Source organism: Phocoena phocoena, chromosome 1, assembly GCF_963924675.1.
Source record: "Phocoena phocoena chromosome 1, mPhoPho1.1, whole genome shotgun sequence".
NCBI classification, from domain to species: domain Eukaryota; kingdom Metazoa; phylum Chordata; class Mammalia; order Artiodactyla; family Phocoenidae; genus Phocoena; species Phocoena phocoena.
The window spans coordinates 55,377,340-55,621,132 of NC_089219.1; the positions used below are offsets into that span (position 1 = coordinate 55,377,340).

At 41.2% G+C, this 243,793-nt stretch overlaps 1 protein-coding gene across 1 annotated transcript; it reads left to right on the forward strand.

Annotated features, from left to right (window-relative positions):
* The first annotated feature begins 30,584 nt into the window (after positions 1-30,584).
* CACHD1 (cache domain containing 1) lies at positions 30,585-243,488 on the forward strand. The gene is made up of 27 exons (XM_065882458.1): positions 30,585-30,824; positions 114,231-114,293; positions 142,482-142,630; positions 166,205-166,311; positions 182,468-182,594; positions 185,387-185,531; positions 186,396-186,612; positions 193,234-193,383; positions 198,234-198,467; positions 203,243-203,392; positions 204,030-204,153; positions 204,950-205,067; positions 208,796-208,964; positions 213,096-213,238; positions 213,915-214,096; positions 214,998-215,108; positions 220,103-220,225; positions 221,377-221,476; positions 221,569-221,685; positions 223,565-223,725; positions 224,050-224,136; positions 225,016-225,132; positions 226,274-226,425; positions 227,725-227,886; positions 229,148-229,225; positions 229,858-229,959; positions 243,250-243,488. Exons 1-27 carry the CDS (start codon positions 30,585-30,587, stop codon positions 243,486-243,488), a joined length of 3,867 nt encoding a protein of 1,288 aa, XP_065738530.1.
* The last annotated feature ends 305 nt before the right edge of the window (positions 243,489-243,793 follow it).

Genomic DNA, 243,793 nt, shown 5'->3' on the forward strand with positions numbered 1-243,793 from the left:
GGCTGGCCCCTGGACTGGCTATGGGACCTGGACACAGCTGCCGTGGTGCGATGGTGGGTGGGGCCATTTCCTAAATCAACTGCAGGTCCTGGCTATGGCTGCTGTGTGGCATTGGTGGATGGGGCTGGCTCCCAGCTAAGCTTCGAGACCTGCCTGTGACTACTGTAGTGTACTTGTGGCTGGCCTATTGCTCCAGGCTGTGATACTTGGTCAAGGATTAGGAGTGGGTGGGGCTCTCAGTAGGGGCCCTCTAATAGGTTAGAGGGAGAATTCCAAAATGACACCCGCCAGCACCAGTATTATGGTAGCCTGAGATCTCAAAAATGTCTTCTGCCAGTGTATCAGTTCCTGGGGAGCATCCCACTTGGTTTCTGCCTCTCTGCCAGATGCTTCAAGATTAATAAATGGGTCCCCTTCACCCATGGTCCATGCACTTTTCAATCTGGTGTTTTTGCACTGGCTTTCAGGTCAAGTGAATCTGCATGAGCCCTTTAGGAAGGAGTTTTTCATTTCCTGCAGTTCTATAGCTTTACTGGATGTATTCCTCATTGGTTTTCAAAGCCAAGTGTTTTGGGGGCTCATCTTTCCTGTGCAGGATCGAGGAGTTGAGATGCCTGATGTGGAGCTCAAATTCGTCACTCATTAGGGAAAAGATCCCTACCTTTTGTGATCCTTCCTGTTTGTGGATTGCTATGGCTGGAGTGTGGTTTCTCCCTTGCTGAGACTGTCTCTGCCTCTTCTACCTGTCTGGATGTTGTCCTTTTACCCTTTGCTGTGGAGGCTCTGTTCCTCCAGCTTTCAGGACACTTTCTGAGGGAATTATTCCATATGTAGCTGTAGACTTATTGTGTCTGTGGGAGGAGGGAAGATGGAACTTCCTACACCACCATCTTGAACTCTCTCTGTCTCTATCATTTTTAAAACTATTAAACTTAATTTGTTTAATTTATTTTAATAAATAGCATGTGGTAAGAATGTTAATTAGTTTTTTCAGAGTATTCAATTTCTATAATACATTTGTTTCCTTACTCTTTATGTATTACGTTTTTATATACACCTGTGTCAGCTTCTGGGCTTTAAAGCTATTTAACTGATTTTCTATCTATTTTGAATCAGTACTACTTATTTCACTTTAATTGTTAGTGAACAATTTTCCACCAATAGTGATCTTTCTCAGTAACTGCTTAGTTATTCTTGTCTCTTCCTTTTCCCAGACATTTTCTAGAATTATTTGGATAAGTTCTTAAGAAGTACAATTTTGGTTAAAATTTTATAAAATCCACAAGATCATTTGGAAAAAAAAGTGACATCTCTGAAATGCTTAGTTTATCTGTCAAGGAGAGAAATCTAAGTAAATGAGTAAGATTTTCCAAAACCTGAAACCTTTGACACAATGTTTCCTCCTTCTTCAAATTCCCTATTAAGCACTTATTTCTAAACTTCATTTATAAACAGTCCTCAAAATGGAAATGATTAGCCGGCAGAGTTCACTAGTATACAATTGAGGAAATGAGAAATCTGTGCTGCTTCAGTCCCATGAGCCAGTTCTCATTATCTCTATAGACTTGTGTTAGTAAACATTTACCAAAATCATTTTTCCTTAGTCAGAGATGGTAACATTTTCTCTTTAGCCAGCTTCTCTTTATATGCTGGAGTAAGAAGATTTCATCTTGGATGTTTAGTCTTTTATATATAGTTTAAAAGAGGATTAAATCTTAAAACCTTAACTCATAAACAAATATCAGACATAAGTTACACACTAAAACAACATAAAATACAAGTGAAGAGAAATTAGTGTGGTTTCAAAACCCAGGATCTAAGTAAGAAAATGAGTGAATGACTGTAGAGAAACTAAAACATGTAATCAACTTTCAGCCCAGCGACAAAGGGCGAACTTTTTCTTTTAATATGTCTCTATTCTTTGCAACTCCCCAGGGGAAGCACACTGCTTTGATTAACTACTTTGATAAAGAGGAGGACCTCCAATATCTTCCACTTGGCTCTTCCTCCTGTGATTGCGGTCATTTCATGGGACAGGGATCCAGTGTGGTGGGGAATTGCCAGAGATATTCATGTGAGATCAGAGACTAAGGAAATAACCATAGAAATGGATTTAGATTCCACTGAACCTTCTATGATGTGAATTCAGATTGGAACTCAGCTTCAGACCATCTGTTCCCATAACACCCACAGTGGTATTTGTAGGTAGCCACGAATAAGTGTGGGTTTGAAGCCCAGATCCGATAGTACTCCTTCCCACTCCTCAATTTGGATATATCCTTCCTGAGTGAATAGTCACATAGACTGTAAGTTGCTTTGGGGAAAGGAGATGCATAGTAGACACATGGTGCGTTATAATAGGATCCTTACCTGTTTCCTCTTACTTGACCTTATTCTGTCTTCTCTTCATTCAAGGGTTCTAGGTCTTGAAGATTACTCAGGTCTGCAAATGGATGAGAGGATGTGACCCTATAGCACAATGGCTCATGTTAAGTCTCTGTTTACCAAACCTGATATGTTTGGGGTTATACAAATCAAGACTTTGGTGGATCACTTGTTTAAATTATTTCTGGGAACCTATGATTAATTAAGCTTATCTGAGATATTCCTTTAGCAGTTTCTCTAACAGGGACTACTGAGCCCACATTATTCCCTATTTTAATGACCATGCTTACTTTGCCATATGAGCTTAGCCAATCTGGGCGCCAACTTCTCTCATAGTCAGCACTCTTTTGGTTTCAACGGACAGAAACACAGTTTGAAAAAACACAAGCAAAAAAGTGAATTGTTGTACTTCATGTACTAATGAAACTGAGAAAGGCTGAAGGCAATTGCAGCTGTGTCTTGATGTTTCTAGGAACCAGTCAAGCAATTCTGATTGTCTCCAACTGTCAAATTCATTCTCCCCTATGGCAGATACATGGTGAGGAATGCGGTCGCTGATGCCCTTAGATTCACATCTTAACATCTTGGGGATGTGACAGTATTACCTGCCTCATCACAACTTGGAAAAATCCTAGGAAAGGACTCTGAATTGTCCAGCTTGAAACATTGAGGCCAGGAGGAGTTGAGAACCAAGCTGCCTGGGTTTGAACCCTAAAACATTTATTCACTTACTAGTTGTATCACATGGGGGAAATACTTAATCTCTGTATATCAAAGTACACTTATCTTTAGAGGAGTAGTTATCTCATAGAGTTATTTTGAAGATTGAATGAGTTGATTTGTGTAAAGCACCTAGAGCAGTGCCCAGTGCACATAATTGTTCAAGCATGAGTTGCGTGCCCACCCATTGGCTAGGGAGAAGGTCTGTTGCCAGAGTACCTGTGTAGAACAGATGAGGCTGCTGAGGCAGTCTCTGCAGGGAGAACCTGTCTTCCTACGTCGATTTGTGAAGAAGTGTCTGCACAACTGCATAACAATCAGAACCGAGCCTTAGCTTCAACCTGGGCGAAGAGAAGGCAGAAGAGATGTAGCCACAGCTCTTCAACAAAAGGAAAAAGAGTCCATGAACCTTATACAGTCTTAAAAGCAGGAAGTGACAGAAGGAAATGGCTAGTCCTGTCACTGAGGACCAGGCTCTGCCACAGTGTGTTTCAAACAAGGGAACAGTATGAGAGTGAAAGCTCAGCATATAGATACAGCAAGCTGGAGGAGAAGTTCCTGGTGTGTCCAGCAAAGATAGGCCCTCCTATAACATAAAAAATATAACAAAGAAAATGAGGAAAAGAGGGTTGGAAGCAAGGGCTGGAGGTATGACTGCAGGTGTACACAGTAACCTCCTGTAATGGTAAACATGACCAGTGCCTGTCCAGGAGTCTAACCAATCAGAGTAGCAACTCTTCCACCATTGGAGAGGATGTAGTAAGGGGCGGAGATGGTGGTGGTGGTAAAGTCTGAGGACTTTTTGTTGCGCAAATATTTAAGATGCACGTATGTTCAATCCATCTTGTCTCTGATAGCATCCATGAATCTCTCTTCAACATTTGGAATTTATGTATAGCAGCAGTCCCCAACCTTTTTGGTGCCAGGAACTAATTCCGTGGAAGACGATTTTTCCAACGATGTGTGTGGGAGGATGGTTTTGGGATGATTCAAGCACATTACATTTATTGTGTACTTTATTTCTATTATTATTACATTGTAATATATAATGAAATAATTATACAACTCACCATAATGCAGAATCAGTGGGAGCCCTGAGCTTGTTTTCACTTGCCGCTCACTGATGGGGTTTTGATATGAGTCTGCAAGCAATTGGTTTATTATGGTCTCTGTGCAGTCAAACCTCTCTGCTAATGGTAATCTGTATTTGCAGCTGTTCCCCAGCCCTAGCATCACAGCCTCAGCTCCACCTCAGATCATCAGGCATTAGATTCTCACAAGGAGTGCGCAACCTGGATCCCTCGCATGCACAGTTCACAGTAGGGTTCGTGCTCCTATGAGAATCTAATGCTTCCACTGATCTGACAGGAGGCGGAGCTCAGGCAGATATAAATATAAAGTTTTAAATATATATATCATGTATCTTATTAAATATAATAAGAAACTCAATGGCACAGACGTTCTAAATCAGTTTCCTTTTTCTTGGTGCATGACTAAACTACATTTCCCAGCACCTTCTTGGTGGGTGGACCCATGTGACTCACTCCAGCCAATGGGATGTGGACAGGTCTAGTGTGATCCTCCATGTTCTCTCCCTCGGCTTGGTAGCTGGCTGAATACAAAAGATCCAGCAGAGGAATCTGAGGCCCTAAGGAAAGTGTACCACTGGATAGAATTTTCCCCCCTCCCCCCAGTGCCTAAGTGGAACAGAGCCCTGCCCACTCCCCTTCCCACCACACCACACGCATACTATGCCATGTGTGATGTGAATGAGCAGTAAAGCTGTGTTAAGCCCCTGCATTTGGGAGTTGTTCGTCATAGTGATTGCATAACCTCTGTAATTAACTTTCCAAACCAACTTTTTAAAAGTTTTCATCGAGAATAAAGAGTAAAGTTTACTGGATGACTTTTCAGCTACATTGAAGTTCTTATTTGATTCTTGTGGTATTTTCAGTTAACATTGTATTGGCTAGTGTTTTCCTTTGGTATTTTAACCTTGCTTCCACCATGTGGTTGTATTAGATAATGCCTAAAATAAGTTATTTTCTGTTGCTAACATTTTAGCTGGGAGTATTTGTTATTTGTTTGTTTGTAATTCCTGTCCCTGAGAAGTAGTATGGCATATTAGGAAATGCATGGGTTTGGAGCCAGAAAGATCTCACACTGAATCCTATTTCAGCCAGTGACCCCATTGAGTTTGCCATTTAGCTGATCTAAATCTCAATTTTTTCATCTGGATAATAATGCCCGCCTTAGAAGATTTTTGTAAGTTTTAAACAAAACATTGTATATAAAATACCTGATATATAGAGCATTAATAAGTTGGAGTTATTATTCTTAATTTGACTATGATTAATCCTCTTCCTCCCTCCTTCTCTTTCTCTGTCTCTCCGTCTCTCCTCACTTACGCCCTTTTTAAACTTGGAAATGTGTGTGTATAGAGAAGATAGGCACTATATTTATCTCTAGTATTTCCTCACATCAACCAATTAGTGTTCTACTCCCTCTGATGAGTAGCACTGTTTACCCTTAGAACAGGCGTTGAAAATCTGAAATCCATTTCTTGCTCATTGTAGCCCATTGACTTTATAAACTGCCTGAAATTGTGTGTGAATTTATAAACCTCCTGAAGTTGAATGTGCAGTATTTTCTGGAAATATATTTCCTTGGGAGAAGGATACATAGCTTCAATCAGATTCTCAAAGGTATCTCCAAGCCAAAAATATTAAAAATTTCTACCCTAGATTCAACAACCCATCACTTCTCTAACCCACCATTCCTTCAGCTCTGATCTTCATAATACAGGTTCTTTGCCACAGAAACATAATCAATCAGAGTTTTTGGTAGCATCTGTATGTCAATCACCTGTTCCATTTGACGTTCTGTCTTTCCTTGATGTCTTGAAACTCTCTTTTTCCTTTACTTTCATCCTCCATCTACTTCTTTGACCGTTCTTCTATCTCTATATCTGGTCTTGTTTTCTCTGGATAGCCTCTGAAAGCAGCTAACGTTAAAATCTTTTTACTCCAACTATCTTTTCCCTTGACCATCTCTCTCTATGGCAAATTCATCTACTTTTACAGCTCCTAATCTCACCTCTTTGAAGATGACTTCTAAACTTGCCCTGCAGAAATAGTCTCTCTTCCCAGCTCTTATCCCCCCTACCAGTTTCCTGTTAAGCACTTTCATGTGGCTTTTCTGTTGATACTTTACCTGAACAAGTCCCAGACCAGACTCTTCAATAATCCCCAACCCCATTCTTTCTTCCGACTTCCTTGACTCTATTAACAGCATCACTTTCCCCCCTGACATTTATCTTCTTCCTCCATTATGTCAGTCAATTGCCAATTCAGTAAATTCGAACTCCACAGTGTCTCTTGAATTCATTCCCTCTTTACCAGGAGGAGACACATTTCTTCTCATCTTTTCCATTCGAGTAGCAGCCACTCTATTTCTGACACGCATTTTTGTCTCACTTGGACCATTATATGAGTTCCTGTGCTGGCATCACCCCCACCTAGACTTTCCTTCATCAATCTATCCCTTGCCAAAGAAACTCTCCTAAAGCATAACTATTTTTTTCATTTTCCTGCTCAAAACCTATCAATGGCAGTTTATTACCTTTTTAAATTACATGAAAACTCATCACCTTGTCAGTCACATTAGACTGTGTTATATAGCTACTACATACCTTTTCAGCTTAGGCTCTACACTGAGGCAGGCTTGGGTTCAAATTCTGGCATTGACATTCCCTAAATAAATATGTGGAAGAGACCTTGTGCTATATTTATGAGCTTTAGCCTCAAGATGCCTTAAGGACTCCACTCTTTGTGCTTGAAAACCAAAGACTCTCTGGAGAAGGAACTCAACGTAGCCTTCTGCAGCAGGCATGTGGAGGAGAACCACAGCTCCGCAGCTTGCCCGCCAACTGATTGCCAACCACTAGACATGCAATTGAGGCCATCTTGGACCATCAAGCTCCAGCTCATCCACCAGCTGACTATAAGCTGCAGGAGTGAGTCCAGGCGAGACTAGCCAAAGAACCCCGCCCCCCCTCCACCCAGTTGAGCCCAGTCCAAAATGCCAACCCACAGAATTGTGAGCTAATTGAAACCACTGTGTTTTGGGGTGGTGTGTTAAGCAGAAAAGTTAACTGATATCTCGTAGGGTTGCTAGGAGAGTTGAATGAGACTCTACACATGAAATGGTGTCTCACAATGAAAGACAGTTATTGCTCTATTATTGGCCCATTCCACATAGTCTATGGGCCAGTTTAACTTGACTATCCACTGTTACCTAAACTCACCCTATTTCTTATCTCTGTACTTTACTTATGAATTTTAAGCACTGGGCACCGTACAGGCATACTTCACAGATATTGTGGATTTGGTTCTAGACCACTGCGATAAAGCGAATATCACAATAAAGTGAGTCACATGAATTTTTTGGTTTCCCAGTGCATGTGATAGTTATGTTTTCACTATACTGTAGTCTATTAGTTGTGCGATATCATTACGTCTAAAAAAACAATGTACATACCTAAATTTTAAAATACTTTGCTGCTAAAATTTAAAAAAAGGGACTTCCCTGGTGGTCCAGGAGTTAAGACTCCACACTCCCAATGCAGGGGGCCGGGTTCCATCCCTGGTAGGGAACTAGATCCCATATGCGGCAGCTAAAGATCTCGCATGCCGCAACTAAAAAAAAAAAAGACCCTGCACGTGGCAACGAAGAGCTCATGTGCCACAAATAAGACCTGTTGCAGTCAAATCAATCTTTTAACAAATAATAAAACAAAAAAGAAGCAGACTCACAGATATACAGAACAAACTAGTTGTTGCCAGTGAGGTTAGGGAAGGGGGAGGGCCAATATAGGGATGGGGGAAAAAGGGTCATTATGGGATTATGTGAAATCATGGGTGTGAAACTTTTGAAAATTGCAAAGCACTATAGAATTTAAAGAATCTTTTATTCAATAAAAATATCAATTAAAAATAATAAAAATACCTTATTGCTAAAAATGCTAAACATCATTCGAGCCTTCAGCAAGTCATAGTATTAACATCAAAGATCACTAATCACAGATCACCATAACAAAGATAATAATAATGAATAAGTTTAAAATATTGCAAGAATTACCAAAACGTGACACAGAAACATGAAGTGAGCAAATGCTGTTGGAAAAAAATGGTGCCAAGAGACTTGTTTGACTCAGGGTTGCCACAAATCTTCAGCTTGTAAAGAACACAATTATCTGCGAAGCGCAATAGAGACATGGCTGTATTCTCTCTCTCTAATGTATTTCATCCTACTCATGATTCAAGCCTCATCTCAAATGCCTCCTTCTTCATGAAAACTTTTTGAAATTTATAACTAGATAAGAGAAGCAGAAAGAATGGGACTTTGAAGCCAAACACAGCTAGATTTAAATTCTATGCTACCACTTAATCAGGTATGCAATCTTGGTTCCTTTTTTTCTAAACATTTTTTTTTTACCCTAACTTCCAACCTTATAAAATAAGTTTTTGTGGGGCTTCCCTGGTGGTGCAGTGGTTGAGAGTCTGCCTGCCAATGCAGGGGACACGGGTTCAAGCCGTGGTCTGGGAGGATCCCACATGCCGCAGAGCGACTGGGCCCATGAGCCACAACTACTGAGCCTGCGCGTCTGGAGCATGTGCTCCGCAACAAGAGAGGCTGCGACGGTGAGAGGCCCGCGCACCGCGATGAAGAGTGGCCCCCGCTCGCCACAACTAGAGAAAGCCCACGCACAGAAACGAAGACCCAACACAGCCATAAATAAATAAATAAATAAATAATAATTTAAAAAAAAAAAAGTTGTTGTGAGGGTTAAATGACAATATAAAGCATCCAGCATTTTCAGTCTAACCTGTAATACCCATTCCATAAATGTTAGCTCCTTTCTCCCCTTCCTTCTCCAAACCCCTACAGCTCTGTCTGACATGCCTCCTAGTACATAGCATGTTTTGCTTTTGGTTATAATTATGAGTACTTATTTTATACTCTACTTAGGTTAAAAGTGTTTTATTTATCTTGGAGTATCTTAGATGGTAATTTGCACGTGGTAAACAATAAATATTTATTGCACTGAAAATTTTTAATTGCCGAATTACACCAGCAGTATGAGTGGAGGAAGAGCTCATTTTCACTGGGTGGTGAGGGTTGAATTTGTAGAGGACTTGGATTCAAACAAGTTTTTTAAAACGGAAAGGATTTAGAGAGATGGAGAAGCGGGAAAGGGAATTCCAGGAAGCCGTGAGTAAAAACACAGAGTTGGAACATGCATGACTATTCAGGAGACAGTGGCTGTAGCAGAAGACTGATGGCAAGATAGAAATATTTTTCGTTCCATTATAAAAAGTGAGGTAGAGGGCTTGAGAGTCTGCCCTGTGATATTGACCCTAGGATGGCTGTGTAGTTGGGATGGGGTGACCTAAAGACAGTGGATTGCTGACAATTCAACTAGGGCTATAATATCCAAAGATGAATACCATCTACATGCTCTAGCTGTTCTTTAAGATTTATCTTCTTCCTAATTATTTTTCTTTTAACTTTCTCAAACTGATAGTACAACTGATGGAAATGGGTCTTTAAGTCAGTCTGCCTGTCTACATTTCAAGAGGAAAAGTAAACTCCCCCTTCAAGTTAAACTCTTACCCTACCCAGATAAGTCCTGGCCTGAAGCAAGAACAGGTAATGCACACTGAAGCTAACAGATATGTAAATTCCTTCTAGGAGCCTGGTTTAGGTTAAATGAAGCCAGGAGGGAAGCAGGGAAGGAAGGAGGGATTAGTGAACACAGCTTGCATGAGGCAGGTTGTAGGAGGAGGGATTTAAGAACCAAGGACAGACTGTCAGGGCTAGAGGAGCTACCCCTGAAGGGAGTGGTGTAGGCAGGAGAACAGGAAGGAGCCACAGCCTGGAGAGGCCTAAATGTGAACCACTTGCTAGCACATGAGGGCAGGTACATGTACACATGTAAGGCAGCAGATATCTACAATGCACGGAAAGGTCAGGGCACAGACCATGTACAAAAATGCTGAGAACGGGGTCTGATACATCATATTTGGGCCAGAAAAGTTAGTTTTAGCCCCTTCTGACTTAGTTGCTATTTTTTCTAAAATTTTCTTTCCCCCAAAAGTTAGAATTTGCCACCTCAATCCAGTTCTCCATTTGACCTGATTTGAGCATTCTGATAACCCCAGGGCTAGGATAAATCAGAAGATAGTTGGCTAAACTGTTGGTGAATGCAAGACTACTACTCAGAGCATTTTATATTATTTCTGTTATTATAAGTCAGTTTTGCCATTGGAAACAATTTTTTTTTCAGATTTCTGAAAAGCTTGGTGTGCATAATAGTTCTCTCAGTAGCAGACTGTGTAGAAAACACTCGTTTGATGCTGCCTCTCTAGTCCCAAGGCACTCCTAGGAAATACAGAAATCTATTTTTAATACAACATTTGTTGACAACTGTGCGTATCCATCAGAAATAAATGAATTCAGGAAGAAACTTGTGAAGGCAGGAGGCTGAGAGTACAGGGAAACAACACAGGCAGACATCATGCTTATGAGAACATTTGCTTCCTCCTTGGCTGGATGTGACTGGAATACTTCTTTAGTGGATACTAGAATAATGACAGTTTCTAAGAAAACATTGTGTTCTGGAGTATAAGGACAGGGAGAAAATAAATGCAATTAAGACATTCACCAAAATCACCCTAAAAATCTCGCAAATAAAAATTAATGATAAAAAACAAAGGCTGGGTTCTGAAAACCAGACACTGGAATCACTGAAGTAGCTGGAGGAGAAGAGGCTCTTTATGGAATACTAAGTAGTCCTGCTTCCTATAGTATATCATTAGCCACATCTCTAGGGCTGAGGGAATGCATCTCCAGATTTGTCTGCTGCTTTCTGCACCTCAGCCAGAACTGTGGCTGTTTAGTGGCTTGGTCAGCTGGCCTGCCCTGCCCAAAGCAGTTGTCCTGCTCTGATCTGCACCTCCAAACCTTGCTTGGTATTCAAGACTGAACTTCAGTGTCACTTCTCTGACGGTGTCAGCTGGAGTGATCTCTGCCATTTGGTAATCCCTTTGGCACAGGATGTAGGTCGGAATTACTGGGAGTCACCTTAGGAGCTGTGCACCACAGGTGACGCTCACAAGCATAATGATTAGGAAGTGAAAACAGCCACAGAGACCATAGACAGTGTGATTCCCTTTATGTGAAATTCAAAGGCAGGCAAAACTAAGTTATGTGATAGAAGTCAGAATTTCTACTAATAGGGAGGAGTAGAAACTGGGAAAGAACATGAGGGAGTCTTCTGGGGTGTTGGGAATGTTTTAGATCTTGACTTGAATGGTGGGTGCATGAGTGTTAGTGTTTGTAAAAATTCATTGAGTTGTACACTTAAGATTTGGGTACTTTGTATGGATGTTCCTCAAAAAATTAAAGATAGAACTACCATATCCAGCAATTTCACTTCTGGGAATATATCCAAAGGAAACAAAAAGATTATGTCAAAGAGGTATCTCACCCCCATGTTCATAACAACATTATTTACAATAGCTAAGACATGGAAACAACCTAAGCATCCATCGACAGATGAATAAAGAAGTTGTGGTATGTGTACACAGTGGAATATTATTCAGCCATGATAAAGGAGGAAACCTGCCACTTGTGACAACATGGTAGACCTTGAGGGCCTTATGCTAAGTGAAAAAAATCAGACAGAGAAAGACAAATACAGCATGATCTCACTTATATGTGGAAACCAAAACCAAACCAAACCAAACTGCATAGAAAAAGAGATCAAATTTACAGTTGCCAGAGGCAAATTGGATGAAGGTGGTCAAAAGGTACAAACTTCCAGTTATAAGATAAATAAGTACTAGGGATGTAATGTACAACATGAAGATTATAGTTAGCACTGCTGTATGACTTATATGAAAGTTACTTGGAGAGTAAATCCTAAGGGCTCTTATCACAAGGAAAAAAAATATTTTTTCTCTTTTTTCTTTTTGTGTCCAAATGAAATGATGGAGATGATGGATGATAGATGTTAAATAAACTGATTGGGGTAATCATTTCACAGTATATGTAAGTCAAATCAGTATGCTGTATACCTTAAACCTATACAGTGATGTATGTCAATTATATCTCAATAAAACAGGGGAAAAAAGATTTGGGCACTTCATGTATACTACTCAACAAATTCTTAAAATTTTTTAAGCAAACTTCTTATTGACAGACTAACAAAGTCTTTAGGAGCATGACTTTGAAGCCAGACAAATTTAGGTTTGAATAATTCTACCACTTACCAGTGAACAGAACTTGTAGCCATTACTTTATATCTCTAAGTCTTGGTTTCCTTATGTGTGACAAGAGATAACAGTAATGTTCACACAGGGTAACCGTAAGGATTAAATGAGTCAGTTGAGCAAAATTCTTGGTATATTGTTGGGCAAAGGGTGAAGTATACTAGAAATGGTATCTAGTATTAGCAGTGCTATTGCTACTACTAAATAATAGTATTTGTTTTATTTATAATTATTAATGAAGAATTAATTATGTTAGTGAACTTTTCTGTTGTATACGACAGAAGAAGAATTTGAGAAAGAATATCTTAGATTATATATGGATGGCAAATGCATAGAATAAGTTTCCCTTGTGCAGTGTAGATGGTAAGCACTACCGTTTGATCATAACATTCTTTTCTGCTGAGTTGACTGACTTCAAATCCTTCCCAAATGCACTCCAGGCAGCTGATACCGATCAACTGGAAGTGGTAATGGAGATGAACCTCTCAGCCAATGCTGACGATAATCACCTAAAAGGCAAGAACAAGGCAATATGCAATTGAATGCTTGATAAATCTTGTCTGATGATGTGTACTCCATACAGTCCTTGTTAAAGAAGAAAGTATCAAGGAACCAGGATTTACTGGTTATTAAAAGGCACTAGGTTTTCGTTAAAAGTAAGCTGTTAGGTAGATATTAACACCAGAGTCACAGGCAACCAGAGTCTGCGATATAGGACAAAGAGCTGCTGTTGTTGAGGAAAGCTAGAGCTACTTACCATGAAAAAGGAGCAAATAGGGGCAGAACCTGGAAGCCAATGGGGAAAACAGAACTACAGGTCTAGAGCAGGTTGAAGTGAAGACAAGACCCTATGTGGAGGTCAATTTAAGGTTAGAGTCAAACATGTGGTTAAGCCACAATGAGGGCATATAAAAGAAGTAGAGTCAAGGTAGTTATTAGAACAAAAACTAGAAAGATAGGTGGGGACCAGAAAAACATGCATTTGGGAAGTCTGGCTGAGGTGGACATATTAGGTTTGCGATGCCTCTTGAACACACAAGCAGAAAAGCCAGGTGGACTTGAATATTCAAGACTAAAGAGGCTGGAACTGGAGAAATGAATTTAGGACTTAGCAAAGTACCAGAAGGTGTAACGCTGACTAAGATCCCCTAGAACGTGAATATAGAGAAGCCAGGGACTGAAACGTGGGTCCCTTCAGCATTTCTTTTCAGAGAAAAAAGGATAGGAGAAGACCCTAAATTTAAAAAATATAAGTAATAAATGACCGAAAACAAAGTGAAGAAAGTGAAGAAAATGTTTTCAGAAAGTGTTTTTAGTGGTGTTGAGAGGTCAGTAAGATAATGACTCAATGTTCACCCCTGGATTTTGCAAGATGGAGGTCACTGACGACCTTGACAAGAGCCAATATCAATGGAGTAGTAGCTACAAAGGCTTGATTAGAATGGGTTATAGAGAGATCTGGGGTCGTTAAGAGATGAAATGTTAGAAAAATTCTGTGAACTGTAAAGTGGCATACATATGAGAATTTTGTTACAACTTATCATTGTGGTAAAAAGTACTTAACCTTAATTCTTAAGACTTGTTGGTATAGATAAGTGAATGGGTGGTAAACAAAGATAATCAGGTGATGACAGGCAGACAGTGACAGAGGCAAATCTTAAGAACACACTAAGGCAGCAAAGACAATTTGTTTTTCCCCCTCTGGTCCAAGTCTCTGTGCCTTATTAGGAAGTAGCTAAGAGTGGTTGACAAGTGCAGTAAACACAAGTAAGGCAGATCTTTGAAATGGAACTGACGCATCAGTAAATGCAGAATTTGTACATATGTAGGTTCAAGTATAAACTTAATCAATAATCACTATCTTCAGACATTAAATTTTGGTTAATTATAAAGCCATGGAAACTTCCATTAGCTGTGGATAGGGAATTTGATAATCCATGTAGCAATTAAGTGGGCAAAGGGAATTATGGATTCCTATTTCCCAAAATATTATTTCATGCCTACTACACGTAAGGTTCTCTGAGCCAATCCCTACTAGTAAATATAGACCAGTCAAATATTTCATAGCATAAAATTCAGAATATGGGAGAAACTTGTAACTTTAAAAAATTTTTTCTGATGAATTTAAAGTTCCTCGATAGGCTCCATCCCATTGGTAAAAGGAAAAATATACTTAAATGCATTCAGCAACAATATCTCTTTCAGTTCAATTTGTCTATTTAGTTTAAACTTGCTCTCTTTAGGGTAACAACTCCCCTTTCAGGGGGCCTTCCTTTCCCTCTTCTCCCGAGGTTAGTCTTATTGGAGGATAACTTTCCTATTCTCCTAGCGATAGAAGGGCGCCTGCCCCCCATCCTGTCTTCTGGGTCCGGTCAGCCTCTGATGCAGTGTGGCTGCACTGCTCTCATCCCTAGCTGGCACCCACTGCTATAGTTTTTAGCCAAAGAAACATCTGGTCTATTCAGTGATGGCTCCAGCTGCTGATAGCCTCATATGTTCATGTCTCCAGTCCTGATGGCATCTTGCTGCCAACTCTATCAGGTGGCCCATTTTCTAGTGCCCTTTGGGGACTTTCTTCCCCAACTTGTGGGTTTTAGGAATTCTACAGAGGCAGAAACTTGAGCCCTCTGATTCCTAGTGGCAGGTCCCTACCACAACCTCTTGGGGAACTGATGGACATGGCTCATGCCCCTGTGTCCTCCACAGCCTTCTCTAGGGAGACAGCAAACCTAGGAATCCTCTCCTTGCCAACCTGGGCTCCTTGAGAAAGCAGGGGAGATCTGTCTTCTACATTGCTATGCCTCTCTGCCATCTCTGAGTCACAGCGTGGTGACACTGTGATCACTGCAGGGCCACCTGTATCAAACATATCTGCTTGTTTCCAAGTTTCTCCTTCCCCCTCACCCACAGGGGTTTCAGGCCAGAGAAGACAGCCTGGTATACATCTTCCCTCCCTGCCTTAGCCTTCTCTCCTTTCCTCTGAGACCCTACTTCTTGGTGTCAAAAGGACTATCTTTTCTTTTTCTTCCTCTACATCATTTTCTCTTCCTCCCCAAGGCAACTTATATGTTCCCTTTTCTGAGGGCAGAATGGCAAAAGAAAACTGGAAAACCAAGAAGGGAAACCCATTGGGAGATGTTTTTTTAGAAAACAGTGTAATTGTTCCAAAGAACCGAGCATATGAGAGGTTGCTTGTCCTCAGGCACTCTATACCCTAATTGGAGAGGTAAGACAATACGTAAAACGTGAAGCAATGCAAAAGCTACCCCGGTGTTGCAGATGTTATAATCCATCCAGAGGTGGGTTCAGCTGGTAGAGCTGAGGTGGAGGGCAACCTAGGAAGCCCCTCCCTCCCTAAATACTGACGTAATAGATGACACAGAGAACATTGGGTGGGGATTCAGTAGGTTAGCAAAAGGCCTTTAGAGAACTCTGGGCAGCAACTTTTAATTCCTTTTTTCTCCCAGAGTCATACTGCCCTGAGCAAAAGGAATTTTGGACAGACTATCATTTTGCAAACTGATAAATGTGAACTAATTCCAGCCTAGTGGAAAATATCCTTTGTTATTCACATTTTACTTTCAGCTGAAACATAACAAGGACGGGGCACATTCTTTAATAGTTTTCCAGAAAGGAACTTGAGCCTGCAAGAAGCATTTAGTCTTTCCCCTATGAAGGAATGTCCTTGTACAAAGCTATGTGTCTATGGCTTATGTTTCAATAATTTTCCCCTGGGTATTTGTTACTGTGGTGAATATAGTCACAGATCCCAGCATTTAGATTTTCTTACTTTAATAATGCATTAATTCTTCTGTTCATCTTTATTCTTTTATTCAGTAAGTTAGATCAATATAATGTCAAAAAGGAAAATAGAGAACCAAAGCAGATATGTATGTCTGTATTTATATATATAATATAAATATAATTTTGTATGTATACATATCTGTGTTTATTTATATGCAAATGCATAGTATATGTAATGTCTATATAAAATATAGGTATGTAGTTAGAAGTGTGTATGTATATATGTATGAAGTGCATGTAAAAATAAATATATATACATAAACATTATGTATACATACGTATAAATACACAGATACATATACATACATACAGATATACATACTGTTGGGTAAATATAAAAGTACTGAGGCTTGTATTGGTGTGTGAGCTACGTACCCACATTTGATGCAAATGAAATGGTTTATGCCTTTGAACCTTTGCATATCTTGGTTCCTTCAGTTTGAAATGTTCCTCCAATCCCCTTTGCCTCCCAACTCCTACTTATTCTTCAAGAACCAGCTCAAGATCCACACTTTCACTATGCTGTTATTGTACTGGATTTCACCAAAGAATGCCTTCTCTGTGTGCTTTCATTATTTTATATACCAATCTCTCCTCCCAGACAATGAGCTCTTTAAGTGCAGGAGCTGAGTCATGTTCATGTTTGCTCAGCGCCAGACCCTAGCCCTTGGGCACATACTAAGCACTCAGTAAACATTTTATGAATGAGTAAATGCAGCTCTGGAAGAATAATTAAGACTTTGATGTAAAGGGACAGAAAGCACCCTCCTCACCCAGGGTGGGAAGGGACTGGAAACTTTTTGTAAGGCAGAGGTTAAAGGACATTGGCTGCTTTGGGGATGTACTTAGAGGATGGAGACCACCTACTTGGGTTACATGAAATGATGTCATACCAACAGTTTTTGTGTCTAGACCTTTGCAAAATAACAATAAATGATTGTTATTTACTGTTAATGATAAAAATGTTAATGATAAAAAATGATTACTTTTTGAAAGTCAGAAAAATCCAAAAGGAGGTCAAGCTCTCTGAAAGTTAGGCTGTTGTTAGTAGCTTTGGAGTTGGACACCCCTACACTTACCACGTGACCAGGGCTGGTCATGTAATGTTTCTGGGCCTCAGTTTCATCATTTGTAAGGGGAGGGGGACAGCAAAGAATAGTGCCTATCTTATAGGATGAGGAGGAAACGAGAAATTTTACCTGAAGTGTTTTCTATGATATTTTAGTGTGAGTCAGGGGCTGGTCAGGAAAACTGCAACTACTTTAAGTATTTAGAACAGAGGAAATGTAATATGGGGACTTGGTTAAATGGGGGATCAAAGAACTCAAAGCCAGAGAGGGAAGGTGAGGAGATCCAGAGATCAGCCGTAGCAGGAAGCTGTGACCATTCCTGTGCTAAAGAGATCAAGGGAGAGGCTAGTGTTACCAGATAGCAAGAGCTGAGGTCACCCAACAGAAGATGAAACCATGTCCAGCGGGGATTGGAGCCATGGAGGAGACACAGCTGCTGTTGGTGAAGCCACCGTCCAAGGCAGAAAGCCGAGCAGAAATACCTTGGCTTCCTTTTTCTCTGCCTTCCTGTCTCCTACGACTACCCCCCACTGTCAGAACACAGGGCTCAGCCCCTTTGTAATATAGGGTTGGCCAAAAAGGTGGTTCAGGTTTTCCATAAGCTGTTACGGAAAAACCCAAACGAAATTTTTGGCCAGCCCAATAAAAAGCAAAGCAGGAAAATAGAAATGGATCTGAAAGGAAACACACAATTCATTAGCACAATTAGTTAGTATTCGTTTGGTCCATGAGGGACAGAAAATTCAATATAACAGCAGCTTAAATTAGATAGAAACTTGTATCTCTCTCATGTAAAAGCCCAGGTAGGTAATTTACAGTTATTATGATGTATTATATTATCAGAGACCCAGGTAGCTTCCATCTTGATACTTCTTTGTGTGTGGCCTTGATCTCATGGTCCAAAGTGAAGGTATTTGTTTCAGGCATCGAGACGGTAGCGTGGACAAAGGAAAGAAGATTACATATGATGTTTCTGGTAGAACAATACTTTTTGAATTGTGGGTCATGACTCGCTAGTGGGTCCTAAAATCAATATAATGGATAACTTTTAAAAATGAAATAGAATAGAATAGACAATATCAGAGTGTTTACCACACAGTAAAGGTAAATATTTCTACTTAAAGCTTTTGTTTCAGAAATATATATGGGCCTATAATATATGCAACATAATATAAAATGCATTTTGTATATAGGATGCTATCAAAAGAGTTCAAAGCAATTGTTATAAAGTCCCTGGAAATGCTCCACTTCTGTGTCATCCCACTGGCCTGACCTTAGTCACATGGCTACAGAGAATTTCAAGAAGGGCTGGGGAATGTATTATTTTTATAGGCAGCCATTTGCCTGGCTAAACTAAGGATTTTACTACTATAAAACAAAGAATAGTCAAGGGCAACTAGGAGTCCCTACCCCATACAGAATCATCGTTATTATTTTTTACGGTTGAATGTTATTATTGACTGAAAGAGCTGTCTCACTCCGAGGGTGATTCTTGGTAGTTTAACAGTGATGACCAATTTGGTGACAGAACCCACACAGTCTGGCAGTCTTGATGTCTCTCTCATCAAGTTTTTGGAAGGATTGAATAAGGATGAAAGTCAATTGTTTAGTAGAGCACACGGTGCCTACAAAGAGCACAGGGATGTTGGGTGTAGACATCAGCATTGGAGCCCAGAGGCAGAGTATGTGGGAAGGCACCAGTGTGGTGGGACACTGTTTCCAGCCAACGTTGATTCTGAAGCAGTTGCTAAATTCATGGTAAATAACCTTTGGTTCATAGCAGCAGATGAGCTGGGGCCAGGAATGGGATATCAGTCAGCAAGGAGGAACAGTAGAGAACATCAGAACTATCTGGAACGATCTTGGAACTTGACCTTGGGCTAGTCACTGACCAGCAGCGGATTGTTACCTACGAAAAGGGGCTCCAATTTTTGTACTTGGAATCCTCTACAAAGGGCTTCAAGACCTGCTTAGGGAAGCCCTTCATCCAGATCTTGTATTTCTGCAACTGTCCAAGTTTGTCCTCCTTACTCAGAGCCGCTTTCTGGCAGACAGCTATCATTCGTTCGTGTCAGAAGAAAAATGAGGGGTGAACCAAAAGCAACTCCCAGGGTTCAAGTAGAATCTGAGTGATAACCACAGTGCCTGGCACATAGTAGGCCTAGATTATTTGTTGGATGACTGAATGAGTGAATGACCAAAATAGAGAAGATGTGAGCTAATTAGCTTGTTGACTATGATATCAACCTAATTTTTTCTCCTGTTGCTGATGTAGCATGGAAAAAGACAAGGTCATATAAACGAGAAATCATGTTTAGGTTGAATACATTTTCAAAAGGAAAATACAATTGTCACACTCTTTCATTAAAAATACCTAACTTTTTCTTTCACCTTCTGCATATTATGGTTACTCTTTTAACACGAATTAAACACCCACCATGTGCTAAGTGGTAAACGGAACATGTGAGCAATCGTGTTTCTGCTCTCATGGTGACGGGCAGAGAAACTTGGCAGAAAACTCAGTGAGAGGATGAAAGGGAATTTGATGTTATAACATTAATCTTCTTGGCATAGTACTTTCAGGGAAAGTTGGAAACCTCTTTATGTATGGGGAAAAAAAGATAAGTCTTCATCTACTGGCAGAAGGACAAAGTAAATGATTTTCCCATGTTCCTTCTTCATCTCCAAAGAATATCATGTGCTCAAAGCAGAGGCCACTCTAGACAGGCCTAGTGTCCCACATGGCCAGTTTAATGCCTTTGCATTACTGCCTGGTCCTGGTAAGCATTTGAATGTGATATTTCTACAAATACCAAATAGTCTCCAGATCAGTAAGAAGGCTAAGTTGGAAGTAATAGATTCAAGGGTTCATTAATTGAATGAATGTTTATTAAGTCTCCACTATGTGTCATTTGCTGCTGAGAAGTAAGATATTTACAGGCCAAAAACAAGTTGCTTTTCTCCTAAAGGAAGTGACTGCCCTCTGAGTAAAACAGTCAAGAGGTAACGGTTGCTATGCAGAGCGATAAAGGTGATGCCTGGAACAGGTGAGAGAACATGGAGAAGAGACTTCTACTTCTACGTGGGGGAGAGGGCAGAGTGGTCAGGAAAGGTTTCCTAGAGGGAAGTGATTCTACCTGGATCTCCAAAAATAAGAATGCCTTAGCCAGGTGGAAAGGTGAGGGAAGACACTCCAAGCAGATGAAATCCAAAGAGCAAAGACAGGGAAGGAACGAGGTAGAGCAATGAAGGATCGTAGTCAGAGATTCAGGGGACTGATTTTGGCTGGTGATGTAGGCGTGTGCTGGGGGGGAGGGGAGTGGGGGGAATGGAGAGATGTGTTTGGGTCCAGATTATGCCAGTCCTTGTGTGCTAAGAATTTCCATTTCATCCTGAGGCTTATGTGGATCCTTGATAAATAAATGTTGGGGAAATGAAATTATTTAACCAGATTTTTAAAAAATGGGACTTCAAGGATGACTCTCTAATTTCAATCTTGACGCCCTCAGGTTGTACTTGTGTGATGCCCTCCCCTGAGGTCAGGCAGGAAGCAAGTCTGCCCAGTCTGTGCTGTGAGTTCAGGGCAAGGACACCCAACATTAAGATGCCTAGTGCCAGAGAGTGAATAATCCAAGTGTGTCCGAGGTGACATACTGAAGTAGTGGGTCCAATGGGGCTCATCAAAGCCAGGGACGCTGGAGGTGAAAATCTGGGTTTACGTGTGAACTTAATGGGCCAGGGAAATCTGGAGTGATGAATGGCAGGTGAAATAAGAGGTCTTCTAATTTGTTTTAGAGGCTTTGTTGCAGGTTTTTAGTATAACACTAGAAAGTTTTGCTTGGGCGTTTAACAGTTGGTGGGGGTAGGAGGTACAAATAGGAAATACAAATAAGCATGTTCCTTTCCTTTTCCTTTTCTTGACCCCTGGAGCTGTAGGGTGAGATCACAATGCTCAGCACACATATCCACTGCAGTAGGAATTCTAGAATTCTCTAACATCATGGAGTCATCAGAACAAAAAGAGCACTGATCTGAAAGTGTCTGCCTTTTGTAAAATTCCTCACTTCCAATTACGTGTGTTTGCAGTTACTAGGTCAGTATCTGTCCTTGTCTAAGCCTATGCAGTATGCCTGCACAGCAGTGCTCCCTAGCATATGGCAAAGTCCCTGGTGTAAGTAAGCGACGAAGGTTTTAAAATCCGAATCCTGTTTGCCCCACTAAGTTCCTCATGTTCAACTTGAACTCAGTTTAAGTCAGCTGGATGACACTGATAAAATATAAACTCTATGCCATTTATGTTTCTGATGCATCAAGATGTTTTGTGGTTAGGTTCCTATGTTTTGGCTTTCATTCAGACATGTGTTCATGACCCCACTTTTCTGAGCGTTACTTTTCTCCATTGGAAAATAGACTTGACAATAATACCTGCTTGTTATTATAAAGCAGGCGAGCACTGTAATTAAGAGTGGATTTAAATAATGACACCATCACATGTTACTTGTGAAAACTTGGGCAAAGAACTCAATCCTACTAAGCCTCAGTTTCCTGATCTGTAAATGGAGATGACTATACCTACTAAATAGGGTCTTTGCAAGGATAAAATAAAATAATCCATTTAAAACACTTAGCATACTGTCTGGAACCTAGTGAGAGCTAAATAAATGTTAGCTATTATTATGATTGTGACTCATAGAATTCTAGGGATTAAAGGAGATAATTCGATATAAAACCCATAGCATCATGCCTAGAACCTAGTAAGCACTCAGAAAGTGTTGGCTATCAATATTTTTTCCATATATAGTCATCTTTTCACTGTGCAAACCACTGTTTGTGTACTTCATTTGCTTTGTCCATCTCTCCTCTTGCAGCCTTGATCTGTGGTTTAAATCTCTCATTGCTATTTCACTTTGTATATTTCTAGTCTTGCCTCCCTAGCCAAAGTATAAACTCAAAGCAAGCAGCACAGTTTCCTGCACATAGCAAATGCTCACCCTATAGTTGGTTTGATTTGGTTTATTGATAATTCTAGAACTCTTAAATAGTTTTTAGAAAAATTTTAAACCTTTGGTAAGATGGAAAGAACTATACTGCTTATTATGTCCAATCAAGCCCATGGAAAGAAAGTGTCATCTGATTTCAGTACAACTAGCTGAAAGTTAATTCTAACTCTTTGCTTTCTAAGACTCCATAAGTTATGTTTGCTTTCTAAGACTCCCTAGCTATGTTTAAGTTATTACTATTATGTTTATTAAAAGTCATGAGGAATCTTGCTAAAGCTCTGAGTATTTTCAATTTTTGTCTTGTTTTGGGGTTTTTTTTCTTTTTGCGGTACACGGGCCTCTCACTGTTGTGGCCTCTCCCATTGCAGAGAACAGGCTTCGGACGCGCAGGCTCAGTGGCCATGGCTCACGGGCCCAGCCGCTCTGCGGCATGTGGGATCTTCCCGGACCGGGGCACGAACCTGTGTCCCCTGCATCGGCAGGCGGACTTTCAACCACTGCGCCACCAGGGAAGACCCTTGTTTTGGTTTTTTAAACTGAAATCCTATGTCCTACTTTTTCCTTAGAAATTTCAACATCCTAATTGGAAATATTTAGATATTTTGGGTTGCTATTTAGTTCAGTCAACCGGTCTGAGTCAAGAGCCCCTCTCTTAAATCCATACCCCAAAGAACTATATATAGTGTGATCTTTCTAAAATATCACTCTCCTGCTTAAAACCCTCTGTGACTCCCCATCTATCATGGAAGAAACTCCAAGTCCCTTTGCTAAGGACCAAGGCCTCTGTTTTCACCAACAGCCTCATCCACTGCCCCTTCCCACTTAATGCTGTGGAAACCCCAAACTTACAGCTCCTTTCTTCACATTGTTTTGTTTTGGTCTTTGCACATTTTAATGCTTTTCACTACCAGGGCTGTTTTTTTTATGCCTGAGTGACACCTGCCTGTCCTTGGTGACCCTCCTCAGGTGACATCTTCTCTAGGGAACTTTCTCTGACCTAGCTTAGATTAACTTTTCCTCCCATTGTACATTCTCTAGAGCATTCCATATTATATCCATTCATTCAACAACTATTTCTCGAATACTTACTATGTGCCAGGTACTATTTCAGACACTGAGGATATGTTGACAAAACATATCAAAATCATCGCCTCCATCGAATTTACAATAAACAAAATAAGTAAGTAAATATATATGTTGCTAGATGGTATAAGTCAACAGAGAGAGAAGATATAGGGAATTTCCAGAGAGGGGGTTATAGGGGTTACAGTCTTAAATGGAATGGTGAGGGAAGGCCTCCCCTCATATTTGAGTCCAGACTAGAGAAAGGCAATGTGGGGAGATAATTCTCCATGGGTTTCTTGCACTTTTACCTGTCTCGTGAGCAAGGTATTGTCTGCCCTATTGTTCTACACTATATTTTCAAGGATGTTTGTTTAGTGAACAACCTTGACAGGTAGAGACAGTGTCTTTCTTCAGAGCCTAGGGAAAACTTGCTTTCTGCCCAGTATATTAAAGATATCTCTCTCTGGAGCAAAGGGCAGTTTTTTTTTGCATTTTATTATAAATAAGATTTGGGTTATCTAAGCTTGGCGTTCCTCTTCTTCCATGGTACTTGATGTGTGCAGGTGTTAATGACTCTCTTCATGTTGCCAGTGAGAATTAGGGCTTGGAGAACTGGCACAAATGCTGACACTCAGGCTACTACTATTGATGTGAGTAATGGAGGCATAAAGTCCTTTGTCTCTAACAAAGGAGACAGAGGCTCGAGTCTTCTGCCATCAGCCGTGAGGCTGTGGTAGGCTGACTTGTTGGTTTGCAAGTAGGGTAAAGACTCAGACTTCACAGTTCTTGGCAGTGAAATGCAGATATCTGGAAGAAGAGCATTCAAGACACAGGGAATGGCGAGTGCAAAGGCCCTGAGGCATTTGTTGTGTGTGTTATTACCTGTCTTAAAATTCTCTGACTTTCCCAGTAACAGGAAAGTTCTTAAGGACAACCAATCTTATTCATCTGCGTATCCCTAGGACCCAGTAAAATTATTGGTTCATGGCAAATGCTCAATAGATGTTTGTTGAAATTAACAGGAAAAAAAATTGTTGCCTTAGAAATAAGGATGTTTCTCAGGCAGAGATCTATGGGTGTCAATAATTATTATTTCCTTTCTTTTTCCTTTCTTTTTGCATTCAGACAGGCACACAATAGAGCAGCAAAAGAAATGAGTTTGGAGTCATACAAACCTGGATTTCCAGCCCAGGTTTGCTGCTTACTAGCCTATAACTTTGGGCAAGTTGTTTAACTTTTCCAAGCCTCAGTTTCCCTGTGTATGAAATCATAATAATAATCTTGTCTTCTCTGCTTTGATGCTTAAATGATAGAACATAGGAAAACACACTGAGTTCAAGAAATGATAAGTTGTGTGCCATAGATGTTATCCTACCCTTGGTAGGGTCTCGGTTACTTATATCAGTTACTGTTATTCTATCATTGCTAGCTCCCAATCTGAAGGGGAGTGGGAAACATGATGATTTTTAAAATCAGCAGGAGGAATATGGAAACCAGGGAGACTCTATGTTCTAGATGCTCTAGACAGGTAGCTCTTTCCATCTATTTAACAAGAAGCACACTTGCTGAGATCTGAAGTCTTGTAGAAGTTAATGAGCAAATGCTAATTTCTGCCCTTGAAGTTACTGATTCTATTCTCCCGAGCTCCCTGAGTTCACAGATTCAATATAGTTTGCAGCCAGTTATTGTTTTGAACGGGAAGCCTGCCAGCAGCATTAGGCTGAGGATTTGTTGTTAACTTGGCCCTGTTTCCACCTCAGAGCATGCAAAGGGGAATCGTGGTGGCTTGGAAACTCCACACCGCATTTTTGGAAATCTGACCAAGAATTCCTCAAAACTGTTTGACCTACAGGTTTTCTGTGGTGAGAAGCTTGGCCAGTGAGTGCCATGAAGTGGTCTCTCACTGAAGGGCTTTGCATCTTCCAAAGTAGGGAAGAGCAGCCAGTTTGATGAGGAATCTCGGTCCGTTCTTCTTTCGCAGTCAAGGAACAGTATCGTTAATGCTACTCTTTGCACAGAGTTAATGACTCATGGATTTTCTTAATTTTTTTCCCAGTTCTTTAGTCCAACATTTATTGGGTTTCTACTCTGGATCTAGAGTTGTGCTTGACAATGTGGCAAATGAATAAGACAGTTACAGTTCCTGATGGGTGATTCTCCCGTAGAAGCCTGTGGGCCACAGATTGAGAAACATTACGATGGAGAAAACAGACTTATAAATGGACATTTACAAGGCTGCATGTTAAGTGCTAGAGCTTATGAAGAGGAAACATAATGAACAGGTGTCCAACTCGGTCACAAGCAAGGAGTACCGGGCACTCTAGGGAGAAGCTTAATCTATCAGACAGCTTTCATGGTGGTCTCTAGTCTTCTGGACAATTGTGGCCCACTTACCAGTCTTTTCCTCATTTTGTATTCAAATAGTTACATAGTCAATACTGTCCTCTCTGCAAGAATGGATGATTGAACTTGTTCCTTGGAATTACATCAAGACAGAGGGGAGAAAAGAAGAGTCTGTTATTAATAGAACATGTAGACTTGGACTGTAACTGGAAAGTTCTGAAATCAAGTTAGTTCTGAGTCTGGGGGATGGCCTCTCTCAGGCCACATGTTCTGTGTACTCTACTCTCTCTTCTCTCTGCTTGGCTTTCTTAGCTCCTTTGTAATGTTTGCTCCCTCATAACTTCAGCTTGCAGACATCCCCACTATTTATTGGGTGCTTCTACGTACCAGGTGTTATGTGAAGTGTTTTATGTGCCTTTTCTCAAAAACTTCGGGTGTTAGTGTTTATAAAGTACAGATGACGAAACTGAAGCTAAGAGAAGTTAAGGTTTACAGAGATGACACAGCTAATAAGTACTGACCTTGGGATCTGAGCCCAGGTTTTCTAATTCTAAAAACCCTGCTCTTAGCTACCATGCTATATGGCTGTATATGCACACATGCACACATACACATATATGGTTATATATACATCTTGGAATGTATGTGTAAAAATATTTATATATAAATATATATATATGTATATGTATTTATAGCTATACATTTCCTGTAGTATGTCTTATGGGACTCATGTCCCCTCTGACTTCTAATCATGTTTTTTTGTTTCAACTGCCACTTCTAATTGCTTTTTCCTCTTATTTCCCTAAACTTTTTGAGAATGAAAAGTTGCTTGACCCAGCTAATTTTTTGCCATGACTTGGGTGTGATAGATTGGCTACCTGATGTTATAAGCCTACCCAGGTCTAATCAGCTGCCCCTCAGAGAACAATCCGCTCTTGCTGAGAGGGGCTGATGGTAGGGCAATTTAATTAAATGCACTGGAGACATTAAGGATTACTAGTTTATCGGGCAACAAGCTTTTATTGGTCTGTCATGTGCTAGCACATATGTGTGTAAACCTTTTCTCTAACCCCAGACTAGTAGCTCAGAGCTTGCCATTTGAAGACCTGGGTTTGCACGCCGCCACCACCGTTTAAAAGTTGTTAGGCAACTGACTATTTCTGAGACTTTTACTTGTTAGTGGCCCTTTCTCAGTATTGAGACTCTGTAGAGTGTAGGCACTGGACGAAGCGCCAGAGCTCCCGGATGAGTGAGTTTCCATCCCGGGGAGCTTGTTTGAAGTCTCTCAGCAGTTCATAAGACTCATGGTGGGCGGGGGGGAAGGCGGGGTCTGTAAAATGCATATTCCAGGACCTAGCCCACCTCCAGAGATTCTGCTTCAGTGGACCCGAGATGGACCACAGGATTTGCAGTTTATTGAGTCTCCTAAAGCTGCAGGGGGTTGGTGGACCTAATGAGAAGCATCAGGGTGGAGAAAACATGGCTGTCCAATGGATAATCAGTGCTAAGAGAAGAAACAAGACTTAGAGGGACCCAAAGGAGGAGCAATCAGTTCTGTGGGGTTTGGTGTCAGAGAAGACTTCACAGAGGTGACATCTCAGCTCAGTAGGGGCTTGTCAGGTGGGGAAAAGGGTAGGGCTTTCAACACCACCAGCAAACGTGTTTTCTGCGGTTTGTGAGGATTTGAGAGGCAGAGTGGCTTATGGAAGGCCAGAAAGGCAGATAAGCCAGAGCCCAGAAAGTCTTGTTTGTTGTGTTAAGTTTATTTCTCTGTGATGGGGCACCAGAAATGATTAGGTTAGTGAGAGACAAGTCCGGATTTGACTTTTAGAAAGGTGATTTTGGTTTTACCATGGAGAATAGAAGGATGGAGGTGAGGTGGACTCCATGGAGTCCTGAGAGGAGACCGTGGTCGTGATCACAGGTGAGCTGTGATGAGAAGGCAGCCAGTGGGGTACAGATGGACAGCAGGGGACGGATGTGGCGAGTGAGGTACCTGGTTTGGAGCATGCGTGACATCCACCCACATTCGCAGTAGGGTATAGATTTAAGTGGAGAGTGGGAGAAAGCAGGAATGAGTTTTAGTTCAAGTGTATCTAGTAGAGACGCCAGTGAACAGTTGGAATTTTGGAAATCCCACTAAAAAGGGAGATTGAGCTTTGTTTAGAAATTTGCAAAACTCTGCTGTCTTGGTGGTAATTGAAGGTGTGGGTGTAACCTGAGAGTTCTCAAAAAAAAAAAAAACAACGTAAAAAAAAGGGGACATAGGATTATAACCTCAAGAAATAGGACCCCAAGAAACAGCAAGATACAAAGGCTGGGCAAAGATGGAGAAGCCATCTGAGAGAGTTTCAGAAGGGTAGTTTAGAGATCTGTGACAATTTTGATGACAGTAACCTTGAAGAATCTAAGGCAAAAAAATTAATGCTAGCTGCCCTTTATCATTTTTTTTTCCTCTTCCACTTACCACAGGGGCTGACATCAGTTTTGTATCACTGATTAACAATCATATGCAATGGTATAACAATGAAAAACAGAAGTTATAGGAGCATCTCACTACCAAATGTCAAGTCAACTCTGGGGATAAAAGACAACAGATTTTTTTTTTTAATCTCATCATTAATTCAAGAATCGTTTTTACAGTATCTACTTTGTGCTTGGTACTGAGCTAAGTGTGGATGACGGAGAGGTGGATAGGTCCCTGCCTTCAATGAGGTTACCGTGGTTCCAGGACGTGTTATGCAAAAGGAGCATCGCACATAATAAATGATGGTGTTCCAAGAGTCCCATGTGCCTCTCTCAAGGGGGCACAGAATGGGGAGTGTCACAAAATGAAAACATAGAGTATAGCAGAGATAACACTGATTGGGGAATTCAGAACTGAGAAACAACTGCGAGGCAAAATGGGTTTTATTTATTTAATTTTTGGCTGCGTTGGGTATTCGTTGCTGTGCGTGGGCTTTTCTTTAGATGCCGTTCGCGGGGGCTACTCTTTGTTGCGGTGCGCGGGCTTCTCATGTTGCGGAGCACGGCCTCCAGGTGCGCGGGTTTCAGTAGTTGTGGCACATGGGCTCAGTAGTTGTGGCGCACGGGCTTAGTTGCTCCGCGGTACGTGGGATCTACCCGAACCAGGGCTCGAACCCATGTCCGCTGCACTGGCAGGCGGATCCTTAACCACTGCGTCACCAGGGAAGCCCAAAAATGGGGTTTTAAAACAATATAGTCAAGGAAGTAAAACATAAGGTTTTGCTGTAAAGTGAAGAGAACACCAAAGCCGAGTTCTAGTCCTGCTACCGCCTCTGCTAGGCAGCCTTCATCTTTCCTGGGCACAGCTCTGTCCTCTAGGAACCTACAAGCAGGAACCTTAAGAGGCTTCTAAGAACGGCCCCCACCACAACCTTCATCCATTTGTTCCAGGTGCTTCCAATAGGTCATCTCTCAGAGGGCCAGAGGAGTCAGCAGCAGGAAGGAAGGAAGGAAGCACACTGCCTCCCCAGGTTTCAGAGAAATTAGTTGTTGTGGGGCGAATTCCCGCTCAGTAGTGTTGTGGGTTTTGTTTTGTTTTGTTTATTGCTTTTGACGGGATCAGATGGTTCATTTCCAAAGAGAGGCAGAAAGAATTATGTCCTATTTAAGAGCAAGGGTCTCGGATCTGCTTAAATTCTGGATTTGCCTCTTATCCCCTGGGTGACCTTCGGCAATTCATTCCACCTCTCTAAGCCTCGGTCTTTGTTACCTAAAATTTTGGGATAAAGATAGTACCTCACAGGGATGTGGTGGGGATTAAAGGATAATGTATACAAACCCCAGAGCACTGGGCCGGGCACACAGTCGTTGGTCAAAAAAAAGGAATCCGTTGATCCAACGAATGCTAGCTATTGTTATTAATAACATCGATGAAGAGCAGTGGACGCACAAACAGCAGTCCCCTCCCTCCCGAATCTCCGCCAGGCAGAAAGCCAGCGTCCTAGAACTTAAAGGGACTTTCGATGGGTGGGACCCCGGAGTCCCTGGCGAGGGCGGAGGCGGTGAGATCTGGGGTGGGCAGCTGTCCCCGGCAACCAGAAGGTCCCAGGGACCCCACCCCCGGCAGGGCTGGTAGCCGAGCCGAGAGCCTGCTCTCCGGCCCGTGGCGTCTCGAGGGGCCGGTTCTGAGGCGGTAGCGGGAGAGAGAGGGGAGGGGCGACCGGGGGAATGTCCCCGCCTCTCTCCCCGCTTCCATAAATCACCGCAGCCGCAGCGGCCGCCGGGCCGGGAAGTGCACGGAGTCGGAGCGCAGCGTGGTGGCACCAGACACCTCCCTTTCCCCCGTCGCTGGCTTTCTTTCTTTCAGTGTGCTTTTTTTTGTTTATTTGTTTTTGTTTTTTTAAACCTCCCCCTCTCCCGCCTCGCTCGGGTGGCTGCCCCAGCATAGCAGCCTGATCGCCGCTCCTCCTCCGCGGGTGCAGCCGCCCGCCCTCGCCGCCGCCGCCGCCTCGCTCGGCGGGGACCCGCGGGAAGCGAAAGCTCGGCGGCTCCGCCTGTCAGCCCCGCGGCCACAGACCCGGTGCGGACGCCGCAGCTCTTCCAGCCGTCCGCCGCACCGCGGGGGCCGCGCCGGCGCCGGGGTCCTGCGGACGGCTGGGGCGGCCGCTTCCTCTCCCGCCGCGGCCACCGGGGCCCGGAGATGGTGGCCGCCCGCGCTCCCGCGCCGTAGCTGGGCGCCCCCTAAGTTCGGGAGCCGCGGCGGCGCTGAGAGGCGGCTGCAGAAGGGCGAGAAAGTTTTGCCGGGTGCGCGGAGCGGGCCCTGGGCGCACCTCCCGGAGCTCCCTCCCCGCTTCCCGGCGCCTGGAGCCCGTCGGCGGGGAGTGGGGGTAGGCGGCATGGCCCGCGAGCCGGAGGAAGAGGAGGCGGCGGAGGCGGCCGCCCTGGCCCGCGGGGGTCGGGGCTCGCTCGGCCGGGCTGGGGCGCGGAGACCGCCCCTCTGGCTGCTCTGCCTGGCCGCGGGCTGGCTGCTGGGCGCCGGGGCCGACGCCGACTTCTCCATCCTGGACGAGGCGCAAGTGCTGGCGAGCCAGATGCGGAGGCTGGCGGCCGAGGAGCTGGGGGTCGTCACCATGCAGGTAAGGGCCCCCCCCCCCGTCGCGCCCGCGAACTTGCCAGGCATCCCGCCTATCTTCTCCGCGCAGAGCCGGTCCCATCCCCAGTACAGGTCCCCTTAAACGAGCACCGACCTCGCTGGCATGCACAGAGACCCCTTTGCCCCGGACACCTCCGCCCTCCCCATGGACCCCCTGACTACACACCAACTCCTCTTCCAAGCACTCGGGTCCCCTTCCCTTTCTCCTCTGCAGAAGCCCCTGCCCTTTGCACAGACCCATTTTCCTCGCCCCCCGGCACAGTTCCATTATCTCGGCAAGGATTCTCAGGTTCCCTCGCACCTCCTTTCCTAATTTGCACGCATTTCCCCGCAGTCTTTTTTACCCCTCCACCCCTGCAAACTCCCCTTCCGACTTTGTGTACCCATCCCAGGACAGTCGGTCCCGCCTGGCCCGGATGATTTTCCGAGACCCCCAGTGTACCCCCTTGATCACCTCTTCGGATCCCCCAGACCTAGGCGCTGCAGTGGGCGCCGGGAGGGGAGGCATCGCTGCGTGCGCAGCAGCTCCGGGGCCACCTGGGGTCCCGGCTGAGAGCGGCCGGGAGAGTGAACTCCGCGCTCCCTTTCCCCGCCCGGGTGTATTGGGGGAGGGGCTGGCCTGGTAGACTCCGGGTAGATTCCCGACTCGTCCTGTGTGGTGGACTTTTTTTGTTGTTGCTTTCCGCTGTCGCTGTTGTCGGTTGCGCGCTGTCGGCTGTTTTTGTTTTGTGTATGCCTTTTGGGGAGGAAAAAGGGAGCACAGTGCATAAGGTTCCCATTTCTCTAAATTGTTTACCAGGTCTGTCCTCCCCAGGAGAGGAAGGGGGCTAAAGAAAGATTGCCCGAGGCTAGTAAGGAATCCTGAAGATGTTACTAATAACCAATAGTAGTAAAAAATTGCTAAACAGAAAAACACCTGGAGATTCTATCGCACCGTTATTTTAACCTCCTTGGCCCACTAGTTTAGGAGGAGAGGTTGAGATGACATTCCGAGTCTGAAACCTTTGCTATAACATTCTTCCGTAAAATAACCTCATCCTCTTCTTATGTCTTCTAAAAATAATAACGGTGATGAATGTGGTCTTCGAAAGAGCGAAGTTTCCAGGAATGTGTTCTTGGAATAGGTTTCTGATTTCGATTCTGCTGTGACAACCCTTCTACCTCCCACCGGGAGAGGTGTTTTAAAGTCACTTGGGACTCAGGTTTCTGATGTCCTTTTTTTTTTTTTTTTTTTAAACCTCTCTCCCTAACCCTACGCCCCCTCCCCCCACGCCCCAGTCTCCTTCCAGGATGATACAGTTTTCCTAAAGCTAGTTCCACAGACCTTTACCGCTGTAGTGAAAGACTGTAGGGTTTTTTGTTTTGTTTTAGGAGTGAGGTGAGGCTGAGGAGTGGATGGTTTGCTTGAATGGCAGTGCTGCGTTTATTTGCAGGCACCGGCCCTGAAGTACAATAGAGTCCGATTTTTCTTCATGTGCATAATAGTAGACAGGCTTTTAAGATACGTCGTTTAACTTTTCTATGCAGATCTTTTAGGCTCAGATTAAGTTATAATTTTTTCCATATGCGTTTTCTGATTTCTGAGGATTGCTGACAGAGATCTTAGGAGTGAAGTGACCTTTAGAGGAAATGAACTAAAATGTTAGGGATAAACGAGGATTTCTTTTTCCACTGATGAATGTTTCAATTCAGAGGACAAATAATTGTCTTTTTGCACAGAGACCCTCTTTTAATAAAGGAAATTTAATACGTTGCAGTTTTGGACTGTGTTTGTAAGATTAGCAGGCATTTATCACCTTCATCCCATCACTAGGGCTGGATAAGGAACCTCAGGGGTTTTTTCCCCCTTTACCATATAAGCTAAGGACTAGCTTTTTCTAAGATGCTGACAGCAGTTTTACTGTTTCTCACCCGATCCTTGACAAAAGGTGAAATCGGATCCCAACACATTGTCATTCAGGTAGGGATCCAAAGCAAATGTAGTTTTAAAAGGCTTCCCTGTTGAAAAGGACACACTTTAGAAAAAAAGCTCTGATCAGTGGGGGGTTTGTGCCCAAATGGCCCTTTATCTCCTCCCAACTGGCCTCTTTCTAACACCTTTGCAACCTCATTGTGGAAACTGGCCTCCTGGGGACAGGGTTTTGTCTGGCAAAATGTGAAGTGGCTTCTCTCCTTTTTTGAAAGGAGCAGCACATACTGTATTTAAATTCTTCTTCTTGAGCTGTACATTGATCTGCCACTTGCCTCCTTCTGGGAAAATTGGGGAAAGGGTCTCTTCAATTTTGTTAGACTGTCAGCTTTTGGGGGGAGGGAACACTTGTAAAAATCTAAGGCAGGTTAGATTTTTTGCCCTTAGAACAAAGGCTTCGAGCCTCACATTTTCCTCCGTAAACCTCTGGGATTTTTTCAATGTGTCTGAAATTATATGGGTCTAGCTGCCTAAAGTGCAGATAATATAGTCCTCCCTTGTGACATGTTGGATTTTATAGCTGTGGAGCTAATCTGTTGCTCAGAGGCAGGTAGCCTCATTTGGGCATTAAGGTGAACAGGGTCAAACTTCCATCTGTAGGTATGAGGGGGTTGGGGAGAGATGATGTCTCTTTGCAGAAAAAGAATGTCCTCTCTTGATTACGGGATTGACTCTTCACTTGACCTTGGCATTTCCAGTACAGTGCAGACCTTTCAGGACAGCATCTTCTTTGACAAGAAACTCTCTGTAGGTCAGTTTATACGTGAAAAGCCTATTTCCAGACTTCAGTTGCTGCTGCTGAAATTCTCCAAGGACCGTTTTTAATTTTGAGAAATTGCAAAGTAGCCTTCCAAGGAGGCCTGTTGCTGCCTCTGTCACAGGACAGGCACAAGGAGTAATTTTACAAAAACAAAACCCAGGCCTTCTTTCAGCACTGTTGTTTCCCATGGCATAGTTTTTGTGCTTGCTGATAGAGAAGACAGTTTGAAAAGCTATCTATCTTAAAGATTTTCTTGGAAAGGTTTTCTCATGGAGGCTGCCTGCTCATTTTTTTTTGTTGTTGTTGTGGTGGTGGTTCCTTTTCAGTAGTGGACAAAATTAAAACAAGACAAAACAAAACAAAACAAAAACTCTAAATGATCTGCACCAGCTAATTTTGCCAGTGCCCTGGGAAAGCTGCCACTGAATACAGCCCCCCTGGCAGCAGACCCCATACATCATGGGTAAAAGTCAAAAACCTAATCATCATCTCCTCAGGGGTCTCGTGGAGTGAAGCCATCAACGTTGAGATCTAGGGAGCAGAGAGTGGTGTCCAGGGAGGCTTGCCTCTGCTTTTTCATTCATGCAACAAGTTTTAATCGAAGAGCATCGTAGAGTGGAAAGAACTCCACATTGGATATTTGGAAACCTGGGTTCCAGGTCTGCCACTTGAGAAGTTGGGTGATCTTTATCTGCAAACCTGGAAATGATGATTCTTCCTAGAGATCTGCTCTGTGGACCTAATGGCAGTAGTGTGTGTGAAGGCACCTGCTGATGTGAAGTTGGGGCTGGGAACTGTTGATGGACGTGGTTGTTCTTAAATGGAGAAATATTCCTTGGAAGCTGGCTGAGCACAGAGCATTATGCTAGCTGGGTGTCTGGGGGATTTACAGGGAGGTATCGCAGCACAGCCCCTTAAGGAGTTTGCAACGTGCAGGCGGAGGTAAGGTTGCGCAGGTAAAACAGTTAAGCAACAATGCCTGCTTGTTAGAAGGCATATCGGGCTCTGGGAGCCATTTCACCAGGCACTTATAAGGCCCATTTAACATTATATGACAATACAGGCTTCCTAACAGCAAGGGCCTGGCACACGTCCAGGGTGCCCGCCTTGATGTTAGCTCTAACTCAGCTCTGCTGGGCTGGGCATAGTCACTGTGAACTTGGCAGACACACTAGCAGGTTGGTCGGACAGCTGCTGTATGGGGCTTGGAAGAGGGGTGGGTGAGGAGGGTCCTTCCAGCAGGGACAGAAGAAATACCAGAAGCGCAAACTTGAGCTTGAACTCAAACTGAAGAAAGAGAAGCAGCCAGGACAGTCATGACTTCAGAAACTGAAGGGCGCTGTAGGGGTGAGGTGTTGACTGAAAATATAGAGCAGTGTTGTAAATAGTGGCTACAGCTGAAAGTGAAAAGGGAGGCCTTCTATGTATGCCCTAGGACAGCATTACGTAAGTTCATTTTTCATATTGGCATACATTCAACAAACTTGGGGGAGGCTTCTATTCTATGAGGGGCCTTGGGTTAGGCTAAGCTGGGGATACAAGGTAAATAAGGTCTGGTCCAGGCCCTGAAGTTCTCAACGGATGAGGCAGACAGATACAAAAGGAGGTGGTATGATATGGGGTTAGGGAGAGGCAGAGAGGTGTTAGAAAGCAGTGGGCTAGTGCCATGGTAGAGAGAGGAACAGGGCATTATGGGAGTACAGAGGAGGGCTGCCGAAGCCCATCTGGTGAGGTAACGGAAGTTGGTTACTCCTCCCTTGGCCTTTTAAATGAACTGTCCACGCACAGAGGCCAGTCCTGCAAGCAGAAACAGCCTCAGACATTAAGGATAACCAAATCAGCAGTTCACCAGACATTTCTAATGCCCTTTGGTCGTACTGGACAAGGTAGCTGTTATATCTTAAGCACCTGAAAAGGGGGGTGGCTGTGACTCTTGTACCTCTGCATATGGCCACACGTCTTATTTCTTTGGCCATCGTGCCCAGAGTTTCTGTGGTTATTGGACATAAGCATCTTTGTGGCTCTACTATAACTGCGTGCTGATTTGCAGTTATGTTTAGGCAAGGTTGGCATTTGCCCCTTAATCATGTCCGTCATACCAGGAATGGCATGTTTTAGGATGATTTGAATGTGTACTTAGGCAATCGAGAATGTTTTAGGGATGAAATAATCACCCGTATTTGCAAATAACGTTGTTTGATTCTATGCCCCGTGCGCAGTATAACCCCTAGTGGGAAAACTGCGGCCTTGTTTTCTTCTGAGATTGAATGTTTGGAGTAGAGGAAAATTGACCATTGGTGGATGACTTTGAGGTGAACTTGGTAAGAATGAGCGCAAGGAAAAGCATGTTGAATCACTTCTGAGGGACTCTCCCTGGTGTGCTTAGAACTTCCTCCCCTTCCTCTCCACTGATACCTGTCTTAGCTGGCATCGTCGCCTGTGCTTATGCTTTTCCTACCAGTCGTGCTTGAGCCTGGTGGGGTGTGGGGGAGGGGAAGGAGATGGTTTTACACTTTCTAACTTGGTGCTATTTCTGGTTGCTGCTTGAAGAGAGTTCCTTCCTTGAGCTTAAGTGGATGAACAGACAGGAAACTTGCAGAACTCTGGAAGTTAGGTATTAAGTGCAGTGGGATTTGTTTTGAATCTGCTTGAACCTGGTGGAAGAGTGTATATTGGAAGTCAAAAACATATAAAGGGCGACAGTTTTGACTCAGCTAGTTATTAACTATGTCACTTCCAGCATGTTATTAAATCACCCTGAACTTGAGTGTCTTCGCGCTTCATTTGGTTAATGGAGGGAAGTATCTTTGAGCACAAGGTCTAACATGGGAACAGTCAGTAAACAGAAATAAATATGGGACAATCTATTTAGTGCCAGGGCACAGAACCTGGAAGCCACAAACATGCAACTCCAGAGCCTTAATGAAACCGAAATCTAAGCTCCATGTGGTCAGTCCTCTGGCCCAGGGGTTACCAAAGTGTGGTGCACGGACCTCAGGGATGTGATGCAAAACCATCCTTTGGGGCTTGTGAGGAAAGTGTTAGACCTGCTATTTATAGTTAGTTATTTACTTTTAAGCTTTCTAAACGCAGAGACTTGGAAGAAATATACAGAAGGAAAGAGAATAGCATAAGAATGTTCCTGTACCTCTCACCCAGCTTAAATAGCTATCAACTTGCGGTCACGCTAGTTTCATATCTGCCTCTGCCTCCGCATGCTCTTCACCTCCCCCGCAGATTATTCTGAAGCAAGTTCCAGGTATCACAGAATTTCATCCATAACTTTTTAATTGCATCCTTATTTCATTTCTATATTCATGTTTTATAATATGCATAATGTATTGCTGCACTAGTGTATAGAATTTGCAATCCATAAATACAAATATTTTGGAGGATATATACTTATAATTTTTTTTATAATGATGTGCCTGAGGAAAATGATCCCTGTGTCCCCTAGCCCTTTACAAAGAGCTAGTACCTTTGCCCAGCAGCCTCCTTTGCCTTCCGTCTGTAACGCCTAAGATTCTTTTGCATCTGACCCTCATTTTCATGCCTGGCTTTCCCCACGAGGCTGTGAGCTTCCATGTTTTCTCAGTGGCCAGCTTGTAGTCTGAGCACATGTATTTGACTGATGCGCCACAGGCCCCGTCTTCTTACTCCTGCTTTGTCCCTCTTGCAGAGAAGGAAGGCAGGAGTGAGAAAGGAACAAGGCAAAATAAGCTGTGAGGGAGGAGGGGAGGTTGAAGAGGAAAAGCTGATTATATATGTAATTATCTTCTGATGAGTCTGTCAGCAGATATTCCCTGGGTGCCTCGTTGCAGAATCAGAGGCTGGGAGAGTGCAGGGAAAGTATAGGATACCCAGTGCTTTCCCTCCAAGAGCTGTGTCTTACCAGAGAGGCTAAACCAACTTGAATAGGTCAAGGCAGTATAGAAAGAAATGCTAAAATATGGGATCAAGGTTACACCAGGGGGTTGCTAGCTCTGACGTTGCCAGGGGTCGGTCAGACAGAATGAGTGAGGCGGACCAGGTGTAGGTCAGTAGGGAACGGTGTTGGCTGTTGTAAACAGGAGGTCACTGATCGGGGCTGAAAGGAGGCAGCTGCTACTCAGCTTCTCTGATTGCTGCCCGGTGGCAATGAGGGTCCCGTGTTGCCTCGTGACTCACTTTTCAGGAGAAGCTGGGTATCTTGTTTTTAGATGAAATCTCTTGATTCTTAAAATGTTGGCAAACAATCCATATTTAAAAAACAAAACAAACAAACAAACAAAACATTGTGTGGGCCAAAGCAAACATGCCTGTAGGCTGGATCGGGCCAGAGGCCACCAATTTGCGGTGTCTGGATTAGAATTATTCAGTGAGCTCCAGGAGACAAAATCAGTGCTTGTGTGTAAAGGTTATGGGGAAGCAAGTTTCTGTATGATAGGAAGGACAACTTTCTGATAGAAGAGTTCTAAATTGGATTGCTTTAGGAGATGAGCTCCCTGTCATCCTAATTACTTAAGCAAATGGTCATCGAATGTTTATTTGGTGCCAGGCACTATGTTCGTTCTGAGGCAGCCATCGGTTAATTTCCAAGGCAGTGAATGGTATGAGAAAGGAGGTTCCGGATGCTTGGAGAAAGTATGTCAGAGATGTTAACCCATTTGGGGGGTGCAGTGGGATTCAGAGAGTGCCGTTCCCAGAAGTCTCCTTTGTGATGACGCCTTCAAGGAGTGGAAAAACGGCCTTAAGATTTGGAGTTTAGAGAGCTGGAGGGAAGGAAGGGTGCAGGAAGAGGTCAGAGAAGTAGACAGAAGTCAGGTAGTGGGTCCTTGGATCCTTCACGTCCGTCAAGACACATGGCAGGTAACAGAGCACCCAGTTTATACCAGCTTAAACAAGGAAGTAAGTACTGCCTCATGCAATTGGACAGTCTAGGGGAGATCTTTGGGCAGGGCTAGATGAGGGCTCAGTGTGGCCGTACCCTCCTTCCCTCCATTCTCATAGGTTCTCCCCTTTGTTTCAACATGGCTGGCAGTAGCTTCTTAGTGTTTGAGTTGAGAACTAGCTGCTGCTTGTGCCCGAGTCTCTTGTTTTTGGAGGAGATGTGCTCTGGGCAGGGGTGGCAGGGCGTGGGGCGGGGGGGGGGGGGGAATAGGAACCTGGAGAAATGAGGAACTTGGTGCCTAGAAAGCTCAGCTGAAGTGATTTAGGATTCAGGCACCATTAGCAGCCACCACATCCCATGGCCTGCTCCGTACTAGGTTCTGTCTCCCCCAGTACAGTTCCGGGAGGGCCTGCTTTGCGGTCTCCTTGCTTCTGGCCTGCACACGGGCTGGCTGGCCTCTCACTGTGGTCCTGTGGCCTGCCCTGAGGGGCTGTACAAACTCAGCCTCAGCAGGCCTGCCCTGGGCATGCCTTTTCTCCCTGACCTGTCAGATCCATGGATCACCGGGTGCCATGAGAACTGGGAAGAACCAGAGAGAAAGTCAGATGGACCTCTCGCATTTTACACATGAGAAATGGAGGCCCACTGGAGAGTGGCTCTCTGGAGCTTACACCAGTAGTATGTGTGGTAGACTTGGAACTCAGGTCTTCGTTTTAGGGTTCTTGCTTTTTGACCTTTTTCAGAGTTCTACCCCATGGCAGCTCCATTTTCCTACAGAAGATTGCCTTAAAATGGAAAGGAAACTTGACTTAAGAACCTTTCCATTCCTCTTTTGAAAAAAACTGGCTTATTTCTTTTATGGTTGAGAACTTAAAGCTGATAGTCTAATTTGACAGCTAACTGGGTTTTGTTTTGTCTGTTTGTTTGTTTTAAAGCTACTTAAATACCTAGAAGTCAGTGAGCCACTGAAGAAATATAAAAATTCTGAGACTTACCACAATGTTAGATATTTTTAGATATTTTTTAAAAGAACAAATTTAAGTGGTCAATAGCTATTTATAATTGTGAACCTGTACCACCAAAGTAATTTTTAATTAAAAAGATAAAGCAGAAAAAGAAAACAGAACTTTAAGGGAGGAACAACTTTGGTTTTTTGGTATTTATATAAAAGCTACAGAAGGAAATTACACCTGTAATTTTCAGGCAGAGTGCTATTTTAGAATTGAATTTTGGGACTGCATATCTCTCCCCGGTTATTCGAAGTATGAAGTTCTTTCTTTTTGTGAAAATTGTAATAGTATCATTACTTTGGAGGGGTTGTTTGTTTGATTTGATAATGAAACAAAATGTCATTTGAATGGCTCTTTACCTTGCCCACTTTGTTCTGAATTCAAAAGAAGTTTTCCCTTACTTCAGATTTACATAGTCACATGATTTCTCAGTTAATTACAGTTAGAAAAGTTCCAACACCCAAATACCAGCCTGGGTCCACTGAAAAGTAGCTTCTGGTCCATATATCCCTGGAAATAGTGTCCTTTATTGTCATTGTAGTAGAGAAGCCAGTGGAGGAAATTCTTATCCATTGTACATGATAACTTCCTGGTTCTGTTCCAACCATAACAGTTATTTTAAAGGCTCGGTCAAAGCCCAAGACTCCAGCACTTTTTTTTTTTTTTTTTCTGGATTCCCCTTGGATATATTTTTTTAATTTTATTTTTTGCATCGAGTATTTGAAAAGATACTTCGAGGCCCTGGTAGAGGGGCAGTGAAAATCGGCAAGCCAGTGAGAATGAACCTGAATTTTTAATTAGGCTTTGAGTTGTTTCTGCAAAGTGTGGAGACATCATTAGTGATGTAAGTCTTGTTGCATTAGCAGAGACTGACATTTCACTTCAAACGGGGAGAGTGCAGCTGTCCTGTGCAGATAAAAGTTGCCAAGTGCAGAATAGCAAGGTGGATTGGTAGATAATTAGCTGTCCCACATTACTGCAGTGTGGAAGAAGCCCGCCAGTCATGGACAGGAAGGAGGAATTATTAGCGGGAGAAAATCCAAGTGTGTCATAAAGCACTTTGGAATCACTTCAGCTGTGGCAGAGCTGATAAGGAGTATGTTAAGGAAACAAGACAAACTGAGTCTAGTATATGATGGCCAGCTTTCTCTCTCTCTTTTTTTTTTAAACAAATCTTAATTCAAAAGAGGAATAGCCAGAAATTAATGATCCATAAATACTCTGAAGTACAGATTCATCAATCTGCCCTGACTCTGCATATAAAATAATTAACCAGCTTAAAATAGTCTTCATAGTTCCATGTCACTTGAAAATAAAGTAAGGATTCTAAATAGGAAAAAAAAAAAATCACAGGGAGACCATAAAGCCTTAACAATTACAGTTCTGTGCATAACCATGAAAAGATATTTGAAGAAGAAATTTTGAAGTCTGTCACCTCCCTGATATGTGTTACAGTATTTATAAGTGGTTTGAGGATATTTTTATGTCCTTATGGGTGGTGCACGTTTTAAAAGTTTTGCTGTTATCTTCGCATTCATCTCTGGGAATGAGCAGTGTAGAAAGACCTGTTGGGTTTCTTATCAGACATTTGCTAATTCACATGAAACTTCATGGGATTTTTTTCTGTCCACTGGATTGCACCCTGGGCCCCTATCAGGATCCTGGATGCCGTGTCCTAATTCCACCCATGTTTCTTGATGGGCTTTCTCCAAAGCCTGTGCTTCTCCTGGCAGCCCAGGGACAGGAGGTGCTAAAGTACTCAAGGTGCTGCGTTCTGCTTGGATGATGGTGTCCTCTCTGAATGAGGGCTACGCTTGGCTGCTGTAGGAGAGCCAGATTTCTGCTTTTTGCTGCTTGTCTGCTCCCTCGCTTGGTTGTTCCTGCCCTGAGCAGTTTTGGAGAAAGCCTGGAGAACTGAGGTTTTTGGCAATCTTGGCTATTGGATCCAGAGCAGGTTTCACTGACCCTATGTGAACTGGGGATATTTGCCCCTTTTGTAGTCCTTGGGGGGGGACTAGACTGTGTGCTGACTTGTGAACCTTTTCATTTGTTATGGGTTGATATCCCAGAGTTGGTGTAAATTCAGATGACCAAGGAGGCCTGGAAATTTTTATTTGCATCCATGTGTAATCAGTTAACAAATGCGGGCAAGAGTTGCAAACAGTAAAGCTTTGTACAGATGAGGACTATTAGAGTGTAAGCTCTCACAAGAAAGAGCCCAGATTTATTCATCTGTATAGTCCTGGTCTGTTAATACAGTCTCTGGCACATGGCGAGGACTCAAAAAAGGTCTGAACTACTGAAATTGTGTGGTCATCTTTAAACAGTAGATTTTGTAACTTTCTAATACTATTCTGAATTTAGCTTTTGCTACTGTTTGTTTCATTACCTGGTCTAGACTTAAGTGAAATGTCTTGAGCCTACACTTGCTACTAAAGATTTAACATGTTTCGGATGAGTGACAGTGTCTAGCAGAGTAAGCACATCAAGACTCTTAAGTATTAGTTGGTTCTGATGTCTAATTTCTTCATGTTAGAGAAAGCTTAGGTATGTATATCGGGGCCACTTAGGAATATAAAAAATACAAAAATGTGTGTGTACTTGCAAATTATGTACTTAGAGCTACTTAATCCTAGAGGTTAAATTCATCAGTTAGTTCATTTAACGAATATGTATTGAGCACATACTATATGCCAGGTACTGTGCTTGGATTTGAGTTCGTGGTTAACACAAGAGAGACAGGATCTCTACTCTTACAGAGTGTACCGCCTACTAGGGGAAATAGACATTAAAGAAGTAATCATATAAATAAACATAAGTGATACACTTTTTGAGTAATGTTATGAAGGAAACAAGGATTATTAGAAAGACACCAGGGAGATCTTTTAAAAATACGTCAGATATGTTGCTTCTCTGCTTAAATCTCTCTAAAGGCTCCCATCTGACTCAGAGTAAAATCGAAAATTACAGTGGTCTTCACAGCCAGTGTGATCTGGCGCCTTATATCTTTGTGGCCTTATTTTTTATCTCCCCTTCACCCACCCAGTTCCCAACCCCCCACCCCTGCCCCAGTTCCCGACACACAATGTTCCTCTAATGCTCCAAGCACACACTTGCCCCAGAGCCTTTGTACTTGCTCTTCCTTTTGTCTGGGAAGAGCAAAAAAACTTTTCCTGCCCATCTTCTTTAAAACAGTATCCTCCCTTGCTTCTCCTTACTCTGCCACCTTACCCCATTCATTCTGTTTGTCATGCCCCTTAAGTTCCCACAGGTAAGCTTTGTATTATTCACTTGTTTTCTTATGGAATGCTGCTTGGCATTTAGAATTACTCAACAAATACTTAACTGGATAAGGTGAGCGGGAGTGACAACTCTGGACTGGATGGCATGGGAAGGAATCAGAGGAGGTGATTCAAAGGAGGAGCCAGTCAGAGGAGAGGTGGGAGTGGGGCTAGCAAAAGAAGGGGGAGCCAGTCAGGGAGGGCAAGGGCTAGCATTGGAACAGAGGCAAGAGCCTGTGTAGAGGTCTTGAGGCCAAATTTTGGCATACTTAAAGAACTGAAAGATAGCCAGGTGGCTGACTTATTAGCCTGCCAGCAGAAAGATGATGCAAATGAGGAATTTGAACCTTATTTCTAATCAATGCAAGTGTAATTGTTTCCCTATAACTCTTCTGATCATGCCTTTACTGATAAGGACCCATTCGAAAGGTGAAGATGCACGATGAAAGACCCTGGATGTGTAGAGGTCTGGAGGTTGGAAAATCTGTGGCAGGTCATTTGTTCCTCTCTTGCAGTAGAGGGAAGGAGAGAGGGAGGGGGAGAGGGGGTGGGAGATTACCGCTTCATGGAAAATTTAAATGTGGCTTCATTCTTCTACACCTGTAAATTTAAAAAAATACTCATACTTCCCATGTTATTCTTTTTCTTGGAAGGGGGGGAAAACAGCTAGAGCAAACTCTGAATACAGCAATGAAGTCCTGCAGTAATGACTTAGATGTACTTTCCCCCCATTGTACTGCATTCATTCAGATAGATAGATAGATAGATTTACACACAGTAAAATGGACTGTTTTTTCTCCCCGCAGATAACAATGATCACTTTTTAATGGGGCCTTTAAATTTTAGAACGAAATCCTTGTGAAGTGGGTCGAACATTTTTTTTCATTTTAATTTAAAAGTTGTAAAATGTACATAACATAAAATTTTTTATCTTCATCATTTTTAAGGGTGCAGCTGTGGCATTAAGTACATTCACATTGTGGTGCAGCCATTACCACCATCTACGTCCAGAACTTTTTTGTCTTCCCCAACTGAAACTCTGTAGCCATTAAACAATAACTCCTCATTTCCCCCTCCCCCCAACCCCTGGCAACCACTATTTACTTTCTACCTCTATGAATTTGACGACTTTAGGTACCTTGTATATGTGGAATCATACAGTATTTGTCCTCTTGTGGCTTATTTCACTTACCATGTCTTCGGGGTTCATCCACGTTATGGCATGAATCAGAAGTTCCTTCCTTTTTACAAAACCGTAATTTAAAAAGACACACGCACCCCTAGGTTCATAGCAGCACTACTCACGATAGCCAAGAAATGGAAACAACCTCGATGTCCATCAACAGATGAATGGATAAAGAAGATGTGATACACATATACAATGGAATACTGTTTAGCCATAAAAGAGAACGAAATTATGCCATTTGCAGCAACATGGAGGGATCTAGAGATTATCATACCAAATGAAGTAAGTCAGAGAAAGACAAATATCATATGATATCGCTTATGTGTGGAATCTAAAATAGGACACAAATGAATTTATATACAAACAGACTCACAGACATAGAGAACAGACTTGTGGTTGCTAAAAGGGGCAGGTGTAAGGGAGGAACGGATTGGGAATTTGGGGTTAGCAGATGTAAACTATTATATATAGAATGCGTAAACAACAAGGTCCTACTGTATAGCACAGGAAACTATTCAATATATTGTGATATACATATACATATATATTCATATATACACATATAACTGAATCACTTTGTACAGGAGAAATTGTAAATCAACTATACTTCAATAAAATAAAAATAAATTCCTTTTTTAAGGCTGAATAATATTCTATTGTAAATATATATCATTGTTTTGTTTGTCCATTTATCCATAGATGATCCTTTGGGTTGCTTCCACCTTTTGGCTACTGTAAATAATGCTACTATGAACATGAGTGTATAGATACTTGTTTGAGTCACTGCTTTCAGTTCTTTTGGGTATATACCCAGAAGTGGAATTGCTATATCCTATGATAATTCTATGTTTAATTTTTGACAGAGAGTCATACTGTTTTCCATAGTGGCTGCACCATTTTACATACTTACCAGCAATTCACAAGAATTCTCATTTCTTCCCATTCTTGCCAACATTTTTATTTGTTTACAGTAGCCACTCTAATGGGTGTGAAAATGTACTCTTTTTGGTGTAGAGTTCCATGAAATTTGGTAAATGCACATCATGGAACTCTCACCACAATCCAAATACAGAAGTTTCATCACGCTTCAAAATTCTCTGTTGCTCGTTTTAGTCATTCCTTCCCCTCCCCCACTCCCCAACTTGCTTCGCCTGAAAACCATCTCCATCTCTAATTTGCTTTTTCCAGAGTGTCATATAAATGGAGGCATTACAGTATGCATTTTGAGTCTGGCTTTTTAAATTTAGTATAATGCATTTGAAATTCGTCCGTGTTATGTATATGAGTAGCTTATTCCTTTTTATTGCTGAGTAGAATTCCACTGTGTGGATGTACCACAGTTTGTCTATCCATTAACCAATTGAAAAACATTTGGAGTTTTTGAGGCCATATTCTTACTGTAAACATTCCCATACAAGTTTTTGTTTGAACATAATTTTTCATGTTTCTAGGGGTGGGATTACCATGTTAAGTGTATGTTAAACTTTGTTAGAAACTGCTAGTCTGTTTTCCAAAGGAGCTATCTCATGATGTATTCCCACTAGCAATGGATAAAAGTCCTGGTAGCTCCACAGCCTCACCAGAACTTGATGGGGTCAGTCATGTTAATGTTAGCCATGGTAAAATGTGTGAAGTGGTATCTCATTGTGGTCTTAAAGAACATTTCCCTAATGAGTAATGGTGCTGAGCAGTTTTTCATGTGCCTATTTGCTATTAGTATATCTTTTTTGGTGCAATATCAAAACCTTTGCCCACTTTTAAATTGAGTTGTTTCCTTTTTCTTCGTTTTTTTTTTAAAAAAATGATTTACTGAGTTTTAAATTAAATTTGTAGATTTGTACAATGATTATTACCATCTAGTTTTATAACATTTTCATTACTCCTGAAAGTTCCTATGTGCCTGTTGTTGAGTTTTGAGAGGTACTTAGAAAAAATATTCAGATGTACTTTTAATTTCCTTATGAGTGCCAAATTCTACTACAAGTTGTTTTTTTTTAATTTTTATGCAGCAGGTTCTTATTTAAATTATCTATATTATACATATTAGTGTATGCATGTCAATCCCAATCTCCCAATTCATCACACCACCTCCACCACCCCCCGCCACTTTCCCCCCTTGGTGTCCATACGTTTGTTCTCTACATCTGTGTCTCTATTTCTGCCCTGCAAACTGGTTCATCTGTACCATTTTTCTAGGTTCCACATATATGCATTAATATACGATATTTGTTTTTCTCTTTCTGACTTCACTCTGTATGACAGTCTCTAAATCCATCCATGTCTCTACAAATGACCCAATTTCGTTCCTTTTTATGGCTGAGTAATATTCCATTGTATATATGTACCACATCTTCTTTATCCATTCATCTGTCCACGGACACTTAGTGTTGGAAGATTTTTAATCACAGTTTCAATTTCATTACTTGTGATTGGTCTGTTCATATTTTCTATTTCTTCCTGGTTTAGTCTTGGAAGGTTATACCTTTCTAAGAATATGTCCATTTCTTTCAGGCTGTCCATTTTATTGGCATAGAGTTGCTTTTAGTAGTCTCTTATGATTCTTTGTATTTCTGTGATGGCCATTGTAATTTCTTCTTTTTCATTTCTAATTTTATTGATTTGAGTCCTCTCCCTCTTTTTCTTGATGAGTCTGGCTAAAGGTTTATCAATTTTGTTTATCTTCTCAAAGAACCAGCTTTTAGTTTTATTGATCTTTGCTATTGTTTTCTTTGTTTCTATTTCATTTATTTCTGCTCTGATCTTTATGATTTCTTTCCTTCTGCTAACTTTTGGTTTTGTTCTTCTTCTCTAGTTCCTTTAGGTATAAGGTTAGATTGTTTATTTGAGATTTTTCTTGCTTCTTGAGGTAGGCTTGTATAGCTATAAACTTCCCTCTTAGAACTGCTTTTGCTGCATCCCATAGGTTTTGGATCATCGTGTTTTTGTTGTCATTTGTCTCTAGGTATTTTTTGATTTCCTCTTTGATTTTTTCAGTGATCTCTTAGTTATTTAGTAACATACTGTTTAGCCTCCATTTGTTTGTGTTTTTTACATTTTTTTCCCCCTGTAATTGGTTTCTAATCTCATAGCGTTGTGGTTGGAAAGATGCTTGATATGATTTCAGTTTTCTTAAATTTACTGAGGCTTGATTTGTGACCCAAGATGTGATCAATCCTGGAGAATGTTCTGTGTGCACTTGAGAAGCAAGTGTAACCTGTTGTTTTTGGATGGAATGTCCTATAAATATCAATGAAATCTATCTGATCTATTGTGTCATTCAAAGCTCGTGTTTCCTTATTAATTTTCTGTCTGGACGATCTGTCCGTTGGTATAAGTGAGGTGTTAAAGTCCCCCACTATTATTGTGTTACTGTCGATCTCTTTTATAGCTGTTAGCAGTTGCCTTATGTATTGATATAAGTTGCTTTTTTAAGTGACATTGTTTTCACAAGAAATTTGCTTTCACAGCTTAAAGAATAATGGTGCCCAGGATGAGAAAGAATCAAGTATAATCTAGGATAGATAAAAATCTTTAAAAGAGAATTCAGGAATTTTCAGTTCTTGTTTTCAGCAAGAAATAAAGCATTATATAAGAGCTTTGGTTAATGTGTCCTGAGTAGAGTTGTAGATTTAATCAGTCAATCTTAGTAACTATTGACTGACCTCCTGTACACCTCAGCACTGTTCTAGGTGTGGGGTACAGTGATAACCAGAACTCAGTCCCTGCCTTTGGGAGGCTTGCCTTCTGGGAGAGTGAGATAAATATTCAAGCATGCAAAAATTAAATCAAAATGACACTAGACCCTGATCAGTTCTGTGAAGAGTTAAATTAGGCTGCTGTGCCATTTAGAGGAAGCCTCCTGGGGGAGCTGAGACTGAAATGGGCTTGGGGAGGTGGACCTGGGAGGAGCTGGGAGAAGGAGTAGGAAGCATAGGACCTGAGAGTAGAATGGGTTGGTGTGTTTGAGAGGCTGAAAGGAGGCACTGAAGGAGGGTGGGAGTGGAGGAGGAGGAGAGAGGATAGTTACAGTGGGAACCAAAGAGTTTGGATTTTATTCTGGCTGAAATGGGAAGCCATTGGAGGATTTTAGGCAGAGAGTGACGTGGTCGTGATTGAATTTTGCTTTAGAAATATCCCTCTGGCTATTGGGTGCCTTGGTTGTATGTGGTGGGGATGGGGAAAGGAAGCAACGGAGGCAGGGAGACCATTAGAGTAATGAAGGTATGTGTTCTTCATGGACAGGTAGGTATTGCCACATTTACCTTTGTGATTTCATTTAAATATGATGAAACTGTGTTATTTAATGCTTTACATCAACAAAGTCCCACTGGACCAAGGCTGTGATTTGAAAGAAAGTAGGACAGCTGCCATAGAAGATGAATTCAAGAAAATAAGACTTTTCAATGTAGAATATATGAGACAGTGGTAATCTCTTTCCTATGTACAGATACTCTACCAAGTGATTGATCATCAAAGGCAGTTGAGATCTTAGCTTACCAGCTATGTAACTTTTGATAAGTCCTTTTTTCCTCTTCAGAGCCTCAGTTTTCTCACTTTATATATAGAAAAATAATACCTGCCTCAACCCTGGGCTGTTGTAAGGGTGGCCATGTGTGTATGTCATAGACCCCTCATTATCATCGTCTGTGGTTCTGTTCGGATATTTTGAACTGCAAGTAACAACCCATCCCAGCAGCCCATGAAACTGCCTTAAAGGATAAAGAGTTTGTTGGCTTAAGTAACTGAAAGATTTATATATAATGTGAACTTTCAGGCACTGTTTGATTAGAGGCAGGCTCCATTTGTCCACCCCCACCCCAATATCCCCCTGGCTCTATCACCCTCTAGGAGTTAGCTAACCTTCAGGCTGGCTTTGCCTGTAGTAAAATAAGGTCAGTGATCCCAGGTCTCTCTGGGGACATCAGACTCTTCAGAAGAGGACAACACCTCCCCTCTCTCGTAGGAAGCCTTGGCTTCATTCTGATTGGACCTTACTGTGGTTAGTGGAATGCAAGAGGATGGGATGACATTCCTTTGTGCCAGTTAGTTCCTGTTCCTAGAGCTGGGCATGGGATTGATTCCACCCACATCTCATGACAACTACATAATTGAGTGATTTGGACAAGAAGAAGATAACACAAATGTTCACTACAGTTGTCTCTGTTATCGTTCCAGTGACAGTAGAATATGAGAATGATTTTCTTTATTTTGGCTGGTGTCTTATTTATGCTGGACTCCATCCTCCGCCCCCCCCCCTTAAAAATTATTTACTGATCACTTACATGAAAAATAGGTATGGTATCATGTCAGTATGATGATCTGGGACTGCTTAATCTATTTGGTTAATAGAAGAATCCAAATCAATTCGTTTAGAAAGCAATTCTAATAATTTCTATATTAGAGTATCATTTTAGCTTTATGTGAGGTGATTATGGTTTGGAATTACCCATGCTGGTGGGAGTTTACATTTTATGAAGACTACCAATATATCTTAATATTTATAGACAGAATCGTGTTTCTAAGCACCCGGTGGCAGATACTTTATAATTTGTGTTTTGCAAATTTTGGTTTTTTGACCAATCTCCATGTGCTCTTCCCTAATTTTTCTTGTTTGGCTGTGTCTGTTCCACAATGATGTTTAGAAAAGTCATGAAGAGAATTGCTACTTTAGGGTGTGGTAATTAAACAGCCTGCATTTAGTTCATTTAGTTATTGAAATGAAATAATAGTCAATATATTTTCAAGTGAATATAAATACAAAGTTTATTGAATTTTAATAAATTTTTGAGAGATTTATAGTTTGAACATAAATACAAAGTATTGGATTTTTAATAAATGATTTTTGAGAGATTTATAGTTATGAGAATAATTACCATCTATTTTGGACAAAGTTATCGAGAATCCGTTGTTCACGGAATCTCATTTTGACATGGTAAAATATTATCAAGGAGGTAAAGTATGAAAAGTATCTTTTTTTAGTTTACCCTCCAAAAATCTGTCTTCTGTTTGAGTTGATTCAAGAGTTATAGGACTTGAATGTAACACAGTGAACTTCTTGTTGAATTTTCATTTAGCATGTTCATATATTATTGAAGTAAAGATTTGTGGTGCCAGTCCCAAAATATCTGACGTTGAATCAAGAGATGGAAAGCCTGCTAACATAACCGCCATTGTTCCTCCATCCATTCTTTTAATCCACTTAAAATGTGCATACAATCTATCAAGCAGTATGGCTTATTCAGTAATTTTAGGTACCTTCTTCCATTTCATTAGAATTTCATTTTTATACATTGGTTCTCTTGGTTATGAGACTAAGATCAAAACTGTATAGACATTGGACTGTTTCTTTTTTTTATAATGGATAGAGTCTTTTTTTTTTTAATTGTATTTATTTTTTGGCTGCGTTGGGTCTTTGTTGCTGTGTGGTCTTTCTCTAGTAGTGGCGAGCGGGGGCTACTCTTCGTTGTGATGTGCGGGCTTCTCATTGCAGTGGCCTCTCTTGTTGTGGAGCACGGGCTCTAGGCGCATGGGCTTCAGTAGTTGCAGCACATGGGCTCAGTAGTTGTGGCATGCGGGCCCTAGAGCACGCAGGCTTCAGTAGTTGTGGTACGTGGGCTCAGTAGCTGTGGAGCACGGGCCTAGTTGCTCCGTAGCATGTGGGATCTTCCCGGACCAGTGATCAAACCCTTGTCCCCTGCATTGGCCACAGGGAAGTCCCGGGACTGTTTCTTCTTAGTTTTCTCATCAGATTAGGATTCTATAGATGCTTTTTTCCCTCAAAACATTCATATCACTACATAACACCTTTTCAATTTAAGAAATGATTCTTGTAGCTAAACAGTTTAACCAGGAAAATTGAGTAAACGATGAAATAAGTAATCCTTCATTTCACTATATTTAATGTCTACTACTAGTTAGGCGTTCTTGTAGATGTTGAAGACAGGAGTCAACAAAATACAACCCTGCTTGCCTAGAGCAGACATTCTACTGGGGTGATTAGTAAGCAGTCTGGGAACAGCAGGGAGACAAGGGTCAGTTCAGGGAAACTATGTGAATGCAATGGTCAAGGCTTCTGCCTGGTGGATGGGGATGGGTCACGTGGCCAAGAGGAATTGTCTGAGGGATTAAGTCTTTTCAGGCTAGTCTCTCCCAGGCCGCATTTCTTATTTATGGCATTTTTAGAAGACTCACAAGTGGCCTGTAAACAATTACTATGCTTTTACTCTTCCTCTGTGTGTTTCCTATAAACCCTTCCCTTGGATTTTTCTTTTTTACAGCTCAGCTGCCTGGGATTTACCTCATTCTCCAACCTCCTAGCACTGTCTTGACAGGAAAGGGAATGCTTACCTTCCAGTAGGCTTTGTGGATGTGCTTCAAACTAAAAGTGATTTTTAAGTAGCAGAGGTGCTCCCAAAGGTGGCAAGAGATGTGAATAGTTCCAGCGATCCTCAGTTTACAAACAGTCTGGCTTCCAAAGCTCATTTTGAAGCCTGTTGTTTAGAACAACATTCACCCAGAGGGATTATATAAAAGCAGACCTAGTTCCCAGGCCAACTCACAAAAGCCTGTTTGGAGAAACTGGGATTTTAATCCAAGCTTTCTCACTGCCCTTCTGAGCCTCAAGTTCCTCACTGTAAAAATTGGGGGTACATTCATAACTGTTGTAGGATTATAAGAGAATATCTGGCACAATGCCTGATGCCAGAGGTCTCACAAAGTCTTAGCTTTTCTTTAGGAAGGAAGATGTTGCTGTGTCTTCAGAATTTCATGTTCCACCCCTCACTTCTAGATTTTTTGAGCAGCAGTGAGGGTCGTGGGTGTGTGTGGAGATGAGAAATGAGTAGGCTAAATCGTCTGCGTTAGTAAGGGCAGGGAAGAGGAACGTGTTAGAATATAATTAGCTACTATTTATTGAACGTTTACTGTGCACTATGTACTGTGCCATGCACAGGTTAAGTTTTGGCTGTTTTTATTTAACTCAGACATAGGCCAATGGATCAAGGTTTGTTGCCAAAATGTCTGTTCTTAATAGCTTTAGCCGAGGTGAGTGGTTCTTCAGGTACAAATGGCTCTACTCAGCCTCTGCCCGCTTCTATATATATTTTTTCCATTTAGCCCCTATCTGTAGATCAAGAATAACTATCTGGGGACATTTTTGTCTGTCACCAAGCTGTTTCAGCAAAAAAAGAAGATGCTTTTCAAATTCCCAAAGGGCAGAACAGCCTTCTCTCTGGTACCGCAGGCCTGACTGGGCCTGGTTTCCTCTTGAAATGTCTCCCTGTGATGTTGTAACTTAAAAGATGGAGAACCGTTTGATCCAAGCCCAGGATTTGTTGGCTACAGGGTTTTTGTTAATAGAAAACACTCACACACCTCTAGGGGGAGAAATTAAAGCACATACTTCTTCCTCTTTGACCTTCGAACCCTTGCCATTTACATCAAACACTTGCAAAGAGGGAAGGCTAAATTAATAATCTGTGATAGCTCCCTCTCTAACAAGGCTCACTTTAAACTTGGCATTTTCTCCTCAAACTGATGAGTTTCCATCTTCTCAGAAGATGTATGTGCCCTTCAGACATCTGAGGGGCGGCAGTGCACTTTGTGGGAAGTACAGCGCTTTGCTAACACCGTGTTCTCCATTCGGCGAGTTTCAAAATTACTCTGTCTTTCAAGAACAATTACAAAGTGGTTGCACAAAGACTGAGTGACTTGGCTTCTGAGCCTCAATTTCTTTGTCTGTAAAATGGGGAGTACTAGCTACCTCAAAGGACTGTGGTGAACATCAAATAAAAGCATGTACCTCGGAGTGTTTTGTATTGTGCTTTTCAGATTTAATCTCTTATACTCGGGGTGTCCGCAAATGGTAATATAGGTGCAGAGTAATATTTTCTCTTTTATTTATTTAAAAAACTTTTAAAAAATGAAGTATAATTGATTTACAGTGTTTTAGGTGTATAGCAAAGTGATTCAGTTATACACACACACACACACACACACATATTCTTTTTCAGATTCTTTTCCATTATAGGTTATTACGAGATATTGAATATATTTCCCTGCACTATACAGTAGGTCCTTGTTTATTTTATATATAGTAGTGTGTATCTGTTGATCCCATATTCCCAATTTATCCCTCCCCCCAATATTTTTTCTTTTAAAATGTAGGATCCAAAGCTCCTGTCCATTAATTTTCAGTAAACCTTCAACACTTTGAGGTCCTTATGTAACAGTAAAAGATGAAATCTAGAAAACTTTGCTTAGAAATCTTTAAAACAGTAAATAATCAAACTTACAGTCCATAGAGGCCAGTGTGATATGACTATAATGTTAATAATGCCTTAAATTTATTACCCTGCTTCAGGGCTTCGGCAGGGGTTGCTTTCAAATGGTCCAAACTATAAACGTGCAGTCCATGAATGTCAAAGCCCTCTATACAGAACCCAAAGCAATGGGAAATGAGGTTCCTTTCTTCAAAGACTGCCCCGTCTTTTAAAAGAAATTATTAATAAAAATGAACGGTGAGATACTAGCTTTGTTGTATTGACATCATATACTCTCTTTGACTTCCTTAAGAGATGTTTCCTTAGTTTTCTTGCTTGACTAAAAGTGGTTTGAAACTCCAGAACTCTCATATTTCTCCATGAGTTTAAAAAGAGTGGGACAGTTTTTTTAGAAGTTCAGGATAAAAAATGAAAATTTTTTTCATCTGGGTAGGATTTTTCACTTGGGAGAGAGAGGAGGGTTGAAGAAGATATTCTATAGCTGCTGTATAAACACCCTGTATTGGGGGGATTTTTTTTTTTTTTTTTTTCCTTTTGGGCCGCGCTCTGTGGCCTACGGGATCTCAGTTCCCCGACCAGGGATCGAACCCGCGTCCCGTTAATTGGAAGCGTGGTGTCTTAACCACTGGATCACCAGGGAAGTCCCTGAGGGGATGTTTTATCTTTAGTGAAAGCCACTGGAAATCTTTGTTGCTTGAGGAGTAAGGGCATTTTTATAACTTGAGAAACATGTAGGGAAGGATAACCATTATTCTGATACCATGGAGTTGGGCTCTCCCATTATTTTCTTAGAACAGGCTTTAGACAAGCGACTCTGGCCTCCATGTCTCCTTTCCCAGCCTTTATCCATGGGTTCATACGAGGCCTCTGGACAACACCAAGTGGACCCTGGCTGCAGGTCCCTCCAGGCCCATCTCACAGGAAGGAGTTTTCCTGCTCATCGCAGGAGGTAACTTTCCCCTGTCTGAAATCCTTCTCACACAGGAATAGTAGGCTTCCTTTTGTGGAGTACTCACTGTTTCTTTAGCGTTAACAGGAGTGTAGAAGACAGCACTCTGCTGGGACTTCCAGGGTGTGCTGTGCAGTTGTTTGCTGGAACGAATACCAACCTCAGTGCATGTTTTGTTAGCCATGTGCAAGCCTGATGAGTCATGGAAGGCATGGGGTGAAGAGAACACTGGGCTTGTCCTTGGGGACTCAGCTCTGGCACTGCCTTCTCTAGAAAGTGGTCTGTTTTCTTACAATTATATTTGGGTTGAGTACTGCCCCGATGTGACCCCTTCAAACTCTGTACTTGCCCTTGGGTGCTGCATATGTGTAGGAACTAAGTCTGTTCTCTCTGAATCCTCAATACCTTGCAGAGTGCCCAGAATGAGAGTAGGCCTTCAGTAAAAGCTGAATGAATGAATTTGGAAGTAAAGACCCAGGACTCCACCTTATTAACCTCTCTGGGTCTGTTTCTTTATCTATAACATGGGAGCAGATAATACTTCACAGAGCTGTTAGATCAAATGAGCTGTCGCTAAAATCCCTTTGTGAATTATTAAAAAATTAACATATTATAGAAGTTCTTTCTGGTGGGAAAGATTTGTTTTATCTTTTTATATATCTCGATAAATAAAAGGACATTCCACTTATTACTATGGGTGGACTTGTTCTTTGTGTAACAATTTCATTCTCCTCCAAGAAGAAGTAATTATGAAGAAATAATGAGGTGAAAAACTTACAATCATTCATTAAGCCAGTGATGGCCCATGAGTGGTTTAATAACTTAAATATGTAGCTGGACACCTCACTTATAATGTTATATATTCTGTGAAAATGTATCATAAGTTTTATAGGAACATTACTTATTACATTTATACTTGCTACTTCCAAAGATTTGAGGAGCATTTTGAAGAGTACAGATTGCTGGAATTGTCATACCTGTCTCATGACGTATATACATAGGGAGGAATACTTTGAACGTGTTACGGCCCACAGCTGGAAAATATGAGAACGCAGCCATAAGAAAGGTGTTGTGTGGATGCCAACCAGCTCAACCCTGGAGCTGCAGCAGCCTTGTTGGGTGCTTTTGTCTATACCTTCTTTTCCCCTGGGAATTACCAAGGAGGGGGAGGCCCCCTGCCACTAATTTTAAGTATTCCCTTTCCTCTGACACACACACCTTTTCTCCTCCCTGCAGTGGGTTTAAACACATTTAGTGGGTGCTAATGGCGTGAGCTTGTGGTCCTCATAATCTCCTTACAGAAGCGTATGCATGGTAAGAGGCCGTATTTAATAGACTCGGCTGCTTCTGTGAAAGAATGCTTTGTGGAAGAGAGCCTTTGTGTATTTCTCCATCTCTCTGGTTCCTGGGGCACTTCCCAAGTCTCTCTGACTCCCAGGGGTGGGGCTGGAAAGGACCTACTCCAGAATAATGGGAGAGAGGGTTGGAGTGGGGGAGGGAGGAGGCGGAGTGATGGAATGCAGAGACCATTGGTCTTGGCACTCCAGAGCTGAGCATCTTAACATTTTCTCTTCTTCTTACCCCCAGCTGGGGATTTTGCATTTTCAATGAGGGCCCCAGTATCCTGAGCTCTAGTGAAAGTGGATCACTTTAAGCCTGCTACAATGGTAGCTTCTTATCCTCTTAGTTAATGCTTTAGATAACTTTTCTTTTAGACCAGGTAGGGGTTTGTGAAGTGGTGCTGTAGTTTTGACTTTGCCTGGGAAGACACATGAAATTTTCTCAACTTTTCCAACTATCTTTCTTTCCCTGCTTTCTCTTCATTGAAGGGCATTTTTACATTCATATTTGTGGACAAGTCAAGCTATATTAGTGACATATCATGAGCAGTTGTCACAGAGACGATTTACGTATAAAGGATAGCAGCTTCGAGTTCCCAAACAACAACATGCCAAAGCTTTTTTAGACAAAGGATTTACACTTTCTTTGTTCTTTCAATTTATTTTGTAAGCTCAACTCTAGAATTCAACCAAGTGGAAGCTGCTTTTATTCACTCCTTGTTACCTACCAGTAAAGCCACAGGGATTGTGCCTGGTATTTTTTTCCTTTCCTAGCAACTTAAGGAACTATATCGCCTAAGGATGACATTTTATTGGTAAGTATGACTTACAGTAGTGCACGTTTTAAGGGCACCTTTTATATGCCAGATATTATACTAAGAGTTCTATTATAGAACTCTATTATAATTCTATTAAAGGATAGAGTTCTATTTCGAATGCAGACAGTTACTTCAGAAAGAGTAAACTGACTTGTCCAAGTTTTGAAAGTCACAGAGTGGAAGAGGTTAGATTCAAAACCGTCTCAGCTTCTGCCTGAGACTTAAGTTAATCGCAATTAATTGATCCAGCATTTAATGAATGCATTAATATTTGCTGTCTGCATAAATCTTGTTTCTAGAGAATATGGGAGTGGGTTACTGGAGAAATTGGCATTACTGTAGCTCAGTCAACAGGAAATGTTGAACAGATCCAGTGGTTGAAGACATATTTGTTTAGTTCATTCCTCTGTCTCAAGTAGGCATGTGTGGGAACCCCCCTGCTGCCCCCCATTGCTGGAGAGAATAGAATGTATATAGAAATAATTTGAAAACTGGAAATGGATGCAAATGTAAAGTGTTATTGTCATCATCATTAGGAAAAAGAGAAAAGGAAAGGGAACTTGAGGACACAATGCCAAATTCTAGTCTCAGACATCGTATACAGTGTCTATCCTGTATTCTGGAATTCCTTCCTAATGTGTTAAGAAAAGTTCTCTTGTGTAATCTTAAATTTATTTCTTCTTGGCCTTCTCTGTTGTCATTATACATAATCTCTTCATATATTTGAAAGACTGTTAAGTTCTCTATTATCTTCCAAGTGATTACCCGTACAAAAGGGTGTGTCCTTGATCTCTAGGACCTGGACTGAGGTTGGTAGAAGGATTTTGTCCCTCAGTTGTTGACTGGGAGAGAGATGGAAAGAGACACTTGGACAGAAAGAGGCAATAGTTTCCATTTTATTTGACTGAGACGTAAGACAATTAGCTTTTTTTTTTTTTTTTTGGACCCATTTTGAACCTAAGTTGCTATAAGTTTCCAAAGCACCCCTAACACCGATGTCCCCAGATTTCTTCATCTCAGCTTAGTTTTCTTTCCCTTCTTTTTCCATAAGCTTATTGCTGGGTCTCCATCATCTCCATTTCTTCCTAGGTTTTTCTTTCATGAGGAAATACAACAAAAGTTGGAATACCTAAACAAATTAAAAAAGAAAAAAAACATGCATAGACTTCTCTCCCTCTTTGTTGGCTGAGACCTTGGTAGCTGTATTTTAGTTTTACTGTAATGTATTTGAATAGCTTTGAGTGTACTGCCAAAGGCAAGAGGGCACTTAATACCTTTGCATTTTATAATGGCTTGTTTGCCAACCTGGCTGATGTCCCAGACAGTACATCCTAAAACTTGGGTGGTTGTGAAAGTGACTTAGTGTTTGGTACTTGTTTGAACTACTTTAGACCTATCCTTTGAAACAAGTGGGCTATTTCACTCCTGCTAATAGGCTCAAGATTCTATAAATGATGTCAAGATTTTGCAAAATCGCCTCACGTTATACTTATTGAAAATGTTTTGGCTGATATTTTTAGCTTGTATTATTATCGTCATCATTATTACCGTTAGCCAGCCTAGAATCGCTAAGAGGTGGTGTGCAAGGGAAATCTAGCGATCTTTGCAGTAGGAGACCATATTCTACATCTGGTGGGACCTTGAGCTAATTGCTTAACCTCTCTGTGCTATAGTTGCCTCCTGTAATCTACTAGATACTTTCCCAGGTCTACTTTTCTAGGATTACGTGCTAACTCAAAATTTCCCAACCTTTTGTAGCCAAAAGCATCACGTTTAGGTGCTTGTCATACTTGAAAATTACAGCTTGCAAAATCCCCTGACTTTGGGTGAAAATGGAGTGGACCATAGTATAAATCCTTGTTCCTACCTTAACAAGGATCTTAATCGTGGAGGCGGTGTAGTGGGAATTGAGAATGAGTCTGTTAGAGGGATGAAGTGAGTCAGTCTCTTCCAGCTGAGCCAAACTGGGAAAGCTTTATTTATGGGTCAGTTTTCGGGTCAAAGAAATCATATGACATGGACTACCTTCCTATGGGATGGCTGTGCGTGGAAGCCCAATTTCCTCAAAACCTAGATTTTCCTTAGAAGTTGCCTCCAAAGGGGAAAAAAAAAAAAGCTTTGCCTAAGTGGTTTCCTGTCCTTAAGGTTTCCATGGAGAGAGCATTTTCAAGATTAAAGGACTCTAGCTGTCATTTTTAACCTGAGGGGTCTTAAGATTTATGTTTCAAAGCAGGGTGGAAATTTACTTTTAGTTGTGTTCCCTGCCCCCCCAAATCATGTGTGTGTTTAGGCAAACTTACTTTTTCTTCCAAAATGCTGAGTGTAGGAGTAATCAGCCCGTGGCTACTGATTAGTTATTAGCTTTGCAGTAAAGAGAGAAAGAAAGCATCTGATTTACAGTGCCTCTATCCTCACAAAGGTGGCTGAGCTTTTTTCTTTCTGTTGGCTATAATGCTGCAGGGCTTTGGCCAGCAGCAGTCCTTTGATAGTCCCTTCAGGTGGCCAACATTTTCTTAGCCCCTACTATGTGCTCCATAGTGCCTTGGGAGGCCCTGGGGTAGACATAGAAAAGGACACAGGCCCTGCATCTGCTTACTGTGCTAGTGGGCTGGGCAAAATCTAAAGAGTTCTTCCTAGTTGTGAATTTTTCACTTCCATAATTCTAGCCAGCAGTGGTTGGCAAGGACAATAGGGAAGGGCAGGGAAGGAAACCTTTAGCCAGGAAAAACAGGGAGGCTTCAGAATCTGGTGAAATTAATGTGACGGTTATGAGAACTGAGGCTATTTGGAATCATATAGTTTGGGGAAAAAAATACCTGGAAAAGAACCTGGAGTCAGCAGACATTAAACCCTGACTTATTCTCCTGATTATCTGAATAGCATTCTAGTAAATGGGTCAGCCCTTGGGGAGAAAATAATCAAAATAACAATAGGATGAACAGGGACAGCAAAATGGGGTAGGAGGAATTTCCGGGGCCCAAGGGTGAGCATAGACTAGATTTCAAACCCTTTGACAGACCTTCAGGCATTCTAATTTTCTGTAGAAAACCTTCCTCGATTCTTCTAACCCTGGGGAAATATACCTCTAAACAAGACATGCTCAAAGAGCTACCTAATAGACAGTTAGACCAGCGGTTAGGTATAGTATGGAGAGGGCTACCAGAGAAAGCAGAAGGGTCTCCCAATAGCATCTAGACATTGACTAGCGCAAGCTTTCAACTGACGTAAGTACGGGACCACATACAGTGCCTGGCAAAACACTGTGGTTCATACATGGGAGCTATTCATTTCTCCTCTTTATTTTCTCACCCTTTGAAATGGGAACACTTTGTTTCATAAGACATTCAGTTTAAATATGTATTTGATTATATTATATTACAGTAATACTCTATATGTCTTTTCATTGTCTTCCTGAGATTTCAAAAGTTACCAAATCTTTATTTTTGTGTGGGAAGGTGCCTTCAAAGTTAATTTCCTCCTTTTAAAGAAGGGGAATCTGAAGCTTGGAGAAATGTGGCTTCTTGCCCACATTTGCTCAGATCACGGGGTCTAGATTAAAAGCCCTTTTTCCTGAGTTTTGATCCAGTGGCACTTTAACCACAGTATACCACTTCTTAGTATGTGAAATGTGAAACAAGATGGATTTCCAGGCCTCGCCCTCTTTGTTCTCTAGTTTTGCCTGCAGAGTTAATTACTTGATTTCAAATATTTTCTTGACCCTTTGATCCCTTATCAACTGTGAGGACTGGGAGCTACAGCTCAATTGCCTACCGTGTCATATATTCTTTTTCTTTTTCTTTTTTTTTGTGGTACGCGGGCCTCTCACTGTTGTGGCCTCTCCCGTTGCAGAGCACAGGCTCCAGACGCGCAGGCTCAGTGGCCATGGCTCACGGGCCCAGCCGCTCGGCGGCATGTGGGATCTTCCCGGACCGGGGCACGAACCCGTGTCCCCTGCATCGGCAGGCAGACTCTCAACCACTGCGCCACCAGGGAAGCCCCCATATATTCTTGAATAAGGTGTCGACTACCGTGCTAGGCTGACTTCAGAAAGAACAATAATGGTTTATGTGAATGTACATTGAATATTCCATTCTCTTTGCAATTTATAGAATGGAGGAGTATCTTAAAAAGCATGAGTTATTTCAATCTCATTTTACCCAGCCTTCATAGGCTTATTAAATAGGACTCACTCCCCAATCCCTTTGAGGTACACATTCCTGGAAGTAGTACTGACCATCTCAGGACTGGAGGGCATCCTAATCCACTGACCCCAGCATCCTGTATTGGCCATCTCCAGGTGTCTTAATGTCTCTTGAAGTCATTACAAGCCTCCATACAGGGGTTTTACCAGCTGCCTTTTGTACAACTGCTGGTCACTTTTCCCAAACTGGGTGATGTTGATGATGTCAAAAGACTTAACCAGTCCTTTGTTTTGGGCTGATTCTGATCCATTTTCTTGACCATTGCCTTAAAGGCATCTAAGCCTCCATAAAATTGCATTTTAACAACCTGAATGACACTCTTCCTTAGTCAGTTGTCATCTTGTGAAAACAGTTGGTGTGAACACAATATAAATGACAGGAGCTCAATGGTGGAAGAGAAGCCACAGAGCAATATGCCTTGCACGGTGCGTCACAAGCAAGCAACTCTAGAGAGCCCAGTAGCGCTCCACCTGAGAGCTTAGAGTGAGGCTCTTGGGCCGGAGAGGGTAACGCTTGGAGGTTTTATTCTGGGCTCCACAGAGTTTCGGGAGCCCATGAATTTGATGAGAAAAAAATTATCACGTAAATCTCTAATGGAAATTTATCATTTCATTGCGATGTAAACAAGTCTTAATAGTATTAGCAGTACCTGGGGCTTTGTCATGAAAACAAAGATATTCCGTAACTACTTGTAAATATCACAGATAACTTGAAATAACATGATCTTCACTACTTTGAAATTACAGTAGTTGCTAGATTAAAGCTGCTAGATCTTGTTGATGAATGTGTTACTTATAGATGCATACGTTGCTGTATCATCAGTTAAAAACCATTTTAGAGTTGGTGTTCTTGACAATCTTGTGGTTTTATTTTATGCATTTAAACACATGATTCTGAGAAGAGGTTCACAGTTCACTGCACTGTCCCAGGGCTCTGTGACACATAAAAAAGCTAAGAATCCCTGACCTAGAATAGGCTTAGGTAATGAAGAAATCCCTTCATCTCAGTGATACGTATTTCTTGTTTAGTTAATGTCTTCTGGGGGTTGATGTGGCTTTCCTCTATCTTGAGACCTTAGCGTCTCAAACTTGTGACTTCCAGGCTTTTGTTGGGTGATGGCACAGGTCACTTTTAAAAATACATACCAGTCATATTTTGGGGGGCATTAATTCTCAGTGAGGATATGAAAGAATCCAGTAATGATCATGTTCCTCAAGGAGGGGTGCCAGTGCAGTGAAGGTCATGGTCAGGAATCCAGAGACGTTCTCTCCACTCCTTTTCTCTTTGGTGGCAGTTGCATAACCGTTCACATTTGAGTTCCTTGTAAGAAAGGCAGCTGTCAAAACGTGTAAGCTTCCAGCACCTTAGAACCACCCCCCACAAGATACTCCCTTTCTTCATATTGACATACTTGTAATACTGGTAGTAACAGTTTTGAAATGCTCCAACAATGCCTTTAAGGGGTGGAATCCCACATCAGTATCTAGCCTGGCAGCTCCCCTGTTTTGACTTGAGTTTCAAAATCCATTGAGTTTCTTCTCTTTCACTAGTATGAATGATGCCATCTTGAAATCCAGGTGTACACCTGCTCTCATAAGTCACTTCTGGTCAAAGCCCATCAGCCACAGTTGGTCACATGACCCCACCTAACTGCAAAGGTACTGTGTATGTGGGAGAGCACTTGGGCTGTCCAGTAAGCAGCATACATCTGTTTCTCAGTGGTACGCTTTTCATTGGCCAAAAGGGTTCAACCTTGTCTCTTCAACATTGAAGGTACCTAATAAACATCTACATTCTAAATGGTATCCTTGACTGGACATGTGAACAAACTAAACAAAACCCAGAATTGAAATTTCATAAATCCTAATATAGAAGGTCATATACTAATTACAAAGAATTAACCTATTCCTATGTAAATAGTGAGAGTTAGACTTTTATAATTGAGCTACTGCTTACAAATTAAGATGATCTCTTTCCTCCCCCTCCATTATGATAAATACTGTAGAAAGTGCAGTGAGCCCACTACCATTGCATTTTCTAGGGGAAAGAAATTAAAAGTAAAATAGTAAGTTAAGACCAGAATATAAAAATGGTCTGTCTTGATACACTGACTGTATTTCTTGCATTTCTTAGAAGAAGAGGTTGTAACCTCTTCTACCAGCTCCATCTTTATTTTATGTACTGTTTCTCTTGGGATAAAACCAACTTCACTCATCATGACCAGAGGCCTTTAAGTCTGGTTGGTAGCTGTATTCTTGGATTTATTTTAGTCTAGGCTCACTACCTCTTTGAACCGATTTGCTGGTACTGATTAAATAAACTCAGTGACTTAATGACAAAGCAAAGGTCTAGAACTCAGGTGTCATTGCTGAAAGATGTCCTTTTTTCTTCTCCATAGAAATTGTCCAAATAGCAAGCTGGATGTAAGTAACATAAGGCTTAACTTACTTTAATAATATTTAAAGTTAGTTTGTTCTTGGATGTTTCCCCAGTTGTTTTCCTTTTTTCAATCTAAGAAAAAGCAGCAGCACAAATACTACTTCCTCATTTGGAATAGAGACGATGTATAACAACCTAAACAGGACAGAGAGTATTGCAAGTGGGCTCCTTTCCCACAGTGGAGCTGTGAACTTATCCTGTAATGTACACTTCATAGCTGTCTTACTTGAGCAAATCCTCCTGAGTCCTAAAATTGATTTGTTGTATTGCTTCCACGTTTTTTGCCAACAGTTATTTAGACAAAGCTGAAACACATTAAACACCGGTTGAGTTCCCCATTGTCCTGTCTGGCACTCTGTTTCCATCCACAGTGTTCACTGGTGTACATTAGATCACTAAGGGGCTCATTATTACTGAATTCCAGCCAGGACTTCATTTCCTAAACACATGTGCTTGCCTGGTATTGCTTGTAGGCCTTAAGCTCTACTTTTCCCTCGTGTGTGTGAGCACACGCACATGTTTTTTGCAGAGAATAGATAAAGCAAGAAATCTTTTTAGATTATATTACACTTTTTGTTTCTGTTACACATTCCCTTATGTTGAGGGGATTTTAGGCTGAAGAGGAGAATGCCAGCTCTTCTCTAGCGAATGTCAAAATTGGGGGAAAGCAGAGTAAGTGAGGAGCGGTGAAGATTTGTTGGAAGTGGAAGAGAATGAACAAGGTTCACTATAGTTAAAACCACTTAACCTATAGTTACTTTTCCCAGACCCAAGTGAGAGCCTTAAAACTGGCCACCGAATTATGGAAACTGAACTGAAAAAGGCTTTGGTTCATTGCATTCTGTCAAAGTACTTTTCCTTTCCCATTTTGGGTGCACTGATCTCCCCATATTTCTTGGTGTTGGTGGGAAGACTTGGTCAAAAATGGTAATTACTTTTTTATTTAGTTGCATGCTCTTCAAAAGGCAACAGCAAGTATTCATTAATTTCCATCTGATAGAGCTGAACTTTTTTTGTGGCTAAACAATTGAAACAGGAAATGACCCGAGATACAGTTTCCATGACACCCTGTCACTTGGATCCAGTTTTCCAGAAGATGAAAGACCAAAGCCGGCTTTTGATAGTGAGTAACTAATTGGACTGGCTGATAGTGGGAGTTTTTTAATGTGAAAAATAAAGGAGAAAAAACTGGAACAGCTGTGTTTTGGTACAGTTGTCTAATCCCCAGATAAAACACTCCAAGGACATTGAAATTGAATAGTGCCTTTAGTTAAGGGGAAAAATCTAAAATCTGTCAAAGCACTGGTTTACTTTAGAGGAAATACAGAATATATTTGTGTGGAAAAGCATAAAATAACAACAAAAAAAGAAATTTTACAGAGCCAAGATATTCAGTGGTGCCTTTTAGAAATCATCTTTGTTGATGCAGAGCATGATTTCATATTTTTAAGATGTCTTCATGTACTCTTGCAGGTGAAAAAAGAGGTTATCTGCTGGATTACTTTTTCAGTTCACATTTTTAAACATACTCTCAAGTAGAGTAGTAGTTAGGGCTGGTTGGGAGGACCCAAAATATCTGTAACTTATGTTAAACAAACTGAGATATTGAGTTAGAAATGTTTTTATTGGCCAGTCCCCCCTATACACATAAAATTAGGTTTCAATGGTATTTTGCAGCTGAAGAGCTTCTCTGGAGAATCAAATGTGAATAATCCAGGGGTTTGTTGGACTGATAGGTAAAATTTCCTGTATACTATTGGGAAGATCATTGGTTGGGAGATTTAGGTACTAACTTCTGGCCTTGCCAGCCATCCCCCCAAGTGACCTGAACCTCTCTTGGACTCTTTCCCTTTCTCCTGTAAATGAAGAGTTTGGAGGTAGTCCTTATAGCTCTGTCATTCTGTGTAGGCCAAGCTTAGACTACTCCCCAAATAGAGGTAACAGTGATGAGCATAACAGGAAATGCATATGAAAGGTTAAAATGAAAAGATGGAGAACTGTTTTACTTAAGTGGCTCTGCATCTTATCACAGGAAACATGGTATACATGAGAACTGCTTTCTTATATTTGAATCTTGAGGAATGTGGTCTTTGAGTTAATGAAGTTTCTGGTGATCCTACCTCTGTCAGTTTTTTACAGCCTTTGGATTTACTTGTTGGGCTTAATTCTTTCATTTTGTGTATAGGTGCCTCTCGTTGGTTTCATTTTTCTTTCCCTAAGCAGAAGGGTAAAAACAGATGTTAACACTGAAACACTATTATATTTAAGGAGGCAGGGTGTGGTAGTAGGAACCTCCACCCACTACCACCCACCACCACCCCTCATTTATAATCCCTAGCCCAGTGCCTGTCCCACAGAAGACACCCATTAGACGTTTGGATGGATTGTGAAGACACAGTGAGATGAGGTGCACCAGGAGCACACAGTAGCTGTTTATTTAGTAAATGGAAGTAGCTCTTATTTATGGTTTCATTTCCATGACTTGATATTGAGGCCGTTGGTCCCAGAAAGCAACTTTTTTTTTTTCTTTGCGGTACGCGGGCCTCTCACTGCTGTGGCCTCTCCCGTTGCGGAGCGCAGGCTCAGTGGCCACGGCCCACGGGCCCAGCCGCTCCGCGGCATGTGGGATCTTCCCGGACCAGGGCACGAACCCGTGTCCCCTGCATCGGCAGGCGGACTCTCAACCACTGCGCCACCAGGGAAGCCCCTGGAAAGCAACTCTTGACACCAAGACTGCTAACTTTTTTTCTAAAAGAAATGTTCTTGTTCATCCAGAAGAGCGTTTCTATTCTGATTGTAGGTCAGATTTGTTCTAGACCTGCATCTTAACTTGTGAACCCAGAGCTCACTTTTTATGACACCACTCAATTTTATGACACCACTCTGGGTGTCCATGCGAGAATAGCCCTTTGTCTTCTCCGGGTCATCTTCCCTAGAGCAGGGGGAAGGGACAAATTACTGGACAGTCAAAAGCCACTGGTGAGCCCGAGGGCAGGTACTTGAGGGGGGGTGGGTACTGCCACCAGCAGTACAGCCAGGACGGCGGCACCAGCCTGACACCCTTTCCCAGACCGCACAGAAAACGTCTCCTGTCCTCTCTTCACGAAAGCAGGAGGCTGCCTCCTTTTCTCGTGGGCTGCTGGTAAAATCCAACTCGAGAAATAAAAGCTGCCCGTACTGTTGCTCTTCTCGCAACCGTGACGTCGGCGGGGCCTGGAGGGCAGGGTACGGGAGAGTGCTCCTTCAGCTACCTTGGTGGCTGCACCAGAAACGCGGCTGTCCTGGGCCGCTGTGAGCCAGGCAAGGCTCTCAGTTGGCTTGGAAGCCTTACCTGGTGCAGAAAATCGCTGCCTGCGAGACCAACCGCCCCCTTCTCCTCTTCCTCCTCCCCTTCCCCCGCCGCCCCGTGGCTCTTGCCTTGTCCCGGCTGCCCATCCCCCAGGCCACGCCCCCCAGACCGCACCCCGCCCCCGTTGCTCGCCACCCTGGCCTCGCCCACCCCCTGTCCCCCTTTTACCTCGGCCCCGCCTCTCCCCCGGCCGCGCTCGCAGGTCTCGGTCGCCCCAGTACCCCGGCTTTCCGCCTCCTCCTCTCCCTCCCCCTGCCGCGGCTCCCCGGTGGGCCGCCCAGGATCCCAGTACAATGTTCCAGCTCTTTGTTTCCCTCCCTTAGGCATTGTGTAGCAGCTCCACTCGGCCCTCCGGCTCCTTTCTCCCCTCCAACGCTCTGCCCTTTGTGGTCCACGGGGAACCCTCGCTGACCCTCCCCTGCACCTGGGGATTCAGGAACCGTGCCCAGCCCGTCCCGGGGCTGCTCCTCAGGGTGGCGGTGACCTGGGCCGTCACCTCCTCTTCTGCCGCCAACAATCTCTGCCACTCCTATCCGCTTTGGGCTGCGTTTTATTAATTTTATTTTTATTTTTTTGCGGTACGCGGACCTCTCACTGTTGTGGCCTCTCCCGTTGGCGGAGCACAGGCTCCGGACGCGCAGGCTCAGCAGCCATGGCTCACAGGCCTAGCCGCTCGGCGGCATGTGGGAGCTTCCCGGACCGGGGCACGAACCCGTGTCCCCTGCATCGGCAGACGGACACTCAGCCACTGCGCCACCAGGGTAGCCCTGCGTTTTATTTGTTTAAACCAAAGTTACTGAGGGAGTACTGGAGAAAACAGGCGCTTTTTTAAGTGGGAGAGGATTTTCCACGCAAAACATGACAGTGAATTGCACTGCTGGATAATTGCGGCCCTTCACTGGGGTGCCATTATTTTATTCACGCCTATTTAAGTGCCAGGTGGCAGTGATTCTCTGGCTGAGAAACAGGCCAAGATTAGGAACCAACGATCTGCTTCATCTATCTGAGCTAAACTGCCACCCTACACTCATTCATTTAGCATTTAATGAGTACTTAACGCTGTGCTTGGTGCTGTGCTGGGCTCTAAGAATAAAATTTAAAAAAAGAAAAAAATTACAGAGGCCAAAGTTTCTCATGGATGCAGACGGGTAATTAAATTACATGTCATTTATTGAGCACTTACCAAATACTCTCACCAGCATATCTTATGGAATCCTCACCTCGGTTGCTACTCGGTAGCTATTACAATGGACCTTCTAATGACAGTTAATGAGTGGAAGAGCCAGCTGAAACCCTGGTACTCTTAACCACTACACCAAACAAGACTAATACACTGGGGCAGTGTACTGAGTGCTTCTGATGTATCAGGCAGCGTTCTAAACAGTTTATATTAATTTGTGTAGTCTTCCCAACCATCAATGAGGTGTAAGTGCTGTTATTATTTTAATACAGAAAAGGACATGGTGGGGCAAAGATGAAATAACTTTACTCGGGGCCACTTGCTAATGACAGCAGAGCTAGAAGTCAAAGCCAGGCAGGGTGTAAATGGGTATAGTGGGAGGAAGTGGTTTTTTTCTGCTGGGAGGAGGGTGATGTGTCAAGAGAGATTCAGAAGGAGGGTGACCCTTATGCTGTGAGAGTCTGGTGTATCTTGTGTATCATGGTTGTGTTCCTGCCAGTATACACTGCACCTGTTTATAGAAGCTCAGCAGGCACCCAGAAGATGTTTTAAAAGTGGAGATAGAGCTTCAGTTTACCTGATTAAATACTTCAGATTGCCCGTTCTTTGTGGGAGTAGCTTCCTTTATTAGAACATGTATTTTTTTGTTGCTGTTTTTTGCCTCTCTGTGTGGCTTGGAGATCTTAGTCCTGGACCAGGGATGAAAGCCGGGAATCCTAACCACTGGACCGCCAGGGAATTCCCTAGAGCACGTTTTTTGTTGGAGCGATTAGGAAAGTTACAGTTCTAAAGTGGTTGAAAACCATTGATAGGAGCTAAATTTGCTTTTCAGTTCTTTTAGGACCATTTGTTAGGCACGGATTTCAGCTTATTCATCTATAAAATGGGATTAATAATAACTACCATCTCGTCTTGTGAGCTCTCGGTGAGTATTACTTTAAGATCCTAGACAGAGGGCTTCCCTGGTGCTGCAGTGGTTGAGAGTCCGCCTGCCGATGCAGGGGACACGGGTTCGTGTCCCGGTCCGGGAAGATCTCACATGCCGTGGAGCGGCTAGGCCCATGAGCCAAGACCGCTGAGCCTGTGCGTCCGGAGCCTGTGCTCCGCAGTGGGAGAGGCCACAACAATGAGAGGCCCGCGTACCGCAAAAAAAAAAAAAAAAAAAAAAGATCCTAGGCAGAAAGGTATTGGAAGCTCATTACTTGTAAATTAGTATATATTTCATGCATCCTGCTTTGTAGGTTGCTCCTGATCTACTAGGAGCAAATAGGAACAGACTTTGGGGGTCAAACCTTCTCTAAATTTCTCCAGCCAGAAACAGTTACTTTCACTCTACTCTTTGTGCCTCTATTATACCACTTACCGTGCACTTCTGGCCACCCCACTAGACTAGGTGCTCCTTGAGCCAGGCACTACCCTGCTCGTCTTTGCTTCTGAGTTTGAAACTACATGCAACACAGGCTGATTGCGTCGAACTAATGGGCTGCCTGGTTAATAATGTTTAGATGAAAAGTGATGGTTTTAGGTTTTTTGCTATTCCTTTACTCTGTGGGGTAGAAAAGAGGCATCTTGCATAGACATGGGGAGAGCATTGGCTCAAAGGCCTCTGGGGAAGAGGTGGGGCAAGAGAATGGGGGAACTGGAGTAGGGACCTGCTGACAGCCCAGGAGATAAAGAATGTGGAAACTCAGGTTGAATTAGGAAGATGAGCCAGAAATAGACAAGAATGGGCTTTCAGGGAGCTGGGAGTGAGAATGGAACTCGAGCTCCATTAGGAAATAGCAGAGAGAAAAATTACTTCTTTTTGATATGTCGAAAATGTGAAATTAAAAGGAAAGAGCATATCTTTAAAAGTCAGAAAACTTGAGTTCGTACCCTAGTATATGCCTGGACGAGTCATTTAAAGTTGGGGCCTCCATTTCTTTACAGTGGAAAAAAATCTTCTTTCCAACACATTTTTGTAGGAATTATATAAGAATGCACATAGAAGCATTCTTGCAGTAAGTGTAAAGCACAACACACTGGTGTGGAGGTGGGTGAGAGAGCTTCCTGCAGAAGAAAGAGAGCAGCATTTAGACTCAGAGGACTTGAGAGCACATGGTCTTTTTTGTGACCTCAGGTTAGCAAGTTAGTCTGTCTAAGCCTCCGTTTCCTCATGTGTAAAATGAGGATAATGCCGACCTGACAGGCAAAGAACATACTCGTGCTGGGACTTTTCTAGAGGACGTGTTTCCGGGATTGGCATTAAATGTTTGCTACTCTCTCACTTAGCTATGTTCCTACCAACTTCACCATTGTTGCTTCTCTCACTGATCAAATAGTGGGCTAGGTAAGACAGAGGTGTGACTCACAGGGAGAATCATACTCAGTGTCTGACCTGACACTCCCAGGTCTAACACTGATTTACCTCCACCAGACTTAAAAACAAACAAAAACCTCTGAAGCCCAAGACAAACTTCTCCAACCTGGATTAGTTGCCTCTGTGGTTCTTCTTTTTATCCTCGAAAAAGGCACTAAGCTCCCAGCCTTCCCTTTGGTGTCTCCCGCCATCTCCTCTCTTAAGGTTCTTCTCCCTCCATGATTGGCTGCTGTGTCTCCCATCTTTGCTGCCCAGAAGACAAGAACAAAGGGAAAAGATCTTTTCTTTTTCTTTTTCCTTTTAAGGCTTTTATTGCTAATTATAAGAGAGAAAGCAATAGAGCATCACAGAAAGACTACCCTGAGACTTTTACAGGACTCAAAATTTAATGAAGTTCATGCTCTCTTTCTCTGTTACCTCATTCCTAACTTATGTGTGTGGATGGAAAATGCTTTCTGCTTTTATTCCTGAGGGCTGGGGCTCATCACCTCTTTGAACTGTCATTAGCAAAGGCCTTATACCTTCCTCCATTGTGGGGCCTTTCATGCTTGTGGTACCCGCCCCTTGTTGCAAGTGTGGAGTTTTCATTTTTTAGAGCTCTTCAGACTGGGTAATAACAAGTTCACGAGGCCTCAGCTCTGTCCAGGAGAGACTAATTGCAAAGCAAATCCCAGGCTGTAATAAGGAATTGTTGAAAGAATACCCTTTTTAATCCTTTCTTTGGCATCAGCCACTTACTATTAAAAAGGTAGGTTTGAATCAACTTAAGACGAATAGCTTTAGTTCATTTATCTTTCTTGGCTTAAAAAAATGGGTAGGAAGGAAAAGGGTCTTAGGGTAAAACACTGAAGTTATTCAATTATTTTATAAGGCTTTATTTTTCTTTGACCATGAAATTAGCCATAGGGTGCTTTTTAAAGTAGTGAAGTTTTGTTAAACCTCCGAGGATAGAAGAAAAACAATACAATATTATATGTAAATGTGAAGATAAATCTATCAGGTAGATTTTGTGAAAACATCTTTTTTGAAAAATCTAATATATAAATCCATTTTAATATTAGTGACATTTGCATCCTTTCTCAGTTTAATTAGTACTAGGAAAGATACAGACATAGTAGAGACAAGGATTCTCAAACAAAGACTCTTGGATGTATTTTGTATTGCACAACTACTGTCAAGATGTTTGACTTGAGGATTACGAAGGGATGATAGGCTTCAGAAAAATACAATTTTTTAAAAAGGTTGCTGAAAAACTGACAGTCTGGATCATACATGCTCTACATACACATACAAAGTCACGTTTATGACAGAATAGTGAAGAGGGATTAGAACATTCATTTTAAAAAAACCCCTATATTTAGGACAAGTTAGGGTGCTTGTTAAAGGTGTTTTTTAAACAAATTTTTACTGGGAGTCAAGAACCAGGAGCCTTGGATGGATTCTCATGCTGGCACTTGACCAGCTGCTTGAACTTGAGCAGGTCAATACCTTCTCTTATCTAAAAAGGAATGGGGAGGTATAGTAGAATCTCTCCCATGGGGTTGTGATGAAGATTCAGTGAATCTTTGAACATTTGTTGCTGTTTTGGCTACCCTGCATCTTAGACACCGTTTTTGAGGATGGACAGATGCTCCTTCTTTCTTCCTGCTCCATAAACGGCTAGGGTGATCAGACAGTTAATGGTTTAAGATGATGGAGAAGAGATTCCAGGGACAGGACAGCCAGGTGTTCATGGTGGCCTTCTAGGGAAGGTGTTTTAGTGATTTGATCTCCTTGGGGATGTTCTCAACTATCTAACCGTGCTGAGTTCCTGCCTCTTGTTGTGTTTCTAATGTCTTTCTGACATATTGTTTTTCCCCAGTTAAGGTAATTTCTGTCTTGATTTTTTTTTTCTCCTGGTGGTGGTCATCATCCAGCATTGTACAGTTTTCAAACTATAAAAACCAGAAATTGGCAGAGAGGTTGGCCCACTGGGTTTAAGATTCAGATAAATTCAGATAATGTCAAGCGCCCTTGTAAGTCTCTTTGCAAGACTGTTGTATCATTTAAATGAGATATTGCATATTGGAGTGCTGTGGGACCCTGGAAGTTCGCATTTGTAACTTGTTATTCCTGGAGGTTCTGATGAGGGGGAAATCTGTGGGATGAATATGGCTGTGGGTATTATTTGGGATTTAGAATGTCAAAGAACGGATACAGGATTTGGAAGTGGTTCTGGTCCTTGCATTGGGAGTCCATGTTGAGCCAGAGAATGCAGGACATTTTGCTTCTGCTTATAACTATGTGGTAGGTGAAATGCACAAATATTTTGTGACTGTTCTTATTTTTAGTGTACCTGAGATCTCTACAGGCACTCCAGGACCCTAGAGCAGATAGTGACAGTGTGATACTGCGGTAGGGAGAGTTGAGAGAACATTGCAAATGAAGAAGATTAATGTTTACTGAGCTCCTATAGATCAGGCACTATATGTTAATCTTTTTTTTTTTTTTCTCATTTGATGTTACTTTATTTTATAGATGAGGAAATCCTCACTGAGAGAAAGTCTTAGTAACTTGCCCAGTATCAGCGATTTGGGGGGAGATTGAGCATTTTTCAGGGCTTTTATATTTCAGAGTCCTGGCTTTTTCCATGCCCTTCAGGCTAGGATAAATGGAAAATTAAAGAAGGAAGTGGAATAAAGAAAGACTTGAGAAGAGAATAGAGGTTACCTAGGAAAATAAACAACCATTAGGTTCCAGACATAGATTATTGAGAAATAAAAAGGGATAAGGGAATTATAAAATTGTGAGAATGGAATGGCCTCTTTATGTAAAGGAATAAAGCTCATCGCCCTCTCTAGCTGATAACTCCTGCATTGAAGTGGTCACCCAGCCCCTTCCTGTGATAGTGGTGGGGAACATCTTACTGAATCCCAGGACTTCTTTTGGCTCCAAGTTTACCTGTCTACCAGTAACCTCTTAGCAATTTCAAACAGTAATAAGCACTTTGAATTGGTAAAGCTATGCAGCAATGTGGTTATGAACCAGATGTCTAGAATTAAATTGCTTTGGTTTGAATCCCAGCTCCTCTGCTTACTAACTGAGGCCCTGGAAAAGTCACATACTCTCTCTAAGCCCTCATCCATACATGGGGGCCACCTCATCCTGTTGTGAGGATCAAATGAGATGAAGCATCTGGCACATAGTGAGGCTTTTTGTAAGGGTTTATAAGGTACTGATTGTTATTACTTTCCATAACCCTCTGAGGTAGAAATTATTATTCCCATTTCTCAGATCTCGGAAACTGATGGAACTTCCTGAGAGTCACAGGGAAAGCAAGTGGAAAAGCAAGTGCCCTGAGGTTCAAGGGCAAATGATTCAACTTTTGCTCTTTTCTTCTTAACACTTCCTACCACTCCCCGACTCTGAACAGAGAGAGGGAACCACAGGCCAACTGGAATAACAGGAAAAAGAAAAAAAAATACACCAAGCAGATGTGACAGTCTTGGGCTAAATTCAACACTTCCACACCTCAAATTGCTACACCTTCCTCTTTTTTTCTCCTAAAGAGGAATTTTCTTTTGAAACAGTTATTTCAGTCGTTTGCATTCTCTATTCATCAGCACATGTATTAAGTGTCACTTCATATATTTGTTTTGAATAGCTAATGATAGTCTCTTTGCGGGCGTAGAACTTTGTTTTTCAGTATATGTATGTGGTGAACTTGACATGAGATACAGTTGAGTTTTATTTTCTACCAAGTATCTCCCAGACTCTATCATAATCAGACCACACTATATATTTTACAAAAGATCAGATACACGTTGTTAGCTAAATGTTAATCTCTGGCCTGTGAATGTTCTTACACAAGTTCATGCCAAAGAGGCACAAATTTCCATCCTTACTCTGTTCTGTTTTTCTATTATCAGTTGCTGTTACCAGATTCTGAGAGCCCGTCTCCAGAGTTCAAACCTTGATTCTACTGCAAGCTGGTTTACTTTGAGTAAGCCACTTGAGACTATGTCTGCAAATTTGTAATAGGCCGTACCAGGGTTCTTCTAAGGCAGGTTTTCTCAACCTTGACGCTAATGACATTACGTGTAGTGGTGGAAAAGGCTGCTCTGTGCATTTTAAGATATTTAACATCTCTGGCCTCTACCCACTAGATGTCAGCAGCTCCCCCTCTCCTCCACCCCCCATCCCATTTTGATAACCAAAAATGTCAAATGTACCCTGGGAGGGGGCAAAATTGACCCCTAGTTAAGAAACACTGTTCTAAGGTAGAATGCTATATGTAAAAGCCTGTTGCAAGCTGAAGAGCTGTGAGATAACTACTAGACATTTTGTTAAATATCTACTCAAGGTAAAGAACTGTGCTAAGTGCTATGGAGAAAAGGGACTTACAATAACCATGTGTAAGTTACTGTCCCTGCTTCTGAGCCATTGTATAGAAGGTGATGATACAAGGTAGAATTTGATAAATCTGCAAGGCTCAGTTAATATATCAAAAGCAAGGCAGGGCTTCCCTGGTGGCGCAGTGGTTGAGAGTCCCCCTGCCGATGCGGGGGACACGGGATCGTGCCCCGGTCCGGGAAGATCGCACACGCCGTGGAGCGGCGGGGCCCGTGAGCCGTGGCCGCTGAGCCTGCGCGTCTGGAGCCTGTGCTCCGCAGCGGGAGAGGCCGCAACAGTGAGGCACGCGTACCGCAAAAAAAAAAAAAAAAAAGCAAGGCAGCATTTGGCATTTGAGTTATACCTTAAGGGTAGAGATGTAAAGGACTCCAAGAAGAAACCAGTGCTTCGTTTCTAGTCTTTCAATAGGTTGCCAGTCAGAAAATGGACATGAGTGAAGTAGGCCTTAAATGTATGCGTCAAACCAAAGACTGTATGACCCATCTAAAGGAGGCAGTTTCTTGTCAATGAAAGCCAATTGTTGGTAGCAGGAATGTTAGTCTGGTATTGCCAGATCTTCCAGGGTTTCAAAACATGTTGAAAATCCAGATTTTTGTTAAATGTAAGATCTCCTGGGCTTCCCTGGTGGCGCAGTGGTTGAGAGTCTGCCTGCCGATGCAGGGGACGTGGGTTTGTGCCCCGGTCCGGGAGGATCCCACATGCCGCGGAGCAGCTGGGCCCGTGACCCATGGCCGCTGGGCCTGTGCATCCGGAGCCTGTGCTCCGCAACAGGAGAGGCCGCAACAGTGAGAGGCCCGCGTACCACAAAAAAAAAAAAAAAAAAAAAAAAAAAAAAAAAAAGTAAGATTGGCTCAAATTAAAACACCCATAACATTGTGCTGGTCAAACAAAAGACTGATGCACGTCAAGTTAGCTTGCCAGTTTGCGGCCTCTGGTCCAGGTAATCTTTTCAGGGGGGCCCTTTTCCCATCCTTTCTCTTAAAAAAAACTACTGTTGGAGGAAAGGTTAAACTGGTAAGTTCCTTCTTACTGTATCCTATTCATTTCCACCTGTGTTTTACTTTCTCCATTTGAAACTTAGCTATGCGGATAAAGTTTAGATCTAAAGTTTTGACCTAGCTTCAGTAGAATAACAGTTTTGGAAAATGTGAGCATCCTTCACTTAAGAATTCTCCAGGGTCTGCAGCTAAAAGTGAAACCTGGAACAGTTGCCAGTAAATTCCTTTTGTAGCCTTGGAAATTCAAAGTGATTTATCACTTGGTGGTAATAACTGGAGACCTCTATATACTAGAAAGAAGTTAAGGGTAAAAAGGCCAAAAATAACAAGTATAACCATATGGCTTTTTTCAAGAGGTGTCCATATGGCTATCTAGCTGGAAAGGACTCTTGCCAACTTGACTGTGGGTTTTCTTTTCCTTCCCTTTCTTCCTTTCTTTCTCTCTTGCTTTTTCTTTCTTTCGTTTTCTTTCTTTCTTTCTTTTTTCTTTCTTTTCTTTCTTTTCTTTTCTTTCATAGCTTTACATAAAAGTGTTTTAACTTTAACATTGAAAGGAAGGAATTTCTTCTTTTACTCTACATTTTGAAAAACTGAACTATGGCTGGGGAAGGAATGTTTTTGTAGGCAACAGAGCTAGATTCATAGTTGACCATAGGATTATTGATATTTACCTCTGCAGCAAAGCTATGTGATCACCCCTATTTATATTCTTTTAAGTATCCAGAGATGGCTTAGTTTTATGATGGTGTCCGAGTTCCATGTCTGACAGCCTAGCTCAGTGTGTCACCTTGATCTCAAGGACAAAGTGTGAAATACTTCATCAAATGTCTCGAAAAAAATCAAGGTATATATTAGTTCATACAATTTCTACTTGTAAAGTAAATGGCATAATTTGGCCTGATTTGTTCTTAGAGTCCTTATTTGTCCTTTGTAATTAGAATTAAATAATCTATTTTATATTTATGCTGAGAAAGAGCATGAAGTTGACTAGTTCAAGGGCTGTTGAGCTCTTATGTTCTTCCTTGGTCATAATGGAGATATTTTCCCCATGTTCAAGTTTTCCAGGTCTCTTTGTTGGCATGTTGGTATCCATGTGATTTTTGTCACGTTACAGGTGGATTTGGGAGGAACACGCACACACACAACACAGAAGGGTAAAAATTAGGGCTGTACATTAATCTGAATAGTAGGAATTCTTAGACTTTTTTTCTTGTTCTCATAATGAATCCTGAAGTCTCATTAACACAAACTGTTTACAATTTAACAATGTCTACTCACCTTAACTGAACAGCATACCTCTAAAAAATAATTTCCTTGGGGTATACTGTGGAAAACAGAACCAGGGAGCTGTGGAAGTTTCACTTTCAGGTTATAATGAAAACAGAGAGTAAAAAATACAGACCCTACCACTTGGTATGAGAGACTGAATTCAAATTACCCTGAGAGGTCTCCTCAAACCAGATGCATTTCCAGTCTGATTGGTTTGACATTTGTCTAGGACCTTTGGAATATAAGCTTAGGCAATTAAAAACGAAAATGAGTTTCTGTCTTTGCAAGTTCACAATATCTCAAAGCATTTTTTCCCCTTCTTAAATCATTTTGACTGTTAGTATTTGTGGTGGTGTGGCTTCCTCAAATGAAGAGTGCTATTATGCAACAGCTGTAGTTGTGTTGCCTGAACGCATGCCAGCTCTGTTCAGATTGAGCCGCAGGGACTGCTTGTTAATTCCCCGGCTGCCTGGGTGAGAGGGTAATGTAAAATTAATGTATGAAGAAAGGCCTGTTATCTGACACTGTTGGGGGATGCAGGTGGTCTGGAGTGGTGTACAGAAATTAAACTAACATGCTGATCTGTCTGTATTTTTGGAAAAGTGGCTGGGATTCATGGTCCCAACTCTGGGATTCACTGATTTTAATTTAAAAATTAGGAGGACATTGAAATGTCATCCCTTCCCTTGCCTACTTCTACTTCCTAAATTAAAAGCATGTATAAACCCTGAGATTTTGAGATCCTTAAGTCTTTGGAATTTGGAGTATGCTTCATAGACGACATGGTATAAGAGTTTGTTAATAGGATTCTCACATACAGACTACAGATATCTGAGAAAATTCTTATTTAAGTAGTCATTTTCTTGATAAGTAGCATGTAAATTAGACTGATACTGAACACTTGCAGATTAATTCTAAGCTAAGGATAATGTAACATGGGTCCTTTGTTCTGCAGTGCAGTCCCAATTCTTGATTTACCTGTCCTTTTCATATTCTTTGTTTTTCTGGTGATTTGGCAATCAATTATCAGTTCTCTCTCCATTCTCATTTTAGCCAAAGCAGTTCATTTTGTCATTAAGTGTCCTGTGATGTCCACATATCTCTGTGGCATCATTTCTCATGTGGTTCTAGAATAGCTGGGAGCTCTAGACTGGGAGCCTGACTACATAACAGTCCATCTTATTGCATTTGTAATCACAACATCCAGCATGGTGCTTGGCACACACGGGGTACTTGATAAATGTTTGTTAATTCACGAACAAACTAAAGGTTCTGTAATTGAGGTGGTCAACACTGGAAAGAAGAAAGGACCAAATAATGAGCCAGATTTCTTTTTTTTTGCACTTTCATGAACAGTTCTCATTTAATCCTTAAACCAACCTTGCATGATAGGCATCATTATCCCTGTTTCATCGGTTATTAACCCTGATTGATCTCAGAGCTGGTTGGGAGAATGTCTGGATTTGAACCCAGGTTTTCATCTTCTTGATTGTTATCTTTTTAATTTATTTTATTGAAGTAGAGCTGATTTACAATGTTGTGTTAATTTCTGTTGCACAGCACGGTGATTCAGTTACACATGTATATATACATTCTTTTTCATATTCTTTTCCATTATGGTTTATCAAAGGTTACCGAATATAGTTCCCTGTACTATACAGTAGGACCTTGTTGCTTATCCATTCTGTATGTAATGGTTTGCCTCTGCTAACCCCAAACTCCCAATCCTTCCCTCTCCCTCCACCTTGGCAACCACAAGCCTGTTCTCTACGTCTGTGAGTCTGTTTCTGCTTCATAGATAAGTTCATTTGTGTCGTATCACTTAAACGACACATCCGCTTGATGATTGTTCTTACCGCTATATGACAGGAGGATATCCTCTGATATAGAAATGTTTCTAGGGAAACTTTTTCGTAGAGAATTTTCTCTTGGAATTTACTAGAGCATTTTTTTGGTATTCCAGACCCTTCCCCTAATAAACGCTTGGTGGAGTTCCACCAAAAACAAAACCATAGACACTTATCTAGCAGAGCTGGAATGGAAAATAGAGCATTGGAGTTAACTGGAGTCGGAAAGACCTGGGTTTTCATTCTGGCTTCTCTACTTACTAGCAATGTGACCTTGGGCAAGTCATTCATGGCTCAGTTTTGTCATATGTAAATTGGGGATACTATTAGTACCTGTCTCATAGGTTTGTGGGGATCACAGGAGATAATGCAGGTAAAACTCTTGCTATATGTCTGAGATATTTCTCAGCAAATGCTACCTGCTGTTGTTTATTAGCACATAGGTACATTTTATGCATTCATTCAGCAAATATTTGAGTGCATACTGTGTACTGGGCACTTTTTTTTTTTTTTTTGCGGTACGCGGGCCTCTCACTGTTGTGGCCTCTCCCGTTGTGGAGCACAGGCTCCGGACGCGCAGGCTCAGCGGCCATGGCTTACGGGCCCAGCTGCTCCGCGGCATGTGGGATCTTCCCGGACCGGGGCACGAACCTGTGTCCCCTGCATCGGCAGGCGGACTCTCAACCACTGCACCACCAGGGAAGCCCCTGGGCACTCTTTTGTCCTACCAGTTCATCAGTTACCAAAACAAAAGTCCCTTCTGGCATGGAATTTCCATTCCAATTGTCTAGCAGGGGAGAGCTAGACAATAGACATAATGAATGTTGGGAAGTAAATTATATATCGTGTTGGAGAGTGTCTAATGCTATTAAATAAAAAAGTAAAGAGGGGTAAGGAGGATTAAGAGAGTTTGTAGGGGCCTCGGGTGGCCTTTAATGTTGCCATGAAATAGTGTATTCACCACGGGCCTGATTGAGAAAGTGACACTTGAGCATATGACTTGAAGGATGTGAGGGAGTTTGCCATGTGGATCTCTGGGAAGAACCTGGCAGAGGGCTTAAGGTGAGGGCGAACAGCAAGGAGGCCATGGTGGCAAGAGGAGAGGAAGAGGGATCACTAGGGCTTTATAGGCCACTGTGAGTAATGGGGAGCCATTGCGGGGGGTCTTTTTATTTAAATTTACTTTGGCTGCGTCAGGTTGTAGTTGCGGCACGTGGGATCTTCGTTTAGGCACGTGGGATCTTTTGTTGTGGCATGGGCTCTTCTTTGTGTCGTGCTTGGTCTTCTCTCTAGTGGTGGTGTGCAGGTTTTCTCTCTCTAGTTGTGGCGGGCGCAGGCTCCAGGGCGTGTGGGCTCAGTAGTTGTGGCTCACAGGCTTAGCTGCTGCGGGGCATGTGGGATCTTAGTTCCCCGACCAGGGATCGAACCCGCGTCCCCTGCATTGGAAGGCGGATTCTTTACCACTGGACTGCCAGGGAAGTCCCCATTGAGGGGTCTTGAGCAAAGAAATGACATGCTCGATCATCATCGCCGAGCTGCTTCTCATCAGGAGGAGAGACCTGGGCCGTGTAGCTCCTTGCTCCTCTTTCTCCTATTAGCTTAACCTTTTACACTTTAAATATGTGGGAAACAGTGTATTCCACTACCCCAGGGTAGCTGCCCTGCCTACTCTATGTCATTGATTGAACTTGGCAGCCCTGTGGCTGTAATGGTTGTATTCCTTGGGAAACAAAGGAAATGATTAGATCTTAAGAGGGAAGGAAAGTAGAATCCTGTGGTAGCACAGCTTGTGATCCTCTTTGAACAGACTTGATGTCTTCCAGGCTCCCTGTACTGAACCAGGAAACCTTTGTAGAGGATCCTGGGAGGTGTTGGTTGGTTTAGTGTTTTTTAAATATTTGTATCTCCTTACAGTGAAGAGGATCCATTATGGGATAGGGGGAAGAGCTTAAGTAGTAATTTGTCAGCTCATGACCTATGCTTAACTTCTTTCGTCTGAGATAACAGCAGCAGGCATACTTTCAACACACACAGGGATTGAAAACGTTTCTGTGCTATGTCTCCAATGAGAATCAATGACTCTTAAACCTGGCTTTCAACATTCAAGATCATCTTCCACTGTTTGATTTGTGTCCTCTTTTGCTCAACCAAGTTCATATGTAATCTGTTTTTAATGCCTGCACGGGAATATGGTGGTATTAGGGAATGGTAGATGGGATGGAAGGGGGCTATGATGCAAAATTTAACACAAGACCTCATGGGATTGGAGTCAGAAGAGCTAGGTTCCATGCCTGGCCCTGTCAAAGCAGCTAAGTAACCGTGACATTTATGAGTCTGAAGTTCCTCATCTCCGAAATGCATTGAGTTACATGTGCCTTTTCTACCTCATGGAATAGGAACAAAATGAGGTATACAGATGTCACCAAGTTACTAGAATTTTGACTACAAATGTTGGGAACCACTTTTCTGGTGAAGTCATTGTTTGGGGACAGAGAGGGTGGGACGATTATTGTTTCACCTTTTGTAGAGAGTAGCATGTCAAGCGTGGGCGTTTCTCCACTGCCTCACTGAAGTTGAAGTTTGGGGCTTTCTTTCAGGTTATTTACAACCTATTGCACTCCAGAACACTAGAGATAAGGGCCTTGACTAGACCATCAGCCTGTACCTTCCAACACACACCCTAACAAGATGGTCCTCTGTCTAGTGGGCCTACTAATATTTACCTCCTCACAATACCCCATCTTTCATCCATTATGGTAATTATTTGGGGTAATTTTGGAGATAGGCATCACTTAATTGAGTTAAAGCTTTACAATTGAGGGGTGACTCATTAGCAGGAACGTGTAAAAATCTTATTAACCCTTTGTTACCCATGCAATGGTGGACTTATGGAAGAATTTGCTCAAAAGTCTCAGAGACTCAAGTAGCTTCTTGGCCTGATTGATAAACTTTTTGCCTTCAGCAATGGAAATGTGGGAAAATTCCAGCTGCTAAATAATCTGGGGCCAAGAGGTTGAGGCAATGGAACCTTTTGTTTGAGGCACAGCCAGAAATTGCTAGGAGCCTCACATCAGGTACCCTAAGGAGGTCTGATTTCAGAAATGGAAACGTGTGCAACAATTTAGCAAAATTATTCATCTGCTCCAGACCTCAGTTTCCTTATCTCTAAAATGAAAGCATTGACTAACCTGGTATTAGAGAACTGACTCATTATTATTTCTAATACTTTTAAAACACCAACCAAACTGTTTAAGTCTGAATTGACTTGTTTTTCCTTCCAGCAAAAAGTTATCAGTGACTGGGATGAATTGGGAGATTGGGATTGACATATATACACTAATATGTATAAAATAGTTAACTAATAAGAACCTGCTGTATTAAAAAAAATAATCAAATAAAATTCAAAAAAAAAGTTATCAGTGACTGCCCGTTAACCATCAATCAGATCCTTTGAACAGCTGGAGTTAACCAGAGTTAGTAGAGTACTAAGTTGATACAATTCCAGGGCAAACCAAAAAACTCGATGTTTTAGCTCATCTTACGACCGGCAGATTTTGACTTTTTATTTTTTTCCAAATGGCTCTCGATCATTGCCACCTGTTGTAAACTGACCTAAGCCAATTTGGTTATGCACAACTCCTAGCGTTTTGCGGGGGTTGATTTTGATAGCAGCCAGATTCCTTGAGGTGAGCGAGGTTTAGCTACTATCCCACAACTTTGCCACCTGGTTGTAACTAGAGCAAGTCTGAGACGTGATTCTGCCATGCGTCCGGACGTTGATTCACAGCCAGACATCAGCCAGCAGGCACAAAATAGTTCCTGCAAAATCACTCTGTAAGCTTGATAAAGTCCCAGCTGTCTTCCTTTAGTTGCTCTGATCTCCACCTTGCATGAAAACTGCACTCTTAGACCTGACAGCATTCCAGAAGAGCATTGTCTTTTCCATAATAATCAGCACCAAGCAACTGGCAGTCTTCCAACTGTAGCTGGACGTGAGGCCATTTAGGGAACAAGCCTATCAAGGCTGCATTCTTGGTCATGTAAGGGTAGGGGTTGCTCTAAAATATTTGGGCCAATCCTTGTAACTTGAATATATCCTTCATTTCACCAGTGAGGGCCCATTTCGGACATTTACAGTGTCTGTTCATAAGCCACTCATTTCACCCCTCCCAGCGCAGTCCACCCCTGACATTCACTTTGCTAATTGCCAAAGGGTCTGGTGCTGATTAATATGGATAACAGAAGCATTTGCGGTGCCTTGTATAGGCTTCATGATTAGAACACGAGTTGCCTACCCCTGGAGAGGGCCTTCCTGAATATAATGCCAAATGCATTTGAGTTGTAGTTGAACCTGATTAACTCACAGGTGATGTCACATTACCTGTACTGAATTATCGCTAAGTGGGCATCTTAACACTGTCTTTAGAACCCCATGGTGGAAACCACTGTTGTTAATGGCACTTTATAGTAGTTAGACTCTGAAACGATTTGTCAGGATTCCTTTGTTCAAAAAGCCTTGCTTAACTTCCACATACTCAGAACCATCTCCTGTCAGTGAGTGGAAAATCATATTAGTTACCATATACTGAGCACTTAATATGTGTCAAGTACTTTACATACATTGTCTCTACTTATCTTCTCATCTGCTCTGTGAAGTAGAGACTCAGCTCCATTTCACAGACAGAAAACTGAGGCTAAGAAAGAGATGCAGTGGAACCCTTATCTAAACCTAGGTCTGTCTCTGTAGGTTGGGCTGTCCTATAATCCCTACATTAGTTTCTTATTGCTACGTAACAATTACCCCAAACTTGATAGCTTGAGAACACCAGTTTATTATATTGCAGTTTCTTTAGGGCAGAATTCAAGGCATGGTATGGCTGGATTCTCTGCTTAGGCTCTCACTAGACTGAAATCAAGGTGTCAGCTGGGGGGGTAATTATCATGTGGCTTTGAGGGTCATCTTCCAAGCTCACTCATTTCTTTGTGGTTGCAGGACCAGGGTCCTGATTTTCCTTCCGGCTGTTGGCCAGGGACCACGCTCAATTCTTACAGGCAGCTCACTACCTTGCCAGGTGGCTTCCATACGCAGTTTGCACTATGGGTGTTGTTTCCTTCTAGGCCAGCTGGAGCATGCCTCTCTGATTCCCCTTCTGGCACTAGCCAGAGAAGAACTCTGGGCTTTTAAAGGGTTCATATGATTAGGTTAGGCCCACTGGCTTATCGCCCTTTTTGAAAGTCAGCTGTACCATATAACCTAACCTAATGACAGAGTAAAATGTCAATCCCAGAGATTATGCAGGGCATGTACAAACAGGGGCCAGAAATCTTGGGGCCATCTTAAAATTCTGCCTACCAAACCCTACTCAGAAACTTTGATCTAGAAGGAAGAGAGAGGGAAAGAAAAAGAGGAGCTGGAGCTCTACCCAGGGTGAGTGCCACAGTGGGAGCTCCTAATCACGAGGGATGGTAGGGAGCTACCCGAGGTTGCAGGTGCCTAAATATGGAGACCCAAGGTAATAAATTCCTTGTGCTTCACCGTGACCCCCAACGCCATCATACAGTAACAGACCTTGGAATATGGTCTAGGCAAGATCCAAATGAGCCTTAGATGGGGAAGAGGGCTTGATTTCATAGTTCTATCAGATGGGTTTTGTTTTGTTTCACAGAGGAGTACTTGGTGAACAGGGCACCATCTTAGATATGATTGCAGCTTTAAGAATGGTAGCTTTGGGCTTCCCTGGTGGCGCAGTGGTTGAGAGTCCGCCTGCCGATGCAGGGGACACGGGTTCGTGCCCCGGTCCGGGAAGGTCCCACATGCTGCAGAGCAGCTGAGCCCGTGAGCCATGGCCGCTGAGCCTGCGCGTCCGGAGCCTGTGCTCCGCAACGGGGGAGGCCACAACAGTGAGAGGCCTGCGTACCGCACAAAAAAAAAAAAAAAAAAAATGGGAGCTTTGTATCTCTAGTGGTCACACAGTGCCTGTAACACAGCCTTTGCATAGTAAACATCATTGAATTGAGGACTGTTGGAGAATGTATGACTACTACTTCCTCATTCAGTGCGTTCTACCTGAGAAACCTACTACCTTAAAAGAAACAAAAAAAAATCTCTTAAAACGGTAATGTCTTTCAGTTACATAGCACCTGACAATATACAGTGTGCTTTCATAGAAACCATTTTGTCTGATTTTATTTTTAATTGAGATACAAGATACAGTCAAGTGCATAAATCTTAAATGTACGGCTTGATGAAAATTTACATATGTATATCCTTGTGTAACCCCACCACCAAGGTCAAAATTGTGGACAAGACATTTCCAAAACCCCGGGGAGCTCTCTTGTGCCCCTTCCTAATTAATTCCTCTTCCCAAAGGTACCACTATTCACAGAAAGAGAAAAAGGAGACAGAGAGGAAGGAGATCTTGTGACTGTGCAGCCAGGAGAACCCAGATTTCTAATTCCTACTTGTCTCCTCTTTCTTCCAGAAGATACTGTACCCTTGGACCAGAGACCTTCCTAGTAGACCATTTTTTAAAGGCAGCACTACGTTCAGGAATGCCTTCTTGTACAAGATTCTGAAGCACCCACTGGTGCTTTTATATCCCAAATTAGTCAAATCAAACACATTGAGTATTTACTGAATACCATGATATACATCTCTCTTCACAGAGATTTTGATGCAAGTGGGGAAAGCCTTGTCGCTTCCCCCCTGCAGAGCAAACATTTTCCTTATATCTGGTGGTATAGGATATAAAGAATAAAGTGTTTTATGCTCCAGACACTTCTTTCTCTAAGAGGTAGTAAATGAAAAGTTTTGATGTTGCCCTTTGGCTGTCTCCTTAGAACTCATAAAAAGCATTCATATCTCCAAGAGCCATCTGCACTTTCCTTGTCCTTCTTCTGTAGGGAAGTGGTGTGTGCTTGACCATGGCCAGGAAAAGCTAGTTAGAAGAGCAGAATTAAGGACTGAAAGCCAGTAGTGCAGGGTCTTTTTCTTTTTTAAAATATATCTATGCATTTTATTTATTTTTTAAACAGCTTTATCGAGATATAATTCACATACCATATAATTCACCCATTTAAAGTATACAACTCAATTGTTTTTAGTATATTCACAAATGTTGGCAACTCTCATCATAATTTTAGAATTTTCCATCACCACGAAAAGAAACTGTGTACTATTTAACTGTCACCATCCTATCCTCCTGTCCCTCTCTTCAAGCCCTAAGCAACCAGTGATCTACTTTGTTTCTATAGATTTCCCAATTTTGAACATTTCATATGAAATAGAATTATATGTGATCTTTGTAACTAGCTTCTTTCACTTTGCCTAATATTTTCAAGATCTATCCGTGTCGTAGCATGTGTCAGTGCTTGATTCCTCTTTATGACTGAATAATATGCCATTGTAGAGATATACCACATTTTGTTTATCCATTCTTCAGTTGATGGGCATTTGGGTTGTTTCCACTTTTATGGCTACGATGAATAACACTGCTGTAAGGATTTGTGTACAAATTTTTCTGTGGATATGGGTTTCATTTCCCTTTTTTATCAATTTTTTATTAAAGTATGGTCAATTTATATGTTAATTTCTGCTATACAGGAAAGTGATTCAGTTATATATATATGTATATATATATATATACATTCTTTTTTTGTATTCTTTTCTATCATGGTTTATCATAGGATATTGAATATAGTTCTCTGTGCTATACGGTAGGACCTTGTTGTTTATCCATTCTATACATAAAAGTTTACATCTGTTAACCCAAACCTCCCACTCCATGCATCCCCCAACCCGCTTCCCCTTGGCAACCACCAGTCTGTTCTCTATGTCCATGATTCTGTTTCTGTTTCATAGATAGGTTCATCTGTGTCATATTTTAGATTCTACAATACATATAAGTGATATCATATCATGTTTGTCTTTCTGACTTACTTCACTTAGTATGATAATCTCTGGTTGCATCCATGTTGCTGCAAATGGCATTATTTCATTCATTTTTATGGCTGAATAATATTCCATTGTATATATGTATCACATATGCTTATCCATTCATCTGTTGATGGACATTTAGGTTGTTTCTGTGTCTTGCCTATTGTGAATAGTTCTGCTATGTTTCATTTCTCTTGAGTATTTATTTATGAGTGGAATTGCTAGGTCATTGGGTAATTCTGTTTAATCATTTTGAGGAATTACCAGACTCTTCCATAGTGGCTGCACCATTTTACATTCTGGCCAGTAGTGTATAAAGGTTCTGATTTCTCCACATCCTAATCAACACTTTCTGTTAAGACTTTTTGTTTAGCCATCCTAGTAGATGTGAAGTGGTATCTCATTGTGATTTTGTTTTGCATTTCCCTGATGACTAATGATGTTGAATATCTTTTCATGTGCCTATGAATTATTTGTATGTCTTCCTCGGAGAAACGTCTATTCAGATCCTTTACCTATTTTATAATTATTTTTCTTACTGAGTTGTAAGAATCCTTTACATATTCTAGATATAAGTCCATTATCACCTACATGATTTGTAAATATTTTCTCCCATTCTGTGGGCTGTCTTTTCACTTACTTGATGGTGTCCTTTGATTAATTTTGATGAAGTCCAGTATATCTATCTTTTTCTTTTGTTTCTTCATGTTTTTAGTGTCATATCTAAGAATTTTTTGCTAAATCCAAGGTCATGAAGATTTGCCTCTGTGTTTTCTTCTAGAACTTTTATAGTTTTGGCTCTTACATTTAGGTTTTTGATTCATTTTTGAGGTTAATTTTTGCAAAGGGTATGAGATAAGCGTTCAACTTCATTCATTTACATGTGACTATCCAGTTGTCCCAGCACCATTTCTTGAAAAGACCCTTCTTTTGCCATTGAATGGTCTTGGCACCCTTTTCTAAAATCAGTTGGTCATAGGTGTATGGATTGGTGCAGGTTCTTAAAAACTCTTATGTTAGATGTTATTGTTGTGGGAAGGTGGGTGAACCGTACATGGGAAACATACTATATTTGTAACTTGTAAGTCTGAAATTTTTTCAAAAGAAATCTTATTTTTAATTGAAGTATAGTTGGCATACAATACTATATTAGTTTCAGATGTGCAACAAAAGAAAACACTTTTAAAAATGTTCTTGCAACATAGGCAACATTCAGGAGATTTGGGCTCATTTAGTAGTTTCCTCCTAATTATGAAAATACCAGTGAGGAAAATGGCTTCCTGTATTTTATTCTGGCATGGCCTCTTTTCCAAGTGAAAGAGCATTGCATCTGGGCTGCAAGAGAAAGAGAGGACCCTTAGTAGAGTTTGGAATGATCTGAGTCCAAGGAATTAGACCATGCTCTGCCCTAAACGCTGGCACAGTTTTAAGCAAAAGCATAAGTTGCAACGTTGACCTGCTCCTCGTTACTGCTCCCATTCTTCCCAGTAGAGCTTCCCAGTCTGTAAAGTTTAGCAGTTCAATTTGAACCTGACTGAGTATTTGATGGTAGTCAAGAATTATCATTAGTGTAATAATAGTATTGTGGGTTTTTTTTTTTTTACAATAATAGTCTTTATCTTTTAGAATTTTATGCAGACTATTTGTGGATCACATTACTGGGTGTCTTTGCTTCAGAAATAAGTTAGGTTGGGGAAGTGGGTTTATGGGTGAATGAGACTGTGCCTTGGTTGAAGCTAGGTAATGGGTATGTGGAGGTTTGTTATACTATTTTCTCTTCTTTTATAGGTTTTCCATAATAGAAAAATAGTTTGGGGTGGGTTTGTGGTTTTTTTTTTTTTCCGTGGTACGTGGGCCTCTCACTGTTGTGGCCTCTCCCGTTGCGGAGCACAGGCTCCGGACGCGCAGGCTCAGCGGCCATGGCTCACGGATGTGGGACCTTCCCGGACCGGGGCATGAACCCGTGTCCCCTGCATCGGCAGGCGGACTCTCAACCACTGCGCCACCAGGGAAGCCCTTGTTCATTTTTAATACAGCAGTGGAAATGTTTGAGAGGCATGACCATTTGGAGTTGCATTTGCTTTACGTAGAAGTGGGTCTTCTGAGTCTGCATGCCCTCGCCTACACTGGTATGGAGGAGCACTTAAAAGCAATTACTGGAATGCACACTTCTCAGAGGCACTGTAGAGGCTTTCTGGATCCGTCTGAGGTCTGTTAGAGCCCTAATAGAATTCATCTGTTGCTTACCGTGCCCTTTTTGCTCTGTATGCTATAGATGCTAATCTAGATTGCTCTTTGTTTCATAGTTCTGTAAGTTTATTTTTTAAAGCTTTTTAAACCCGTGATTCTGTAAATCTTTACACTTTTTAAAATGGAAGTTTATATATAAAACGTACATTTATATGTGTATATATAGATTTGATAGTTTAAAAAGTCAGAAATAGTCTACAGAGAATTTGGGCATATGGGGGGGTTGAACTATATTCTTTTGCAATCCTTGATTTTGCTCTTTGTAGAAGAGACTCACCACATGCTTTATTCTTTCTTGCTCTCTTTCTAATAACTAGAAAACTCAGTAAATGCAGTATATGAGTCTTTATTCAAGAACGAGATTCTTGCGTAGAATGCTTGCAGCTCTGTGTTCAGATGACTAAAGCTTTCAGAACAATGTTGAATTGAAAATCTGTACAAAAAAGGACACCATCTGGAAATTATTCCATGCTTTATTCTTGGTTTTGCTAGTGTAATGAAACACAAGCATTCCAGCTTCTCATAATTGTTGAACTTTGTGAGGTAAATGGTGCCGGGGTCTGAAAAGGCTTGTAAAGGTTTTGCTGACTTTTTTGTTTTGTTTTTACATATTTTCAATGAAACTATCTGTGCTTTTGTAGCTGAAAGGAGGAGCAGCTTTGAACAGCTCTAGATTATTTTACCATTTGAGTAACGATAAGTAAGAATAACAGATATTGACCTGTGTGAATAATTTATGTGTAGGAAGATCTTCACCTTTCTCCAGAAGCGAGCTCACTGTAGTGTTTTGTCATATTTGGCTCTAAGTTCAAGATCATATAGCACCGTACATTGGGTTTCTAACCTTTGACTGCATGACACTGTTCATATCATTGGCATTTCCTAGTTCATGGGACAGGCATAGGAATAATATACTGTTTAGCAACTGACTATGTAAAAAGTACTTTTAAATACACTATGTTTGCCTACCTACCTCACTGAACTTATGAGAGAAATGACAGCTCATAGTTCATTACCAAAATCCAAAGAGGTTCCCGAAAAGTTCTAGAGATGACTTTCTATATTGTAAGAATAACTGAAAAGCAGAATTAGGGGAGAAATAATCCTTGAAATATTTTTAATCATGTATTTAAATTACAAAAATAACATATGTTCAATGCAGGAAAAACTCTGGAACCAGAGACACTGATGGTGGTAGAGGTGGTGGTGGTCATTATAGCTGTATTTATTATGCTTATTATATTCCTATCTACTTATTGCTTTCCATGTATTGGTTTCTGTTGTCGTTGTTTTTATAATACAGCAATCCCATGGATGAGAGACTTATTATTCCTACTTTGCAAATGAGGACATTGAGTAAGAATGGCCAAGTAACTAACCCAAGGTTGCCTTACTAGTGAGGGGAGAGGCAGGATTTGAACTTTGTACCAAAGAAGAGCTTGCTTCGCTGTCTGCTGTGTATCTGGTGCATCCGTAACACCACCACCAGTGCACTGTCTCAGCGAACGTCTGCCTCCTGACTCACTTCTCTTTGTGGATAACAAATATTATCATATAAAATTGTAATATTCTTTTGTATTCTCCTTCATAATTCTTATAAAATTCCTGTAAATCTCGGCAAAAAAAAGTTTGGTATATTAGGTCTCCTGTCAAGAACGGCATTGAGAAATTAGTATTCCCCATCAGAGACAGAGGGAGTAAAAATAGCCTCCAAGGGTTTAAAATGTCAGAGATAGTGAAAAATCTCTCAATGATTAATACAGTCAAAGAATGTCAACTAGATACTTACCCCGAATTGGAAAACTAATAACTTATCTGGACACTCTTTTCCTCCCCTTTATGATAAGTGCATCAGATTAGAAGCTCTGAAGAGTCTTGTCCAGTTTTGACATGCCGGTTCTCAGTACAGCTCACTTACCTCCCTCTCCTGGCTTCTTTTCTATCACACTGTATTACTGATTACCAAATACAGTAGCCTGAAGTGCTTAAATCTTTAGAATTATTGCCGTTCTTGAGTTTCAGATATAGGTCAGACATTAAGGGGGCTGGCTGGCATTTCAGTATTCTCCTAAATATAAAGGTCGTCTCCACCTAATTGATCCCACATGTGCAGTGCACTTTAACTGATTCGATCTCTCTGGACACTCTGGGTTTTCTTTAGGTAATGGCAACACTGCATTCTTCAGCCTGCCTGTGAGATTACACGGAAGGACCTGTATGCAGAAGGGAAGAGGAGGGGGGAGAGCCCTTTTAAGTAGACAGACCACTGACCACTACTAATTTTATTATCATTTAGTGATACTTTAAAAAATTTTTATTTCATCCTCATTTCATTCTGTACTGTTTCACTTTGTGTTTCTGAATTTCATTATGACTGTATTTGAGTGGGGGAGCACATGGCTTGTGGGATCTTAGTTCCTCAACAAGGGACTGAGCCTGATCCCTAACCATTGGACCGCCAGGGAATTCCCCACTTAATGATACTTTTAAAATAATTTTAAAATTTCATTTTATAGCAACTCAATTTTCACGTAGTTATAAGAATCTTGGAAATGTAAGCAACAATGTTTTTGTTCTTGTTCTGGGTGTGTGCTTTTTAAAATTGTTACTGCTTTTTTTTTTTTTTTAAAGAATCATCTTTTTTTAAAATTTATTTATTTTTGGCTGCGTTGGGTCTTTGATGCTGCACGCGGACTTTCTCTAGTTGCGGGGAGTGGGGGCTACTCTTCATTGCGGTGCGCGGGCTTCTCATTTGTGGTGGCTTCTCTCGTGCAGCACGGGATCTAGGCGCGCGGGCTTCAGTAGTTGTGGCACACGGGCTCAGTAGTTGTGGCTTGCGGGCTCTAGAGCACAGGCTCAGTAGTTGTGGCGCATGGGCTTAGTTGCTCCGCGGCATGTGGGATCCTCCCAGACCAGGGCTCGAACCCGTGTCCCCCACATTGGCAGGCGGATTCTTAACCACTGCGCCACCAGGGAAGCCCCTGTTACTGCTTTTGAATGAAGAGATGATCTAAGAACTAGAAAGAATGGCATCTACATTGGTGCTACTAATAGGACCAAATAAAAACCTGCCTTAGCGTTGCTTTATTTGATGTACAGACTGTGAAGCTTCCTGGGATTTAGGGTCAGAAGGTGGGAGTTTGTGTTTGACCTCAACTCAGTTAGGCAAGCCCCTCAGAACCCACACATCTGGGCATGTATACCCATAAGGTGGGCATAACTGCAATGGTGGCCACCTCTCATAGAAATGGTGTAAACTGTTGCATCTTTTTATTTTTAAGACAACATGGTAGGGGTTCCTGAGCCATACTTACGGAGCATGTGGGATTCCAAGTTATGGGTGGTTTCTCCTCTCAGCGGCCCCTTTCTTCTTCATTCATCTTTCAGTGGTGAAAAATGGTAAGAAGTGATTCATGTCTACCCATGTCTGTGGGGACCATGAGGACCTCATGACTTTTTTAAAAAGTGGTTTGAGAAAGAGACAAACAAAAGTAGTTAATAACAATGTTATTTCTGGAAGAAAAAGTTCTGGCCTGCTCTGACTTGTTTTGGAATTTGCAAAGTCCTGAGAGGGCTGACAGTTCTGTAACAGGGTTTCTTTTAGACTCTAAAGTTTAGAGAGACTTGGGGTGGGAGGAGGGCACTAGGGAAAGGAGCAATTAAGTTCAAGTTTCAAAATTGATGAAGTGAAGCAATTTCCCATTCCTGCGAATGCAAAAGCTCTCCAGGTTTATTTTTTTCCCATGTAAGTCAGAAACCTGTTCTTTTCCTTCTGGGTGTCTGGAGCCCAGTTATTTGAGAGCCCCAGCTCCTGTGGAGACCATTTCTTTATGCCTTCTTCTTTCCCTGACAACCTCTGGTTTGGGTTTATATCACTGGGTGGTAGAATACAGGCCTCAATTTGTTACCACTATACTTTCACAAAACTTTCAGGGAAAGGACGACCACACGCATCATTTAGCCAGAGAATCATGAGTGGATTAATTAGTGGAACTTTTCTAGACATTTGTTAAACCTTTGGTGTGGAGATCCTTCCTGATTGTTCTTGTTGGGTAGAAGGAAAGAACAGCATAGGCAGTTAGAGATGGCTTTGTTTTTTAAGGACACCTTTGGCAAAATTGGTCAAAAAAATAACTTGATTCTTCTTAAATGGCATAAAATGGGTGAGCAGAGAACAGCAGAGCAGGGTTTGGACAGATGCAGATCTCCTTGCGTTCAAGGAATGGGATGCTGTTTCCCTGTCTACCTTCTCATCTCTACAGATCAAAGATGCCCCGAAGTTGGAATCCTTGAGTGCAGCCCATGTGACATCTGGACAGCACTTCTTGCTGACATTTCTTTATTTCTTTGCTGGCAAGAGACCCCCCCCCCAAACCTTTAATAAGTTCTTATTGAAAGGATACATTGGGTGGAGGTCCAGGGAAACTGAAAAGATTGGTAAGTTAACATGAAATCAGTACAACTTCTCACTTTTCTAATTCTAATGCAAAACATAAATAAACCATGTTCATCAGCATGGTAGTAACTCTTGCTGGCATGTCTGAATTGTGCTATTTACCTTTTATTACCCAAACTTTGTGAAACCAGTAGATTCCCCTTGATTGGAGCCATCACAGCAAATCTGCCGTGCCCCTTCCTGCCTTTCCTGGGGAAGCCTCGTGATCATGTGTTTGGTGTGGTAACAGCGTGAACACATTTTCACACAGTGCTGTTGTGAAATCATTTTGTGCTGTGGCACTTGTCAAGTTTTTAAGATCTGGAGGAACTGAATTTTGACCTGATGCTGTCCAGTTTAATAGATTCTCTGAGTCTTCGAGATTTTCTCTTCTTCCTTTTTTTTTCCCCTTTATACCTTTTCATCATCATTTAAAACCGATTTCCTTTCTGTTTAAAAGTAAAGCGGATTTTACTGTCCCTTATAATGTTAGGATGAGTATACAAACGTATAAAAAGACTGTTTGATTTCTTGTAGTGGGGGTCGGCAAACGCTGACTGCCCCATGCTCTGTGACCTTATAATTACTAACTCCTTACAGAAATCACAATGGTTTGCTAAGACCCCTTCTTAATGAGGGTCCGACGGTGAGCCCTGTTTCTCAGTTGTCATCTTGTATCGCTAATTGGCCCAGTACTGTTGGAGCCTCAGTGTCTCTGCTACTGCTAACTTTTCACATCTGTTCTGTATGTTAATGTATGTTGCATGATGCAGAATGAATTCTGGAAAGGAGAGGGGGGTGAGTTTCTGAAAGATTATCTCCATTTATAATGTGAGCTGCACTACTTCAGAATTCTACCTTGCTTAATAAGCCAGGTATTTAAAATCCAATCTCTTACATGGTCTAATTATGTAGATAGGTATTATTATCTCAATGTCCTAATACGAGTTAAGTTTTGAAGACCGTTGTTTGTTTGTTTTTCCTGTTTCTGAAGAGAGGTCCAGCTAATTTATTGCAAATGAAATAAGAAGTAGTTTGGAGGAATAGGATGACATTTAGCATTCTGGTTTGAAATCCCTCTGACTGTTAAATATTTAATGTGCTGCAAAGCATCCTTAAAAATTAAATATGAATGAGTTTTAGAAAACCTTGCAGTGGCATAAAAAATTGAGATTCCCCCCCCCCCATTTCAAGTGTGAGTGTCTGCCTAGGGAATCTTAATTATTTTTAATGAAGATGACATTATATATTTGATCAGCATGGGGATGCCTAAATCATGAAGTTAATATAAATAGAATACTTCTGAATAATACCACAGCAGAGATTTACTTTGAAATAAATTATTAGTTTTGTCTCTGGAGGTTAATCACTCTACCCCTTTTTTATTTTTTGTTTAAAGTTAATAAAGTCAAATGACCAGAGGAGAATTCCTTTTGTTGGAAAAAAAGTTTTTTTCCCTAGGTTTATTGCTTTGTTAAAACGAGTGCCTTACTTTTGTGGACTCAACGAGATTTAGTGTATGTACTATAAACATTTTTGTGGAATCTCTGACAAGAAGCATGATTATTACCACTATTATTAGTATTCAAGAATAACTTTCTTGACATTGATATTTGTAATCACATATAATTTTTTTTCCTTTTAAAAATATTCTAATAATTGATGGTATTCGCCTAATTTAATGGCAAGGGAATTAAATAGGAGACTCTTGGATTTATTTTACAATGCTGACATCTGACATTAAAAAAAAATCAGACCTATATTTTCTCACCATGCCTTCCTGCCTTTCATTGGGCAATATTGTATTCTAGTTGCATGCTGTGCTAAGTATCAGTTATGCATGGGGAAAGAGGGATCTGAATTCATGAGTCTATAGTCTTAGTGCTTACTTATGTAAAAGAGTATGTTACATGTGCTTCCAAAAAATGTTTTTAATTAAATTCCATGAATTTTTCTTGAGAAACGCCTTTTCTAAAAGAAATTGCCTAATGTTTGTACCCTGTTTGAAAAGGATGGGATAACTTTCAGGGACTATGCTTTTAATTTTTTCTGCCTTTGCAGTGATTGCAGAGAATATTGCTTCTCTCTCTTTTTTTTTTTCATTTTGTCTAGGTAAAATTAACACTAAAAATGAAACCTATCATTGCTGGTGCTGTAATTACCCAGTTTTCAAATTTCTTTGGCATTTAAAAAAATATTTAGTTACTTATTTGGCTGTGCCAGGTCTTACTTGTGGCACACGGGATCTTCGTTGCCACGTGCGGGAACTTTTTTTTTTTTTTTTTTTTTTTGCGGTACACGGGCCTCTCACTGTTGTGGCCTCTCCCGTTGCGGAGCACAGGCTCCGGACGTGCAGGCTCAGCGGCCATGGCTCACGGGCCCAGCCGCTCCGCGGCATGTGGGATCTTCCCGGACCGGGGCACGAGCCTGTGTCCCCTGCATCGGCAGGCGGACTCTCAACCACTGCGCCACCAGGGAAGCCCGACGTGCGGGATCTTTATTTGCGGCACGGGAGATCTAGTTCCCTGATCAGGGATCAAACCCGGGTGCCTGCATTGGGAGCGCAGAGTCTTAATCACTGGACCATCAGGGAAGTCCCTTTTTTGGCATTTTTAATGTATCTCTCAATACTCCATAGCCAAGCAGCAACTGAGAGCTCAAAAATGCCCCTTGTATCCGTTTTCTTTCTTTCAGTTCTAGAACCATCTTACTCTAGCCCTCCATCTCTCTCTCTCTCCTTCCCTGCCCCCTTTTTGGTGTATTACATTAGCAACAACAAAAGTTATCATTTATTGACCACTTACTATGTGCTGGCTATTGTGTTAGGGAGGTAAATGAATTATCTTATGAATACATACTAATACAATTAATAAAATCTAATTAATAACAATAGTCCTATGAAGTAGGAAATCAGGGGGCAGAGGGGAGACTTAGGGGTTAGGTAATGTGCCCTGGGCTACTCTGCTAGTAATTGGCAGAGATGGGATTTGAATCCACAACAGCTTTTGACCCTAGTGTGCATGTTCGACACAATATTATGATCTAATTTGCTAATAATGGGCTATACTCTTATTGCCAAATTATTCTACTTCAGGCCCAGATCTGATCAATTCATTCCCCTGCCCTATAACATTACTTTAAAGGTTCCTTATTACTTCCAAGGCTTCACAGCCTTGCTTTTAGGTTCTCCATGATTTTGCCCAAACCTGCTTCCTCATCCTTGTCATTATTACGATCGATAAGGATTGATTGGCTAGAATAAAAACAAAAGGGAAAAAAGATGCCTTTCAGAATACCATTGATATGATTCTGTAATTAGGACCGTTTGTTGTCTCCTGAAGTGGCACAGTGCCTGGCAGTAAAAGAGTCAGGTGTCCTTTGTGGTCAGGATCTAATAGCACAGAACTCTTCCTTGCAAACTTAAAACTGTGTTCAGCATTTTGCCCTGTCGTTTAATTGGAAGAACACTGGGTGCTTCGGTGCTGATTTCTGGCGCCGAGCGATTTAGCATTCCCCAGGGCCACTTGACTTTTCCCAATCTCACCTGCACAGTGAATCTCAACATTCCTTCCTAGAGGTTTAAGACAAGCAACTTTTAAATGATAGGTGAAAACTTAGCTTTAAGAAATGACTTTTGAGGGCTTCCCTGGTGGTGCAGTGGTTGAGAGTCCGCCTGCCGATGCAGGGGACACGGGTTCGTGCCCCAGTCCGGGAAGATGCCACATGCCGCGGAGCGGCTGGGCCCGTGAGCCATGGCCGCTGAGCCTGCGTGTACAGAGCCTGTGCTCCGCAACGGGAGAGGCCACAACAGTGAGAGGCCTGCCTACAGCAAAAAAAAAAAAAAAAAAAAAAAGAAATGACTTTTGAGATGAAAATCGAAGTCATTGACAAGATCTTTGAAATCCCTATGTATACATCTGGGGGGGAAAGTTAATTTGAGAAAGACCAAGTTTAAAAATAGTGAAGATATAAAGTAAGACAGGCCTTTAGCCTTTTTTACCTAGTGAAGGTAAAGAGGAATACAGATTTTTTTTCCCACCATTATTAATGGGTCAACTCTTTTCTTGAACAGTTCATTGGAGTGAATAAGCTCACCCCATCTTTTTTTTTTAGGAAAGAAGAATTCAGTAAAACAAATACTTCTTCCCTTTTTCTCATTCTTAAAATAATTTTAGGAAACCTTACTGGCAACTAATCGTGTATCACATTCAGCTAGTTTTATAATGCAAAGCAAGTCTGGTCATTGCATGGAATGTTTCTCCACTGGCTTCATTCCTTAAACTTGAAATTAATGCCTTGTAGACAAAATGGAAAGCACCCTATTTGATGCCTGCCCCAGACCCCTTTGAGAGGAAACAGCAGAGATTTGAATATCAGACAGCTACGGGGAATCCAGTGCACTGCATTCTAATGCAGTTCTTCTGCCATAAGTGAAATGTTCACCTGCCCACATTTTGTGTATGGATCCTTCTGACTATTTATTAGGGTTAGAGATTGAGAAGGGAGGAAACCAGGCAAACATCTAATTTGTCAGGAGCTAAATCCTAGTCAGTGCCTCAATGCCTAGCAAATACCTCTGCCTTCTGCTGCCCCTTTGCTTTTCATTAGTGACTTGGGGTGGAGGAGAATGTACATACCGGCTGTAAAAATGCAAATTGGCGTGAGAGAGAGTCAGGAAGAGAGAGAACTGGAACAATTACAAAGGAGCCCGCCTTGAAGGAACAGTTACAAAGGAGACCGCCTTGAAGAACTTATTTTGGAGAGGTAAACAAGGTCAACAAGAACATGAGCTCCGGCAGAACTCCTATCTGTAGAGATGCATTCAGAATGATTCTCAGCTTGTTAATTTGCTTATTACCCCCGATGTCTCTTTGCTGTTCAAACATAGTAAAGTGTTTGCTACACTAGTGCAGGCTGAGTATGCTTATATACTGATGAGCTTCGTTGGTGATAACTGCTCTCTGTGACTGGAGAATCTTCCCTGTTATGATTTTCCTTAATGCCAGACTCACAGTGCTGCCTAAATACTGACAGTTTCTCTGGGGCGTATTAGAAGGTAGCATTATACCATGCAGTCAACAACATGCCTACTATGTGCTGGGAATTCAAAGATGAATGAGAATCCGTCCTTGTTTTCTAGAAACTCACAAGATACCAGGGGCGGGGAGGAGCTATGTAAACAAATAATTGCAGTGCGTTTTGTAATTGTCAGAATAGTGGGATATCCCCACTGCATAGAGAGCAGGGAAGACTTTCCATGGAGGTGAAAAATTAAGGGGAGCCTTAGTGAGGAATTTACTGAGAAAATTAGTGGTAAAGTGCATTCTAGGTGGGGGAAGCCACCCCTTTGAATGATTCCCTGTGTTATGAATTCCCAGTGGGGTATGTTTCTCTCATGGTGTGTGTACAACTTATGCCCCTCTCATAAATTCATTAACTGAGTGGTTCTAGGTACTGGGACAGTGGGGAAAAAACAAAAGTCCCTGTGCTCATGTAACATGCATACCAACAGGGAAAGACAGACAGCAAAGAGTAAAACATAGGACATGTGAGATGTGACAAGAGTTACTGGGGTCGCTATTTTGTGTAAAATAGTATTTGAGCAGAACTCCAGAGGCAGGAGGGAGCAAGTACATCCAAAGGCAATGTTTTTCAAAAAGGGGGGAGCAGGGAGTGCAAAGGCCCTGTGGCTGGAAATTGCTCAACAGATCTAAGTAGCAACCTGGAGGCCAGTGTGTCTGGAGCAGACTGAGACTGGGGAGAGGGCAGGAGAGAAGTCAAAGGGTGAACAGGCTGTAGGTAGGGGCTTTGGAACCAGGAAAAGGACTTGAGCTTTTACTCTGAAATGATTGGGAAGCTATTAGAGAGTTTGGGCCTGGAAGTGCCAAGAGCCTTGGTCCTAGGGTCAGACACATCTGAGTTCAAATCTCGCTCTGCTACTTTTACTAGCGCTGTCTGATTCCTCATCTAAAAAAATGAGGCTTATTATTCTTACCCTGAAATGTTGCAATGAGGAAGAGGAGGAGAAAAGTGGCGGTGGTGGTGCTAATAGTAGAAGAGGTAGATAACAGTAAGAGAATTTGTGTCTGTTTATCAGTGTGTTAAGAGGCAGGGTGTGAATGAGAGATGAATGTGGCAGGGTGAGGGCAGTTATATGAGTATGAGAGGTGGCATTCTGAACAGAGCTCCAAAATCAGGCCTTGCAGACACTGGGCTGTTGCTATAGGTGAGGAATAATGCAAATACCCAGATAGCGTTGGATCAGCTATGTGTATTAACAGCAGCTGGGCCTTCCAGAGCCTGAGAGCTGTCCAACTCAACTCCAGTTTTGAAGCAGTGTATTAATAAATGAAGAAATGCCAAACAGTTACCAATGCTGTTATATTTTAAATATATCTGTTTAACAAATTAACTCTTATGCAGCATCATTGTGCCATTTCTGAGCTAATTTCCATTACTTATTTTTAAAGCATGAATTTAGAGAATATTGTGCATGCGTGATGTGTTCTGTTAATGGGATACAAGTTCAAAGTTGTATGATCAATACCTTTTTCTTTTCATTTTGTCACTTTCTCTGTGTGACTGTGTATAAAGTCTCATTAGGAGAAGATCAAACATACAGGTTTGGGGCTTTTGATGAATATGAACCCCAGGCCAAAAAACGAACCAGCCAACCTTCCCACTGTCTCCCCTGCTCTGCACATTAGGCCTTAATATTCCCTGCTGAGTGCTGAGAACAAGGGTCCAGGTAACTTTGTATTGTGTTTGGTTCAGGTGTGCCTTCCTCACGCTGGCTACTAGCTACAGCTTCTGCACACCTGCTCACACCTCCCTGTTCTCCTTTGCACTGTCAGCTCTTGAAGGATGGGGCTGTCTTAGCATCACTTCGTCCAGAGCCAGTCCATAGTCTGTGCTCAGTGACAGAAAACTGAGCCGGGCTACGTTGGGAAGGTGAGCCCTTCCAGAACATTCAGCCGGAAAAGGTTGGACAAAGGAAGCTCACCAGCAGTTGTAGCAGTTTGAGGAACCAAGAAATCTTGATCCCAGATTTGAGCCATGGCCTCCAGGGGAGCCTAGAGTTGTGGGAAAGTAACCCCACCCTGTGTGGATTGGTTGTGTGGCTCTGAAGGAAGCTGCCTTTTCATTCATTAGTTAGTTTCTTGTTTGGTAAAACAGGGATTCTAACAACGCACACCTCCCAGGGTGGTGGTAAGGCAGAGACATTGCAAATCCAAGTGCTCCTTCCTTCTTTCCTTCCTCCTGTCTTCCCAGGAAGCCCCACCCAAAGATTAGTTCATCTCTAATTCTGAATTCGGTGGCTGCAAGTGGAGAGCAGCTGTCAGTGACTGAAGATTTGGAATATGCCCCTTTTTTTCCCCTCTAAGTGGTCAGCGGGAGTGAATATTTCTCTTTCCTTCTCCCTCCTTCTTTTTCCTTTTTTTTCTTTTCTTTTTTTTTTAAGGTATTTCTTTTAACCAGACCATACTTTATGGAAATGTGGATTTATACAGAAATTCAACATAGGGAGACTATTACTGATATTTCAAGGAGATTCACAGAAGTGTTTTGATTTGAAAGGTGCATTAGTGTAGGGCTTTTCAAACAGTGATTAATGGGCCACCTCCATCACAACTACCTTGATGATTCTCGCACATATTGGCCTCCCCCGGGCTTGGGGACCCATTATCTATTGGAGGCGGGGGCCAAGGAATCTGCATTTCATTACAAGCAAACAGGATTTGTTTTGTACCTCTATAAAGTCTAATAACCGCTATCTTAGTGATGGAAATCCAATTTGTATAACTGTTATTGAGCACCTAGTATGTGTTCTTCGTCATATTCATCACATAGATAGTAACTTAAGTCCTCACAGCTATGACCATAGGAAGGTATAGTTTACATAAAGTCACCCATTGAAAGGGCATAAGTCAGTGGCTTTTAGTATAGTTCCAGAGTTGTGCAATCATCACCATAATCTTAAAACATTTTCATCATCCCCCAAAGAAACCTTATTCCCATTAGCAGTCATTGCCCACGGGTGGATATTATTACACCCATTTTTAGAGGCGGGAACATGGAGGCTTTGGACATTTAAGAAACATGCCTCCAACCCCGACGGTAAGTAGTGGAGCTGAGGACCATGGTCTGACTTCCTTGCTTCTAGAACCCTCGCCCTTTCGACTATACCATGCCCCTTTCCAGGAACTCAAGACATATGTTCGCTTGGTGGGGAGAATAATTTGAGGTTCTGGCTTTTTCCTTGTTCAGTAGTTTTAGATAATATATTTTCCCTTCCCATTCTGGCTTTGTAGGGTAAATAAATAGGTTTTAGGGATAAACAACAAGGTCCTCCTGTATAGCACAGGGCACTATACTCAATATCCTGTGATAAAGCATAATGGAAAAGAATATGAAAAAGAATGTATATATACGTATAACTGAATCACTTCGCTATACAGCAGAAATTAACACAACACTGTAAATCAATTATGTATACATTGTAAATCAATAAAATAAATTAAAAAAATAGGTTTTAGTTTTTAGTTCATTATGCAGTGCAGTTACATAAGAAATCAGCGTGACTGAAAGCCAGGAGAAACCAGCATTTGGTCCTGTCCCTGATTGCGACCTATCATATATGGTGTTTGAGGCTTACTTTCCTCTTCTGTCAAATGAGGAAGTAATACCAAATCTTTGATTGATTCATTAAGCAGTTATTGGACGTTTAATGGTGATTACACTGGATGCTGGATATTCAGAGAAAATGTTGACAATTTTAATACCAGCTACGCTTAACTGGGCAAAAACTATATGTCAGTCACTGTCCTAGCTTGTCATTCCATTTAGTTCTAACTGCAAGCCTAGTAGGTAGTGACGATCACCCTGTTCTGTCTCTACGGCGTTGGAGGTATGTTGCTTAAATGAGGAAACTTAGGCTCAGAAGATTTAAATAATTTTTACTGGTCACACAGCTGAGATGACTGAGGTCTGGATGATTCCAAAGCCTGGACCTCAGTCCTCACACTCCTCTCCAGGTGAGCAGGAGTTGTTATTGCCTTCTGTGAGGTCACTGCTCATGTTTCTAAACAAATACTTGCAACACAATGTGGAAGTAAATAATTCAGTGAAGGCGCTAAAGGAGGTTTAATCTTCTGGCCTCTTTTTGAGTAGGTTTGGGGAGGTGTCTAGATGAGCCTCTGGGTTCTGTTAGAGGCATAGCTAATTATTGCATTTCTCCCTCTCCTGTAGTCCCTATTTGCTTAATACCAGCAGGTTGGATTTTAGGACTACTTTCGTCCCCTGGTACCTGCAGGAACCCTGTTTGTTGAGCAGTACTAGGCCGGGAGGGACCAGCATCTCTGTGATGTATTTCCCAACTTGAATTTACGCCTCTGGCCTCCTTGGCAAATGTTTACAAAGCCGCAGACTCTAGTAAACTAGAGATTTGGCCTGTGCTCAGACAGGTGTTCCCTACCAAGTATCATCAGTAATCAAAGGGAAAGTCACTTTCTCAAGGACCCAGCTTGCATGTGGGTTTCTAAAGAAACTTGAAGAAGGCAGTTTGTTGAGCCTGGGAGCCAAGCTTGTCAAGGCACTGGGAGCTAATGTGAAAGCCATTTCCTGAAAATAGAGTTTTTAATAAGTCTTGTCACTATGGAAGGCTTCGGAAGTGCTGATTTGGAAGAGCTCCTGACATTGGGATGAGGACACAGGAAATCTCAAATGACTTTTTATTCCTGGGAATAGTTGTTCATTTTGAAGGATTTTTGAAAGTTACTATTTACTGAGCTCTTACTGTATGTAAGGAATAAGTGCTATACAAGCACTGAACCTCACAAAAAACCTATAAGCTCGCTATTATTGTCGCCTCTTATTTTACAAATTAGGAACTGCTGCACATCTAACCTCTCCACAGCCACTCAGCTGGTAATAGAGGATTTGTTTTGTTTTGTTTTTTTTAAACTCCCTTTCACGTTCCTATTTTTTTAGCCCTAAAAACTTGCAGAAATAATTTTAACCAGCATTTATTCATTAAAATTATATTGTGAATCTGAGCCCAGAGAGCCATTCATTGTTCATTGAAATGTGAGTTAATGATTATTGCTGAGAATCATGGCATGTCGTGCTGGAGCCATTACAGCAGGGTTGTTACCATGGTATTCGATATGCATGACAGGCACCCTGGCTGTGAAAGCCTGAAAGACGATACAGTGAGGAGGACCTGGGAGACATTTGTGTAATCATATTAGCATCACATTTATTCCAGAAAGGCTAACTGCTCGGTTTCACATCTTAATGTCCACGTTTAAGCTCACCACTCTCAAGATTGGTTTTCTCTATTTAAATTGTCATCTTAAACTATTCATCCCTTCAATACTTGGCCTCTCCTCCTGCAACAAGTTTTAGAGATATGTTTATAACATTTTTCTTAACAATTTAAGTCAGATTTCATCAGCAAATATAATTTTCTTGAAGCATCCATTTCATATGGCAGAAAGAACTAGCATTAGTAGCTTCTCAAAAGTCTAGCAATCCATACTTCAGTAGGATTCTAGCACAGTAATAGAGTGGAAATTTTAGGATCACCAAGGTTTATATAATCTAACCCAATTTTCCACTTTATAGGTAAGGGAAACTAGACCTAGGGAGGCTTAATGCCTTCATCAGGCATATAGCTGATTCATACAGAGCTAGTTTATCCAGAGTTGCAATTTGACATTATTAGCTTTTGTGATAAATTTTGATTTATAGTTTCTGCACTTAATGAAGCATCACTTTAAATAATAGAATAAACCAGAATTGAACTTATAAAAATTCTCTCTATTTGGATATGGCATAAATGAACATTTCATTTGAAAACCATCCAAAACAGAGTCCCAGTAGCATATTTTGAAATGTCAAGAACCGGTCTTCGGGACTTCCCTGGTCGTCTGGTGGTTAAGACTCCGTGCTCCCAGTGCAGGGGGCCCGGGTTCCATCCCTGGTCAGGGAACTAGAGCACACATGCCTCAACAAAGATCCCACGTACCACCACTAAGATCCGGCGCAGCCAAATGGATAAAATAAATATTAAAAAAAATAGAAAACTGGTCTTCAACTCAGAATGCAACATTGCAAGTGTGCTTTAAACCTGAACAGTTGTTTTTCATTAAGCTATTTTTATATAAATTATTTTTTTGAACAAGTACATCTCATTCCATAATATCGCTCTGTGCAAGTGCTATAGAGGTCGTAAAATTGAATAAAACAGCCCCTCAGAGGATTTTAAAATTTTACAAAGGAGATATGACAAACGGGAAACTTTCATTTAAGGTCAAGTGTCATTTGAAGGATCAAAGATGATCCAATTCATTTGGCTCCTAAAGTTGTCACAGATCCTTGGGACAGTTACTGGCTTCTAAATGGACTAGGTTTTTTTCTTTGTGAGAAGGCTTAGGAACAGTTGAGGGAAGTGGGTGCACGGCTCTGAGCATGTGGAATATAAACATTCTTAAAGCACCTATTTCATCACGTCACTCCCCAGCTAAAAATCCTCCTAACAGCTCTTTATTTCTTGGCAAATACACATTTATTCATTTACTCATTCAAAAAACTGTTTACTCAGTGCCTACCATATGTGTAAAATCCAACTCCTCTTCCTGGCTTGAAAAACCTCCACACTGAGTTCTATTCCATTGAGTTCAGTTTCATTTCCAAAACCTTCCCTTAGGCAACTGACTTTGTATCATGATTACTGACTCTGGAGTCTGTCTCTAGATTGTGAGCTTTGCTACAAAAGAAGCAATCTCCTTATCTTTGAACACCCCATTTCCAAGTATACAGGCCAGTGCTTAGTAAGTCCTTTTTAAGGGTTTTCTCGAGGCCAAAGGATCTAGAATGTAGGGCCACGTGGGCAGGGATTTTGTTACGCTCTTTTTTGTATCTTTAGTGTCTAGAACGGTGCCTGGCCCCAAGTATTGAATACTTATTACTTTGTGTTTAGTCCTACGTGACAAACCCTCTCTGTGAATGCTCTGAAATGCTCTCACTTAAGCTCTTTTTCTTTGTTTTTCCTATTTAAATCTGACCTCAAATTCAAGCCCAAGCCCATCTCTTCAGAGTCCTGCTCCCCAGCCCCCCACGAACTCTGGCAGCACACTGGGTCTGTGCCAAACATCCTGAGTTCATCCGGAGCCTGCATTGCACTGTTCACTGTTCATCCTTACTTCTTAATCTTTCATTTCTTCTCCCAACTAGAGAATGATCTCCTTAAGAATATGGAGCCATATTTTACATGGTTTCTGACTCTATCAGAAAGGACGTGATTAACTTGAGTTATTAATTAAACATTGTCATTTAGGTCTGAAAGGTTAAGCACTTCAGGGTTTCCAGTTCCCTTTGTCCTTAATGGATGGATTCCCGAGGACCTGAGCATTTGTGTGGATTTGCGCACACAGAGCACTGAATATTGAAGGCTTATATACTTGAAGTGCCTTCCTCCAAGAATAAATGCATGGCCATTTAACTACCCCGCCTTTTTTTTTTTTTTTTTTTTTTTTCCCTTCAAGGTGAAATTTAAAAAGCCTTAATGGAGATCTGGGGTATAGGGAGTGAGGAAATTAAGAGTTAGGAGAGTGGAAGTCGGGGAGTGGAAATCTGGCCCCATCTGCAAAGCGTTTGGGCAAGTCAGCTTCAAGTCAGCTTTCCATTTCTGAGAGGTTTCCATGTGCATTGTCATGAATATTATAGTCAAGTTACATTGGCTAAAAGGCTGAGCCTTTCCAACATGTGGAACTGATTTACTTGCCTTTTCCCCCTCTTACCTCCTTTGAAAGCCCAAACACAACAACAACAGCAAAAATTCAGTAACCCTTCAGAAGCTTTATTGCATTTAGGGAAGTGTTTCCATCTTTCCATGCCTGTCTTTGTTCTCTCCGTTCCTATTTGCTCCCTGGCTCTCCTGGTTTAAATGCTACAACAGGAAATCAAGTGATCAAGACTAGAAACTTTGCTTGCTGAGATTATTGCTTTAGATTTTCCCTGCTAAATCAGACTGCAGGCTGTTCCTTTTTCCCTGTAATTTCTTTTGAGGGATAGAGAGGGCCAAAACTGGCAACCCTTTGTAAAGGTGACCCTTGTCGCCGATTTGTGACTCTCCCACGAGCTTTCTTGCTTGCTATTCAGAGCTCATGTTGGTTTGAAGGGTAAGTTAAATACCATCAGACTAAGGAATTCCTAATTTGAGTTCTTTTGCAAACTCGAAGTATCCGAGGGGCTGTGTGTGTATATACTTAGAGCCTGAAGAGGACAGGGAAGGAAAAACAGAGGTGAGGGGGGAAGACTCTATTAATAGATTGTTGAGAAAAGGGGAATTTTTTTTATCTTAAAGAGAAAGGATACTTTGTTCCCTTTCTTGCTAGCTGGTTGAGTAATCAACCAAACTGACCGTCTGTATAACTTAATGCCTACATTAATGGATGCACACACGCTTATTTATGCTTACTATGTACCATGCAATGTGCTGAGGAATCATGGCATGGACCAGTTGTCAAAGAATTTACAACAAAGTTAGAACCTAGAAATCTAGAAGAGTGGAAGGAAATAAAGTAAACTGTAAACTGGTTTTTACTGAGCGGTCAGACAGTAGATTTTTTTCCCCTCTTCTTCCTTTACATATTTTCAAATTTTCTACAGTGAACATATTATTTTAACTGTAGCATAGACTGTCTTTGCTGCAGAAGTTCAGAGAAGGGAAAGATAACCTTTGGGAGGTTGTTAGGGATGAGGTAGGACTTGAGTTGGTAAATATTTATACAGGTATTTTTGGCCCCCCGTACCTCCAACTATCATAGCATAGCTATCATTAAGAGGATATTGTTAAGAGATGAACAATAATGGAATAGAATAATAATAGAATGACCATCAAGACTGTTCGAATAACTATCATAATGGTATGTGAAATACATTCATAATGTTTTTAGTGCAGTCTACGTAAATTTATCTTCACATTTGTGAGGTTAAGATATGTGAAGTACCTGGTGCTAGACAGATAGTAAGCACTACACAAGCAATAGTTATATCATTTGTTATATATAGAAACCGTAAAACAAAATAAGGAAGTCTGTTGGGGCAGGACATGTGTGCCCAGGGTACCATTTGCACAAGGTCATCTATTGTGTACTGATTCGTTTTGTTTTAAATTCCCAATCTAGGCCTCTTCCTCTACCATGATTTTCAGTACCTAAGCATTTCCCTTTGTCATGAAACTGGAATAGCCCTGTTTCTTGCAAGTCACTGTGGTATTCAAGATCAAATATTTATAGTGAGGATCAAGCATGAGCCCCTACATTTACTTTTTCCTCTGTAAGCTCCCAAGGTGGTGATCTAGTACAAATGGTTCTCTGTAGAGTTTATTGTAACTGAACGTATGTCTTTTTTTTCCCTAGTGTGTCAACTCTTTGGAAAATGTCATTACCCATCATAAAGGAAATTCATGCTCCATTTTGAGATCGGGGGGTGGGGAGGAAAGAATATATGTTCTGGGTTCATTATTCATAGGCAAGCCCTGTTACTATTTTGGTCACTTTCTAGATTTTACCTAAGTTTTCTCTATTAAGATGATGATTACATAGAGGATGATACATAAACTTTGGAGTAAGGCAAACTTTGCACCCAGACTTGGTCACTTAATTACAGTGTTCTACATTTGGGCAAACCAAACTTCTAAGACCTCAGTTTTCTCACCTGTAAAATGATGACATAGTAGCTAACTACTATGAAGGGTTGCTATGAGTATTAAGTGAGGTCATGTGTTGCAAAGCACCCAAATCCATTCTGTGCCCTTGTTAATATACACGGTAACACTGTTATGCATAACGTACCCCCTTTATACACATATAATTAGAACAATATTTGTGTATTAAAATGCTCATTTTAAAATATGAACAATAACAAAAATCATTGTAAACACTTTTATTAGCTGTACAGTATATTATTGATTGGATGGAGTGTAATTAATCGGTCCCCTATTGGACAGTTAGGTTATTATTATTTTTTTTAGTGGTAACCTTTTCAATACTCTTGGTAAACCGTTTTCTTGAACTACCTGTATCCAGATGAACAAATTTAGAGATTTTTTTTTTTAAATGATGGAGATTTATGGCACCAGGTTTGTGATCTCAGAATGCAGACGATGAAGCCTCCTTAGAGGATGTCATTTTTCTGGATCTTCCATATGTTCAACAGTGTGAGGTTAAATAGTCTGGTAAAAATCGGACAATGTCTACTCTGGGCAGAGTGATCCCTTATAACCTAGTAAAAGCTTATTCATGGGATATGCTTAGGGGAGAATAGAGTTATGCATATGTTTTCTTCTGAAACACTTAAATTAAGCTGCCATTAATTCCCTGTCCAGTGATTGTTGGAGTTTGTTTTAATGACAGCGTGGTTAATGTTGGTCAACATCTTGAGATAACAGTGGTAATCTATATTTTCCTTCCCTTTGGCCATAATTCCTAGAACAGTAGGAAGAGATCCAGAGAGGAATGAAGCTGTTAGTGAACTGTCAGCCAAATTGGCTTGTGACAGAGACCTGTAAACGTCAGGAGAATAAGCTTTTGAATAAAAATTCAGTCCTGCATTTTCTTAGCAAAGATCGGGGAGGGAGTCCAACAGAACCTTATTAGGCTTGTCAGAGGTATTTATTTCTCCTCTGTGGTTTTGTGCTATACCGTTCATTTAAACATCTAGTTAAAATTTGGCAGAGCTGTTGGAGTGAAGGTGGAGCCAACTGTCAGGATTGACCATCTTATTAAACACTCATGTAATTGTTCCTGTTCCAGTTAAGTGGAATTCTCTTGCCATCTGTTAAGCAGGCTCAATTAATAGATTTGGGAGGGAAAGATGGTGGGTAGGGAGGGTGGGTCAATGGAGTGAGGACTTGGGGACAGGGAAGGACTAAGTTGCAGCCCTTAAGAGGTGAGGGAAAGTAGCTCCCCCTCCACCTACACACACACACACACACACACACACACACACACACACACACACACACAGAGAGAGAGCAGGATGTCTTTTTTTCTTTTCATGCGGGAGAGGTAGGGGAACCGTATTCAAGTGTAATGTGGCTCTTTAATTTCCTCTTTGGGGGAGGAGGGGGAAGGCAGCGCTTAGGGAATAAAAGAACAGCATATTGCCAATAGGAGATTTGATTAAATTGTGTTATATAAGTTTAGAGCGTCCAGGTTGGATGAGACTCAGATAAAGACAACTTTTTTCTTGCTGGAAATTCAGGTTAGTACAGTACCACTGATGGGAAGCTGAAGAACTAAGTCATGGTATATACTTAGAGTTTGAGGGAGTAATTGATACGTAGCCTCAGGGAAGGCTCAGGAGACCTTATCTGTAAATTGCTAGGTGACTCTCCAGTATTGGTACAGTCTAATTTCATCTGGTTGCAGATTGGGGTGTAGATTTTTTTTTTTAAGTATTTATAATAGCCCAGTTAATAGATTATTGTCCTTTTTAAAACTGCATAAACGATTTTTAAAATATACAAAAACATTTGTCATGGGTATATTTTAAAGAGACTGCCAAGAATGTGTGTTTAAAGTAGATTTATTGGGCTTCCCTGGTGGCGCAGTGGTTGAGTGGCCGATGCAGGGGACACGGGTTCGTGCCCCGGTCCAGGAAGATCCCACATGCCGCAAAATAAATAAATAAATAAAATAAAGTAGATTTACTGAAGTATAGCATACATACAGCACAGTGCACACTCATAAATGTACAGCTGGATGAGTTCTCACAAAAGTGAACACATCCCTGTAACCAGCACCTAGATCAAGAGACAGAACATTTCAGCATCCCGAAAGTAGGCTTCATGCCCTATTCGGTTGACTGTCCCACAAAATGTAACCACTATCTTGGCTTCTAATAGGCTAGGTTAGTTTTGCCTGTTTTTGAACTTGATATAAATGGAATTAACATTCTTTGTGCCCTGGTGTCTGGCTTCTTTCACTCAGTAATATGTTTATAAGAGTCATCACGTTGATGCATGTTGCAATTGTGTGTTCATTTTCATCTCGCCCAGATATTCGACTGTGTGAATTCACAGTTTGTCTATTCTGTTGCTGATAGGCATTTGGATAATTTCCAGGTTGGGGCTATTATGAGTAGTGCTGCTATGAACATTCTTAAGATTTCTTTTGATAAACACGAACACATTTCTGCTAGGTATATACCAGGATGAGAACTGCTGGGTCATAGGATATGCATATAATTAACTTCAGAAGATACCGCCAGTTTTCCAAGGTATGTGTTTTAATGAGGGAAAGGTCAGTTTTGTCTTTAGATCTTAGTTGCCTTGAGCTTAAGAATAAGGCATGTTGTTGTTCTTGTATTCTTTTGATTATGGAAATTAATATGACTGACAAAGAGGAGTCAGTGAACTATTTCTCCTTAAAATAACTTGTAAAGACCCCTCACCTATTTTAATGATGTTTTCACTATACAACAAAGTGTATTTTTACTTCTAGTATTTGACAAGAATGAGAAGAGTAATGGGCAAGAACAAGCAATATGTTTGCCTTTACTTCCAGGGATTTGTACACCGAGGAGATTGACTTCAAGCTCCCTCCAGATTGTGCTCAAATTAAGAGTTCAAATGTCTGGAATTCCTTTGGTCCTCGAGGGAATTTGACGTAAGGGAAAGTGACAACTTGGAAATAGAATGTGGCATGCCCACCCTACCCACCTACATCCTAACCCTGTTACTGTGAGTGAAGCATCAGAGAAGACGAACAATCTGACCTTTTGGGATTGCTCTTCGTGTCATGTTTTAAGAAAACGTTTTTCCATTTCCACTTTTCAAGTCCTCTGACAACCAAGAAACTCTTGCAGTCACGAAAATGTCAGCTAGGTGTATCATTTGGAATTCCTGGCTCTCAAATTAAAAATAAAATGCCCAGAAAACTCTGTATTCTATTCCTTTCACAGTTTTACATAGCAATAGAAAGTAATAAAAGATAAAATCTTTGTCTGGGACTCTTATTAGTTATGCCTGACATTGGTCATATGTATATAAAGTTATACCAGCACATTGTATCTTGCTTAAAATAAAATTGATAGAAAAAGACCCCAATCTTCACTCTTTTTCTGCATGCTGATAATAGGATTTCTAGATTATCCTGAACGCAAAGGTGATGTGAATAAATTTAATAGTTTTGCTAGAAGCAATGCCTGTTTTTAACTCACGACCTAGATTTAGACCTCAACACTTGAATATTTTACCTGTGATGCGTTTTCTAACTTCTGAGCTGTAGTTTTTAATCTGTAAAATAGGTTTCAGATTGCTGTCTCCCACATCGGGTTGTTGCAGGGATCAAATGAGATCATCTATGTGAAACTGTAAACTATGAAAGTACTAAGCCTAATAAGCCTTTGAGAACTGGGCTTAGCAGGCCCTGCAATTTAAGAAAGATTATTACTGGCCATTAATCTAGAGCATAATGGAATATCACTCTATACCTTGAGATCTTGGGCACACAGCTAAGCCTGAACTTTTAACCTTGCACCAGACGTGGCTGGCTGACCTGTTTAGTTGTGAGTTACTTGTCTAGGTTCTGCTGGCCTTTCACTAACACCCTTCCCCGCTGTGGGGAGAGGGGCAAAAAGTTGTTTGCTTGGTGATAGCTCCAAACTATTATTCTAGCAGGCCACCTTTCATTTCTGGGGTGGTAAGAGGGTTGTATAAAATATATAAGTAGTCTGTAAGATCACTACTGCTTACATCTATAACTTCTTTCTTGCAACATTTTCTATTACCCACCTAATTTTTATTAGGTGTTGAGAATATAGAAACACTTATAAGCCATAAAAGGCTCTAATAAAAGTGTTGGCCATCATGATTGATAGTAATTGTTAAGAAAATGAATGAGTAAAACAGGGGCTGGACACGGCCTGGCAAACACTTCCTGGCTTATATTCCTTATTACTACTGAGGAATTCACCTTTCTTTTAACAACAAAGAAGAGGGAAGGATCTGAGGTTCCTCATTAGGTGTGGCCCTTGGTAGTAGTTTTGAGCAAAGTGGATCTGCTTTGCTTCCCAGAACATGGGTTACTCCATCAGTCACCTCTTGGGGGAACACCTCCCAGGATAGGACAGATAATGTATCAACTGAAATATCGCTGCCAGAAGTGAAATAAGAAATTGACCACACTCATCAAGATATGGAGACACTTCATGAATTATGTTAGTTTTTAATAAACGTGCACTCTTGGTACTGAGCAGGTTGTGAAAATCAAATTATATAGAAATAGAGAATATGGTCTGGGAGTGTAGGTGGCAGTGACATTGACACAGCCTCTAAAAGCATTGTTGTCTAGTGAACTAAGGTGTTCACCAGAAAACTGGGGCTGGAGGTCTGCAGATTTATAATTCCTTCTCCAAAATGATGTCTGTTTTAGGATTCAGAATCCTGTTGCACCTTGATGATGAAACACCTCCAGTGAAATCTAAAGCAGAACCCTGTAATCAGATGCATTAGTACATCTGCATCAAAAAGAATAAATACTCACTAAGTGGTTTAATAAAGACTATAAATACACATCAGTTCAAGTTAGGATTTACTACCAATAAGTTCATGTCGTGTCATATTTTGCTAGCAAATGTGTTATGCAAAACTTATGATTTTCAGAGCCTTTTGAATTTTAGAATTACACATAAAGGGATTGTTGATCTGCATTACGTTTGGGTGTTAGCTCCTAACAGGAGTGTTTTTCATATGTGTCAAGCTACCAGGTAGCAAATGCTCATGAGACAGTAGGGTTAGTAGCACCATAACCGGAGTCGCACTGCCTGGGTTCAAATTCCAGCCCTGCCAAGTGACTTTGGGTAAATTACCTAATTTCCCAGCGTCTTTGTTTTTCATCTTTGGAGCTGCAGGAATTTTGTTATTACGTAAGATATGCATATGAGGTACAATGTGAATTGCATTAGGCACTCAATAAAATATGCTTCTGTTTCCTCATATATACTCATATAATGGGGATGATAATAGTGCTTGTCACAAAGGTGTTTTATGAGACTGAAATAGCTATATAGGTGTAACATGCCTAAGAATAGTGTCTGCCCCGCAGTAAACATTTAATAACTAGTCGCCAGTATCATTATCACCATTACTAAAAATCTGTACCTTTCCTATCAGCAAGTCATTTTCAGGAAAGAAAACGACAGTAAGCATCTGTTGACTGTCATTTGCACAGCACTTGAGGAACTTGGCACTTGTCTTCCTCATCACCACCATGCAGGTGTGTTAGGCTGTCTGGGAAGCTGTCCCAGATGACGACAAACCCTTGTCAGTAGGATACAAAGGAACACGGGAAATTTTGGCTGACATCTCCAGGTCTGACTCCTTACTCAACTGGAGAGTTCCAGAGGTATCTTGAAAGTTTTAGGATAAATGACGAGGCTGCTGTTCCTTTTTTTTCCCCCCAGTCCCTAACAGATCCATTTCTTGGCTTCTCTTTTTTTTTTTTTTCTGGTTTGTTACAGGTTAATCTCTTGTGATTGGTCAGTAATGGTGGGGTTTGGTAAAGTCATAAGTCTGCAAGGTGTTGTCCATGCAGGCAATGTCTGCAGGACTGGGTACCAGCGAGGCAGAGACCAGCGGGAAGAATGTGTGTGCTTGTGTGCCGCAGTTTGGACTGATGTCTTGGCACGGCCGTCTTGTTTCCTGGCATGTAAGGACTGGATTCTCTCTTAAGGCCACACATGTTTGGCAAACCATATTATTTTACTCTTTCGAGGGGCTGCTTGGGTAATGAAGGTGATAGACAATATTGGGTAGGTACTGGTTGGACAGGGACATGAGGGAATATGGAAAGAATCTTTTTTAAAGAGCTTGATTACATTAGACTGTAGTGTCTGTAAACAATTACAGCATTCAGGGAGTGCAGGATTTAAATGAGAAACACAACTTTGTCAGATTATACCAGTCGGATAAAATGGCATGGGCTCCGGAAATCTATAATTAAATGTATTTCTGAAAATGAAAAATATAGCATAACATCTGGTTTATTTCACTACAGAAGTGGATGGGTATTGCTTACATAAGTGTGATTGACTAGCTGATATTTGGATTTCTCTGTGTAAAATAACTGTTTTAATTAAATTTTTCTGCTTGATTCTATCTGTGCTGTAAACAGCTTATTCACATACACATTCATATAGAAGAAAATGGCTGTCTTGTTTAGAAAATCTGATGTTTGTTCATTTTCTTTTCCTTGCAGCGGATATTCAACTCCTTTGTTTACACTGAGAAAATCTCAAATGGAGAAAGTGAAGTACAGCAGGTAAGACGTGATTTAGCACTTGACCTTCTCTGTCTTTGTCTTGCTTTTGGGTGTGACTTCATTACACTTTCCAATCTCCACGTGAGGCTGTCTGTTGTTTTCTGTGTATGATTTCATATACATCTTAAGCAAAATGGCGACAACCTCCCACTTCATGTTCTTATAAGCAGTTGAAATAATGGCTATATAGATGGCTTTCTGCTGTTCATGTTATACTTTGAAAATATTATTTAGTGCCTTGTTATTGTTTTGGAAATTCCTAAACTACTCAAATTTTAAAATATTAGAAATTATTTCATCTGCTATAGGAAAAAGTGCCCAGGCTTTGGAATCAGACAAACCCCAGGTCAAATTCTGGTTTTCCTACTTACTTCATGACTCCCAGGAAGCAATTTAGCCTTTTGAGCTACAGTTTCTCACTCTTAAATCAGAGGGACATAATATCTGCATGATGGGGTTGTGAGAATTAAATGAAGTAATGTCAAATTAACTGAGAATAAGTGAAATGCTTTAGGTGGAAGCCCTGACACAGAAGCAGCTCAGCGGATGTTGGCTTCTTTTGTTCTTTTATTTTTCTTTCCTCTTCTTGTATTCTTCCATTGCTGCTTTTCTCCCATCTTCTCAATGCACTGTGAGGTCAAAAAGTTCTGAGGCCAGATTCTATTTACTTTATTTATAGCTGGCTTCTAATGGACTGCTTCCTAAATTAAAACATAGTGTTGGTGAACTTGGTCATAAATAATTGATCTGTGCTTGAAAAGAAGGGTGGTAAAGAGGATTCTGGGTTTTAATTTCAGTTAATCCACCAACTTCATTACACCATGTGACCACCAACTAGTAATTTGAAGCTAGGTTGGAGACTTAAGTAAAAAGCAGGACCAAACTAAAAACCAGAGTGTAGCAGAGTGCTTCCACAGAATAAAGAGATAACTATCGGAAGATACATAATAATTTAAACTCTCTGGGGCCTTTATCTTATTCATGGAAAACAGCTTGACTTGATCTGAACTACAGAAGTGCTATGCAAGAGGACAAAGTTTTGCAAGTATCATTAAAGTGAAGTTATTTATAGGATATTTATTTATAATAAATTACTGTAATTTGATCTTGAAGTTCAGTGTCTCTTATTTATAGACATTAAAGATCTTTATTGGTTTCTGCAGGTTAAATTTAGAGGACATAAGCCATTAAGCACGTACCCTTTTTCTTAGCTTTAGATATTTTTAAAAACTAATGACCTGAGTTGTAGTGAATGTGGTTTGCTATATCAGATCTTACCTTCATAATTCCTGTCTTATTTTTATTCCAGCACACTGGAAAGTGCTTTAGGGTCATGAAATTTAAAAGGGTTTTTATAGGGGAAGGTTTCTACACACAGCATGTTCAAGGAAACTTTTTGGGAGACCAAAGGCCATTCGATAACATTTTAAAGAAACTGATCCAGGGATATCAGTTTTACTGCTTTTCTTGAGTAACAGATACAAGTTCTTCCTTCGCTGGTTTTTAAACATGAAAGTTGTTTTGTTTTCTTGGAGTGATGTTCTTGCTTTTTTCTTTTTATCTAGCTGTGAACAAATTGGGAAGCCTTCTATAATAATTTTAAAAAATTATTAGCAGCTGATTTAGCACACATAGAACACTGGTGATTTCAGTATATTATCACATTGATTTTTTCCATATAACGCTGAAGGAAAGATACTATCCTTATTACAGATGAGGTAGGTGAAACTCCAAAAGATAGAATAAGTTAGCTATCGTCTCATGACTAATACATAAAAGAGCTAGTTTTCAGAGTAAGTTTACACTAAGTTATATTATCTGTATTTTTATTTTAACAGTTTATTTTTAAAATCTATATTTTCATACAAAACAGTAGTCTCTGCTAAACTGTCTTTGGCTGAATAAGTCAGATGAAGGAGAGTCACCACATCGTCAGTTCTGCCTTCTCTCTTTGATTGTCAAAAAGTTCTCTTTTATATTGACTAGGAATGTACTTTTTAACTTTTCTCTAATTTCTCCAGTCTCTTTAGAAGAACCCTGGACAAAATAGATCTTATGCCTCTTTTGCATCCAGTATTTGGAGATAATTATCATACCATTATCATTTAGCCTAAAATTTAAAATACCCAGATCGTGGATAATTTCTTCTTCTATGACAAGATTTCCAGGCCCTTTCAGTCCTCTGGTCACTCTAACAGCAACAATAATAATAAAAGCTTATATTTACGTTATTTACCGAGTATCTGCTCTCCCTTCAATATTGTGATACGCTTGTGGCTTGAATTGGACTAGAGTTATTCCCATTCTAAAGTGACAAAACAGAGAGCTCCTCACATCTTCTTGACTTGATTAATAGCTACCCAGGAACTCTGGGCCCTGTGATCCTGGACAGTACCCAGGATGAAATCTTTAGGGAAATGCTTACCTCTTAGGTTTCTGGTTCTATCCCCCATCACAGTCATTCACACTTTCATATATATTATCTCCTTGAAACTTCAGAATAACTCCATAAGGTAGGCGGAGTTACTATTACTAACCAAGTTCAGAAAGGTCAAGGATCCTAGATAATTAGTAGTTGAGCTGACTTTTTAAAAATTGTGAAATATATCAAACATGTAAAGAGTATATAAAACATATATGAGTAGAATAAAGGAATACTATATTAAAATGAACATCTCAACCTACTACCCATATAAAGAAATAAAGCATTACCGGTGCTTCAGAAAGCCCCCATGTGACCTTCCCAGGTGGTACCTCCCTTCCTCTCCCAGAGATAAGTCTATCCTGATTTTTTTGTTAGCCATTCCTTTGCTTGTGTGTGTCTGTGTGTTTGAGATATATATATATCTCCGCAAATTCATTATTCGACTGTTTTTGTTCTTTATATACATCTTAAGTGTATTATTCATGTATCTTGCTATTTTACTGAGCATTATATTCCTTAAAATCACCTATGTTGATGTCTGTAACTAAGGTGCCTTTATTTCCAATTCTGTGGTATTCCATTAAATGCAGTTTATGTATCCATTTTTCTGTTGGTGATGTTTGGGTTGTTTCTAGTGTCGTAATTTTTGTTGCTGTTGTTCACGTCTCCTGGTGCAGAGTTCAGGTGGAATGATTCTTTGAATTGCAGAAACATTATTATCCCTCACCTCTGCCAATTAAATGCTAGTGTGTGTGTATCTATACATGTTCCAAGTGCCCTAGGTGAGGAGACGGACTGTTTAGCTCAGGTGGAGAATCCCTTCTCTAGAGTAGAATTGCTGGGTACCAGAGTGTTCAATGTGTCTGGATAATGCAAAACTGCTTCCACAGTTGTTGCCATGGGTTACCTTCCTACAGACGGAGTACTGGAAATGTGCTGCTCTGTACAGTCTTCAATACTTGGTGCTACCGAGTTTTAATCTTTTCCCAGTTTGGGGTGTCTGAAATTATATCTAATGGGTTTAATTTGTTTTACTCTGATTACTAATGAGGTTGAAATGACTTTTTACATGTTTATGGTTCATTTTTGTATGTTTGTTGTGTCAAATCTCTGCTAATGTCTTTTGTCCATTTTTAAAATTGGGTTGTCTCTTTATTTTAGAAGTTTAAATATTCCACACATGTTCTGTATCAGCTCTGTCCAAAAGAGACTTCTGTGATGACGGAGATGTTTCATATTGGTGCTAATCAAGCAGCCGCTAGCCACATGTGGCTGCTGAGCGCTTGAAATGTAGCTAGAGCTACTGAGTAATTAAATTTTAAATTTCATTTAATTTAATTTTAATAAAGTAGCCCCATATGGCCAATGGTTACCATATTAGATTCCCTTACAGGTTTATGTTTCATAAATATAAATGTTCTCCCAATGTGTGGCTTTTCTTTTCACTTTCTTTATGATATCTTTTAAAGAATTGAAGTTTCAATTTTAATAGTCAGGTTTTTTAAACCAGTCTTTTCCCTTAAAAGTAGTCATCTCGGACCTCCCTGCTGATCCAGTGGTTAAGACTTCGCCTTCCAACGCAGGGGGTGCGGGTTCAATCCCTGGTCAGGGAGCTAAGATCTCCACATGCCTCACGGCCAAAAAACCAAAACATGAAACAGAAGCAATATTGTGACAAATTCAATAAAGTCTTTAAAAATGGCCCACATCAAAAAAAAAAAATCTTTAAAAAAAAATAAAAATAGTCATCTCTATGGGACAGGTTTCATAAAGCAAAGAGATTTACTGATGATATTGAAAGATCTTAATGTTTGTTTTAACTGAATTAAACTTTTGCTTTCTTATCTCAAGCTAAATATTTTATAGTATTTTACTAATAAGTTAAACAAAAAAAAACTTTTCCTTTTTGGTCTCTGATTATTGTGTGTTGTTAAATTCTGCCCCAAAGACGTAAAAATTTTCTCCTTTATTGTCTTCTAAAACTTTTGCCTTTCTCATTTAAGACTTTTATCCACCTGGAATTGATTTTAGTGTTGGATGTGAAGTAGGTATTCAATTTCTTTTTCCTCTGCCCCATATGTATTTCTAAGTGTTCTTATACTATCTGTTGAACAATTTGTCTTTTTTTTTTTAATCTGTTTTCAGTCATTAGTCAAGTTTCCACGTATGTGTGAGTTTGATTTGGTTCCGTTGGTGTATTTATCTCTCACTGTGCCAGTACCACGTATTCAGAAGGGTAACACTGTCCCCTTCATTTCTTTTTCTTTTTTTTCCTTTTAAAATCAGTGGACTTTATTTTTAGAGCAGTTTTAGGTTTACAGAAAAATTGACCAGAAACTACACAGAGTTCCCATATACCTCCTCTGCTTCCTCACAGTTTCCCCTATTGGGAAAAAAATTGCGTTAGTGTGGTACATTTGTTATACTTAATGAACCAATATTTATACATTATTATTAAAACTAAAGTTAATAGCTTACATTAGAGTACACTCCTTGTTCTGTAACAGTTCTATGGATTTTGACAAGTGTATAATGTCATGTATCCACTATCATGTTATCAAACAGAACAGTTTCACCTCCTTAAAACCTCCTGTGCTTCATTTGTTTAGTCTTCCTTCCCCTCCTCTCTTTGAGCCCCTGGCAACCACTGATCTTTTTACTGTTTCCATAGTTTTGCCATTTACAGAATTGCATTTAAGTTTTTAATTTCATAAAAACTTTTCATATGCTAAAAATTATAGTTTTGAAGCACAAAATGTAGCCCATTTCTTCCCTGGGATAATATAGTACATAGCATTTTCAGGTTGACTTATTTCCCTTTGCAATATGCATTTACAGTCCTTCCATGTCTTTTCAAGGCTCGCTACCTTATTGCTTTTAATGGCTGAATAATATTCCATTGTATGTATGTAGGTCAGCTTGTTTATTCATTTGTACATTAAGGGACATCTTGGTTGCTTCCGGATTTTAGCAATTAGGAATAATGCTGCTATAAGTTTGTGTGCAGATTTTTGTGCGGACATAAGTTTTCAATCCACTTGAGCAAATACCAAGGAGTGCAATTGCCGGATATTATGGTGAAGTATCAACATAGTGCAAGGAACTGCCAAACTGTCTTAAAAAGTGGCTGTACCATTTTGCGTTTCTACCAGCAGTGAATGAGAGTTACTGTTACTCCACATCCTCTTCAGTGTTTGATGTTGTCAATGTTCTGGATTTTAGCCATTCTAATAGGTGTGTTGTAGTATCTTATTTTTGTTTTAACTTGCAATTCCTTTCTTTTTTTTTTTTTTTAACATCTTTCTTGGAGTATAATTGCTTTACAATGGTGTGTTAGTTTCTGCTGTATAACAAAGTGAATCATCTATACGTATACATATATTCCTATATCCCCTCCCTCTAGCATCTCCCTCCCACCCTCCCTATCCCACCCCTCTAGGTGGTCACAAAGCACCGAGCTGATCTCCCTGTGCTGTGTGGCTGCTTCCCACTAGCTATCTATTTTACGTTTGGTAGTGTATATATGTCCATGCCACTCTCTCTCATTTATTTTTCTTGAGAGCGTCTGTGGCTCTTTGCTATTATATAAGAATTTTTTTTAAGAAACTGGTATTTTTCTGTTACTATTGAGTCCTATGTATTTATTTTATATCTAATTATCTTCTTAAGCGATTATATTAGTCCTAATAATTTACCTATAGATTCCTTTGGGTTTTCTATGTAAATAATCATATATGCAAATAAGATAGATTTGATTCTTTCTTTCTAAATCTTATATTTTTTATTTCTTTTCTGTGTCCTGCTACACTGGCCTCCAGAAAAGTATTGTATATGTATGGTAATAGTGGCCACCTATGATATGTATTACTTTTATTGTTTAATTTCAGGTGTATTTTATCATTTCTTCTTTGATCTATTATTTAAAACTATGTTCTAAAATTTCCAGATATCTGTAGAGTCTTTCTAATTTTCTAGCCGTCCCTTCTGTTTTCCTCATTGTATTGAGAGCATAGCTCTTTGGGTTATAGTTTTATGTAGTACCTCCCATCAGATTTCCCACCTTGGCCAAGTCCTGAGGTTTCTGTCTTATCCATGTTGTGCTGTGCTATCATCAAAGTGGAAACTCAAGGTCTCCAGATTATGCCCAATTCTCAGGGTAGAAAGAAGGGTCTGGCACTGGCTTATTTCCCACATTTCTGGCTCTCACCTTGTTTGGGGACTTAAGTGCCCCTAAAGGTGGTTTCCACTTTCATCCAGGGCACTAACCTCTTAACAATTATAAGGACAATTACAACTGCTTCTAAAGATTCGTTTGATAAGCCAAAAACAGATTAGTTATTCAAAGTAGATTATTGACCTATGTCCTCTTAATTATAGCTCACGATCTTTAGCTGGAAAGGAACCACTTCTTTATGCTTGTTTTTGTATGTTTTGTAGTATCTGGAATACTGACTTGCATTTTCTATCCATCATTTCTCCTTTGGGGTAATGGAAACTAGAGCCCCAAGGGTTCTTGCCCTCCCTCTTTACTATCAAACCTTATTGAGAGTTGGATCTGACTTATGCATATTATGTAATTAGGCAGTAAATCTAAAGTGTTAATATATTTCTGGTTAGGGGAGCAATATAATTAAAACTAATAAAAAACATTTTGTGATTCTTGACTCTTACCACACAACTCTCTATGGTACGTAGACTTTTCCTTGCTTTTTCTCATTATTTCTTTTAAATTAACCTTCAGAGTGTGGTTCTAAATTGCCTAACAATGTGTTTTAAATTTTTAATTAGTTCATTATGTAGATTTGCTGCCAAAAATCTATGACAACAGCCTCGGGAAAATAAATATCCCATGCACACATTCTTGAGTGGATCACCTCCCATAGACTCCATTTTTGAATACTTTAAGAAATTAAGTTGTTTGAGCACATAAGGGCATTATGTGAAATTGAACCTGCATCAGGAAAAATAAATTTTTGATTAAGTGCCCTAGAAGCTATCAAAATGTGGTCCATAAAACACAAAGCAGTGAAGAAAAAAACAAAAGGAGGAAAAGCTTCTTGGGGCGCTTGATCGAATCACTAAAAAAAATCAAAGCTACTTTGGACATGTTTCAAGAGTTTGCTCTAACTTTTTTTTCAAGTGCTCTAGTAATTATTTATGTTAACAATTTATTCAATGATATGGCGAGCATCATCTTCATAATTGCAGTATTTCATAAAATATTGATTGTTGGCAGTGGCTGATTTTAGAAGACTTCAGAATTCTTTTGAAATGGGCAAATTGGTAGGAGAACTGCATACTCATAGAGGAGAGATGCACCTGACATTGGGCCAAGGCCATTCCTCTAACAGTCTCCCTCTCTCTTCTGCGGTATCAGTTTTCTTTCTTCAGAATCACATCCATTAGCATGTAAACATGCTGTTCTATCTTAAACACACAAGAAAAAAACTCTTCTCTTGACGCCTCCTCCCTTTCCAACTACTGCCCCGTTTCTTTCTCCCCCTTTGAGGCACAGCCCATCACAAGAGGTGTCTATACTCACTAGATCCAGTTCTCCCATTCTCTCTAAAACCTTCTCTGGCCTTACCAGTCCCACAACACCGCTCTCTTCAAGGTCACTGGTGACCTTCACTTTGCTAAATCCAGGGTCCTTGTTGTATTTCACTAACATTAGTACTGAACAGTTGATCCCTTCCTTTTTCCTTCATATGTTGATACTTTCCTGACTTGGACCTGCAGGATACCACACTTGCCTCCTTGCTGTTTCTTGGCACGTTCCTGCCTTAGGGCCTTTGCACTGGTTCTGTTCCAACATGTATCCCCATGAGCCTTCGCTTCCTTCAAGTGTGTCCTCAAGTGTCACCTTCTGAAAGAGGTGACCACCATATTTATAACTACAGCCCACGCTGCTCCCCAAACTCCTGATTTTCTTTTACTCTTTCTTTTTCCTTTTTCACTTATCACTTTTTGGTTTTAGGGTACCGACTTTATAAAACTAGTATGGAAATTCCTCAGGATTATAAGTTTGGTGTTATACCTTCCTTTGATGTTAGGTAGAATTCACCAGAGCACCATCTGGACCTGGAGTTTTCTTTGAGGGCAGGCTTTTGATCATCCAGTTTCTTTAATAGCTATAGGTTTGGGTGTTTACTGGGGTTGGGGTTTTCTTTTTTTTTCTTTTTCCTTTTGTTTTTCTTCAGATTTTGTCTTATTTTGTGTCAATTTTAGTAAGTTGATTTTTTTTCCCAAGAAATTTGTCCGTTTCACCTCAGCTGTCATATTTGTTGGCATAAAAGTATTCATAATATTTTTATTATTCTTTTAATATCTGTAGGCTAGAAGAACAATAGAGAACAATCAATCAAATGAAATACTGGTTCTTTTAAAAAAATCAGTAAAATGGATAAACTAGGTGACAGAGAACGAGAGAATGAATGGGGAAGCAAATTAGTGATAAGCAAGTTTTTTAAAACTTGAACTTAGCTTTTTGGTTGTTTGTTTGTTTTCTATTTCATGGGTTTATGCTTTTTGTTATTTCCTTCCTTATATTTCAGGTTAGTTTTGCTCTTTTTCCTGCTTCTTAAATTGTAACTTTAGTTCATTGATTTTACACCTTTCTTTTTGTCATATGGAAGAATTTACAGCCATAAACTTTCCTCTAAGAACTGCTTTAGTTACACCCCACAAAGTTGAACATCATATATTTTTATTATCTTTCAGTTTTTAAATATTTCCTAATTTCCCCTCTAATTTCTTCTTTGACCCATGCATTACTTTGAAGTATGTTATCCACTTTCAAAACATTTGGGGTCTTCTTAGGTATCTTATTGTTACTGATTTCTAATTTAATTCCATTGTGGTCAGAGAACAGACTCTGTATGATTTTCAATCCTTCTTAATTTATTGAAACATTGGTTTTATGACCCGGTATATAGGATCTATCTTGGGTGAATATACCATGTGAACTTGAAAAGAATGTGAATTCTCTAGTTGTTGGTTGTTACGTTCTTTATATATCCATTAGGTTAAGCTGGTTGATGGTTCAGATCATTTGTTTTATGGCTGATTTTTAATTTGTCTGATTTTATCATTTGTAGAGAGGAGTGTTAATATCCTCAGCTACAATGATGAAATTGTATATTTTTCCCTTTAATTCTGTGCATTGTTACCTTATGTATTCTGAAGCTCCATTATGGGCCACGTACACATTTAAGATCGTTAGTTCTTGACAAGTTCTAAATTGTGACATTTTGAAATATCATTGTTTATCTCTGGTGAAAGTGCTCTTTCCTTAATGTCTATTTTACCTGATATTAACATAGTTACTCCAACCTTTATATGCTTCCTATTTTTGCATGGTGTGTCTTTTCACAAGCATTAACTTTCAGTGTCTCTATTGCTAAAAGTGTGTATCTTGTAGACAGAATATAGTTGAGATTTTCTTTCTTTCTTTTTCTTTCTTTCTTTCTTTCTTTCTTTCTTTCTTCTTTTTTAGCTATTCTGATAATTTTTGTCTTTTAATGGGGAGTATTTAGTCAATTAATGTTTAGTTTGATTGTTGGATTTAGCTAAACTATTTTTTTTTCCATTTTCCCCTCCATTTTTTATTTTTTACTTCCCTACCTTATTTTGGATTTTTGAATATTTTTTGACTTTTACTTTTTAGCTATATTTCTTTACATATTTTAAGTGTATGCTATAGAAATTACAATATATATCCTTAATTTATTACAGTCTATTTGGAGTTTAAAAATCTATCACTTCATGTATACTCTAAAACCCTCACAACCTTATAGGTTCATTTTCCCACTACTATCCTTTATGCTAGAGTCATCATATTATCACATCTACAAATATTATAGACTGCACAAGGGAGTGTTATTGCTTTGGCTTTAAACTGTCATAAGAATTTAATAAACAAAGGAAAAGAAAAGAAAAATCTCATCTATTTATCATTTCCGATGCTGTTCATTTATTTCTAAGGATACCAACTGATATTAAGCCTGAAGAGTTCCTATAATATTTACTTATAATACAGATTTCCTGGTGACGAATTGTGTTAGTGTTTCATGATATTTTGTACTCAGAAAATGTCACTATTTTGTCTTTTCTCTTAAAAGATGTTTCTGCTTGAGATTGAATTCTGGATTGACAGTTTTTTAAAATCTTTTAGCACTTTAGCAATGTTCCACTGTGTACTGGTCTCCATAGTCTCTGATGAGAAGTCAACCTAAGTTGTTATTACTCTTTATGTGTTGTCATCCCCCCACCTCCATCCACCCCATGGCTGCTTTTAGGATTTTTCTATATATATCTTTAGTTTTCAGCAATTTGACTATGGCTGCCTAGACATAGCAGTCTTCATATTTATCCTGCTTGGTGTTTGTTGAGCTTTCTGAATCTGTAAGTTATATCTCTCATCAAATTTGGGGACCTTTTTTTTTTTTTTTTGCAGTACAAGGGCCTCTCACCGTTGTGGCTTCTCCCGCTGTGGAGCACAGGCTCCAGACGCGCAGGCTCAGCGGCCATGGCTCACAGGCCTAGCTGCTCCGCGGCATGTGGGATCTTCCCAGACTGAGTCACGAACCGGTGTCCCCTGCATCGGCAGGCAGACTCTCAACCACTGTGCCACCAGGGAAGCCCTGGGGACCTTTTGACCACTGTTTCTTCAAATAGTTTTTCTACTTCATTTTGTGCGCGCCTTCTGGGACTCCAATTATACGTGTGCTAAATCTTTTGATATTTTACTATAAGTTCCTGAGATGATACCTCCTTCTATTATTCTTTTAATTTTTCCCTCTCTGACCTTCAGATTAGATAATTTTTCTTGATTTTTAACTTCAGTTCTATTATCCCTGTTCTGCTGTTGACCTCTCCAAATATGCTTAAAATTTTTCAGATGTATTTTTAAGTTCTAGGATTTTCACTTGTTTCTTTTTAATAGATTTTGTTTTTCTCTGCTGAGACTTTTCTCTTTCTCTTTCCACTCATTGCAAGCATATTTTCCTTTGAATCCTTGAGCATAGTTATAATAGCTGTTTTAGAATCCTGATTCTAACATCTACAAACATTTGAAGTTAATCTCTGTGATTGTCTTTTTTTCTTGAGAATTGGCCACACTTTTTTTTTATATGTCAAAAAATTGGGGTTGTGTCCTGAAGATTGGAGAAACTCTGGATTCTGTTATAGTCCTATGAGGAGTGTTGATTTTGTTTGTTTTAGCAGGCAATTAACTTGGACACAAACTGCTTCTCTTTGTCAGCAGCTCAAATCTCAGCTCAGTTGTTTATCCTTAGATGTAGCTTACCCCATACATGTATAGTATAAGAATCTAAGAATTTTTCTGCCCCCAAAGGTATTTCAAAACACTCTAGCATTTATGGGCTTCCCTGGTGGCGCAGTGGTTGAGAGTCCGCCTGCCGATGCAGTTCGTGCCCCGGTCCGGGAAGATCCCACATGCCGCGGAGCGGCTGGGCCCGTGAGCCATGGCCGCTGAGCCTGCGCGTCCGGAGCCTGTGCTCCGCAACGGGTGAGGCCACACAACAGTGAGAGAGGCCCGCGTACCGCAAAAAAAACAAAAAACAAAAAAACATTAAAGAGCTTTTTCTTCAAAGAGATTGTGAATAGAAAACCAGTTTTAGAGATGGCACTTTATGTGTTGAAATGTAAATAATCAGTCCTAACTATCATGATGTTTTAGAATTTTAAATCTGGAAAGGACCTGAGACCATGGGTACAAGACCAGAAACGTTAGAAAACTTTTCTCCCCCCCCCCCCTTTTTTTTTGACAGCTCCCTTGTAGCTTGGGATAGAGAACAAGAGCTTCATCTTTTGATTTGAAAAACTTGAGTTCCAGGGAGGACTCTGTCATTTACTCTTTTGTTTGATTTTTGGCATGATATTTAACTTTTCAGTGTCTACATCAATTTTATCTATAAAATGGGGATAAGAGTCTGTCTTGCAAGGTTGTTTAAAAGATTATATTGTTGGCTCAGAGTGGGCTTTCAGTATTTTGTATTCTGCTTTCTGAATACAAAAGATGATAGTGTATGAATATAAGAGTACACTAGTGAGAAGATTGCTGTTCTTAGTCTGCTATTTAATCCTCTTAGGTAAGGCCCAGAAGGAAAGATCTATACACTTTAGAAGGAGAATTTCCAAGAGAGGATGATAACAGAAAGACCCTGGCAGGGACTTGTGAGGGCTGTAAATAAAAGTCATGGCAGTTGAGAAATGTGAGACTAGACATAGGATTTATGTTGGCTTTGCATTTGTATTAGTTCTGTATCCTTACTACCAGAAACTCTCCACTCTAGAAAATTTTGGTTATGTTGTTGAACTGTCCACTGGACCACAGAAGGAAAAGCACCAGTGGTTAGACAAACAGAGGGGGTGTGGAAGAACTGAGCAATTAGGAATTTTGTCTTTTGAATTCTGGCTCCCTGTGCCTGGTACTAGGTAGGTATTTAGTAAATATTTGCTGAAAAAAATGACTGGAGTTACTCTTGTACCTCAATATTCATATTTCCAGAATCTAGACTTGTTTGGGGGTTGCCCTGCCAAGTGTAATGTAATGTGGTGGTACCCTGAAGGCTCTCATTTTGTTTACAATTACCTACTGAAATATGTTCAAGGCTCAGACTTGTTCAAACTAGAGGAATCCTGGAAGCAATACAGATTCCTTTCTTTCTTTGCCCCCAACCTTTCCCCCATCTTTATGCAGGGGATTTGTTTAGGCTGAGTCTTGGTTTAGTTCACCCCCTCACCCAAATCTATTCTTGGCTCTGTGTTTATTGTGAGTATTTATTAAATGTTTGTTGAATGAGTGAGCCAAAGGCACTAAATCTCTGGGAAGGCAAAAGAAAAGTTCAGGTGTATTGAAGCCACCCAGATGAGGAATTTATAGTGAATCAACCAAGGACCAGAGCAAACAGATGACTGTTCTTTCAAACCAGAGCCCCAGCCAGTTCAGCTGGTTAGTGTTTAGGTTTCCTTTATTGGAAATCAATCTAGGTCTGTTTCAGTTCTTAGTGTTCTTGGTCTGTCCCCAAAAGAGAAGTTATTTTTTATCTTAGAAATCTTCTTCCTGGGCTACCTATCAAATCATTGGATGCCTTGTTAATAAGATGGAATGACGGTCATCTGTCATTTTGGAAAGATAGTATGAGAGGGGATTCCATAGTTGTCACATTTATGTGGTTCTTTATCTATTTCCTTAATGTTTCCATGTATATTTTCTCATTTTTAGCTGCTTAGTGACATTGTAAAAAGTGCAGGTATTATTATCCCATTTTCCATTGAGAATACCATATCTCAGAGGGGTCACTGTAAGTGGTTCAAGGCCTCAGAGTACTAGTAAAACGGCAGAGACAAAATTTTTAATCCTAGTTTTGTGCTTTCTTTGTTTAAATTATCTTGGCTATGAGAATAATCATCATTTATTGAATATGTATTATTAATCAAGCACTGTCCTTAAATCTTTTCTCATACAGCCACATGGCTTGTTCCCTTACATCCTTTCAGTGTTAGTTAAGTGTTACCTCTCACTGAGACCCTCGTTGACCACCCATTTATAAATGTTATTAATTGTACCCACCTTTACTTCTTACCTCTTTCTTGCTTTATTTATCTCCTTATAGTTTATCACCTAGGACTTCCATATGCATTTTTTAAATTGTGTATCTTTTTAAATAGAATATAAGCTCTATGAGGATAGAGATTTTTGTCCATTTTAGTCCTTGATGTACCCTCCGTACCATGAAAAAGTATCTCAATGTAGTAGATGGTAGGTACTTAGTAATTATTTACTGCATGAATTCATAATCCTCAAAAAAAGCTGGAAAAGTTTCACTGACAAGGAAAATCAAACCAAAGAAATATCTTGTATAAGGTCACCCAACTGAAAGGTTAAGAGAAGCCAATTTGGGATTCAAGGGATTTTAGATTCAATGCTCTACTATATATTTTCAAAATTTTGTTTCCAAAGGTATGAGGGAGATACTGCAGAGACTGGTACAGAAAGTAAGGGCCCAGGTTCTGTGTTTTTCCTCTCCATTCCCTCCTGCAGCAATTTACTTTACTTGTTTGATATATTGAAGTTTAGTATGAAGTTTTGTGTTTTTTAATGGTCTACCGCTTTAAAAAAGGAAAGATTTACAAATCATTATGCTACATCTTGCTGCTTTCCAGAAAAAAAGTCATGCAAGGTTGAACTTGAATTGGTTTTAAAAGAAGTACAAAAATATTGTGGTTAAAGGATATTCCTCAAACTTTGGAAGAGGTAAGAAGATATTAAATACTATAAATGTTTTTGTAGCAGAAAGAAAATTTGTAGTATCTGTTACCTCTTCTAAAAATAAAAGTTGAGGGAACCCAAACTCCAGAGTGTGGGGACCTTGTCAGCATAACTCACACTGTAGTACTTTATAGATATTGGGGAATGAATGGATAAACTAGAGTATGAGCTCTTTAAGGGGGGAGATTCTGACAGTCGATGAATTCAGCAAACATTTGTTGAGGACTTACTATATACTTGCCATTGTAGGAGGAGAAACAAAGAGCTTATGCCAAGGACATAATTAAGTCACAGGAGACATGTGTTCATATATTTGGTATATCTTGCTAATCTCTTGCAGGTGATGGCCCAAAGGAGAGAAATGCCCTCTTTAGGCATTTATGAGAGGCAGAATGGTGGTCTAACTGGACTATGGATCCCATCTAGTGTGGCAGTATTTTTGGTTATATTCCAATTATGTATGTTTTTCTAGAATTCTAATTAGTGGGAGATGGGTGCAAGACCTAGTGTGTACCCAGGTTGTGTTGCACTTTGGGAAAGGTGGTGTATTTGACATGATGGTCCATGTTCATTTAACAAAGGCTGCTTCGCCTGAGTTATCCCGTTAAAATTTTACCACAACCCTGTGATACAAATACAATTCCTCTCACTGTTTTAGAGTTGAAGAAATTGAGACTCAAAGCTATTAGGTAATGGTGCCCCAAATCATTCTTGCATTAGGTGATAGGGCCAGAATTTTAACTGTAAAATCCATGTTTTTAATCACTATGCTATGTTGCTTTTCATACTTCTTCCATTGCCAATCCTTTTATATGTTTTCAGTTTTTAAGAGGAAGGTGGTTTATTCTCTCCTGAGAGTATTACACATTAACCAAAGTAAGATAAATATGTCTAAACATTGTTAAGTACCCTGATGAAAACTCAGCTGGTAAATGAGGAAAAGATGGAGTTTAAATACTCAGTTGACATGGGCCAAACAATGGTGGAGGTGCCGTCTGCCTTTTAGCTCTAATAAATCACAAGGATATAACTTGTGTCTTACGAGGAAGAGCATTCTGTTACTAATGGATTATCCTGCAGGAATATAAACAAGATATAAAAATAAATGCAGTCCTTGATTTATTTAAAGAGCAGACTCCTTTGTCTTTTTCACAGTTCATCATTATTCCATTATTACCATACCTAAGTCAGTTGGTTCTAATTTGTGTCATTGTGGAACTTCTATGGGGCTATTGATTTTTTTTTGTTTTGTTGGGATTGGGGGGGGTAAATAGTATCCCCTAAAGAGGAACTTTTAACTAATTGAGTGAGTGAAAAATCTACAGCTATTGGGCTAGTCCATAGGGTTTAAGTATAACATAGTTAGCTTCCTTTGTGTTGCTCATGAGTAGAAGTTGATAACTCTTTGAAATTCTTACTGTAGAATTGTGGTTGGTACAGCGTTTGTTCATGCAGTTTCCACAGAGAAGGTAACAAACCTTTAGCTACCTCAGAACTCCCAGGTTCTCTCCCAATATGAAGCATTTAACAGTAATCAGGGATATTTGAGGAACTGCTCAGCCAGCTTCTTAGAGGGAAAAAAAAAAAAAAAACCAAAACCAAGGTGGGCCAGGAGAGAGAAAGCAGCCTGATAACTACAACCTCACTGTTTAAGAAATGGCAATTTGGAATTTGAAGCATTTAACTATCTTGCTTATATTTTCAGGAAAGTATATATGCAGCATATGCTCTGAATCCTTGTATATATTTGGAAGTGAAAATATGTGTGTATGCATGCATGAAAGCTTTAATTCCTGTACTAAATATAGACCAGCTGACTTCAGGGGTACATACTGTACATTAGCCAATGTACGCCTGGTGTTGAGATAAGCTGAGATAATCCTGCTCGCCTGTTCGCTCTCTCACTCTCTCTCTCACATACACACACCCCTCCTGTATACTCACACATTTTGTTATAATGTACTATGTATCTGGTGCTCTGTGTGTAAGTACTCTGCATATGTTTACAACACAGTGTTCATTTTACATTTGCATGTGCACACATATACCAATTACAGAAAAGGAATTCTCTATATCTCCCACCACCACCATCACACACTATTTAGGGCTTGAAAATTACGGCTACAGGCTTTTTGTGGTGTTGTGTTGACAACAACCCAGAGTAGCCCATTTCCTCATTCCCTTAATTCCCACACTTGGTGTTCCCGCCCTTTGGGAAGGAACACATGATGGGGCTGGTACCGTTTCTCCATCAGCAGAGGCACGGGAGGAGGGGCTATTGCAGGCAGGCACAGCTGGAGAGAATAGGCTGCAGCCCGGAGAGGGGCTGGCAAGGCCTTTGGGGCAAGCGGGGAGAAGACATGCAAGCTCCCGCCACGATGTGCATCTCTCCGTGCTCCAGCTGGAGCTTCAGCTCTTCAGATATCTCTGCCATCCACATGTGCGCAAATGCCTTCTTTCAGTGACGCAGACCCTTGAAAAGTACAAGCCTGGGCTTTTGACTTGAACACTCAAAGCTTTATTTAAGTAGAAGGGGATAGGTTGAGTCTAAGTCCTCGTTCTAAAACCAGGAAGACTTCATCATGAGAAGTGAACATTCCACTAAAAATGGAAACAATTAAGCCCCTTTTACACACATTTTTAGTATCCTGAGGTTGGATAGTATCAGGAAATGCTGGGGAGAAGGTAGCGGCCAAGATTTCTTCAGATCCCCCCCTCTGCCCCCCAACTCCATCCTCCATCTGAAACTGCTGCTTCTACTAAAAAAAAAAAAAAAACTCAGATCATCTGCACTGGTGGAATGCATAAACAGAAGCTCAAGAGTGTATTCTAATACCTAGCGAGCAACTGAAGAGCAGGGACCGACTTACCCCTAATATATTCACGCAATAGGAAATACTTGTGGCAATGATGCAAAGGAATTAATTGCTGCTAATATCAAGAACCCTGAATTGGCTGAATGCTTTGAAAATCTGGTTCCATGAAATAACATGTGGTATGATAAAATTGGAAGCTTACCAAGAACTACAACTTTATTTATAATATTAGAAGATTCTGGGCAGGTAGAGATCATGTTGAAATAGCTGCTCATGGGCGTTCTCACTGGTTGTTACTTAAGCCGCCTTTAGTCCTTTTATATGCTGCAAAGAGCATGCTGGCTTTTCTGCAAAGTCATCGAGAAGTGTCACTGTCACATCCGCTGACACTCATGTCGTGCACCACCCTCTAGGGGAAGGTGTGAGCGTGAGTCCTATGGAAGCCAACAGCCAATGAAGAGCACGCATACCCTGGCTCTTGTGTTCGCCATCCTCCCTGTCGTCAGATAGGGGATAAGAAGACCTTCCTAAATCCAACTGTCAGTTAGAGAATGGTATCAGATGCAGCTTGGCAAGGGAACACACAGAACAGTTCAGAGAAGGATATAATAAAATTGTTATGGTTGAGGCAAATACCCTCATTCCTCTGGTGTGGAACCCACATGGGAAACGTTACTTTGTGTCGTTATTTCTAGCGAGTCTTAATAGCAGTGCATTTCCTGCTAGCATACAGCATTTGCACCTCATCCAAGTGGTCTATGTGAGTGTTGCTGTTTTTCCTAGTTATGAAAAAGCAGAAACCAGAAACTTTATCTCTGTATTAGTACTTCAAGCTTCAGGCCTGCATCATAAAGGCCCCTAGATCTCAGGGGCTGATTTATCACTACTCAAGTATCTTGAAACTAAAGCCAAGAAGTGGCTTTTCTATCTACTGAGATAAGTATATTACAAGCTGGTTTTATTGTGTGAATGTAGGACCAGGGGAGAGAGTGCCCCTACCTCCTAAGATAGGCCATACTGAAGACTCGAATGATTATGGATACTCAAGGCCAGGCTTCAACAACTGAAGAAATCAAATGTTTGTAAGATGCTTTCCCTTGTACTATTATTTTTCCTTAGTTTTAAAGGGAATCTACATTGTGAAAATTTGTTGCTCAAAGAATGCGATATGATGTGCCTTAGGCTGTCTTACACTGACTAATATTTTTATAACGGGGGAGTAGGAGACCTTAGACTAAATGTAATTAAGCCCTGCTGCTGTTAGAACTGCAATGAAGTCCTAAAATGACACGATGTTATGTTCCATTGGAAAGGTAAGTCGGGTTAACTTATTATTAAGAAAGAGGAAATGGAAACATCTAGCTTTTTTTTCATTGTGTCTTAAGATTGTCTTCCCAAGAATTGGATTTAATGAGTTCCTGGCCAGGTGAAGATTAGGAAGTGTTTAGTGGCAGAGTTTTGTTTCCTTGCCAGTCTCTTCTTTCCACTTCATTGCTGAGCTAATTGACACCTGCTGCCAAGTATCTGACCCTTGTGCTCTCGGATGAAACGCTCTGGTCAGTCGACCCCCTACTGGAGGCTAGGTCACATTTCGTCCTTCATTTATACAAAAAATGTTTCCCAGGTCCCTGCAGTGTGCCCGGCTCTGGGCCAGGTTGCAAGGTTGGGTGTAGATGAGAGGTGTTACCTGCATTTGGTGTGGGGAAAGTAGTGTGGGCTAGAGTGAAACTGCAGGCTCCCAGAGCCCTCCCAGCCGACCCCAGTGCCTCTAATTCATCCCCCACCCCACCCTGTTACTTAGAGTGCTTTTAAGTTATACTTGGTGTTTCTAAGTTATGCACAGATGCTTATACTCTAAATGAGAGTTTTACATGGTAAGAGTGATGGGACTGGGTTTCCTTTCCTTTTCTCTGTATCCCTCATGGGCCACCAGAGAATTCCTAAGTTCCAGCATATTTTAACTCCTTTCCTCCCTGATTCATAAACTAGGAAAACTTATCTCAAAAGTTGTAATGTATAATGTTCGCTTTTCCTATATGCTGTGGCCCGTGCTCCTACCCCCTGCCCCAGTTCTCAGCCTCTTGAGTCTTTCGAAGGTGAAGATTAGGTTAAACTGCTTTTTCCTTGTGAAGGAACAGGCTGTAAACTTTCAAGTCCTGAGTACTTGCTTATTTTGGTTTAAAGGAACCTCAGTCCAGGGCTCCTGTTACAGTGAAGTGGGGAGAAGTGGGTTGAAGCCTGCCCTTCCTTTTGTTTCTTTTGTTATGATCTGGTTGTTAAGGGTAGAGTGGGGTGAAAAACAGGGTAAGAGCCCATTGAGCCCTTGAGTTGATGATAACCTTGGCTTTCAGGAGGCTCGGCTATGTGTTTCCGTGACTCTCCTGGAATATCTAGCAAAAACTGCTGCCCAAACCAAACCCCATTATAATCTTTAAAGCAAACCTGTGTTTTGCTTAAAGAGAGAAGCTGCCACTCTCAACCGATTCCCAGGGCTCAGCCTCCTTCGGTTCTCTGGCATGTCAGCACTCGCCTCCTGTTTTTTCCATTGCACGCCTCCCCAGCTCAGCCACGGGGGCCCACCTCTCCCGGGATCAGGGTATGTGACCCTGGAGCCCAGACAGCCTTGCACATAAATCTTCCTGGTCCACCTGCAGTTCGTCTGTCAGCGGCTGCCCCACTTCTCCACTGGATGTGCTATTCCCACACATCCGTCAGACGACCCTGAAGCCTCCGCGGGCCATTAGAAATTCAGACGGGCCCTACCCCATCTCCGGGTCTTCATCTGTCTTGTCCTGTATCATTGCCTGCCAGGCCCAGGCTCTTCCACCCTGAGACCTGAGCTCAGAGTGGATCGACAGCCACATCACAGCTATGGCCAGTTGCCATCAGGGTACCTTCTCTGAACTGGTCCTCTTTACTCAGCAAGACTTATTCCAGAGCAGCTTGTATTATCCAGGAAGCAGATGAAGATAGGGAGCTGGACAGGCCCAGAGTTTCTGATGGGCTTGAACCAGATATGAGCAATATTCTAAGTTATCTGCCCTTTTTTGAACTGAAAGCAGGTTTTTCCAATATGGCAAGTAATGGTAGATTGAGGGGCAATGAATACAGTAAGGAATCTTTTAAGTCTCTTCTCAATGCTAGGTATATATGAAAGAAAAATGCATGGTGCTGTGGTTCAAGAGCATGGGTTCGATCTAATTATTTTTATTAGCTGATTGACCTTGCGTAGGTTAATCTATCAGAACTATCTATAAAAATAGCATATAGCAATTACCAAGCATTGTAAGCATTAAAAAAAAAAGGCATCACATAAAGTTGCACTTTCAAAGTGCCTGGCACATAGTAAGCAGTGGGTAAATGCTAATTACTGTTATGTTATTAGTTTCTTGGGGGAAATGGAATCTTTAAATGAGGAAAGACCAACAATGAGTGGCACAGATGCAGAGTCCTAGGCAATTTGGGGAAAGAAGGTCCTGAGAAGGCTTCAAAGAGGTAAAAGCGGGGCTGGGACTGGAAGAATGAGTAGAACTTAGATCATTTGATCTGGGAGAGTTCACACTTTTCTGCTATTTGGAGGAGCTTGTAGCAGAAAGAGAGTGGAGCTGGGGATTAGAAGCAATGGTCTCTTTGTTTTCTGCACTTACTCAGCATGAGCTTGGGCGCACAACTGAGCCTTGATTTCCTGATTGTAGAGAAGGGGCAGGGAATGTCTGCTCTGCCTAGCTCCCAGGGTTGTTGGAAGGCACACATGAGACGAGTCAGGTAAAAATGCTTTGAAAATCGCAAAGTGTGACACAAGAGTAAAGTCTTATTAGATCCTTACGTTTAGAAAAAGAGGATCCCAGAAGAGTCCCAAACTACCTACGACTGTTAACTATGTAACCTACATGACACAGTGCTGTGGAAGAGGCACCCACAGCCCTGGTAAGGTCATAGCCCTGTGTTAACACAACCCTCCTGACTCTTCCTACGCTCTTTGGGATTCTCCACCCACAGAACCTGAGTCAGTACATAACGTCCCCCAAATAATCACAACAGTGACAATAATAGTAGTAAGAACAACAAGAGTAAGTCACTACCATTTATTTGGCACATGAAATCTGTTAGACACTCTGCTAGATACTTTATGAGCATTATCCCTCTTAGTTCTCAAACAATATCATGAAGCAGCTATTGTTCTCTCCAGTTTAGAGGTAATTAAGTTGAGGGTTAGAGAAATCATTTACTTGGTTCCATTTACTGAGTAAGTGACAGAGCTTGACTTAACTCAAATTTCTTTGACTCCAAAGCTTAAGCTCTTTGTGCCATTTTGCTGTTAATTTTTAAGGGAAAAAATGCTTTTTCCCCTCCAGACCGTGTGCCAGGTTTCCTGTGGAGGATTAAGCGAGGGTATGAGCTAAATGAGTGAGTAAAATGGTTAACCTGCAGGTAGTCCCTCTCCCGTTACTTACGGCTCTATTACTGGGAAATTTAAGCCCCACATTATTTCCTTATCACCACCATATGCTCTCTCCCTAGTCCAGAGACTGGGGTATAACAATGAGAATAATCCCTTGTACTCATCCTGGGCTTTATATACTCATTGTTTCATTTGAACATAACAAGAAGCCCTTGAAACTATGTTGTCCTGTTCTACTCATGAGGACACCAAGGCTAAGGGAAGTCAAAGAACTGGCCTAGATTCCCAGCTAATAATTGGGAGAGCTGTCTGGAATATTACAACTGTTACTAATAAAAATAATAGCAAGGGTAGGGTGTTTCTTATATCCTATAAACAGTGTACAACATGAAACAATGAGGAGGTTTCTTCCTTGAACTCTGGAAGGCAATGGTGTGATGTTCAGAGATGGTAAATCCTTGTGCTTGAGTATACTGAAAATTATGTCTATGTCACGGACATTTAAATAACCAAATCCTGAAACTTGCTGGAAAACGAAAGGTTTATTTTCTTGAGTAAATAAGGCTGGAGTCGAAGGAAAGGGGGATCAGCTATTAAATTCTTACCATGACACAGAGGTTTCTGAATGTCAAATGTTAAACTCTTCTACATTCAATAGGCATTTTGCTATGAATCTTCAGTTCCCTAGGGTACCTTTCCTGTCGGTGCCTGTCAGCATCATTGTTATGTATTTTAAATAAAGCTTTCCCTAACATTCAAAACTCCTTCTGGCTCTTCCTTTTAGGAAAGAGGCATAAATAAAGTTTGTACTATGCCTTTGCATTTTTGTTTTCTTTTACCTTGTTCTAACTGTGTGCCCACCCCATCTCCACTCTTCAAAAGTGTAAAGCTAAGGTAAAAAGAGCTTTTAAAAAAAGGGGGGCCCCCTCTGGGGAAGTATGCAAATGACAGAAATGTCTATGGGAAAATTAAGGGAAGTGAAATTCAGCAAGAAAGAAATTCATTGATGTTGTGATGAAACGTTGTCACTGGAGATGATGACAAATTGGAATCTGTTCCCATGGGGACCGGCGCGCTACCTACTCATCATTTGACCCGTGGCTGGATGCTGGCTAGCCGAAGAATTGACCCAAAAGATGACAAGATGGTTTCAGTCCCGTCATCTCATCAGCATTCAGGAACCCCTTAGGGGATGAAGGGGAGAGGATAAAGAAGGATAAAAGATGAAAGCTGAGCCATGGAAAGAAAAATGTTTTTAATTACAGTGAGGAGGATTGTGGGTCCACCTGTAGCTTTTTGCTGAGAACGTCCTTTGTTTTCGCCTGTCTGCGGGGATCATGGCAGGATACACACGCAGAATCTGTCTGGCCTCTTGGAAGTTTCCGCCCTGGTAGCCAGTTCTCTCGCATTTAACAGATACATTCAGGATTTAATCTTTCTGTGGGCTATCTTTACTCTAATAGATTGTTATGCTTGCCCAGCAACCTGGATTTGGTTGGCATGCTAAAAGAGATTGCTTTTCGAAAGGGAAAATCTACCCCACGGTGGAGTGTGAGGTTTCTACTGTGAGTGACTGTCACCGTCCTTGTCCAAAGGGCACAGGGTGGGTCATCTCAGGCAGTGGGGTCGCAGGAGGCCAGGCACCCCCTGGGAATCCAGAGACCCTCAAGCTCCACATGCCTCTGTTTTTTCACACATAAAATAGGAATTACGATTTCATCTTACTACTCTGTGATGACAAAAATTAACTCAGATGAAAACCCAGAGGAAAATACTGAATTCTGAAGTTCACTTCCTGCAGGATAGGAATGGTGCATTCATTCTCTTCTCCTTCCAGGTTATGAACAAACTGGAACACTGTGGAGTAATCAGAACAGTTTAAGTTAGTTCAATGGAACTGATACCACAGTAGTCAGGTAACAGATAGGCATTGTTTTGGAGGATACATTATTTCAAATTCGGCCCGATCCCTTTTTCATATTGGCGGTAGAATTTAGCAGTTCTAAACTTCTTCAATTTTTTGATTTTCATAGGAATTATGAAGAATTTTAAATGAAATGTAAACTATTAAAAATCTAATTCTTATTATAAAGTAATGAGGCTGTGTATTGCTTATGGTATCCTGCCGAGAATTTCACAGCATTTGTTCAAACGGGTTTGAAAAGAAATGGCGAGGGAGGTTGCTGGTCTGTGTATTTACAGAGTGAAGCAGTGTTGCATAAAGCCCGGAGCTTTGTTCCTAAAGCAGAATGCTATTGGCTTTGGATCCCAGCTTTACTACTTACTGGCTTTGTGACCTTGGGCACGTTATTTAACCTTCAGTGACCACTTCTAGAAGATGGAGATGTGTACTTTATAGGGTTCTTTGAAGGATTAAATTGATATATGCTTGTGAGGTGCTCAGAATAGTGCCCTACACATAGTTAGCCCTCAACAGATGTTGGCAATTACTTGGTTTAAATAAACAAGATAGGGTGTCGCAGTATGAAACACTGAGGGGTTTCTGACCAAGAGGTGCGAATCCTAGTGGAGAGAGCTTGCTTCTGAGACCTTTTGTTCATTGCCTTGTGTGTCTGGGCTCTGCGTGCAAGTTAGTGCCTCTGCCAATGAAGAATGAAGGGTGAGACTCACCCTAACCAGGAGGCCAAAGGCAGATACCACCCCCTGCTCCCCCACCCCCAGGCAGGGCCAATCTCCCATCAGCCAGTAACCACCCCCCCTTGGGTTCCGCAACCCAAGGAACACTTAGTTCCACGGCCAGCCCACTCTGTGCCATGGCTGATCATGTTGCAGCTTCTCTTAAGTTAGGTTTGTCTGGGGCACCATAGCTGAGCAAGTGAATACACAGGTTTTATAGGCAAGACAGTTCTGAGTTCTGAATGAGTGAGTGGGTCCTTTTGTTGTGTGGCTCATTGATATAAGATGACAGTACCTACATTGTAGGGTCCTTGTGCCCAGCATATGGTAAGTACCACTGTATGGCAGCTGTTATGATTTTCTGAAGAACCCTGAAATCTCATTGCAACAGGTTTATAATTCACAGGCTACAGTCTCGATAATTCTGATGATTTACTTGCAGTGCTTCTGTCTGAGCAGCTTTGTTCAGCTTAGCTTCAACATGTTTATCTTAGGATGGAATTCCACCTATCCTGGGTGTTCCGGTTCCTTGTTGCTGCATTAGAAAGTATCCCAAACTTAGTGACATAAACAACTGTTTCTTTATGCCTACGGATTCTGTGGTTCGGGCATTGCAAGGATGGCACCTCTGTTCCGTAATGTCTGGGGTTCCATCAACGAAGCCTGGGGGCTGGAATTATCCAAAGACTTCTTGACTCATATCCGGAGCAAGGACTGGGATGAAGACTTGCTCACCTAGGGCTGCCAACCAAGCACTTGACTGTGCCCTCTCCATGTGTCTTGGACTTCTTACAGCATGGTAGTTGAGAGCATTCCAAGAGAGACAGGCGGAAGCTGCATGCCCCTTTATGACCTAGCCTTGCAAGTTACATAGTGTCACTTTCTCTATGCTACTGGTTGAAGCCATCATAAGCCTACCCAGATTCAAGCAGTGGGAGTAGAGGGACCCCCACTTCTAAATGGGGTGCAAATTTTTATAAAATTACCGGAGTTATGGCTCAATCTTGGACACGTTAGGGCTTCTGACTTCTGCCTATAGCAAAGCAAGCCATACAATCTCTATTCCAACTACTTCACTCTGCAATTGCATAATGAAAGCAGCCAGAAACAATATGTAAACAAATGACTGTTTCAATAAAACTTTACTTATGAACACTGAAATTCAAATTTCATATAGTTATTCAATATCACAGAATACCTTTTAAAAAATTACATTTAAAAATGTAAGAGCCATTCTTAGCCCATTAAAAACTAAGCAGTGAGCCAAATTAGAATATCATGATGAGCCGGATCTGACAGCCCTCAGAATAGGAGAAAATATTTGCAAACGAAATGCCAAAGGATTAATCTCCAAAGTATACAAACAGCTCATGCAGCTCAATATCAAAAAACCAAAGAACCCAATCAAAAAATAGGTGGAAGACCTAAACAGACATTTCACCAAAGAAGACATACAGATGGCAGAGAGGCACATGAAAAGATGCTCAGCATCACTAATTATTAGAGAAATGCAAATCAAAACTACAATGAGGTATCACCTCACACCAGTCAGAATGGCCATCATCAAAAAATCTACAAACAGTAAATGCTGGAAAGGATGCAGAGAAAAGGGAACCCTCTTGCACTGTTGGTGGGAATGTAACTTGATACAGCCACTGTGTAGAACAGTATGGAGGTTTCTTAACTAAAAATAGAACTACCATATGACCCAGCAATCCCACTACTGGGCATATACCCTGAGAAAACTATAATTCAAAAAGGAACATGTAACTCAATGTTCATTGCAGCACTATTTACAATAGCAAGGTCATGGAAACAACCTAAATGTCCACCAACAGATGAAGGGATAAAGAAGATGTGGCACATATGTACAATGGAATATTACTCAGCCATAAAAAGGAACAAAATGGGGTCGTTTGTAGAGATGTGGATGGACCTAGAGTCTGTCATACAGAGTGAAGTAAGTCAGAAAGAGAAAAATATCATATGTTAATGCATGTATGTGGAATCTAGAAAAATAGTACAGATGAACCTATTTCCATGGCAGGAATAGAGATGCAGATGTAGAGAACAGATGTGTGGACATGGGGGGAAGGGGAGGCTGAGATGAGCTGAGAGATTAGGTTTGACATAAACACACTCTCATGTGTAAAACAGATAGCTAGTGGGAACCTGCTGTATAGCTCAGGGAGCTCAGCTCAGTCCTCTGTGATGACTTAGATGGGTGGGATGGGGGGTGGGGAGGTCCAAGAGGGAGGGAATATACACATACACATGGCTGATTCACTTCATTGTACAGCAGAAACGAACACAACATCGTAAAGCAATTATACTCCAATTAAAAAAAAAAAGAATATCATGATGAGCTAGATCTGGCTTTAAGTTAGAATTCTCCAAACGTGTAGAAGAAACACTGGGGTATTTCTCAAGTGTCTGTGTGTTTGGATATGTGTGAGGGAAAGAAATGTTTGCAATTTCCCTTTTCATTTTAGAAGTGAATTTGTGAAGATGTTATTTGGAATTTCGGTCCTTTCAAGCACACCTTATCTTTATCCTGTTACGGAACATTTGTTCCCAAGGGCAATGAAGAATGACACTTGTAGGTGGGAAATTTGAAACAGATTTGAAAATCGGCTTGAAAATAACAAACGAAGATATTCTGATTTGGTTCCATGTTCTCAGCCTCCAAGCTGTTGGATTGTGCGAGATGCACGACCCAAAGGAGATGATTAGTTCTCCTCGAGTGTGCTGATAATGAATAGCTCTACAAAACCAATTAGCAATAATTCTATCAGTCACTGCGTTTGGGTAACATTTTGTTTAAGGGGAAGAAAAACAACACTGTTTTCCTTAGAGATCGCTAATTAAGCTGTGATATTTGGTGGGAACAATGGAGAAAAAAGCCGTATGCTTAGCAATTTGCTTTTGCTATCCCCATATGAAAGTGTATTATGATGAAGTGTTCTGTTCACAGCAGTTAAGAGACATTTGTCCGTGTTAAAGGTGTAACAGACCAAACACAGATCTATTTCTAACAATGTATTTTGTTTTGTATGGATGTCTGCACTGCACAACTTCAGGGATTTGCCATTCACATGGAAGGCTGTGAATGGCGCCCCCTGGAGTTGTGTAGCAGAAGACACTGAATATCATTTCCCTTCCTTCGAGTGTTTTCCTCCTGAAAAATCTGTGGGAATAGAGAACCATGAATAGTGGCATTTTTTCTTCCAATCACTATTGTTGCTCTGTAACTCCTAATACCCACTGTCATGCCGACAATAATATCAACAGACTTCGTTTTCTCCAGCAAGGCATTTTATGGATCAGCATTATTCTATCTGAATTTCAGCACACGGGTAGTTCTTAATGTATTATAATCTATTGTAAGATAGAAGTTCTTATTTTACTGCTGTTGAAGTATCGTTCTGTGCCTTCTGGGCATTTTGCAATTTTTATTTCAGTTTACACAATGAAATAAGACTTGGGTGTGTGTTTATCTTACCTGAAGTTTAATGCAGGCAGCTTGTGACACAAATTGATGAACTTATAGGAAAAAGTACAGTGGGTTATTGTCCTGGTCTTTCTATTTATTTTGCTTACTCTCATCCTACAGCTAGCCAAAAAAATCCGAGAGAAGTTCAACCGTTACTTGGATGTGGTCAACCGGAACAAGCAAGTTGTAGAAGCATCCTACACGGCTCACCTGACCTCTCCTCTAACTGCGATTCAAGACTGCTGTACTATCCCACCTTCTATGATGGAGTAAGACTTGGAATTTTTTGTTGTTGTTTAAACCAGGAATTGAATGGCTTTCCATTCATATTTAAAATACCTGTTTGTTTATTGCAAAATGTATTCCTGTCTTAAATTAGCTCTTTACCTTAACATAGACAAGTAATTCTTAAAGAAGTATGACTATATCCAGGAAACTCATGGATCTTCCCCGCTTGCCTTTTTGTCAGGCTGCAATCCAGGTTCAGAAGTATCAAGCATTGTTTGAGTACAGAGTTGACTAAGTCTAGAAAATTGCAAACATTTTTTTCATGTGTTAACTAATGCGTCATGAATAAGACAGTTTCACTGATTCTGCTAATTTGCCTAATTTAAAGGAATGCTTTTTATCTTTGATACAAGAGTAGAAAAAGCTCCCACTTCATACTTTATAGTGTGTTTAAAACTACCAAGGTAGATGTGGCTTCAGATAATATTGAAACAGAATGGTTGAGGATATTTTTATTTATTGGCATAGTGATATTTATATCTGGAGGTGTATAGGGCCATGTGATGCTGGAAACTGCTTGGAGGGGAAAGAACACTTATCTAGAGGTACAAAGAACTTAATTTTGATTTAGTCTCTAATTATCTGTGTGACCATAATCTAGTTACTTAATGTTTATTTGTATGCACAGTTTTCTATCAGTGGATAATAATCTCTATTATACCAATTTAGAATTGGCTATTTACAATAGAATGACTAAAATAAGTTAACATACTTGAAAAATTATGAGTGTAAATGTTAGCATATTTAGTATGTATCACTCTTCTTTTTGCATAATAAGTGCTCGTGAAGCTATGCAAAGGATGGAGACAACATAGTTTTTTGGTAGTTAAGTGATGCTTTGCTTCCACAAAGAAGTGTTTACTTATTACAGCTTCTTGGTGGGCTATGTAGGTAACAGAGCATCCTCAAGTCATTTTATTTCTCCATCTGTGTGATATTAAGATGAGTCTTTCTCTCTGGCTTAGCCTGTCTGCAACCTAGTTTTTTGCTAAACTAAATGGAAAGTGTATACAATTTGGAATGAGACTGTCCGGATATGAATCTTAGCTCCAGGACTTAATACTCAGGTGGTCTCAGATATTTGATGTCTTTGACCCAGCCTGTCTTCATCCCTAGAATGGGATCAATGTTGGATACTTCACAGGATGTTGTGAGCATTCAGTAAAATCAATTATGAAAGTATTTTGCAAATTGTAATGTTCTGAACAAATATCAGCCATGATACTCATACTCTCCTATCATAGTGAACATTTCATTTTTCTTTACTGATACCATTTTTATAGTTGGGGCATCAGTAGCTTAATGTTTTTGACAGTTTGTCTCTAACCTAAAAATAAAATAAGCGTCCAGTAGGGCTTTGAACGAAAGAAAAAAATCATTTCCTGGCTGAGAGAAAAGATAGTATAATAAGGGAGAAGTCCTTAGAGCTAGAATTACGCTTAAAACACTGGTTCTCAACCAGGGTGATTTCCACTCCCCTTCATCCCCAGGGATATTTGGCAATGTCTGGAAACATTTTCAGTTGTCACAATTGGAAGGTGGGGACCGTTGCTACTGACATGTAGTGAGGAGAGGCCAGGGATGCTGCAAACATCCTATAATGCACAGGACAGCCCTGCAAAACAAAGAATTATCTGGCTCAAAATGTCAGTAGTGCAGAAGTTGCCTCAGAAGATGGGAGATCTTCATGAAATTCCTAGGTGGAACTACTCTAGATGAAACAAAAAGCTTGAATTGACTGGCGTCTACTTGTAAATCTACCCAGTATGTCACCTCCCCATTATTTTCCCCCTTCGTGAATTTCTGTTAATGTTTCAAGAAGTAATTCAATAATTTGCCTCTTTCCATAGCTTCCTGTTACCTCTTTTTTTCCCCTCTCCTTGTTTACCTTTGCCCTGGAGGAATTCACTGCTCCCTCATCTTTGTTCCCATAGTAAGTTTCCTCCATCTCTATTACAGTGTAGAACTGAATGTATCACATGTAGTTGTTGGTAGGTCTGCCTCCCCTGCTGTTCTGGGCAGGGATTACACCTCATCCATTTTCATCCCAGTACCTCGCAATTATGTTTGATTACTGTTTATTGGGATCTGGAATGGTTTGGATATGGGGATGAGTAAGGGGATGGAATTTCTACTTGAGAGTAACTTCTACTCTGAAGAAATTAAAAAATTATTGGGTGGGGGCCAAATACTGAACATAATAAATAGTTAGGGCAAAATGTGACATAGCAGAGAGGTGCCGTGGTTCCGCTAAGGAGAGTACTATACCAGGTGGGTGGCATCACCAAAGATTCTGTGAACTTCAGAAGTGTGCATCTAGACCTAGAGATTATCATACTAAGTGAAGTCAGTCAGACAGAAAAAGACAAATATTATATGATATCACTATAATCTAAAATGCAGTACAAGTGAATTTATTTACAAAACAGAAACAGAGTCACAGACATAGAAAACAAAGCTATGGTTACCCAAGGGGAAGTGGGGGGTTAGATAAATTAGGAGTATGGGATTAACAGATACTACCATATATAAAATAAACAACAAGGATTTACTGTATAGCACAGGGAACTATATTCAATGTCTTGTAATAACCTATAATGGAAAAGAATCAGAAAAAAAGATATATATCTGAAGCACTTTGCTGTACACCTGAAACTAACACAATATTGTGAATCAGCTATACTTCAACTTTTTTTTAAGTGTGCATTTTATTTGATCTGGTCATTTGGAAGAATATCACAAGGAAATAACGACAAGTTTATAAAGATAAATTTGTAAACAGAGTCATTGTAGTGCCATTTAGAATAGCTAATATTGTATATATTCCTAAATTTCTAATAATAGGAGATTAGTTAAGGAAATTATGTCACATTCAAAAAGGTGATAACATAAGATGCAGCCATGCTGTAGAAGAGAATTTGCTGACTTGTGAAAATGGCCATACATGCATACACACACTGTACACATCTCAAGTTTGGGAAGACTTACATCAAAATGTTTTGGAGTAGGGCTTCCCTGGTGGCGCAGTGGTTGAGAGTCCGCCTGCCGATGCAGGGGACGTGGGTTCATGCCCCGGTCTGGGAAGATCCCACATGCCGCGGAGCAGCTGGGCCCGTGAGCCATGGCCGCTGAGCCTGCGCGTCCGGAGCCTGTGCTCCGCAACGGGAGAGGCCACAACAGGGAGAGGCCACAACAGTGAGAGGCCCTAGTACCGCAAAAAAAAAAAAGAAAAATATTTAATAAAATATGTGGATAAGTAATAAAGTAGGTCACAAAGCAGCATGTATAGTATAATTTCAATTAAAAAATATATATATAGGGCTTCCCTGGTGGCGCAGTGGTTGGGAGTCTGCCTGCCAATGCAGGGGACACGGGTTCGAGCCCTGGTCTGGGAAGATCCCACGTGCCATGGAGCAACTGGGCCCGTGAGCCACAGCTGCTGAGCCTGCGCGTCTGGAGCCTGTGCTCCGCAACGGGAGAGGCCACAACAGTGAGAGGCCCCAACAGTGAGAGGCCCGCGTACCGCAAAAAAAAAAAAAAAAAAAAAATGTTTTGGAATAAAGACAGTGGTTTCCATTTTGAATATGCTAGGATAAGGCTTGAGGTCTGAGATGCAGTCCATCCAGCCATTTGGCAAAAACTAGTGGTCTACCTTTAAGTGAATATAGTAAACCGTAAAATGTAGTTTCTGCCCTCCAGGAATTTCTCACTTAGTTCAGTTTAACATCTAAGAGACTTGAATTATACTTCTAGCAGGACCCATGCTGAGTAAGCAGATGAGTATGAGAGGCTGTTCCTCCTTTAGAGGCTGGACTTCTGTGTTGAATGTAGAATGGAAACTGTGGAACCGCAATGCAATCTTCTCTCCTTACTAGGAGTAGTTGACAGAGCCAAGAGCTGCCGTTTGGGGTGAATCTGGTAAAACCAGAAGAGTTCTGATGATAAAGCTGAGTACTCAGAAGATGTACAGATGACAAAAAACAGGTTCCCTCTTAAAGAGAGATCTGATCACAACCGTCTGCAGCTGGAAGTGGCAAGCGACAACTACCCTTCTCTTAGACTGAGTCTTCTTGGCTAAACAAGAAGCTCACTTGCCAGAGAATGTGTGTAGGAATTTTTGGAGTGAACACTGAGCTGACACTTCTCTAGGCATTGGCTAAGCACAAATACTTTGTAAAGTTGAGGCTCTTTCAGCTTTTTAATGAGGATTCAAAGATGGGAAGAGTTAATAGTAAGTTTTTGCTGTGAACCAGGGTAGGAATCCTCAGCTGCCCTGTTTCCAGTTTCTCATAAAACGCTTTAATCTGCATTTTTTAACCATTGTGGGATCCTACTGTGGACATTTTCAGTCCCTCTTTCTTATATTTCAATCCCTCCGAAAAAGTCTCCATTTTGAATCTCAGGGAGTCCATGTTGGAGTTAAATGCAGAAACGAAGAACTCCCAGTCTTGAGAAGCAATGTAAGGAAATTACTAAAAACAGGTTATCGTCTATGTCAGGAGATACTGTTTTTTCTCTTATGGAAGCAACATAAAGTTTCTATTTAAAATAAATATACCTAAATTTTAAAAAACGCATTAATTAAAATGAAAATATTAAGGGAATGTGACCAAAGTTTTGAAGATGATCGATATGGTAATGACTGACGTTAAGGAAAAATGGGCTCAAGGTTGTTGAGAGAAGTCCTTCCAAATTGTAAGATTTTACTGTCCTATAAAGCAAACAGCTTTTTTCTTTTTTTTTCGGTGAGGGGGATGCGGATGGACTGCACTGTGCAGCTTGTGGGGTCTTAGCTCCCCGACGAGGGATTGAACCCAGCAGTGAAAGTGCGGAGCCCTAACCACTGGACCTCCAGGAAATTCCCTATAAAGCAAACTCTTTATGCCCATGAACTGGCCACAATCATATGCACTAATAATGCCATTATAGTAAATATAAGCAAGTGGACTTGAGATAAGGGATCACCAGTCTTATATCTGGATCTTGTCCATTCTTAAATACGTGGGCCCTATAAACATTTTTAAAAATGCAACAGTGACCCAATAGCACTCGAGCTATTTATTACTAACATTGTATCTGTAGCCCATTGACCTTGCTTCTCCAACTGTATTAAGGACAAGTTAGCACTAGGCCAAAATTTTTATGACTGATTTTAACCAATGGCTAATTTTTATATTTTAGGCCTAGAATTTTATTTTTACTGATTTATAATCCATATTTGATTTTTTTTTTTTTTTTTTTTTTTTTTTTTTTTTTTTGCGGTACGTGGGCCTCTCACTGTTATGGCCTCTCCCGTTGCGGAGCACAGGCTCCGGACGCGCAGGCTCAGCGGCCATGGCTCACGGGCCCAGCCGCTCCGTGGCATGTGGGATCCTCCGGGACCGGGGCACGAACCCGTGTCCCCTGCATCGGCAGGCGGACTCTCAACCACTGTGCCACCAGGGAAGCCCCATATTTGATTTTTGTCACTAAAGCTTGATAATGCATATTTTTAAAAAATAAAATGCCCAGTTCTGAAGAGAGAGGGACTTTAAAGCACTCTATTACAGAATATTCTGTAGAATACACCCTGAAGGTTATACTATGATGACAAAAGAGAGAACCTGCAAAGCAGCAGAAAATTGATTTTTTTCAGATGATTTTGATACTTTGCTTCTCAGACCAGTCAACTCTTCTTACTCAGGAGCCCTGGAAGTTAATTATTTTGTACAGGGTCCTGCATAGTGATTAGGTATTCCGTCAATATTTGTTGAAGGAATGATGTGAAGAATTAATATTATCTAATAGGCTGTGGTTTAATCTAAGACAAACTCATTTTCAATGGTATTACTTTAAATAGCATAATTTTGAGAATGAGTTTATTCACTCGTATAATTTAATTTACAGCTCCCTTTGTGTTGTAATGGGTTAGGTGGTGAGGGTCCACAAGATCCTGGGCTCCCTCGCAAGGATTGCAGAGACACAGAAACACCTAATGATGCCCGTGGTCTATATCTGGCCTACAAGTGTGTTTATCTTGGCTCCCCGAGATGTTTTAAAGGTTTTTAAATTTGTAAGTTTTAAAATCTGTTGCCTACCTTTAAAATTTAGGGGAATTACACAGTTTAAAAATCCAAACTTCAGGGATTTCCCTGGTGGTGCAGTGGTTAAGAATCCACCTGCCAATTCAGGGGACATGGATTCGAGCCCCAGTCCAGGAGGATCCCACACACCGTGGAGCAGCTAAGCCCATGCGCCACAACTACTGAGCCTGTGCTCTAGAGCCAGCGAGCCACAACTACTGAGCCCACATTGCCACAACTACTGAAGCTCACATGCCTAGAGCCCGTGCTCCACAACAAGAGAAGCCACTGCAATGAGAAGCCCATGCACCACAATGAAGAGTAACCCCCGCTCAACACAACTAGAGAAAGCCTACGCGCAGCAACGAAGACCCAATGCAGCCAAAAATTAAAAAAAAAAAGGAATCCAAATTTCTGTCCTCTCTAAAATCAGATCTGACGATGATGGGTCCACATTCCCACTGGGCAGTAGTCAGCTTCTGTGATGAGCATCCCCCTTTGAAGACAGCCTGCATTCTCTCCTTCACCACAGTCCCCACTAGCTCCTGTCGCATTACACCCAGCCTATTCCCCTGACTTTCATTACCTGCTTGGCCCACATTAGCATGTGATATAATGTTAATAAATTTTTTAAATGTCTTATCCATGTGCATTCCCTGATGTGCCATCTTAAACATACATGCTCCTTCTGTCAGGTTTAAATATAGCTCCTTTATGCATAATACTGAGAATATCTATCCCCAAAACCCGGCTTGCCACAGAGATTGGGTTATCCTGTGCACATCTGAAGCTGTTATTTTATCAGCAGGCCCTGCTAACCCTTGACTTTTTCATAAATCAGTCAATAATTTTGTCTTCCACATCTCTTAATCCATTTCTCTCCTTCCTTCCCCAATTTCTTTTGTAGGTGCTCCTGCCTGGTAACATTCTTATTTTTTATTTTTGATATCTTTATTTAAGGAAACAGGAACAATGAAGAGGTTAAACCAGGGAGGAAGTACTGGGAAAATGAACTGAGATTTTTATTCTCTTTTTTGTCTCCAAGTAGGATTCAGTGCTGTTATCCTCACTTAATTAATACTTGTTAATTGGATAATCATGGTGAGAACTGGCATTAAGGCATCTAGGCCAGGTTTGAGATGAGCAAAGTCACATTCTGATGGAGCTACAGTAAGTAAGCAACTTGTTTTCAAGGCTCTCCGAAGCCAGCCACCCGAAGCTAGGAGACTTCAGCCTTATAGAGAATTCTGTCATACCCATCAGGGGAGACTTAAAAAGCTTCATTGATTCTCAAAAGTGAAGAAACTCTGGACACCATTGTTAAATTGGATTTTTGCTATTTTACAAGGAGTTCTTAGATTTGGGATATCCACTGAGATTGATACCGTCACCAAGGAAGGCATATAGGACTCATCTCACTTTCTGAGAACCCAAATTCAATGCATCCCCCAGCTGGCACCCACTAGAACAATATGATTTCAGGAATCAGGTCTTATCCTTCAGCCTGTTGAGGGTATTGTGCTGCAGACAAAGCAACTAGCATAGTTTCTGATGCAAGAACACAGCCTCCTGATTACAATTCTCATGAATAAGCCCATATTATAACTCTATTAGTCAGGGTTCTCCAGAGAAACGGAATCAATAGGATGTGTGTGAGAGAGAGGAAGAGAGATTTATTTTAAAGAATTTGCTCACGTGATTGTGGAGATCAAGTCCCAGATCTGCAGGGTAGCCCAGCGGGGGCTGGAGACCCAGGAAGAGTTACAGTTCCAGTCTGCTGGAAGAATTCCTTCTGCTTGGGGAAGTCAGTCTTTGTTCTATTAGAGCCTTTAACTAGGTAAGGCCCACCCACAAGTCCCCTGATTTAAATGTTGATAATCCAATAATAATTTGGATTTGCAGAAATATCCAGAATAGTCTCTGACCAAATATCTGGACACTCTGGCCCAGCCCAATTGACATATAAAATTAACCATCACACCCTCTTAGAGAAAGGATAGAAAATTGGTCTACAAAGCCTACCTTTGAAGTTGAATTTTTACTAACCCTCAGGGTTAGATTGGAGGATTCCAGACTCTCATTCCTGGAACTTTCTAGTGTTCTCCTAGACTGCTTCTCTTAAAAAAAAAAAAAAAAGTTAATGCCCGTGTTAATGAGCTGCCTGCAAAGGAGTGAAGGCATTTGAATAAGTCTTTATCCATGTAAATTGCTTGTATATTTTGTGGTATGATTTAGATGTTGTGCAAATTTCTGTGTTCACGTTTTAAGTTCTTCAAGTATTATTGACATCATAGGAACCAGAAATAAGTTACTTAGAGAGTTGTTTTTAATTTTGATGATTCACATGCTGACATATAATGTTCAGATTCCTGTACTAGGCTCCTTCGGATTCTTTAGGAACTAAAGAGCATCAGGTCCTGGTTTGTGATTGCCTTTTTTTTTTTTGTTTCCCCGGTACGTGGGCTGCGCAGGCTCAGCGGCCATGGCTCACGGGCCCAGCCGCTCTGCGGCATGTGGGATCTTCCTGGACCGGGGCACGAACCCGCGTCCCCTGCATCGGCAGGCGGACTCTCAACCACTGCGCCACCAGGGAAGCCCCCCTTTTTTTTTTTTTAAACTGAACTCAAACATGAGCTTTCTTTCATTTTTAAAAGGAGGCGAGCCTCTTTTTAAATATTTTTAAATCAATTCATTCTCTATCATGGTAGAAAAGAAACATCTTAAACAGTAAAGACGGCTTTCCTGTTCAGTTTAAATTCAGTTGTGATACAGATTATATCATAGGAATATAGTACTAAGACCAGATGGGCCTCTGCTCTGCCGGTTTCCTGTGTGATCTTGGAAAGTTCACTTAACCTTTTTAGTCCGTAGCTTCCTCAACTGTAAACTGAGCAGTTTGAACTATACTCCAGAGAGCCAACTCAAGATTTATTATGGGCAACTTTTCCCGCTGCCCAAATTTGTAAATTCTAGCTTTGTTAGGGGATTTTTCTTCATCTTTTTGAGAGCTACCTAAAAAAAAAAAAAAAAAAAAAAAAGATGATATTATGCAGCAAGACCTACAGAGGTTAAATTACTCATTTATTCATTAACTTAAAAAAGTAAACATTTGTGGAATGGTTTATGGAAGAAGCATTTCAGCTGAGTCTTGAAGCAGGAAAAGGATTTGAACGTATAGGGGTATGGAGAGAGAGCTCTCCAGGAGAGAAAGGTCAATTTAAAGAAACCCCCATGGAAGGAAATGGCCAAGAACACTGAAGAGGACATTGTGTCTGGGGGAAGTGATGGAAGAGGCAGCTGAGAAATTGGATTAATATCAGATTGTAGAGAACCTCAAATTCTAGACTGAATAACTCAGGAGACCTTAAACTCTGTAAATGAAATGAAGGACAATTCTCTTGCTTCCATGTGTCTTTGATGCGTGGTAGACACTCAGTAAATACTGGTTGTTTGAATGAGAGAATTTAAAATTTTCGAGAAAGGGAATGAAATGATGATCCCCTTTAAGGGGATTTTACTTGTCCACCATGTAACTGCTAGAAGACCTAGTTTGATTTCATTTATGTAGGCAAGGAACGAGAAGGGGGACTGAACTTGGCTGTTGGCACCCACTGTTGGGTATTGGAAGAGAGAGGAATTGAAGGTGACTGAGGTTGATTCTGGATAGCTGTGAGAGTGGTTGATATCAGATTCTAAGTCATATTTCTATCCTGTGTGCCTTTTCATCTTTCTTCTTGTTACACTTGAGTTCAGGGACCCTGTCAACTTTGTTTTCAGTACCTTGCTTGAACAGGTCCTTAATATATATTTGCTGAAGGAGTTCATGCATGGTAGCAAACCTGATCTGGTCTTTAGTTTGAGTACAGGCAGTGATGATGATGTCAGAGTTACTGAGCTACTTTACCTCTAGGCAGAAATTCAAATACTTTTATGCCCATTCAAGATGGTCGTCGTTTTCATCTGAGTATTATTCCATTGTGATTAGCTCTGATAGGAAACTTAAGTTGATGTTGACTTAGTTATCTCAGTTATTAGCTAGATTCAATCAATAATAATAATAGATATGAATAATTATTATAACAGTACTAATGATTATTATGCAGGGTGAATTTAAAAGCACAAAATTTCCAGATATCTATGTATATATCTCTTTCAACTCAACTTGTCTGTATCATGTTCAAGATAGTTAAGTGCAAGACATTGTGCTAGACACTGTCTGATAGACAAAGGTGAATAAAGCAGTTTGTACCTTTAGGAGCTCAGAGGATGCAGAGTAAACTAAGCAGACTGTGTCAAGTGTCATGAAAAACCCAAAGACTTTTTTAGAAGAAAAAGTGATTATGAACAGAGGTCTCTGAGCACTCAGGCTTACTAGAAGAGTGGTAGTTGAGGTCTTGAAGAGTAGAACTCCTGCAGACATATCTAGGGGAAAGGATGCTTCAGACCAGAAAACAGCAAGCATCATAAAGCATTGAATGTGGTGAGGGGGTGAGATATAGCTGGAATGGCAGATAAGAGATGTATGGGGTGGGCTCAGAATCCTTGGTTGCCTGGACAAATTTCCCTCTGTAAACAGTAGGTTTTAAAGCAAAGAAAGACTGTGGTTAAGGTCTGAGATTTGGGTAAATTAATTCGTTGGCAAGTGAAGGATAAACTGTGGTGAAGAGACAAGTTGTTTGTCAAGCTGGGCCACCCTAATAATCTAGGAGAAAAGTAAGGACACCTCAAGGAAGGATTGTAGCAAAACAAAAGATGTCCTGGGTGGTGATGGGTTACCTAGAATATTACCCATAGACAGGGAATATAGAATATATAGATTCTGCCAACTAGATTTTATTGGAGATCTGGGTGGGGAGGAAGATTTTAAAAGATGATTCTAAATTTTAAGTTGAACATCTCAGAGGAGAGGAATTATTAACTAACAATGAAAATAAGAGCAAAACATATTTAAGAGGAAGGTGAGTTCAGTATGAACATGCTGATTTTGAATTTAAGTCACATGTGGATCATTCTTAGGAGGTGTTTGGCAAGCAGTTGAGTTTTGGGGTTTTTTAAATTTATTTATATTGGGGTGTGTTGGGTCTTTGTTGCTGTCCTCAGGCTTTCTCTAGTTGCGGCAAGCAGGGGCTACTCTTCATTGCAGTGTGCGGGCTTCTCATTGCGGTGTCTTCTCTTGTTGCAGAGCACGGGCTCTAGGCGCATTGGCTTCAGTAGTTGTGGCTCGCGGGCTCTAGAGCGCAGGCTCAGTAGTTGTGGCGCACGGGTTTAGTTGCTCCGCAGCATGTGGGATCTTCCCGGACCAGGGATCGAACCCATGTCCCCTGCATTGGCAGGCGGATTCTTAACCACTGCCCCACCAGGGAAGCCCAGCAGCTGAGTTTTTAGCCTGTAGCATCACTTTACTTTCATCCCACAGATGTTTTCACCCCCGCCCAGCTATGTTATATGCATGGCAGTTCAGGAGAGAGGGCATAGTGGAAAGGTATCGTTTTAACGCTGTGCTGACGCGCACTTGAGTTTTGTACAAAATGATGTTTCTGGGCATAACAGCTGATCCACATGTGGGCAGATCCTATTTTTTCCAGCCCTATTTCAAGGTGGTGCACATGAAAAAAAATGATAAAAACTGTTTAACCCTATATACATTTTATTTCTTATTATTACTGTTCTTATGAGAAACAGAGCGCTGTGACTTAGCCAGGTGCTTTTGCACTAATGACTCTTGTTCTATTTTTCTTTGGGTAACACAAGGTCAAATGAAGTGACAAGCGTGGTTCTTGACCACTGAGTTTAATTTTATCGCAGGTCCTGTTCCTTCCACAGGAAGATGTGTTTTGTGTTTTTGCCCTCACAGTACTGAAAGGTGAATCTCAGTCTTTCAAGTGTTCTCCCTGCCTTATCTCACAATTTCATCTCCAGTCCACTTAAAAATTATTATCACCTGCAGGCAGGCGAAATGTTACAGATACAGTCTTTATGGATATTGGTACCAGAAGGACTTGCGTTGAGCTCAAAATTCAACAAAGATTTTGTAGAACACCTTACATTTCAGTAGGCCTACTCGGTTACAATATCTAACTCATGTAAAAGAGTTACATATGTTTATGCTTCAGGAAAATACTTTCTTCTGTAAACATTATTTTACTTACATTACCTTCTTCCTATGATCCTATCAGTCCAGTTGGGTACAATCCCCCTCCTCCTGCATTTCGCACATGAGGAAGCAGGCTCAGAGGGATTGTGTCAGGACTCAGGGGAGCTGGGTGTGGAGCCCAGGTTTGCTGATTCCAAATCACGCTTTCTTTTAATGGTAAGATATTTTGACCAGTGGTAGAATTGGAATGGCTTATCTGCCAATTGAAATGCTGAACTATGTATTCCTTCTTAGAATTTCACTTGAGGCTATTGTATGACCCTCTGAAGTTTCTAAATTGGCTGAATATTAAGCTCCCACAGTCTGGTTAGTTTATCTCTCAGTCTTAAAACCATGTTACTGCAGTAGTCTGTGTCATTTCTGTGTGTGTGTGTGTGTGTGTGTGATATTTATAAAGATATAAATATATCTTTAGGTGTATTGACGAGCACCCTCATAGCAGAAAATATATGCATTTGGGTCTGCTGCCAGTCCTGCTTTCTAGATTTTTCTTGTGTGACCTTCACTGAAGCAAGGACAGGAGACCTGCCACACTGCTTAGAATACTGATTTTCACCAGTGGCCTTTTATGGCTTTTAGGGAGCAGTGGTCTTGCGGTTTTCCTTCTTGCTTGCTCCCTATCTAGCTAGCTAGTCTCTAAAAGAAACTACCGAGTAGTCTTTGCCAGCTTTAAGAAATAGACCCTGTTGTAGCAGAGGACTTCCCTTGAGGTTTTCATGTGTTTTATTGTGCAGAAATATCAGTGTTCCAAAGAAGGTCAAGATTTAAAAATCCCATGTCTATTATCTTTCTTGGAGACTCGACTGGTCTGGTAAGATGATGGACCCAGCTATCTTCAGACTCGTAGCTTTATTAACTTTTGAATATTGGGTCAGTAATTCCTTTTGAGGACACATTAACCGTAAGTATTCCACATCTTACGTTTCATGTTCCTTCTACAGAACAGGGAGATTTGGATAGGCCTTGTCTGTCTCCTTCACGAATGTGCCTGAGAGATTGAATGAACCAGTTCATCTCCAAGGTCATCGGCTAACTGAGGTTCTCAGTGCTTCTCTTTGATGTCTGTGTCATACCACTCACAGTTGTCTGCTATTTACTAAGTACCCAGCGTATGTGCAGGAAGAAAACACACGAATTTACAAGCTCTGGTCTCCAGTCCTGGCAAGCCTCAGCCTCTTTGGTTTTCTGCATTTTGTCATTCAGCATTTGCTAAAATTTTACTCTTCACAGGCAGACTCTGGGCTAGGCTCTAAGGATAAACACGGGAAAGGATCTCTCTCTTTACATCTTCCTAGCAAGGGAGAAAGTATATAAATAAATAACTGTAAAGCGTGTGAAGTCCTTGTTAGAGGTCAAGTGGTAAGATGGACAGGGGGCTACAGAACGGCACAAAGGGAGCCTGTGGATCCCACCCGGCCTCTGTCCACCTGCCTGTTTTCTCTTATTTTTTCAGATACCTTTCTTTCTTTCTTCTTCATGCATCGCTGTCCCAACCTGGTGACGAGGAAGTTAAAGGGTAAATGTTTAATGTGGTTGTGGATCCACTTCCAATTCCCCCAGATGTCACACCTGTGCAGTTTCCCAAGCTTGTGTGAGAAGGCAGGTTAAATGGAATCAGATTACAGCAGGGCCTCCTCCCAGTGATCTGCTTTGGGCAGGGGGGTGGGGAGGGGGGTAGTGAGAATGGTAAAAAAGAAATATGGCTGGTTTGTATGACACTTAGACTCTCAAAGAGAGGGAGACACTTGATTGCTCTAAAGCCTTACCTTCCAAGGGCATTTGAAACCAGCCTTGTTTCCACTCTGGCTGGGTTGCTGAACCCTGAAGATTTAATCCTTATTACTGATAAGAACAGAAAGAATGTGACTTATCTCTCCAATCTCTGCAGAGATGGAAGGAAAAACCATTTCTTGGAACATGATTACACATTATTTGACAGCTTTTCAGCTTGCCCATTAATTTAGGTGTTTGAATAAGTAAACTCAGTTGGGGCTGGGTGTCGAGTATCATTTTCTTTATAAATGTGAGAGTTCCTTTTTGAAGTGATCCCATTCTTACCTCTTCCCCCACCATTCAAACAGAGTTTAAATATTTGCCAGTGTAGATGTTTGATTTTTATCTTAGCTCTTTCTTTGCTTAACGTTATTCTCATGGGTGGTTAAGTGGAAGATAAGGGGGCTCTTGTTTAATTCTTTTCAACTGGTATTGCTCAAATATTTGGAGAGCAGACACTTCCCAGAAAGAATGAGCAGGAACCTGGTTGAATGGAGGTGAAGTGAAATGTCCCCCTGTCATATCTGAGTAAACCAGGCACTGTTGGGCCGTTACTAGGATGTTTTTTGGTGTCCAGATCTCCTTTTAAAGGCTCCTGGAGCTACTGGTCGAGGGGTCTTGCCTTCTTTGCTTCCCAGAAAAATGTGTGCTGCTCTTAGAATGGAACTTGGTAGTTCAGTGACACCAGCAGCAAGGGACTGCCTTGTGCTGGGAGCTCCACCCGAAGTCTCACAGCATTTGTTCCACACCAGCTTCTGATCCGATAACAGATTTTGCTTCCACAAGAAATGGTGTGTATGTGTGGTGTTTTGGTTTGTTTTCTTTTAAAACCTTTTGCACCTATCTCGAGCAGCGATTAAAAACAACAGAGAAGTAAAAAAAATATCCCCTACTCCATTAGCTGTCATCATATTGGCTTTATTTATGGACTCAACTATCACTGTGAGCCTTGCTCTTCTGAGATATCCACAGGGATTTGCTTTCTAAATTATTACCTTTAAAATGTGCCCATGAACAATACCGCATTTCACCAGCGCCCTTGGAACCCACACTGTGGGTGTGGTTTTTGTGTGCTATGTGATAAATCGAGCAGCTTCGCTGCAAATGTTGAGGAAAACCCAGGGTTTTAAGTGATTTGCCTGGCAAATCACCTTCCAAAGGAAATTTAAACAAAGACCAAGAAAGAGATTTCAGGAAGTAAACCCCAACTGGTGTATGTGTCTCTCTCCTTTATATCTTTTTCTTTTTAAACTGGGACTCCACTGAAAAGTTGATTTACACTGTGAATCGAGGCTGAATGAAATCCAATTGGAACTCACTTGAACACTGTTTTGATGTGAGATTCAAAGCTTCTGCAAATTTATTTTACCTTCTACATTTGCTGATCTCCTGCTTGTAAATCCTGTTGAAGGAGAATAAAAATGACTGCAGCCTGATGGGAATTAAATGTCTGAAGTTCAAAGCAGTTTGCACATCAGAGCAAACGTCAATCAAGTGAACATCTTGCAAGCCAGGCAGGGAGTGAATTTCTCCATGGGGAAGAGATCAAAGTGGGAGTCACAGTTCTGTTTTCTCCCTCGGGATGAAGTTTCGATCAGTTGTTCATGAAAGTAAATCCAGAAGGAAGTTTTTTCTTTTTTAACTTGAACGGGTAGGAAAGATGGAGTTATTTCTCTTGAAACTAATTTTCAGGCACTGGTTTTATCTTATGAAAATGAATACAGAAAGCAGTCGTAATCCACTATCTCCCCTTTTTAGAGTGAGAGTCTACAGGAGATTTATATAGGATTGTTCTCTTATTACTTTTTTAAAGGACAGATATAAAGATAAGTTGAATTGCCTGCTTATTTTATAGGAAGATCTATAATTTTACCAGTTCTTGACCTTTCCATAAACCTGAAGTTTTATAAGTATGACTGGCAGCTAATATATTTCTCAGTGAAAAATCTCTTAGGTAACCCTTAAGAGTAACTGACATCTTTTTATAATGGATTATAAGAATGCACTTCACATTTCTCAGTCTCCAAATCAGGGTAAATAGCACGTTTCTTTTTAGAAATCATTTTTCTAAAAGGCGTATGGGCATAAAAATGTGCTCCTGTCTTCGGCAAAGCCACTGTTCGTCTGGTGCCTGGAGGATGGCTAAGCGAGTTTTACTGCTGTGTTTGGAGTCCAGAAGAGAAACAAGCATTACTGAGTGTGAGTGAGTAGAAGGTGGAGAGATAATCACAGGGGTTTTGCTCACGTAATTACTTCTCCCAGCTGACTCACCAGCTCTGGACACACTGTGTTCCTATATCTCTTAAGCCCCCTGTTGACACCTGCTTCCTTCCCTGCCTGCACGTCAGCAGTGTCGGCAGCCATAGAAGCAGAGTGAGGTTTATTTCTCACATTTCATGTGAACTTGGTTTTGGAGTGGGTGCTCCCCACACGCGGGATAACTCAAGACATTGAGACTGTTGCCACTTAAAGAACTCCATGGAGCAAGAAGCAGGAGGAAGGAGAATGATTGTCATGTCCCTGAATCCTCTCAATATCAGAATGTGGGGATTTAATAGGAATAAATTAATTTAAAACCACCAGTATTCACTATGTGGGGATTACCCAGGAAGCAAGGATTAAATCCAGTTCTTGAAACAAGGTAACAATCTGTTTCATCCTTTGCTAGTAAACTTTCAGAATCCAAAGGTCTGTGAGCCAGCTAGACAATAGGTCAAATTGCCCCTCTGGCTGAGGTTCTCCTGCAACGTGGTTATTTAATTCTCAAACATTAGGGTTGTTCTGTGGATTCCTTCAGAAAAATAAGAGCTTCAGGTATTTTCCGTGTTATTTTTGGATCAGGTTTGACCTCTGGAAGGCTGTGTGTTTGCACCACATCAGCTGGGGCTTCCCTGAGCCGTGTTTCAGTTTTACGCCTCGCTCACGTTTACAGTAAAGCTTAAGTTGTGTCTGTTGTCCGTTATGTTATTCAGCACCTGGAATTCATTGTCCCATGTGAGAATTTTTCAGAATTTGGTGAAAGTTCCTCTTTCTTGGTCTTTTCTTAGTTCTATCTTATCTTTCTTGTACATAAGCCATTTGTTTAAGGTTGTCAGATTACCAGAATGCCAGGGTCTTGCTCTCAGAGGAGAAAGTTGGTACCAAGAAAAGGAGAAAATTGCTGTGAGCTGGCCCCAGGTCTGCTGTATCTCTTCTCCATGCAGAGAATGGACATGCTCGCTCTTCTGTTCACGTGGAACTTCTAGCTACCACTGCTGCCCTGAAACCTCTCAGATTTTAGCGGTGAATGGAAAGGGAGCTTGAGGCTTTTCTGGAGTGAAATAATAAAAAGTATAACCCCAAAATGGCCAATTCCAAAGCTATGCCAGTGGTAAACATTTAAAAAATCTAAGGTATCTACAATTAATAGAGAACACCTGCCTTTAATATCTTCTTCGTCTTCCTTTGCGTCCTCGTCTTTGTCCCTAGAGATCTTTCTCTGTAGCTATCCATTGTGAACCCTTATGCTTAGCTACTGTCATTTCCTATTAAGTAAAAAGGAAAGATTTCCCCTAAGCCCCACAAGCTTTCAGATTAATCCTTTCCTTTGAGAGAATTGAATTCTACTTCAGCTGTTAGATAATGTTAATGATGATTTATTGATTGATTTATTGAGATACAGTGTAATGTATTCATTATGAATGAGAGCTTGAATATATGTTCAAATCTTGGATCTGTTACTTCCAGCTATGAATCTTGAGCTTCTTTTTTTTTTCTAACATCTTTATTGGAGTATAATTGCTTTACAATAGTGTGTTAGTTTCTGCTTTATAACAAAGTGAATCAGTTATACATATACATATGTTCCAATATCTCTTCCCTCTTGCATCTCCCTCCCTCCCGCCCTCCCTATCCCACCCCTCTAGGTGGTCACAAAGCACCGAGCTATCTCCCTGTGCTATGGGGCTGCTTCCCACTAGCTATCTATTTTACGTTTGGTAGTGTATATATGTCCATGCCACTCTCTCGCTTTGTCACAGCTTACCCTTCCCCCTCCCCATATGCTCAAGTCTTTTCTCCAATAGGTCTGTGTCTTTATTCCTGTCTTACCCCTAGGTTCTTCATGACATTTTTTTTTCTTAAATTCCATATATATGTGTTAGCGCATGGTATTTGTCTTTTTCTTTCTGACTTACTTCACTCTGTATGACATACTCTAGGTCTATCCATCTCATTACAAATAGCTCAATTTCGTTTCTTTTTATGGCTGAGTAATATTCCATTGTATATATGTGCCACATCTTCTTTATCCATTCATCCGATGATGGGCGCTTAGGTTGTTTCCATCTCCGGGCTATTGTAGATAGAGCTGCAATGAACATTTTGGTACATGACTCTATTTGAATTATGGTTTTCTCAGGGTGTATGCCCAGTAGTGGGATTGCTGGGTCATATGGTAGTTGTATTTGTAGTTTTTTAAGGAACCTCCATACTGTTCTCCATAGTGGCTGTACCAATTCACATTCCCACCAGCAGTGCAACGGTGTTCCCTTTTCTCCACACCCTCTCCAGCATATATTGTTTCCAAATTTTTTGATGATGGCCATTCTGACTGGTGTGAGATGATATCTCATTGTAGTTTTGATTTGCATTTCTCTAATGATTAATGATGTTGAGCATTCTTTCATGTGTTTGTTGGCAATCTGTATATCTTCTTTGGAGAAATGTCTATTTAGGTCTTCTGCCCATTTTTGGATTGGGTTGTTTGTTATTGAGCTGCATGAGCTGCTTATAAATTTGAGCTTCTTAATTTAAACCGTTCTGTGCCTCAGTTTCTTGGTCTTCAAATGGAGATAATAATAATATTTCCCTTGGGCTTGTGAAGATTAGATGAGTTGAGCCATGTATAACACTTGGAATATTCTTGATATAATTATATATATATATATATATATATATATATATATACACACACACAACACAGTAGCTGTTAACTGTTATCATTACTAATACATCCATTGCTAGTTATTATTATTTATTAAATATTTACTATGTACTAGGCTCTTACAAGCTGTTTTCTGATTATGAAATAGGTACTATTTTTATCACCATACTGTAGATGAGAAAAATGGAGGCTTAGAAAATGTAAGTTCTATGCAAGAGGTAGACAGCAATAGCAATTTAAATCCAGACTCCAATCCAGGTCTGTGTACCTCTGAGGCCATGCTCCTGACCATGCTTTGCCAGGGTGGCAGTTCCTTGTTCATCATAGATGTTCAATGAATATGATTTAATAAAATATACAAAGCTTTCCAGTGACTTAGCTCTCTGCCCTTCCACGGTAGGCAGCCACCAATAAGAAAACTTACGGAGAACTATACATTCCCAGGAAGGCACTAAACCTGAGAGAGAAATATAAATCCTCAAGGAACTTACAATCCACTGGCAGAACTAAGAACTTCTCAAGGTTTTAGAGAGAATTGGGAGTTCAAGTGCTACATGGTAGGGTTTAGACAATAAGGCTTCCATAACAAAATATCTTGGCATCTCCCCTCACTTCACCTTTATTTAGTATATGGGGAAGGCAAAATAAGTAAGACAGTTTTCTCATTATTTGTAATAAATCTTATGTTAGAATTTTTATTGATTAGTAATTTGCTGATATAAGCAGAATCTAAAACCAACTGGTCTGTATCTGTCAGACATCAACTGCGTTGACATTATGCTAAGCCTGATTACAAAACAATATTTAAAAATTAGGGGAAAGACACACAAGCATGAATTAAGAAGCAGAGTGGCACTAGTCAGTTTACAGGAGAGAGGGCTCCTCACAGGCTGGGGCTGACAAGAGGACTTCCTGGAAGGAAGATGAGAAGAGCTGGGGGCTTTGTAGAATGGGCGCAGTGAACACCAGAGAGCATCACAGTTCGGACCCAACAGAAGAAACATCTATTGAGGGGCTGGTCTGGTTAGAGCTGTAGGTTGGGAGACAGTGGGAAGAGAAGGTTGGGTAGATTATTGATGACCAGCACTATATTGTGAAACCTTTTTATGACTGACAAATGTTTACTGAGCACCTACTCTTGTTAATGTGTTACTTTCAGTTTTATTGTTATAAAAATGTTTTTGTAACAATACAGTACAAAAAGAAAAACAACCTATAAAATAGTTCCCTGGTCTCTCTGGTCCCAGGAGCCTGTGCTCACAGCAGCTTGGGAAGTCTGTACGTGCTCGGTGACGGACTTCAGCCTTCTCCATGGGTAGGGCTGATGGCCCAGGTCCTGGCCGTGGAGCCTCCACCCAGGAAGAATGGGGCTCTCTTTGAGCTTACACTTCTTCTGGGAGAAGTTGTCAGTAACTCTCTTGAGTTTCTTGTCCCCTTTAACAAGTTCTTCCTTATTTGTCACTTAAATGAAGCAGTGTGGTGTGTGGCTCATCCTTGCACAGAGAGCTGGGTGATAAGGTCAAGTCTCTCTTAGGTCCCTGATTTGCTATGTGTTCCTTGGTGTCACTTTCCTCAACCGTGAGATAGGTAGGTCTAAAAAAAGTTTGTAATTTGTACTGCAAAGTCCAGATGTGAGTTTCAGGCATACCTAAGAATTACTCTGCTCTCTTGATTCAAATTGAAAGATCCTCTGTCCTTGGTCTCTTTGAGGCATACAGAGAAGTACCTGTGCTCACATGGAAAGCCGTTCTACTGCCTTATTTCTAAAGAATCTGCATGACAGGATTGGAGGGCTTCTCATCCCTGGAGAGACTGTCAAAGTCCGATTCCAGGGCCCCACCCCAGACTCACTAAATCAAACTCTTCTAGGGTGGATCCCAGGAATCTGCATTCCAACATGCTTCCAGGTGATTCTGATATGGCTAGACTTTCAGTAATTAGGAACCATTTATCTGAGTCACGATCCTCACTTGTTGGACCTCTGGAGGCTTCTGAGGAAGCCCAGAATAGGGCTAAGCACTGTCACGATGGATGTTCATAGAAGATCAGTTAATATGAGTGCCTGCTTTTGACAAGAACAATGCTAAGTGTTATGTATGCACAGTGGTGAATAAAACCAACAAGACGTGGGATGTGCTCTCAAGGGGCTCTTGTCTGTTCATATAGCCTGATCTATAAAAATCCACCCATTAAAAACATACACAGGGACTTCCCTGGTGGCGCAGTGGTTAAGAATCTGCCTGCCAGTGCAGGGGACATGGGTTCAAGCCCTGGTCCAGGAAGATCCCACATGCCACAGAGCAGCTAAGCCCATGCGCCACAACTATTGAGCCTGCGCTCTGGAGCCCGTGAGCCACAACTACTGAAGCCCACACGCCTAGAGCCCGTGCTCTGCAGCAAAGAGAAGCCACCGCAATGGGAAGCCCGCGCACTGCAAAGAGCAACCCCTGCTCGCTGCAACTAGAGAAAGCCCGCGTGCAGCAACGAAGACCCAATGCAGCCAAAAATAAATAAATAAATTTATTTTTAAAAACATATGCAAATGGAGCCATCAATTAAAAATTATGACACTTGCTTTGAGAGAAGATGGAGACACTTGACATAGACTAGGAAGTCACCCACAATCAGAATAGACCTTTCTAGACTTGCACTGTCCAATATGGTGGCCACTATTCGGTAACTGTTTACATTTAAATTAAGATTAAACAAAATTGAAAATTTAATCTCTCTTACATTAGCCACATTTCAAATGCTGGTAGCCACATGTGGCTGCCATATTGGACAGTGCAAAAATAGCACCTTTTCATCATCTCAGAGAATTCTCTAGGACTGCCCTGGTCTAGATCAGGAGTGGTGAAACCAGTCTGGCACACCACCTATTTTTGAAAATTGAGTTTTACTGGAACACAGCCACACTTATTCTTCTGTAAATTCTCTTTGGTTGCTTTCACACCACAATGGCAGAGTTTAGTATCTGTGACAGAGACCTTGTAGGCCACAAAGCCTAAATATTATCTGTCTTTTATTAAAAGGTATGAGATGGAATAGGTTTGACGTGGCTGTCTAGCACATGGAGGGCAGGCGAGTTCCCTGTCTAATGCTACTCTTGCTTCACAGATGTTAAATGCTAAAACAAGAGAGGGACAGTGAGATTATGTTGCTTTTGCACACCGGCAGCTGCTGATGTATTAATCTCCTCTTTTCTCTCCATCTGTGGCTTTTGAGGCAGCAATCTTCTCGTCTAGACAAACTGGAGCAGGTCCAAGGAAGAGTGACCCCGCTGGTGAAGCAACTGTGTCCTTGGAAGCACAGTTGACAATGTTGATATAATTGTGTACTGCGTGAGAGGCTGGACTGAAGAGTCTCTTCAAATTCCTTAAAACGCCACCTCCTTTGAGATGATATGTATCGAAACAAAACTGTTGAACTTTTGCTTTGGGACCCAGCACACCCTTTGAATACCTAGCCCCTTTGCTTATGCGATCAGTTCATTTTAGTAGTTCTTATATAAGATCCAGAAAATCAATATTCATGTGAATAATCACGTGGACCTTGATTTTTAGGAGTGTTTCTCCAGGGTTATAGCGCTTGTCTACCTGCGTTAATGGAATTTCATTAATGACATTTATCATCTAACATTTTAACACAAGTTTTTAAAAATCTAACTTCAGATTGCGCTTATTTGCAGGTAACTCTTAGAAACTTAATGAATCTTCTCAGTATCTGCAATCCCAAATAGCTTATTTAGAGGTTCAAGATTTTTCTCTTTTGTTACTCCTGGATTAAATTCACTTAAAAGTAGTCTTAGTGACTATATATAAATGAGTCGGTACATTTTCCTATTATTTTCTTGTAGACTGTTGTTTGCCCTGGCAAATGAGTCACTGATTACACTAGTGTTTATTGATCAGCTACTAACCAGAGCACTAGCATTGTTCTAGCTCTAGTACCAGCATTGCACTCCCACTGGAAATCAAGAAAGACCTTGGCCTCATCTATATTACAACCTGGAAGGTGCAAGCTCTGTGTCATTTATCATGAGAGGAACTGTGGTACATTATTTACAATCTTTTTGACAGCTTTGGAAAATGTTTTATTATTTCTTTTTTTTTTTTTGTCTTCAGATAGGAAACCTGGGGCTCAGACAAATTGCACAATTTGTGCAAGTTCACACATTTAATAGTGACCGAGCAAGGATTCAAATCTAGATCTTTCCTACTCCACAGCCATTCTTTCTCCTTCACTACTGTCTATTTTTGTTCTTGGTCATTGGTTTTCAGATAGGATAATTTAAAGAATTGTTTCACATATCACATCAGAGCTCAAGTCTGAATTTTGTCAAATCTATTTTCTGTATGATTTTATCAATAGTACCTGAATCAAGTTCATTGGGGGAAGTTGGCTTGAAGGATTTTTTTTTTCATCTCCTTAGAATTGATCTTGATTTCTAAAACCTTCTAGATGCAGATGTTGGTTTCACCCACACTGCTCTGAAGTGATTTTTTAAAAATACTAAATTGCAGTTTTACTGTTTATGGGCTGACCTATTTTGTACACAGTATGAAGTATTACTTTTGTTGGTTAGTTTTCTGGATTGAATAACCACCAAATAAATACTGCTAATTCTCTTCTATTGTTTCAGATTTGATGGGAACTTTAATACCAATGTATCTAGAACAATTAGTTGTGATCGACTGTCTACTACTGTTAATAGCCGGGCCTTCAATCCAGGACGAGACTTAAATTCAGGTCAGTAATCTCTTGGTTTTATAAAGATGAACTATATTCTACCACATTCAAGTTGAATAAATTTATTGCTTTAGCGATTTTCTTTAAGTTTTGAAGAAAAAATATGTACTTAAAATCAGGTATTTCTTTCTAGCAAGTTGACACTCAAAAAGAAGGAGAGGGGGCTTCCCTGGTGGCACAGTGTTTGAGAGTCTGCCTGCCGATTCAGGGGACACGGGTTCATGACCCGGTCTGGGAAGATCCCACATGCCGTGGAGCGGCTGGGCCCGTGAGCCATGGCCGCTGAGCCTGCGTGTCTGGAGCCTGTGCTCCACAACAGGAGAGGCCACACACAACAGTGAGAGGCCCGCATACCACAAAAAAAAAAAAAAAAAGAAGGAAAGGAAGAAGAAAATCGAGTGGACGTGTATTGAGCATTTACTACACATCTACATATGTGGAGTATGCCATGTGATTTGCTAGATTCTTTAATCCATTATCTAATTTGTTAGCAGTTTTACATTTGTTATTTTAAAGGTTACTTGAGAGACCCATTTGTCTCTGCACTTAGGAAGTGTTGAATTCATTTGTATTCCCTATCTATAATTTTTAATTTGGGAGGTGGGATTGAAGAATGATGAAGGAGCTTTTCTACTACCGAACAGTGCCATGATGCTATACAGTCATCCCTCAGTATCTGCAGGCACTTGGTTCCAAGGAGCCCCCAAGGATACCAAAATCTACAGATGCTCAAGTCCCTTATATAAAATGGTGAGGTATAATGATTACAGTTGGAGCTTCGTATCTGCGAGTTTCGCATCTGTGGATGTGGACAACTGACTGTATGTTGAGGTTGAACTTTCTTCCTGGTCTTGTTAGAACCCAGTCATCTACAGCAGTAATAACTACTAAGGCACCTGTACACATGGTTATGTATAGCTTCCAAGTGACACCGTGTCTCTGCTGTCTTGCTCTGGAGTTCCAGTCTACATTTCTCCCTCTGTTTGTCTTGTTATGTACACTTGGTGAGTGGTGGGCCTCAGAACCTAAAGGCTTCACCTTTTAAAAGCTGAAGTGCCTTTAGAAATCACCAGCCTCAATCCTAGAATTTTACCAAGGAATAATCTGAGGCTCAGGAGGCTCCTAAGACTTCCCTCATTACTAGAGAGATAAAGGATTTAACCCTTAAACATGAAGAACTGTATTTCCCAGATTCCAGGCCTCCTGGAGACATGGAAAAGCCAGAGAGCCGGAATATTTACTTTGAGAGGCCCAACCAGTATTGGTTCAGGGGAAGAATTGTAGCCTTTGGGCGTTGTATACACAAACCAGGTAATCTATTAGGTCTGGAAAGAAAGAACTATAAGCTTTATATTGCTTAAGGAAAATAAAACTATAGCTGCTATCTAAATGACCTGACCTAAATCTGCCAGGCACTTATCGCCTAGACCAATATATAATGAATTCAGTCATTTTTTTAAAAATTGGTCAGAGAATCTTGAGGCCTTCTGGAGCAGGTGGGGTTTATTTACTACTAGAAAGGAAGCTCAGTGAAAATATTTTTCATAAAAAATAACTGAAGAGGGTCTTCCCTGGTGGCGCAGTGGTTGAGAGTCCGCCTGCCGATGCAGGGGACACAGGTTCGTGCCCTGGTCCGGGAAGATCCCACATGCCGCGGAGCGGCTGGGCCTGTGAGCCATGGCCGCTGAGCCTGCGCGTCTGGAGCCTGTGCTCCGCAATGGGAGAGGCCCGCGTACCACAAAAAAAAAAAAAAAACTGAAGAGAGTAGAGAAGGAATGGGCGGAGAAAATGAATTATGGGAGATTCCAAAGCTGGAACAGGGCACAGAGCTGGAACTTGAGTCTTTTGACTCTCAGATTCAGTACTTGCCCTCTTTCCCTCAGCTGTGCCCAGCATAGGGTGTGTGAGAATAAGAGAGGAGTCGGGAAGGACTTCCAAGATATCCGACCTTATCAACGAGAAGGACATTGATTGTGATGGGGAAGTAGAGGAAGAGCAGGTTTGTGTGGGACGCATGGAATCAACTTTTCAGTTTTAGAAAAGTTAAGTTAGTTATCTAAGTGAAAATGTCTCATAGACAGTGGGATATACAAGTCTAGAGTCCAGAGAATGGACCAGACTGGAGATTTATAAATGAGATTCATCGTGTATAGGTAGTACGTAAATCATGAGACTCAATAAGATCATAATATAGCAAGTGGCTATGAATAATAAAGAGTAGAGGTCCAGGGACTGAGTCTTGGGACACTTGACCACTTAGAGGTCACTGACACGAGAAGGAAGCAGTCGCAAAATCTGAGATGGCAGTCAGTCTGGTGGGAGAAACAGGAGAGCCATCTCCCTGAGGCCAAATGAGGAAAGTGTTTCAAGAAGGAGGGAGAGATCAGCTGTGCTAAGATGGCCCACTAAGACCAGGGCTAAGAAAACTGACCATTGAATTTAGCAATATAGAGGTTATTGGTGAACTTGACGAGGGAGCATGGGCTCTAGGCACGCAGGCTTCAGTAGTTGTGGCACGCGGGCTCAGTAGTCGTGGCTCGTGGGCTCTAGAGCGCAGGCTCAGCAGCTGTGGTGCACGTGCTTAGTTGCTCCGCGGCACGTGGGATCTTCCTGGACCAGGGCTCGAACGTGTGTCCCCTGCATTGGCAGGCAGATTCTTATCCACTGCACCACCAGGGAAGCCCCAAGAGAATATTTTTAAATTGAGAGAAATTATGGCAAGGTCATGTGCCAAAGGGAAGGATCCAGTAGAGAAAAGTAAGGAGTGAAAAGAGACAATTGCTGGAGTCTTTTCCTTGATTAGGCAAGAGATGGTGGGATTCCAAGTAGAGGATGTAGAAGCACAGGGCATTCATTTTTAATGAGAGGAGGGAAGAAAGAGGGGGCATGTGGAGATGCCCATAACGACCGACGTGATGTTGGGAACTTGGGGACATGCCCTTCATAACTGCGTTTTCTCAGAGAAGTAGGAAGCAAAACCATCAGCTGAGAGTGAGGCCAGTGGTGGGGGTGGGATGGGGACGGGGAGGCACTGAAGACCTGGTAGTTACACTAAGAGTTCTCTTCTGTGACAGAGGTTTAGGGTAGAGCTTAGCTGCGCAAATAATTGGGAATCCTGACAATATGCTATTTTATTACAGTCTTTATTTGTCAAGGGAGAGGTGGGGAGGAAAAGGATGGTGAGGGCAGAGGTATGTAGTTAAAGATCAGATCTTGAGTTTTGCTGTTTCCAAGAGCACGTCTCAAGTCTAACGTCCTACCTGACAGGAGTTGTTCTCGGCACAGTTGACGTAGCTAGATTTACAAGCCATTTTTGGCAATATTCAGGTGTCTGAGAACTGACTTGCTTGTATTTGAAGTTTTGTGACATTCCACCAGGCAGTGGCTGCATCCCAAAGTCCACATTCTTGAGCACTCATTTGTAATACGAGAGGAATGGGAGATGGTGGAGGGTGACCTCAGAGCTTCCCCTTTCCCGCCTCTCCAGCTCATGCCCCTTTTCAGAGCAGAATTAATGTGCTTCGTAGGCTATCACATGTCTGATATTTACATCTGTAAGATGTCCAGCCTTAGACTGTATATAATCCATCAATGGGTCCCTAATTGATAACACAGTTTCAGATTGCCTCAGCCTAGCTGGAAACAGACTTGCACAAACTGTAAACCATTCTTAGCTTCATTTATCCAAAACTGGGTCATGTGTCCATCCATCCAACACACATGTGTATTCTTTGTCTTAAAACCATCCCTGCCAGATCTCTACTTTCTAAATTGACTCCTTGCCCCTGAATCCATTCAAATAACTAATGTTTGACAGTGCATGTGTTACATGATGGTGCTGGTCATGTTTTGCTCAGGGTCTTTCCTGCTTTTATCTCTAGTTTCTCACTTTCTCTCTCTCTCTCTCTCTCTCTCTCTCTCTGTCTCTTTTAAAATTCCTGCTGAGCTATTTTCTTGTGCGTAGCCTGATCCCTAAAGAGAGTTTATTTGAAGAATCCAAGGAAAGTTGCCTCTTGCTCTCTTGAGTTACACAGTTGAGGTGAGAGTGGAAGTGGGAGTTAGTCTTCCTCACCAGAAGAAAAGGTGTCTGGACTTTCTTTATTGTATTTGATTTAAAGAGCATTTGAAGTTGCAAACTTCGATCTTAGTCACATTGCCGTCTTCATTGAGAAACAGGATTCACGGGGTGAAAGAGGAGTTTATAAGTCACGTTACAGCAGGAAATGCTGCAGGAGGTACAGGTGGGCACTGGCGGCTATGGACCACGCTGTTAATTTCAGTGGCTTCATTGCTTCCTTCTGTGAACGACAAAGATTGGCTCTGTGCTATAGGTTTTTCACTTTTCTTTAAAATAGCTTGAAAATTATCTATTAAAAATGCTAATACCGGGCTTCCCTGGTGGCGCAGTGGTTGGGGGTCCGCCTGCCGATGCAGGGGACGTGGGTTCGTGCCCCGGTCCAGGAGGATCCCACATGCCGCGGAGCGGCTGGGCCCGTGAGCCATGGCCACTGAGCCTGCGCGTCCGGAGCCTGTGCTCCGCGACGCGAGGGGCCACGACAGTGAGAGGCCCGCGTACCGCAAAAGAAAAAAAAAAAAAATGCTAATACCAATGCAGTGTAAAGCTGTGTTCTATCTATAATAAAAGAATAAAAATCAAAAAAACCAGGAATTTCTAGGGGTTTTTTTTAATGCCTAATTACTCCAGCTTCATGATTGTATTAGTATTATAAAAGATTGGTAATTATTTTTGTAACATCTAAAAAACTATTCAGTCACTGAGAAATCTAGATTCTTGAGGTTATATGGTTCCGTTTACATTCATGTATGTGGGTGTACGTATGTATATACACAAAATTAAGTACACAAACAGAGGGCCCTTTTCTTCACCTTGCTTCCCCTTCAAGCTCTATTCCTATATTGCGAGCTACTTTAAAGTCTCATCTTATAGTTTCTCACAAAAACCCTATTACACTGATTTCAGAAGATTATTAGCCACATATATTCATTATGGAAAGAGTATATATATACTCTTTCCATAATACCTATGATCATAATGGATACAGCCTGGTTTTTTGTTGTTTGTTTTTTTACTTAGCAAATGTATTCTGATTTTAAATGATTTTACTTAGCAAATCATTCTTCTGTGTCTATGTAAATAAATATACATCTCTATCATTGTAGCAGTGTGTAACATTGTTGAATCAACCAATCTATTCCAGTTCAACATTTAGACTGTCCCAGGTTTTCACTATATCATTGCTCCCTGGAGGATCTCAAGGGACCCCTCCACAGTTTCACTTGACCGCTATATAACATTTGGCATGTAAGCTTCTTTTTTGAAACTCTGTAATCCTTAGTTCCTATAAAATTGTCCTGTGCCATTTATCCCCGGACTTCTCTGTCCAGGCCTTTTCATCCTTCTTCTTGAGCTCCTTTTCCCTAAAGTGGATGTCCCCACGTGTCCTCTCTTCACCACCTCCCTCTGCTCACTGAGTGTTATCTCCCTGAATGTCCTCGATTTATGCAGTACTCCCACTCCTACCACATGCTACTCAATTCGAAATCTCTGTCTCCAGCCCTGGCCTGTTTCTGAGTTCATTTATTGAGGAACCAACTTCAGGGGACACATCTCTCCATGATTATCCTGTAGCTACCTCAAAATTTAAAACAGTCAAACAAACAAGAACACTTTCCTCTAAACTTACTCCCCAATCTGGGTACCCCTCTCCTGGTTACACTGGAAATTCTTCCTTGCCTCTTTCTACCCAGTACTTCAGGCTTTAACAGTTTTGACCAAATGAGAGTGTGAGAGAATGAATATTTGCCGAGTATTTACTATGTACAAGACACCTGGCTAGGCATTTACCTGTGTGTCCCTCTTCCTTCTCATCACATCCAGTGGTGATGTAGGTCTCGTTATCCTTTTTCTAAAAAAAATATTTATTTATTTATTTATTTGCTTGTGCCGGGTCTTAGTTGTGGCAGGTGGCCTCCTTAGTTGAGGCTCAAGGGCTCCTTAGTGTGGCATGCGAACTCTTAGTTGCAGCATGCATGTGGGATCTAGTTCCCTGACCATGTATCAAACCCGGCCCCACTGCATTGGGAGGGCGGAGTCTTAACCACTGCGCCACCAGAGAAGTCCCTCGTTACCCTTTTCATTGAAGGGAAACTTAGCTTAGATTCCATAGTTCAAAGGTGTGTCTTGAATCCCCTTTGTTTTCTCCACTCCAACACCATAAACTTAAATCTTCATTGCCTTTCTAGAAGATGAATTAATGTAGAAACCACCTCCCAAAAGTTTTCCCCTTCTCCTATTCTTTCTCATTTTCAGTGTATCCTACACACTGTAGGTATTCCGAAAATATCTGCTCTGTAACTCCATTTCTCAAAAACCTCTGATAGTTTACCTCTAAGATGAAGGTGGAAGCCTTTAAAATTCATCTTCTGCTCCTCTTCCTTTAGCCCTCTGAGCTGTATCCTCAGGGAATCCCTGTCATTGCTTCAAATCTCCAGGTTCTATTACTCCTCCATACTTTGCTCTTGTTCGGTAAGAGTTCCTTGTCTGTTGTAGCAGGTTGGGTTTACCAGGAGGCAGACTCTGAGATGGAGGTTGGCAGTCTGCGGGGAAAGGGAAGGAAGCAGGATTGAGCAGTAGGGGAAGATGGGCTGAGATCCAGCCTCAGTGGAGTCCTCAGCCCCCCCCCAGGGGAGCTTAGAGGCTGGGGTGACCCTTCAGAGTTGTGTTGGCCCAGTTACAACTCTTCATTACTTTATTCTATGGTACATTCTTATTATAGAATTTTAATTTGTTCTTATATTGAACATCTGTTTGATGCTTTATTTCTTTTCATTAATTTTTTTGTATGCCAGGTGCTCAGTCCAGTGCTTTACCCATAGCAGGTACACAGTAAATGCTTATTGAATGAATAAATGAATGAATAGAACTAGGATTTCCTTTGTACTTGTGTTGTCTCATCTTTGTAATGGAATAACCGAGACATTTGGAAGGACCTTAGTGAAGAGAAGAATGTAGTCGTGATGTGCTATAAGTCAGGCCTGGCCTTCTTAGCTTGACAGCAGATCAGCACATATAAAGGTCTCAGGTATAGAGACAGACTATCCAGATGAATCGTATTGTTTACATGAAACTAACTGTGGTGATTTCAAACATGCAATGCACACAAGAAAATCAGTCCATTGTTCCTGGGTACCTCATACACCGCTACATAGTTTTGTCTTAGTCTTGCCATGGATACCAAGGAAAAATGTTTACTCAATATTATAGATGAGAAACAAGCCTAAATACCTAAACTAGATAGGATCTATTAACCGACCTACCTAAAGTCAAACAACAAATTGTTGGTATCGATGTGACTAAACATACATGTCCTGATTCCTTGTCCGATGTGCTCCTTACAGCAGACTGCTTAAGATGAAGGCGTTTCTCCCCATTGCTGTATTCTGCCTAATAACACTTCAGTCTCTTCTGACCAAACCTATCACCTTCTCTCTTCCCACCCAAACCTCCTCCCCAGCCCGTGTTCCATATGTTAGTTAGCAGCAGCTTCATTTTGTTCCTCACCAAAGCTTGAGACCAGAACCAACCCTGACTCTATCTCTCTCTCTCTCATAACAAGCTTCTCTCAGGGGACAGCTTTACCGTAGTTACTGTGGCACACACCAGGGTAATTAAGACAGAATTTCTCCCCTCAGAGAGCTCACAACCTTGTCCTATGTGTGTTGAGGGCACTAGGAATGAGGAGAAAAATCAACAGACAAATGGTCGTGATGCAGTGCTAAATGCTGTCATGATAAAGGTAAGCCTGGGGCACTTGACCCAAATCGTGAGGTTGAGTTGAGTCTTAGAAGACAGTAGGAATTAGGTGACGTGCTTGTGGCAAGCACATTTCCCATTTCAGAATCTGTGGAACGTGCCGACCACTGTGGAGGAGGGAATATAATAAGTAATGGAAAATGAAGGTAGCACTAAGCCAGATTTTAATGGGCCTTGTATATCAGTCTGAGGAGTTTGCTTTGGGTTTGGTTTGGTTTTTGTTTTGATATGTTTCTTAGCTTGAAGTCAAGCAGCTGACAGACTTTAAGCAGGGCAGGCAAGAGAGCTTTGTGAAGAACGGATAGAAGAGTAGTTAGCCTGGGAAAAGAGAAAACTGGAAGTAGACTAGGTCGTCCAAAAGTGGGAGGGGTCGTGGAGAGGGGCCACGGCCTAAGCAAGCATGGCCTCATCCAAGATGAGTGGTTAATGGGACGGCAAGAAGCAGAGAGTCCGTGGAGACCACTGTCCACGGCAGAGAAAGTTGAAAGGTCACTGATTGATTGGCAGAGAAAAGGTGAAAGGTTGATTGGCAGAGAAAAGGTGAAAGGTCACTGATAACTTAGGAAGGGGTAGGATTTAGGGATGGTTCTGCAGATAATAGTTTTTTAAGTTAGAGCAACTTGAAAATATTTATATGCCGAAGACACACAGAGAGAGAGAGAGTCAGTCTGAGAAGCAAGTGGAGCTAAGGAAACAGACAGGACAATGGAGTTTAACATCTTGGTTGAGTTGTCCCAAACCTGGCTGATCACCAGGGTCACCTGAAGTGCTTTGTCAAAAATGCCTATTCTTGGGGCTTCCCTGGTGGCGCAGTGGTTGGGAGTCCGCCTGCCGATGCAGGGGACACGGGTTCATGCCCCGGTCCGGGAGGATCCCACATGCCACAGAGCGGCTGGGTCCGTGAGCCATGGCCGCTGAGCCTGCGTGTCCGGAGCCTGTGCTCCACAACGGGAGAGGCCACAGCAGTAAGAGGCCCGCGTACCACACACACACACACACACACACAAATGCCTATTCTTTGGCCCCCAACCCAGACCTAGTGAATCAGAATGTTGGCTGGGTAAAGCTTGGGAACCTGTAGGCTTCAAAAGCTGATTGTGATGATCAGCCAGGTTTGAGAACTCCATCTCTGCTAATTTTCTTGTATTCTTTCCATGAGTGTTTGGGAACTACCTTGACCTTTGGATCCTCTGGGAATGGTCTCTGAGAAAGGAAGAGGGTAGAGCAGTGGATCCTGTGCTGATTTTGGATTGCCCCAGAAATTTGTTCTGGATTATCTGAGCCCATGACCAAGCTGCCTCAACAGAATCAAGGACAGAATGGACTGGTTATTTTACATTATGTAATTAGCTTGGAATGGACATGATGAACTGTGAGCTTGGAACAGAATCAGAGATTTGTGGATGTCCTCTCCTTAGTATTAGACTAAAGTAAATACAATGAGAAGGCTGAGTCAGCTGCCATTAACCTAACTTCGGCAATGGGCTTTAGTGGAAGAATCAGAGGACTGTGTGGCCTGGATCCTATTCCAGGCCCAAAGCTTAAGTAATTCCTCCCTTTGAGCCAGAATATCCTTAGCTATAAAATGATAATAACAGTATCGCTTTGGTAAACCGCCACATTCTGGCTCTCGCTAGCTGTTAAATACTTGGGAAAATTAACCTCTATATGCCTTGGTTTCCTGAATAATAAATAAAACCCACCTCATAGAGTTGTTTTAAGAATTAACTGAGATAATATAAATAAAAGACCTTGCAAAGTGCCTGGTACGTGGTCAAACACTCAATATGCTTGCCCCTTCTGGAACAGCATACACAGTATCCATGAAATATGGCCCCTCCAGAATACGTGGTAAAACGATACTCAGGATGTGAGCAAGGAGTAGGAATTGGAAAGGTGTGATAGGGTATAATGCCAGAAATTTTGTTTGGAGTCCTCAGGATGTTAATTTATTTTACTTCCCTCCAAAAGGATTGCAATTGCACAGAGTATTACTGAAAGGTGCTATGTAATTTCTGGTCTGTTAGGAAAGTATGTGTGTTTTTGTGTGTCTGCACCTCTGTGTGCTTAGGACAGCTCCTGTATTTTACATATGGCAAGCTCTGGGAAGTAGATAGCTCTGCGTGCTTTGCTGAGCAGTGTTGGGCTGGGCATCGGGAAGCCCAGAGTTCCTCGAAGTAGGATCACAGGCTTTCTGTTACAGGGCATTTTCCCTTTGTCCCTACTTCCTCTGGATAATACTATTGGGAAAGTCACAGCCCAAAGACAGGCGGTTCATAATCCAGCTCTTTCTCATTGGCCTGGTGGGTTAAGCATTAAAGAAGGCAGGCAAGGAGTTCGGGGACGTGGTTGGTTTTGTTTTGACTGGAGAGGCCAATGACATAAGAACTAGTCAGATGTAGATGATAAAATTGGAAGGAAAATATTTGGGGACTGTGGAATCTGGGACCCATATGTTAGAATTATGCACAGACAGTTCAGTACACTGTGTGCAGGCGGATCTTGAGACCCAATAGACAGGAATGCCTAGAAAGAGGAAGGGCACGGTTTTTCAGCTGCTCATCTGATGACAGTTTGTCAAAGAAAAAATAAGCCAATGGGTATGGCAAAATTCTTGGTCTTCACTTATAATTAGCATAAGACATGGAAGTGAGAAATAGTCAGTTGTTGAAGGGGATGGAGAGTTTTGCCTTTAAAGAAACAGGAGCCATCACAGGGAGCTCCACATCCTTTAAAGGCCAATATTAAGTTTTCTCCATCATTCTCATTTAAATGTTTCTTGGTACTGTTTGGACATTTTGCAAAGTATTGAATCACTGTTAATAATCTCATAGTACTGACCTACAGCTTCTAAGCAAATAGGAAGTGAGAATGCTCTTCCTTTTTTCTTTCATAAACTTGATAAAAGCTCTTTCTCTCTAGTTGTAAATCCATGTACTTCCTTCCTATTGACCTTCATTCTTTGCCCTCTTACCACTTTTCTCTGGGTTTCTACAGGGTCTTTGGAAATACCTTGTCCAAATCTATTACTTTACAGATGTGGCGATTGTGAAATCACATGCCTTGGCCAACATCATCATTCACTGATTCACTCAGCAAATACTGACTGAGTGCTTCCTAAAAACTGGGTTTGTGCCAGGGCCAGGGAATGTGATGAACAAAATTGACTTGGCCCCTGCCCTCCTGGGACTGACAGCTCCTCTGCATGAGAGACACAAAACAAATAGCGGCAGAAATAAATACACCGAACTTACCAATTTTTGCCATCTATGGCAAAAATTTCCTATGAAGGAAAATACTGAATGCTCTAAGGGAGGATAATAATGGAGGGTGGTCAGGGAAGGTCTCTCTGAGAAGGTGAAGAGTTATTCCATTGCAAAAAGATTGGCATATTTACAGAACTAAAAAGAAATAGCTCTCGACGTATAATGTAGTGAGTTGAAAAGGGGAAAGGTGAGCCTGGGGAGTAGGAAGGCACCAGATGGTACAGGGCCTGATGGGGTTGGATTTAATACTAGACATGATTATGTGGGAAACCTTTGAACAGTTTTAAGCAAATCAGTGGTGGGATTTGATTTCTGTTTTAGAAAGATGCCTTTCGATACTGGATAGAAAGTTAAACTGGAGGTCAGAGAGCTTGCCAGTCAGAGATGGCATTTTAACCCATGGCTGCTTATTCCCAGTCCGTCTGATTTACCAGGGTATCCCTTCTAGTTCCTAAGAGCCAACCTAAATTAAGTAAAGAGTGCAAAATAGCACTGGGCCCGTGTCCAAATGGCTTTCTTATGCCTGCTCAGTTTGACAGTGAAAGAAAAAGACACATCAGGCTCACATCTCTAACCAGTTGAGCACCTACAAAATAATTAAGAGGTGTCAGTGCTATAGTTTCTCTCTCAAATAAAAACTCCCTTTATTATCTAAAATACACTATTGAGGGCTTCCCTGGTGGTGCAGTGGTTGAGAGTCCACCTGCCGATGTAGGGGACACGGATTCGTGCCCCGGTCCGGGAGGATCCCACATGCCGCGGAGCGGCTGGGCCCGTGAGCCATGGCCGCCGAGCCTGCGCGTCCGGAGCCTGTGCTCCGCCACGTGAGAGGCCACAACAGTGAGAGGCCCGTGTACCGCAAATCACGCACAGTTCTGAGTGCTGTAATTACCGTCAACTCTACCTTCCAAGCTGTACCTTGTGTCTCTGCCATTTTCCAGGTAGACCAGCCTGTGGGGTCGATGGTAAAGCCCATGACATTGGACTCCCAGCTGGTGTGTGCCAGTTTTAGCAGTTCAGCAGTTTGTTTTTCCTCACAAGATTAAATGCTCACTTTAACCTTATGTCTTATTTCAATTTTGAAATCATTCCTTAAGGAGTCAAGTGTCTCCTTAATTGTATTTATTTACACTGTATATTTACAGACTGATGCAACTGATTATTCTGATTGAGAACCATCAACCTGTTTATATATTTATTCTTCCTCTTAAGAAGTACTCAGTGCGTTTTTTATCTATTCAGTGCCAGTTCATTCAGCATGTATCTATGAACATGTAGAAACACTACAGTGTTCTGGAAAGAGCCAGGACTTAGGAGGCAGACACCTAGGTCAAATCATGACTCTGCCCTTATGACTCTGAGCAAGTTAGTTCTTTATCTGTAAAATGGGTATAATAGCAAACTCATAGAGTCTTTATAAAACATCAAACTGTGTATAAAACTAGTTTGTGGGGCTTCCCTCGTGGCGCAGTGGTTGAGAGTCTGCCTGCCGATGCAGGGGACACGGGTTCGTGCCCCGGTCCGGGAAGATCCCACATGCCGCGGAGCGGCTGGGTCCGTGAGCCACGGCCACTGAGCCTGCGTGTCCAGAACCTGTGCTCCACAACGGGAGAGGCCACAGCAGTGAGAGGCCCACGTACCACAAAAAAAAAACTAGTTTGTATGATGCTCAATAAATTTGCACTATTATTAAATCAAATTTATTGAGGAATAATTGACATCTAATAAACTTCACATGTTTAGCATATACAGTTGATACGTTTTGACATGTATAGTCCCGTGAAATCATCCGACAAGCAGGCTTTTTCTCTCTCCATTTACCTATTTTTGTACTGGTTGCATTGGCAGTAGTGTTGGGAGAAGGGAGTGTTTATCATTTTTAAACATATTTAGAATTATGATTGCTCTATATTGATTTATTTAATCATTGCTCTATGTTTAATTTATGTTTAATTGGATTTGGCATTAGAGGAAAGTAAGATTTTAGAATTTATCAAACAAAAGTATCAAAACATTCGAGAAATAGTACTTCCACGCAGATCTTCCCAGTCTGTATGCTGCAGATATCACGCAGAGCGTGCGCCTTGATGTGAAAAGTACTGGGAATCTTTGCTTCAGGGGTAACAGACAAGGCTCAGATATATATCTCACCCTCAAGGATCTTTGAGTCTAGGGATGGAGGATCCAACAGTTTCCTGTTAGGACAGTAATTCTAGCTAGAAGGTGGGACGAGGTAAAATGCTGGAGGATGTCAGAGGGTGTGATGAACTTCTGTCCTGGGGTTCGGGTTCGGCTTCAGTGAGGAAAAAACATTCATTGCCTCCTTCACGTGTGTCTGTCTGAGATCGGTGTGCAGAGCAGTTTAGACAGATACAGACCCTGCCCGTTGATAAATTAAAGCCTAGCACTGTGCATCGTGGGCTCACAGGTTGGGCGTCTGCCCAGGTTTTCTTCCTGGACAGCTTCCAGCATTTCTGAGGAAAGACTGAGTGTGTGGGACCCCAGCCCAAGTGATCCAGTGGTCAGAACGCCTAACTGACTCCTATGAATGGGGGAAGACCCCTCTGGGTTCTCTGCATAGATAGTAGGGCTATCATCCACCTCCACCTCTAAGTCAGGAGGCGCCTGCCTGGGGTGCACACCACAATGATAGATTGAAGGCTTCTGGGCCCTGAGGTCCTCATTACCATCATAGCCGTCATCTTCGGCTAGTGCGGAATAACAGATGAAATTTAATCAGATACCAAAGGAGTTCTCAGCGGGAGGGTTTGAGGAACCTTGCCCAATACTTAGGCTCTAGTGCTGGAATGGAACCAGAATGATCTTTTGTGGTGAGACTAAATGTATCACGCACTATGTGAATTCTGATTTATTTTTAAAACGTTCTTGCTCTCATTGGCCCCCCTTTTAATAGTCTCACTGTAGCCTGTTTATTGTTACAGATGTTACTTTTAAATGAGGTCACCGAGCTTTCCTTTCTCCCAAAGGCGGTGTTTGCCTTTTTATTGCTGGGTTGGCAGGGCTGCCTGGAGAAGAGTGCTAATATGAGATCAAGGTTGAGCTTCAGACTCCCAGGAGACAAGGCAGAGAAAAACCCTCTTCCGTGTTTACATGCACTCACGTCAGCTTTGGTCCCCGGAGAGAGTGGTCGCCTGAGTCCAGGTGATGACCTTGATAAGGCTGGCTGGCAGAGTGGAGAGAGGGGATGGGCGTTGTGGTCATACACTGGCTTGACTCCCTTCTTGTCCACTGTGAAACCTCAAGCAAGTCAACAAACCTCTCTCAGCCTGTTTCCTTATCTGTAACTTGGGGTTGATAACTGTTTACTCCGAGGATTTGTGTGAGGCTACAGTGTGCTATGGCTCCTCGGTGTGTGTTGGGCAGAGTAACTGCTGAATATTTTTGAAGGCCTCCACATAGTACATTTTACACAGCATGCTTGGAGGACCACTGCCCAAACTGGGCTTGCCACTGATGTTCGCAAATTCGCTTTGATTGAACACACCCACACATTCCTTTATGGATGTCTGTGGCTTCTTTCGTACCACAAGGCAGTGTTGGGTAGTTGGAACAGAGACCATATGGCCTGCAAAGCCAGAATCACTGACCACCTGGCCCCTTACAGAAGCTTGCTGACCCCCAAGCCAGACTAAAGGATGGCCATGTGTTGGGGACTTCCCTGGTAGTCCAGTAGTTAAGACTCCACACTTCCACTGCAGGGGGTGTGGGTTCGATCCCTGGTCGGAGCACTAAGATTCCCACATGCTGCGAGGCACGGCCAAAGGAAAAAAAAAAAAAAGGATGGCTTTGTGGCATTCAGAGCTTTATATATATATTTTTGCCAGATACACCTCATGCTTTCTTGTTTTGCTCCATTTCCCTCTATATAATTCTTCTGATGTATTGCTTATTACAGGAGGGCTTGTTTTCTGCTCATCTTTGTATCTCTCGCAACATGTAAAGCAGTACCCTACACATAGTAGTGTGTAATACATAAATGAGGTGGTGTGGAGTAGAGTGAAGGGGCATCAGAGAAGAGAGAAAGACTTCATGGAGTTTTCGGGACAGTATTGCACACACACAGTAAGGTGGCTGCCACTCCAGCTGCAAACCAGTGGCAGGGATGCAGTACACTTAGGAAGGGAGGCAATACCAACTGATGTAAAGAACACAGGAGCCAGGACACCCAGATTTGAATCCCAGCTCAGCCAGTTCCTGACAAGGCCTCAGCCAATTTGCTCAAGCTCTGTAAGCATATTTTCTCAACTCCAAAGTAGGGAATAATAATACCAGCTTCTGCTTTGTGACCACCTAGAGGGGTAGGATAAGGAGGGTGGGAGGGAGACGCAAGAGGGAGGAGATATGGGGATATATGTATATGTATAGCTGGTTCACTTTGTTATAAAGCAGAAACTCACACCATTTTAAAGCAATTATACTCCAATAAAGGTGTTAAAAAAATAATAATACCACCTTCATCCTAGGGTTATTTTATGGATTAAGTGAGATAACGTGAGGGAAGGCCTCTATTCCAATGCTGCCATGTTGGAATCATTCTGGAAGCTCTTCCTGAATGATTGTGGTTCTCATTTTTCAAGTACTATCGATGCTGTTTCCCTCATTGTGAAGTGAACAAGGTCAAGGTCACAGGTCTAGTCCCTCCGGAGACTAGCCTATTAATATTACTGTTTTCCACAGTTGGAGAACATACTCCAAGCCAGCAAGTATACACTGGCTTAACAGGGACCAGCCCAGTGAGGAGAGAGATTAATGCAAATGAATCATTTATGCCGAAAAAGTAATTCATGACATATAGTGTCACCGTACAATGTTAAGAGTGATTGCTTCACTTGACTGAAACATTCATTACATTTTCTATTCATGGGGTATTTTTTTAAGGGACAGAAAGAAAATGTTGAGTAGAAAATTTACAGCCTTATACCTACTGGGATTTCTTCATAGTACAAACCATTTATGCAAAACAGATGCCTGAGGCACAGTGCCTGCGTGAACCTGTGGATTTGTTGGTTATATGTCTTTTCCCCCACTCCTCCAGTTCTTGCAGACAACCTGAAATCCAACCCTGGAATTAAGTGGCAGTATTTCAGTTCAGAAGAAGGAATTTTCACTGTTTTCCCAGCACACAAGTTCCGGTGTAAGGGCAGCTATGAGCATCGCAGTAGGTACGTTGACTTGCTTGCCAAAGTTTTAATTACTGCTTAAGAGTAATCTGTATAAAATATAGACTCCCCATTCATACACACAGCTCTGCCTCCAAACTGTGGTTTCAGAAACTTATCCTGAAATGATTTCATTATTTAACATATGTGGGTGTAGAAATGCCTGGGAAGGCAAATGATGAAGCCTGGAACTTTTTCAGAACTATCTAACAAGCCAAGTAAAACAAGGTATTTACTAAGAAATAAAAAATTTTGAAGCACCCAGTCTGTTTTGAGTTTCAGACACCTTCGTTGAGAGACAATGATAATACCTTCTCTCAAGGGCAGCGCTGGAAGACTTTACAGCATATCTCAGAATAGAGTTTGTGATTCTCAGCTTTCCTTTCTGTGATAACATGCTTGGCCATCCTTTTGAAATTTACATGCAAATCTCAGCTACTAGAAGTCTTAAGGTTGTCCAGAAAACACTGGATCGAGGGTCCTTAACGCGCTGCTTTTCTCAGGAAATGACTTGAGATGCTACCACTTAGCTAGAAGGGCGGTAATGGTGAGATGATTTCTAGGACAACACTCATTAATTTACAGAACCCCTTAGGCAAAGATACTTTCCTTTTTAATCCCCACAGTTTCCCTTTTGCAGTGTTAGATGTTTGATGCCAGAACTTCTGGAACTAATGCAAGATGCCTGCTTTTCATGCCACGTTTTTTGAGACTAAACCACCAATTTAGCTTCTTTCCATCTTTGTTTTAAATTATATCTATTCACTAAACTTATTGTGATAATCACTTCATGATATATGTAAGTCAAATCATTATGCTGTACACCTTAAACTTATACAGTGCTGTATGTCAAGTACATCTTAATACAACTGGAAGAAAAAAATAAATAAATTGTATCTAAAATTTTCCCCAAGGAAAATGCTACTTCTGTGCTTTTCCTAGAGGGACATTTGTATCATTTGTATAGTTTCTTCCGTTCCCTCCCTAGACAGCATGGTGAAGACTTGAGCATCTTGGAGACTGTTCCAGAATCCATGACCTTGGGTTCTAGTCTGGCTCATCTCTCAGGAGAGGCCAAAGACATTATTAACCATCTAATTCTCATTTACTTCTAAGAAGATAGATCAGATGACATTCTGCTTTTAATGAATCACCTGTGAGGGATGGTCCAAAAGGAAAAGCAGCACCTTGTCACAAATCAGCATTCACCTACACTCGGGAGGTTTCACGAATCTCTACCCTAAATACGCATTAAATCAATCCTCAAGCCTCTGTTCCCTTGACTAAGTAATCCGAGTTCCTCTCCTCGTAGATTGCTGTCGCCGTCTCTTGACCTGTCCTCTCACCTCTGAGGCTTTTGCAAGGTCTCCACATCCTTTGAAGTGTGGAGTGGGTTTGCAGAGCATATCAGAAAGGAGCCAATTGCACTATGAGGACCGCCCCAGATTGTACATATAATGCTGCTATTTATGTATCCCAGTAAAGCAGTTTTTAACAATTTATTGTGACAGTGTGAACACATATTCTGCTCTTCATTTATGTTGAGTTGAATTGGAAAGGAGGGGGTATGTCATTAAAAAAAAAAAATCTACTCATCTAGCTTGGAGGACTTAAAAGTTCAGTATTCGACATGGTTGTCAGTGTTGGGATAGACAGATTTCCTTATTTTCTGTTGCCTCTTTCGCTTCTCTAGCCACCGCTCTTGGATTTTTTTAATCCAATTTCCCTACTTGGCTGAATGGTATTGACTAGTGAAAATATAGTAGTGCTTTAGTATTAATGTAGGACTTTTGGCTTGAGAACAATTAGTGTAAACTTGGCCCAATTTTGAGTTTTTTTGGTACTTTGCCTGTATTTCTTAATTTGTGCCCAGGCTTTTGTGACTCAACTGGCATCTAACATTTCACAGAACACTCTAGTGTTTTAGGGGTGTCGATAAAGGAGAGAATTCTCTCGAGGCTGATTTGCTCTCTTAAGCTCCCTCTAATTTGTTCCAGCTTTAAAACTGTGAATAGAGACCTCATTAAGCCTCTTCTCACAAACCTGCCTGCACCGCACACTAGCAGAAGGTTGCTTTGGTGGGAGGCACTTCTCCTTTGGCGTTCCCCCCACCTCCACCCCTTTTCTTAATGTTAGCCAACAAAAACCTGGCAAGAACAGTGGCTATCACTGGCTTGGACAAATCTGATGGCACAGTTTTAAATGCTCGGATAAGGGGCCTTTTGGTGGCTGATCTGTGTAAATTGTTTCAGTACAGAAAGGAAAAGGGCCCTCCTAGCAGTGGCTTTTGTCTGGGGAGAGAGAAACCAGACCAGCTATTCAAAGCTGCTCAGCGTGCTCACAGATGACAGGCTGCCTCCGTTTTAGCCAAGCCCAGCTCTAAATCTGCAGAGGACCCCCGCACTGGCGGGTGGACTTTTTTCTCCCTGCTATTCTGCCTCTGCTGCCCGGGGGGCCACCAGTTCCATTTCCAGGGAGGGTGGACTTTCACATATGCTGAAAAAGCCAGCCTTCCAAAGGCTTTGCTTCTTAAATCCTTCTCCCGGTTGCTTTAATCTTTGGAAGGCAGAAGTCACCAATCCCTGTTCTGTAGACGCACGCTGTTGTCTTGAGGTGTTGTTTTCAGTGCACCAGAATAGTTTCTCGTTCCGTGCTGGTCTCTCCATCCTTGTGCCAAACCCCCAGAAACACAGGGAGGCCAGCATGCCTGCCCATATGTAGCACTCATAGCTGTGTTAGGTTGAGGCCTTTACTCTAAACCAGGACTGACCCCAGAGAGCTTCTCCCCATTCTAGACCTATCTACGTCTCCACTGTCCGGCCGCAGTCAAAGCACATAGTAGTGATCCTGGACCACGGGGCTTCCGTCACAGACACCCAGCTTCAGATTGCCAAGGACGCTGCCCAGGTCATCCTCAGCGCCATCGATGAACACGATAAGGTGATGATGACCCCAGTGACCCCCCCCATTGGCATTGGGTCTTTCTTGAATACCTTTTTAAAAGTACTTTATGTTTTATGATATGTATTTTTCAATCCACCTTTAAAAATGACTTTGAGAAAAGAGAGTGCTGTAGTTTTTATTCTCGTATTTAAGGAAGCAGCTGCCAACCCTGGTTCCAAATCTCTTTATAAAAACCATCCCCACCAAACTGAGTCTTGCACTTCCTTAATGGCCCTGCCTAGACTTCTAATTAGCTGTGACTTTCACACTGGAAATTATACTAAGGAGGAACAGGGCTAGGGCTTGGACACTGGTGGATGACTTGTCTTTATCTCAAGATTGATGGGAGGCAAGGGAGAAAAGAAGGCTGCTAGAGGTTTACTAATCTCTAGGATACCTCAGAGATAGGCGTGTTTACAACTAATGATAATCTATTGCCTGTAGACATTTTCTGCTTCATCATTTTGACTTTTCCACCTCCTAAGGTTTTACTCACTAATCTAGTTGTTTAAAACACACACCCTATGCCTTTACCCTCACCGCCACCTCCAGTCGGAGAATCCAGACGATTAGTACTTGCCAAGATTTTTATGTGTGCGAAATACTGTTTTTAATGTTCTAGATGAACACCGTACTGCTGACTTCATCTTGGAACAAAAGCCAAATTCTAGGGTCCCTGTCCCTTACCAATCCTTAATTAATCTTCTTCAAATTTGATAGGTCGATGCCTCTAGGCGTTTCTTTTTAAACTCTCCAAAACTGTTCGGTAGGACTTGTCACTTTGGGCGCTCTTCTGAAATGTAGAAAACCTTTCCCTGGCAGAATAACAAGGTCTGTTTGTCTGTTTGTTTTCCCCTCCAGATCTCCATGCTGACTGTGGCAGACACCGTCAGGACTTGCTCACTTGACCAGTGCTATAAGACATTCCTGTCTCCAGCCACCAGTGAGACAAAAAGGAAAATGTCCACCTTCGTCAGCAGCGTCAAGTCTTTGGACAGCCCTACCCAGCACGCGGTGGGATTTCAAAAGGCATTTCAGCTGATTCGAAGCACCAACAATAGCACCAAGTTCCAAGCAAGTAAGTGCCTTTGCTCACTAATAAATTAGTTGCTCATAAACTAACAGATAGAGGATGGCAATAGAAATATATTGTAAATTGATCACATAACTATGTCTAGAGGGATTTTTTTCTAAATTGATGGGATAAAATTTTCTTGTGTTGTCATAATGGTCATCTAATACTAGGATCTTACTAGATTTTCTCATCTTTTCCAATCAAAGGTACTCAGTCTGCACGATTTCTTTACTCCCTGAGCCTCTTTTATTAGGAACATAATAAAATGTTTTTATTAGGAACATATCCCCGTTTATTTCCCAGGAGAATATCCACATCCTTTTTGATGCTAATTGTCAGCCTCTCGTCCTCAGTGACTCAGAGTGGCTGTCTGCTTGTGCGCATGTGCTCAGAAACGGGGCAGCCGGAATTCGTGCCTCGATCCTTCCTTCTTCTAACCAGCTGTCATTTAGATGAGCACAGCCCTTCAGATGTACAAAGGCACTCTAATTTAATTTTCATGTGTTAAAGAAAATCTGGAATTAGGATGCATGCTAAAGTAAAGGGAAGGATATTTGAAATAAGATACACGCTTTGAAACTACTGAAAGGAATCTATGTCGTTTTCTCTTTTATATTCGAAAATCTGTTTGTAGGTTGTTTTTTTCAATGAACGTATCCTATTGAGATAAATTTAAAGAATATAATTTCAAGCTCTTCAGTGTGTCTGCATTAAAACTAAGACCACATTGATAAATGCACAACTTAGTGCCTGGCACATGGTGGGCCCTTGAAAGACAGAAGCTACTGTAATTATTACAGCTAATGATGGTAAATGACGTATCAGTTTTACGTTTCTGTGTATTGTTATCTCACAGTTTCCGTGGGTCAGGAGTCCATGAGTTGCTTCTCTGTTTAGGACTGCACAGGCTGTATTCTAGGTGTCAGCCCAGTCTGTGGATTCATTGAGGGTCAGAGTCTTCTTACAAGCTCAGTGGTTGGCAGAATTCATTTCTTTGCAATTGTGAAACTCATGTGTACTTGTTTCTTCAAGGCCAGTAGGAGAGCATCTTTTCTTCAAGCCCCTGACTTCGGGGAAGGCTTGGACCCTCTTTTAAAGGCCTTGTCTAACCTAATCAGGCTTACTCTCCCTTTTGATTTAAACAGATTACCCTCTCTCATGGTTAGCTTATTAAGACCTTCATTACGTCTGCAGAATCCCTCCATCTTTGCCAAATATATAGCACAGTCACAAGAATGATCCCATCACCTTAGCCATATTCTGTTGGCCAGAAGCAAATTACTGGTCATGCCCACACTCAAGAGGAGGAAGTCATACAAGGGTGGGGGTCATTGGGGTCATCTTAGAATTTTGCCTGCCAGCCTTGGCAAGCACCAGCTATCCACAGACCAATATTACAGGATGGCTGAGCGTAAAGTTGTCCATAGTTCAATAAGGCCAAAGGATAAGGCTGACCTCTCAAGGATTCAAGACAGATTGGCTAGTTGGTCAATGCCATTCACCTGTGGATGCCACTTACCAGCTGCCGTCCGCTGTCGGCATTCCTCACCAGATGTGCTCTTTTTACTTGATTCTTCAGTCATCAAACCATCTTTAGAGATGAAGTCCAATTTCGATGATTATTACACTGTTTAAGTAAGGGAGAGAAATGTTATACTGGCAGCAGCCAGGCAGTGAGTGTGTCAGGTGAGCTCGAGGTAAGGTAATGAGGATTGTTTGGGGAGCACAGCAAGCTAGAGGACGCATGCTCCATCAAGAAGACAGCTGCTCTTCTGTTCAGCCTCTCGTTGCCTTGCAGGAACGCCTGTCCAGTGTTGGCAGATATTCTGTTTTAAGAGAAGCCAGAAATCTGGATCTTTATGTGAAACCCCTTCATTTTCAAATGTTGTCATTTGTTCTGGCTTTAAAACTGTGAATAGAGACCTCATTAAACCTCTTCTTACAAACCTTCCTGCCCTGCACATTAGCAGAAGACTGCTTTGACAGGAAACGTTTCTCCTTTGGGTTTTGGGGGGTTTTCTTAATGTTGGCGAGCAAAAACATGGAAAGAAGAGTGACCATCACAGATTTGGACACATTTTGATGTCTTTTTTCTAAATGCTCAGATGAGTCTTTTTTAGGCCAAGTAAGATGTTTCTAAAGTTTAGCTCACAGGCCTCCACTTTACAACTTCTACTGGCAGTTCAAAGAAAAAAGAACCCAAATTAGATTGCATAAAGAAACACATCAGGAATTAGTATTACCCAGTTTATTAAGGAGAGGTTTGAGCTGCTCTCCAGCAATGTTGCACAGTGGTTAAGTATGTGGGTTTTGAATTTCAACCAATGTGTGTTCAAATTCCTACTCTGAAATTTTTCTAAACTTGTGTGAATTATTTGATTTCTCCAGGTCTGGTTTCCCCATCTGCAAACTGGGTGTGATAATAAGATCCAGGGCTCCATCATAAATATTAAATAAATATTAGCTGTGGTTATTATGATATTCTGTTTCCTTCAAGACTTCTAGCTCTGGGGACTTCCCTGGCAGTCCAGTGGTTAAAGATTTTGCCTTCCAATGCAGGGGGTACGGGTTCGGTCCCTGGTTGGGGAGCTAAGATACCACATGCCTTGTGGCCAAAAAACCAAAACATAAAAAACGGAAGCAGTATTGTAACAAATTCAATAAAGACTTTTAAAATGGTCCACATTAAAAAAAAAAAAAAAATATATATATATATATATATATATATATATATATATATATTTAAAAAAAGAAAAAGCCTTCTAGCTCTGGCTAAAGGAGAGCGGATACCCTAGACATCCTAAGTTGACCCCAAGCCCAAAGACGGTCAAGGACCATTAGTAGCCTTGGCTACAGCATGGTGAAGGGTCTATGTACTCCTCATAGGAGCTTGTACTCTACATCATTACTTCTGTTCACTCCACAGGCAATTATTTAGCATCTACTTTATACCTGGCACTGTTTGAAGGCAGTGGGATAGGATTATTCCAATGAGTCTACCCTGTAGGGTTATTGTAAGGATTAGTCTGTGAATGACAGTAAGGTATCTGCCCCACATTGGTGGTCATATGAACAGAAGCCACATGGCATATATCATGGTGGCTTTGTCCTAATTTGCTTTGCACTAATCAGAAAATCTAAAACTTTTATCCAGTGCTGACTCTTTTTCAATCCCATGGTAGATCTGTAGATACCAGATAGATAGATACCATCGACACATTTGGATTGTTTGTTCTGGGCTTGTCTGGGGGATAACTGGTTGGGGAGGGTCATTTTGTAGCAGAAGGAATAAGGTGGCTGGGAGTGGGAATCTAATGGCATGGGCAAAGCCCAAATTTGTGTTGCTCTCCCCCCTTTGATACTGACCCCAAGGAATGCTAGTGGCTTAGACAGGGACTTGTCAAACGGAGAGGGTTGCATTTTCTTCCAGGTACATGCTATGCTTTGCCCTGCCCCAAGTCCCTATAATTACTCATCCCTAACATTACTAATCACAAGGCTTAATGTTCCCATGAGCGACTAGAGAGGGGATATCCTAGCAAGTAAAAAAATAAATCAGACCAAATTTGGCCGGTCTGATACCTAAAAATAGAAAAATAACTCAATTTTGCCTAAGGATAGGGCAGGAGTAGAGTCAGTGGCTGGGCAGAGACAGTGAGGATGCTTGCAGAGTGTATGTCTTATTGTCGGGACGGAAAGAAAATACGCTTGGCGACTAAAGGAGCTGCAGGCTGCAGGCCCTTCTGGTTCTCCAGTTGTGGACCTGTGCCTAAAACCAGCTCTCAGTGACAGCGTGTTTTATCCAGAATCATAAAGCCAAGTAAGAAAATTCAAGAGTTCATTTTAGGTCAGTCTTGCAGGTGTCCAGGAATTTATCACACATAAATGACAAACCACAGGGCGATGGTTTGTTAGCTTCATGGTATATCTGTATTCTACCTGCTAGGGTCAAGTAGTATTTTCCAGTCTGAAGCTTAAGTGAGCTGTTTAGCATCCTAAAAATAATAATTTACAGGACTGTATTTTCAACACTGGAAAAAGATTGACATCTAGTTTAAGACAGGGATATTCCCTAGCTTATGATATTTTTATACATCAGCTTTCATATCTTAATTTCTGATGAAAAAATATGTAATTTAAATTTGCAGTTAATATTTATTAGAGAATTGTTCAAGCATCAAAATTAGCTTTAAGACTTGCTTATATATTAAGTCTTAGTAGTAATTATTCAATTCTGCATAATAAAGGATGTTGCAGTGTCTAAAATGGAAATCTACAAACGGAAGAAAATTCTGTCATTGTATCCTCATAATTGTTAGGATAATTTTTTAAATTATCTATTCCTGGGTAATAAATTACCCAACACTCACTGGCTTAAGGCAATAAACATTTATTATCTCAGTGTCTGTAGGTCAGGAATCTGGGCACAGCATGGTTGGGTGCCTCTGGCTAAAGGTATCTCATGAGGTTGCAGTTAAACTGTTGTCCACAGCTGCTGTCATCTCATAGTTCAGCTTGAGAAAGGTCTGCTTCTAAGTTCACTGACATGGTTGCTGGCAGATTCAATTCTGAAGGCCTCAGTACCTTGCCTCTCCATGGGATAGCTCACAACATGCTCTCTGGCTTCCCCGAGAGAGAGCACACAGGTGGAAGCCACTGTCTTTCTGTAACCTAATCCATCTCTTGACACCCTGTGACCTCTGCTGCATTCGGTTCACAAGAAGCCGGTCATTAAATCTAGTCCACATTCAAAGGGAGACCACACAGGGATGTGAATATCAGGAAGTGAAATCATTGGCGGACCAACCTGGAGGTTGCCTACCCCAGTAACTATAAAGCAATCTCAGATAAATGACAACCATAAAAACCTGAAGAATTAAGCATATAGCATATCAATCATTATTTCTCAATAAAAAGGTAAACGTCTGTGTAGGTTGTCTTAAAAATAGATATTGAATCAGCGAATCTCAGATTAAAAAGACAGTATAAAAATCCAGCTGGCTTACTTCCCTTCCTCCATTAAAGCCATCATTCAGCCTCTGCATCTTTAGTGGTAGGAAATGGACCACTTTTATTTTTGAGTAAATCCGCTTGAAAGGAGTTTTCACCCTGAGCTAAAATGACTTCCCAATCATTAGCCCTGGTTGGAGAGTCAATTTACTCTAGAGTCATCGGTGCTACTTCAGGCCAATGCGAGGGTTTCGTTTTTGTTTTGTTTGTGTTGAGGTTTCTTTCTTTTCTCTTTTATCCTCTATTTACCATCACCCTTTGGCTTTCACTCTTTTTTGAAACTATAATTGACCCTTTTTTTTAATGTTCTTTTTTTTTTTTACATTTAATTTTTTTATTTATTTATTTTTTGGCTACGTTGGGCCAAAAAATAAATTTTTTGGCTGCGTGCGGGCTTTCTCTAGTTGCAGCGAGCGGGGGCTACTCTTTGTTGTGGTGCACGGGCTTCTCATTGCAGTGGCTTCTCTTGTGGAGCACAGGCTCGAGGTGCATGGGCCTCAGTAGTTGCAGCATGCGGGCTCAGTAGTTGTGGCTCGCGGGCTTAGTTGCTCCGTGGTACATGGGATCTTCCCGGACCAAGGATCAAACCTGTGGCCCCTGCATTAGCAGGCAGATTCTTAACCACTGTGCCACTAGGGAAGTCTGGCTTTCACTCTTAAATTAACCAGTTGATCCTCACAGCAACCCTGTGAAATAAATACTGTCATTATCCCCATGTTGTTGTAGATAAGGACATTTAGGTGTAGAAAGGTTAGGAAATCTGCCTGAAACAACCCAGACACAGATTGAAAGTGGCACAGCTGGGATGTGAACACAAGCAACCGGGCTCCTATGTCCATGCTTTTTTTGCTTTCCTACACTGGTGAGTTTTAAAACAAAAATGTTTTTGGCACTACCTGGCATAGAGTCAGATAACCTTACATGTCTTAGGAGTCCTTGGCAGAACCACCATTTTAAAGCCTAGTCCTGGGACTTTCCTGGTGGTCCAGTGGTTAAGACTCCACGCTACCAATGCAGGGGGCCTGGGTTCGATTTCTGGTCAGGGAACTAGATCCCACACGCCACAACTAAAAGATCCTGCATGCCGCAACTAAAGATCCCACGAACCTCAATGAAGATCCCTCATGCAGCAACAAAGAGTCCGTGTGCTGCAACTAAGACCCAGCGGAGCCAAACAAAAATAAATAATTTTTTTTTTTTTGGTAAAGCCTAGTTCCCCCAAAAATGTGTGTTCCTGGGGAAGACCCTGAGACACTAAGGAAAAGGTAAATCAGGTTCTGAATCCTCCATTTCAGAAGGCAGGAAAGATGTCCCTTTAGGATGGCTAAATTACCACAACCGTAGATGCCTAAAGGAACACACCTTCTTCGATCTGGTAGACTCATTAGGAACATCTCCTTACCTGACACTGGGTAAATGAGGCCTCGTGGCCCACCACGGGCAGGATGAAAGAGCAGCGGAGGCGAGAAGACAAAAGCCCGGCATCAGACGGGCAGGAGTAGGAACGGTGGACTGGGCAGGTCCTCAAGGCAGGAAAGCCCAGTGAAAGAGAAACTGAGTAGCTGCCTTTAGCCAGACTCTGAAGTAACATTCAGTTTGCATGTTTTTGTTTAGATACAGACATGGTCATCATTTACCTGTCTGCTGGCATTACATCAAAGGACTCTTCAGAAGAAGATAAAAAGGCGACTCTCCGTGTCATCAGTGAAGAAAATAGCTTTCTAAACAACTCCGTAATGATTCTCACCTACGCCCTCATGAACGGTAGGTAGTGTTTCGAGATTCTTTTCTTTCAGATGAAAGTTCTGTCTAAGTGCATGCTGCTTTCAAAAAAACTAATGAAGAACCATCACAGGGTGCTTTGATGAAGGTTATAAGAAGCAGATTCCTTCCCAAGCCTGTCTTTCTCTACCTCCCATGGGTACTCAGGGTGTTAGGATGTCCCTGTCTCTACATCTCTCTCTCTCCGGCCAGCTGCTCATTTCTAAACCGTCACCAGTTATGTGGTCTTGCACAAGATTCTGTACAGCTCCATTTTTTTCACTTCTCCTCATATTCTTGGATTTTGATACTGCATAGAGGTTATTAACTTATCTCATTGATTTAAGAGCAGGAAGCTGAAGTACTGACCTAGATTCTTCTGTATAACCAGGACTGTGACTATCACATTTCCTTGCGGAATCACTACCTGGAGCCTCTTGTGACACTTTCTTCACCTCCCCTTCCTTAGCTGTGTCATTGGAGATGAGAATTATCTACTTGACAGGGTTATTGTGAATCCTGACATACGGTAGGCACCCAGGATGGTGCCAGGCACTTGCTAGGTGCTCATTAAGGTTGATTGTGTTGCTATTAAATCAGACAATATGTGAGAGGGTTTAGTAAACTAGCAAATCTGGAGAAATACTCATTATTTTTCCTTCAGCAATTTAACCATCCTCCAGATGAAAGCCCAATTTTCCAAACTCTCTGCTGTGTCATGTCCCTCCCACCTGTTAATACACAGCTCTTTGTCCTCTTCTTTGGGTCCCTTTTCCTCAGTGTTCAAAGTGACCCTATTCTCTTGTTTTTAAGAGAGCATGTCTTGATCCAGCAGCCCTTCCCACCTATGGGCTTTTATCTCCCCTATCCACTTTCAGATTGGATAAAGTGGATAAAACCAGGTGGCTTTAGGGACACTGGTTCTCATATTTTAATGGGATAAGGATATATTAGAGACTCATTTTTTAAATGCAGACTCCCAGGCAGTATCTACAAATTTGTACTCAGACCCTCTTAGATGGGGTCCAGGAATCTGTGTTTTGGCCAGCATGATTTTTTTGCAGATATTTTTGTGGACTGCATACACATGGAGGAACACAGGGGATGGTGTCTAGAGGTTCTCAGTTTCAGTCTCCATTTGCTAGCCATGTGGCTTATGGCAAATTACTTAATCTCTTGAGGGCCTCAGTTTTATCTGTAAAATGAAAAGAACAAAGTCTTCATAGGATTGCTGTGATAATAAATATACAAGATATGTTGTGTTTATCAAGCATGTGCCATATACAACATAGTGCACTGAGGTCCTAGAGCTGTAGTACACAAAATCTCTGTCTTCAGGAAGCCCTTGACCCAGTGAAGAAGACAGACAAGGCAGATGAATTAAATGCAATAGTACAGGAGTAAGGAAACATAAAAGGAAGTGATCATGTCTTTTCCATTCAATCTGAAGGTCTTCCCAGGCAGATACTGAGTAAAGAAATTTTCTTGCTGTCACCCATCTCTTCACTGTACCTACATCTTCCCACTGAGTATCTTGTGCTCTTGCTGTGCCCCTGATAATTCCATTCTTTGAAACTTCTGGTTACTCCCTCTAACTATTCTCATCTTTTCTCTTTCTCCCCCTTAATCTAGCCTGAAATATGTCCTCATTGCAAGTTTTCCACCTCTCCGAGAGATATCTCTGAACTTTGTTCACGAGGGTTGACACATTCCCTTAACTCTGTCAATTCAAATAGGGAAGGAGAGTCACTATGAAAATTTTGGTACAACAAATTTATTATCAGAATAAGAGTGTATACTGTTGGTGGGAATGTAAATTGGTACAGCCACTATGGAAAACAGTATGGAAGTTCCTTAAAAAACTAAGACTTGTGCTACCATATGATCTAGCAATCCCACCCCTAGGTTTATATCTGGAAAAGACAAAAACTCTAATTCACGAAGATACATGCACCCCAATGTTCATAGCAGCGCTATTTATAATAGCCAAGACATGGAAACAACCCAAGTGCCCATCAACAGATGATTAGTTTAAGAAGATGTGGTGTAATATATATGGAATCTAAAAAAAAAAAAAAGGTTCTGAAGAACCTAGGGGCAGGACAGGAATAAAGGCGCAGACGTAGAGAATGGACTTGAGGACATAGAGAGGGGGAAGGGTAAGCTGGGATGAAGTGAGAGAGTGGCATGGACATATATACACTACCAAATGTAAAAGAGCTAGCTAATGGGAAGCAGCTGCATAGCACAGGGAGATCAGCTCGGTGCTTTGTGACCACCTAGAGGGGTGGGATAGGGAGGGTGGGAGGGAGACGTAAGAGGGAAGAGATGGGGATATATGTATATGTATAGCTGATTCACTTTGTTATACAGCAGAAACTAACGCACCATTGTAAAGCAATTATACTCCAATAAAGATGTTTAAAAGAAGAAAAAGATTTGGTGTATATATACAATGGAATATTTCTCAGCCACAAAAAAGAATGAAATATTGTCATTTGCAGCAACATGGATGAACCTAGAGAATATTATACTAAGTGAAGTAGTCAGAGAAAGACAAATATGAGATCACTTATGTGTAGAATCTTAAAAAATTATACATATGTATTATGCATTATATATATAATACATATCTATATGTAAAACAGAAACAGACTCACAAACATAGAAAACACACCAAAGGGGAAAGGGCTTGGGGGGGAGGGATAAATTAGGAGTATGGGATTAACAAATAGAAACTACTATACATAAAATAGATAAGCAACAAGGATTTACTGTATAACACAGGGAACTATATTCATTATAATGGAAAATAATCTGAAAAATATATATGTATATAACTGAATCACTTTGATGTACCCCTGAAACCAGCACAATATCGTAAATCAACTATACTCTCAACTATACTCCAATTCAAAAAAGAAGAGTGTACACAGTTATGGGGGGGGGGAAACTGGAAGAGTAAAGATGCAAAAATGACAACTCAAAGGTTATTAACCAGCTCTGGTCTGGGTGAACAAGTTGGAACTTGCAAGGATTTCTGGAGGCTAGGAACACAGAAGACTGCTTGGGAGGTCTGGTGTAGAAGTCTATGAGAGGTTGTTGGCTCTTCATGGCTGCTACCCCTATGAATTCTCAGTGAAGCATCTGGAGTGGGGTTGCGCTTGGTGAGTATGCCAGCAGCTGGGAAAGGGAACTGAACACAGAGCAGAAGAGTGGGACGGACTGGAACATTCTGGTTCCTCTATGTCTGTCTCTTAACATCTCTCTCTTCACCTCTTAAATCTTACAACACTTCACTTTTGGCCACCTTTAACCTGGAAGCATAGAAGAAAGGGGATTGTGGGAAATGTAGTTTCCAGCATGACCACATTGATGATAGAATAATCCAGTCTGCCACCCTACTGACTCTACTGCCACCCCTGCATAACATTTCATGATGGAATGACATAAAAAAATGGAGTGATATAAAGTAACCCAATCTTTGATATCCTTTACTGTGCTTCTTTGTCTAGTAGATGTCCCTGTTTGTTACTTTTCTTGTACATTTTGAAAGAGCTGTGCAGTACATGACAAAGAAAGGAAATGTGTTTATTGCCTTGAAGTTGTCTCCTTTTATCATTCGCCCCTGTGAGTTTATCAAGGGTGTAAGATCAGGGATCGATCACATCTTCTGTGTTGTCTTTTACTCCCAGACATGGGAGGTAAGTGTTTTTTACCACTCACCTCCCATGTGAATTCTGTATCAAGCAAAGGCAACAATAATCTGATGCAGACTTTCCTTTAGCATTGTCTGAGTGGAGCAGAATCCAAATTATTTACATACAGCGTGTGAAGAAAGAAATTATATCCATTAGATCTTGCCGTGACTTTAGAAATGGACTTACAAGGCTAGAAGTATATATACTTCCTATTTAGAAATGATAAAGTCACTTAAGGTAGGTGAGCCATGAACGCTTCAGATTTTTTTCATGACTAAGCAGTTCAAGAACACGAGGCAAAACCTTTTTAAAACTCATTGGTAGAATCTCAGTAGTGACTGAAATCATTTGAATTTGTTTACAATGGTACCCATATGGGACCAGTTACTAATCCTTTTGACTGTGTTCCAACAATAGCAAACCAAAATTTTAAAAAAGGTTTATTAAATTTATTTTTGTGCTATAGATTACAGATGTTGTAGAACAATTCAGCCCAGTATGCCTGAATCTTTTACAAAAATTTTAAAACTCTAAACATAAAAAAAGTATACTAAATAAATCAAATCCAGTATTATCCTAACAATATAAAGCATGAAAACATTTGTAATTAAAATGAGCTCAAAAAAACAGCGTTTGGAGACACCACTCAATACAATCCATAATTCTTTCATTTAGTTGCATGAGGCTTTGGCAAGTGTTTAATAGGCAAAGAGGTAAGAAATGAAATGGTAAACCTCTATCCTTTAAAACTCTTACAACTTCATCTACTAATATAAATGAAATGCAAACTTGTTAATCATTCCTTTTGCTTTCAAATATTAAATGCAGAACAATAATTTAAATTTTATAATTAAACTTTAAGGGAAGAACATCCTTGCTGGATGGGGGGTTCCTTTATTTACTCATGTGTTTTTCATCATTGCCTTTTGAAGAATTCTTTTGCCCTCTTGACTATTTGAGGAAAGATCACGCCTCCAGCTTTGTTCATCAGCAGGAACTGGTATCTGTGTCCTGAGTCCACACTGTCTCTGCAAAGACCCCCTTGGCATTGCAAGACCTCATCCAGACCCTTATTAGATCTAAATGGCAGAGGTATTATATGAATATCCACTGTTTGGTTTTACATTGTCTTCCCTTGGCTTTTTATTTTAGATGGGGTGACTGGTTTGAAAGAGCTGGCTTTTCTGAGAGATCTTGCCGAACAGAACTCTGGGAAGTATGGCGTGTTGGACCGGACAGCCTTGCCTGTGATTAAGGGCAGCATGATGGTGCTGAACCAGCTGAGTAACCTGGAGACCACAGTTGGCAGGTTCTATACCAACCTTCCCAACCGGATGATTGACGAAGCTGTCTTTAGCCTCCCCTTCTCTGATGAGATGGGAGATGGTGAGTTTGGAGAAAACTTCCTACTAAAGGAAGGGGGAAAGAAATGGGCAGGAGTCAAACAGTAACTTTTAAATGTTGTTCAATACTTACCATGTGAGCATTAGGGAGTGCGGGCAGGCAAGGGAGTGGGCATCACTTTCTCTGGTCAGAGGATTGTGTAGCCTCCTGCCATTGGTCCAGTTAGCACTGTATTCTAGAGCAGAAATCCCCAGGCCTATTTTTAACTCATTGCCCTAGCCTCAGTCAACATAATGGGTACATCTACTAGGGAAGCTTTGTGAGGATTTCCCAATATCTAAAGGTTAGGGATTTTGGAACTAAAGAGTAACTTTGCGTAGCAGATGGTAAATAAATGTCAGAAGTGCTTGGAATTCGGCCTCAAAGGCAAGGCAACACAATGTCTGTCAAATAGATACAGGCTTGACATGGAGAGGATTTCAAATCCCACTCTACCACTTAGCTGTTGTCCTTGGTAATGTATTTAATCTTGTTAATTCACATCTGGTTATCTGTTCAAAACGTAATGACATCTTTCATGTAATAGTCTTTGAGTTATTAGGTTTATAAGATTATATTACTGCCCAGCATACCTCTCAATAATGATGGCTGCTGTTTATTTATTTATTATTTTACTTGTGTTGTTATTACTATTATTGTTATCACTATCCTGATGTCACAAGTTACCCATAATACGATGTTGGGTAAAGTGTTTCATCTTCACATGATTAAACTTTTGGTCTTTAAAGTAGAAAATTTCGGGGCTTCCCTGGTGGCGCTGTGGTTGAGAGTCTGCCTACCGATGCAGGGGACACAGGTTCGAGCCCTGGTCTGGGAAGATCCCACATGCCGCGGAGCAACTAAGCCCGTGAGCCACAACTACTGAGCCTGCGCGTCTGGAGCCTGTGCTCCGCAACAAGAGAGGCCGCGATAGTGAGAGGCCCACGCACCGCGATGAAGAGTGGCCCTCGCTTGCCACAACTAGAGAAAGCCCTCGCACAGAAACGAAGACCCAACACAGCCAGAAATAAATAAATAAATAAATTTAAAGTAGAAAAAATCGTATTTCCATCAAAATAGTTGTGAAGATGAAATGCACTAGTATATGTAAAGCATCTAGAACAATGCCAAGCCAACAGTATGTGCTCACTAAAAATACAGCTTTTTTCTTTTCCTCCTCATATTCTTGCTTATCTTTTTCCCCCCACATCCTTCCCTCCCTTCTTTCTTGATAGAGAAGGTTGAAGAGGCAGCTAATGACTAGACAGACAGCATCACCAGATGAGATCTTGTTTTTATGTTCCATTAACTAGGAATTTTCACAAACAGATATTCAGAGAAGACTCATGTATAAAAAGTAATAAGCCTTATAGAGACTGTGTTTTCTAGAAAGTAGGTAGACATGTTCTTTCTATAAGGAAGAAATATGGTAGCTACTGCAAACCTCAATTTTTTTATCCTTCCTAGTTCTGGCAGGGCCAACAGATGTGTATAGAATAGAAACTCCCATCTTTAGATAAAGTTATTTCCTTTTGTAGGGAAATGTCAAGTCTTAAATGCGAGTGACCTTAATGTGTTAACCAGCGTCACTGAATGCCTGTCAAGCATTGTGTCAGGCAGTGATGGGCAAGGCACGTATCTCACCCTCAACAAGCATTTTAATCTGATAAGAGAAAAACAGATCAATGAATCATGATAATTCGGTGTGAAAGGAACTGAGACAGATGCAGAAACTGAGTCCTGTACAAGCACAGAGGATTATGCTGTCAAATTCTCTTACCATTAGTGGTATCAGGCAGAGTAGGACCTTTTCTGAAATTTACTCTACCATCCAGAGAGCTGCCATGAATGCTTTAAATTAAATTAAATTATGTGCAAAGCTGCTTTCCCAAGTGTAGTCCTTAGGGCCTATTTTATGACTCCTACACAGTGAGTTTCAGTGATTGGTTTACAGGTCTGCTGCATTCCCTTACCTGAGTGTGTCATTTTCATCTTTGTATCTTCAGTCCCTAGAATTACTGGGTGACACCTCTTCTAGCTCCATGACAAGGGGACCCTGAGTCTAGGGAAACTCATGTTTACGTGGCTCTAATTCAAAACCTCCACAGATTCAAATATCAGTTACTGGACATATTTCTTTTAAAATGCAAGTCTGTGTGCTTTAAATTAAAGTAGGGAGGGCGTAGGGGTATTTCATTAAGTGTAGGAGGAGCTTAGCATACTTTATTTACCACAATGGGATAAAGAGTCTTCTGTTGAAATTGCTAATTGCGAAGTAAGACTGCGTTTCTTTCATCAGGCTTGCTCTCAGTGTGTCCAGAGGAGAATAGAATTTTGAAGTGAGCATGTGATCTCTGAGTGTTTCTGTTGTACTTCACTACTCTATGAAACTGGCTTTAATCTTAGACCAAAACCCGGGGGAATGTGGTGTGCAGCCCGTGACCTCTGTCTCCCTGCCGACCCTCCCAGCGCTGCTCGCATCACTTTGTAACCCCTTTGTCCAGGGATACCTGAGTAAAACCCTCCTCCAAAATGCATTTTTAAAACCTTCTTAGTTACTTATTATTTTTAAAATGTTCTAAAACCAATAGATAGCATTCTAAACGTTGACTACTTAAAGAATGCTTTTGAAGTTATAACAGGCACCCATTGCATAACTTTTATTTTTTCTTGTCTTATTGAGATGTAATTGACATACAACATAGCATTAGTTTTAGGTGTACACCATAATGATTTGATATATGTATATATTGCAGAATAATGACCCCAGTAAGCTTAGTTAATACCAGCCACCTCACATAGTAATAATGTGTTTCTTGTGTTGAGAACTTTTAAGATCGACTCTCAGCCACTTTCAAATATGCAATACTGTATTGTTAACTATAGTCCCTGTGCTGTACATCCCCGAACTTACTTATCCTGTAACAGGGCATAACTTTTCACAAGGTTTTTCAGTGTTGCATCCACTTCTTTCTACCAAGTGATGCATTTAATTGGCCTTTGCAATCACAACAACTCAGTAATACTTCGAGTGGACATCAGACATGATTCTCTCTGTAGAAGACTTCAGAGATCCAAATCCCCTTCCTGGTGATGATAGAAGGAAGGCTTTCTTTTTTTTTTTTTTTTTTTTTTTTTATTTTTTTTTATTTTTTGCGGTACGCGGGCCTCTCACTGTTGTGGCCTCTCCTGTTGCGGAGCACAGGCTCTGGACACGCAGGCTCAGTGGCCATGGCTCACGGTCCCAGCCGCTCCGCGGCATGTGGGATCTTCCCGGATCGGGGCACGAACCCGTGCCCCCTGCATCGGCAGGCGGACTCTCAACCACTGCGCCACCAGGGAAGCCCAGAAGGAAGGCTTTCTAATGTGCTGCAAAAGCATGGACGAGTCATCAAGTGCAGGAAAATACAAGAGCAAGAAGGAGAGGAACGATCCATCTTTTTGTTCTAAGTTTCATTTAGAGCCATAGGGTTATAGAATTGCTGGGGTCCTAGAGATCACTTTGTCTCAGCTCCCCATGTGTTACATAAAATGATACATTCAGAGAGGTGGAACAACTTGCCCAGCCCAGCAGCAGAACTGGAAGGACAGCCCAGCTGGCCTGGGGCTTGAGGCCACACACTGACCGCTATTCATGCCCTCTCCTTCTGTACATCTTCCTCCCCTTGGCTTTTCCCTTTCCCTAATTATCCTATTGTTTTTCTATGGCCTGTGAGCTAAGAATGGTTTTTATACATTTAAAGCTTTGTTGGAAAAGAAACAAAAAAGTATATGCAACAGAGAATATATGGTTCACAATGCTTAAAATATCTACTATCTGACCCTTTACATAAAACTTACCAACTCCTGGCCCAAGTGACTAGAAATACATTCCTTTAGAACTTTAGTGTCTCCTTCTAAGTGGTCAGATAATAAGATTCTGTACCTTTCTAGGTTTTTTTTTTTTTTTTTTTTTTTTTTTGCGGTACGCGGGCCTCTCACCGCTGCGGCCTCTCCCGTTGCGGAGCACAGGCCCCGGACGCGCAGGCCCAGCGGCCATGGCTCACGGTCCCAGCCACTCCGCGGCATGTGGGAGCCTCCCGGACCGGGGCACGAACCCGCGTCCCCCGCACCGGCAGGCGGAGTCTCAACCACTGCGCCATCAAGGAAGCCCTCTAGGGTTTTTTTTTCTCATCATCTTCCTGTTTTTTGGTAGGATTCATCAATAAAATATAGTACCTTCTAAGCTTTCCTTTATCCGTAATCTCTTTCATTTAACAACCCCTAGAAATTAGTAAGGCAGTCACTACTGTGTCCTTTAAACAGACATGAAGGCCAAGACTCAAAGTTACGTCCAGTGTCACATGTATGATACATAAGGGGCACAGCTGGGCTAGAACCCAGAATTTTAGATTCTTTGTCCAGTGGTCTTTCAAGTTCAACTGAATCATCCTCACTTCAGGAAGTAGAATGATGTGTATTAAGTGTTGCTGATGTCTTTCACTGATCTGGAATAGCATATCCTTTTAGGTGAAAAAATAGTGCAAAATATACAAATTCCCTCCATTTAAGTTAACTAAGATATCTGAACCCCCAAAAGAGTCTATTTTCCTCACACTCTAACTCCCTTATGCTGTCTGCAAAGGCAGTGCTTGGTTACTGTATCACACGGAAAACTTTTCTTCAGAGCAAATTGAGACGTCTGATAGTAGCCTCCACAGTTCCCTAGAGTACAGCGCCAGCCTTTGTTCGGTGCCTTTTCTGCCATCCTTTGAATATTTTTTGTTTTTAACCCACAGGTTTGATAATGACTGTGAGCAAACCCTGTTATTTTGGAAACCTCCTTCTGGGAATTGTAGGAGTGGATGTGAACTTGGCTTACATCCTTGAAGATGTGACGTATTACCAAGATTCTTTGGCTTCCTATACTTTTCTCATAGATGACAAAGGTAATCTGCTAAAATCTAATCATAGGAAAGAATGATTTCTTTAGCATCTTGGAGAAAATCATCTAGACATTCTGATACTAACAAAGTAGGAAAATGATTGTATTTGTAGAAAAACTGTGTGACTAGGACTACTCACATTTCATATAACACCTCAACGATGGCAGAATGAATCTGAAAATTATGCATTTGTTTCTGTGTTGTGTTGAGAGATAGGTAACGGTTATTTTGTAACATCAGGAAATTAGACTTGAGGATTGAATGAAACGTAGAATGTGATCCTTTGGATCCTTTTTTGATCTATATTGTTTTCTTTACATTTACTGGCATTAAAGTTTATGTGATAGATTAGAATATTTTATGAAACGAAAACCAAATGACCAGCACCTCAAAAATACTCTTGATGAGGCAGATGTCTGATAATTTAAGGTGTCTTGCTACACTTCCAGAGTTTCATGCAAGAACACATAAAATAAGTTCAGTTTTTTTATTGGACTGGTGAGTTACAGACTGAGAAATTAGTGTCGGGCAGCCATCCCAGAGTATCCCGTATTTCAAACTTGTGATGGGCACTTTTATCAGAATCAGTACTTCCTACGACATGTTTCTCATAGCATGCGTTTTTGTTTTCTTATTTCAGGGTATACCCTTATGCACCCATCTCTTACCAGGCCATATTTACTATCGGAACCCCCCCTTCATACTGATATCATCCATTATGAAAATATCCCCAAATTTGAGTTGGTGCGGCAAAATATCCTAAGGTAAGGAAAAGATGAGGGTCGTAGTATTTTGTTTTTCTCTGAGAATAGGATCCATTGAGGTCAAATACGAGTGTTTATAATAGGATATAAAACAAGTGTACAACTTATTTTAATGGTATCAAAAGTGTAATTTTTAATATAAGGATCGTAGCCAAAATTTTGTTTACTTTGTAAAACAGGTAAGATCTCTCAGAACTATTATTTGGGGGAAATGTCTTGTAAATCAAATTCTTATGTTCATGTTGCCTTTAGTTGTAAAATCAGATATATCTTATCTCGTTTTTTAAAATGCTCCAGTTATATCAAGTGGAAAAGTTTTGGCAAAATAAGAGGGTTAAGTTGAGGACCAGCTCCAGAGCATGCCAAAAAATAGCTTGGCAAAGTAGCGTCCATTCCAAGTTGACAGCACAATCATATACAACGTTTTCTCTTGAAATAAGGAACAGATTGGATTTTTTCCCACCGTGATACATTATTTTGTCAGATGGTAACCTATGGAGAAATGGGTCTTTGTGCTCATTGGTTGTAAATTAATGACTGAGTGATTTGAGACAAGTTGGTCTCTGGAAAGAATTACAACTGGGGGGCAGGGTAGAGAGTAAGGAATGTTTTTGGTGCAGAGCTGACAGAATGCTTTTACAAAATTGAAAATCTCACATTATCTCTTTCAAAAGTGATGAGCTTCATTGCTTTTCAAAATCAGGAGGTGGTCATTGACTCACAGCATCTTCCCTGCCTTTAATTAAGTGCTTCATTTTATCATTTACCTGAAGTATTGCATTGTTTGCCAACGCAGCCTCCCTCTGGGCAGCCAGATTATCGCAGTCCCTGTGAACTCATCCCTGTCCTGGCACATAAACAAGCTGAGAGAAACTGGAAAGGAGGCCTACAACGTTAGCTATGCCTGGAAGATGGTGAGTGAGAGGAAGCCTCCTTTGCCTGAGGAGCTGTGGGGTGCTGCGTTCTTCCTCATACGGGAATTGTAGGGAACATTGGTCTGACAAAGTTTACTAATCAGTTTTAAAGTGATTGGAAAAAAGAAGAGATTCCACAGAAATTTTATATTTTTTTTTCCTTTTTTGTTTATAAAACCAGTCATTGTTCATGATGAATAAATCAAGCCATATAAAAAATAAAAAAGTGACCTCTGCCCTTTCCCCTCCTGACTTTTACCTCCCGTCTCCCAGAGGTAACCACTTTGATCATTTTCCAGAAAATTACTATTCACACACAGGCATGTATCTCTGTGTGTGTATGTACGTGTGCACACAACTTTAATGGCTCTGTAGTATTGCATTACATAGACGGGTCAAACTTCTTTTAACAGTCCCCTGTTAATACACATTTAGATCGTGTCCACTTTTGTTTTTATCATTTTCAACTCATATTGCGGAAGTTGGGAGTTGAAAAGGAGATATGAAACCGTAAATGTCCTCTGTTGATGCCAAGGAAAAGGAAGGTTTAGATTAGAATGTGGATTATTCCCACGTGTCACAAGTAGATTGACAGTGTAGCCGTACCTGTGGCATGCACTTCAGCTTTCTTTCACTAGCCTCGTTCAGATACTAGGCCTTGAAGAATCATAGAGAAATAGAATCTGACACACTGTCCATCTTACTTATGTTTTTGTCCTTTAGTCCCTCTTCCAAGCATAGCATAATAATGCTATTATGGGGCCCTAAATACTGTAATTGACTAAAAGAATAGTGGACTTCGATTTTTTTTATCATCAAATATTAATCATTAAACTTAAAATGCAGTCATACTTGAGATTCTCTTGGAGGACCATATCTGCTGTTCTACCTGTTGTTGACTCCAAATGGATCTGTTTATTCATTCACTTAAAAACTGCTTGTTGAACATTGACTATGAACTAAGAAGAATAAAGAAGAATTATATTGCCTCTGCCCTCATAGAGCATCCAGCTTAGTGGTAGAAGCAGAGAATTCAACAACTCTGTACAGCGTCTGCATAGGAATGACAGGAATTAGGAGTAGCCAACACACCTTCAGACGTGACTCTCCTCTGACCTTTCTGTCTGGTTTTTAAAGCATCGTGTGGCAAGGGTAATTTCTAACATGGAAATGAAATTAAACAAAATAATAAAACCAATTGAGAAACACGTTTACAAGCCTAATTCTATTGATATCGTACTGATAATGCAGATTTGAAAAAGGTCAAAGTCTATTTTGAAACCCCCTGAGTCAGCTCATTTTCAGGAATTTTTTTGAGAATGATTGCACCATCTGCCCTTATTTTTACAATTATACAATTATTAAATAACGTCTAATTGCTTGATTTTTCACATCAGAAAGAGTGAGCCAGGTACCAGACTTCTGAATTGAAGAATACTTTTATATTTGAAATTGGAGATTCCTTATCTTATTATCTTACGGTATATCCTGATTGAAAGCAATTACAGTTATATCCTGGGAAAATATCTATATTAATGTTTGTTGGCATTAAAAGAGAAAGAAGGAAATGGAGGCATTTTAAGACCTTCTTTGTACCGTAAATAAACCTAGTGTTAACATTTTGGAAAGAAGTATTACCTTCTTAAGATGGTCTTTCTTCAGTCATACAGGTAAATTCTGGCTACTCTACTTAGCCAAATGGATATCATCGTGTAGTCACTTGAGGTAGAAGTGTTAGTTTACTCAGAGTTCTGAAATTGTTAAGAACATCACTATTAAGTGAAAAATTAAAGAGGTAATAAATAATGAAATTGAAGTTAAAAAGGCTTGCCTGGTTCCCCAGGAATAAGAATAAGTATTTTTAAGCTTTTTTTAGTAACACTGGAGGGAGGGGTAAATAGGTACTCTTCTCGTCCTCAGGAATAAAATGGATTCTTCTACTAAATCTAATTTAAATAGATTTAGTTTATGTTGATAATAATAGGTTAAACTACTTAGCATCTGTAGATATAGCAGGTACTGGTGGATTTTTTCACTGAATTAATTTAAAGGTAAAATGAGAGATTACGTTAGCAGTATTAAGAGATTACTACTCTGTCACTGTGTAACCCCAGTCCATCTTTGAGCATATGAGGCTCCATGCTGTGACAGAAGGAACTATTGACCATCAGAAGGTATTGCAATATTCCTGTGTTACACGGTCACGGTTCACTTCAAACCATGAATCCCATGGACAGTCAGTGAAAAAAAACCACTCCCCAGTCATGGAGAGCTCTTCTAGATATGTTATACGTAGCTCTTTATTGCAAAGACTGTTTTTTCCGCTAAGAACACAATAAGAAGAAGACCTGTATTGAAATCGGTTTTCCTTTCCAGCTAAAAACTATTTATAAAGTGTTGCGTTTAGATGCTTAGCGTAATTTTTTTTTTCCCTCTCTTACAGAATTGACCCAGTTATAAAACTATATTGTGGTCATTCTGGTAAAGTTTTTGCCTTTTGGTTCCTTAGAACATGCAACACAGGGAACAAACTCAAAGGATGACTGTGTGAAATGGGAAGAGGGGAAGTAGTAAATGCCACTTCAGAACACTCTGTCACTCTCTAATTTGTTGGGTGGAGGAAGAGGATTAAGTTTGCTAATCTAATTGAATATCCTTGGCAGCGGTACTTGAAAGCAATTCCAGGAAGATGCAAATCTCCCCTGTGTTTAAAAAGATTCTGCAACCATCCTCATAAATCCTACATTACTCTGAACTCTAACCTGCCTAGTTAAAAAATTTCTCCTTGATCGTTAAGTAAATCCTTTGAACTGCTTTGGTTCTGACCATCTTTAGTTCTGACTTAGCTGGTTATCACTCTTTTCATTTATTTACAAACCATCTTTTAAATAGATTCTGTTTATCTCTTAATATAATGGACTTAGAGAAGTTTGACTTTCTTGTATTTTTAAGTCAAGGAGCTGGAACTAAGTAGTTTGACTTGGCTTTTGACTCATTAGTGGTCATTTTCCCCACCAAATTTTATTCAAGCATCCGTTAGTAGGAGCAAAATGAATTTGAAAGTACTCCTGTCTCTACATAGGAGCGTAAATGAGGCCAAGCTACAGCACACTTGCCTTTCCTTGTCTGAAAGGACAAGTCAGTCCAGCCTTGCAAGGGAGCTCTAGGATTTGCGCTTTTCATGAGTCTGAGATCCTAGTCACCTCCAACCAAGAGCAAAGAAAGAGTTCTTTGGGAATAGAATGAGTAAACCAGATTCTGGATGGGCCGTGTTATATGGATTTATCATTGGCATTTAAAGTAGTCAATTCTCGGAACAGTCATTTCAAAACCAACTGTATATTTTAAAATGCATTTCAAACCCAAACAGAAATAAGTTTTGTGTTCTTATGCCGTGTCCCAGCTTGTATCCATTAACTTAAATAGGCAAAAGAGGACTAGGAGTAGGTACTGTTTCAAAGGAACTATTTTCTGATCCCTTCATTAGCTCCATAATTTTCTGTTACACTCATTAATTTCCCTCAATCAGAAAGGAAAATAAAAATTAGAAAATGTAACCTTTTGCTAGAGCCATTTTCTACTACCCCATCTCCATGTCTTTCCTTCACTCATCAAATGTTTTTCCATGTGGAGTAGAAGACAGAGAGAGCAGAAAATAATGTAGGCAAAGTCGCTCTCCCCTGGAACTTTCATTTTCTGTATTAGAACTTCTTTCTTGATTTTTCCAGGTGCAAGACACTTCCTTCATTCTCTGTATTGTGGTGATACAACCGGAAATACCTGTCAAACAACTGAAGAACCTCAACACTGTCCCCAGCAGCAAGCTGCTGTACCACCGGCTGGACCTCCTGGGCCAGCCTAGCGCTTGCCTCCACTTCAAACAGCTGGCCACGCTAGGTAAAGCCCTGGCGCTTCTCAGCTTCCTTTGTGGTCTTCCTCACAGCAGCTCACCATGAGTATCAGTTTGAATTGAGATGTTGAGTACCTGCAGTGCCAGTGTGGGGAGGCAAATGTAAAAACAATTTGAGGCCTTGCCTGGTATCAGGTTCTCCGTCAGACGCTGAGATGAAGATTTGTGCGTTGGTGATTTGTTAAGGATGAACTCTCAGAAGAAACTAGTGAGGAGGTGAAGGAAACAGGATAAGGAAGGAGGAGAAAGCAAGCAAGAGTCTGATTTTAAGTGACATTCCAGCCTCAGCCTAATCCCGTGAGGGGCTTTGGAGTGCAAATTACATCACAGAGTTTGCCCAGACTCAAGAAAGGGAGCTGGACTTTTGTATTCCTTAGTCACTTTCAGCTTTCTGCTAGTGCTGGACAAAGAGGTTTTAGCAACCCAAAAAATGTCCATCAAGGAGAGTGACAGGTATGGCCCACTAGAGGCAAGCACACCGATATAGGGATACAAGGCAGGAGGTGGAGAAATGGTTAAGGGTCTAAGGGTAGCATACCTATATATCTATATAGCATATCTGTATCTATCACAGGTCCCTGCTTGAAAAGAGCTCAGGAGATAGGCAAATAATTCAAAGGAAGCAAAAGGGAATTTACATGTGTTCTGTGCCCGGTACTTTACATTCATCATCTGAGTTGAACTATTACAGATGAGGATGTTTGAGTTTACTGAAATACATAACTTTCCCACGGTAACACAGAAAGTAGCAAGGCTGAGATGGGGCTCATGCTTCTCCCATGCCTGATTTGCCCCTTTTATTGCATGCTGCCATGTGCAAGGCACATACTAGGCATCCGTAGTGTATGTTGTCAGTACATCACAGTGTAGTCACAGTACTTTAAAACAGGTATTCTCTTTTTCAGTGTTGAAAATACTTAGGGTTCAAAAAGTGAATAAGAATCATTAGACACCTGGAAAACTGAATAGAGGGGCCACAGGTGGGAAGAGGATCAAAGATAGAAGTCAGCAGTCTCTGGGTTCCAAATGAGAGCAGTTGTGTTTGGGTTTATCTTTTGAATTCCATCCTATAGAGTTTCTGCCTGGAAATGAGATCAAGAGAGTAGGCAGCCTAAGTAGTCTCATCTATGACACACTCCAGTGGTGTGGACGACTTGGAGAGGGCCAGGGATGGCAACTTGTATAGTTGATTTGCAAGGTCGTTCTTTTAAAATTTGAGACAGTGAAGTGCAGCAGTTTTTCTTGATGAGAAAAAAGCTCAAGCCTAGATTTTTTATTTCCTTTGGCTAATCGCTCATAGCTACACTGTCCAATATGGTAGGCGCTAGCCACATGTGGCTTTTGAGGACTTAAAATGTGACTAGACCAAGTTGAGATTTACTGTAAGTATAAAATACATGCTTAATTTTTTGTATTGATTACATGTTAAAGTGGTAATGTTTTGGATATATTGGCATCTATAAAATATACTAGTAAAATTAATTTAACCTCTTTGGTTTTGCTTTTCTTCATGTGACTACTGCAAAATTTTATATTACAATTGGGGATTGCATTGTATTTCAGCTGGACGGTGCTGCCTCACAGAGATGCCCAGAAAACGTAGAGCTTTATCAACTCCCATACTTTACATAGGACTAGTGGGCTGATCCTGGGGCACACAGACAGACCTTATGCCAGTGTCTGACTTTCAGTGGGTGCTCTTTCCACTGTACCACCCAACTTCACTTTGGCCATAGAACTCCCCCCAGGACAATGTGTGGAGAAGTCACCAAGGGAAGTTTAGTAGCAGTTGGTAATGAAAATGAAGCAGGATAATTGAAATATTTTTTTAAAGAAATGGAAAATAAGGGAAACAATGGCAAATAAGTGGTTTCCATCTAATTTCATTGATGATGGGGATTTTGAGGCAAGGTATTAAATGTACGTCAGAGCTCCCTTCAAGAGGGCTGAAGGAGGGGACATTGTCTTTCTTGGTACACAAAGAGGCAGAGAGGAATTTTAAAAGAGTATATCATCCAGTGCAATTAAGTACACAAGTGTGTATATAAGTACTATGTATCTTATGTAAATTAGAGCTATGTGTCTAGCTCCTGGCCGTAAAGCTTTGGGTCCTATATATTGGTTTTTTCTCTCCTTCAATCCATGTCACTACAGGAAAGGCCCACTCCCCAAGTTGTCTCTCCTTCCCTTCCTCTGGCCCAACTCTTTTGTCCCTGAGACATTTCTTATATTATTGTGTTGTTCCAGTATTGTTGTTTTCCTCTTTTTTCTTTATCCTTGTCTCTCCAATTGGTTCCTAAGCTCTTTGAGTTCCAGGACAGTCCTCTCTCTCTGGCACATCCTTGCACGGAGGACCCCATGAGTATATACACATGAATTCACTGCTAGGCAACCTAACTTTTTTAAGCCTCTGCCTTTCTTCTCCTTGATATGAATATAATAATAACTCCCAAGCTATACCATGATGATATGAAAGTTAAAGGAGACATAGCATTACTGGAAGCATTGTCTTCTGGTAAAGAAAGACTAGGTAATTCTGACCCATCCTGCTGGGTTCAACCAAAAATCCTGGATGGAACCTTTCTTAAATTTTTTGAAAAGTATCAGAGAACTAACCTAATCGGTAGTGGACCTAAGTCTAGGAGAATATAAGAACACAGAGAAGGAAGCCAACCCCTAAAGCTGCTTTTACAGTGTACATATTTATCAATACAGAAGAAACAACTGTGAAATTGTGCTTTAGGTAGCTGCTCAGGGCTAGGAAGAGAGGCCAAAATCAAATCCAAGGTTCTCAAAAGGAGAAGACTCACAAGGAAACTCCTCCCTTCCACACACACATACATGCTTTTAGCAGAGTTCCCAAAGGACTATATCTTTAGGGTAAAGGTGAATTGGAACTAAATCAGCCCTTGACATGGGATTCCTGTCATCTGAGTTGTCTAAGGAACCTCAAGCGCTCACTCATCGTGGACTCGTTGAATACCAGAGTCTCCCCGTATAGCACTTAGGCCAGTATCCTGTCTCCTTATTGGGAACTGTTTCCACCTTACCATCTCCTGCCTCATCTTGGTGTGTAGCACAAGATGCAGTATCCTTTCTAGAGGAAGATATTCCCATCCTGTTAAGCCTCAGCATTTCCTACAAATTTGTTAAGTACAGTGTCCAGTCAGAGATAACCAGGCCACAAGGAAACAAAACACTGTGAGTGAGAACTAACAAAGGAAAAGAAAAGGACCCACAGATTTAAATGAGATAGGACATGTGATAGTGCTTTCTAATGCTTTTAAAAATATACGATTGAAGAGTAAAATTTCAGAGACAGAGATGTAGTGTTTTTGTTTCAAAATGTAATTCATTGCAAGGATTTCTGTCGTAAACAGAGAACTGGGCTTTTCCTCTTAGATAAGACCAACAATTAAATATGTGTATATTAACTACTCCGTTGTTTCCATAGATTTTGTTTATGCCATGTTTGGCCGTCCCCGTCTGCGAGAAGAATTTTTTTAGTTGATTTTTGCGTCGACTCCACTCTTCCATTTTTCCTTCTTCCTCGATAATCATACAAATGTGAACAATAAGAGTTAACACTTACAGAAGCACTTGAGTTGTGCAAGCTCTGTTCTAAATACTTTACATTTATTAAATCGTTTGCTTTGTGTATATTAACTAGTATAATACCATAACTCTATAAGGTCGGCGCTGCTATTTCCCCCACTTTGCAGATGATAAAAACATCACATGTATTACAACTTGCCCAGCATCACACAGCCAGGAAATGGTAGAGCCCAGGCTCAGCCCAGTCTGGCTCCATGTCATATGCTGCCTCCTCGACCGTAATAAGTGTAGGATACTATATGTAGACCTAAGATGTGTTGACTATTTGTCATTCTCAGCTCTTGTATCTCTTTAGGTTCACTCAGGACTGTAAGCTCCCTGCAGGGAGAGGATCTGACTTTTTTCTTTCCCAGCTCCTTCCAGTGTGGAGTTCTTTGCTTTCCTTAGGGAGGACTTTTAAGCCACCACAGCTGACAGATGGGCAGAGCCTTAGCCATGCTTTTGTTTGGGCCTGAGATGCAGGCTCCGTGTTCTCAGGCCTGCTTTGTTTCCTTCTCTCTCAGAAAGTCCAACCGTCATGCTGTCTGCTGGCAGCTTTTCCTCCCCCTATGAGCACCTCAGCCAGCCGGAGACAAAGCGCATGGTGGAACACTACACAGCCTATCTCAGCGACAACACCCGCCTCATTGCTAACCCGGGGCTCAAAGTGAGTGCTGTCCCGGGGCTGCACTTCTGCTGCGCCCCTCCACAGGCCTGGGAGGGGGTTCTGGTAGGGAACCTTTGAAGTGGGAAGCCGAGCTCTGGATCTGTGCCTCTCAGCTGGAGAGCCAGAAAGGCAGTGTGTGGCCCAGGGGAGGCTGGCCGGCGAGGACCCTTCTGATGGATTAAGAAGCCCTATGGGCCAGATGAAGAATCTCTTCAAGGCTTAGATGCACTAGGGGCTTTCTTGGTAGGGGGGTGTGAGTTAGAGACCAGTGAAACTTTCCAGCCCCGTTTTTCCCAGGGGAATGAAGTAAAGGGCCCCTACTGTCTGTTGAGATAAATGTGATGCAGTTTAAGAAGCAGAGCTTTAGGGGGTGTGTGTACACGTGTTTGTATGTGTGTCTGGGTGTGTATTTAGTGCTGCATTATAGGATCTTTCCTCTTAAACACAGAAAGCCTAGCTAGGATGAACAATTAAGTAAATCACACGTCCACTGGCTATATTTCAGGAAGCTTTTGTTTCACCAAGTTTGGCTGTATCCATCTGCTGTGGAAAGATTTTTAAAAAGTAATTGGGCTTGGCTTCTCTGCAAGAGAGCTTTGGGAAGCTCTGCCAGCAGGCCTCTCTCTTTTCATGTGAGTCTTAAAGGATCCCTGCTATGTCTTCCTTTGTTTCCCAGTTCTCTGTCAGAAATGAAGTAATGGCTACCAGCCACGTCACAGATGAATGGATGACACAAATGGAAATGAGTAGCCTGAACACTTACATTGTCCGCCGTTACATAGCAACGCCCAATGGCGTCCTCAGAATTTATCCTGGTTCCCTCATGGACAAAGCATTTGATCCCACTAGGAGACAATGGTGAGTTTTAGGGGCTTCCATTATCAAAGGCTCCCCCCCGCCTCCAGTCCCAAAGAGACATGATAAGTACACACAATAAAGCAACTTCAGGCAGTCATATTTAAAGAAGATACTTTTCATGACAGTGAAAATATGTTTTTGAATCATTTTTTAAATGTAATATTAACAAAAGCTTTGTGGGCTTCCTCTGTCTACAATGCTTTTATCTCTTCATTGAAATTTTGAGACTGAAATACTTGATACTTGGCCATTTCAATTCCTAGTGGTTTGATTCCCATCTTGTATGCAGTGTGTCCCCAGCGGGTATACTTAATGTCACTGCGTGGGATGATGGCATCAAATGACAGCTCATATGTGACCTATGAAAAATGAACACGTGTAAACTGAAAAACACTTTTTACTTCTGGGATTTATTTTGACTCTGATTTTCAAAAGCAAAAACTAGTCAGGTGGTATAGCGGGAGGGCAACCTGGGCATGAAAACAGGATATCTAGCATTGCGCCGCTTAGTAACTGAGTCACTCATGAGTGGCCGCTAGTTTTACTGCCTGTTCCCCCACCTTTACCAATCCAGGGGACATTTCTAGGTGCCCAGTTGTATTTGTTTCTACTTGATTTGTTAATTTTTGTTTCAGCCTCTAAAACATCTCTTCTATAGACCTTATTAAAAGCTCACATATATACTGAGTTCAGCATCTTTTTTAAAGAGAATTTCGTATTTTTCTTGACCCCTTGTTGCTGATGCTACAGTCGGACATAAAAGGGAGGAATCCTTTTGAACTTGAATGTAACATAAGCACAATTTATAATATTTTTTTAGGGTTACGAGCTCACTTTTCTTCGAAATGTGCAAAGCTGTTGTTCATACCCTCAAGTAACGACTTTCTTTGGTCTCCATTAGGTATCTCCACGCAGTAGCTAATCCAGGTTTGATTTCTTTGACTGGACCTTACTTAGACGTTGGAGGAGCTGGCTATGTAGTGACCATCAGTCATACAATTCATTCATCCAGGTAATATTTCAATTAATTTTTACTCATTTCTTAAACACATTAAGGATACTTTGAAAATCTGAATAGAATAGTAGACACCAAGAATTAGTGGCAAAAGTATGACCTCTGTTGTGGGGCAAGCTGGGGTTTGAATATCTTCTCTAGCTGTGCCATCTTGGATACCCTGACCTTCCTCCTGATGTCTGTAAAATGGGGATAATACTTACCTCACACGATTATCGTGTGATTGAGTCAGTCAAAAGCACTTAGCCCTGTTAGTGGCCGTGAGGGTGCTTATGAAAAAGAAAAAGAAAGATGTTAGATTCAGTAAAGCAGTTCCTAGAAATGCCAGTCGTAAACCAATCAAAGAAATAGCACCAAGAGCCTGACAATTATGATTTTCAGAGAGTGTTTTCCCAAGAACAGAGTAGTTTTAGTGAAGAAAACAATGTATCAAGACTTGAGATTGTTTCCTTTTGTATTTGGGTCTCTTTAGAATATATAGGAGTTCGTTGTTGTTGTTATGGTTTTGTTGCTGTTTTTACTTTGTCCTTGCTCTCTCTTGAGGAATGAAAAAGCATTTTGAAAATTGATTTTCCAAGCCTGCTATAAAATGTCAGTATTACTGTAAATATATTTAGGGTGCTTTACATTTCAGGCTTTTGAGGTTTCAGTATTTAAGCTACAAATGTCAGTGAAATGTTGGTTAGAGAGGCAAGTCCAAACACATTGTTTTAATCCCTTCATTATACAAATCGCTGTTTTTCCCTAGCAACCAATAAAGACCATATTTTGACTGGTATCTGTAATGATGCCTTAAAATTTATGGGAGACAGATTTTCTTCCTTAACTTTAGGCTTTTCACAGGCTCATTATATATCAAATGGCTGACATTCAGTAGAATTCTTCTCTAGTAAGTTGGAATCAAGAATTGGGAAGCAGTGCTGTGTGGAATTTCAATATCATGACCTGTGTCTCCATGGCAGGCAGGGCCCTGCTGCCAGCCAAATATTGATTTCTTTTCAGGACATGGTATCTGTTTGGCTCCATCACATCTAAACAAGTAAACATTCTTTTAGAACAGATCTTTTCAATGTTTTCATTAACAGGCCGCCTCTAAGGCATACACCTACTATTGTCTGAATAGCAAAACTTGTCATTTCTCCCATCTATTCTAATCAATTGGGAAAAAGTAAACAAACGTGGTCTCTTTGAGGGGGCAGCAGTCACCTTGGTCTTTGACGACAAGGACATGGGCTGGAATTGGGCTCTTAAAGATGTCGCCGGGGGAGCAGGGAGAGAATGCCTACCTACCTGTGTGTGTCTTACTTAGGATTTGACATTCCACCCGGCTTCTCCCATCTGCCACTCATTATCAAGAGCCATTAGCTTTTCCTTCTACATAGTATTCTTTTTGTTGGGCGGGGGGAGGAGGTCACAGAGAGGTACAGATTTTTATGCTCCTATACATGTTTTTATTAGAATTTGGAAGGGTGGAAGAATTTTCATTTCATTTATTTATAAATATTTATGGTGTCAGCCCAAATGACACATGATGGAAATGTGATGGGCTTTCAACTTAGAAAAAACCTGGGTTCAGTTCCCTTATTTGGTTACTGTTTATAGTGTATTTAGCCCACACAAGTTTAGCTATTCGAGTTTAACAAGAGTTAAATGGCCATTTAAATCCTGTCCCTCAGTCACTCAATGAGAGTATATTTCAGGAATAAGTACCTGCTCTTGCCTTAATCAATATGCAATCCCATGGACTTGATCATTTGAACATTTTCCTTAGCTGAGCGTGTTTTTATTATTTAAAGCCATCTATTTCATTCACCATAGTTTAGAATGCAAGTCAATTAACTCTTCTGGTTTTCAACCAAAGCAACTATAGCTTTAATGGGTATATTCATAGGTGGGCTCTGCTGAGGTGCTTTTTCCAAGTGATTACCAGTGATGTTGGTCTCATGTGCCAACTTGAGAACCTGCCCTCCTCCTAAGATGTGATTCCACTCTGAAAACGCGGATTTGTCATTTACTGTCTGTATGACTATTAACAAGTTCCTTTCTGCCTTGGTTTCCTCACCTGTGAAAGAAGTATATTAGGGCCTATCTCAAATGATTATTTAAAGATTACTGTAAATAATATATGTGAGGCTCCTAAAACAGTGTGTAGCCCGTGGTCAGGGCTCAATAACTGTTAAATACTTTTATTATTATTATGTTCCATGACTCTCTGAGCCTCATGTGGAAAACAGAGGTAACAATGCCCAAATTGAACTAACATAATGAAAATTAAAGATAATGCATGTAGAATGCTCAGCACTACACTTGCCAATGTCAAATCCCCAATAAATGGTAGTTATTTTTATTATCACGCTATTCGTGCTTTAAATTTCTTGCATTTTAATGGGTCAGAAGAGGGAACTTAAGCTAACGTTCAACTTGTTGGGGAAGCACTCTAATTCTCCCTTGGTTTTCAGAAGCGGCCGGGCTGAGAGCTTGAGGACAGGGTCTTTCAGTGCTCACTTATCAGTGAAACAGTTTCTTTCATCAGCGTTATTAGTGGCCTGAGAATCTAGGTATGCGTTCTTTGGAGGATGATAATGTGGTAGTGATGATGAAGTACAGTCAACGATTAAGGGACTGGTTAGACAAGTCTTTGGCAGTGAAAATCTCACCAAAGCGCTGCAAACAGCATGGACCGTTGTGCTGAGAAATGTAGGCTTAGTTTGACTTTTCTGTGGTATTCTTTGTGGGTTGCTATAGTAACCATGTACATTTTTTAAATGCAGGTGAAAATATGAATGCTAGACTTCCATGGGCAATATATAATATATGCTTTTACTTCAGCACGTTTATCGTCAACAGGGGCAGATGGCAGTCATACAGGGGAATTTTAGAAACAAAATCAACTTGTCCCACAAAAACTGAATTGTATTTTTCATGGAGGCAGCTATAGTATTGTAGAAAGAACCAGATTTAGTCTCTAAACCATAAATAAAAGGTGCTCAATCTTCTTTAAGTCTTTTAACCATTCTAAACCTAATTTTTCGTTTATGAAATAGGAACTATAATTCCTTTCTGATGTCTTCACAGGAAATTAAGTAGATGGTTTAAAATTGCTTGGAAACTCTTGAGTACCATGCAGATCTAAGGAGGCAGAAACCCTGTTGGTTAGGAATATATGCTTTGGAGTTGAAGGCACTGAGTTTAAATCCCTGCTTCTACTAGTTATTCACTGTGTGACTTTAGCCAAATACTTAATCTCCCCAAGCTTCAGTTTTCTGGAAATAATGCCTCATAAGGTTTCTGTGAGAAATCATTGAAGTGATATATTCAGATGCCTACCAGAATGCCTATAAATTGTGAACATTCAGAAATGGAAGCCATTACTATTATCGTAATGATGGCTATTGTTTAGACTCATCACTCTTTCCTGAACAAGCAAGAGAAGTTTAGACTTCTTCTGACTAATGCTTCAGCAAAATATTCTTTTCTACAATGCACAAATCCCGTAAGGTAACTGAGTCTTGGCGTTCTTCCATGGGAGAATTTAAGTTACTTAAGTAATAATAGGGGCTCTTATTGAGGCAATAACCTCTCAAAGGCAATCCCACAACATGGTCTTCCCCCATCCCATGCCGAAAACAGCTTTGACAGCAAAGCTCTGATAGAAATTTCATTATGGGTCATGGTCCCTTTTTCTTGTTGTTTGTTTGTTTTTTCTTGTTTTTTGGGTTTGTTGTTTTTTTTTTTGGATGGGGGTGGTGAGTGGTGAGTTGAGTTAATATGTTAGTATCAGTGTTGTTAGTAACCAGTTGTCCACATAGCAAAGCTAATTTCACTCCCAAGTTTTGATTTTCCCAAAGAGGACTTGACTTTGGGAAGTTTCTTCTGAGCTATTATTAACCCCATTTTCAGATAAGAAAACTGAGGCTTAGAAAGGTTAAGTAGCCTCCCAGGAGCCACATAGATAGAAAATCAGCAAGGCCAAGTTTTAACCCCAGATCTGATTGATTCCAGAGCTAAAAAGCTAGCAAGCGTCATGTTGTGTTGCCCAACTTTCTCTTCCTTGGTGCTTCTGTTTTTGAGAGTAGCATTTTAGAATGGAGACAGAACTGGCCTATGAACCAGGAGAGTCTCGTTCTAGAACGTGAGCTGAGTTTTGAGTACAGCCAACTTTAGTGTTATAGAAAGAAAACAAAACGTTGTTTTCACTAAGTTTTGTATGACCTAAAACTAATTAACCTTTGAGGGCTCTATAAAACGAGATGTATAGATTAGTAACTATAGATTTATCATGATCTAAAATGAAGGAAATAACTAAGGACATCACTCAGGCTCCTTGTCTAAAGTTTCATTGTTAGAGACTGGTGGTTGCCAAGGGGGAGGGGTTTGGGGGAGGGATGGAGTGGGAGGTTGAGGTGAGCAGATGTAAGCAACAGGGTCTTACTGTATAGCACAGAGAACTATATTCAGTATCCTGTGATAAACCATAATGGAACAGGATATTAAAGAAAGTATGTATAAATATGTATAACTGAATCACTTTGCTGTACAGCAGAAATTAACAACACTGTAAATCAACTATACCTCAATTAGAAAAAAAAAAATTGAAGGAAAAATAAAGGTTCCTTGTTGGAAGGAACCTAACAGCCACACATTAAACCTCCCAGCTGATGCCTGTCCCCCCACCACCCCCATATTCTTGACAAAGAATAATCCCACCATTGTCTGACCATCTATAGTTAGGACTAGCCATATTCCACAGCTGCCCATGTTTTGGGCTAGTCTTATTTGGGAAGTCCTACCTTTAATCTTACATTTTTCTCTTGTCAAATCTCCACGTTATGCTAAGTTAGTCATTTAGTTCATTGTTTCTCCAAGGGTGGAAAGTGCGGAAAACCGGAGTCATGTGTTTCTGATACCAGACAATGTCCTTATGAGTGAACATAGCTTTTGCCTTTAAATAAGACACACCTCTTATTCTCACTGATCATTTTCACATGAAGTACACAGCTGTCTTCCGGGCATACTGTGGCTGTGATGGGCATTGACTTCACGCTTCGATACTTCTACAAGGTTCTGATGGACTTATTACCAGTTTGTAACCAAGATGGTGGCAACAAAATAAGGTGAGCCCTTCAGGGACCCCATATCCTATCTAGCTGCAAAATATAAAGAATAAGATGTCAGGTATCTCCAGTTGAATGCCAAGCACATTGTCATAGTCAGCGTCAGAAACTGAGTCCATTGCCTGGGTGTTCTATAAAGGAGGTTTTTGTTCTTTTATTTTTCTAAGATGCATGCTGTTTATGACGTAGATGGACAGATTTGGCTTCTAACAAGGAAGAGTAACTGTGGCACAGAATTCTCCAAAAGCTCTTGTTTCTCTAGGAGTCTGTAATTAGAGGTTTCCCATATCTTGAGTGCTAGAAAGACCAGAGGGTGCTCTTGGGTAGTACTTTTGATGTGAACTTAGTTATTAAACCAAAGTCTTTGTGAGATTTTCAGATGCTTAGTCTGTTCCTTTGTACATTTCCCCAGAAAGAGGCTCATGGAACCAAAGGTCTTTGCCACCTGAATTTCAAAAGAGCATGTCAAAGCAAGGGCATTCCCTTGATTTAATACAGGCCACTTTTAAAAATACCTTTATTTCCAACTCATAGCCCATGCTTCATATCACTGCTAAATTTCACATTGGCCCTTAATGGGGAAATGCAGGATTCACAGCAAACTGTTATGACGAAGGGAAAGTAAAATAGAGCAGAATATAGTCTTGATTAAAGCAGTTCTAGCTTCACTTATTTAGTGTTTCCATCAAATATATTTTTGCATGTCCTCTGAACGTTGTATTTTAGGTTTGTTTGTCATTGAAAGAGGAAATTGTATGGTTTACCTAAAATTTGTGCCTGAAAATACCCAAGACTGCTTCTTTCGGAATCTCCCTCCCCAGCAAAAAGAAAAAAATGTCCCACTTTATACATTCTTGCAAAAGATCTTCGAGCCCATCTTACTTAGTCTGGGTGGTCACATTCTGTACGAAGTATGTAGGTGACCTCAGAGTCAGGTGTAAGTCTCTTGCCTTAAACCGTACGCTAGGTAATCCAACGCCTTGAGAATTAATGTGTCTGTCACCTGACTGCCAGCCTTCCTTCATTTCGTCCATGAATATTTACTGAGAACCTGATAAATGCAATTTGTGTCAGGGCTAGCAAGATAGATGCTCTCCAAAAGCATAGAACAGCAGCTTCTGTGAGTGAGGAATGTCATTGTCTCGGCACAGGTGCTTCATAATGGAGGACAGGGGTTATCTGGTGGCACATCCAACCCTCATTGACCCCAAAGGACATGCACCCGTGGAACAGCAGCACATCACCCACAAGGTATTTGTCACGAAGCTAGAGCCCAGTTCTCCACCGGTCTGCGGCTCACTAACCACATGGCACCTGTCTTGTGTTCTGCTTGGCCTCGGTAGGAGCCCCTGGTAGCAAATGACATCCTGAACCACCCCAACTTTGTAAAGAAGAACCTGTGCAACAGCTTCAGTGACAGAACGGTCCAGAGGTTTTATAAATTCAACACGAGCCTAGTGGTAAGTTGATTCCTCAACGCTCTCTTCTCCCATCCAGCTATGGAATTGCAATGGAGTCATGGTTTGTGTCTGAATGTTAGCTATTACCGGCTGTTTCATTGCCTGGGAATTAGAGTGATAGGACATGACAGACCTTAGTCTAACTCCCCAGTCTGATGGTTGTGGGATATAAAGCCCTGAATGGAGAAGTGAGTGTTTTAAGGTTTCACAGTTGGTATTTTGCTTTGGTTTTGTTTGTTTAAAGACTTACCCAATCTAAGCCCTTTGAAATGTCTGCTGAAGTCTGTTCCCACACTCTTGTATAAATATATGTGGCACCATGTGGTCCTCTCTTCCTGTCTTCTAGAGATTACTCAGTCTCCCTAAATTCTTAAAGCCAAATTTGGTTAGTTCTTGGTCATCCACCCTCTTAGATGAGAGCTCTTATGTAGATCATCCAAAAATAATTCCTTTTTTTTTTTAAGCTTAGAATACTCTCTTGTGATTTGAGATGCTACAGATTTACCTGGATATGGTTAGAGATCTTAAGGATATACTTATTAATTTGTAAATAATCCTAGCTGAGAGAGAATGGGTCACGACAGAACCAACATTCAAAAAGTTATTCACAAGAAGTAAATGTATTCACAAATCATTACATGTATTATTAAAAAGATAATCATAAAGATGTATTGAGTTAGTACACCTGAAACTAACACAACATTGTAAATCAACTGTACTCTAATAAAAATTTTTTTAAATAAATAAAATAAAATTAGCTTGAAGTCAAAAACAAAAGAGGTTGGGGCTTCCCTGGTGGCGCCCCAACCAGGGAAGTTGTTGAGAGTCCACCTGCCGATGCAGGGGCCCACGGGTTCGTGCCCCAGTCCGGGGAGATCCCACATGCCGCGGAGCGGCTGGGCCCGTGAGCCATGGCCGCTGAGCCTGCGCGTCCGGAGCCTGTGCTCCGCAATGGGAGAGGCCACAGCAGTGAGAGGCCCGCGTACCGCAAAAAAAAAAAAAAAAAAAAAAGAGGTTAAATGAAAATCCTAAACTTATTCTCAGAAAAAGTGATTGTAAAAACAATTGTGTAGGGGACTAGAAGAGTTTTAAGAATGAATATCTTAATAGGATAGTGTGTTCAAAGCAAGGGAAGTCATTACTACTCTGTTCAACCCCCATACCCATTCTGATGAGCACTTTCTGTAAAGGAGACATTGACAAACATGCGTGTAATCAGAGGGAGGCTGTCAGGTAAGGTTGTCATATGAAAGTCTGCCTTACTCTGTTATCTTCTGTCATTTGTACAATGATTTCCTGAGTCTTCAGCAGAGAAGCTGGGATATTCCAGTAGAAATTTTTCAGACATGCAAATTTTAGTGGAATATGAATTAGAATAAATGATTAATGGCCCAAGTTATTCCAAAATGGAATTGGAACATTCCTGGTTATTGGAGCTTACAGGCTGATAAGCCTATGTTATTGCTTATATTGTAAAGGTGGGCATCTTCCAGGCAGTAAAAAATTCGTCTGGACCTTTTAAGAAACCATTCAGTGCCATGATTCTCATGGTAAGGCTTATCCTCACCATGCACACATAAGGGATAACTGGCATGGAAACCAACATGGGCTTAAATAATTGGCCTACTACATATGATACGTGCAGAAAAAATGACCATACTCAACTTTACGATGCTGCTTTAGAATCTTTGGCTTTCAAATACTGTAGACATTTCATGAAGCCAGCTATCACATTTTCTTGTCATAGAACGAAGAAAAGGATGCTTGCTTTAGTTGGATTGAACTATTTTCAGCAGTTGGTTGAAGGGTTGTTTTCAGGATGGTAGAGTTGAAACTTTGCATTGTTGTCTGTCACTTCTGACAACTCTGTTGTCTATAGGGGGATTTGACAAACCTTGTGCACGGCAGTCACTGTTCTAAATACAGACTGGCGAGGATCCCGGGAACCAATGCATTTGTCGGCATTGTCAACGAAACGTGTGACTCTCTTGCCTTCTGTGCTTGTAGCATGGTGGACCGGCTCTGTCTCAACTGTCACCGGTAAAAATGGGACGGGTCATATTCTCTGTTTACCACACTACTGAATATTTTAACTGATGCCAACTGCAAAATAAACATGAAGTGTTCAGGTGTGTCCTAGAGGAAAGGAAAGTCCTGGTTACAAAAGCATTTAGAGCTGTGTTGTTCGTAGCATCCTTGTCCAAAGAACAATGGATTGAGGTCAATTGTGTATTTAAACCTTTAGTTATAACTTTTACTGTCCCTTTTAACTAGCTCATGGTGTCTTTATTTCATTTCCCTCAGTGCATGTACCATATATAGTTTATCAACCCTCTGCATAGTGACTTTCTTTTTCCTTTTCAGAATGGAACAAAATGAATGTGAATGTCCTTGTGAGTGCCCTCTAGAGGTCAATGAGTGCACTGGCAACCTCACCAATGCAGAGAACAGGTAAATTTAAAATGTGTGTGTGTGTTTGCATATTTATAATGGGAGTCTTGTTTATAGATTTGTTTTGAGTTGGAAGTATAAGAAGGTGATTCATTCTAATGATGGAACTGTTCAGTGAGCCAGTTTTCAAACTCCATAGTGTCTTAAAGTGAAGTCTACTTTCAGGTTTGAATATAAATGCTAAAAAATTTTTGAGTATATGTGCTACTTACAAAAAATATGAGACTGTTACAAGCATTAACTAAGTGCCTAACATGTGTCAGATACTGTATGTCCAATAAGTCACTTAGTTTTCTTTCTTTTTTTTTTTTACTTTATTTATTTTTGACTACGTTGGGTCTTCGTTGCTGCGTGTGGGCTTTCTCTAGTTGCAGCGAGCGGGGGCTACTCTTCATTTCGGCGTGTGGGCTTCTCATTGCAGTGGCTTCTCTTGTTGCAGAGCATGGGCTCTAGGCGCCCAGGCTTCAGGAGTTGTGGCTCAAGGGCTCTAGAGTGCAGGCTCAGTAGTTGTGGCACATGGGCTTAGTTGCTCCGTGGCATGTGGGGTCTTCCTGCACCAGGGCTCGAACCCGTGTCCCCTGCATTGGCAGGCAGATTCTTAACCACTGCGCCACCAGGGAGGCCCTGTCACGTAGTTTTCAAATTAACCCTTTGATAAACATGTAGGAACATTTCACACACACAGATGCTCACATGTAATATAGCATTATTTATCTCAGTGACAGATTTTCAGGCCAGATTGGCCCAAGGTTTCATAGAGCTAAGTGGCAAAGCCAGGATTCAAACCCAGATCTGTTTGACACGGTCAGGGGCCAAGGGCGTGATGAGTTTGGAATATGGATGGTCTTGGTCCTAACCTTCAGACTTGCTCCTACGTAGAAACCCAAGCTGTGAAGTCCACCAGGAGCCAGTGACGTACACGGCTATTGACCCTGGCCTGCAGGAGGCTCTTCACCAGTGTGTCAACAGCAGGTGCAGTCAGAGGATGGAGAGTGGGTAAGCAGTGCCCGGTGCTGGTTTCACGTCAACATCATAGCTGCAGGAGCAGAACCTAGTAAAGAACAGGGACCGACAGCCTCCTTGAGCTTTTCCAGATGGCATTTATCATCCCCATTCTTGATGTTTTAAAAAGATGTACCAGTTTTTCAGATCCAGAACTGATTTTGATACGCCTTTTGTCTACCAGGTTTAATGTTATCTGGTTTCCACTTGTTACAGCTATTTGGCACATGTACCATACCTTAGTAGCCTCATCTGTGGATGGGAGAGTTATTCTTGAAATAAGAGGAGTAAGAGAGGAAATGGCATGAAGAAGCAAGGGCAAGGGGGCAGGAACTCATGGGTTCTAGAAACAGAACCCAGCTCTGTGTGTGATACATTGAAGCTCATCAATTCTTTCTTAGAAAGCAGATATGCTTTACAGGAGTGTTGAGAACTGAAAGCCACGCGCTCCCTGCTCCCTCCCCCTCCTCCCTAGGGTGTTGTTTGGGACTAAACAGCTGCAAGCTGCCATTTGATTCAACAAAATTACTGGGTGAAAGGGGCAGCCAGTTTTACTTTCAGTATGTACTTTAGCAAAGGAATGGTAGGGCATCAGATAGATTAATTCGGTGTGTTATGCAGTAACCCAAAGCCTGTTAAGCTTGAGAAACACTGTGTCAGAATGCACTCAACATGTTAAAAGTTCTAAGAAATTGGCAGCAAAGAAATCTGTTGAACTTATCCACTGTTTCCCCAGCTTGTTTGATCAATTTTTCCTTCCTTCCTTTTTCTTTTTTTTTTTTAATGACCATATACCTGGGGAGTGTTAGGCCAAAGTCAAACAAACCTTGGGGCCATGTGGTCTTTTAAGATGATTTTGAGTGACCCTGCACTAATCCACGATGTGTGGACTTCATGGTTTGATTCGCAGAGAGCGGTTCTATTTCTCTCATCTCCAAGTTGTTGAGGGACGTTAGACAGCTTTCCCGTGGCAGGCTATGGCCGTTCTCCTTTTATAAGGAAAGGAAACTCAGCCTCAAGGAGTTATAACACTAGTGAGTCATGGAACCCCTGAGAGCCATCTGATGCCCAAGTCCATGTGCTCTCCCCTGCATGACACCGCTTTCTGGAACATTCAGCGTTGTCTTTCTGGCAGGGACTGCTTTGGTGTGCTGGATTGTGAATGGTGCATGGTAGACAGCGATGGCAAGACCCACCTAGACAAATCCTACTGTGCGCCCCAGAAAGAATGCTTCGGGGGGATCGTTGGAGCCAAAAGTCCCTATGTTGATGACATGGGAGCAATAGGTATGTTTTTGGGGAACCCAGAATAATTTGATTCTTGAAAACCTATTTTCTTGCCTCTATACTAGGACAGAGATCTTAAAATAATTCTCTACCCTACTTCCCTGATTTCTTTGCCAGTAGTTTTTAGTTGCAAAACCAAGGCAAATAATTACTTTCAAAGCTGGCTAGCTATACTTTGCAGAGTAAGCAGCCATCTTTCCTGCCAGATTTTGCAAGCCTGGAATTCATTCCCATAAAGCTTGTTCTGAGAAAAATCAGGCCTGATTTCTGAGCAGCTGAACTGTGGGGTTGTGTGAATGTGAATCCCAGCTGTCAGAAACACAGGGCTGGTGATGGGCAGAGTGACCCGTGCATTATCGCTTTCCTGCTGCTACCTTCCCTCACAACTTTTGAAGGCAGAAATCTTATGGCTACAAATTAGTATGTAGGTCCTTGAGGTCGGCAAAAGCCAGAGCTATCCAGTGCAGTGGGGTGGCTTGGGGTGGGGGACAGGGACATTTTTGGGAGGAACACCATTGGGATTAGGCCCCAAGACCTCAAAAATACTACCTGCATACCCACCCTGAGATCTTCTCAGTGTCTTTCTGGAATTACCACAAGCTCCTCAAGCTCAGCTGGCAAGTGAAAAGATATTTAAGCCTTTAGTTAATGCCTTTTTTGACATCTGCCCACATTAGCCTGTCTGTGGAAGAAAAGCTTTTCCTATATGTGAGGAAGGGTTCTGAGCTCTCGTATGACTACCGGACCAGGTTAGGACACGGTTGAAGTGACCTTGCTCCAAGAAGTCACTTTATATGCCCACCTGCAGTTTCCTGTCTGAAAAGTGCAAATAGTGTCTTAAAGGGAACCCAATAAGCTTTGAAATTTGATCCTTTTTGGAGGTCACGTGACTGAGCCACTGAAATAAATGACACCACATAGAGTAAATATGTGCGAAGAGACCCACGTTGCCCTGCCTCACCTCTGTACTAAGAGTAGTACACAGCCCAGGGCTGGGCCCTTAGACTGGGCACTGCGTGTATAAGGGATCCTCAACCACTCGCTTATTTCACAAGTCCTTGCCAATTGTGTGCTCTGCAAGCAAGCAGCATTTCATCTGAGAACCAGAAATTAAAGGAAGCCCTGTTCCCACATCCCAGTGGGTCTTCTTTAAGGGATTCAAAGCGTAAAGCAGCCGTTCTTACATATCTTCACTAAACCCCTTCCCACTGCATTCCTTCCCATCTCACCCCCGTCCCCATCTCCTGCTACACTTGGGAAATCTTTATGAAGGACATCTGTTTGTTTATTTTAATGAAGGTGATGAGGTTGTCACATTGAACATGATTAAAAGTGCCCCTGTGGGTCCAGTGGCTGGAGGCATCATGGGCTGCATCATGGTCTTGGTCCTGGCCGTGTATGCATACCGTCATCAGATTCATCGCCGGAGTCATCAGCATATGTCTCCTCTTGCTGCCCAAGGTGAGCTCGAAAGGAATCCCAAAGCTCCCCCAGGAGGCGGCAGGCTCCCAGGGTTGTTCCAAGGCGAGAAGGACAGTAACCAGTTGTAAGCCTTTAAGCGACTGTAAGACCAGTGCTACATTTCCTGCTACTGTGGAGTAGATTCGGAGGTCCCCAAAGCCTGCTTTTCCCTCCTTTAGTTCACAGCTCATTCTTTAGGGCCTAAATCCTGCAAGCCCCATTTGATTCCCCAGAAAATCCCTAGATTATCTCTCTCCTTACGCAAGCTCGTGAGCCCGCCATAGCTTGCCTCTGGAATAAGACAGTCAGGGGAGCTGGGATGCTGAGTGGGAAATTTTGTTCTTCGCTAAGCTCAGATATGCTGCCTTTGCTGTTCCGAAAAGACGGGCAGACCAAAGATACCTCAGGCCACTACTGGCAAGAACATGAATCTGTTCTATTGCAGCTATTACTATATTGTGTGAATGAACACATTCAAAGGAATGATCACATCTCTTAAAACAGGATAAGGACTGTCCAACCTGGATAAGGACTTGAAGTCAGATACAAAATGATTAATTGGTAATTATGACTTCCATATCAAGAGTTAAATGTGGTATCTGTGCTCGTTTGCAAGGAACGAAACCATTTAACGACCATCCCCATCCTCCCTACAAACCCCTTGGGATGTGTTACCCTGACCTTTGTGGAGATAAAACTCTCTCATCATTTTTCCTGGACTTGGTCAGGAGCCTGGCAGCCGTCATGATTAGTTGATGTTGGAATATATCACTGTGGTCGCAATCCTGTCGGGGGATCATGGGATCGTGTTGTCTGATTTAGTAACTGAGCTGACCACAAAGCTCTTTCCTCTTGGTAAGGTTTGGTTTGACTGAGGGTGACTGCCCTCCAGTGTAACCTTAGGCCTGGCCTTTTATAGCATTCTGTAGCACCATTTTATCAGCACAGTCAGCCGTGGTTTTAGACCCCTTCCTTCCGTTTCAGGTACTTGAGGAGAGAATTAAAGACCTGTTAGCCTCAATCAACATCTTTTCTCCTCTGTCTCCAGAAATCAATCTCAGGTGCCCCGCTGGATTATTCACCTCTTGTTCTCTCTTCTGATTCCTGCTCCCTCCTCCTTTAAAAAAAAAAAAATGAGATGGGGCATCAGTTCATTGATGGAGTGCTGTCATCCAGTCATCAAATGAACACTGCAGGGCATTAAAGTGGGTGATTTTGTTTGATTAAATAGTCATGTTTCTCTCTTTTGAATGATGGCTAGAAATGTCAGTGCGTATGTCCAACCTGGAGAATGACAGAGATGAAAGGGATGATGACGGCCATGAAGACAGAGGCATCAGTGAGTATCCAGGCTGCTTCCACGCAGAACGTGGCAGCAGGAGGCTAATCCAGAATAAATGTGCTTTCTCGTATTAAAGTTTAAGATGCTTTGGCCCGATGGGGTTCTTTTTTTCCCCCATTTTCATTAGGAATAAGCATAGGTATTTGCTTTGTTCTAGTACATCTCAAAAGATTTCAGGGTGTTCTTTGTTGCATTAAGTACTTTGGCCTAAAACACCTTACTCTTCACCTTCTTTCTCCTCCTTATTACTTTCCAGTATAGCATTTTAGAAAGGGAGTCATCAGGTATGCATTTCTTTTAAATCCCTTAACTAATGTGTACAACTCAGGGGGGAAAAAAAAGAACATTTCTCTATCAAAAGAGAGCTCCATGTGTGTTGAGATACTTTGGCCTTCAACTATACAGAGTATATCTCCTTGATGCATGTTGGAGATATGTCATTAGGGACCTCTTGCTGTCCCAGTCCTAAAACCAACTCCCCTAATCCTCAGAATTGTTAAAAAATTACTCATTCTAGCTCTGCAAAGAATAAGTCCCCCCAGCATGTGAATGAGGCTACTTAGTGCAAATGCGCTTGGTACAATAAAGATGCTGGCCTAAGAGTGACTAACCATCCTTGCCTTCCACAGTCAGCAATACTCGATTTATAGCTGCGGTCATCGAACGGCATGCACACAGTCCAGAAAGGAGGCGTCGCTACTGGGGTCGCTCAGGAACAGAAAGCGATCATGGTAAGAAGGTCTGGCTTCCTGCGCTCGAGGCCCTGAGGACCCTGGTGCACTTGCGGGCCAGTGCTCACAAGTTATTTATGCATAAATAACCCTTCTCTCTCTTTCCTGTTCCATGCTCAGGTAAATTATTTTGGCATAGTTTTCCAAACAGATACATTCCAGCATGAAAATTTTATAAGAGCCCCAGGAGAGTTTGGCTTATGGCTCAGCATTCCCAGGCATACGTGGGATGACCTCTGGGCACACAGATTGCCTCCTGGGTTTTCTCCGTGAATAAGCGTTTAGATCATCTCAATGGTACCTGCTTACCCATTCACTGAGAACCAGTGGTACCCCACGTGGTTCTCAGTGAATCGGCTTACTCATAGGTCCTGCTGCCCAGTGATGTTGGTTGGCAAACACCGGCATCGACAAGGGCTCTCTTGGCCACATACTCTCAGGGCCTGGCAAGAATCCATGCTGTCATCTGGCGTCCCCTGCCCTGACCTCCTGCCTGGCCTGGAGCCCCAGGGAAGGCTTCACCAAAGAGACAGCACTTACCCTGGGCCTTGAAGGATGATTAAAGAAAAGCGAGGGACAAAGGATATTAGACGCAAAGGGACTGGTGTGTACAAAGTCATGGAGGTGCCTAAAGTGCCTGTAAGATGCTCGGGAAGGGTCGGGACTGAGTTGTGAAGAGACACTGGGTGCTAAGTGAGCTACCAATTATCAAGTCCATGGCTGTACCAACAGCATGGCCACCATGTACCTTCTCACCTTCCCAGTGCCCGTATGGCTTATTGTCACAGAGAACAGCAGATGTGTCCTACTGTCTAGGCATCCCTGCCACTGTTGCACAAAAATATAACAGAAGTGTACATCCTTTCCTGTAATTGTCAGATCTTTTTGTTTTTCATATAGCTGTTTAATTTTCCAGAAATCTTTCTTTTCTTCCCAGAATCAGGTCTTTTTTTAATGCATAAGTAATGCATTTATGCTTTTTTTATTCTGCCTTGTCCACATCTACCCTGAAAAAAAAAAAATGTCTTCAAGCAGTGTGCTTCCACACCTGTGCTAAAAAATGCAGGAGTAGATATTCATCAAAGCAACCAATGTGGCCTTTTACACGGCAGCCAGGTATTCAAACTCCCTTTGGAAAACAGGAGAAGCCAAAGGTCTGATTTTTAAAATGGGGACTCTTAATTTGGGCTCTGAATGACATTGTTCCCACCAACTAAATAGAAACTTCTGGTCTCTATGGAGAGTCAAAGCAGAACTTAAATTTCTCAGTTTCTTTGACTTTCTGCCTTTTTTCCAGAAAAACCTTTGAACCCACATAAATTCATTCTGCCAGGCAGTTCTGTGTCTCTTCTCCTTTGAATAATAAAACAGGTTTGAGGCTACTAAAGTTCAACAGAAATCATTTCTTATTCAGCAGAAATACTGAGTTCTTTCTCTCTCTCTCCCCCTCTCCGTCTCTCTCTCCCTCTCCCCACCCCCCTTTCCCCTGGTAGAAACTGCTTCAGTACAAAATTGGAATTCTGAGTGATGTTCTAATGTTCCATTAGCCCTCCCATCATCTTAGTAAAAATGGCATATGAAGCAACAGCTGAGATAAAAGGAATAGTGCGGTGTCAGCATCCCAAAGCCAAGGAATCTAGCTAAGGGCTTGCTTTCTTTCATTTTTCACAATAATTGGATCCCTGTTATCCCCAAAGTTTCTCACGCAGACAGAATGCAGCGCCAGAGGAAGCGGAAGACATTGACACTCCACGTAATTCCAAATGCACCAGAAAGTCAGCAGCATTTAACCGAGTGTTGTCATATCCCTGAACCTGTATGATGGGTCACTGAAAGTGGTGGCATCAAGCTAATGTCCCTGTGGTACCTAGAGGATAAACCATAGGTACACGTTAAACCCGGAAATCTGATCTAGTTCTTTTGTGGCACACGACTTGCTCAAGCGTGTATTCTCTTATTTGGTGAAGGTATCAGGCGGGCATCTGCTGTTTGCTTGGCAGAGAGGAAGGAGTTGGGGAAGGGAGCGGGATGGGCCTTATTTCTGCCAGGCAGCATGGTATAGAAGAGCTTATAAGACAGGTCAAGCAGAATTCACTTGGAATCCCACCTCTCCCCTTCTTTCCAGGTAGTGAGACCTTAGTGAAGCTACGTGGACCTCAGTTTCCTAATAATTAAAACGGGATTAGAAATTCCTCCTGGGTAAGGTTGTCGTGAGGATGAAGTGAGATAACACATGGCAGGCATGAGCTCAGAGCTGACCTCACCTCCATACCCACTCTGCCCTCAAGGAATTGATAATCCAGCAAGAAACTGTAAATGCGTGCATGTATTCACAAGACTGATAAAAGGCTGAATATGACAGCTTCCTTAAAGAAGTGGAACAAAGAAGAAGATGGGGAGAGAGTTCACTTTTATCTGCAAGTAAATCATGTAAGACCCTGGGGGGAGAGGGGACACGCACAAAAGGAAACCTCAGAAGAATAAAATATATAAATATATAAGTATGGAACAGACCAGACTTTCATGGTATGGTTCAGAGTGGTTATATTCCCAGAATTAAAACTAAATGTTACCAACCTAAACTTGGAGACTCCAGGCTGCATTTTTAACTAGAAATATTTCATGTGGCCAACAGAGTTTTGTATTTTAAAAGAACCTAATTTTTAATTTTTGTTTCTTAAAAGAAAACTACTCAAAATAAGAATGGTTTCTGAAAAGTAGAATCATTTTTATCGACGTTCTGACACCATGTAGAATGATTGTTTTCCAGCACTTGACTATTAACTGTTACACTCTGCTTTCCCATTATTTCTCTTGAAAATATCATATTCTAACTAATCAGTTGGCTTATTTTTAAGTTAAAAATCACCAGTATGTATTTGTTCCTTGTGAATCTGTGTTTTAGTTACCATCTCATTAGAAACATTACAAATGTACGTTAAGCAACTTTTTTTTTCTTTGTGAAAGGGAATTTTTCCCCTAGCGAAGTAAATTCCAAAAGACTTAAAACGCAAATGCTGAACCTTGAAAATCTGGTCAAAAATTACATAGTGCACCACAAAACCATTTTTTAGAAGTGCAGAGATATTCTCCTGCAGTTACTCGCTGTGACCACAAAGGGGTGATGACCACAAAGGGGTGAGTGAGTCCCCAGAGGGACCTAACAGCCCTTGCCATCAAGAGGGTTTTCTTAAGAACCGTCAGATAAATACATTAGCAGAATGACAAAGAGCAAAAGCCTAATTTGACTCTTCTGTTCCTTATGGATGCCAGGCCTCCTTCCTGAAGCCTGTTTCGCCTTGAAATTGGCTTTGCAGGAATTTCTCTGTATGCACCTTTGGATAGTAAAGAAGTCTTTCTTTGAAAGTATTTGTAAATGTCCTCTGTGTCTTAAATGGTGCTGCTTCCTGCATGAGTCAGAGACCGTGTCTGTCTTATGCATCACTGTTCCCAGCACTTCACAGAATTGCCTGGCACTGAGTAAACGCTCAGTTAATTTGCTAAGTGAGAGCATGTGTTTGGCTTTCTCCTGCTTCTCTGAAACATGCTACTCCCTCCCTCCAGATTTCTATGAATTACTGAGATAAGAGGAAGCCTGAGTAAGTTACAGAGGGGTTGAGCAGTAGTGTCCCACTGAGGAAATAAAACAGAATTGCCCCAGAGGGGTTCCCTTCGGAGGGGTCCCTGCTGGGATTCTCATCAGAAAGCCCCAGGAGAAACGGGGCTGCCCCCAAGTTGCCTTGGGAACGGCTGCAAGGTCACCACCCACCTGGGCCTGGGACCAGCCAGGTTCAGAGCACCCCTGGACTCTAAGTCAGAACTCCAGGCAGGGCCCAGTGAATCCTAGAATATCTTCATTATTAGATGAGACTGGTAAAATGTCACACCAGACAGAACCACAGATGGCTGAAAAAATTATGTGATTTTTTTTTTTAAGCGCATGCTTTGTGTAAGGCGTAAGTCCTCGTACTTTAAGAAAGAGTTTGCTAATGGACAAGACAGCCCTATATTTTTTTGTAATATGGTAAAATCTAAGATAGGGATGTGCACAGATTACCGCTTAAACTCACAGAAGAGTCACCAGAACCCCTATAGGTTGGTATGAGTGGGTGGGGTGGATGTTGGTTGGGAAGGTTTCCCAGAAAAGACCTTCAAACATAACGTGAATCACAATAGCAAGATAAGGGAAGGTGGGAGGGTGAGGCAGGCAGAAGGACCACTATGAATTTTACACCAGGAATGTGAAAATCAGCTGTCAGTTCCGATGGGTGCTTGTAAATGAGCAGTCAGGAAGGCATCCAGGAGGCAAGATGAAGACAGCCTAGCACTAAAGGTTGGCTAAAAATAATTGACACAGACACTGAGATTTTGCTAAGATGTGTTTTCTAGTGCTTTAGTCTCTTGTGTGTAGAACATCTGTAACTGAGGTTTTAAAGCCTACATTACATTCTAGACTTAGCACTACTGAAGCTGAGAATCTTGTTCTGGCTCCTGATCTCTTAATCTTGGGTAAAATCATCACTATTCCTCCAGCATCTGAACCTAGAAACTTCAAGGATATTAACCCTCTTGGCATCTTCACCAGGAAGTCCATTTGGTCACCAGAGCCAGCCCTTCCCTGAACTTGAACAGCCGCTCGCTCCACTTAAACACGGCTAATGTCCCACTTCACGGCCTTGCCGTCTTCTCGGACCAATGCTCAGTCCCCTGTCCTCTGAGCCTCAGATCCCTCCTTCCTTGTGGTCAGCCTCCTCGTTGCCACAAGGGATCATCTTAAAGCACACGTTATGTTATTGCCATCTACCTTCCCCCTGCCCTTTGACCAGCCTTCCTGGTCTGGTCTCAGCCTGCCTGTCCAGCCTCATCTCTTGCTCTTTTCTCCTACACGTGAAGTTTTTCCCCATTTCTCAAATCCATGGAGCCTTTCAGTCTTCTGGTCTTTGAATATGCTCATCTCCCTGCCTGAAGTACCTTCCACCCCTTTCTTTACCTAGTGAACCCCTCTCTCCCGTGACGGCCACCTTAAGTGTCACTTCCTCTAGGATCCTAAGCCAAGTTCATCAGCTTTGGTATTCCTTTGTAATGCCTCTGGTTTCGCACCTGTGTTTCCCCTTCTTGACTGTGGGCTTTTCAGAAGCTGGGGCCTCACATTACCCCTTTTTCCGTTGAACCTCTAGCCTGGCATCTGGCACCAAGAGGGCACTCAATAATGATGGACACACAACAACGAACTCTCCTTCTTCTGTCCTGATTTATGGTCAACGTGCCTTTTTTTCTGGCTGGGTATCTCTACATATGTTATTCACAGACTCTCAAAATCAAGACGTGCAAAAACAAAATTCGTTTCCTTCCCTGAGACTCAGGATCTCGGAGTCACCCTCTCTTATCATCCTGACTGTAAGTTGCAGTCCTCTTTAACCACCCCTCACCCCCCAGCCCCCCACATCAAATTGCTGATGAACTACTACTGTTTCCACCCCAGAGCTGTCTGTCCAATCCCATAGTTTTAATTCAACAACTCTCAGCTGGGCTATGGCAATAACCTCCTAACTGCCTCCCTCTCTCTCCTTTTTATTCAGCCACCAAACTGCCACCAGAACTCTCTCTCCTTTTTTATATGTAAATTTATTTATTTATTTTTGGCTGCGTTGGATCTTCATTGTGTGCAGGCTTTCTCTAGTTGCGGCGAGCGGGGGCTACTGTTCCTTGCAGTGCACGGGCTTCTCATTTTGGTGGCTTCTCTTCTTGTGGAGCACGGGCTCTGGGCACGTGGGCTTCAGTAGTTGCAACACGCGGGCTTCAGTATTTGTGGCTCGCTGGCTCTAGAGCGCAGGCTCAGTAGTTGTGGCGCACGGGCTCAGTTGCTCCACGACATGTGGGATCTTCCTGGACCAGGGATCGAGCCCACGTTCCCTGCATTGGCAGGCAGATTCTTAACCACTGCACCACCAGGGAAGTACCAGAACTCTTTTTTTTTTTTTAATACAGCAAGTTCTTATTAGTCATCAATTTTATACACATCAGTATATACATGTCAATCCCAATCACCCAATTCATCACACCACCACCACCACCCCCTGCAGCTTTCCGCCCTTGGTGTCCATACGTTTGTTCTCTACATCTGTGTCTCAACTTCTGCCCTGCAAACCGGCTCATCTGTACCATTTTTCTAGGTTCCACATACATGCGTTAATATACGATATTTGTTTTACTCTTTCTGCCTTACTTCACTCTGTATGACAGTCTCTAGATCCATCCACGTCTCAACAAATGACTCAATTTCGTTCCTTTTTATGGCTGAGTAATATTCCGTTATATGTATGTACCACAACTTCTTTATCCATTCGTCTCTCGATGGACATTTAGGTTGCTTCCATGACCTGGCTATCGCAAATAGTGCTGCAATGAACATTGGGGTGCATGTGTCTTTTTGAATTATGGTTTTCTCTGGGTATATGCCCAGTAGAGGGATTGCTAGATCATATGGTAATTCTATTTTTAGTTTTTTAAGGAACCTCCTTACTGTTCTCCATAGTGGCTGTATCAATTTACATTCCCAGCAACAGTACAAGAGGGTTCCCTTTTCTCCACACCCTCCCCAACATTTGTTGTTTGTAGATTTTCTGATGATGCCCATTCTAACTGGTGTGAGGTGATACCTCATTGTAGTTTTGATTTTCATTTCTCTAATAATTAGTGATGTTGAGCAGCTTTTCATGTGCTTCTTGGCCATGTGTATGTCTTCTTTGGAGAAATGTCTATTTAGGTCTTCTGCCCATTTTCAGATTCGGTTTTTTGTTTCTTTAATATTGAGCTGCATGAGCTGTTTGGAGATTAATCCTTTGTCCATTGATTCGTTTGCAAATATCTTCTCCCATTCTGAGGATTGTCTTTTCGTCTTGTTTATGGTTTCCTTTGCTGTGCAAAAGCTTTGAAGTTTCATTAGGTACCATTTGTTTATTTTTGTTTTTATTTCCATTTCTCTAGGAGGTGGATCAAAAAGGATCTTGCTGTGATTTATGTCAAAGAGTGTTCTTCCTATGTGTTCCTCTAAGAGTATTTTTTTTTAATTTTTTTTAATTTTTGGCTGTGTTGGGTGTTCGTTTCTGTGCGAGGGCTTTCTCTAGTTGCAGCAAGTGAGGGGCAGTCTTCATCACGGTGCACGGGCCTCTCACTATCGTGGCCTCTCTTGTTGCGGAGCACAGGCTAGAGATGCGCAGGCTCAGTAGTTGTGGCTCATGGGCCTAGTTGCTCGGCGGCATGTGGGATCCTCCCAGACCAGGGCTCGAACCCGTGTCCCCTGCACTGGCAGGCAAACTCTCAACCACTGTGCCACCAGGGAAGCCCCCTCTAAGAGTTTGATAGTGTCCGGTCTTACATTTAGGTCTTGAATCCATTTTGAGTTTATTTTTGTGTATGGTGTTAGGGAGTGTTCTAATTTCATTCTTTTACATGTAGCTGTCCAGTTTTCCCAGCACCACTTATTGAAGAGACTGTCTTTTCTCCATTGTACATCTTTGCCTCCTTTGTCATAGATTAGTTAACCATAGGTGCATGGGTTTATCTCTGGGCTTTCTATCTTGTTCCATTGATCTATGTTTCTGTTTTTGTGCCAGTACCATATTGTCTTGATTACTGTAGCTTTGTAGTATAGTCTGAAGTCAGGGAGTCTGATTTCTCCAGCTCCATTTCTTTCCCTCAGGACTGCTTTGGCTATTCAGGGTCTTTTGTGTCTCCATACAAATTTTAAGATTATTTGTTCTAGTTCTGTAAAAGTGCCATTGGTAATTTGATAGAGATTGCACTGAATCTGTAGATTGCTTTGGGTAGTATAGTCATTTTCACAGTATTGATTCTTCTAATCCAAGAACATCTCTCCATCTGTTGGTGTCATCTTTAATTTCTTCCATCAGTGTCTTATAGTTTTCTGCATACAGGTCTTTTGTCTCCCTAGGTAGGTTTATTCCTAGATATTTTATTCTTTTTGTTGCAGAGGTAAATGGGAGTGTTTCCTTAATTTCTCTTTCAGATTTTTCATCATTAGTGTATAGGAATGCAAGAGATTTCTGTGCATTAATTTTGTATCCTGCAACTTTACCAAATGCATTGATTAGCTCTAGTAGTTTTCTGGTGGCATTTTTAGGATTGTCTATGTATAGTATCATGTCATCTGCAAACAGTGACAGTTTTACTTCTTCTTTTCCAATTTGTATTTCTTTTTCTTCTCTGATTGCCATGGCTAGGACTTCCAAAACTATGTTGAATAATAGTGGTGAGAGTGGACATCCTTGTCTTATTCCTGACCTTAAAGGAAATGGTTTCAATTTTTCACCATTGAGAATGATGTTTGCTGTGGGTTTGTCGTATATGGCCTTTATTATGTTCAGGTAGGTTCCCTCTATGCCCACTTTCTGGAGAGTTTTTATCATAAATGGGTGTTGAATTTTGTCCAAAGCTTTTCCTGCATCTATTGAGATGACCATATGGTTTTTATTCTTCAGTTTGTTAACATGGTGTATCACATTGATTGATTTGCGTGTACTGAAGAATCCTTGCATCCCTGGGATAAATCCCACTTGATCACGGTGTATGATCCTTTTAACGTGTTGTTCGATTCTGTTTGCTAGTATTTTGTTGAGGATTTTTGCATCTCTATTCATCAGTGATATTGATCTGTAATTTTCTTCTTTTGTAGTATCTTTGTCTGGTTTTGGTATCAGGGTGATGGTGGCCTCATAGAACAAGTTTGGGAGTGTTCATTCCTCTGCAATTTTTTGTAAGAGATTGAGAAGGATGGGTGTTAGCTCTTCTCTAAATGTTTGGTAGAATTCACCTTGTGAAGCCATCTGGTCTTGGACTTTTGTTTTTTGGAAGATTTTTAATCACAGTTTCAGTTTCATTACTTGTGATTGGTCTGTTCATATTTTCTATTTCTTCCTGGTTCAATCTTGGAAGATTATACCTTTCTAACAATTTGTCCATTTTTTCCAGGTTGTTCATTTTATTGGCATAGAGTTGCTTATGGTAGCCTCTTAGGATGCTTTGTATTTCTGCGGTGTCTGTTGTAACTTCTCCTTTTTCATTTCTAATTTTATTGATTTGAGTCCTCTCCCTCTTTTTCTTTTTAAGTTTCCTTGGGGTTTTTTTTGTTTGTTTTTGTTGTTTTTTTTTTTGTGGTACACGGGCCTCTCACTGCTGTGGCCTCTCCCATTGCGGAGCACAGGCTCTGGACGTGCAGCCTCAGTGGCCATGGCTCACGGGCCCAGCTGCTCTGAGGCATGTGGGATCCTCCCAGACTGGGGCACGAACCCGTGTCCCCTGCATCGGCAGGCGGACTGTCAACCACTGAGCCACCAGGGAAGCCCCTCCTCTCCCTCTTTTTCTTGATGAGTCTGGCTAATGGTTTATCAATTTTGTTTATCTTCTCAAAGAACCAGCTTTTAGTTTTATTGATCTTTGCTATTGTTTTCTTTGTTTCTATTTCGTTTATTTCTGCTCTCATCTTTATGATTGCTTTCCTTCTGCTGTCTTTGGGTTTTGTTTGTTCTTCTTTCTCTAGTTCCTTTAGGTGTAAGTTTAGATTGTTTACGTGAGATTTTTCTGGTTTCTTGAGGTAGGCTTGTATAGCTATAAACTTCGCTCTTAGAACTGCTTTTGCTGCATCCCAGAGGTTTTTGATCGTCGTGTTTTCATAGTCATTTGTCTCTAGGTATTTTTTGATTTCCTCTTTGATTTCTTCAGTGATCTCTTGGTTATTTAGTAACGTATTGTTTAGCCTCATGTGTTTGTGTTTTTTACATTTTTTCCCTATAATTCATTTCTAATCTCATAGCGTTGTGGTCAGAAAAGATGCTTGATATGGTTTCAGTTTTCTTAAATTTACTTAGGCTTGATTTGTGACCCAAGATGTGATCTATCCTGGAGAATGTTCTGTGTGCACTTGAGAAGAAAGTGTAATCTGCTGTTTTTGGATGGAATGTCCTATAAATATCAATTAAATCTGTCTGGTCTATTGTGTCATTTAAAGCTTGTGTTTCTTTATTTTCATTTTGGATGATCTGTCCATTGGTGTAAGTGAGGTGTTAAAGTCCCCCACTATTATTGTGTTACTGTCGATTTCCTCTTTTATAGCTGTTAGCAGTTGCCTTATGTATTGAGATGCTCCTATGTTGGGTGCATATGTATTTATAATTGTTATATCTTCTTCTTGGATTGATCCCTTGATCATTACGTAGTGTCCTTCCTTGTCTCTTGTAACATTCTTTATTTTAAAGTCTATTTTATCTGATATGAGTATAGCTACTCCAGCTTTCTTTTGATTTCCATTTGCATGGAATATCTTTTTCCATCCCTTCACTTTCAGTGTAGTATGTGTCCCTAGGTCTGAAGTGGGTCTCTTGTAGACAGCATATATATGGGTCTTGTTTTTGTATCCATTCAGCAAGCCTGTGTCTTTTGGTTGGAGCATTTAATCCATTCACGTTTAAGGTAGTCATCGATATGTATGTTCCTATGACCATTTTCTTCATTGTTTTGGGTTTGTTTTTGTAGGTCCTTTTCTTCTCTTGTGTTTCCCACAAGATTTGTTGTAGAGCTGGTTTGGTGGTGCTGAATTCTCTTAGCTTTCGCTTTTCTGTAAAGCTTTTGATTTCTCCATCGAATCTGAATAAGATCCTTGCCGGGTAGAGTGATCTTGGTTGTAGGTTCTTCCCTTTCATCACTTTAAGTATATCATGCCACTCCCTTCTGGCTTGTAGAGTTTCTGCTGAGAAATCAGCTGTTAACCTTATGGGAGTTCCCTTGTATATTATTTGTCGTTTTTCCCTTGCTGCTTTTAATAATTTTTCTTTGTCTTTAATTTTTGCCAATTGGATTACTGTGTGTCTCGGCGTGTTTCTCCTTGGGTTTATCCTGTATGGGACTCGCTGTGCTTCCTGGACTTGGGTGGCTATTTCCTTTCCCATGTTAGGGAAGTTTTCGACTGTAATCTCTTCAAATATTTTCTCTGGTCCTTTCTCTCTTCTCCTTCTGGGACCCCTATAATGTGAATGTTGTTGCATTTAATGTTGTCCCAGAGGTCTCTTAGGCTGTCTTCATTTCTTTTCATTCTTTTTTCTTTATTCTGTTCTGCAGCAGTGAATTCCACCATTCTGTCTTCCAGGTCACTTATCCGTTCTTCTGCCTCAGTTATTCTGCTATTGATTCCTTCTAGTGTAGTTTTCATTTCAGTTATTGTATTGTTCATCTCTGTTTGTTTGTTACCTTAATTCTTCTAGGTCTTTGTTAAACATTTCTTGCATCTTCTCGATCTTTGCCTCCATTCTTTTTCCGAGGTTCTGGATCATCTCCACTATCATTATTCTGAATTCTTTTTCTGGAAGGTTGCCTATCTCCACTTCATTTAGTTGTTTTTATGGGGTTTTATCTTGTTCCTTCAACTGGTACATAGCCCTCTGCCTTTTCATCTTGTCTATCTTTCTGTGAATGTGGTTTTTGTTCCACAGGCTGCAGGATTGTAGTTCTTGCTTCTGTTGTCTGCCCTCTGGTGGATGAGGCTATCTAAGAGGCTTGTGTAAGTTTCCTGATGGGAGGGACTCCAGAACTCTCTTTGTAAAATACAGAAATGATTGTGCTATTTTTCTGGTCTGCTCAAAACCTTATAAGTTAAAGTCTGTCCTCCATCTACCTGCTAGCACTCATCCTAGCCACATGGTGTACAAATAGTCTTGTGTTTCTACACCTCTTGGCCATACTCGTCTGTTCCTTTACTCCTAGCCACTTCACCAAACTCCTACTCATCCATTTAAGCCCAACTAAAATATGAGTCCTCCTGTGATGCTTTCCCAGTCCTCCAGCCAGAATTAGTTAAGCCCTCTGCTGGATTTCAATTAAACCTCCATTATAGCACTTACCATTATCTGCACCAGAATAAGCCTAATTTTGTAAATATGTATCTCTTACTCAGTGGTGAAATCCTTAAGGAAAAGGGACATCTCTTATTTGTGTTTCATAGTCTCTCCTTTCAGCCTCCTGATGGTCTTCAATAAATGAATAATTGAACTGAGCTATGCTTGTACTTGTTTTATTTCTCAAGCACTAGCATATCAGCTCCTTGTGCAGAGATCAGGTTTTCGTCTCTGGGTCTCCTGCAGTGCCCAACACAGTGTCTTATACATAGTAGGTGCCTGATAAATATTTGTTGAGTGGGACTGAAAGAATTATGTTGTTTGAACAACATTTCATTGAGGACTGAGAATTGCCTTTCTCATTTTTGCACGAAGCATAACATTTTCAACCACAAACTATTCCTGCTTGGTTAGTATGCAAGCACGTCAGTTTTGCAGCCATGGATGTGACTAGCGCTACCCACGGGTGAGTGCTGATTGATGCTAACTGTAGATGCAGCGGAAATATTAATGAGCTGTCACTTCTCAAAATTCTTAAAGGGGATTTTTTTTTTTTTCGCAATATTTAAAAACATGCCAAGGTTCTTGGAATGAAATCCTTTGATCAGCAAGGGCATTTTCTTTTGAAACATGTATTACTTAGAATACCAAAAGAAATTAATCTTTAAATACAGTGAACCAGCTTACACAGAGAATAGCTGATTCTTTTGCTAGTTGCTATGAGTGTATGCAGAGTTAGTGTTTTGTTAGGGACTGGAACTCAGGCAAGTTCATTAACCTCTCTGATCATCATTTCCCTCACCTGTAAAATGGACGTTAAAATATGTGCCTTGTTGGTGCGTAGGAATTACATGACACCAGGGCTGCCATGGTGGCAGCTGTTTTTTGTTCTTACTGTGGCCTCACATTCAGGCATTTTGAAGCTCAGCTTCCCCCACCAGCCCCCAACTGATCTGAGTCCTGTTAGGATCTTTGTCTTGAAGCTGTTTGTTTTTTCCCCTCAAAAATAAAAAATAGCTTTAATCTTATCTGAGGGAATAGTGTAGGAGGATATTTCCCCAAATGTCAGTTGTGGGGTCTATGGATCAGAAAGGATTGGGGTGATTTTGGGTTTGGTTTCGTTGGTTTGGGCATTTGGGAAGAGGGTTGTTGTTCATATTGTCTAAAATGATTGTGTATTTATTGTGTAATTGCTTTAAGGCAAGAGCTAACGAAAGATCTCTTTAAAAATAAGTCACTTCGAGGTCTGCTGACAGTCTGCAAACATTGACACTTATGTAACACAAAGGTAGGAGCGCCTCCCAGTGCCCCAGAAATCTGCAGTGACGTCTCCTCCCTGCATCTGGAAGCTCTCAGCTGCCTGTTTGTTGTGTTCATCTTCTAGGTTACAGCACCATGAGCCCACAGGAAGACAGCGAAAACCCTCCGTGCACCAACGACCCCTTGTCGGCCGGGGTGGACGTGGGAAACCACGATGAAGACTTGGAGTTGGACACCCCACCTCAGACTGCTGCCCTTCTAAGTCACAAGTTCCACCACTACCGCCTTCACCACCCCACGCTGCATCACAGCCACCACCTGCAGGCGGCCGTGACCGTACACACTGTCGACGCAGAATGCTAACCTCCTCACCTCCATCAGAAGATGAGATCTGGGAGATATGGAATGTTCTGGAGGGAGAAAGAGCCAGCATCAAATCCACTTGTGTCTGTGCTCTGTCTAGAGTCGTTTAACTCGTTTTCCTGCCTGTTAATACATTTCAAAACAAGAGAAACAACGACAGAATCACATTTGTGAAGATGCAAGGCTGGTTGTGAAATGGAGGGGAAATACGTCTGATTAATGAACCTGCCATAATACCAACGGAATGAACAGAAGCAAACCTCTAAACAGAGATGGAACCTACAAGTGAAACATTGGGAGCCTTG

What these genes read in the sequence shown, in the direction of transcription:
- CACHD1 (XM_065882458.1), top strand. Translation starts at nt 30,585, where the DNA reads ATGGCCCGCGAGCCGGAGGAAGAGGAGGCGGCGGAGGCGGCCGCCCTG. An exon ending in GTCTCCTCTTGCTGCCCAAG is followed by an intron (nt 227,887 to 229,147) that starts GTGAGCTCGAAA and finishes AATGATGGCTAG; the next exon opens with AAATGTCAGTGCGTATGTCC. An exon ending in CCATGAAGACAGAGGCATCA is followed by an intron (nt 229,226 to 229,857) that starts GTGAGTATCCAG and finishes TGCCTTCCACAG; the next exon opens with TCAGCAATACTCGATTTATA.